Raw genomic sequence first — 250,330 nt, 5'->3', positions numbered from 1 at the left:
CTTTAAATTAGCTAGACTGAAACTTCAAGTTCTCCTGTTTATGATATATAGCTCTTGATGCTGACTGCTAGAGTGGGTCTGAAAAAACAAAGAAAAGTACAGGCGGGTCAGGTGCCCCAAAAATGTTATTAACTGGGTGGCCTCTGTTGTAGTATATTTCAATCAAAGATAGTAGTTGCATTAAACACAGACTATAATAGACCAGTATTGTCTCTCAATTCTTTATCAGCACACCCTGTTGCTGAAACAGGATACGGAAGACAAGAAATGCTTAAGTGCAACTTTGCGAGAGGCTGTACGCGTGTGTGGGCCAAAACTCCTAAAATATCTTGTTTGTTTCAACGTTACAATATACTAAATTAATGGTTCCGATGAAGCTGAGACTTGTGCTTTTACTTGTGTATTGCAATTTTTAATGTGTATTGTAATTCGAATATGTTATTTTGTAGACAACAGTTCCCGATTTACAGTTTTATTATATATGCGTTTATAAATTTAGCAGACACTTATGAAAAAAAAGTAATAAAACATTGAAACACTTTTTTTGTATTTGACCATTGACAATTAACATTTTATGAATTACAATATAGCTTGTCACTGGCAAAAACTGGGGAACAATTTGACCTGATTCATGCCTAAAATGTGCATATTAGTATCTTAGAGTAATATATACCTAAGGTACTACTATAAACCGTTTAGAAGTAAATAAGGTAAAAAGTCAGCTGTGGAACCCTTAAAGGTACAATTTTTGCCATTTTCTTTTTTACTGATGCTTTAGTATGAAGAGAGAAACTAGTCATTATATAGTAAAGTAAATCGCAACAGCTGCATCTTTTACCACTTACATGTCAGGATGTGGATGTGGTCTCTGGCACTCCTGTACAGCCCAGACAAACATTCACTATGGTAACCATAGTATCTGTCATAGACAATATACATTTTTGTTACTACAACAAATCTTTGCCACCAAGGTCATCCAAAAAGAACATAACTACATCAAAGATACTCTGAATTCTTTTCTATAGCTTATTGTTGTATAATTTTTATAGCTTTTTTTTATAGCTATGATGTGCAAATCCCATGTTTTTTTTTTCTCTTGTGAGTAGATAATTGTGATGAAATATGATCTAACATAAAATGGTCTGACAACTTAATTTAGTCTAAATTTGCAGCTCTGCTATCTTATTTATGAACAGTGCAATTAATTTATAATGTATTATTATGTTAAAGTATTAATAATAGCTGGAGTACACTTAAATATGGTAACCTCAACCCTATGGACTTTGTTTTATATATATATAAGAGAGAACAATAGTTTATTATGCGTGTAATGTTTCACAGCCAAGCCACTAAGTGGCGATATACAGAATATGAGACGGAAGATACATAGTCTATTACCGCCATCCAGCGGACGGGAGGTGCAATTACACTCAAGAGCCTCATTCATCTACATAAACAAACAGCAACCTGGGGATGGACAAAGTTTCTTACATCACCCTCCGATAATATTTTATTACTGTTTTACACATTTATTAAGCGCTTAATGAAGGTCCTTTAGCTCTAGCCAACGGGCTTCTGTAAGCTTTCCCTGCTGTACACATTGTCAAACTGAGGATTTTACAGATTTAGCCAGTCGAGCTAGCAGTTAGCTGACTAAGGTAAATATTACTCTGAAATAATATGCAACATTAAACCGATTTACATGGTTTTCAGATGGTGTTCAGATTATTGGCAGATTAGAAAGTGCTGAAAGATTATATTTAGCTCTGCAAAGCTGTTCAATGTAACTTACCATGTGTTTAGAAATTATTACGTAATTGTCATCTGGATTGTATTATTTACCATGTTTTTCTACTGTGGTAACAACTATTATAACTAACTATAAGGTTTTCGCATAAATGTTGAAGTAGATTTTTACTTAATAATTTGTGAATGAATGAAACTAATACATGTGTATTACAACTCTTAGGTTTAAAACCTATTTAAGCTGCTATTTTTCATAACTCGTTGTATTATGTGTTATAGAAACCACATTTGTATTAATCTAATCACGGTAAGAGTTGAAGGGTTAGTTTTTGGGTGAACTATCCCTTTAAATAATGGTCACTACACAATAACCTTGGTAACTAACTGACTTTTTAAATTTTTTTTATCTACTTTATTTTCAGTTTTCCAGTGGATTGCCTGATATCAAATTCGACAGCATCCGCAGCATCCATATCCTGTAAATGGGGAACAGTGCGCTCAAAGCTCATTTGGAAACATCTCAGAAGACCGGAGTCTTTCAGCTGACCGGAAAGGGTTTGACAGAGGTACTAATCATATTCACCGCTCTGATGCACTTAGCAGCGATGTCCTCATGGATTACTAACAGCTCACTTGTCTTTGTTTATGTAGTTCCCAGAGGAGCTGCAGAAACTCACCGGAAACCTACGGACAGTCAATCTGTCCAACAACAAAATCGAAGTGCTTCCAGCATTCATAGGAGGCTTCCAGCAACTCAAGAGTCTTACCATAAGCAGTAATAAACTGAGTAAGTGTTGATAATTAGCTAAATATGGCCATCATAAAGATCAACTTATCGTTTTATTACTTTAAATGTACTGTTTTTTGCAAAACAATAACATAGTGGTATATAATAATTTTTCTCACTCTTTTGTCCCGTAGAATCAAATGAGCTCATTTTGCTTCTGTACTTTTAAGACTTTTGTATGTAAATTATCTCTGTTGTGATTGGCTAACATCTTTGCATGTGAAAGTAGTAATCCCGTGTCAAACTGATGAATAGTGAATAGGATTGATTGTGATATGTTTCTGATGTCGATAGAGCAACAGTTTCTAAAATGGCCCATTTTTGGGTAGTTCACAACAAACATTCTCATAATAGCTAATAAGAATATATAATAATATTTATTGAGTATTTGGGGAAGAATTATATTGGCCAATGTTTCTTTAAAATTTTCCCTATTTTTAATTCAGTTTTTGACCTTCACTTATTAATTTGTGGTCATCTTTTTTTTATTAAATTGTAATTTAAATATGAATATTTAAATATGAATAATAAAAATGTAATTCTAAATTATAATTTTATTTAATTGAAAAACAGATAATTATAATTGATCATAGGTTTTTTAATATATATATATATATATATATATATATATATATATAATATTATTATTATTATTATTATTATTACAATTTAAAATAACAGTTTTCTCATTTAATATTGAGAAAATCGCCTTTACAGTTGTCCAAATGAAGTTCTCTTTCAAGCATACATTTTGGTGTCTCACTATGGGATACGCCCCTTCCACGTATTCCTCAGAAGCCCTATTACATTACGCCAGCCCCAATTGGCTGGCAGACGTGACGCTGTGTCTGGGAGTAGCCTCCCCACCCCTCAGTATAAAAGGAGCGACACAACGTCACTACAACATTTAAAAACCTCTTCTCGCTTCACACCAGAAGCCTTAACGAACTCTCGGATGAACGACTGGCCACCACGCCGTTTTTTCGCCTGACTTCTTCAATTTTGCATTCCAGCCGATTGCAACGAGTGTTCGATACTACGATGGCTGCAGCAATGCAGACTGTCCCGGCTAGTGAGGGAGATGCTGTGCGACTTTGTTCATGCGGGAACAAAATTTCATGCAAAGACACACACCAGGTCTGCTCTGCATGTCTTGGGCTGAAACATGCCCAAATGGCGAATGCTCTTTCCATGTCCCCATTCGAGCCGCTGGATAAGGTTGATTTAAAAATATTGTCATTTAAGACAGCACTGCTGTTAGCTTTATCTTCATTCATGCCCAAAATATTTAAGGCTATCATTCCTAACACTTATGAGTTAAGAGCCTTCTATCCACCACCTTTTGCTTCATCAGAACAGCAAAAGTTAAATGCATTGTGTCCAGTGCGTGCTTTACGCATTTATACAGAAAGAACTAGAGGGTTCAGGGAGAGTGATCAGCTGTTCGTATCTTGGCTAAAACCTCGTACGGGGAAGCCGATTACTAAGCAGCGTTTGTCGCACTGGATAGTGGAGGCGATCTCGTTGGCATATTCCAGTAAGGGTCTTGTGTCCCCATCTGGTTTACGTGCACACTCAACAAGGGGAAAGTCAACTTCCTGGGCTCTATTTAAAGGAGTCACGTTACAGGATATTTGCGAAGCGGCGAGTTGGTCCTCACCGCGTACATTTGCAAGGTTCTATAAACTGGACGTTACAGCTCAGACTTTAGCGCATGCCGTATTGAGCGTAGGAATGTGAGTCACGAGTCATGACTCGTTCAGCCCCCGATGTAGTATTGTGGTTGGCAGGAGACTTCGAGGCAGGCTATCTGGCAATACGGGAGTTAGGATATCCCATAGTGAGACACCGAAACGTATGCTTGAAAGAGAACAATAGGTTAATTGCGTAACCTCGGTTCTCTGATAGCATTAAGTGAGTTATCTCACCAGATCACCCTCCTTGCTGTGCGAAGCGAGGAAGAGGTGTGCTTGTTTTGAATGTCATAGTGATGTTGTGTCGCTCCTTTTATACTGAGGGGTGGGGAGGCTACTCCCAGACACAGCGTCACGTCTGCCAGCCAATTGGGGCTGGCGTAATGTAATAGGGCTTCTGAGGAATACGCGGAAGGGGCGTATCCCATAGTGAGACACCGAAACGTATGCTATCAGAGAACCGAGGTTACGCAAGTAACCTATTGTTCTTAGCAATGCATATTACTAATCAAAAATTAAGTTTTGATATATTTACAGTAGGAAATTTACAGTATATCTTCATGGAACATGATCTTTACTTAATGTCCTAATGATTTTTGGCATAAAAGAAAAATCAATCATTTTGACCCATACAATGTAGTTTTGGCTATTGCTACAAATATACTCCAGCGACTTAAGACTGGTTCTGTGGTCCAGGGTCACATATGCTGATTTGCTGCTCATTAAACATGTCTTACTGTAGTGTCTACATCTACATAGTAATTCAAAGTCATGTTATTGCATAAGAGCCTGTATGCTATGATATGAACCCTTAAGCACTCCATTAGTGCATTATTTTTTTTTTGTTTTATGTATAGCCAGTCTACCAAATGACATTGCGAAACTCAAGAAGCTGGAGACTCTTATTTTAAATGGGAACCAGTTGAATCAGCTTCCTTCATCGGTGGGTCAGCTGAAGTCCTTGCGCACTCTAAGCCTGTCTGGGAATCACTTCAAGGAGTTCCCTAGTGGACTTGGCACCCTTCGCCAGCTCGATGTTCTGGACCTGTCCAAGAATAATATCCAGGTGGTTCCTGCAGTGGTGGCCGAACTGCAAGCCATTGAAATCAACCTCAATCAGAACCAGGTGAGTTTTTTTAGTTTACTGCGTTTAGGTAATGTCCTGGTATAGATGTGTCAGGGCAAACTTTTTGTGCTGTGTTTGTTCTGTTTCAGATTTCAACCCTGTCTCCAGAGGTGTCTCGTGCTCCCAGACTGAAGGTCTTACGGCTGGAGGAGAACTGTCTGGAGATCTCCTCTATCCCCCTCTCCATCCTCTCAGACTCCCAGGTGTCCCTGCTGTCTGTGGAGGGCAACCTCTTTGAAGTAAAAAATTTGCGTGACCTAGAAGGATATGATAAAGTAAGTTTGTGTCAGTTTAGACTGCTCTTATAGCTCTAAAGCCTTTTATAAGAATTAAGTTGTTTTTCTTTATGTTTTTCTTTTTAGTTTATATTCCAGGTCTAGTATAAAAACCATTACGCCTATGGGATGTCCTCATTTTTCACAAAAACAAACGTGCGTGCGTGTGCGTGCGTGCGTGCATGTTTATGTGGTTTAGTGACATGGGTATGACAGGTATTACAAGGAGAAGGTGACTTATGAGGACATTGCCCCATGTCCCCTCTTTTCAAAATGCTTATAAAATATACAGAGTGAGTTTTTTTTTTGAGAAAATAAAAATGCACAAAGTTTAGGTTTAGGGTTGGTGTAAGGCGATAGAAAATATGGTTTGTACAGTATAAAAACCATTACATGGAGAGTCCATAAAAACCAACGCGTGTGTGTTTTGTCGATTTTGAATGAAGTTTGATTAAATCTCAAAACATTTTGAACCCAGTTTAAACATCTTTTAGTCCACTTGCCCAAAACAGATCTTACTTCTAATTTAATAATTAAATTCAATCTAACCTTTATCTGGCTTTGTTTTTTTTATTACAATTATGTTATAAGTAGAGTTTTCATTTTCCAAAATTAGCAGATCATTTATGATTACACTAACTTTTAAATGGTAGTGTAACCCGGTCTCCAGAAAAATATTAAGCAGAAAAAAAAAACTTTTTTCAACATTGATAATAAATATTTCTTCAGCTTCAAATAATCATATTAGTCTTAAGCATGTGATTTAGGAGCCTAATGCCAATCTACAATAAAAATGCATTTTTAAATCATTTTTCTTACATATTCATATAATGACTTGCTTTAATCTTTGTTTTTTCAGTACATGGAGCGTTTCACTGCAACCAAGAAGAAATTTGCGTGAACAGTCAGAGGCTTGCTGCACCTGTCCTCAGCACTGGGATTACCATAGAAAGGTTTCAGTTGGGACTGCTTGTGAAAATGGCAAGACGCGAATGGAAAAATGGTTGAGACTGCTTCACAACCCCAGCGCTGCTGCTCATCGCATTACAATACAGACAGCACTGTATGGACCTTGCATCACTCTTTCTTTTGCAAATATTTTATAAACCGAAACATAATGCAGACTCCGCTTCATGAGGACATTTACACTGGAGAATGGTTTATTCTGTATATTCAAGTGCACTAATGCCACGTCTGTCTATAGAACATCATTCTTTCAGAGAAGCTAATATAACAACTAACTAACATCTTGTACGTCCTCATTTATTGTTTCGTTTATTTTAAAGCATTAGACTTCATGTCTGTTATTATTTGATTAGAACATTGTTTTGGGCATCGATGAGGTTTTATCTGTTTAACAGTATTTTGATTGAACTGTGATCTCAAACCTTCCGTTAAAGAATATTTGCTGTGATATTCATGAAGTAGCCATTTTTTTCTGACAACAAAGGTTGCATATGAGTTTCAGTGTTGATTACTGTCCATGAAATGCCAGCGGATATTCATATTTATAACACAACATTCAGTTTTAATGCAATGCATTTGCTTTTATACATGCTGCATGTTTTCTTACTATAAGTGTAACTCGTTTAGTGAAGGATTGAGTATATTCATGCAGTTTTTGAGATCTAAATCTATTGTTCTTTATGGTCAAGACTATGTATCCATCTATTACTTACACACTTGAATGGCATCTTAACTGTTTAAATGGATAATTTATTCAAAAATGAAAATTCTGAGATCAATTACTCAGCCTAAAGTTGTTCCAAACCTGTATGACGTTCTTTCTTCTACTGAACACAAACGCAGATATTTCGAAGAATGTGGGTAACTAAACAGGTTCTGGTCCCCATTGACTTCCATAGTATGTGGTATGTTGACAGAATTTTCAATTTTGTGTGAACGATCTCTTGAACCTATTGATTCTCTCAGTGAATGAATATATGCACATTAATGGAAATATGTTAAACATCTGAATTTTATAATCAGAAATATAACATATTACCCAAAAGCAGTCCTGAGTGACTTTTACTCTAAGGCAGCATTTGTAAAATACATGTTTCTTGTCAATATACTATGCCACTACATTATTTTTATGCTGCAACATTTAGCCACAGAATAAAGCTTGCACTGTATTAAAACTACAGCATCATCAAGCAAATTGTACCTGGATGTTCCCCTCAGGATGAATAAAGTACATCGATCTGTCTACCTACAGTTATTATTATACTCATGATTATTGATACAAGCAAATAGTGTGGTGCATTAGAACACAACTCAGAACATATCAATGATTTTTCATTTAAGATTTTAAAGCAAATTTTTTTTTCAAATGTTAGTTCCAGTTATGGATTATTAGTTTTTATCAGCTTTTTGGAATCTCATTCTGACGGCACCCATTCACAGGACATATCAATGATTCAAATGATTTGCTTTAAGACTATAATGTTAGTTTCAGTTATTATGGATTATGTTTTTATCAGCTGTTTGGACTCTCATTCTGACGGCACCCATTCACTGCAAATATGGTGATGAGCAAGTGATGTGATGCTAAATTTCTCCTCTAATTGTTCAAATAAGGAAACAAACTCATCTTGGATGACCTGAGGGTGAGTACATTTTAATTTTTTTAGATTAACTATTCCTTTAATTCTCTGGCAAACATTAGTAAATTGTAATACTATCACTCCACTAACTAAATCAGTTTTGCAAAGATTATAACATTACACACACCTTTCCTTAACAGAACTACTTCCCTGTGTCTTTTTTTAAACCCATGATATTTCTATTCTAATTGGATATATACTGAACTGTCATATATAAAAGGACAACAAAGCTCTGATATTGAATGCTGTATTTTAAATTTTGTTCAATGTAAATTCATAACGGAAAAATACATTCGGTATAGAATTTTCAAAAATATGTATAAATCAAGAAAATAAAAAAACAACAGGCACAGTACTACAAAAACCAAAGGGTGGTGCTATAACCCAACACAGAAAAGAACACTGAACTAATGACCAGAACTGAAATACACATTACAATGACTTATATAAAGTATTCACCATATTTATGTAAATAGAGCAGCAAGATCACATCTTCCTAGAACGCAATAAACCGTAAACTGCTGTTCAAAGAGATGAGACTCTGAAAAGTTGTGATAGCATCTTGTTTATTCACTTCTAAAATACTTCAAATATCTGCATTTCATAAGATGAAGAAGACCGTTTCAATACACTGTCAGGAAAAAAAGCCAGCAAAAATGGAAAACACAAACGGTTTCATATCATTTGTATCTGAACGCAGTGATGAGGCAGAAATGTAAAAAAAAAGTAGGAAACCATTTGCTAGCTAGACATGGCATTACAAATTACAACACGCATCAGAAAAAACAACTGAAATGGAAAATGAGCCCAGTCATCAAAATACAAAAGCACCACATTTCATGGTAATACCTACACCTGTAATTATACTACATTTTTGACCTGTTTGGTGTAATAATCTTTCAAATGGTGTTGCACTGAATATACAATAAAATTACATCAACTTTCCTCACATTTTAAATGACAGACAATGCACCAACGTATTTAAATCATGATATACTGTATATAAAATGGCACTGTTAAACATATCAGACTGGTCCGATCTCAGGTAGATCAGGCATGTTTTATGGTGTATTTGCCTTTCTGAAGCTGTGAGATGTAGAGTTTTGACTTGCTCCCATCGACTCGTTTGAACCAGACTTCATCGTGATTGATTGTAGTTATTATAGCGCTGTTTGAAACAGAAGACAGGAGAAAAATAACTCACAAATGTGCTTCAAAATAATCAATATGAGCTTGGTATTTCAGGATCCCTCACCTCGTAGGACACTCGTCTTTCTTGTCGATACATATGGCTTGTCCACGGCTGTACCATTCCCCGTCGTAAAACAAGCGTCCATCCTCTGAGCGGGCATTGTGCTGGTGTTTGTCACTCTTTGAAGGGACTAGAACAAATGATGCAAGTTCTGCTGTTAGTAATGTAACAAAAAACAACTTAAACATTACATAATAAAAGCACCTATAGGATAAACCATTATAGCTGCAGCAACTACACAAACATGATGTGTCTATATTTAACTGGCATTTATTAATAGGTTACCACTTAAGAGTAAGATGGGGTCATTATGCACCAAAACTCCAGGAAGTTGCCCCGAGCAAAAGGGACTTAACGTATTTGTTCAAGGTCACTATAGGGAAATTCTACAACAGTTTACTTTTTGGTTTAATAATGAATACTTTTTTTAACCAAAAGTGACAGTAAAGACATTTATAATGTTACAAATGCTTTCCATTTCAAATAAATGCTGATTGTTAACTTTTCTCTTCATCGAAGAACCCTAAAAATTTCACAATTTCCACCAAAAAATGCACAGATTTTTTCAACATTATTATTCAGAGATCAAATCAGCATATTAGAATGATGAAGACTGGAGTACTGATGCTGTAAATTCCACTTTGCTTCACAGGAATACGTAATATTTTAAAATTTGATTAAAATAAAAAACAATAATTTTTAATGTGCAATAATATTTCACAATATTACTGTACGTACTGCATTTTTTATCAAATAAATGAGCATACGAGACCACAAGTCAAATCGACCATATTTTTGAACTGTAGTATTTAGTATTCAACTAATAAATCGTGTAATATTACATTAGAAGAATAATTTACTTCGATATAGTTATGAAAATTGATAAATATGATCTTACCATCAGTCTTTACTCTGTGAGGTGCTAATGTTGCCATGGCCTACAAGATATTAACATAACACACAATTTACTTTACAATAATAATTTCATAGAAAAAAGGGGTTATGTTTATGACAGTCTAACCTTTCTAATAGCAGTCCAGTCTTCCAATACATCCAGGTCTTGCAGCATGTAAACTATATATGGTCGTGCACGTGTTAAGAAACTTACAAATGAGAGACTTTTCAAGCAAATTCTTGATAGACTGATTATAGGTATGTACAAGTAAAGGATATCTGACACAACGACAGGCTTTTTCTTTTTGTCTGGACTGAAGGGATCTTTCTTCTTATTTTTTCTTGATTGTAACTCATCGTTCCAGAGCTCTGTTGGGGAAATATGACAAAGATTGTATACATAACACAAAAAACTAAATTATTTGTGACTGTATTCACAATTTCATTACCTGAGGTAATATCTATACTGTGACGGTCTTCCTCCAAACGTCTGATCTTCTCCTCTAGTTCACTTTGCACCGTATCAAATAGTAACAGTTTTTCACTCTAGACGAGATAAAATGAACCTAATTAGAATTGTATTTCATTTTGAAAGTTTTTTTAAATAGATGCATGTGTTAATGTGGTAACTGGCAGGATTTTAGTGCAGTTAGAGCATAAAACAGCTTCAGGTAATATAAATACTCCTGTATGGCTCTGTTATGATGACTCAAGTCATTTCAGACATGCACCGTTGCAGATTACATCTGTAAAGCTCACCTCCCAGTGCTGTAACGCTGCTTGGGTTTCACAGTCGTATTTATTCTTCACTGATTCCAAGCACAATTCTCTGTAGATACCTATGCATGAATGTATTATTTGACAATGCACTTTATTAGCAAATAAAACTTGTGTAAATGCACATTTTAAACAACAATAATCCCATGTTCAGTTTGGACCTCAGACCGACCTGCAACTTTAGTTCTAATCTGCATGTTCTCCTGAAGATTTGCAAGGGGTTCCAGGTACTCCGGTGCCTTTCCTGACATCACTTCCTGAAGTTTGTCATCAACTTGACTCAGTCTCTCTTTATATAAACTAAAGAAATTATGAAAGCTTTGTGACCGGCGTGGAAAAGTTTGAATTCACTTGTAAACAACATATTCATGCACAGATTAAATACAAACAAGAGGATGGTACATACTGGTCTTTGAGGTCAGTGAACTGTTTTTCTAGATTTGTCATTTCATCAATGCATTCCATCCTTCTCCTTTCACAGTCCTCATCATCCATTTCTGTAAGTAAAAAATTGTTTCTTTTTTATTCATTTAAAGTAATAGTTTACCCAAAAATGAAGATTTGCTTACCCTCTTGCCATTCAGGATTTAGATGAGTTTGTTTCTTCATCAAACCGTATATGGAGACTTGCTCACCAATGGATTATCTGCAGTGAATGGGTGCCGTCAGAATGAGAGTGTAGGCACAACACATTAATTAATGGGCGTGGGTCACATGGAAGATTTGGGGATGATTTATCAGCTGTTTGGACTCTCGTTCTGATGGCACCCATTCACTGCAGAGCAAATGATGTAATGCGAAATTTCTCAAATCTGCTCAGCACTGCTGGTTATACTCTGTATAATTGTGTATGTGACAAATAAAACCCTTGAATCATATAAAGAAACAAACTCTTCTACGTGTTGAATGGCCTGAATAAATTATCAACAAATTTTCTAATTTGCACGGTTCTTGTATTGCAATTTTAATTGCAATGCATTTTCACATTTGTCTATAAGTTATATCTACCCACTGAAAATCAAAAGGCTCATTCGCACCTGAACTTTCCCCATCTTCAGAGACAGAAGAGCTCTCTGTATCTTCATCTTCTGAGCTGCTCCCCTCTTGCTCTGCGAAATCCACCTCCATCTCTTCATGGTTGCTCTCCTTCTTTTCCCTCGAATGCACTGGCATCCCGTCTTTTTAAAACTAAGACTACTGAACTTTAAATCTATAATTTAAGTGAGCAGATGTGTTTGTTAGCTTGATGCTATTGCTAAAAACAAATACACATCTATATGTATCATGCTAACACACGTTCAAATCCTGCAAATTACCAGTAGATGTCGATTAGTCTAGATATGATGAAAAGAAAACATGCACTTCTTGCTTATTAAATCGCTTGACCTATTTTAATATTTTTGCAAACCACAAAAACCCCTCTGTTTTGCTTTTTTTTTAAGCCATGCTACCCTCTGAAAAGCTGGAACACTGGCGCGGAATGTGCGCTGTTGTATCTCTCTGGGGTTTGTAGTTTTTATGGTAACACCGCTCCTCCCGGTACTATTGTTCTTAGTGGACTAAAGAACTACAGTTCCCCGTCGTCACTCGTCCTATGGAGAGTGTGTTTACGGCTACAAATACAGACTTTATAAATCAATGGACGACTGGATGAAATGATTGTGTTGTTTTAAGTAAACTTATTTATAAGTTTATTTATTATTAACCAATTTTATTTTCAGACAATTTCACAATGAAAAAATAATTCAGAAATAGTATCATACTATTTCTTTTGATTTTTTTGTCGTTTTTTTCTTTTTATTAATTTATTCTCAGAGGAATATGTCACTCAAAATAAAATGTATAATATATGGAGAAAACATACTTTTTTCCCCTATTTTGGAAAAAACAAACAATGAGGATAAAGTTTGAAGTTTTATTGTGTTTTCATTCATTCATTCATTCACTCATTCGTTCATTCATTTTATTTGCTAGAATATACTAACTAATACAGAACAGTATCAGGGCAGGGAAACAGCTTACAACTTATATCACTATTTTACGATTAATAAAAATCTGGAAATTTTAGGGATGAAGGCAGCATGCAAACTTTTCCTCATGAATAAAAAAAAATTATAAAGAGGTTAATTTTGAGGTTAAATCGATTATTTCATTAAATAATGTATTTCATTGTAAAGTATATGTTATATTTAAGTTATACATGTGTTTGTATTTTTAAATACGCAATAAAACTTTATGCATTTTTTAAGTCAACCTCTGTCTATTTAGCTAGTTTTTTTCCTGCTGAGAAACTTTTTTTTTTTCAGTCTTGAAGAAATGAGCACAATAAATTTATATAATTAAGTTTTAACAAATATATATTTACCCTTTATTGAGCCACAAATGCAAAACATACAATGCAAAACAGAAAATGGCATATTAATTAAAACAGAGTACACAAAAAATACATAAAACAAAACCTGAATGCAAAAACATATATGCAAATAAACGGATCTCATTATAACAGTTTAGAAATGTCTTGCACTTTTTTGTCAAATCAGGTATTGATGCTTAACAATGAATGAATAAATATTGTTTCTTTTTTTTATTGCAGAAAAAGGTAACATACAGATAAGAACACAAAAATATAAACGAACAAGACAAAATAAAAAGTAAATAATAAATAAAAGAATAGCTCATATTCAATTTTAACAAATAAGGATAATACGAATAAATATAGTTACTGGTGTGTGATAGTGCTTCAGGTGACGTCGGAGCGTTGAATGACTCTGGCCTCGATTAAGGTGTTTTTCATGTCTCGTCCTCCGCCATGTTTTCAGATCTTCAGAGAGGTGTGTAGCTCACAAGACACACACACAGAGGAGGGTTGGCTGCTCTTTTCTTTTGTCTGACCTCCTCTGCAAAAATGCACGCCTCACCTCTATTTCCTCAAGTTTCCTTACAACCCATAACACCTTTCGAGCCGTAAATTTGACAACCCCCTCCATGTTTGAGGGAATTAACGGAAGATTATCATTAGCTCTTCAAAACATCTCGGAATGTTCTCTAAAAAACCTCATGGAGATGTCAGGAAATCGACACAGAAAGTGCTGGACCCCAAGAAGGACGTGCTGACAAGACTGAAACATCTGAGAATCGTTATCGGTGAGAAATAACATTATTTGTACTCATTATGTTGCCTTGCAGGGAGCTAGCATGCTAGACAGGAGAATGAAGGCAGCATCAGGAATGGGGTGTTTACCCGTATATTTAGTTTGAAAACATTTAACAATTATTGACAAGTTTGCATTTAGAATCGTGGCCAGATATGCAGGGGTTTTGTGTCGTTCTTTAGTTTGTGTAGTGTTTTATGTCTTTGTAGTGGTGTTGTTTTGATATGATGCATGCATTGGTTTCACTGGAAGCTCTTTAGATGTCCTGCATGCACATTTTGACTTATATTAAGTTTAATGGTTATTCAAATAAATTGACATTCCCTTGTTAGGTATATTAACCTGTGTATTCATGTATTATACGCTTTATATATATATATATATATATATATATATGTGTGTAAATTGTATGACAGTTTCGCTGAGAATCAAATAATCAGTTATTTTCATCACATCATGTGCATTCTGCAAATGTAAACAATTATATTTACTCTTTTACACACATTTGCCAAAACATGCAATATGCTTCAATTAATAAGAAATTCAAATCTTGTATGAACAAAAACAATAAAATAAAAAATCCCATTCAAGAACTGAGCCAAAGCAATTTGGAAAAACTGTAAATGCAGTTGTTGTCTCTCAATATCAACAAGAACAGGTGTATGGTCTGTCATTCTTAAAACAATAAAGGCAAAATTAGCTGGAGATTAGTTCATGTTTTGGGTGGGGGACAGCAAAGATATGGTTCTCCAGGACTGGGTGGGACGTCACAGAATAACAGAAATAAACCAGCACTTCCTTTGGGATTTGTCAAGGAAGGAGTCTATCTAAGGCCGGTTCCCTCAGATTCCTGAGTTATTTAGTTTTAAAGCTGCACTGACTTCCTGAATGTTGGACATGAGGATGGTTTATGTAACATGGCAGATTCTTTAGTGAAGGTGCGGTGTCTGTGGTTAAAGAGTCCTGTTTGAGATGTTGGCCTGCCCAGGAGTGGTTACTGTCCAATCACAACCCCGTTTCCTGAATTGCTTTCTGTGGTGTTATCTGGCTTCCTGTTGCCATTGTGTTACGCTGATGATTGTTTAGAAACTGAAAACTGTAATGTTGCTATGAATGGCAAGGAAACTGCCACCATCACATTGAAAAAGGAATTGTTAAAATGTCATTGTGTCTGTGATTGTTTGATAGTAACACTTTTTAGTAAAAAATTTATTTTTTAAAAAATGAGCTGAATATACACTACTGTTTAAAAGTCTGTGCTTGGTAAGATTTTTAAATGTTTTAAAAATAAGTCTCTTATGCTCACCAAGGCTGCAATTATTTAATTATTTAAAAATACATAAAAAACAAAACAAATTGAAAAATGATTGCAAATTAATATAACAGGATCTTATATTAATGCATATTAAAATGTAATTTATTTCTGTGATGCAAATCTGATTTTCAGCAGCCATTACTACAGTCTTCAGTGTTACATGAGCCTTCAGAAATCATTCTAATATGTTGATTTGGTTCACGAAAACGGTTGTTCTGCTTAAGTTTATGGAGTTTATTGAAACCATGATATATTTTATTTTTACTGTTCTTTCATGAACTTGTATTTGAAATCTAAATTGTATAACATTATAAATGTCTTCACTGTCACTTTTGATCAGTTTATTGTGTCCTTGCTGGATAAAAGTATTAATTTATGAATAAAATCTTATTTTTTAACTGTAATGTACCTTCACAAATTACCAAAGTGAGTGTGAAAAAGATTGCATGCACTAAACATGAAGAATTGCTAAATATTATGGTATCCAGATATTGATTTAATGTTGTATCACCATGTGACTGAATTTACAGCAACGGGGAATTTGTATTATGTTTGGTCCATTTAGTTTTTTCTCTATAAAATGATAGGCTCAACATTCACATATGAAACACTATTCATTTCACACATCCACTTATTGTGGCCTAGATCAGAGCCTGTGCACAACAGCTTTTGTGCATTGGGGGACCTGAGGAAGTGAAGTGTAGCCTAAATAAACGGATGGGTGTGTTTGCAGAGAAATGGCTCTGATAGGAAACACACTGTTTGAGATTTTAAGAACTACCTGTTATTTGAAGGCAATTGGGACTGTTTGAACTCAGTGAACTTGTGAATATAATGTGCATTTAGTTCAGACTATAGTCTGTTGAAGTTCTGCATCATTATATAGCCTTTCTGTGCACTAGATCAATCAGCATCCTTAGCATGCTGGGCTTGAGAATTGCTGATGTGAACAACAGTCATGTTTTATGTGAAGTCAATCATTAAATGGCCTCTCAACAGATTTCCGCACACTTAATAACTTGTGAACTACCACAGATCTTAAGGTTGATTGATGCCGATATTGAAATGACTGCATCACTATTACTACTGCACATACTTAGGGTTAGAGATTTGAAAAAACTAAAAAAGTGTATGTACTTTGACCTGCACCATTTGTATTATGGATATTAAAGGTATCTCATTAAAAAAAAGCCCGTAGACTTAAAAATTTTTCTTTGGTTAGAAAGTGTCTACTTAGCAACCACATGGCAACATCCTGGCATCAAAAGGATTGTATTTAGTTCTGCACCCTCATACATTGTGCATTCTTTGAGAGTGACAGCTTGGGAGCGTCTGTGGCGTTGTTCTTTTCGTGGCGTTCAGTTCATCTTTAAAGATGAGGGCCATTATCTTTGAGTGATTCTAATACACCGTCAGGCACTTGGGCTTACTGCTGTGTTCTATTTTAGATCACAAATATTTCCAACAGCCAGTGTAGCACCATCCGTTGGTCTGTTCTTTCTCATGTTGTGCAGTTTCAGCCAAAATTCCCCTCCGTCTGTCTGTTCTCAAAGATTTTTGAAATGCATCACAATCTGTAAAATTCGTAGGGCTCTGGTTCACTACTGCACTGTTAGTCATTGTCAGGTTGAATAAGTGATGGACATTGTGAGGATTTGTGTAATACCCAAAGAGATCAAATTATTCATAAATCAAAGTTCAAATGGTTTCTAAATAAAAATAACTATTAATATAGTATTAATAATGTTCATTTAGAAACATTATAATTTATTATAGCATAATTATTTTTGGCATCCCTGTATAATACTGTTGTCAATTACTATAAAAAATAAACCAAAAACAAAAGTAATGAGTTTAGTAATGTGTATGTAAAAAATAATATTTAGTTTTATTTGCACATCACTAATAATGCCCTTATAAATAGGGTGTTTTTAAAAGTGACATGAAAAAAACGCATTAATAAAAACATCAGATTTTGAAAATGGCAAAAAAAAAAGTGCAATTGTGCATGCTTTCTTGAATGTTTGCTATTCATCTCTGTTTTCCTTATATTCTCTTTATAAAAGGCAATCCTCATTCTGTGGTTTGAAGGCAAGAGTGAATCATTTTGAGAAGTTTAAACAGCATTTTTACTCTCTCAGTATTTCTAGTATGCCCAAAGTGATTTGCTGAACAACACTGAGAAAAAAAAAAAAAAAAAAAAAAAAGAGTTCTCTCAACTTATTTTTGTAGGAGATTCTCAACTTTTTGTTGTATAAACTTAAAACAAGAAGTTGAGAAAACTCAAAACTCTGCTGAAGCTGGTTGCCTTAAAATTTTAAGTTGGCTCGACTTGTTTTTTTTTTTTTTTACACTGAAGTATGACTCCGTCCTCGACTGCTTATGCTGTCTCCATAATGGCATAAGTAACCCTTGGTCTTGAATATTTATCAGCGTTTATCTGGACCAGGTCTCTATGTTGGCTCTGGTGTTCATGCTAGCTCCCAGATATATAAACAGACTGGAGCGGGCACTTGACTGAAGTCTGTGGATGCTGTGTGAGCGTGCAACCAGGACCAGCTGCATTAGGGGTGATGAGTCGAGCTGGACTGCGTGGAGGAGCTTTAAAGCACAAATATTGACTTGTGTTGCTGGGCTGCGGCTTGCAATAGACTTCAGCATCAGTAAAGAGACCTGCTCACATCCTGATTTCTGAAAGAGACAAATCTGAAGCTGGACAGATTGTGTTCATGCAAGAGAGACAAAGTATAAAGGGGCATTTTACACCGTACATAATGACATAGGCCTAATCTTTGTTTCTTGTGATGTTGGAGATATTTTGATCTAAACGTTTATGCATAAATGCATGAAATTTGGTTTGTAGATTAATATAAAATATGCATTTATTTTGCATGCTTTCTTCATAAAACTAACATTGTAATCAAGCCACGCTTAAGATATTAAGCATGAGTTGGATCAGATGGAAAAGCAGCAACAAGTGGGCATTTGTGTGTGTTTGTAGTAGAGGTTCTTCTCTTGCTGTTGTCTTTATCTTGTTCATTGGAGTTTGTAGGACATGGTTTTCTGAAAAACCACTGAGAGTCATATTTATCGTGAAAAGTGCTGCACAAATAAAATTTATATGAATCAAAAAATTCAAACTTTATATGAATCAAAAATTCCAGATAATGTTGGCTTAACACTCTTAATATTTTTATCACACACAGTATAAATGAGAGAGAATGAGCTTTATTGCCAGGAATGTTTACACATACAAGGAATTTGTTATAGTGACAGAAGCTCCACAGTGCAACAGAATGACAGCGACAGGACACAGATAATAAAAAGAGTACAAATATACAAAATAGCAAAAACACAATATATAATATAGACAATTATGTATGTACAGGTGATATGTGCAAATTTGAAATGTAAATAAGTATGTGTGTTAAATAATGTATAATAGTGGCTTTGCTGTTATGCATGAAGTATGTACCCTGCCTATACATTTATTCAGTGGGGTCCATTGCAGTGGGATCATCATATTTGGGGGTTCTTGGCATCTACACATTCGTTAAGAGACAAAACTTCTCAGAGAGCGTTTGTCAGCGCTGACTGATTGCACACTAAATATTAGCACAATAAAGTATTTTCCAAGAAGTTCACAGCTTACATTTATTATTTGAGACATGTCTTTTCCTTTTCAAGGTGCCATCGAATGCACTGATACAGTATTTTAAATTGTTCTCTGATATCTACATAGAAGGTATGTGGCTTAGGTAAGGGCAAAAAATCTCCAGAAGCGATTTTACATGTCCATTTCCAACCCTAGGATTTTTCCCTAGAATGAAACGGTCTGTTATTGGCTTATTTGGAAGGGTCATGAATAATAATGAGCTCTGCTCTGATTGGCTGTTTCACAGTGCGGCTCATTTCAGTAACTCACAGCAAGAAGGAAACACAGGGAGGAAAATATATATTTAAATACTTTCTCTCGCAGTTATATCGTCAGGTAATTATACTGTATATAAAATGTGGGCATCAGGGAGCCGTTATTAATACGCGAGGCATTGAAACTGCTTTTGAACGATCGGTCGATCACGTTATAGTTTCACTTTCAAGATACGCGATCGAACGAACTATGTTTATATTATGGAGCAGCAGTACTTACCACACATTTTACAAGATCAGATGCTTGTCAGTGGTGCTCAGGATCTGTAAATCATTCGCCATCATCCTCATCTCTCCTTACTCTGTTTATGTGGTAAGTAGAGGTGTGCAATATGACGATTTTTGATCGTGGACGATAAAAATGTCTCCACGATCTGCTTTTGAAGAAATATCGTAGTATCGCGCTACAGCACACATTATGTCAAATACAGTTCTGGCGCCTCCGTCTCTATGTACTGTATAACACGACATACAGCAGTAGAGTTACTCTGACAGGACACTGCACTTATTCATGATCGCAAAATTACATTATTTGCATACAAGCCTTGCTTGTTAAATGTTTGATTCGCGCGCTGGTCTGATGTGCGCTTTTTCTAAGCGCATACACCTGAAGCACGCGCACTAAAAAGCCTGTCTAACAGCGCCTGATTACTCAACTAACTTATCTTTTGCGCTAATACTGTCAAAACACACAAGGTTTACATAAAGACTCAGTTGGTTATCTCTAAAATGAAAGTAAATAGTTAAGAGAGAAACAGATGCGTGCAGGTCTTAAAGGGACAGGATACTAAACATGATGTTGATAGTTCACCCTAAAATTAAATTTCTGTCATTATTTACTCACTCACATGTTGTCCCAAACCTCTATTAATTTCTTGTGCTGAACCCAAAATAAGATATTTTGAAGAATGAGGGTAACCAAACAGTTGCTGGTCCACATTGACTTTGATAGTAGCAAAGAAAAATCCTATGGAAGTCGACCAGCAACTGTTTGGTTTTCCACCTTCAAAATAGCATTTATGTTCAGCAGAAGAAAGAAACTCATTCAGGTTTAAAACAACTTTTAAGTAAATGATGGTATAAAAATAAAACATTATGACAGAATTGACAGACAGATGACAGAATATTTATTTTGGGGGGAACTATTCCTTTAACGTTAACAAAACAACAAAACGCAAAGAGAAAATTCACTCCCTATTCTTGACGGAAAAACTTTAATACAGTTGCTTTAGGAATCAGTCTATGTAGTGTTTTATTTTTATATTTGTTCATTCAATTTCATTGAATGCTCCTGCTAAATACACCTATTGTACCTGAAAATAATCAGAATCAGAATGAGCTTTATTGGCCAGGAATGTTTACACATAAGGAATTTGTTGTAGTGACAGAAGCTCCACAGTGCAACAGAAAGACAGTAACAGGACAGGACACAGGTAATAAAACAAAATAACAACAAATAGCCAATAACCAATGTACAAAGCAGCAAAAAAATACATTTACATTTATTCATTTAGCTGACGCTTTTATCCAAAGCGACTTACAATTGCTATATATGTCAGAGGTCGCACGCCTCTGGAGCAACTAGGGGTTAAGTGTCTTGCTCAGGGACACATTGGTGTCTCACAGTGGATTCGAACCCGGGTCTCTCACACCAAAGGCATGCGTCTTATCCAAAACAATAGTTTTGTTGTTTTGTTAAATACACAATATATAATATATAATTATATATAAAGCACAGTTTATTTTATTTGTATATTATGAGTATTTGTAATGTGTATCTTTTGTTCTTATTTTTTAATAAGAAAGATAAAATGACAAATTTACAAAGTCTTTTTTTTTTTTTTTTGTTACCTTGAAAGGCTTTGTCTTTCTAGTTTGGCTGTAATGCTCAGACAACTTGTAAAACCAAAATAGTAAAACCAACATGACAAAGAATCACGATTAAAATCGTGAATCGTGATATTTCTAAAAAAAAAAATCGTGATATGATATATTTTCCATATCGCCCACCCCTAGTGGTAAGTGAAATCTTATGTACTGCAGTGTAACAGGCTACAGCTAGCAAAGAGCTAACCAGGTCCCTTTAGTGGCTCACGTTATTTTAGTATAACCTGTTATTTGATTAAAGACACCAACCCATCCCCTGCACAGCTTGGAACATAACATTTATTTCCAAGGTCTGCCACTTTCGCTGTTGTCCGCGCTTGTTTATTTACAATACCTGCAGAACTTCTGATGGTTTGGCTGGCGGCTGGCCTAGAACAAGGGCGGGTTTATGCAAATGTTGGGGTCGTAGTAGTGATCCCGACTGTTGCGTCACAGTCGGTGTTATGTTCTGATTCGCCTGTTTTTCAGTGGTCTTTTTTTTATTCACGAGATTTACATAAGAAGGAGGAAACTATATCAAGGTAAAGACAGTTTTTCATTCTATGGCACCTTTAAAACACCACCAAGAAAATCATTCAGTTTTAAATTGTACAACTCCACAAAAGTGATTTCAGAAAAGAAAAAAACATCTCCTAAAATCACTAGTTGATTCATTGTTTTTTATTTTTGTAGAAAATGCGGAGCCTGCTGAACTCAGACACCTCTTCGAGCAGAATTACTCCCACATCTACTATGTGTTCTTTGAAAACTTTGTCACCATCGAGGTTAACCTGAAACAGAAAGGTAAGACCTGCAGCGCTTCATTTTGTCTCTCACCCACTGTCTCATGAGAATGTTCTCTGCACTGTTGTTTGATAGTTTAATGTTTTTCAGGTTTCGATTGCGTTGTTTTTCAGCTGGCCTACTCATTGTGTGCTCTCAGCAAACACACAGTCAGAAATCACCGTGTTAGTGAGCAAGTTTCCATGAAATGGCTTATGAAGGAAAATTAGCCAGCCCCCAGTTAGCCATGTCCGGTCACACGGGCTCATTAAAGTGCACAGAAAGCACAGCCATTGTCTCGGAACACTGCACAGTTGCTCATTGAGTATTCAGAGAGCTGCTCACTGCTTTTGACCTCTCATTTGATGTCTTAACATTTCGTCTTGTTCTGTTGCAGCTATGGTACAAGTTCTTCAGATTGCTCGGTACAAGTCTGTCATTTCAGAATATCAAGTTATGTCATTTTGATTAAAAGTGACAAGGTCTACAAAAAAAAAAAAAAACATATATATATATATCTTTCAATAAAATTAAAATGTATTGATTTAAAAAGATTGTTTTGAGCTCTTGGTCTTGATGCCACATGTTGAGTGTCCCATGTTTCCAGCAGAGATACGTGATCCTTGTTTGTTAGACTATTAATAGCAGCCCTGTGGGTTTCTGTGATCCCTTGTTGACGTTCAGTATGTTTTGTTCTTTTTTTTTTTTTTTTCCTACAGGTCACAAATCGCAACGAGAAGAGCTTGATTCTATTCTTTTTATATTTGAGGTAAGAAATATAGATAATCATTGACGGCTATTTAAACGCATTAGTTCAACCTCATCAGCTTTGATTTCATTGTGAGACTCTCTCCTGTCTCGACTCTCATTCACATACTCCCATCTGGCGCAATATAACTGTTACGTGATCCACTAAGTTCATATTTACTGAGGCATCAGTTTCATCAGTAATGAGATCATTGATAGGAGAGATTGACATGCACCTGACAGATAACTGTGAGTCTTGCACACAGAAAACAGGTGTTCTTTACCACACCCTAAATGCTTCTTATGAGTCACGCTGTAGCTTTTGATCACCTGGTATGCCCCTATGGGTTGTTTGTAATAGTGAAGGCTGGAGACACTTTAGATGCCCCGTCTTGACAAGACAGGCGTGATGTTTTCGTGTAGGAGAGCTATTGCAACATCCCGGCCTGTTGTCACAAGGAAGTCTAGTAATGCGTGTTTGCACAAATCTGTTCATCTGTTTTGAAATGTAAAAATGTGCTCCATCTCTTTGATTGAGTTGTTTAAATGCATGTGCTAACATGAGTATATATAAAGTCATGTCTGTAGTCTAATCCATGTGCTTACCTTGCAGAAAATCCTACAGCTGTTACCAGAGCGAATACAAGGAAGATGGCAGTTCCACAGCATAGGTAAATGCTGCTGTTATGTGTGTTTTTGCCTTTATTTTGACTGGACAGTGTAGACATGACAGGAAGTGAACTGGGATAGAGAGAGGGGGGCAGGATTGGGAAAGGTCCTCGAGCCAGCATTCGAACTCAGGACGCCACTAGCACAATGCCCCTGTTTGTTGGCGCGCTGCCGACAGATACGATTTTTGAAAGTGTCTTATGATCACCAAGGCTGCATTTATTTGATTGAAAATACAGTAGAAACAGTAATATTGTGAAATAGTTTTACAATTTAAAATACCTGTTTTCTATTTGAATATCTTTCCAAATGTAATTTATTCCTGTGATGCAAAGCTGAATTTTCACATGATCATTCAAAAATCATTCTAAGATGCTGATTTGCTACTCAAGAAACATTTCTTATTGCTATCAATGTTGAAAATAGTTGTGCTGCTTAATATATTGTGGAACTGTTTTTTTTATTCTTTGATAAATAGAAAGTTAAAAAGAAAAGCATTTATTTGAATAACATTATAAATGTCTTTACTGTCGCTTTTGTCAATTCATTGCTTCCTTGCTGAAGTAAAAGTACTAATTAAAAAAAAATTCTTCCTGACCCCAGACTTTTGAACAGTAGTGTAAATGGAGTGTGGCTTTGGACCTTTCACTATAGGCGGTGCTAAAACAGTCACCAAGTCACATATAGTTAGGGCAGAAAACTCAAATTAACGTGGAAGAGATCTGATGGTGATATTTTGCACCTGGTTGGGGTGGTCTTAATATCTTGTATTGTCCGGTGGTCTCTCCTTTTCCTCTGCTCTGAAGTCTTTTAGCAGAAGGATACACAGACCACCAAAATAAACACAGAGAATGCCAAGGACCTGGGGCCCAGAAACACCCAGATCTGACCGAGAACTCTGACATTACAGTCCTTCATCAGTGAGATAAACAATTTGTGACAACGACAATAACATGAAGGATTTTCAGATTTATTTTACTTTGCTCTTTTCTTAATAAACCCACATTCCATACAAACAAATAAACATCACTGACAGATTATAAGCAAAGAGACCAGAGCAAACATGCTTTCCTGAATTATCTAGTAAGCCAGCTCATTTATAAGCTATGAATTTGTTCCTTAGATTAAACTACTGTGTTGCTTCATAGGTCTCATTCTGAAGAAACTGCTACACACTGGAAACTCCCTAAAGGTATTTGTTACTTGTTAAAGGAGTTATTGTTCTTTTGTTTTTAATTTTAAATAAATATTTTGCTATCCTTATTTTCTTAAAGGGTTTTGTCTTCGAGTGCATAATTTTTCAGTACATATTATTAAGGTGTCTTTTTGTTTGTTTTTTTTGCTGACATGGTTGTGAGGGCTGCTAAAAATCATTTTAACCAATAATGTGGTTGTATGTTTGGTGTATAGATTCGAAGGGAAGGGGTTCGTCTCTTCCTTCTGTGGATGCAGGCTCTGCAGCACAACGCTCTGAGAGAGCAGCTCTGGATCTTCGCCTGTCTAATCCCAGGATTCCCTGCACCACAGTCCGAACTAGGCCCTCGAACCCTGGATAATCTGATCAGCCCTGCCCTTAACCTTCAGGAGCGTGAGTGTTTGTTTGCAGTCTCTCACATCTTATGACCCAATCAGATAATAAAATAACAAAAACCGATTAGCAAAATCTTCCGCAGAGATTTCTTTACACTTTTGTTGTATTTTTATTTAGTCTCTAAAGGACATGTTTAATGTTATTCAAGATTTCTCTCACCAAAATAGTCATCTTCATTTTTCATGACTATTTTCCATCCTCTCTCTGACATTTAAAATTAAAGGGGTCGTTTTTTGCCTCTGTAGCTTTAAGACTTAGTTAAATGGCCTTTGTTGGCTATATTAAAGTGTTTATTAATGTTTTGAATTATTTGTTTTAATTTCAGTTTTATTTAAAATTTTAAAGTTTACTGTGTGCTTAACTTTTTTCTAGTTTTTATTTCTATTGAGCTAAAATTAATTTTTTATTTTAGTTAATTTATTTTAGTTATTTAATTATAATTTTAGTACTTCAAGCTTAGTTGTATGTTAGTTGCCAGAGCAAGGTTTCTAATATTCATTTATATTTTTAATAAATATTTAAATTTAATTTTACATTAGATTGATAGCAATTACCAATTTATTTGTAATAATTTTAGTTGTTTAGTTGTTAATAAATAACAACACTGGCTCATTGTTGTGATATCATAACCACACCTTCTTCTGAAGTACTAAGTTCTGCAGTTTAGCTTCAATAAATGATTTGTGTGGACTGTGCAGGAAGATTTGTGTTCAGTATCTTCACAGTAAACATATTTTTGTCCATTTCTGCAGCTCAAGTGACCCCAGAGGAGATCAGTCCCCTGGTGCCGCCCCAGTCAGGAGACAAATCCCAAGATGATCTAACTGGCTATTTCCTGGAGGCTCTACTAAAATACATGGTAAACCAGGTACTCCCCTCCTCCTACTAACACTGCTGATGCTAACACGGCTGGTGCAGGCCCAACACTAAAGCTGCCGAAACCAAACTTACATGCCACTGACCCCAGATCTGCATGCATTTGATGCCAGATACCCTTGATGCAGCGGTGTATTTCTCTGGGGCTGTAACGGCTGCTCTGCTTCACTCCCTCCCTAACATAAACAACAGCACCACGGACTGCCTGCCTCCACCAACCCCACTGTACTCCACCAAACACAAACAGGCTGTTCTGTCCCAGCTGCTGTGTATGTGCTCAGCTTTCCATGTGTGTTCTGTCTGCCTACAGGCCAAAAGTCTAGAGTGGAAGTGCAAGGAGAACCACGAGAAGGGGTTTGCCTTCTTGTTCGCAAATTTCAAAAAGTATTATCTGCCCCATATCTTCCCCAACTTCTCCAAGGAGACCAGTTTGTACAATCCTATTCTGGGTAAGAGTTAATGATCATCCTTCTTTATGACAAAGCAAACCTATTTTTTATCTCTCCTTGTTTTTGAGGAACTATTTAGCCAGTTATAATTGCTCAGGATGATAAGATGTCTAATTTGGATTTGTGTCCTGTTTTATAATAGAGGTTCCACCCATGAGACCAAAGCCTTACTACGTAGTTGTAAAAAGAGACCCAGAGACCAATGAAGCCCTGTACTGCACTAAAGAGAACTTCCTCAATGCCAGAGTCATATTTATCCGCTGGCTGGTCTCCTTCTGGCTGGAGCCGCGGTCAAACACAGGAACACACATCCCTGGCATGGAAGGAGAAAACGTGCCAAAGAACATACAGGTAGCAACACACAGATCTTCACATGTATGATGCAGTAATGGTTTTAATGTAGTTTTAGGGTTGGCGTTACTTTTAAAAGGAATAGTTCATCCAAAAATGAAAATCTACAGGTTATTAAAACTTCCATAAGGTCCATAAAGGCATTGTAAAACGAATCCTTATGAATCAAGCACTTTAGTCCAAGACTTGTGAAGAGATACATTTGCTTCATGTGATGAACAGATTTAAAGGGATGTGGTACACATATATGGTAAACACGGAAACTCAAATGTATCCAGGTGGATGCTGCACACTGGTGGTGGATAAGGAGACACCACCCCTCACAATGTAGAGCGCTTTGAGTGCTTAGAAAAGCAGAAAAGCGCTATATAAATGTAATTAATTATTATTATTATTATTATTATTATTATTGAATGTGCATGCATGATGCAATGAGAACCAGTGTTCTAGCATGCGATGCACGCATGTTTACCATATGTAATTCACTCCATGTATTTATGTTTATATTTAGGTAAAGGCCTGAATTAAGTCTATTCATCAAGTGATTGTATCTCTTCATAAGACATTGATTAAATCAATTAATATGGATTTGTTTTGCAGTGTCTTTATCTTCATAGTTTTGGTTTCCTGGACTTTTAATGGAGGGGCAGAAACCTCTCAGGTTACATTAAGAATATCTTAGTTTGTGTTTCAAAGATGAACCAAAGACTTATGGTTTGAAATGACATGAGGGTGAGTAAATGACAGAATTTTCTTTTTTGGATGAACCAAACCCTCTAAGGTCTGGACTTGTAACCGTGAGGTTGTAGTTTAAAGTCTTGCTACACAGTTACACATTTAATCCCAAGTAGCTCCTGGTGTTGTCTCAACGCCATTGAACAAGCTGAATGTTTATGCAATGCTGCTGCTGTTTCAGAGAGCGGCGGCGGGTCTGGCTGCCCGAGGGGAGGATGGCGGCCTGAGACCAGATGGTCTGGATGGGGGTGGAACTGGCGAGCCGGAGCAGTCGCACTCCAACACCAGCACCCTGACAGAGAGAGAGCCCAGCTCCTCCAGCCTCTGCAGCATGGATGAAGAACACCTCACCGACATTGAGGTGGTGCGTCGGGTCCTGTGCTCCTCTAGAACCAATGTCAACTTTATCACCGAGATCTTTCGACAGGTAATTCTATCATGAGGAACAGAAGGACTTCAGCAATATATTTACTAGGACTAGATGTTAGAATCCCTTGACATTCAGCAAGCACTATTGTTGGAGATGTCCTTTTGGATGGAGTTAAATTGCGGGGATGACCGCCTGGTGCCTCCAACACGACACATCATCAGTTGTGCACCCCGGCCTCATTGGGTGTTTCGGCCTTTATCACAATACACCCTCACCCGAGGCTGGCCCACCACAGGCTGATCAAACCTGGGTGTGTGTCGCACCGGAAGCTCCAGGAGGACACTTGGGAGCCCATACAGTCTCCTTCCGCTTCAGCTACAGCCAGTGACTGCTTCTTTCGGTAGCAGTTGCAAGGTCTTTGATGGTCTTCCGCTGAGCCTGTCCTCTGAGTCCAACCTCTTTTAACAGCTTTATGGTGGAACTAGCTACAAAACCCCTGCAGCCCACTTCCACTGGACGCACATTTACCTTCCATCCCCGGTCCTCTGCTTCGGCAGCCAAATCTCCATATCGCAGCCTTTTCCTTTCAAATGCCTCATTGATAGCTTCCTCCCATGGCACTGTCAATTCCACTATAAAGACATGTCGACAGGATTTTAATCAAAGGACCAGGTCTGGGCGCAGGTTGGTCGCCGCAATTTTGGGTGGGAAGGTAAGCCTCTGACTTACGTCTACTCGCATTTCCCGGTCCCGGGCTGCATTCAGTGCGCATGAGTCTGGAGGCGATCGATTGGTCGAACATTTTACCCCTTCCCGGACGAAGGATGTTGTTTGGCGGAAGGTAGTCTGGGATTCCAGGGGCATGGCGTTAACGGTTACCCTCTTACTCTCCAGTGTACCAGCCAGGCACTTCAGCACTTGGTTGTGGCGCCAAGTGTATCTGCCTTGCGTAAGGCTGGTCTTACATCCCACCAGGATGTGTTTCAGGGTTGCTGGGGCAGAACACTGGAGACAGGCTGGATCCTCTCCAAACCACAGATGTAGGTTGGTTGGAGAGGGCAGGACATCATATGTGGCTCTGATGGTAAAGCTCAACATATTGGACTCTGTGTTCCACAGTTCACTCCAAGTGATCTTCCTCCTCCCTCTACACACCTTCCCACCTCATCCAGCGGCCTTGCTTGGCTTGGGACACTGCTCTGGCACACCTGTCCGCTTCTTCCTGGTGTCGCACCTCCTCAACCACCAGGAGCCGGCATTCAGCTGGAATAGCCTTCTGCCATGTGGGTGTTGTCATCCCCAGTCCTAGGCCCCCTCTGCCTTGTTGGACTTGGCCCACTATGTCCCTATGTCTCAGAGCGGACTTTGCCTGTGCCACTGCTACACCTGGCCTCCACTTCCTCCCTGTGGCTAAGGCGGGAGCAGCCCCTCTGACGAAGGGATCCCGGGACTCTGTGAGGGTCATTTCAAGCCTTGCTTTAGAGCATTTGTACTCCTCCACCGTGCTTGGGATTGGTAGAGAGAGGGCTCCATTGCCATACAGTCCTATGCTGTTGAGGCATCTAGGTAGTCCAAGCCACCTTCTCACCTGCACATTCACCAATCGCTCCAGTCGGTTGGCGTGGGATAGGGTGACCTCATAGATGGAAATTGGCCACATGAGGCGGGGCAGCAGTCCGAACTGAAGGCACCAGAGCTTCAGCTTTCCTGGGAGAGCAGTGCTGTTGATCTGCTTCAGGCCACTGATGGTATCCTGCTTTAGTTGTTCCACCTGTTTGGTGTCTTTGAGATCTGTGTTGTACCACTGGCCAAGGCTTTTTATGGGCTTCTCCAGGATAGTTGGTATCGGCTCGCCATTAATGAGGAACCTCTCATTTACAATCTGGCCCTTGACAATGGAGATACTGCAGGATTTGCTGAGTTTAATCTCCATTCGTGCCCATCTGATGTTTCCCTGGAGTTTGTACAGCAGGCGTTTGGTGCATGCGTTAGTTGTTGTTATGGTCATAATGTCATCCATATACGCCCTGATTGTAGGAAGTTGCAGCCCACTCTTCAGACGTTCCCCTCCAACTACCCAACGAGATGCCCGAATTATTAACTCCATTGCCATGGTGAAGGCCAGTGGGGAGATGGTGCAGCCCGCCATTATGCCTATTTCCAAGTGCTGCCAGGCAGTTGTACTATCCTGAGTTGTAATGCAGAACTGGAGGTCCTGGAAATAGGCTTTGACCAGCCTTGTGATGCCCTCTGGGACTTGGAAGAAGTTGAAGGCTGCCCACAGCACCTCATGAGGCACTGACCCGAATGCATTGGCAAGGTCTAAGAAAACCACATGCAAGTCTTTCTTTTCCTGGTTTGTACCTGGTGCCAGATGACATTTGCGTCTTCCAAGCATCCTGAGAAACCACTTATCCCTGCCTTCTGCACTGAGGTGTCAACATAATTGTTCTTTTGCAGAAATGCTGAAAGTCTTTGGGCCACCACACTGAAGAAAATTTTCCCTTCCACATTCAGTAAGCTGATCTGGCGGAATTGGTGGATGGTTGAGGAGTTCTTCTCTTTGGGAATCAGGATCCTTCCTGCCCTTCTCCATGCCTTAGGTATGATGCCTTTTTCCCATGTCACTTTCATTGGCTTCCAGAGGACCTTCAAGACGCCCGGTGTGTTCTTATAGAGCCTATATGGAACACTGTTGGGCCCAGGGGCAGATGCTGTTCTTGCCCGCTTTACTGTGTTCTCAACTTCGCTCCATGTTGGGGGTCCTGTGTCCAACTGGTGCTCAGGTAGTTGGATTGGTGGCATGTCATCGGGGATGGTGGCTGGCACATGCCTCTGATTGTTGGAGTAGGTCTTTCTCAGGTACTCCTCCAGTTCTCTCACAGGTACTTTGAGAGTCCCAGTTTTCTCCTTGAAAAAGAGGTCTTTGGCGAACTTGTAGGGATCTCTATAGAAGGCAGTCCTTGTTCGCTCTTTCTTCTTATGTTGCTTTCTCAGACCTTCTGCTCTTCGTAGCGTTGCAAGGCGCCACTTGCTGTCAGCCTGCAACACCTCAATTCCTTCCCTTTCCATTTCTGTGGCCTTCTTCCACAGTCTTCTCAGGCATCTTCTCTCTTTCACAAGTCGATTAATCTCTTGCTGTCTCCTGGATTTAAGATGGACTGAGGGTTCCTTCTGAGTACTGTGGACCTTGCGTTTCACTCCGAATCTCTCTAAGCCATAGCTATAGATGATCTCTCCTATCTTCTCCAATTTTCTTTCGGCACCTCCTTTCAGACCTTCTAGGAGATGGACGAGGTCTGTGTCGATGGCTTCCCACTCCTTTTTCTGGCAGGATTTAGGCCACAGAATTTGAGGTCTTTCCCGGGTTGTCAACTGCCCTTTCACAGTAGTCACTGGTTCCGAAACCAGAGTTCAATATATTTACTAGGACTAGATGTTAGAATCCCTTTACATTCAGCAAGCACTATTGTTGGAGATGTCCTCTAGCAAATGTAAATGTCATTGAAAGAGGAAGAAGTCTGGCACATTTTGAAGAAGTTGTGATGAGAGAGGTTGATTGTTCTGATCAGGGACTTCTTTGTCCTAGAGTGATTGTAGTTCACAAAGAGGAACTGCTATGTGTGAGAATTGTTAAACATGAATAAGGACTGTAATGACCCATATTCTGTAGATCTCAAAAACCCTGTTCAAAATGGTGCACTTGATGTGTACAAAAGCCTTTTTTGGTGTGACCTTTTAGTCACTGATACCTCTAAGTATATACTATCTGTACACTGATGCTGTCTGTGAATATAAGAGTGTATTATATTTTTGCAGGCATTTCTGCTACCCATGTGTGAGGCTGCAGCCATGCGTAAGGTGGTGCGGGTGTATCAAGAGTGGATCTCTCAGCAGGATAAGCCTGTGTTTATGAGAGAGCCAGAGGAAGACCGATTCCCAGGCCAGCTGGATTCCACCCATGAGCAGAGAACTGATAAAGAGGAGGAGGTAGGTGTCTCTGAAGTTGACAACAGAGGAATGCAAAGGCAGTTATTACACGCTGAGTCAGCCTGCACAACAGCTTGGCCCCTGTTTTTTTTTTTGCATCAGGCATGTCAGTGGTGGTATTGGCTAATATCCGCTTTTTTTTTTTATTATTGTCTTCCATCTGGCTAAATTGATGTAAGAAGTTTATATCAGGGATTATTTTTTCCCAATTAAAAACGTGTACTTTTTCTAAGCCAAGTTTCTGAAGTATTAAATGAAATGTATAAAATAGTGAGTATTTATATACTGTATGTATGTATTAATTATAAAACACAGGATTAAATGGTTGACCGTAGTAATAAAGTCACCAACATTTTTTACTGTCTATAATATTATATTATAATATAATATAGTATATTATAATGCATTGAAAACAACATTGGAATTTTAGTGTTTTTTTTTTTTTATATAATTTTTTTTCCATAAAAAAGCACGTTTTTATATTGACCATCTAAGCAATTATCTGTTATTAATACTGTACTGCTGTTGTTTACCAGTCAATGTCTGTTCTGTTTTGTGTGTAGGATATTGGGCTCACAGTGTCCGTTCACAATCGAAACCCTAATTGGTGTAGTAGGAATTCTGGGAGTAAATCCTCTGATTCTGAGGTATTGGAGTATAATGTCCATGCTGGTGTCCAGGCCACACTACAGGTAAGTTTTAGGTGTCTGTGTACAGCTAATTTACGAACTATACTGGAAACTGAAAGATTGTAGGTTCAAACCCTACAAAAATAGCTGGCTGTTTATTTTTTTATTTTTTGGGGGGGTGAAGCAGAGTTCAGTTCATGGAAAGTTTTGTGGAACATTTCTCCTTCCAGTCTCAGTTCACCACTACAATCTTTTTTTATTGCAGGTTTTCATCACCAACTCCTCCAACGTCTTCCTTCTGGAGGCAGCCAATGAGCTGAAGTCACTTCTGGAAGAGCATGTTGACATGTGCAAGCGTGTGCTCAATATTTACCGCAGTCTGGTCATGCATGAAACCATGAACCAGAAGACCTGGTATGACCATGACATTGCACTTCATTCCTCTGGTCTCAGGTGTCTGCTTGTAATATGTGCTCATCTTGATTGTATTTGTGTCCGTCACAGGGAGCAGATCTTGCTGGTGTTGCTAAGGGTAACTGAGTGTGTGATGAAGAGGCCTCCATCTATTATGCCTCATGGGAAGAAGAGCAACATTTTATCGGGCCGTTTGGCTGGGGCCATTTTTCAGGTACCACCCACTAAAATACCACAGCAGTTAGCTTTTTAAATAAAAAATAAATGAATTACTAAAACTTAATCTATAATTAAAACTGAAAATGTAAAAATATAAGCTATTTTAGAATATTATTAAGTACTATATAATATATAAATAATTAACTAAAATATTTAGTTAATAATTAATTAAATAAATTATTTTTAATAATGAATTAAAATAAGTTCTAGTTAATATGTTGAAGTGTCTGATGTAGTCCATACTCTGTTTGGTCTGTCTTCCTGTTCAGACTCTGATTGTGGCTTGGATCAAAGGGAATCTGAATGTGTACGTCTATCGGGAGTTGTGGGATGACCTGCTGTCTGTACTCTCATCTCTCACCTGCTGGGAGGAGCTGGTCACTGAGTGGTCCCTCACCATGGAGACACTTACCAAGGTACTAGCACGCAACCTTTACAGCCTGGACCTGAACGAGCTGCCCCTGGACAAGCTCAGTGAGCAGAAACAGAAAAAACACAAAGGCAAAGGTGAGTTTTTACAAAAATACAAAATCACAATGAATACTTTTAATGCTTTTACACAGATGAAGGTAGTTGCACAACATGCAAACTTAAGCTCTCATACCAGCTTCACTATCATACATATACGTGATATATTTGTCACTGCTACCTCTAGGTGGCGCCCATGAGTGCCAGAAAATCACTGTGGATAGGTCGTTCTCCAAAGGCTGGAGTCGAGACCCACCAGGCCAGGCTGCTGCCATGAGACAGCGCAGCGCTACCACTGCTGGTTCACCAGGCATTGAGAAGGCCAGAAGCATCGTCAGACAGAAGACAGTGGGTGAGTGTGTTTCAAACCTTTCTTGTCCTCTCTTCCTGTCAGTTTAAACCTATTTTAGGTTGTTTTAAATTGTGCAAACTTTGCTTATGTTTTTATCTTCATTACTCTGTTATCCTGGTTCAGAAAAACAAAGATGAGCAAAGATGAAGATATTTACAAGGAGAGAACATGATTGTGTTAAACAATGTCCTTTCTTAAGGTGCAGTTACATTACTGTAATTTCGGCAAAATTTTGTTGGCAAAAATGTCTGTTATCAATAGTGTAGAGATGTTTGAAGCTCCACTTATCGGATATCGGATATAAATATGCTTGGGAAAATATTTCATCCTAACATGAAATTCCAGGTCGAGAGGATTTCTATTGAAATGACTGGATTTATGATAAATATGGAATGTCTTTAACACGTCATGTTTCTCCTATAAACTTCACAATCTGGATTTTCCAGTGACATGATGTTCATGTGTATGTCAGTGCTAATCTGATATGCACTGAGAAGGTCACTTCTTTACCTCTTGTTTGTAATGCTCACTGCTTTCTGCCATCACTTTCTCTTTTTCTCTCTCTCCATCATGTCTTTCTCTTCCCTAACTTCTCCTGTGTCCCTCCATCACTCCTTATCTCGCTCTGCCCCATTTCCCTTTCTCTCTCACACTCTCCGTCGTCTTGTCGTTCTTCTCTTTTTCTCTTTCTGGGTGTGTGCGGTCTGTAGCTCTGCGTAGTTGCTCTACGGGGGACAGTCTGCTGTCCTCAGCCTTTATCCGCAGTGCTAAAAGCGCACCTGTCCTGATCCACCCCGTACACCCTCTCCTGCCTGATTCTGTCCTCACTCCCCTAGCTGACGAGCTGTCAGGTAGAGCCCTCTATGCCCGTATCGGCACTCTCGCCTCTGACTGCGTCCTGCCCTGTGGATGTGCATGTATATGTATGTGAGCACACTTCCTCTAGTTAGCTTCCCCTGCCTGTGTGTTTTATGTGTATAGTAATTTTCATTTAATAGACCTGAATGAGTTTTTTTTGTGTTTTTAATGTGCAAGATTTCCTTCTCATTCATCATTGCTTTAAAGCCTCATGCATTGACGCAGATGCTTTCTGACAGGATGAATCTCAAGACAAATGTTAAGAAATGTTTTGGTCACATTGATCCTCAAATTCAAAAGAATAGAAAATAAATCATCTTTTGCTGAAATAAAAAGAAATGTTATCCTATTTTTAACATTATATTTTCCCTTCTGGATTTATATGATTTTATTTTATTTAAAATTAGAAATAATATCGGTACAATTTTACAGTAGGGTACAATTTGTTAACAATAGTTTTAATTAACAATAAATACAATTTGTAACATTTATTAGTCTGGTTTAATGTTAATTTCTTAATATACCCCTTTAATTGTTGCGAGTACATTAATGTAAATTCATTAGTTTAATTTGAGTTTTAACTTAAAAAATTAAACCTCTATTAATATGTGTGAAAATTAGCATTTACTGCTTATAATAATGCAAGTTAAAAGTTATTCTTTGTCTTTAGTCTATGTCTTTGTTGTTCAGGATATGGAATTCATCAATGTTAATCAACCTTTTCATTTTATTTTGGGGTGGAATATGACCCAGACATTTCTTTGTGTGCACTTCACCCAACAGAACTATTGAGTTCTGCATGTGTGCGTTTGCGTCTGTACTGGTTTCTTTTCCTCGTCTTTGAGAATCTACAATATTATCCTTCTTGCATCACCATTCATCCAATATAATCCCTCTTCACACCCAGAATTTTTGAAAAAAATACCCTCTACAGGTTTTACCTTTTGTCTGCATTTCATGATCATAATATTAATCTAGAACAACTGGGAGAATGTCAAAATAGAAGCATTCATTTATGTGTCTTTTAAAGTGATTAGCTTTCTTTTTGCTTGTGATCTTATACGTTTCATATTTACCTTCGAGATTAATTTTTAAATTTGATTTAATTGTTTTATGTATGCATGTGTTTTTTTTGCATGTAAAATGTGGCCACTGTGGATCAGTTGACATGATAAAACTTTCTAGGTCTTTTCATCACCTCTTAGGTATCTGAAATTTTAAGACTTAAAATGTAAACTTGTGTCTTTAAGATAATATTACTGACCATATTCTTGTATAAACACACTTGCATGTTTAAGCGTGTTGATCGATAAATATCTGTTCGTGTACAGACCTGGAGGAACCTCCCATTGTCCAGCGTGGGTTGCGGATCCGTCACTGCTCTCAAAGTGAGGAGACCCCATCGTCCGAGTTGTTTTCCGCCTCCGGTGAGATGGAGCAGCCTCCGCTCCCCCGCAGCAGCAGCGCCTCTGACATCATGGAGCCCTTCATCGCAGAGCGGGTCAAAGGTGCACTTCCTGTCTCTGACAGTCCCTCTCACTCCTCCCACTTTACAACCACCGCCTCTGAGTCCCCCCACAGTTCCCCGACCCCACACCAGCTTACTGACCCACATCACCCCCCCGACAGCCAGGCATCCCTGGAGGTGGGCGAAAGCATCTATGACCATCTCTGCCAGATGCCAGGGCAGCAACCCCCCTTTATCCCTGATTGGTCCTGTCCAGCAGCGGCCTCGACCAATCAGATCCAGGGAGAAGGGGAGGAGGACGTCTTCAGCAATTTTAGAGAGATTCGTAGCAAGGAGGAAGTGAAAGTGGAAGCAGGTGTAGATAACAGGCAGGTACAGTTTGGGGGAAGTGGGGATTGGGCGCTAGAATGGGATAAAGAGATGGAGCAGAGTGAGAAAAGTTTTTACGAGTGCTTAGAAGAATGTGATTGGGATTTAAGTGTTAGTACGCAGCCAGCAGAGGGCAACAAAGTCATGCAGTTACACCGGCAGAACGCCACGGACAGGGCTAGCGAGAGCGAGCTTAGTCCACAGGCTTCCCAGGTTGCACCGAGGCCCAAGCTATCCCATCTTGACCCCAAAAAACGCCACAGCGGTGGTGTCCATGTCAGCTTCCGCCCATCCACAGAGTCTGTGCAGTTTCACAACCCTCTGGACCCCAAAGAAGCGCACTGGAAGACCCGTCTCCGCCGTCTCGGCCACTTCAGCAGCCACTCGGTTGGGGCGAGCGGGGCAGTGGCAAAGGGCGTGGGGGAGGGGGTCACCTGTTGCGAGGCGGTCGAGCGGGATAGAGGCTCCATCAGCGGAGCTAGACGCGGCCGACTTGGCCGCCCGACTCTCCGCCCGCGGGGGTCCCGCTCTAGGTCTCAGGAGTCAGGGTGCAGCCCGTCACGGCAGCAGCAGGTGGCACTGTTGGGCGGGGTGTATAAGTCTATGGTCCACGCTCTCTCCAAACCCAGGGCCCAGGCAGCATCGCCCCAGCGTCACAGCAAAGTGCCTGCCACTGAGGCCCCCCTGAAGGACCTGTACTCTCACGTTATGGGCTATTTTGGAAGAAAAACATCAGGTGAGGACTCGGTCGACTCGATGTCAACATGGAAGACATGAAAAATGTGACCAAAGCGCCTGTGCGTTTTCCCTTTTTTTTTCTCTCTTTTCTTGTGACTGTTTGATTTTTGCTGAATGTGGATTGAATTGAAGCCTCTTTTTGTATTTTCTTTCAAAGTAGCTCAATTCCAAAAAAAAAAAAAAAAGACTCCCAAAAGACCATCGGTCCCCTACCTGTGGGACGGCTTCCCCTCCTCCTCAAGCTTCTGGGACCTAATCTTTGCTGCCCCTCTTCCCCTGGATGCTGCATGCAACCTCATGCCTACCTCCCCGCCCTCTGTCAATCTCTCACACATGTACATGCACACACATGCTCACTGACACATTCATAAAACACAGTGATCTTTAATACTACCTAATGTTATGTGTTTCAGTTCTTAATAACGTCATTTTACTGAATAGTGCACCAATAAATCTTTTAGGGGGAATTTCCTAAGCGCTTTTTTTTCATAATGGGATCTAGGGCTTCAAAAATGACAAAAAAAAACCCACCCCTTAAAATAGGCTTTCTTAGTCATATGATAGGGGTGTGCGATAGTGTGATTGCACAGACTAAATATATGCATGTGTGTAGAGACAAATGAGTTTAAATAAAAGAATACTGAAAACGTTTTTTTAATTAAAAATTAAATTTACGCTTTATACATGAAGACTGTAAGTATGAAGAGATAGCGTGAATATATTTACACTGCAATTACAATTGTATGTGTTTATAGAATAATATTTTTTTTAAATAACACATTAAATTATTTAAAAGATTTAATGATTCTTTAATTATGAACAAAAAAAAATCAAGTTAAAAAAAGAGTCATTGAGTCAGTCATATAAATGATTCATTCATAAACATAATTCATATTCAAATTCAAACATAATCAATAAAAAAACCCATTGTGCAACGGTTCTGCTCCAGACAGTTTGGAACTATTTTTGTCGGCATTCTAACTGTATTCTAATGCGGCTGCATAATGCAGTGAATGCATGGACAAGGCATGTTTTGATTGTTTTTTGCAAAGTGAGTGACATAATAGTTTTAGCTTGCACATTTTTAAAACAACAATTCTGTTATTATTGTAGACTATATATATTGCGCACCACTATGATGCTTTTTTGTCCTTTTTGAAGCATTTTTGAACAGTTTCTGATGACAGAATTTAACAGTATACAGCTGGTGTAGTTGCAGTGTTTTGTATGGCCAGTAGAGAGCAGCACTATCACTCTCAAAGAGCACTGTTTTCTAAATTGAAGTCTTCTGGTACTGCGTGTTAAAAGCTTGCTGGCTTGCCTGTAGTGTAGTAGCAGGAGTCACCTTAGAACGGCTCCTGTGGACAGTTCAGTTGCACAAGCTATTAGTTAATCAGGGCCCTCATAACTTAAACACAGCTTGTAATCTAAACTAACCAGACTTCAAGAAGTATCCAAATGCCCAAAGTCACCACCTCACCATGTTGTGTTGGTATGATTTGTTGTTAACCAGTGGCTCCCTAACCCTTTGCTTTGGGTTGAAGGCTGCCTCGTCTTGCTGTGGGTGGCTCCTCTAACATACTCACTGCTGTCTCACTTTAACCTCAGTCAGCATAAGGCTCACTAACTCTTAGGTTTGGACTTCCAGGGTTTGCTCTGTCTCTCTCTCGGTCTGTCTCTGTTTGGGGACTGCATGAACTGTGAGTAACTGCATCGCTTCACTGGATGAAATCAGTTTTGTGGTTGGCTTCCATTTAAAGATTTTGTTTTTCTGTTTTTGTTCTGGTTTAGTGTTATATGAGTTTAATGTCAAAGGATTTTGGTTGTGTTTAAAGGGCAATAGTGCTGAGTTTCATTCGCTCAAGTTTTTCACCACAAACTATTTCACTGTCTTGTGAATGTTAACGTAGATTCAAGAATCAAATCCATTATTATTTGTTTTCATGCTAATTTTAGCTGATTTTACAAGATTACATTGTTGCCATAATGTGAAAAACATTCACTCCTCTTCAAAAGTTGGGGGTCAGTACGATGTACTTATTTGGTTAGTTTTGAAAGAAATTAATACTTAATGGGGACGTTCAATAAGGACGTATTAAATCGATAAATAGTTACAGTGTAGTTGTTTATATGTAACAAAGGGTTCTATATCAAATAAATGGTGTTCTTTTGAACATTCTATTAATCAAAGATTCCTAAAAAAAAAATGTATCTCAGTTTTCACAAAAATATGAAAAAAAAAGTTTAAACAAACTGATATTATCATTGAAAATGAGAAATATTTATTGAGCAAATCAGCACATTCTAATTATTTCTGAAGGATCATGTGACACTGAAGACTGGAGTAATGATGCTGAAAATTCAGCTTTGATCACAATCACAGGAATAAAATGCATTTCAAAAGAAATTGTAAAAGTATGTTTTTTTTTTAATGGTATTTTATGGTTAAATTTAACTGGGGCAGTCGTGGCCTAATGGATAGAGAGTTGGACTTGTAACCTGAAGGTCGTAGGTTCAAGTCTCCGGTCTGGCAGGGATTGTGAATAACCAACACTCTCTCCACCCTCAATACCACGAATGAACACTGCTCTGGGTGTATGTTCACTACTGTGTGTACACTTGGATGGGTTAAATGCAGAGCACAAATTCTGAGTATGGGTCACCACACTTGGCCACACACCACTTCCCATTCCCCTTTATTTTAAATTGCAGTAATTTACAATATTATTTTTTTTATATATTTATATTTGTAACTTCGTTTAAAAACATTAAAACATCTTACCCACCCCAAACCTATGAAGCTAAGATATATTTTATTATTAATTGAATGTGAACAGATTGCCATTATGTAAAAATAATAATAATAATAATAAAAAAAAAGATATGAAAGAGGCAAATGTAAAACATGAGCAAAAAAACTTAATGGCACTGTTGTCCTTTAAGAAAAATGTGTTTATTTACTCACTGTCCCCAAACTCAAATAAACTAATTCATAATTATACTCAAGTGCTGTAGAGAGAGTCGGACACCACTTCAAAGAGAGTCAGTTAGTACTTATCATTCTGCTAGGTCATCTGTGTTTGCACCCTTTTTGGGAGGTCCCTGTAAAATACTGATGTGCCTTTTTGTGCCTGTTGTCTCAGCCAATAAAGATGAGCTAACACCGAAGATGAGGCCCATGTCCAACGATCCTGGCAGCAGCAACCCTAATGTCAGTGACCTCATGGACGAATTCATCCAGGAGAGACTGAGGGCCAGAGGCACTTCTGTATGTCTATGCAAGCATTCAGTATGCATAGTCTCTAAAACTACATCTAATTAAAGAGATGTATATATGATTATAGTTCCATCTAAACTTGAACTGCTTAGATGGTAGAACATTTTACGCAGTATTTTCTTTATAATTAATCACACTAAATGATTGCATTAAATTGAAATGCCTGATAATAATTGTAAACAAATTAAGCAAATATAATAGTATTTAAAACTACAAAAGTTTCACGTCCGCTAAATGCTGCATAATGCTTAACTAATCCAGTTTTTGATTCTACTGTTGTATATTATTTTTAATGTACATTATCGTTTTCCCATGTTCTTTTTAGGCAATGACGAGGCGTGGCAGTAGCCCAGGAAGTCTGGAGATCCCCAAAGATCTACCAGAGCTCCTGAACCGTCAGAACGCCACGCGTCCTGCAGACGACCCCGGTGTGCCCTCTGAGTGGACCTCCCCAGCCAGCGCCAGTGGAAGCGACCTCATAAGCTCTGACAGCCAATCAGATTCCTTCAATGCTTTTCAATATGACAACAAATTTGAAAGTAAGTAGTTCAGGTGGAATTTAAAGGGACAAACCAGTACTGGGTTTTAAAAGAGGTTGATAATACTGAATGTGTGTTTGTCTGTAGATTTCAGCTTCCCCCCTGAAACATGTGCTATGGCTTCTGTGGATCAAGATAGTTTGGGAGGAGCAGGTCAGACTGCAGAGGAACAGGAGCTTTCCAGTCTCACAACACTCCACAATGACTCGGAGACCAGCAGCCTCAGTCAGCACGGACTGTCAGCTGACACTGTCACCATTACTGGTACACATTCACACTCATATACAGCAGGGTGTAGAGGACAGATATCTGACAGTTTGTAGGTTATATGAACTGCTATCATCGCTGTAAGAAACGATCTTAAATGGATAACAAAAGAAGTCTTTCATTTTGGGGGGACGGAAAGACAGTAAATCGCAATACGGCCTGTGTTTATTAGCATATAAGTAAATAAAAAAGGTAATCAAATTAAATTAATTGCTAAAATAAGTAAATAAATGTGCAGCCTGGATATTAAACTGTATCTGGCATTTAATTCAACGTAAGCTCTTGTGGTTTGAAATTTGAATTTAAATTGTTTTGATTTCCTGGTCTTAATGCATATTTGATTAATTTTCAGTATTGTACTATTTGATTCCAAACCAGTCACAAGTTTTCTTTAGTTTTAAGTTTCAATTTTAACATGCATAGCACATATGTTGTAGTTGCATTGCATGTAATGCAAAGAATGTGAACTGATCACCGAATGTAATTTCTGCAGAAACCAGCAGCAATGAGAAACACATTATACTGTAATAGGCAAATAATTCATCATCAGTAGTGGTTCCTTCAGGCAATTAAAGCAGATTGCTTTCATTCCGATTGCATACTATACTTAAGTCCACACAAGCAGCATAATCTCTAACCCTTATTTTCAAGAGCACTAGGGTGTTGTTTGGTAAACCCAAAACTATCCAAACTAACCTAATCAACGAACATTCCCCATGTTAAAGGGATAGTTCACCCTAGTTTCCCTACTATGGAAGTCAATGGGGACCAACAACTATTCGGTTCTTCAGAATTCTTCAAAATATCTTCTTTTGTATTCTACATAAGAGAGAAGCTCATGCAGGTTTGGAACAACACGAGTAATGATGACAACACTTTTATTTTTGAAAATAAATATTTCATTTAAGTGTACAGAAAGTTTCTTTGGGTAAAAGCATCTGCTGCTTTTATTAGTTGCTTCAGAACACTCTGGTATCAGTCACAGTGTTCCCATATGCTGTATTACTGTCAATGGCTCATTGCAACACATTTCTGTGACATGTTTAGAGATCTAAGTGTTGATGCTCTTGATATTTCCTCAGGTTCTGAGAGCGCGTCTCCAATGCACTCTCTGGGAGGCTCACGATCGCAGACGCCGTCCCCCGCCACGCTGACTGCCGAACACGTCCAGCATAAAGATCTACAGCTGGATGAGAAAATGCACCACTCTGTGCTGCAGACCCCTGATGACCTTGGTAACATATAGATGGATAGATAGACATACTTAGCTATGAATATGCAAACTAGTACTCTATCTGTTGCATCTTTGCCATCTTTATAATGAGCCTGCTTGATTGTACTTTTCAGAAACCAGTGAGTTTCCGACAGAGGACTGTAGTGTGATGGCCGGCGGCACTCTGACCGGCTGGCACGCTGATGTTGCCACAGTGATGTGGAGGAGAATGCTAGGCATTCTGGGAGATGTCAACTCCATCAAGGACCCTGAGATACACGCGCAGGTCTTTGACTACCTCTGCGAACTCTGGCAGAACCTGGCCAAGGTGAACACACACACACACACACTCTTGCTCTGAAAGGATGATTTACATTGCCGTTACTAATCAAATTCCAGTTGAAAAACGTCCTTGTGTCTCTGTGTTTTTCTGTCTCTCTAGATCAGAGACAATCTCGGGATCTCCCTTGACAACCAGTCGTCTCCACCCCCGCCGAATCTGATTCCACCTCTGCGGATTCTGACTCCCTGGCTTTTTAAAGTGAGTTCAACAATATATGCGTCTATCTGTCTGTCTAAACAATAGGTCTGTTCAGTTATTCTACTGTTTGTTCTATTTGTCATTCAATTGTATGTTTGTTGTATTTTTTTTTTTCATTCTATCATTTTTTTTTTTTCTATTTACTGTCATTCTCTTGTTTGTTCTGCCTGTCATTCTAGCTATCTTTTGTTAGTTCTGTTGTTCTATCTATCTGTCTGTCTGTCTATCTATCTCTCTATCTGGCTATCTATCTCTCTGTCTATCTTGCTATCTATCGATCGATTGAGATATCGATTGTTTATAAAGGTTTTGTGCTGTCTGTGTGCAGGCCACTATGTTGGGCGAACGCTATAAGCAGGGCAAACTCCACGCCTATAAGCTCATCTGTAAGATAATGAAGAGAAGACAGGATGTTTCACCCAACTCTGACTTCCTTACACACTTCTACAACATCATGCACTGCGGCCTGCTTCACCAAGACCAGGTGTGTTTGTGTGTACCTGGTCACCATGTGGATTGACAACTTTGCACAAAACTTTTGTGTTGACATCTTCCCCTTTGACTCACAGGACATTGTGAACACCATAATTAAGCACTGCTCTCCACGCTTCTTCTCTATTGGACTTCCGGGTGCCACTATGCTCATCCTGGACTTCATCGTGGCAGCGAGTCGTGTAACTGCCTGCTCGTCCCTCAATGTGAGAAACCACCAAACTGTTTCCAGATATCACTGCCTCTACTTGCATTAATATCTATGCACATATGCTTGTAAATGTTACATCCAATGTGCCTTTAACTTGCTGTTGTTAATTGCTTTTGTCTTTCTCTTTTCTCTGTCTTTCTCCCAGGCTCCACGGGTGGAGGCTCAGATCTTGTTGGGCTCCCTGGTGTGCCTCCCAAACTTGTACAACGAACTTCCTGCCCTGCACCCTACAACGGCTGACATCCTCATGACGAAATTCACAGATGTCAAGGTATCACATCCTGAAATTTTTGTGTAAAAATATAACCGCAAAAAATTATGGATGTGTCAAGACGCATACAGTAGTGAGGTCAGCTATCGGTCTACCTTTTTTCTCCCTTTCTATAATAATGTTTTTATTTATTTATTTTATTTTATCATATATTTAATTTTTTTTCTTATATAATTTTCATTTATTTTATGGTTTTAATTATTTTTCATTTAAAAAATGAATGTCCATTTCCTGCTAACATTTGAGCGCTGTTGAGCTGAGCTGGGCGGTATATCTATAATCACGTTCTGACGGTTTCACAGTTTACTAGCATTTTTTCCCTGACTGTGCAGAACCACTGCATTTTAATCACGATCCAAACAAACATGCTACATGTGATATGAGCAGTTTTTGATGTAAATTAGATTGGATCATTTCAAAATATAAAGCAAAAACAGAGTGGTCTGACCTTAGCTTTGTGAAATTATACTACATCAAAACATCTGCACGAAACAAAAGCAGCAGATGGGCTGAATGAGACGCAAATTCACTCTCTGACAGCAGGTGGCGCTTATGGAACAGCAGTGATACAGCGTTTCTTTGGTTACTGCTGTAAACAAAGCACCTGCTTTTAAATACTACATTAATATGCATTATATGGAGGTAAGATGAAAAGAAAATGCCATCTAAATTTTTCTGAAGAGTCAGTTCCCCTCAGAGATACATTCATATAAACCCCCACCCACAATTCAGTATTTGGGATTTTCTTTCAATATTTTGCGCATGGTGAAGTGAGTTTGCACTGCCTTCTAAAATAGTTTGGAAAATAAGCAGTTTTGTGCATCTTATGAATAATGTCTGATTTCATGCAGCAACATTTTGACCACTGACCTTCAATGAGGACTTCCTCATGTGCTTGTATCTGTCGTCTGCGTTTAACCTCTGATCCACGGCCTGCCCTTATGCAAATCCAAGTGGCTGAATGTATGCTACTCCAACGGTTGTTTAGAGTGCAGGGAAATCTGCTGTAATTGTTCCTGCTGACACTAATGTGCTAATGGGCGATCAGCAATGCAGGCTGCATTGAGCCAAGCTCCATAGGGCTGTTGTTATTGTGTTGCTGTGTTGTTCCGAGCGACAGTAAGGAGCTAATGCCATGCGGGGAGGCGTCCGTCACTCGCATACAGAAATTCACATGATGGCATCTGATAACCAGGAGCAGGCCATGAATGACAAGACCGTGGTTAACGTGATCCTTTTTCTGTGCGTGTGTGCGCACGGACAGATGCTTCTTTTCCAGATGGTTGGATATGTAATGTTCCGAGTTGCCAGATTGCTGGTTTTATGTCAGCTTTTGTGTCTGTTGTGAGCGGTTCTGATCATTATCTGTTTGTCTGTCTGCATTATCTCGCTCTGTGCATCTGTGTCTCTGGTGGGAGTGTGTGGGGTATTGTGTATGTTTCTGTGAGCGAATGTCCTGTGTGGTTAAGAAATGGGTGCATATTATCTGACACACTCTAGATGGAATGAAATTGATCGGTATCAGTATGTCGCCAGATCCTTGAACAGGATTTTATGCACCCTGTATTTTCATTGACTGCCATTCAGAATCGTCTATTTGTTCTGATGCAAGGGTATATTAAATTGATCACAAGCACCAGTAAAGACATTTATAATGTTGCAAATTTCTATTTCAAATAAATGCTGCTCTTTTGTTTTGCTTTCAACATTGATAATAAGAAATGTTCATGCTCATGTAAACACTGGAGTAATGTCTGCTTAAAATTCAGCTTGGTTATTACTGGAATAAATGACTTTTTAAAATAAATTAAAACAGAAAACTATGGAATAAAAGGTAATTGCAACCAAGGTTATTATAGTTTTGAATTTTTAAATTAGTTTTATTTTAATATCGCTTTCAAATTTGCTATAAAATTCAGTTTAGTTTTTATTAGTTTCATTAATATTTTTTAGTTTTAGTTTAGTTTTTATTTAAAGTTTAGCAGAATTAACAGATCACTTCCAGAGCGCAGGCCAAATAAGACTAAGACTAAGGCATAATTTAACCTTAGTGAGGCAAACGTCTAGCGACACAAAATGAACGCATGCTGAGATTGGTCAGATGGTAAAATTATACAAATATATGCCAAAATAAAGCAGTCAAGCCTTTTTACTAAATAAATCTAGACAAGTTCTACTTAATCTCATATCTAATGATGTGTGTTGAAATATTTAATATGAAAATAAATGTAGCCTAATTTGGTTATAATGGTTAGATGTCTTTTTTCTTATTTAACCATAATCATGATATTGTAACTGTCGTGTCTTCCTCACTTTTCCGTGAACAACCGCAAATAAATCATGACTGGGACTAATGAAATTCCATAATAAGGGTAGTCGCATTTAACAGTAGGCTAAAGTTTCATATTTCAATATGTTCTTTTCATTTATGAAGAATTATAAGCTTGTGTATGATGTGATTTAGCCTATTTGTTCGAAAGCCTGGCAGAGTGATCACAAGATGTAGGCAAAAGTTGTGTTTTTGTTACAGAAAGGATGCTCGTTCTCATCTTTTTTCTGTTAATTATCACATTGCGCTGCATGTCTGTTTATCTTCAAAGCACCAACTTAGAATGCCTAATGTTGGTTTGATTTCTTGTTACATGAGAAAATAAATAATTTTGCCTATCTAATGTCAGATTTAATGCGGGTTCGGTTCATGACTCGCGGTCTTTGTCAAACGGTACAGGTACAGAACGTCTGGTACAGAATTAAATTAGTGCTGCTGTCGGATAACGGGTTGGGTGTTAAGCACTGCTGGTGCACGTTTACCAAACAGGACCCGTGCAGGACTCTGCTTTCAACTGCTTTGCGTCTCTCCATCAGATAACCCCATGTGCGTTGCGATGCGCCATTTGCAGGTATTTCCCTAAAGCTCCTATATTTGTCTGCCAAGGGGTGAGAATGTAATGATTACGAAAACTATTATATATTTTTGATGATTATTATTTTATTTCAGTTAGTTTTTTAATAACTGTTGTTTGTTTCGTTCTAGTTTTTCAATTATTTTGACTTTTATTTTATTACAGTTTACGAAAATAACCTTGATTGCAACTTAGCTCACAATTCTGACTTTTTTGTCCAATTCCGGAAAAAAAAAAAAAATCTAAATTACAAGATATAAACAAGCTTTCATAGAAAATCATTACTTTAAATTGTAGTAATATTTCACAATATTAGTGTTTATTAGTTACTGTATTTTGGAAGAAAAAAAACTAGATAGATAGATAGATAGATAGATAGATAGATAGATAGATAGATAGATAGATAGATAGATAGATAGATAGATAGATAGAAATTGTTTATATTTTTAGGTGTGAAATTCACAGAAAACTTAAAAAAAAAAAAAAAAAAGTATGATATGACCCCGTTAATATCGATTGTTTTGTGTTTCTGTTTCAGGAGCATATAATCAAGCACATCCTGACCTCTGCCAGAGATGAGCCTTCTGCACCAGCAAGGTACAAGCCCTGAACACAAATTCAATTTGTTTATTTGTGTAGCGCGTTTCACGATACAAACACCTTGTCCTAGTCAAAGTCGTGATTTAGAAGTTACAACATTTTGACATGTTGTGCTGTGGTGCTTAGGTAAATGACACGCGTTTGAATTTAGCTTGCAGCTTTCCTGATCCCATTCCCCTACACACTCCACATAATTTCCTCTTCTAAAAAAAAAAAAAGTCATCTTAGCTAGGTGTGTCACATTCAATAATTTACCTGTTCTTGCTGAATGCAAAATGCTGTATGAAGCAACTAAATCACAGCTGAACAGACAGTATGACATTTCAACCAGAGGACAAAAAGTTGGGTATGACAAAAAAGATACTGTAGATACTGTAAATGTGAACATCACTAACATGAATACTCAAATAATACAGAGCATACTGCAGCAGACAGAAAACATGTCATGTCATTGTGCATTAAAATGCATTGTACTAATTCCATAAACATAAATCTAATTTTAACAGGTGATTGTATAATTAATTAATTGATCCCTTGATGTAGCTTGTATAGTATCTTTAATCAGAAATGTATTATTAGTCCTAAAAATGAAAAGAAAAGTCTTGTTTTTTCCAGGTCAGTGCATCCTCCTTTTTAGATTTGTTTTTTAAAATGAAGCAAGCAAAACCCATGGCAGACAGCTTAATAACTCTGTACATTACGGTCAGTGTTAGACCAGTGTGGGCTATGTGTCTGGTCATATCTAAACAGATTAGGAGCAGTGTCATTTAAAGTAATCCAGGACTCAGTAGGATTAGAGTGGATTCTGATGGGGCTCAAGTCATTAGAAACCCCCATAACTCCCGGTGGAAAAAAGTTTGGGTGTTTTTTCAGGGAAAAGCTTGAGGAAGCCTTAGATCATAGAAGGGGCAGACAGGAGGCAGGATTAAAGATCTATATGGTCTAGTGGTTAGTGCACGTGCCCCAACACATTGAGCTGTGGGCCTCATTCAAGCCATGCAAATTTGAGTCAGTCTTTTTTTTTTTTTTTTTTTTTTTTTTAATGTGCAAAATGTATGTATAGATGCAAAAGCTGATAGATAGATATATATAAAACTACTTTTATTCAACAAGGACACATTCAACAATTGATCAGAAGTGACAGTAAAGGCAAAGAATTAAAATAAATTAAAATGTAATAAGTAAAAATATTTACACACACTAATTTTAACTTTAATTTATTTTATTTATTTATATTTATTTATTTTTTTTAATGCTAATAAATGTTTTTGCTTGAAGTAAATTGTTTACATGGCAGATGTAAACGTTTGCATTTCCATATCTAAAGCACAAATATTATTATAGAGATTGTACATCTGTAAATTGTTTGGATGTTAATTTTAAATGTGTTGGAATTTATCAGTTGATTTTAAATTTAAAGTTATGTCTTTGATTCTTTTTGAAGGTGTGTGGCTCTCTGTAGTCTGGGTATTTGGCTCTGTGAAGAACTGGTTCATGGCACTCAGCATCCGCAGATCAAAGAAGCGCTTAATGTCATCTGTGTCACTCTCAAGGTAATGGATGCTTGATTATACAACAAAATGTACATATATTCTGCTGTTAAAGATTGATTATGAACGGAATAGAAGCATCTGTGTTGTAAAAGAACCTTCACTGGCAACATAAGTGAGCACAGCAGAGAAATGATGGCATTGCCCTTGGCCTGAGTCTTCTGAAGCCGTTCCTGATGCCTGGGCTCACTGCACTGGCACAAGTGTGTTCTGTTCATCCAGAAGAAGATTATTCCATACTCCCTGCACCCACCCCTACCATCCTTCCTAAATCTGGACCGTCAACATGTTTGGCTTCTCTGCTTCTCACAGACAGAAGGCTAATCCACTGAAGAATGCACGCTTCAGAGACTTCGAGGAATTATTACATTTCTGTCTGAAATGAAGGCTAGGGCCAACAGACACAAACACACACACATACTCAAACTCTGGTCCAATCAGAAAAGTCTGTTTGTGATCGGGTTGATTCTATTGGCTTTTCAGAGAATCTGGTGTCAGTGGAGGGTTAGACATGAGGGTCTCTCTTCTTTGGGTGGGTTCCATGAAGCAGAATTACATTTACATTTACGCATTTAGCAGACGCTTTTATCCAAAGCGACTTACATTGCATTCAAGTTACAGTTTTTGCATTTTATCAGCTCTTGCTTTCCCTGGGAATCGAACCCATGACCTTGGCGTTGCTAGCACCATGCTCTACTATTTGAGCTACAGGAAGGCTCATCTGTGTCACTCTCAAACACTCTCAAATTAGGCAAAGACTCGTCCCGTCTTAATCAGCTCAGATGAGGCCCACGACACAGTTTTTCCGTTTTGCTCCACACATGTCTGAGCACATTAATGTTGCTGATTGCTTCCATTTTAACCATTAATACCTTTCTTCCAGTTCTCAAATAAAACCGTTGCTCTGGTGGCCTCAGACATTTTGCACCTGCTCATCAATTATGTGGATGAACTGCAGAAATTCCCACCTGACACTCCAAAGAAAATAGTGGAGGTAAAGTCAGTCACTCTACAAGTGAGCTGAATTTTGAGTTAAGCATGGTTTGGATTTGTGATGTTTATTTTATGCTCTTTAGGTCCTTATTGCAACCATCACTTACCTTCTTCCAGCCACAGAGTCCTCCCCTCATGAGCTAGACAAGAGGGTATGTCTTATTAACAAATGCACCCCAACACAATGAAAAAACACACTCATGTACATGTGAAATAAATGCTTTTTGTCAACCAACAGCTCATGATGGGTTTTTTATCAAATAGAATGTACACCTAAAAAACAGAACAGTTTGTCCTGTCTAGATGCAGAACATCAAGTAATTTTCCTGTTCTTACTAAAAAAAGAAATGCTTTATAAAGCAACTAAACAACGTGTTTGCTACATTGTAAGTCTTCTGAAGAAATTTTATGGGATTGTGCGAGGAAGAGGGTGAAATTGTCATAATGGTTTTGGGTGACATGGGGGTGATGCCAAGTTTTCATTTTTGGGTGTACTGTTTCTTTAAAGGGGACATCAGATGCCCATTTTCCAGAAGTTGATCTGATTCTTTAGGGTCTTAATGAAAAGTCTATAACATACTTTTGTTAAAATTTCTCAATGGTAGTGTAAAACAACACCCTTTTTACCTTGTCGAAAACAGCACTGTTCAATGCGACCCGTTTCGATGCATGCCACTTTAAAAGCTAATGAGATCTGCGCACCCCGCCCCTCTCTTTTTCAATTCAAGTTTATTTGTATAGCGCTTTTTACGATACAAATCGTTGCAAAGCAGCTCTACAGGAATTTAAGTTTCCACAATATATTTATATATTGCAGAACCTTAATCTTCTCTCTTCCATGGGGTAACGAGCAGTTCTCTGAGACTGTTTACTTTAACCGCATTTAGCTGCGGAACTTGCTAACTAGCACATTATTAGGAAAGGAGATGAATGATTTGTGCGAACATAGACACATTTAGATAGATCGGGGGTGCATTCCCTTCAAAAAACTAAATTAATCCACTGTGTCTTCAGCGGCTCACATGTCGGGAGTAAATGATGACTGCTGTTTTCATTATTACATCCAACAACAAAACACCTCAATCGTTTAGGAGACAATCTTGTCTACCCCTGCTCCGGCGTTGAAACTCAGGGCAGGTCTGTGCTAAAACGGCCGGGTCAATCAACAATCGTGGAAGTGGCATTGGCATTGGCCTGTGTGATGTACATCTGGCCAGAATCTGAGAATCGGAGAAAGAGCTAATGATTTTGGGGGGATTTAAAAAAAGCACTGGGTGGATTTTTGTCATTATAGGGTGGTTGTGTACACACACTTCCAACACACATTTATGTTCAAACCATGTAAAAGTGAATTTAGCATCTGATCTCCCTTTTAAATTGGTCACCAGATTGACTGACTTGTATATAAAAAAGTGGCAGTAAAGACTTTTACACCGTTACCAAAAAAATATGTGTGTGTACTGTGTACATTTATTATGTATATACAGTATAAATATACACACAGCATATATTTTTTTTATATTTACCTGTATTTACATGTATATTTATATTCATATAATTTATATATATTTAATATATAAATGTAACATATTTTTCTTAAATATATACATGCATGTGTGTGTTTATATATACTGTACATAATAAATATACAAAGTACACACATATATTATGTAAACACAAATATTTATTTTGGATGTGATTAATCGCAATTAATAATTTGATAGCACTAAAAAAATGTGAAATTTAAAAATGTACCACTCTTTCAACAAAAATATTAAGCAGCACTGTTTTCAACACTGTTAACAAGAAATGTTTCTTGAGCAGTAAATCTGCAAATTAGAATGTTTTCTAGAATGATTTAGAAGGATCATGTGACACTTAACACTGTAGTGATGGCTGTTGAAAGTTTTTTGGCAGGAACAAATTACATTTTTAAATTAATGAAAATAGAAAGCATTTATTTTGAATAATTTGATTTATTTTACTTTGTCTCTTTCCAGCTGGTCGTGTCTCTGCTGCTATGCTTGCTGGACTGGGTGATGGCTCTACCTCCAAAAACTCTCCTGCAGCCGGTCCAAGGAGCCTCAGACAAGGAGAAATCTGACAAGTCCGTCCTCAGCTGCATCTATAAAGTATGAGGCCAACACACACATCTGCTATTAAAAAATAATTTTTATATCTCAATATGCATCAGGGTTCCCACGCTTCTTGAAAGTACTTGAATATCAGACACATGGATTCAAGGCCTGGAAAGTACTTGAAAACAAATATAGGTCCTTGAAAGTGCTTGAAATACATTTGTTTAATAGAATGGTGCTATTTCAGAAATGTTTTGAAAATGGTGGAGATGGGGTAGTGCGAGAAAAATCTTATCATGCGAGCTGATGTGCACATTGCGCAGCCCTGCATGAACACTTTGGAGAAGCAGTGCATTTGCGACTGAAACTACTGCTGCGACTATGAAAAATATTTAGGAGCACCAGTGTGACTGACCCGATCAGCATATTTGTGTTTGCGCTGAGGGGAGCTTCAAAGGTTTCTAACGTACTTGCAACATGTTTTTGCAGTGGTGAGTAATATATCACAGATATATCTGTTGATTCCTTGAACACAATGTTAATCAGAATCCACTCACTGCTCAAAACACCGTTTTGTTCACGAATCCTCTCATTATAACACACTGTACAGGGTGTAAATAAGAGATTAATTGTGCAGTGTAGAGAGCTGCATTGATTATAATGGAACTTTGTGAGATCGCGATGAACAAAGGAGAGTGACAGCTTTTAATGATTAAGGGAGTTTGCAAATGTGATATTGATTTAATGCAACAAGTTAGTATTAAGTCACTTGCATTGTCTGAACACCATTGCCTGATTTTGCTCTATTTCGTCAACGAAAACATTTTCAAACAAAGTCACAGCCGAGCTGCTGCACATCTCCATTCAAACACAGCGCTGTTTCGTTTATGTATGAATTGGCATTTTTATACGAATCTGATTCAATTATCCATTCATAAAGAGAGTCATTTGCTTCGTCCCTGAATGAATCCGCCGTTCGAACTAATCAATTGAATGAGCGATTCAGTGATCAAATCAGTGACTTTCTGCCACCTACTGGCAGTTTTCCTTTCATTTTAAAGTATCTTTTCTGTTATTTAAATCATTTAATATTTATATTTAAAACATTAACATCAACATGAAGTTATGAATTTAATTGCACTCATGCGACTTCTGAGCCTCATTAAATGTCTGAAAATACACCTACAATCCACTTTTGTGTTCTTCTGTGCCACCTCTGTAGTACAAATAATTACTGATTTAATTTGATTGGTAGCTTATTCTTATTCTACTTGTTTTTTTGTTTTTTGTTTTTTATTAGAAATTTAAAAAAAAGCTTACAAATATAATTTTTTTTTAATTTAACAAAAGATGATTTCCCAATACAAAGGTAAAAACTAAATTCCCTGTAAATCACTTTAACAAGTCAAATATCATCTCGTAATGGGAAGGCTAATATTTGATCTGAATTTTTTATTCTTGATTAGAAGGTGCTCCTAAATTGTTTTTAAATTAGGAGCACAAGTACTCATAAAAAGAAAAGTAAGCGTAAAGCCCTGTTTAACCACTTTTTTTTTTTTATTCGTTTACAAGAATTACAGCAAAAGCCAGTTTGATGCAAGAATATATATTTTTATCAATATTTGAGAAATTCTAAATTCCTTTGAACACGACAGCTCAAAATGGTATAAACTTATGAAACCTACACATTCAAAACCTCATTACTCTGACATTTTTAATGTAAAGTGTAAGTGAAATGTTAAGTACTGTAAGAGGTCTTTCATGACGCTACATATGCTGGGGTGTGAATTTGACAGGTGCTTTATATAAAATAAATGGTGCTTTAAAAATTCCTTGGAAGTCCTTGAATCTGGGGTTCATGAAAGAGTGGGAACCCTGATGCATAATTTTATTTTGTATCGCTCTTTAATTTTTATCTTTCCCCTTTCAGAACAGCTAAACACAAACAAGTGCACCCCACTGTTTATTTCTTTGTATTTCTAACCCATTTGTCCACCCCTCAGGTCCTCCATGGCTGTGTATATGGGGCTCAGAGCTTCAGTAATCCCAATTACTTCCCCATTCACCTGTCAGACTTGAGCAGCCCAGACTACGACCCCTTCCTACTACTGGAGAGCCTGAAGGAGCCAGAGCCGCTTCATTCACCCGACTCTGAACGCTCCTCTAAACTGCAGCCCGTCACTGAAGGTGAGCGCATGTCTTCTGCCTCTCTCTTGTACTTGTTTTGACCTCTCCAGTTTCTATTTCCTATGCCTTGTCCTAACCAGTTGTGACATGGCAAGTTTTGAGCATCAAGTAATTTTTCTGTCCTCACAGTAAGCCATTGAGAATGATTGACTGTGTAATATGCAGTTATGCAAAGCACAATTTTGGACCAGTGAGACGTTACTGTGGGTCAAAGTGACCGAAAAATTATTTTGTCATGTAATTGTATTAAATAACAGCTTTTTACTTGGATTAACATAGAACTAAATTGATAATTTCTCACTGTTGCTGCAGGATAAGACAAAACATGGGAAAAAACAGCTTGTCGCACAGTGTTAACCATCACCCACCACATTTCTCTCATCTTTATCACCTTCTGTAGTTAAAACAAGCAGGACAAATCAGAAGAAGCAGGAATGAACTAGTTAAATGTCTTCATTACCAAATCCTCATGCTACTTTCAGTGTGTATCAGGGAGAGGACGGGTTTGAGATTGACAGCAGGGGACTGGTTTCCTGTGCTGCCGTTGCTGTGTCTCTCTCCATCAGGCGAAAATAACTAATCATTACAACCCTGAGTGAGACATGTGTCCACCACTTTTCTACCTCCATTACTCTTGAAATTACTCCTAGCTCTGGATTCTTGCTAGATCGGAGGGCACTCGGCGGCTGAGGTGGTCCGTACAGAGGACTGCTTCATCAGGATAAAATCCCTCCCCCTGAGAGCTCCGGTCTAAGAATGTTTTGGCTCATTAAGGCGGTTGAGTGTCGCTGAATGTGATTGGTGTGCTGTGTTGATTGGGGGGAGTGGGCCTCTGGCACGTTGAGTGTACTGGTATTGGGCTGCTCTCTGCATGGTTTCTTTGTGAGTTCTGGCAGTGTGTAAAGGAGGAGTGTCTCCATCGGGAGCTTCTTACCAGCATTGAGGCATCTGCACCTCTCCCCAGGCATCCTGCATTCTTCATCACACCCTAATGTCCCTGTATTGACACGAGCCATCTGCACCTTCACTCATCTCAGCTCCACAGGAGTTTAACACTGATAGATCTGAAAATCACTGCATCCCTGATGAAACAAGTGCCTAAACTCTATTCCTTTACTTGTTTCTAACACCTTTTCATCATCACTGCAGTCTCTCCATCTCTCTCACTTTCTGAGTTTTGATTAAATTCTGCACGATAGATTTAGGGAATGGATCACCCGATTAGTCGATAGTGAGGTCAAACTACCTAAATGTAAATTTTGTTTTGATTTATTTTATGTATTGTTTAATTCCTTCTTAATTTGTTAGGTGTTTTATTTTTATTTTATTTCAATGTTTAATGGTGCTTTAGTTAGTGTGCTAATAGCATCCTGTTAGTTTACACAGTAAAACCTCTCTAAAAAGTTCATCCATGTTTAGAAAAATTAATTTTCAGAAAGATAACTGGCCATTGCCATGTCTTGTCTTTTTTTTTTTTTTTTTTTTTTTTTTCTTTTTTAGGCCAAAATGTCAACTTAAAAACGTAATCTTTTTGCTCCATCTAGTTAAATCTTCATGTAAAAATGCCATTTTTTCTAAGAAACATGGCTGATTATGCCAGATGACCTGAAACAGCTTAGATAATAAATATACAAGGCTCCCATAATACAGATTGGTCCACGAGAACATTCCAAATAGTTTTAAACTGAGCTTGAGAGTACTTCACTGTTACTATTTACGAAAATGTTATGAAATTAGCCAAAAACATCATAAATGAACACCTAAGGGATATGTAGAACCTTATGAATGATGGGCACTCTAATCGTCTTTGAAAATCTCTAAAAATGTCTGCACATACAACTTCTTTAAATACATCTTTGTCTTTCTTTCTGTTTGTAGTGAGGAGTCGTATTCAGCAAGGCCTGATTTCAATTGCGGCACGCACGGTCATATCCCACCTGGTCAACCACCTGGGTCACTATCCGATGAGTGGTGGTCCAGCCACTCTGACCAGCCAGGTATGCGAGAACCAGGATAACCCGTACAGCGAGAGCGCAGACCTGACTCCTGAACTCTTCGACGCACCAAACTTACAGTTCTTTGTGCTCAATGGCACCACCCTGCTGTCCTATCTACAAATCCGGGCAGAGGACGGCCTGCCCGGTGGCGGGATGTCAGCTGGCCTCACCACCACCAGTGCCTGCGTTCGGGTGATTGTGAGGGACATTTCCGGAAAACACTCCTGGGACTCTGCTGTACTCTATGGTCCACCTCATTGCATCACTCCAAGTCAAACTTTGCACCTCTACTCGTCCTCCAATCTAGCAGGGGGCGATAGAGAACGTGCCCGAGATGAGGACAGTCTAGAAAGAGGCAGTAAAGAAGAACCAGAGGATGGTGCTTTCCAGGAGAATGAGGAGGACCTGGATGAGCACGAGGAGGATGTGAAGGAAGACAGGGAGGAGGAAGAACTTGAGGAAGAGGACGAGGAGGAAGAGGCAAGGCTGGAACTGATGGCCCCACAGGCCAAACGGCGGTGCAGAGAGGTGATCCCAAGCTGGGACTCCCTGCAGGATGGGGAGGACTCCTTGGACGAGATGTTGCAGTACCTGGGATACTCCAGCCCAGAGTGCCTACAACGCACTGGCGCACCGCTCAACATTCCAGCCCCGCCTCCCACCTGTGTGTCTGAGAAGCAGGAGAACGACGTCATCAACGCCATCCTGAAGCAGTGCACCGAAGAGCGGGACTTTACGTTGCATCGTGGGAATGACCTGAACATGAGGGCTGTAGTACAGCAAGAGCCAAGCCCACAGAGACCCCAGTCAGCCTTTTACTACTGCAAACTGCTCCTCAACATACTAGGCATGAACTCCTGGGAGAAGAGGTAAGACTCAGGACCACTTGAACACACATTGCAGTTGCAAATGCTTCGGAATCCAATAGGGATGGGGTTCTGGTGGCCCTCCAGCACTACATTTTGTAGGTCTACATTAACAGACACACCCAATTCAGGTCTTGGAGTGTCTCTACTAGCTGAGCTGATGAGTTGAATCAGATGTGTTAGATGAGGCAGGCATGTAAAATATGCAGTGCTAGGGGGCCTCCTGATAAAACCCCTTGATATATAGTATCCATAAGTACAAATCGTAAATGTAACAAACGTGTTTTGGGATGGTGTACTCCAGCATTTCCCAACCCTGTCCTGGGAGGCACCCCAGCAGTACACATTTGTCTCCCTTATCTGAGCCATTCATTTCAGGTCTTGAAGTCTCTGCTAATAAGCATAGTTGATTCATGTGTGTTTGATTGGGAAGAGTTTGAAAATGTGTAGTATAGACCTTTTTCACAGTCCACGTGTCGTCACATCCGGCTCCGATTAGTAGCATAAAGGAATGGACAGACATCAGTTTTGTGAAGAAAATTAAACTAATTTAGTTGGACTTAGAAATAAACGACAATATTTGAAACAGTTTATTTATACTGATGCCCTACCATGTACGTCATCCTTCATTTTAATGTGTAATATTTTCTGATGGACGTAATTGTCAGCTCTGCTGCCGGTCATGAAATTAATGAATAGCAGCATGCTGCTCAAATTACTCCCAGAGGAATAATCGGGCTGATTTAAATGTATTTTTAATATTATTTTGTTTATTCTTGCAATATGTTTATTGAGATTAACCTCCCGTTTTTGTATACAATATAATGCTGTTCAATTGCATTCAATCACAGACTCGTTATTAAGATGATAAATTTAGTTATTTTTAAATAATCCTCTATGGGCTGGAAATATTCATTTATTTTACAACTTTAATTTGATGTAGTTACTGAGGATTGAATTGTAAAGTAAGTGCATGAAATATGTAAGCATAATTGTTTACAGGGGTCATATGACGTTGCTAAAAAGAACATTTTGTGTATTTAGTGTAATGCAATGTTTATTTGGTTTAAGGTTAAAAAACACATTATTTTCCACATACTGTACATTAATGTTGCTCTTCTATGCCCCGCCTTTGTGAAACGCGTCGATTTTTACAAAGCTCATCATTCTGAGAAGCGAGGTGAGCTCTGATTGGCCAGCTATCCAGTGCGTTGTGATTGGCCGAATACCTCAAGCATGAGACGGAAATGTTACGCCCCTTACCGTATTGTGATGCCGTGTCCCGGCGCGACGACACAAAAACAATAAAACCCATTAGAAACGAGGCATTTGTTGCATCCAGTGGGGACATAATTGCTGATTATAATGACTTTCGCGCTCCCCTTTAAGTCACAAAATATACATCGGAATATCATGAAACCATCTTCATTGTTTTCACAATTTTTAAATGATTTTAAACTGAGTTTGATATTTTTAGAAGATGTATCTGTGCTGAATTTTACATACATAAATCACAACGCTATTTGCACTCCCATTGATACAGGCTGCAGCGAAAGATTTTTTACGCTACTATTTGAAACTTGCACGCTTCGAACGCGGAAGTGTGATAAAGGCCTATTGGGGTGCTTTCAGGAACAGATTTGACAACACTGCTTACAGGCATGGAATAGTACCTAAAAATTGCAATGTCAAACATGTATAGACCCTTTTTCTGTTAGTAAACATTGTGACGTTTTTCTGTGGGCGGGGCTTAGGTGGAGGCAGAAAGATTCCCCTGACCGCTTCACTAACGCTAGCTATCAAGTTTGTTAGCTTGTTTTTTAACAATAACTGGATAAATTCTGATTTTACCTGCATATGTAAGGTCACTCACTGTCCAGGACCACGATTGTTATTTGAAAAGGTTAACTTTAACGGACGAAACCAGATTGGCTGACCCACACAAGCTTTTACTCAAAGGATGGACGATCTGACAGGATTACTTCCGGTTGAGTGACTCATATCTTATGTGTATAGTAAAGACAAACTCACCGTGTCTATCTAGTCATGAAGATGTATATATATTTAAATAAAAATAAAAAAAATTCCAGGGCCTAGATTCATAAGAATGTTCTTTGGAAATTCTTTGAAAAGTAAAAAAAATTTTTTTAAGAACATCTTGAAAATGACAGGCTTTGTTGTCTGATTTTATTACATTTTTTGAAGATTGTCTGATCAGGACTTTTTTGGGGGGATTGCCTGCAAATTACTGCAGATATACCTACGATAATCATAAATGTGCTCACTACTTGCGTTGCAACTGGCTTGACAGGAGTTCAGCACCCGAAGTCATGTTTTTTTAATGCACTGTGTATTTATTTATTTATTTTTTTCATTATTTTTGAAAAGCCTGTCTCAAGAATTGGTTATCGCAGTTATCCATATAATAAATTCCAAGTTGTTAATTTCATCATGTCCATGTCAAAATCAACAGAGAACATAATTGTGTTATTTGTTGTAAGAGTGTGTTACCAAAGCTAGTCACTTTTTTTTGTCAATATTGAGTTTTTAGGCAGTTTATTACTAATAACTGAAACAAATTCCACCAACCATAATTCTGCCAAGTCTTTTTTGGCAATGTTTAACCACCATATCAGAGAGTTTAATCATTTGGTCTAGGAATTAAGTGATCAGCAACACTTCATCAAACCATCATGCCATTTTTTCCCAAAAGTATCACTACATTGTTTTGCTGGAGTTTGTTAGCACTATCTGGGTGACGCTGTTGTTGAAGGCCGATAATTCATGTAAACATCCTGTTTGCTCGCACCTCTCCCTGATTGCGCAGAGCCATGTTAATCTGCTTTAAACAGTCAACATTTTTCTGATTAGCTTATCCACCAATAGAGACTATAGTGGTGCTTACTGCCCAAACCTCAGTTTCTGTCCCACTCCAAATTGCCTAATGGTTCCCCTCATTGCATTTGACTGTGAGGGTTCAATCCCATTCCATCTTGAGGTATTACAGAGAATGGTTAAATAGCTCCAGATGACAAATAATTGGAAAATTGGGGTTATTTTTCACCTTGAATGTAATGGCATTAATTTTCATGATATACATACTCTGTGTTATGAGATTAATGAAGGAAAATAGTTTTTTCACCATTCTCTCATAGAGTCATCAGGAGGGAAAAAGCTTTTCTTCAGCAGCTCTGGGAGAATGGTGTGTGTGTGTGTGTGTTCACGCACGCAGCTTTTATGGGGGGATTAGTTCTTGAGGGGTCTGTTATCTGCCGAGCAGCGGCGGTACTTTTCATTCTTGCCTGATACGCCGGGTGAAAATAAAAGGTTGCTACCTTTCGAATGTGGCTGGAGGGTTATTATGAGTTGGAGAGCTGGGAGAAAATGCATAGGGGCTGTTTAATGAGGAATTGTCCTGCTGCCGTTCTCCAGGCATTCATGTATCATTTATCCGTGGTCAGAGACTAAAGCATTGCAATCCGCCAGGCCATTGTGTGTGTGAGCACGCGTCTAATGTCAGCCTTTTATGCCGTTCGCGCGTTCGCCTCCTGAAATGGCTCATTTTCAATGGAGAAAATGAAGACCATTACATTGCAACAAGCTAATAAAGAGACCCCTGCTCAAAGAAAAGGAGAACAAAACAAAAAGTCCTTTTAGAGAGCATCGTGTGGCTTTTCCACATGACTCGCGCAGCCACTTGGAGGGAGCGAAAGATAAAGAGGGGGGAGAGGGAGAAAGTAACTGAACTCTGAACTATAAAAGCTGCAGACGGAAAGAAGTCGCATTATCTTAGATTTATGATTTTTTTTCTTTTCATGACATCCTGTGTAGGTTTTTGTTTTATGGCTCATCGTGTCATAAGATGTTTTTTAGTGCAGGATCTTCCATTGTTTGTTTTTATTTGCGTTTCTGTCGTGGGGTCAGATTTTCCGGGAGACTGTGAGAAAAACAAGGAAGACTGTAATTAAGCAGGAGGCCGTTTAATGAAAGAGATCTAATGCACAGTCTGGAACAGCGCTTCTCCAAACAGGGTCTGTGAACAATAGCTAGAGTGTCCTCACAAAAAGAAAAATATCCATCTATCTATCTATCCATCTATCGTTCTGTCTATAGTTCTATGACTGTCTTGTCTATTCTTCTCTTTCTGTCATATCTGTCCATCTAGATATATTTATTACATTGATGTTGTCATTGATCGCCTGTCTAAGTGTAAGCTAATTAACCTGAAGTGATCGAAGACGAGTCATCTGGTAGGATATTTCTCTTCATTAGCTCTTATGCTTAAATGTCCTGTCTCCAGGAACAGTTTCCACCTGCTGAAGAAGAACGAAAAACTACTGAGAGAGCTGAAGAATCTGGATTCAAGGCAGTGGTATGTTATGCCACTTTTTATCCAGTGTTGTGTCTTTTAAAGCTATTAGGAACAATCTTGTTAGGGCAAAGGGACATTATTCCCTTTATATAAGGGACAAAGTCTGAGACCACTTGACAAAATTGTACATCTGTTTTGCTCCTGCTTTCTTCTCGATTTACTTTTTTAGTCGTGAAACGCACAAGATTGCTGTGTTTTACGTGGCAGAGGGGCAGGAAGACAAGCACTCAATTCTGTCCAACACAGCCGGGAGTCAAGCCTATGAAGACTTTGTGTCAGGCCTGGGCTGGGAGGTAAAATCTTGATAATTAATTGCTGGGTGCCAGTTCATTAATGAATGTCCTTTATATATATTTAAATATTACTTGTAATATTTTATATGATGGGCCCTAACAAACTCTTTCCTCAATGCTCAGGTGAACCTAACGAGTCATTGTGGTTTCATGGGCGGCCTGCAGAGGAACAAGAGCACGGGTTTGACCATGCCTTACTTCGCCACCTCTACAGCTGAAGTGATGTTCCACGTCTCCACACGCATGCCTCCGGACTCAGACGACTCGCTCACTAAAAAGGTAAACTTTTAGAAGTGGCCATTTTCAAATTAGTCAAATTACGATTTTAGTCCGGTTACATGACAAATTTAGTTAGCTTAGTATTATTTAGATACTATTTTAGCATTTATTCGTATTTTGAATTAGCTTTTGTTTTTATATTTTCAGGTTTCATTTTCATGTTAAAGTTTTAGTAATTTTATGTGCTTATGCCATTTTTATTAGTTGTTTTTTATATATATTTCTATATAGTTTTAAATTATTTTTATTTCATTTATTAGTAAATCATCACTTTTTTTCAGTTAGTTATCAAGGCAGTATTTTGAAATTAATTTTTTTTAAATAGGGAAAATGATCTTGTATACTTTTAGTTTTAATTAACAATAACAAAATAGATTTTCATCACATACTGATACTTAGACTTTTAGGACTTTGTAAATAACCTCTGCATTCTGATTGACATATTATCTTCTGCTAAACACGAAGAAGGTATTTCTGAAGAGTGTTTTTTTTAAATTAAAGTCTGTGGGGTTCAAAACATCTAAATAACCCAATTTGCAGATTAGCCAACTAGACTGGAGCTTTGCCTCATGAAGATATATCTGCACAGTACACCAGTCTCAAAAGAACAAGTAGAAATCTTGTTTTCCTTCACTCAAAAGCTGCTGATTGTCTAAAGAGTTCAACTTTCCCCCTGCCAGCTCACCTGTGGCAGGCCTTTTAGATTGTAGTCTGTGCCGTTTCTTTCATAGCTCTTCTGTCTCGAGTTGTCTCCAGCAGTGCAGCTCTGCTCCTCCTGTGCGGTGGGTGAAGTGGGACACAGAACCTCACTGGCCTGTGCGTTCACACCTCATCATTAAACCTAACCCAGACTAATCTGAGGGGTGGGACACTTATACCTGCCGAGAGCTGCGCTTTTGTGTTTCAGAGTTCCCCGTAGAGAGAAAAGGTCCTATCTGCTATCAGAACAGAGAAAAGGAGAAAGTAATGACTCCTAACAGCTGTACTTTATTCTCTCGTTCTGCCTCTCCCACTGGCTTTTATCTTGTCTCTCTTTTATTTAAAGAGGGATGTCACACCCTTTCTTTTTCTCACTCTTCGTCACAGTCGATGTGACCTTATGGAGAAACATTGCTCTCTAGTTTTTCTCTTTGTAAGGGTGTTTCTCTTTGTTAGACAGTCGTGGCCTAATGGATAGAGAGTTGGACTTGTAACCCGAAGGTCGTGGGTTTGAGTATCAGGTCCAGCATGGATTGTAGGTGGGGGAGTGAATAACCAACACTCTCTCCACCTTCAATACCACGACTGAGGTGAGACCCTTGAGCAAGGCACTGAACCCCCAACTGCATTGGCTGCCCACTGCCCCAGGTATATGTTCACTACTGTGTGTACACTTGAATGGGTTAAATGCAGAGCACAAATTCTGAGTATGGGTCACCATACTTGGCCACACACCACTTCCCTTCCCTTTCTTCAACTATAGGCACTTTTTTTGCGCTGTAGGCTTTTATTAATTAAACTCTCTTTAAACACAATTTTTACATTCTATCTAGTTTATTTTATGTCTACTAATAAAATCCAACAGTGTACACACATTTCAAATGATGCACTGTTTAATAGTATTCAAAGGTGGAAATGACAATGGCAAAAAGACTACTTTGTCTTGCTTAGGCTAAAAACATGTATCCTAAATATACACAATTGATATTTTTATATTTTCTTGCATAAATTGGCACAATCAGATTTTGACTGGAAATGATGCAAGTGATGTATTTACTTTTGTCTTTACATATCACACTTTTGTCTGATGGTAAACAAGTATGGTTAATGATGGTTAATTATTTGGGGAACAATTGTATCAAAATCATTATTATTATGATTAATTGCAAAATTGGGAAACTGAGAAACAGGTGTTTTTTTTATATATATATTTTGGCTTGATAAATATTGAAATGTGTTATGATTATTTCTTTAAGATAATCATAATTTTAAAAAATACTAATATGTTTATCGTGGATTTTCATGTTTTAAGATTGAAGTTCTGGATCTGGGACAAAGGTAGAATCCCTTTATCCATTAAGCATGTTTTATTAGATTGTGCTGGTGTTAACCCTTTGAGAAAACTTTTTTATTCAGTTAACTCTTTTGAAGAGAGTTAAGCCAAAACAGTTTTGGAGTTTTTAACAGAAACAAATGATAAAAACATGATATAATTTAGCCATAATATTTCTCACCATGAAAATAGCCACAGAAGCTGGAATGGCGTTAAACACAAACAAACACAATGGGACAAAGATAAATAGTTACAAAATATAGTTGCAAAAATAAAAATAAAGGCATGGTAAAAAAGTTGCTATGCCAAGTCAGTTTTAATGTGACCTTCATATAACAAAAAGAAATATGTTACAAGCTGTTAGTTTTCATAAAAATCAATCCCTGGGACATTAAATTGTCTGTACTTGAAGAAACAACCGCAAATGTCTGTCTGCATGGGTATTTTTTTCCATTCACATGGGCAGCACAAATCTAATAATGTGCAGCATTATCCTTAATGAGCTTGGCTGGAAGGCTGTGATATGGGGCTGTTTGTGGAGCGGCCAGCCCCATGCCGAATGACCAATCGCTTGTCATTAGAGCTGTCCCCTCACTTCCTCACTCATACGTCTTCTGGGGCAGAGACGAGGCGATAAGGTGCTAATGCGCCCCAAAGACTTATTAATGAACGCAGATAGAAATGTGATATTGCGGCGAGGGACAGTGGGGAGGGAGGGTGGGCTACAGTGGACCGTAAGAGGGACGTTTCATGGGGCGCTTATTCGGTGGTAAAGGGGGGCTCTAATTAGATTACCACGTTTAGTCTGAAATGGTCTTGCCTACAGCTTATTGTGTCTTCTCTGTTTTTATGAGCTGGGCAGGTATGCTGAAAGGGAGGTTGTGGGATATTGTCTGGAAGATGTTGGACTGTAATTGGCTTTAAGCAGAAGGATGACAAGACGTTAGGTCCTTTTTCGTGGCCCACTTTTTTTAAACCAATGTTTGTCCCTGTTGAGAGAAATGGAGGATGATGAATGACATGCACATTAAAGTCAACCTGATTTTACTTCTGTGCCATATTTCTGAGTAAAACTCAGATCAGAGATACTCAATCAGAAAGAAATGTAGAACTGTAGATTTGCAGATCAGTATTTGATAGATTTTTTAGATTCTATAGAAAGTATAAACAGACCAGCGAGAGGGTGGAAAGTGATCTTAAATGAGTGAAATAAATAATAGCTTCTGTAACAGTTTCTCATTACTGACACTTTTTCTGTTCGTTTTTTTTGTTCAGTTCATCGCTTTTTTTGCGCATTTTTACAAATTTGAGCTCAAATGATTGTAAAAAGTACAAATGCACCAAACAGTTGTATAAAAAAAACTAATGCAGATTTTTAGATATCAGAAGAAAAGGCCATTGTGTTGAATTAATTTCTGATGTCATGCTACAAACTGATGTAACATTTTTCATGATGAGATATGATTTAAACTAAGATAGCCGAGATGAAAGAGCATCTTTCAGTCCTGACTACTTTGTTTTTACTCATTTTATTTGAGAAGAGGTTGGCCACTCACTCATCAGGAAATTTTCACATTTCACATCACACTATTCATTCACAAGCTTGGGGTTAGTAATATAATGTTTTTTAAGAAAGTCTGTTATACTCACCAATCCTGCGTTTATCTGATCAAAATACAATAAAGTAATTTAGTGAATTATTACAATTTGAAATAACTGTCACATGATCCTTCAGAAACAATTCTAGTGCGCTAAATCTAATTTTGTTCATGTCTTTTTATCAGTGTTGAAAACAGTCGTGTTGCTTAATATTTTTGTGGAAACGTTTTTTTTTTTCAAGATTCATTGCTTATATAGAAAGTTCCAAACAACAGCTATTATTTAAAGTATAAATCTTTTTAACAGTATAAATGCATTTACTGTATCTTTTGATCAATTTAATGCATCCTTGCTGAATAAAAGTATGCATTTGTTTTTTTTTGTTTTTTTATCTTGCTGACCCTAAACCTCTGAACAGTAGTTAAAGTACAATAGCAAAAACTGTTAAAGGGTTAAAGTGATCTAAAATATGACATATTTACATGGGGCTTTTTGTAGGAAAATAAAATGCAGAACTGTAGAAACGTATCTTTTTAACACAGTAAAATCATGGATTTATGCATTCATTACCTTAACTGCGGTAAGCCAAATCACTTTTCTTCTATAATGCAAACATTTCTTTTCTCTCTGTTTTTGTGTCATTGAAGTGACTGAGCACATCTTGCAATAATAAATTTAATGCCGATCTAAATCTTCTTATCACAATGAGGACGAGCCGTTTGAATTTCTACCAGAATGTTGCGACGATCTGCACTACGGGCCGCCAATCGGATGTGGCATTTCTCAGAATTATATTACATGATTAAACAAAGATGGCTGGGAGATGAAAGAAATCTCTCAGTCCAGACCACCTTATCGTCCAATAAAACTCCAATCATTTTGTCACACGGACACACACCCTGGAACGAAATGGCAATCCCTTGTCTGCGGCAGTGCAGCTGAAGGCTGGATGTAATTCATGGCTGTAATTTGAGCATGAGGTGAAGTGACGTGTGGGGCGGTTGGGCCGGTGAAGGGGTTTTGGACTGCCGCTCTTGCCCTGCAGGGGAGCTGAGGGGACCTCCACGCCACACACGGCTATATTCCACCCAAATTAGATTGGGTCTGTTCTTGTGCTGCATTGCCTATCATGACTTCTCAGAGGCAAATTGGATTTGCAAGGGCTGCTGGAGAGGCTATCCAGAGCACGATCTTCCAATAGCAACTCTAAACCATGTTAACTAGACACTAAAGCGTGTCAGCGCGGCCGCTGGTGCCACAGTGCACACACATTTTTTTTCTTCTCGCAGCTGCTGTTTTATGCACTGTTTATCATTTAACATGCTCTCTGAAGGATTCAAAAAAATTTCCATACTTGCCAATTGTAAGTGAATTGAGAAAATTTGTCAGATGTTATTGTCCATGAAAATGATAATCAATGTATTATTCTAAAATATATTTATTAAATATTATTTAATTATAATTATTTTAATATAATATTTTATTATAAAATTAAATAATCTAAGTTAATAAATATATTTTAAATATAGTATATATTTAATGTTGCTTAGTCTATAATTAATATATATATATATATATATATATATATATATATATATATATATATATATATATATATATATATATATATATATATATATATATATAAGATTCCCCATTCGCTCGGTTTAAAAAGTGTGCATCGGATACAAGTTGGCATTTGTATCGCGATGCATCATTTCTAACATATTTGCATTGGTAAAAACCGATTTATTTATATATAATTACTAGTGGATGCGCTACACCTGGGGTACCCAACCCTGTTCTTGGAGATCTACCTTCCTGCAGAGTTCAGCTCCAACCCTGATAAAACACACCTGTCTGTAATTATCAAGTGTTCCTTCAGATCCTAATTAGTTGGTTCGGTTGTGTTTGATCGGGGTTGGAGCTGAACTCTGGAGGAAGGTAGTTCTTCAGGGTTTTTGTAGGGCAGGGTTGGGCACCCCTGCGCTACACTTTTATTGTTTAGAAAGTGACCAATAATCTGTGACCAATATTTTAGATGTAGATTGATTTCTCATCTCAAAACTGTTTCTCAATGATTTTTCAAATGATACTAAGGGGCCCAAAAGGGGCCCATATATATATTTATTAAAAAAATGTTTTTTTTTTTTACATTTATCTACTTATTATTTGTTATTTATATACTATAATTAATTTATGTTATATTACTTTATGGCAGATATGGCAGTTATTTTGCTGCTTTGATTTTTTTTGTATCATATGAAAACTAGTCACTGCTATATACATTATTTGATTAATTTTGAACCTGTTCAGCCTCACATTCCTATGATTCACGCTGTTTTAAATAACTTGAACCGTAACTGCAAAGCCGAACTCTGCAGTTAAAGGAATGAATGATGTCCATCGCTGAGTCCAAAGGACAGAGTTTGTCATTGGTTGCATAAGGTTATGGCCGTCGCCCAAGACAGTTGACGGGTCGCTGCACCCATGGCTGTGGCAGTGATTGAGCGGGTCCCAGGAAGATGGAGTGATCGGTGGAAGATAGATGAGAGAAGGAGAGACAGACCCGAGTGTCCGTTCACTCAACTGTCACAGTGCAAGGTTAATAACGCCGGAGTGGATAGCACTGTACCATGGCTATATGCAATCAAGATTCAATTCAAACCAGTTCAATTTTTGCTTTTATTTTGGAGAACGTGACAGTCATAAAATATGACCAGCATACAAGCTCAAGGCTTCTTGTATTGTTGCAGAGTAAACAATGCATACAACTGTACTATGCATGTGAACCCCACAACAAAAGTGAGGTATCACCATTCAGCATTAAGTTACTATAGAGGAACCATATATTTAATAAGTATACTTTAAATCTGTTTGGACAAAAGCATAATCTAAATGACATCTTTTATGTATTCTCTCTCTCCATACAGTTAAGACACTTGGGTAATGATGAAGTGCACATCGTTTGGTCCGAGCACTCTCGGGACTACCGGAGAGGCATCATTCCTACTGAGTTTGGAGACGTGCTCATCATCATCTACCCCATGAAGAACCACATGTACAGCATCCAGATCATCAAAAAACCTGAGGTGAGCTCAACAGTGAACCAATAAGGACAAAACTGTCATTTAATTATTTCTGATTCCTGTCTGTAACTGGAGATGTCACAAACAAATAATTTATTAATTAAATCATTTTTAAAATATTTTTAATTTATTCAAATAGATTTGTAAAACATATTTAAAGCACATGGCTCTAGTAGAAAACATTATCTGTGAGTAAAAGTGCAGGATTCAAAAATGTGAGGCCAATAAGATGTTGTTGTTGTTGTTGTTTTTTTTTTTTTAAGTAATTATTATTTTTATTTAAATGGTTACTCCACCCCAATATGAAAATGTTGTCATTAATCACTTACCCTTATGTGAAGACTGGAGTAATGATGCTGAAAATTCTGCTTTGCGTTGCAGGAATAAATTACATTTTAAAATGTATAAAAATAAGAAAGTTTTGTTTCACAATATTATGTTTTTGATCAATACTTACAGCCTTGGTGATCATATAACTTTTAAAAATATTGCAAAAAATTTCCAACCTCAAAATTTTGAATGGTAGTGTAAAACACTAATAATGAACAGTGTTATATAAATAAATATTTACCAAAAGAACATGTCACACCTTAGACTTTTTGATACCTGTAAATTAGTTTTTTGAAGCAGTTAATTGAAGCAATGGGCCTATAGCCTAAATGCATTCGAAATCCCTCAAACCCTCGTCCATACTTTGAGCAGGAAGAAATTCTAACGCCTGCTGAAGAGAGAGATCGGTATACAGTAAAGCAGAGATATTTGTTTGTACATCACATCCATTTGTTTTTCTGTAAATGAGCTCAATGTTTCGTACAGGAGACAGTGGAAGCATATCTGTCTTTGGGCACTACCAGCCATTGCTTCCTGCTCAGTTATGTCAGGGCTAATTGAATGAATGGGATTCTCAGAATCGAATTCCGCTGTGGAGATGCACCCGAGACGAGAGGCTCAGTCTTTCATGCAGTCTGAGGAAATGTAGAAAGATGGAGAGATAAAGAAAGACGAGGCCTGGCTTTTATGAAAGTCCATTTAGACCCCATTTCAGTGCATGAGGGCTATTCACTGTGTCTTTTCTGCTTAATGTCAGGGATTTTTTCATGTAGCAGGCTGAAATACGTCGGAGGTTTTGACATTTCCATGCCTCCTTTTATTTGAAAGATAACGCTGCTAGCTTATAGGATGTGTAAAGCCCTGTTCACAAAAAGTATGATGAAACTTAAGTATTTACAAACAATGTATAAGACCAAAACTTCATTCTGAAAACAAACGTTTACCTGAATATAATGTTCTTTATCTGAAAAAATTAGTTTGGGGTCGATAAGATTTTTATTTTGAAAGAAATTAATACTTTTATTCAGCAAAGACACATTCTGTTTATATAAATATAAATAAGTACCTTTATAATGTTACAAAAAATGTAAAATAAATGCTGTTCTTTTTGTTCTGTTCATCAAAGAATCCTGAAAATGTATCACGGTTTCCACAAAAATATTAAGCAGCAATGATTTCAACATTGAATAAAAATAAATGTTTCTTGAGCATCAAATCAGCATATTAGAATGATTTCTGAAGTTATGACTGGAGTAATGATGCTGAAAATTCAGCTTTGATCATCACAGGAATAAATTGCATTTCAGAATATATTCTGATAGAAAACAGTTAAATTGTACTAATATTTCACAATATTTTTCAGTATTTTTGATTAAATAAATGCAGGTTTGGTCAGCATAAGAGACTTCAATAAAAACATTTAAAATATCTTAAAGACCCCAAACTTAAAAAAAAAAAAAGTACTGTATAAAATAAAATAGATCAGAATAAAAAAATAAACCATCACAATACAATATTTCAGACTCAATGTGAAGGAGTTTATAGAGATTCATTGTTTCATTTTAGAATCTTGTCATGCACATTTTTCATGCTGAAAATATGGACTTATGGGAGTGTGAATAGGCCTTAATACTGATTGAAATGTGTGTTTTGTTCCTGCTTGGAGCTGCTCACATTTTGCTCTTCACAGGCCATTAAGTGTTCATATATCATGTCATCTCACTTTCCACAGGTGCCGTTCTTTGGTCCATTGTTTGATGGAGCCATAGTGGACGGAAATATCTTACCCACAGTAGTGCGAGCCACGGCCATCAACGCCAGCAGAGCTCTGAAATCCCTCATCCCTCTTTACCAAAATTTGTATCCTTTTCCAGACTTTAACGAGTGCACATGTGGGCTTTTGTCATGTTTAAGGTGGCAGAAGCCTATTATCATTGTTACAGCCTGCTTGGTTGGTACTCTGCTCTCTCCTCCTGCCGTACAGACCTGGCTCACGTTTGTACAGATTGACTTGTGAGCGGAGAGGTTGGTTCTGATGGGAGCAGGTAGAGCCGCTCGATAATTATTGATGTCTTATTTCTCAGCCCTGCACATGTAGAGCACCGCTCTCTGCTCACCCAGTCAGACGGGTGATGGAATCATACTGATCACTCCTCAATGCCTGCTAACCGTGATGCACAGCCATTTGCTTTTGAAATGCTTCTCTGGCAATTTAGTGTTCTTTTCTGTCTCTCTTTTTCTGTCACACGATTTAAACCTCTGCTGTTGGACTGAATCTTTTTTTGGGGGGGGCTTTTTCAACCTCTTTATTGTTATACATACAAGTTGTTATTATACATACACAACATGCATTGTCTCTTAAAATAAGCTTAAATAGTAGTAGTTTTGGCTTGTTTACCGTTATGTAATATTAGGGCTGTCAACTTTAATGTGGAAAAAGTTTGGAATCCGTTTTTATAAATGAGACTTGTAACTAATAACTTTAACAACTTTTTCTGCACATTAAGACAGCAGTTTGATCAAAAACACAATAAAAAAACTAATATTGTGAAATATTATTGCAAATTAAAATAACTGTTTTCTATTGTAATATATTGGTCTTCAAGAAACATTTATAATATTTTTGTGGAAATTGTGAATATTTTTCAGGATATATATATAATTTACACACACACACATACACATTGTACAAATATTGTCAAATTTTTTTTTTAAATATATATATTTTTAAAATAGAACAATATAAATTTCTTTACTGTCAATGGCAATCGAGCAAGGCACCGAACCCCCAACTGCTCCCTGGGCGCCGCCGCATTGGCTGCCCACTGCTCCAGGTGAATGTTCACTACTGTGTGTACACTTGGATGGGTTAAATGCAGAGCACAAATTAAGAGTATGGGTCACCATCCTTGCCCACACACCACTTCCCTTTCCCTTTAAACTTTAGCTATTGCTTTAAGTGATTAGACTTGCGAGGGGGAAAAATCCCATAGTTTTACATTGAAGGATGAACCTGAGCCATATCTAGAGACCAGAATATCATTGATGGTTGGCTCTTTTGACCCTTAAAAGGATCATCATTTTGATAAGAAAAAAGCCATTTTTAAGAGAGAAGGAAAGAGACAAGCAGCCTGGATTTTAACTTGTAAGCAACCAACCATCCATCATAATTTTTGCATGGTCAAGTGCCACTATAAAAATCTATTTCTTTTGCTTTGACAGCCTGCTTTGTTTTGTCCAAAACAATTATTGCTAACTAATTACAGCCACTGTATGCTTGAGATGATAATGTTCAGTATCCGAACCTTTCCAAGTCCAAATCCAGCCTCTCGTGTCTCATTGGCACCAAAGACCTTTAACCTTTCTTTAATACTTCCAGAAAACAAAGCGAAGTCGGTGAGGAGGGGAGAAAAGGGGGGGAAAGCGATTCTCATCTGCCATGTCCTCCAAGCCAGAGAGATTGTTTGGCTCAGCTTGAGTCTTTCGCTCGCAGCAATCTCGCCCATCTGTGTGCCTGCGCGGAGCTCGATAGTGGACTGAGCTATTGATTGGCGTGAGCCGCACAGGTCGATGCTCCTGACAGCCTGAATTACAGTAATCTGTCATTATCGACGGATGTCTCTCCAAACCTTTTCTCTCTCTCCATCTTTCTCTTTTCTGTCTCTTGGTCTGTTTTTCTTTCAGTCTGATTCCCTTTATTTTGAAACTATCCCTCCCTCTTTTTTTTCTCTTTCTTTGAGTGCCCTCGCACCTTCTTTTCATTCTGTCCTGTGCAAGTAATTGATGACTGTGAGGGATGGATGGCAGGCTAGTAGTGATTAGAAGATCTATGTGCCAGACGAGCTGCTCTCCTACAATGAAAACGGGCCATGAGACTGAGAGGACCCCAGGGATGTGAGGAAGGAAGTCACAGTATCTCCTGCTTACCTGTTGATGGTGCCGCCACATGCAGTCATTGCCGAGAGAGAGAAAGTGATGTAGCCTAATTGTCCCTCTAACATACTCGTAGAGCTGGTATAGCAGAGCTGGTAAAGTTGCTGGTTTAGTACCCATAAGGAAGTAGTCATGTCGTTCCACCCACCCTCACCGTTAGGTCATAAATCTAGAATTTTAGGGTTGGGTATCGATAGAGTTTTCCCAAATTTATTAGATTCCAATTCACAAGCTCTCAAATTTGATGCACTTTGGTTCAATTCTGATTAATTTGAGTATATTGTAGTAATTATTTTTTTCTTAGAATTGCATACTTATGAAAGGTTTTCTACCGCTAATTCAGTAAATGACACAACACATTAATTACATTATTGTTGTTTGTGTTTGGAATCGAGTTACATTGGTCACACTTTTTTTTTTTTTTTTTTTTTTTTTTTTTTTTTTTTTAGTTAAAAACTTATTTATTGATTAACTAATTGTTTAGTGTTGTTGTTTTGTTTTTGGATTTAGATTCAACAAAAGAACCGGTTCATAAGAGTTATTTGCTCATGAATTGTGCTGCTTTGCCAGTTCTGTATGTTTTTGATTCACTAAAAGAACCGTCTCATAAGAGTGGTTCATTTCAGGATTCAGGCTATGCTGTTACACTGTATTTGAATCACTAATAGAACCAGCTCCTAAGAGTCATTTGTTCATTAAATATGCTATATTGTTCATGCTGTACATTTCATTTGAAGAACCGACTCATAAGAGCCTATTGTTTTGGATTTAGGCTACACTAGTCATGTATGTTTTTGGTTGCGAGTTCGAGTCTCAGGTCCTGCAGGGATTGTAGGTGGGGGGAGTGAATGTCCAGCGCTCTCTCCACCCTCATTACCACGACTGAGGTGCCCTTGAGCAAGGCACCGATTTCCCCAACTGCTCCCCGGGCGCCGCAGCATTGGCTGCCCACTGCTCCGGTGTGTGTTCACTGTGTGTTCACTGCTGTATGTGTGCACTTTGGATGGGTTGAATGCAGAGCACAAATTCCGCACAAATTCACCATTCTTGGCCGTATGTCACGTCATGTCATACGAGTCATAAGAGTCATTCATTTTGGGATTCACTTTACACTGTTCGTATAAAACAATGTATGTTATTTAAATCACTAATAGAAACTGGATCAATAGAATATTTTGTTTTGGTATTTAGGCTACAATGGTCATTCTGTATGCTTTTGATTCACTTAAAGAATTGAATCATAAGAGTCAATGATTGGGTGAATTGGACTGCACTGGTTGCAGTCACACAGTTTCGGTTGATTTGTGTAATTTGAAAGAAGTGGAAGTAGTTAAAATAAATACATTTGGAAAGAATACATTGGCTTTCAAGTCTTTTTCCATCCGTATAATCATACTCATTTTCTTCCACCTGAATTGCGTTGCACGCTGAGCCCGTTTACCACCTTTAGTTTCACAGAAAAACTAAATTAGATTTGGTCTGGATGCAATTGTCAGGTGCTTTTCTTGCTGAAGAGGTCCTCCTTTAGAAATGTTCAAATGATGCCCCAGCTGACGCATGATCACAGTAGCCCCTCTTTAGATCAACAGATGTGCGTTGTGAGGTAAATGATCTAGATTTAAGAAAGACAGACCAGCTTTTTCCTTTTATAAAAAGTCTGCATTATGCCTTTTTCAAGCAATGTTATGTTAAACATCTTTTCCCTAATTTTTGCCCTGAAACTCTCTAAACTTTTTAATTCGCTGTTCTCACTTTTTTTTCTTCCCCTTCATCTATTCTCTTTTCTCATTCTGTAAGCCAACACGCCTCAACCTCTCTTGTGCCTGATTCTAAGTTCCAATTCCTTCTCTTGGCCCCGGGCTGCGTCCATCTGCCTCCCCGCACACTGATCCCTCATTCGGCATGACTGTGAAATTAGGGCCTGGAATGGAGAGAAAGGGGCCTCTTTGGTCTTAATGTCTGTTGGAAGGAAAGGGGGGAAAAAAACAGCAGATAGCAGGTAGCTGGCGTGGGTCAGTGTTATGAATGCTGGGCAGAAAAAATAACAGGGTTAAACCGCAGATAGCACAGGAGTAATCCAAAGGGCCATGTGTGGAAAAAGAGCCCGAGCTCGGGGCCTTCCAAGCAGCCTTAGTCTCTGAGGGCACCATGTTGGGTCTGAGTGATAAAATGTTCTGGGCTGCCATATGTGGAAGTGTGTGTGCGTTTTAAACACCCCACTTCGATTAGAGCTAGTTGACCCGTCTCGCACCCAAGCTACCGGATCGCTACAGCTGCTAGTCTTCTTGTAACGTATCCTGGAATGAAGTGGATCAAGATCTGGTCCTTCAAGCCCCGATTGCATGACGAGAGAAACCCACATTATCTGATCCGTCTGGCTCACGGCTGCGAGTTGGCCGGGGGGAGATTGGGTGTTGTTGGCTTGGACTCTGCAAAAAAAAATAAAAAATACACGCAAGTCTAAGAGTCACGGCCATCTTCCATCTGTCAGTGGTCGATTGGGACGCAGGGGGAGAGGAGGGAATGTGCTAAGCAGCTTCCCCATTGGCCGTGCCAGTCCAGTGGTGTGTGTGGCACCGTTCCAGCTCCGGCGTGACAGTGGGGGCAGGCCCGCTGGCTGCTGATTGGCAGCGATAAGTGCCGGGCTGCTGGGGTCAGCATATGGCAGGGCGTGATAGCGGAGAGAGTGGAAGAGCTTTGGGTCATAGCCTCCTTCCTTCTGACTCTGGCTTTTCCAAAGGCAACCGAGCTGATGGAAGCAGCAGGCCAGCACTTCCCCTTTTGTCCCCATGCTTAAGCGGCCTGCACACACACACACACACAACGTAGCCACAGCCAAACACCTAACGGGCAGCGCTGCCACACACTGCCAGATCTCACAATGGGCCCTATTGTGTCCTAGTAACAACGTGGTTTGCTGGTGTGTGTGTGTGTGTGTGTGTGTGTGTGTGTGTGTGAAGGGGGATGGAAGGTTGCACTATTCACTAATTGTCCCATCAGTGCCGAAAAAGGGGATGGAACAGATTAAGGGGGGGTTTAGGGTATTGGTGGGGTCAGTGCTTAATTGCTTTTGCCATTTTCTTTCTCTTTCTGTCTATCTCTTTATTTTGTGCATTAGTCATTATTGTAACTGCACAAGCGACACCCATCGCTGTTGTTTGTTTCCAGCACAGTTCACCTCAGTGGCATTAATATGTCTATCAATCACTGAGCCACTCCTCCTAACTTCTCTCCTGTTTTGACCTGTTAGCACTGACAGCTTCATCCCCTGACTTTCCAGTCAGTCAAACACAGGCCGTGTGTGAATGAGTGAGGTGCAGGGTGTGTTAACAAAAAAAAATGTTGTTGTGTTGCCCCCTCCGGCTTGGGATAGATTGGTAAACAACAAGCTCCCTGGGGGTGCATGGCGATGGGGAATGTGGGTCTGACTCTTACGAAGTGTTTAGGATGCGCTGCAGGCTTCTCTCATGGAGTTTGTGGTTAGTGTAGCAGAGACACATATCTGTCTCTATCTGCCTGTCTGTCTGTCATTTTTATATATCTGTCGCTGTCATTCATTCTACCATTATATCTGTTGTTCTATCTTCCTATCTGTCTGTCTGTCTGTCTGTCTGTCTGTCTGTCTGTCTATCTATCTTTGAAAGCAGTCTAAAAAAAACAGCTTTTTGCATGTATTTCACATAGTTCTGTGAATTATTTTATATTTTATTTTCTGTTGTTCTATCTATCTGTCTGTCTGTCTGTGTTTGAAAGTTTGACTTAAACAGCCTTTTGCATGTATTTCCTAATTAGTTCTATGAATTTTTATTAGTTTTATGAAAGTTTTACTTTACTTTTTTAATGACTTATAAGGGATGAATTCAGAATGAAGTACCCCCAGAACATTCCTGCAGCCTTTGTTCATAGTAAGCATAAAGAGAAATCACACAATCACTTATTGTTAGGGAGGGTGGAATATTCTAGCAGTGTCTAGAATTGTCTAATTCTACATGAATAAAAATAAAAAAGTAATAAAAAATATCTTCACATCTGATATTGTTTTGACTGGTAGAGCTGTGAAGATAATCCACAGAATTGGATAATAATGTATTATTTTATTTAAATGTTGCAAGTTTGTCCAGCGGCCCATCAGAACCTGCTGAAACATGTTAGAAGATAAATACTCCTTGTGCGAATTCAGACCTCGACTGTTTCTGCGAAACTAAATGTGATTTAAAGAATTAATAGCCATGGCATTTGAAAGCCGTGGTGAAAAATCTCCACTCTCGGTAAAACCACAAAATCAGGTTACTGTTTAAAAAAGACATGCACGGGAGGCAGATGGCAAGCCCACCTTCACTCATTCATGCTAATCAAGCCTGCCACGTACGTGTAGCTCGGCGTACACGCAGCCCTCTCTGATAGCATTAGCGCTGACTTGCACGTCGTGAATGTTAAATAAATGTTGTATTTGCAACGGCAGCACGCACATCACTTTCCCCTGGGGTGCGGGGACAGGACACAGGGCGATAAATCGGGCCGGCCGCTCTCGGGGCTGTATTTCACGAGCCCTTCAATTTGGTTTCAGTAGAGATTAATAGGAGAGGCTGTGATGCTGGAGCCCGGGCCCAGATCAGTGTCTCGGAGCCCCAGGCAACGGTGCATTAGCCTGGGCTATCTCTGCTCTCATCTGCTTGTGCCACGCGGAGACATTGGCCGTAATGACGGGGCTATGGCAGCCAGCCGCAGCACCGTGCCTCGCTAATAAAATCACTGTTAGGGCCACGATATCAGCAGGCATCAGATGGAAAAATAAACCGATTAGCCTGCACTTCAGGGCACACATAGATTTCTGTAATTATACTCTGTAAAACTCTTCAAATTTGATTATTTGTGTGATGTTTTTCTCTGTCACTTTTCTGATCTGGTTCTCTTTCTCTCTCTGTGTTGGTGCGGATGTATTCGTATTGGCGGATTTTGGCAGTTCATATCTTCATTTTTAAGGTTTATTTTCTAAGTTGGTTTGATCAGCATTTTAATATTTGATTCAGAATTTTTCAGTATGTACAAGTGGGTAGATCTGTTTAGATTTCTTGATCGATGGCAGATCTTTGCAGCAAAAGTTAGCTTGAAGTGTAGACTTGGAACTCTCCATTTAAAGGAATAGTTGTGAAAAATGACTCTTTCTCAGGCCATCCAAGATGTAGATGAGTTTGTTTCTTCATTGGAACAGGTTTTAGAGAAATTTAGCATTACATCAGTTGAGATGAAAATGAGATGATAAAAACATCACAATAATCTGCAATAAAATAAGTCATCTATTATTAATATTGCATTCTTCATTGGAAGTTGTCTTATCTGAATCAGAAAAGAAATATCCACACCAAGCACAGTTTGCAAGTGAAAACAACAGTCTAAAACTGTTCTAAACAAATATTTTGGTGGATTTTGATGAGAAAAGACAACGGGGGAGGAACTGGAGGAAGCGTTATTATTTTGTTTCAAAAGATTATCATCTTTGCTTCACAAGAGGCTAATTGATAGACTGAGGTGGATTGCTTGTGGATTATTGTGATGTTTTTATCAGATATTTGGACTTTCATTCTGACGGCACCCATTCACATTGGTGAGCAAGTGATTTAATACTTAATTTCTTAAAAGAAAGAAACTCATCTACATTTTTGATGTTCTGAGGGTGAGAAATGTTCAGCAAATTTCATATTTGGGTGAACTATTCCTTTAAGCAGCGTGACTGAAACTGTATATTGGCGAAGTGATTTCTCACAGGGTTTGACAGACGTGTCCTGACAAAAGCACCTGTGGAGACCCTGCGGTTTGTGGTTTGAGTGAGCGGACTCCTCTGTGCGTATCCCATCGGGTTGTGTGTGAGGATATGAGAGCCGTTCGGCAGCCGGACAGTGGCTCTCTCTGTGGGGCTGCGGATCCTTTTCTGGGTTTCTTTTGAAATGTGCCAATGCTGTCCTACCGAGGAATTCTCAGTACAGATAATAACAAGCACACCATGTGGAGAAAATGACTGATCATGTGTGTAATTAAAATGAGGCGCGTGTGTGTGCTATTTGGGGCAGTGTTCTCACTGGGCGCATCAGTTATTGTGCTGTGTTAATTTGCAAGGCGAGAGCCAGGGAATAGCTGTGCTCTCGGAGAGTGGAGATATTGGCCGAGTGTCACCCTTGTACTGTCACACATTCGATTGTCCCAGAACTCTCAGATGAACTGATGTTTCCAGGCACAAATGTCCTTTGAGATGCCCCGTTTTTATTTGTGTTCATACTATATTTTAAGATTCATTTAGACATCAGTTCAGTATAATGAATATATTGTAGCTGAAATTGAAAACTGGATTTTAATTGAGGTGACAAACAGGATGCAGAATTAACTTAAATTTAAAAATTTGAATGTAAAGAAAGTGGAATTACAATGAATTGAAACTCAAACTCATGTAACTAACTTTATAATAGAAAAACAGTTGAAAAATGTTGAAATGTTGTTTGGGGTCAGTAAGATTTTTTTTTTTATGTTTTTGGAGTCTCTTATGCTTAAGGCTGCTTTTTTTTTTTTAGAAAATATTGTAATATTGTGAAATATTTTTACTATTTAAAATAACTGCTTTCTATTTGAATATATTTGAAAATGTAAATCATTCCTATGATCAAAGCTACATTTTCAGCATCGTTACTCCAGTGTTTAGTGTCACGTGATCCTTCATGAATCATTCTAATATGCTGATTTGCTGTTCAACGTTTATTATCAACATTTACAACAGTTCAGTACAATTTCTTCAGGATTCTTTGATGAATAGAAAGATCCAAAGATCAGCAATTGGGAAAGAAATTATAGAAATTATTTATTTTATTTAGCAGGGCTGCATTAAATTGATCAAAAATTATGATAAAGACATTTATAATGTTACAAAAGATTTGTATTTCAGATAAATCCTGTTCTTCTGAACTTTCTATTCATCAAAGAAACTTGAAAAAATTCTACTCTGTTTTCAACATCATAATAAAAATAATAATATTGTTTTTGAGCACCAAATCAGAATATTAGAATGATTTCTGAAGGATCATGTGACTGGAGTAATTATGCTAAACATTCAGCTTTGAAATCACAGGAATAAATTACATTTTAAAATATATTCAAATAGAAATCAGTTATTTTAAATAGTAAAAATATTTCACTATTACTGCTTTTGCTGTATTTTGGATTAAATAAATGCAGGCTTGGTGAGCAGAAGAGAATTCTTTAAAAACATTAAAAATCTTGCTGTTCAAAACTATTTCTGTGAAAACAGTAATGTTTTTTTTGTTGTTTTTAATTCTGATGAATGATAAATAGAATGTTTTCATTTATTTTGAAATAGAAATCTGTAAATCTGTCAAACTGCAAGAAAAAGAAAAAAAATCCCACTGACCCCAAATTTTTTAAACTGTTATTGACATTTCATCACATTTTTGTGGTCCAGGGTGGAATAAAAACTTAATTTCCCAGAATTATCGGTGTTAATTCTTTGAATTACAGTCATTAAATTCCTCTTCTGTCATTCCAATTCATATTCCAAGTCCAACTGCCTGTGGAGTGTTGCCAATTCAAATTCACAATCATGAATTAAAAGGGAGCTAATTCTTCAAATTTTCACCATGGTAATTTTCTTATGCCAGCGGTTCTGATGTCTCTCAGATTTCATTGCCATCTACCTAAAAGTGTTCGCCAGACACCATGTTGTCATTGAGGAGTTGTCAGGGTCAAGGTGGCCGACATGATTTTGACATCGTGAAAAGCTTCTCCTCCTTTCCAGAGGCGTGCTTCTGTTCTCCAGCGCTGCCGCCAGCTTCAAGAGGGGGAGGGAACGGAATCAAGGGTAGCAGGAGTGATCAATTTGGAGGCTATCAGCACCAGCATGTTCGGAGTGCTGAATTAACACACCACCAGGGACTGTTCCTGGAACCCACCACGAGCCCTTCACTCCTAATGTGCTAACAAGCTCACTTTTGCTGTCTCTTCAGTGGCAATTTCTCTCTTTCCTTCCAGAGCCCAGGAGTTCAGCACGGTGACAATGAAAAGCTCTATAGGAGGGGGGGAAGAGGCCAGGAGTATCCCTCCCCCCCTTCTGCCTTTCATCCACAGGGAAAATGAGTTTCTGGTAATGCACAAAAGGCTCTTTTTTATCCTCCTCTCCTCTTCTAGCATGTGATGCTAGAGAGGGCGCGAGAACCCGGCACGCACTCTCTTAAAAGGACTTTCTCCTTTTTAACAAGCCGTCATAAAAAAAACACCACCCATCAAAAATTCAATTACAGTGGATGCAAGGCCGGGTTATTTGGGTGAATACATGGTGCAAAAAAGAGAGAAGGGAAAAAAGAAGAACTGTTTTTCCCTTTACCTCTCTCTTTGTGACACAAAGAGCATCTGAAGTCAACAGCGGAGAGGATTTGTTGTCTTGGTGACAGGGTGGCATTAGAGGCTCATCTCAGGTTCAGGATGGTGACCACATGTTGGGCGGCTCTGAGAGGGCTATTAAGACGCACAGCGGTGCTGCTCACGCTCTGCTCTCGCTGGTTTCAATGGTTGTTCGGTTGTAGCCGGAATATCGGTATCAAATCTGCTCCACTTTGCAGCTTATTCTAGCCATGAGGCATCAAACAATTCAAAACCAAGACCTCTCAAGACTCTTTAGACTAAAAACCAGATTATTAATTTTAGTGTCCTGAAATTGAGAAAAAGCGGATTTAATTCCAGCTTCAAAGTTTTTGTATATTTGTACTTTTTTAAATATAGATTTGAGATATTTTAGATGTAAATATTTCATGTCATATTCATTGGTAGTCAGTTTTATGTTGACTGAAATGGCATCTAAGTTGTAACTTCTAATTTTTTTAATGTCTCACACATTATTGTCTCTAATTATTGTCAAAAGTACAGTAAGTAATATTAATATTAACAGTAATATTATGAAATATTATTACACTTTAAAATAATAATTTCCTGTTTGAATATATTTTAAAATGCAAGTTATTTGTGTGATGCAAACCTGAATTTTCTGGAGCCATTACTCTAGTCTTCAGTGTCACATGATCCTTCAGAAATCATTTTAAATTGATTTGGTGCTCAAGATTTTTTTTTTTTTTTTAATCAATTTTAAAAGCAGTTGTGCTGCTTAATAACAGAAACTGACACATTTTTTTAGGAGATAGATAGTTCAAATAAAACGGCTGTTATTTGGAACCGAAATCTTTTGTAACATTAGAAATGTCTTTAACATTTGATTAATGCATCCTTGCTGAATAAAAGTAGCAATTTCTTTGAAAAAATCTACTTTTGAATCTTTTGAATGGTAGTTATATTACATTTATCCTGTACATATATCTGATTAATCGCTTATGTATATAGGATTTTGTGTATGTATTTTGGCTGGCAAGTTTTGTGCAATATAAATTAGTCTGTGTCTGCTGAATTATCTGTTAGTGGTTCATGAGACAGTGGCACTTTTAGTTTTAATAATTTGGGAGTGCAGAACAGGGAGCCCACAGCTGTAGTCTACAAACAGAAGCTTTGAATTCATTTGTAGTAGTCGTGACTGAATGTTTCAGTCAGTGAGACTATATGAATGCTATTCTACGCGGTTAACACGGCTGTCAAGACCGTCACTGGCTCTGTCATGTTCTGCTTATGGTTGTAGTACAGCATGTGTCTAATTACGTCTCACCCACAGACACTTTCTCTAGCTGCTTTCTCTTCTCCTCTGTGGGAACCTCTCACCCACTCACACTAGGGTTCGCTCTAAAACAGCGGGACCCGTCGGCAGGAAACGGCAAACGACAGAACTGCGTGAGTGTTACGTTTCCTAACAGAGATGTTTCCTACGTGTTCCTCTTCACTGGCAGAAACACCCAAAGAATTAGAGCCGAGAATATCTTCCCCCTGCCTCGTCCCAGCAGGACCTCAGTTTCTCGCCGCTCCTCCATCAAGTTTCTCCTGTGACGCAGCATCCGTCGTTATCCGAACTGTGTGCTCTTGGCTTACTAAGTTATGAATGCAGCACAGACCATATGCCACCGGTCTACTTAATCAAATCGTCCCCATTAACAGAATCCCTTTGTTTTTAAACCCATACACAGCGATATAATCCAATCCCTTCCATTTACTCAATACCATCATTTTTCTTAACCAAATAACACCGACAGTAAGATGTCCATTGATACCCAGTGTCACCATACGTAAAGCAATGACAGCTTCGTAATACAGTTTACAGTATGATGGGAGAATTATTAACCCATGGCACCCTGGCTAACTGTTTGACCCCCATTGATGTGTTTTTGTCACTTATGAAATCGATGCACCAATGTTGTTTGACTTTAACTCGTATGTTTATCAGCTACGAAGAGAGAGCGAGATATCTGGAGACGATAGTCCAGCACCACTTGGAACCGACAACGTTTGAGGACTATGCAGCTCGTGTTTTCTGCCCTGCACCTTTCCACCATCTTCCCTCTGAAGCAGGTGGGCATTGACTTAATGAATTGATTCTTAATTCATCTGTCATTTTACACCACTCACTATTCACCTTCACTCACAATTTCATTCAGTTCCAGTCTTATAGAATCACATGCACACTTAATTTCTGTCCAGTCACTACATTTAAATTTTTATGCATTTTTCAAATGCTTTTATAAGAAGCAACACTGCATTCGATACACACAAAACACTACCATTCAAAAGTTTAGTGTCATTAAGATTTTTTTTTTTTTTTGGAAGAAGTCCGTTATGCTCACCAAGTTTGCATTTATTTGGTCAAAAATGCAGCAAAAAGCTGTAATATTGTGAAATGTCATTACATTTCAAACACCAACTGGAGTTATCAATGTTGATGACTTAATATTGTTGCAGAAAGCGTTATGCATAGAAAATGAAATTTATTTTATTTGATAAATATCCTCAGTCACTTTTGACCAATTCAATGCATCCTTGTTGAATACAATTTCTTTCAAAATAAAATCTTACTGACCTCAAACATTTGAACATGAACTTTGGTTTTCTGGGAATCAAACCCATGCCCTTGGCATTGCTAGTGTCATGCTCTACTATTTGAGCTACAGGAATTCACCTTAAAATGAACATGACAGCTGAACTTGAAGCAAAGGCAGTCCAGAAGTAGCCTTAAGCCCTTTTTGTGGAAGACAATTCCGACAAAACAATAGCAGATAAATTAATTTTCAAGATAATTAATTGATCATTTCCCCCAATCACTCACTGAGACTGTAATACACAAATAAGAGGCGTTATCCAAGCCTTTCATTCACATGCATGACTATACACAAATTCATTCGTGTTTTAGTTATTGCAACACAATTTGCTTTTGGGCTGAAAAACTTTCTTTTAGTTTCGTATTTTCTGCAAATTGAGTTGTTTATCAAACCCAAAGCTTTTATTCTGGCTTTTGTGTTGGGCTCCTGGTACCTTATAAACCCAAATGATCATTTTTCTTTTCTTTTTTTTCATTCCCATTTAATTTTTATTTTTTATTTTTTTTATTTTATGTTTCCCCTTCAGATCATAATCTTTCACTTGTGTGTATCTAAAGGTAAGATTCCTGAAGATGCCGTACACTGAGGCTGCCTGATTGTCTTTTGCGTTTGTTTGGCTTGTAACGACGTTATGAGCTCCTCCTCTTTTCGCTTCATCTTGTTTGTTCAATTCCTTTCCTTTCAGTTCCCTTCTTTTTCCATGTTTTCTGTTTTGTTCAATGGGAAGTCTGAAGCATTCATTGCATGGCATGTTCACACAAGATCCCTAATACTGACCAACATTTACACTGTTCACCTCTCTCTAGGTTTCTAGAATTCATGTGTGTGCCCAGCATGATCTCACAGCTTCACTCACCTCATCTTCTATTCTTTGTATCACACATATGTCTGTCTATCTGTGTAAATGTTGAATGGAATCATCAGAATGGCCGAATCAACAGTATAACAGCTCTCGTGTGGATAATAGAGCTCAGCAGGGGCAGCTGCCAACTTTTTTAGCAGCCTTCGTTCCGGAAGTAAGTGTTTTTGAAGATTCTTAATAGAGTTCTTCAACCAACTCTTGATTGAATCACAACATAACATAAAAAAAACTACCTATGGAAGCCCGTTTCCGCCACTTAATAAAAAATTAAAAAGGTAATTGCGACTTTTTATCTCACAATTCTGACTTTTTTTCTCAGAATTGCATGATATAAACTCGCTATTGCGAGTTAAAAAGTCATAATTCTGAGATATAAACTCGCAATTCTGAGAACATATCAGCCCCCCCCCCCCAAAAAAAAATAAATAAATAAAAACTGGACTTTAACTTGCAATTGCGAGTTTATATTACGCAATTCTGAGAAAAAATTCAGATTTGCAAGGTTTTATCTCGCAGTTGTGACTTTATAAATCGTAATTCTGACTTTATAACTCGTAATTGCAGTTTATAAATCACAATTCTGTGAAAAAAAAATCAGAATTGTGAGATGAAAAAGTCGCAATAACCTTTTTTTTTATTATTCAGTAGCTTCCATAACTACCACTGTGCTGTAATGCGAACATCCAGTTTAAATAATTGCCTTTACAACATTGATCATTTGACTGTACACTACCAACATTTACAGTCTCTAATTTTTTATTAATTTTATTCATAAAGGACACATTGATTAATTGCTCAAATGTATTTAAAGTTCACAGTTAAAGCATTTATAATATTACAAGAGTTTTGTAAAAAAAAAAAAAAAATGCTGTTCTTTTGAACTTTCTATTCAACAAAAAATCCTGAAGAAATTATACCACGGTTTCCATAAACACCTTAAGCAGCACAACTGTTTTCAATAAATCATAATCATAAGAAATATTTCTTGACACTGAAGACTGTAGTAATGATGCTGAAAATCTTTGCATCACAGAATAAATTTAATTACTGCTAATTTTAAATTATATTCAGGCAGATAACAGTTATTTCAATTGTAGTAATATTTAACAATATTACTGTTTTATTGTATTTTGTTTTGATCAAACAAAGCATTAAAAATCTTACCGACCCTATATTTTTGAATGGTAATGCATGTTATCCCTTTTTCAACAGAACTCGTATGGGTCTTTTTTTAAATACTTCTATAAATAATGTTGCATTATGTGAATGGCGTTTTACTTCCGGAACGCTACTGCTGAGCACGATTGCTTTACAGAAGTCATTCAGGTACAAATTTTGCAGATGATTTCCTTGTTTTATTCAAAACCACCGGAGAGTATTACATGTGGTGTTGGTGTCACAGCATTCATTTTTGGACTTTAGCTACTAGTGGGTGGTAATCCTGACATCTTTTTGCTGTGTGTGTGTGTGTGTGTGTGTGTGTGTGTGTGTGTGTGTGTGTGTGTGTGTGTAAGTCGAGTGGATGAGCGAGTGTGTGTATGAATAATAAACCTTCATGAGCGTATGGAGAGATCAGCTCTTGCATTTGTTGTCTTGTATTTTATGTGCACCTGCTACTGTTTTCCCTCTAAGCCTGCTCACACCTTTATCTTGTATCTCTTCTTCTCTTTTTCTTCCTCCTGTCTTTTTTGTATTCTTTCTCTGCTTTCTCTTACATTGCACATCGCTTTGCATCTTTCCCGCCTCTCTCTCTTGTTGTCCTTTCTATCTGCCACTTCTGTCCATTCTTGCACCCCAAGAGAGAAATGCTGTGATTTTTCTGCTACTTCCCAAACCTCAACTAGAAAACATTGGGCTCATCAAGGTAAAGGGAAAAGGCTTGAAACGGAAGGTCTTTCACGCTAGCTGTGAATGGTATGCAGGAACTGAAAACGGCAAAGTACCTTCTCTGTTTTTTTCCTCCCCATTCCTCTTTTATTATGTAGTTTGTGTTGCGATATTGTAACTGCACCCCTGTTGGTCTCATCGAGGGACGAGGTGTCAGATCTCAGCGTTGATTAGTCCCAGCATCCCCTGTGATTCGCTCTGTGAACTTCACCCACAATGCACTGGTGCATTAACCTCTCACTCTCCTCAGGAAGGGGTTTTCACACTTATTTTGCTCACTATTGGTTACTTCTGTTCTTTATGTACCATTTTCCAAAATTAGTCTAACCGAGAGGTTTTTCCCGTTCCAATCTGAGTGAAATTCACAATGATCTCAAAAAAGTCTTTAATATAGACATTTATTTCCCACATTTCAACCCAATATGTATTTCATATTCTAATTCACAAACCCAAGCTAAATGTAACCCTGTAATGAGATGTCACATTCGAGATGTAGATGTGTTTAGCGTGTGAACGATCTAGCGTCATGACATTCTGATCTCTGTCTTTTCTTCTTCCTCCACCCCATCCCTCCCGGACAGGCTCATGCCTCGAGAGTCAGCTGGCCGAAAGTCCAGCAATGCAGGTAGACGGCAGCGACTTAGCCTCGCCAATGTCACCTCGTGCTAGCAAGAGCCGGATGTCCATGAAGCTTCGACGTTCCTCGGGCTCCGCCAACAAGACTTGACCTGAGTGAGCAAGCACACACTTCACTCCATTCGCGCTCACGGAACTCCGCCCACTGCACTGTCAGAGACAACCCACGCCCTATTGCCTGTGGTAGCCACGCCCCCAACGCTGTCTGACTCCTCCCATTCAGAGCCAGAGTGATCAAAGATGACTGAAATCTTTATTTTTGTCGATCACTGATGGATATCGCGTTGTTTTACTTAAATAACTTCCTCTGCTGTTGTCGTAGATGGTGGCCACTGAGGCTGTCCACTACTCAGAGTGCCAGTGATCATTAAAAAAAATCATATGAAAATGTTTCTTTTTGATTGCCATCGTATCAACCACAACTTTTTATATTTGTAAAGACGCAACAAACTGTTGGCAGAAAAAAAGTGTTCGAAAACATGTTTGTGAAGCAGATTTGCGTTTAATATGAAGCACTTCTTGCTGTTACATATTTCAGTTTGTTTTCTCTCCTAATGTGGAGCATGTTTTTATATAACATTGACACTCACATTTGTTTGTTTATTTGCTGGTTTGCTTTATGGTTCAAGGTTTATTGCAATTTGTATATTCAGTTTTCTCTACGTTAGAATGTTACTGATTTTTTTTTCATGTTAATGTTATACTGAACCCCGCCCCTTTGTCATTTGTAATGGTTATTTGTGCGTGTATATATCTATAAATATAAAATATATACATATTTAATGTATGTGTATAGTGTATGAACAGTATCTGATCTGTGTACATATTTAACAGTATTTAAATCAACCAAAAAAAAAAAAAAGGCCACTTAGAACAAGTCAAAGAACAAGTCTTCAGCTTGAATGTTTGTCTGTATGGCTAGATTTTTGCTGGACTAAAGTCGTTTTGTTTCGTTGCACAGCAGCCTTAGAGACGAGCCCATGCAGGTTTATCAGCATAAATCATTTGACTGCAACGTTATTTTGATTCATTTCATCTTAGATGGGATTTTTAAGGAAAGTGTGAATGAGTTGTCACATTAACAGGTCTTGCAGGGAGACGGCGATGTTGCCAAATTGAACCGAACTACACGCTTCAGGACTTTTCGAGCTAGTTCAGCAGTGGACGGCGTTTTTTGAGACATTTGAACAGCCTTTTTTTCTATACGTGTAGATATGGAAGTGTACAAAAAACATAATTGACACTAGCTTTGGTCTGCACTCTTCCGTTTAATTTTGAACGTTTAAGGGATATAAGGGTATCTGGCCCTGTAGACTACGGATGCAAGTTATAACTGTTGCCATGTTTAAGATAAAATCCACTTTTTATTTTCTTGAAAGCTATGTGAGACTTCATGAGGGTCAGATTTTATTATTTTTCTTTTTAATTCGAAATCATTTAGAAATGTATCAGAAAAAAAAACTAAATATTTGTGGAGTTGAAATCATGCAGCACCCTTCTGGAGTGAAATTATAACGTGTATATTAAAGGCCTGCACACAAGCAACTGAGACCTGTGCGTAACTTCAAGAGGGGAAAAAAACAACCTCATGGGTAGATTTTGTGTATGTTACTACTGACCAAATGCTGCATGATTCCAGTACTAACTGCATGTGTTGATATAACAGCTGCACAACACACAAGCACACGCACAGATCCACAATAATGTCATATGCTAGTATCTTTATACGTATGTATCGGATGTCGAAGGAGAGTGGATGTGCAACTACACTTAAGAATAAAAGTATTCTTACAACATATCAAGTCCTGTGCAGTTACTGGGTGCATCAAATGTTTCGCCATTTGTGATTTCTTTTAAGTGCACTGATTTCTGTTTTTCAGTTTTAAGCAGCAGCTCCGGTGGATTTGTGCAAATAACACATGCAACATTTAAAAGGATATTTGTAGACGGTTCGATTTATTGACATCTTCATTTCCCCCATAACAGCTGAAAATGACTACATATGAAAATATAAATATGACACTTGTGGTTTATTACATTTTGGCCTCTAATAGTCTTGACGTATGCTATGGCATTTCCTGGCAGTTATGATAGAGATACATTTTTTTTTGCAGCTACTCTTGTCAATCAAAATATAATGAAATATACAGTACCTTCATTTATAATCTAGAAATCAAGCGATTTAGATTACGTAAGCTTTCCATGGGAGCTACTTTTACAATGAGACACAAAATATATTAATTCACTTTTCCCATATTACAAGGACATATTAATGAAAAACCTGCTGTGAGCCTTGAGTCTCAAGCCCGATGGATTTAGAGTTTTCCCGTTATAAGCATGAAATAAATTAAACCGGCAACATTAATACATTACTTTAATGAGTAACAGTTTAGAACCTTCAGTAATAATTTAAATAGATATGAATCAAACCTGAAAGTGCTTATAATAATCAAATTTAAATGTATATGAGCAAAGTATTATATACAGGGTTCACATGGTCATGGAAATATCTGAAAATTTCAAAGATTTGAGATTTCCAGGCCCGGAAAAATTACAAACATTGAGAAACTATTCTAATTAATTTTCGAATTTTCAATATTTAACATCTATATTTCTTGTTATTCTCAGTTCTGATAAATTTAAAGAAAAATCCTTGATTTTTTTGTTTTTTGTAATTAAATTTTAACAAAAGCTGTGAGAAATTTCTATAATGTTAACTATTTCTATTGTTAATATAGTTCGCATCTCTTGATTTAATTGATTATATATGTATTTTTGTATGTGTGTGTTTGTATGTATATATATATATATATATATATATATATATATAGACACACACATATACATGTATATAGAGAGAGTATCAACTGGAAAATTCATGCTCAAAAGGGAAGGAACTCTGTATATAATGTCTGTTAATAACTTGCTGTACTAATGGAAGTTATAAAGTGATACCCAAGATTATCAAAGGCTACATAAACTATTTCTGCTGTCGACAAAGAAAATCTTCAAGTTCGATATTCCCACATAAAGACACCGTACCTATTATTATTGATAATATCAACAAGAAGTCGTTAGACACAATCTGAAGTGTTTGTGAGATCAGCATCCCTGACGGCCATCTGTAAGAGCATCATCTGTCTGTTCTCTGTGGAATGAGTCTTGTTGATGTGTCTGGTCAAACCCGGAGAACTGAAGAACGTGGAGGGACATTGTTTACATGAGTATATCTGCTGTTCTCCAGGACTCAGATCAGGTCTGAGGAGTAAGTCATCTCTGACCGCGTGCCAGAGTCGGTGTTTGTCCCTGATCTCCGCGGAGGGGAAGTGCGCTCCGCACAGGTGACACGAGAAAATGATCTGTCCGCTTTCGATGTGAGCGTATGAGGATGCTTTGATCGTCTCGTGCGCGGCCAGGTGTTTCCTCAAGTAGGCTTGCCTGCGGAACTTCTTGCTGCAGTAGTGGCACTCAAACACTTCTTCCGGGACGGATGAGGGCAGGTAGGGGTTGCTGGACCTGTCGGGCTCCTCGGGGCAGTGATCGAACAACCTCGAGCTGTCCGCGGAGCCGATACGTATTTCAAAGCATTTCTCCGAGGACTGGAACCTTTGGTCCAGAGGAGGGTCTTGGGATCCCCTTTGCATCATGTTGCTGTCCGGTGCTGATCTGTGCTGTTGGGAGCTGTCCGGACTCAGCTGGTGCTGATTGTTCAGTCTCAGCTTGCTGGCGTTCTCCTTCCCCTCCACTGAGTTCTTCTCGTGGTTGCGCGCCTCCAGCGGAGACTTCTTCGCGTCTCCAGTGCTCAGGTTGCGAGGTTTGTGCCATCTGCGGTGAGACGCGAGGTTGGCAGGACAGCTGAAAACTTTGTCGCACTCCGGACAGCGGTACTCAACCCGGACGATCCTGGAACACTTGTGCTGGGCTAGAGAAAACGGATCAAGGTATTCTTCCTTACAAAGCTGGCAGATGAACTCACCGAGCGGTTTTTTTCTGCCACTTTGCGGTGCTAGTTTTGACTCGGGACATTCTTTTTTTATTTTAAGCCCGAGGACCGGTGAGGTGGTGACTTCGTCTTCAAAATTGAGCTTTCTGATGACTTTAGGCTTTTTGGGTGGTTTGCTTTTGCGTTCTGAGTCCATGAACGCGCGTTTTACGCACTGGTGAAAGGCAGGGTAGGTGGGCACCGATGAGGGCACCGGTGTGCCAAACTTCATATCAGAATGGTTCATTAGCAGACGCTCGATTGAAGACACCGGGGTGGCCAAGGGGAATGACTCGGCCATGGCTGGTGAGCTGAGACACCTGTCCAAAAGCTCCGTGCTGATGGATTTGATCGGGCTGTAGGAGTCGGTGCTGTTGCGCGGAGATGACGCGCTCTGCTCCGGATGGCTGAAGTAGCTCTGTGCGTAATCGATGCTCTCTCCAATAACCCCTCCAGAGTCCTCCAGAAGATGTTTAGAACTTACATCACTTGTCCATGATTCCGTTATAGGTTCCAGCACATCCGGCACACTTGCATTTGGAGTTTGGGTAGGCAGGTCCTCTGTGCGCGGCTCTTTTTCTTCTTGCGCTCGCACCTTGTAGAATGCAGATGAGGCACGTTTACTCCGTTTCACTAAAAATCCTCGTGGCATCTTCACCCAATGTCCAGATGAAACTACTGAGGAGAAGATGTGGGCTGGATACTGTCGCCGTGATGCGCCCCGCGCGCGTTTTATCCTTTGGGTCGCCTTCAGGTTCTGTGTGAGGTCACTGTCAGTGCCGCAGTTGTGCCCAATCAGTGCTGACATTCAAACGAGGAGGGGGCGGGATGAGCATTAATGAGCTGTTCCAGTTACAGATTCATTTCTAATGGGCAGCAGATTGTTATCTCAAAGGTCTCAAGGGATCGATGGGCTCTTTAACCTTCCCATGTTTTACAATTTTCTGTTCAGTAATGCGAGATCAGTCCACCGAACTTAAACTGAAAGAATATGCGACTGTATAAAGGGATAGAGATAAACATATACGGACTTATATTTAGAAGGAATTATTTATTAGGCTATATTTAAATTAGCTTCCATTTTAAATATGCAACCCTGTCCCAAGACAAAATAATATTATTTTCAGAATCATAGTAATCGTAATATTAATAACTATATATATATATTATCAACTTTTGTCGATTTTAAATAAATTTTTTAGAAATTATATTCCTAATTTGTATTTATTTATTAGTTCTTATTTGTATATTTTTTTATATAAAATAATTCATTATTTTAAAACAAATAATAGTTTTAAATAATAAATGTTTTATTTATTTTATTTTTTAATTCAATTAGTGTGCCAAACTTTGTAGCCTAGTTCAGGAAATATGCCTAAAGTTATTAGCTTTAACATTGTTGTTTTATTTTTATTTTTATTTTCATTATTTTCTTCATTTCATTATTATTATATTTTTAAATAAAATTATGAGAATATTATTATTACTGATAATATTGTATTATGCCTTTGGTGGCAGGGAAGCAAATTTCTATTTTGATTGTCATTTTTCTAATGATATCAGACGCTTATCCAAGTAGCCTATATGCTAATGATTAATTCCCCCTAAATAAAAATTTTATTTAAATGTTTCTTAATCTCTTTTTTTTAAATGAAATGTCCATATAGGCCTACAGAAATCACAATCTATTTACTTAAATGTGTTGTCTTTAAGGTTAACTCGTTTATAGCTACATAGCAAGAACGCAATTAATCTATCGCAGTGTTTTCTTGAACAACAGAACAGGCTACAATACAAGAATAGATCATATTGTAATTGGTGGTCAAACAGCAGTGTGCAGTGAACACTGGGAATATGCGCCGCTGGTTTTCCCATGTTGAGGGTGTTTGGGGTCAGTCAGGCTGCTGATAACCTGCAGAAGCTGCGGACGCTGATAACAGACGCGGCTCTTTATTCTGTGGAGCAGGGGGCGGATGGATGCTGCTGAAGCCACAAACCTGTTAGCATCCCATTATACTGAGCTGGGATTCTCCTCCCAGGACACTCATCTGGACGACAAATGAGCGTGAGAAAGCGCCGGTGGAGACGCCCGGCCGGTTTGTTGAGGGGACGATCAAGAGAGTTTACTGATTAAGAACATAGTAGCATAAAATTTCAGACAGACAGACATTTGACATTTATGCATTTAGCAGACAGACAGATGATAGATAGACAGACAGACAGACAGACAGACAGACAAACAGATAGATAGATAGATAGATAGATAGATAGACAGACAGACAGACAGACAGACAGACAGACAGACAGACAGACAGACAGACAGATAGATAGATAGATAGATAGATAGATAGATAGATAGATAGATAGATAGATAGATAGATAGATAGATAGATAGATAGACAGATAGATAGACAGACAGACAGATATATAGACAGACAGAGAGACAGACAGACAGATATATAGACAGACAGAGAGACAGGTAGACAGACAGACAGAGAGACAGACAGATAGGCAGACAGACAGACAGACAGACAGGCAGACAGACAGACAGATATATAGACAGACAGACAGAGAGACAGGTAGACAGACAGGCAGACAGACAGAGAGACAGACAGATAGGCAGACAGACAGACAGAGACACAGGCAGACAGACAGACAGATATAAAGACAGACAGACAGACAGACAGACAGACAGACAGACAGACAGATAGATAGATAGACAGACAGACAGACAGACAGACAGACAGACAGACAGACAGACAGACAGACAGATAGATAGATAGACAGACAGACAGACAGACAGACAGACAGACATATAGACAGACAGACAGATATATAGACAGACCGAGAGACAGACAGACAGATATATAGACAGACCGAGAGACAGGCAGACAGACAGAGAGACAGACAGATAGGCAGACAGACAGGCAGACAGACAGACAGATATATAGACAGACAGACAGAGAGACAGGTAGACAGACAGGCAGACAGACAGAGAGACAGACAGATAGGCAGACAGACAGACAGAGACACAGACAGAGAGACAGGCAGACAGAGAGAGAGACAGACAGACAGACAGACAGACGATAGATAGATAGACAGACAGACAGACAGACAGACAGACAGACAGACAGACAGACAGACAGACAGACAGACAGACAGACAGACAGATAGATAGATAGATAGATAGATAGATAGATAGATAGATAGACGGATGGATGGCTCTTGATTTCGTTCTGCAGGAGATGATCAGCTCCAGCATCAGACTCTGGCAGCTTTATACAGACAGATTGTTGAATAATAATTAATATTTAGTCATATCTAATTAGGGCTCGTGTTGCATTTATCACTAACACAGTTTTGGTCCATTAGCTTAAAATTATGACATGGACGTCACATCAATTTACCTGAAAAACTGAAACACCGGTGTAAAAAAAAAAAAAAAAGGAATTGAATGGTCCTCTCCATTAATGCATTACTTTAAAATAATTACTAATTGTACAGACCTGATTTCACTGGCAGTATCAGTCAATTTTACAACAGCTTACCGGTTTAGTTTATTTAGTACAGGATGCTTTTAAAAAACTTTTGCATTAATAGGCTATTTAGATTCTTAAATGTTCAATTATTATTCAAATATATAATTGTCATTATTGTAAATGTATATATCATTCAAAGGTGATGATGACTAATAATGGCTGCGTGTGATTGATGCGTGAACTTTCACTGAATCTACTGTTTATTACAATCTGTCGCCATCTTCTGGAATATTTGAGGAATTACTCTGGTTTTTTTTGCAAGGCATTTCCTTCTTTTATTCATTCACTCTCTCCCTCCCTCTCCTTCATTCTTTTGTTCTCTCTCTTTCAGTATTTTACTATGTCTCTTTCTTTCTTTCTTTCTTTCTTTCTTTGCAATATTTATATATAGGGCCATTTTTTAAATGTTTAACACTGTGTAACAGAGGTATTTCATAGATAGATAGATAATTAAAATAAATAAACAAACTGAACCTAAGCATTTAAAGAACGTGGAACATTCAATAAATAAATAAATAAATAAAAGTGTCAAGACACTAAAAATGCGTGGTCTCTGTGGTGCCTGTGTAACTGTTTGAAGGGAACAGGTTTGTCCGATAGAGGGCGGTAGGGAGCAGAGCCGTCTGCGCTGCTGGAAAATCCTTCACAGATTCCGTCAGACGTGTGTTCCAGAAATACTTAGTTATGCTACTAAATATTTTCAGTGGATAGGCTACTTATTTTATTTTATTTTTGCGTCAATATTTTACAAAAAAATAAAATGCATGGATGAAAGCATCTGCTAAATGAACAAATGTAATTTGCAAAAAACGTGTCACTTTATTGTTTATATAACTGAATTGTCTCACTAGACAAAAAAAAAAGGGAAATACCAGCTACATTACATGCATATGCTTTGTCTCTGGGCAACTTTTGCATGTGAGGGAGAGAGCAACCTTTAAGTGAAGTATGCAGGGAATGCACTGGCCCTTTAAAATAAATTCAGTCTCCTGCATAAAGATTACAAAACTACTCATAACCATTACATAACCTGTTGGACTGCTGCACCCTTTCAGGTGAGATTGGTGTGGAATCACATTCCATTCATACTGTTTAAACAGTGTGATACATGGACCGAGCTTTAGGATTTCCCTCTGTCTAAAATGTCCTCTGCTTGAAACTGGGAAAAATGTGATGACTTGTTTAAAAGTCCTGTGCAGTGACACACACACTGCAGAATCCCCATTCAACACCTCTGGGGCTTTAAACAGCAGGTCTGGTGATGGAAAGATGGGGGAAACCTGAAGGTAAAAGGTTAGTGATTTACCCTATTTTCATGTTTAAAAAGTGTCTTTTATGTCTAATGTAAACCAGAAATGTAAGTGACACTAGAGGAGTCTGGAAGAAAATGGAAATTCCAGTGGTGTTTGGAGAGGGTGGGTCACACGTCCTTCACTTCACCTCTAAACCTTCAGTGTCATTCAGTGTGAGTCAGCAGGTGGTGTGTCAGAACATGCTGTTTCATGTGAGCAAGTTTCAGATAAAACTTACATTATGTTTCACACATGAGAGAAAATATAGTGTTTATTTAGCCTGACGAACCACTGGGAAAGTCACCATCATATATCATAAGACACCGGGTGCCTTGTTTAATCAGGTTCAAGAAATAGCATCTCAAATTATTTACAGGAATTTACATACATTACCATTCAAAAGTCTCTTATAGTCACAAAGGCTGCATTTATTTGATCAAAAATACAGTAAAAACAGTAATATAGTGAAATACTATTATTAAAATAACTATTTGAATATATTGTACAATGTAATGATGCATAACTGGATTTTCAGCATCATTACTCCAGTCTTAAGTGTCACATGATCCTTCAGAAATCATTCTAATATATTGATTTGCTGTTTAAAATAAATAAATAAATAAATGTTGAAAACAGCTGAGCTGCTTAAAAATTTTTTATGGAAAATGTGATACATTTTTGACAACGTTTTTTGATGAATAGGAAGTTCAAAAGAAGACCATTATAATTAATATATATATATAATTTGTAACATTATAAATGTCTTTACTGTCACTTTTGATCAGTTTAATGCTTGCTGAATAAACTAATTTATTTCTTCCAAAAAAATAAAAATAAAAAACTCCAAACTTTTGTGTAGCCTATGCAAAATAAGTACTAAAAATATATTAATAAATTAAATTATAATATATATTATATATTAATATCTAAAAATGTTTGTATGTTGTATCTAGCCTATATTAAATATTGCAGCACTGCATTAAAAACAAAAGTGCAACAATTAATGACAAATGCATATATGTATTAAACTTATAGGATTAATTTATAAAAAAAAAATAAAAAATCACTCTTTCACCATCATCCTGTTCCAAGGAAGTCCATATGGCTTCCATGGAAAAAAAAAATGTAGAATGGACATAATGTTCACCCGGCTCTTTTCAACTGAATTGAATTTGAATGCTGAGTGACGCCATCAAGTTTCAAAAATGATAACAAGCATCATAAATGCACCATAAAATCAGAATATTTCAAGCTTTCTGAAGCCATGTGATTGCTATTACAAGGAAATAATTGAAATGTAAGTCACTCTTCATTCATAATCAAAAGATTATATTAAAATATGGTCACATGTTACACAAAAACCCAATAATTCATCATGGCTGTATTATTCCTTAAGCATCACATCCAGATATGTGCTACAATGCTACATATTAAGTATATGAGACGGTATGTGATGAGTCAGTGATCATGTTTAAATGTGATGGATGGTCTTGTTCCTGATGTTTAGCCTGTGAACACAGAGGAAGTGTGTGTGTGTGTTTATGCCTGTGTCAGAACTGCCTCAGCAAAGAGTCTCCCACCAAACATTCCCACTCTTAAACAAGCTGATCACAGCCTTCGTCACCTATCTGTGTAAGAACCCAGAGCTGGACAGGACGTCCTATCCACACTGATCACATGAGACCGGAAAGGAACATTTTCAGAGTTTCCAGTATTTGATTAGATTAAATGAGTTGGGATTTCCTGATAGCACTGCAAAGCAATTGCATTGTTGTGATTTGTAGGTCACTTTCCTACATTCCCACTCATAATCATCTTATCTTACTTGAATTAATTAGATCAGAGACGAGTTACTGAACCTGTTTCTAAGTCACACTGATACAAGTTTACAATAGTAAAAGCATTCTCTCCTGGGAGTTGGCTTTCTGTTGTGCTCCTGCACAATGTGCACATGTAGTTGCGTTTTAATGGAGCACCCTCTGCCCTTGGGGTTTACCGCGCTTGGTTACTGTTACTATGGTAGTTGTGTTTGAGAACAGGCTGTTTTGGATTGTACACATGCGTCTTGAGCAAAAACGACGCATTCTCTTCTTCCTTTGTGTAAATGCCTTTGTGGGAGTTTCCCAATCTTCACATTATGAGGAAGCAGTACTTTGTTGCCACCATAGAGTCTACTTCCTGGACTTTACATTAATGTATTATGTACTATATTAATTATTTTTAAAAAGTAATGCTAGGAAATTCATTTAGATTTTTACATTTAATTTTTCAAATTGTTAATACAAAAAACAACAACAACAAAAAAAATACATAAGGTGAATCTCACTTTTGGACCCCTCTGTATTTTCATATTTTATATGAAACATATTATACATATTTTTTATATTATAAATTATACATACCACCACATTTTAGGAATTATTTACTTTTGTTTTGTTCACATATTGCAAAGTCAGAATTATAAACCATCTGAAATCTATGTATGATTCAATATCTTTCAGCAAACATTTAAAAAAAAAAAATCACAAAATTAGTAAATTTGTAATTTTAGAATTAATAATAAGAATTATTATATACTTTAATAATATAGTTTATAATTAGAATTATAACTTTAATTGATAAAATATAGAATTAAAAATGCAATTATAAAATGTCACAAATATATTAATATTTAAACAAATAGCAATTAAATTATATTTAATGCAATGTTTTTTGTTCAAATAAATACATCTTGTGACCTTTATTCAAAAATTGTAATGATACAATTATTAAAAGTATAATATAATTTTACAATTATGTTAGTAATAATCACTATTATTATATATTTTAATAATATAATTTTATAATCAGATTTTTTAAATTATTAAAAATACTATAAATATAAATATTTTAGGATTTTTAATATTATACATTATATGCACCATCATATTTTATGTATTGTTTTGTCCAAATTATGCAATATCAGAATAATGGAAACCATCTGAAATCTATATGCATGATTCAATATCTTTCAGTAAAAATTCTGAGATGTTTGAACGTGGGATTTTTTGCAAACCACCAAAGTAGACTTTGTGATGTTGTGCACTAAATATTTTCTTTTCTGACACACAATGTTTAGTTGTTGATTTTGTATTTTAGCCCCAGCTGGATTTTGGAATATTTTGATTCTGGAAAAGACAGGCTTTCAGTATTACTGATCTGATGGTGTGTTTAATGAAGCAGAAAACTTCCCCCAAAGTTCATCAGACGTCAATCACACTGGAAATCCCCCTCAATTAAGCTCCTCCTCCGTCTCTTTTAACTCAGCTCGACTCTCTCTCAGTCCACAACAGCTACACAGACTTCCGACGCAAGCATGGAGCTTTACCGAACCAGCAACACCAACCAAATGGATTATAATGAGGATGGCCGCGGACCCAAATCTGGGAAAATGCTTGCGAGCAACGACGAGCGTTTAGACAGCGGGTTGGATTCGCTTAAAGAGGACGAATGCATGTACGTGGAGTCTGCTTTCGAGCGGATGAAAGTGGCCGAGGACGAGCCCTGGAAGAAAGAGCTCACCGAAGACGGAGACACGTAAGTTTTAAAAACAATATTATGCAGCTCGTGCAAAGCATTCACGTGCATCTGATATTTTAAAGAGATGCACAGAAAATATAATGCATTAAAGCGAAACAACTTTTAGGTTGCAGAGAACTATTTATTTAGACCCCATTGTTGTTTTTTAGCAAGTTATTAATGTAATGCAAAAAAAATCGTGATTGTCCTTCGGCACAGTTAAGTAATTTAAAGACTAAAATTACAAATTTTAGTTTCTAAAGAACTTTAATGTAATTAATACGTTTATTTACGTACTTATTGCACTACATTAAAAAAATCAAGGGTTACGATTGTTCTTGAGCACATTTAAAGTGCTGCTCATTCCATTCTAAACCCGTACCGCGCGTGCGCAGACACCCTACAGTCATAATGGCCTTTATGTAAACAGAAACGCCGCATCAGTACGGACTGTTCTCTGGCGCTGCGTCAATTTGGGCGGGGCTTCTGCAGGTCTCTGGCATTGGCGTCAATGTGGGCGGGGCCTCGCGAGCTCGGAAAGTCCCTGGCTGCGAGCCAAACAGTCAGACGCACGAGAGCTGCGCATGTCCCTACTTGGAAAAATACAGTTCTCTGCACACCAAGAAAGTTGTTTTAGATATAAAAATGTTTGACAGTTGCATAACGGTGTTATTACTTTTTTTCAAAGGTATCTACATCTTGCCGTTATTCACGAGGCCAAAGATGCTGCAATAAAAATGATTAATTTGTCCTATGGTGACCCCTTCCTCAACATGCAAAACAACCAGAGACAGGTACAGCAAAATTAGTTTTACAAACATGTGCATATAATAATACCTCTATATTCCCTCTATTATGAGTATTTAACTCATACTAAACCACTCTCCTCTGCTTTCAGACTGCCTTGCATTTGGCCGTAGTCACAGAGCAGCCTCTTTTAGTGGAGCAGTTACTGAAAGCCGGCTGTGATGCATCTCTGGTGGATGACAGTGGAAACACGGCCCTCCATATCGCCTGCAGGAAAGGTTCTCTGGCCTGCTTCAGCCTCCTAACGCAGGGCTGTCAGCAGCACCTCCCAGGCATCCTCCAGACACCAAACTATAATGGTAAGATGGTGTTTTCCATGTGCCTTGCGATGATCATCTCTGACCTTCATTTGGACATTTTTGATCTGATTTCAATCTCATTTTACTGTCCAGGTCAGAAATGCATACACGTGGTCGCCAACCAAGGCTACCTGTCGCTGTTAGAAAGCCTCATCCAGCTTGGTGCAGACATTAACGCACAGGTAAAAAAAAAATCTTTTTTTTTCTTTAAATGGATCTGTCTGTATCTTAACCACATTGTAAAACCAAATGGCTAAAAATACTTGTATTTGTCTTTAGGAGCAGTGTAATGGACGAACCGCTCTCCACTTAGCAGTCGACCTCCAGAACTTTGAGCTGGTTAAACTTCTAATCGCCAAAGGCGCTGATGTTCACAGCTTCACGTACGGCGGTCACACACCTTATCACCTGACCTATGGCCGGGCCAACACAGACATCCAAAAAGTCCTGTATGAGCACACGGCGCCACACCTTAGGGAACTTCCAGATAGTGAGTCAGAAGATAGCGACGAGGATTATGAAGACCAATCTGATGAAGAAGATGTAAGCATTCCTTTTCTGGTGTTCATTTGATTCCTTTCAAATAAGAAGCACGTTTTATGAAGTCCTAATGTCATTTTTTCTCGTTTCACAGATCTATGATGATATTAAAGTGATGGGGCAAGTGTAGAAGGACTTGAAGGTGAAAGGAGAAAGAGATTGATGTTCTCACTCAAGGTGTCCAGGAACGAGTCCGCAGTGGAGCTCGCGGGGTCTCAGGTGGCTCACGGCTCATTGGCGGCGCAAGTACAAGACAGATGTAAAAGGAGGCCTAGAAGCGAAGGGTGTATTAGAGCAACACTGGAGAGAGGCCGACTAAAGCGCACCATCGGCTCTCGATGATGGACTGTACTGTCAGCTGAAATGAACAGCTGTATTTCTGTTGTACTGTGATGTAAAATATTGTTCATATAGACAGATTTATTTTTATATTAACATGTACATGTGTATATATAAAAGAGTGAAACTTTTGTTTTGTTTTGTGGAAAGATATAACATTTTAAATTAAAACCTTCAACTTGACACTGTGTCCTTCCTTGGAAATGCATGAGAACGGTTCTATAAGAGAGATGAGGAAGTTAAATATCCTTTTTATGTCACTGAGGAGAAGTGTTTGTAACTGCAGAACTTGTACACTGTTTTCCGTCAGCTGAGTTCACTGGAATTTCCTCAACAGGAAGGGCCATTCAGATTAAATTGGCAATGCTGAAAGTTCCCAGACTTCCTGAATTCCCAAAATAAGGAACGTTGTGGAATTTCACAATGCTGCTTTATGAAGAAATGTATCAGGATGGTAGATTAGTCAACAGTTTACCCACAGGGAAATTTTTGAGATTACATTCCTAGAAAGTTCCCTGAACATTGATGTTCTTGGAAAAGGGTTTAGTGTCCATTTAGCATGTTATTTGAACATTGTTTACAACTCTGATCTTGAGCTTATATTAACACAGAACTTAATTTTTCACATCCTTCATTAGCATGGTTTAAATATTCCTAGTGTTTGCCATTTAAAATCACATTTAAACCAACAAAGTGAAGTGAAACTCCTTGAAAATTTCCTCAAACTTTCATATTCACAAGTCATGCATCAACTCGCTGTCACACTTTGCTTTCGTCTTGCTCTTTACAGTAAAGGAGAGTCAATAAGTGTATGTGGTTTTCATGATTTGAATACAAACCTGAGATCTCTAAAGGGAATCCACCTTCATCTTAACCTTGCTTATTTCCGAACGTGAATCCGGACTGCACGCCTTTTTGATTTTGAGATACCATTGTGCGTCTTCAGTCCCTGAGACACCTCTTGAAAAGTTCCATGCAAATGATGTAGTCATAGCACTCGCTTTCTGAGCCCTGAGGAGTCGGGTTAGGACATGTAGGGCCCTTGACAGCTCCTGTAAATACAGGATAATACTCATATGATTCAGCCAGATCCGAGAAATGACAGCAGGCCGCCACTTGGAAAATCCGACTTTTTTTTGCTGTCTCTCCGCAGCACTACAGCTATGCAAATGCTATGTCTGGAGGGGATTCTTAAGTGAGAGTTTAGGAAATGCTATTTATTTCTTTAAGAGAGTGTGAGAAAAGCAGACAGGCGCTAACTTACACCGCTTCCCATAAACGAAGGCGACTGTGAGACCCTTCCTGGTGATTGAAAAGATAAATTACTGATATTTTATTGCTGCCAAAAGAAATGTATTGTAAAAAGCAGGAAACGGATTCAGGCAGCAACACATTACCTCATAAAAGTTGACAATCTGAAAAATAATACGGTAACTCATAAGTTCAAGTTAAAGTTTAATTAATTTAAATATTAAAGAGCGTTATGTATATATATACACATTTTTATATAATATAAATTTATATACATAAGTTATACATTATATACATACTTGGAGTTGTGATTGATGATAAGCTGACTTTCTCAGACCACATTGCTAAAACTGTCCGGTCCTGCAGATTTGCATCATACAATATTAAGAAGATCAGGCCCTTTCTCTCGGAACATGCAACACAACTCCTTGTTCAGGCTCTTGTTCTGTCCAGACTTGACTATTGCAATGCTCTCTTGGCAGGTCTTCCAGCCAATTCCATCAAACCTCTACAATTAATCCAAAATTTATTTTTTCTATTCTATCTACTTGTTTCTTATAAAAACAACAAAAACACTAGGTTTCTTTTTTCTATATTCTATCTACTCGTTTTCTTTATATAAAAAATAAATAAAACACTTTTTATGTGTACTGCGTTAGGCTAACCAAGACTTGCATGTTGTTGCTCTTTTGTTGGTTTTGATTGCTTCTAATGTCCTCATTTGTTAGTCGTTTTGGCATTTTCACTACACTTAAATCTGACTTGCTTAAAAAAGAAAGAATTAAACACTGTTTTCCAAAACATTATAATTTTTTTATTGTACTGTTACAAGAAAAAGCTACATAAACAGCAAAAAACATCAGTTGACCTGAATACTGATGACATGATTGTAATTCTCAGACTTTTTTTGTCACGTGGTAAGACTCGTGCAGATGTTCTCAATCCCGTTCAGTAAGGGCCATGAGGTGGGTGTCAATCTCCGACTCTGACAAAATTCTGAAAACATAGAAATATACATAACTACCAAAATGAACATCATAATTGTACTCAATCATTTTACACAACCTAGTGGTTTGAAACAGACTACAGTTGAGTTTGGGGTCGGTAAGATTTTTTAATGTTTTTAAGGGACGTTTCTTATGTTCATCAATGCTGCATTTAAAAAAAAATGCATTTTAATATATTTTAAAATGTAATTTATATCAAAGCTGAATTTTCAGCATCATTACTCCAGTCTTCAGTGTCACATGATCCTTCAGAAATCATTTCAATATGCTGATTTGGTGCTTATGAAACATTTCTTATTATCATCAATGTTGAAACATTTGTGCTGCTTAATATTATTTCTGAAACCATTGTTTTTTCAGGATTCTTTGATGAACATTTATTTAAAATGCAAATATTTTATAACATTTTAAATACCTTTAATGTCACTTAAAATCAATTTAATTTGCCCTGGTTTATACATTTCCATATAAATTCTTACTGACCCCAAAAGTTTAACCTGTACTGTATGTAGATAGAATGAAAGTGTACTAGTATTAGTAACTCCGAGTGCCAAGTGGGTATTTTTCTCAGTTTATAGAGAATGGTTTGGTGGTTGACATAAATGCTATATTTATGTATGTGATATGTAAATATTACATCCTGTTCTATTAGAAATGTACAAGCACACCTGAACTTGGGCTCCTCTGTGGTAACAACCCCAATCTCTAGCTCTGAAGGCTTGAAGTCGATGGCCAGAACGGTAGCCATGCAACTTATTGCAGTCTGTGGGGATGAAAAGTGCACAAAAGAACTCAGTGTAGGAGGATACAACCACAACAAAGGGTATTAATTCCATTTGGGGTATCATACCTCTACTGTTTGGTCAAAGGTCCAATCCAATTTCTTCTTCACTTTTTTCTCCAGGAAGCTGGTGGCTTCTGTTTGTTTCACCCCTGCAGCAGTGGCCTTGAAGCCGCAGTAGTAACCTGCAGGATCGCATTTATAGACCTGTGGCCCCAGCTCCTCATCCACACCAAGCACAATCATACCTGACAGATTAGAACAATACACAATAGCATGCCTTTACATTGATGCCACATACACATACACTATATTGCCAAAAGTATTGGGTCACCCCTTTCTAATGAACAGGTTTGACTACTTTAGTAATTTCTATGAGTACAAATCTTAATGTTTAAGCATATAATGATATTCTAGGTAATTGTGGGCTTCTAATTTTATTGTAACAGTTGGACAGAACCCTTTTCTAGTCTAACATGACAGTGCCTCTGTGTATAAGGCAAGGTTCAAAAAGAAATTATTGTTTCAGTCAGTGTGGAAGAACTTGACTGGTCTGCATCAACCAAAGTCCTAATTCCAGCTGAACACCTCTGGTGTGACTTTAAATGCAGACCTTGAGCCGAAAACTCATCACCAAACACCAATGACTTGTACATACACTATATGGACAAAAGTATTGGGACACCCCCTTCTTTAGAACAGAAGGCGGCACTTCCAAAACTGTGGCAACAAAGATGGAAGCATAATTCACGTATTTAAAAACTGTATTTCCATCTCTGTTGCAACAGTTTTGAAAGTGTCTAAAATGACTGTACCCATATACAAGCCATTGGAGTTTGGTGATGAGTTTTCGGCTCAAGGTCTGCATTTAAAGTCATACCAGGGGTGTTCAGTTGAGATTAGGACTTTGCTTTACGGGCAAAAATGGCCTGCATGGTTCCAAGACGGTTCCAAGTTCCAAGACGAAAACCGCTGCTGAGCAAAAAGAACATAAAGGCTCGTCTCCGTTTTGCCAGAAAATATCTTGATGACCCCCAAGACTTTTGGGAAAATACTCTGTGGACTGACGAGACAAAAGTTGAACTTTTTGGAAGGTGTGTGTCCCATTACATCTGGTGTAAAAGTAACAGCATTTCAGAAAAAAAACATCATACCAACAGTAAAATATGGTGGTGGTAGTGTGATGGTCTGGGGCTGTTTTGCTGCTTCAGGACCTGGAAGACTTGCTGTGATAAATGGAGCCATGAATTCAGCTGTCTACCAAAAAATCCTGAAGGACAATATCCGGCCATCTTTTCGTGACCTCAAGCTGAAGCGAACTTGGGTTCTGGAGCAGGACAATGATCCAAAACACACCAGCAAATCCACCTCTGAATGGCTGAAGAAAAACAAAATGAAGACTTTGGAGTGGCCTAGTCAAAGTCCTGACCTGAATCCTATTGAGATGCTGTGGCATGACCTTAAAAAGGCGGTTCATGCTCGAAAACCCTCCAATGTGGCTAAATTACAACAATTCTGCCAAGATGAGTAGGCCAATATTCCTCCACAGCGCTGTAACAGACTCATTGCAAGTTATGGCAAACGTTTGATTGCAGTTGTTGCTGCTAAGGGTGGCCCAACCAGTTATTAGGTTTAGGGGGCAAGCACTTTTTCACACAGGGCCATGTGGATTTGGATTTAGTTTTCCCTTCATAATAAAAAACTTCATTCAAAAACTGCATGTTGTGTTTACTTGTGTTATCTTTGATTAATATTTTAATTTGTCTGATGATCTGAAACAAAATGTGACAAACATGCAAAAAAATAAAAAAATCAGGAAAGGGGCCAACACTTTTTCACACAACTGTATATGGATTTCATACTAAATCTTCCAAAATGTTACACATACTACCCGGAGAACACTATGTAATGTTCTAGACTTAACATTTATTTGAAATAAATCTTTTGTAATATTCTTTATGTCTTTACTGTCACTTTTGATCAATTTAATGCATCCTTACTAAATGAAATGACTAAAAAAAAAATATTACTGACCACATTTGAACGGTAGTGTATGTAGACAATCTAAAAGTACTAGCCTAGTACTACTAACTGGTGGTACCAAGAGGGGATTTTTTACCGTTTATCGAGTATGGTTTGGTGGTTGACACACAGGACATATGTAAATAAATCTATGCAAATGTTATGTAAGGATATGCAAATATATCACACAGTGCAATGCATTAGACTTAATATTAGATGCCGTCTATTTCAAGGCTCATTATTTCATTGGTCTATTAAAAGTTTAGGTGTTTTACACACATTAGATTACTGTGCATCTCTTGCTGCAAGGTCACATGATAACATTTTAACAATACTACACTTTAAATATTTACTGTTGCATTAAACAGATTGTTTCACAAGCTACAGTATATACTGGATTTGTAGTTAATTAATTGAATCAACTGACTTGAGCTGAATATTTACATTTTATGAATTTTGCAAACTTGACACTGTTATTGAACTAATCTGAGCCAACACTGAACTAAATTGAGCTGAAAAAAATGACACTCTGCTGAAGAGCTGAATCAAATTCATTCATAGTTGATGAACTTTGCAACATTAAGATTCACTTAACTAAACTGAATTAACAGTGAACTGACTTCAAACTGAATATTGATACTATTTGTCTTTAACAGAACTGTATATGAAATAAATTCAGTTCAGCTATAATTGATGAACTTTGCAAGCTTGAAACTGCTATTAAACTAAAATGAATCAGCACTGAACTATATTGTCTTCTGTAGAGCTGGTTTTTAGCTGAATCAAATTCATTTATAATTGATGAACTTTGGAATAGTCATTGAACTGAACTGAATTAACATTGACTCGCTGAATATTGATTCTGCTTATACTGTAGCTAAATTGAATTTGTTTTCATAATTTATGAATTCTGCCACCTTGACAGTGTTATTTACCAAAACTGAGATGAATGATAACACTATTGTCTTCTGTATAGCTGCTTTGAGCTGAAATTGAATTGATGAATTTTGCAAGTTATTTTGCTGCTTATTTCTGTGTAGCTGTATACGGTATAAACCTGTATTCAAATAAATGTGACTTGATTCCATTCATACCGCCCTGAATCAGACCGTATACTTACAGCAGCCCAGTGGCCTCATCTCTGCGTTCTGTGTGTACACCTGCGAGATGTCTGCAATGCGCTTGCACAGCATGTCTACAGGGATCTCATAGCCGTATTTATACTTCCAGTTAGCAGCTTCGTATCGCGCCCTCTGCACCTGCGACCTGCTGTCAGCTTCACAGAGAAACATAATACATTACAAGTGGTGTAAAATAATACATAGTTTTACATTTCACCATTCAAAAGAGTCAAAAGAGATATTCTAAAAATCACTTAAGCTGGACAATTGCTGAGATGAGTTTACCTGTCATGCCAGACATCACACAGCCAATGTTTTCTGTTATTCTGAATAAATGAGTGACGGTGGATTCATCGAGAAGCTTATCCTGGGTGATTAAAAGAGGAAAACTTAATAACAGCATGCACAAGTATTGCTCATACAACTGCCGTTGATATTTCTTGCATAGTTAAATAGAAATCAAAGTGTGGTTGACAAACAGTGAAAACAAACTTACTGGAACTTTCTTTTGAGTAATAACAACCGCACAGTCTTTCCCTCGAACAGCTACTGATGTAAGACCTCCCTGATTAATGGCCTTGAATGCATATTCTGTAGAAAATAAAATTAACATGTTAACTATGATCATAAATTGTTCATAAAATGCAAAAATTGTAAGCCACTCAATTTTGACAACCAAGTGTTTCATTATTCTTTTATTGGTATTTCATCAATATACAAGAGAATATGCAACCATGCATAAAATATTTTATAATTATGTTAAAAAAATATATAAATGTGAAATACAGAATATAAGGGTGAAAATAATTCATAAAATGTAGTGACTTGTAAAAGACAGAACTCAAGTGAAACGTGAACAAAACTGCATAAATATCTGCATGCATAATATTCATAAACATGAAAACGAAAGTGCTTTTATTATTATTATTTTTTTTGCATTTGTTTTTAATCAAATTAATGTTTAATGCTCATTAATCTGAGCAAGAAAAAGGTGCAGAATGATCCTGGTGCAAAATGACTGGGCATTTATTCTTTCGATTGAATAAAGGCAGACTTTCATCGATACGCACCGACTTGATAGAGTCTCCCCTCAGGAGAAAAGATGGTGATGTGTCGATCAAACCCTGCGCTCGAGCCTCGGGACATAATGCGAGAGATTTACTGTTTAATATTGAAGTTTGTAAACAGATCTAACCACACAGCTCTGCTGTACACCGGAAATGATAACACCGGCTCCAGCGTTCATATCCGGGTCAGTCTGTGAGAAGCACCAAAATAACAGTTTTATTTTGGGATATAATTTATGTTTGTATAATACGAACCTTCTGCAAAGAGTAGCCTATAATATTTACAAAAAGCTGTTCATTACATTGTGTTTTAGTATATTAGTTTAATAATCTAATAGTAAATTTCATTTGATAGGTAATGAATTCTTACTCTAATTATTAACATTGAGAATTAATCTTAATTAACTGCTTAAATTGAAGTATTAGACAAGTATGATTTTTATGGTAAGGTAAAAATCCTTAATGGAGTAGTTAATTTCATCATGAGTGTATTTTCATAAGAGTGCAAACTTCTAAATGCAGAATTGGTTTAGTCAGTCTTTGAAATAATTATTTGCAATAATGTGTGCTGCTAACTAGCAATAATTCATGCAAACACTTTACATAATGGCAATGGCTTTTATGAGTGTTTTCAGGAGTGCTGATGTGGGCAAGGTATACATGCATGTGTGTGTATTTATATATACACAGTACACACACATATATTATGTAAACAAACTTTTATGTTGAATGCGATTAATCGTGGTTTGACAGCACTAGTAAAGAGCACGAAATACGTTTGATTACTATTAATAATTTGCCACCACCAGTTATGAAAAACACTTGAAAACAGTGCAAATTGTCAGTTAAAATCTACCTTTATAATATTGCTGAACCTTGCCTTAATGTGTACCATTAACTAGAAACCTACATGGTTAACCTATGCTAGTGGAAACTATGCATTTATGCAAGTGGACCTTATACTCACAGCCTTATAGTTAAAGATATAGCCCTCGTGACTTAAAAATACAGGCCTCAGGATGATTTTATACAAGAAGCATTTAGCATTACATTACCTACAGCTGTACCTGTTATAAAATAATATAAACGTAGATGTGCACTAAAAGAAACAGAAATGGACAATTTATATAGCAGATTTTACAGAAAAGTCTTAATATAAGAAATTTAATTATATATATTGTGTCATAAGCTTTATATATAAGCGGTAGAAGAAACACAATTGGACATTTTGCAAAGCATTATTTATTTGATGATATTCCTCAGTAAGCCTCAATGTTCTCGAGTGAGGCAGAGCCATTTCTGAGGAACTTCATATGTGGCTCTATCTCCTCTATTCTCATCATAAGGAATGTGCCAGGAGCTGCCAGACGTCTGAACGATGGTGTCATAAGCCAAGATCCTCTGAAAAACACAGAGCAAAGCCAACAGTCATCCTAATAATCTTGATTATATAAGATCTCTCCATTCATAAACCTACCTGAAATCCAACTCTTTTTCCTGGGACGTAATGACTGATCACCAACTGATGGCCACGTTGCCACTTGAAGAAGAGGCGTCTGGTTGTGCTGTCTGACAAGCAGGCTTTGTGATCTCTCATCAGATCACGACTAAGAAAGTTGCAGTGAACCCCAGAGTGCAAAGCAGCATACAGCAGAAACGGGTCATCCTCAGATCTGTGGCAGCCATCCAAGAAAATCAGTGCACTCTATCAAAAATACCTTTCATACTTGGTGAATTAAATCATTATGGGTTTATATTGACTTGTGCAGAGAAGGGAAGTAATCGGTACATGCGTCAAGAACACATTACAAAACTGTAACAAAACAGTGTGGTCTATGTACACACACACACACACACACACACACACACAACTGCTCAAATGTTAGGATTTTTAATGTTTTTGAAATAAGTCTCTTATGCTCACCAAGATACAATAAGAATACAGTAAAAGCATTCATGTGAAATATTCCAATTTATAAGAATTGTTTTCTGTTTGAAGATGTTTTAGTCGTAATTGATTTTATTTATTTTTATTTATTCCTGTCTAACATGATTCTTCAGAAATCATTTCAATACGCTGATTTGGTGTTCAATTATTAATAATGGCTCTTATTAACAATGTTAAACTTTTTGCTGCTTGATATTTTTGTGGAAACCTTATTTTTTCAGGATTCTCTGATGAATACAAAGTTCCAAAGAACAGCATTTATTTAAAATATAAATATTTTGTAACATTATAAATGTCTTTACTGTCACTTTTGATCAATGCATCCATACTGAATAAAAGGATAGATTTTTTTCTTTTAAATCTTACTTCAAATCTTTGACTGGTAGCATTTCATGATTTCCACAAAATATTAAGCAGCAAAATCATTTTCAACATCGATAATACATGTGTCCTAAGCAGCAAATCAGCATATCTGAATGATTTCTGAAGCACGTGACACTGAGGACTGGAGTAATGATGCTGAAAATTCGGCTTTGTCATCACAGGAATAAATTATATTTTAAAATATATTAAAACAGAAAACAGTTCTTTTATTTTGTAATAATATTACTGTTTTTACTGTATTTTTGATACAATAAATGCAGCCTTGGTGACCATAAGAGACTTCTTTTAAAAACATCAAAATCTTAATTATTCCAAACCTCTGTCCAGTACCATAACAGATGCAAAACTGTGATGTTAGTGTGTTGCTAAACTTATATTATGATACTCTAATTCGCATAAAAGTTAGAAATATATTTCAGATTAAACTAGTTTCATCAATACCAATCTTGCATGAATTGTTTCAGTGAACTGCCCGCAATGCATTATGGGATTGTTGTCTCCACAAAGCACCTAATTTGACCATAAAAGGCAGCATAATCAAGTCACCAATGTTTCAGAACAGCCTTTGTGTTTTAATGGTGATCCCTGTGATCCCTTAAAATGCAGCCTACGTAGGCAGCTCACTAGGTTTTGGAAGAGCATGTGTGGTATGTGATTGAGGAAAGTGGGGTCATACTAACATGTTGTCGGTGAAGAAGCAGTGGGCTTTCTGCTTGATCTTGTTCATGTTTTGTCTGTCCCAGTTCCGGGAAGGTTGTAGCATGTGCTTCCTGCCAAGAACCAGGATGTTCAGACCCTGCTGTTCCAGCTCCGCTACGACTGCAAGCAACTGCAGAGATAATTCACACTCTCAGTGACCTTTTACCATTTCTATTTAGATATTAGATATGAATGAGGTCATTCATGATTATTTTTAATGAATGAGAGACCTCAGTTCATTCAGATTATTTTCTATGAAATGAGCTGCAACTCATGACTTTTTTGGAGGAATTTCCCTTGGCATTACAGATAAATTTGGGACCTTTAGCAGGTCAGCTGTAGGGAAATTATTCTTGCTCACATTGTTTTAACCTACTTCTGTACCACCCACCCACGCACGCACCAAGAGGGGGAGTTTCCTGATTACACAGGAAGTTGTTTTCCAATACACCCTATACAAAGTGCAGGCAGTAAAGGTTACAACTGCTTGCTAAAAATATCCAAGGGTCTTTGTATGTAGATCGAGATTTAACACCCCATAATTGCATTAACTATTCATAAGACAGGCCTAATTATTTTTAATATAGCGTGTAGGTATTTGTTTTTCTTACTCTTACTTCCAGGATTCTATTGTAACTAGCACCAGGAAGTTATGACTAATTATCGTTTCATTTTTAGATGGATTCTTTTTTTTGTTTTTTATATTGACAATATGTAAATGAGTAGACAAGCTAGAACTGTAGTGCATAATAATAATAATTACATTTTAAGTAATTATATTTTTTAATATTAGGTATTCAATTAAATCATATAAAATTATTAAATGAAAAAAAAAAAAATATAATAAAATACTATTCTTTAAAGATGAATTTTTACAGCAAAACATTTTTTTCCGCTATTCGCTAAATTCAAACTAGTTGGTTAGAAAACAATGCAATTATTATGGAAAGTTAGATCTGAAAAATATAGTTAAACTGTATCTATATTTTAGTTGTAATAACAGTATATACATGCACATATAAAAAAAACTATTTTAAAAATAAATCCTATACGTATATATATATATATATATATATATATATATATATGGGTGTGTGTGTGCGTGCATGCACTATTGCATAAACCAACGGCAATAACTTTCTAAATATATTCCTCATTCAAATGTAATTACTCTAATGTCATCTATAGTTTGAATATGCAAAGTGAGTCCCAATGAATTCCAGTTTATCTTGTATCCTTCATTTTGCTATTTCAGACATGAGGAAGTGCTAAATGTGGAATTGCAGGTGTGATCATTTTCTTCTAATTCATGACAAGGAAGTGGATGGTGAGTGGATGGAGGCTGGTTCACTCTGGAAAGCACCGTACACACCTTATACAGTAGCGCCCTGTTTTACAACCCAACCTTAACCTCTGCCAATAGTCACCTTTGCTTTAGGATTTCTAGATAAGAAGATGCACTTCCTTCCAACATGTTAGTCTTGTAAATTTACAATCACTTTCTTGAATACATTCAGGTTATTTAGCATGTAAACAAATCATATAGGCTTACTCTGACCATAAGTTCACATAGGCCTTCACTTTCACACCCTGCTCAGACTGTGTGCAGACAAATCTGGTTAATACTAGTATGTCAATGAATGCGCCAGTTAGCGAGGAAGTGGGGTAAATGTTACCTCCAAAAATAAACTTGACCACAAAAGGCACATGTCTGACTTAAAATACAGGTTAGTCATAGCAAAATGAGTGTAAATTCCCCAGCCCCGTGTAAAATTGCTATGGGGAGCGTCTGTGTTAATAATGTGTGACTGAGTGACGTTCAGATGAAGCCATTGATGAGTGGGCAGAAAGCAAAAGGATCTGGTCGAAGGTCAAGGGAGTTTGTATTACATCAGAATTTGTAGCTTAATGTCAAGTGAACAATTAAGTGTTATCGTCTCTGTTGAAGCAAGACACTACAGGAATAAAATAGTTTTTTTAATGCACTGGTCAATTTTTTGATTTTGGGCTACATTGCTTCCATAATTTGTCCTCTTTCAGTCTAGTGGAAAGAAAATGTGTTAAATACAAATTTAAGTGTTAATTTTATTACACTTTATCTATTTGTGCATGTAGATTTCAGTAAATTGTGTTTAAAGGCCGTTATGAGTTTCTTCTCATGCACCAAGCCAGAAATCTTCTGTAGCACTTATTTACAGCAAACTTACTAGTTTTATTCTGAAGGATTTTACCGAGGAAATTGTTCATGTGTCATGATTTATAATATACATTTTATTTCTAAAAACATGATTTGTTTTTTTGTTTTTAGCTGTTAACAGTGTTTCCTGTTGAAGCCCGTTTCCGCCACTTAATAAAAAATAAAAAGTTTTTATCTCACAATTCAGAATTTTTTTATTTTCTCATTTGTGAGTTTACATCTCACACTTCAGACTTTTCCTCAGAATTGCATAATACAACCTCGCAATTCTCACTTTGGTAACACTTTATTTTACGGTTACATCTATTAGTTGCTTATTAGCATGCATATTACTAGAATATTAGCCATGCATTAGTGCTAATTAAGCACATATTAATGCCTTATTCTACATGACCTTATTCTATATCCCTAATCCTACCCAATAGCTAAACTTAACAACTACCTTACTAACTATTAATAAGCAGCAAATTAAGAATTTATTGAGGGAAAAGTTGTAGTTCATAGTTAACTAGAGTTACCTATTCTTAACTTTTTTTCTCAGAATTGAGAGATATAAACTTGCAATTGCGTGTTATAAAGTCAGAATTGCGAGTTTGGATTATGCAATTCTGAGAAAATTTACCAAATGTAAAACCACTTCTGTCTGGGACTGACACCACCTTGTAGGAGGGAGGATGTGTAACACGTTCTGTGTAACATTACATGGACAGTGAACTTTCCCTAATTTTTCAATCGAGTAACCGTGGGTTTCATGGGTTTGGGGGTCTTTTGGGTTGGAAACTATGAGAAATTGGGGCTGTTCCCTAAACCTGTTCTGCTGCATTATAAGTAATCATGCTTAGCATTGCCCCCTGGTGGAACCTCTGCCACTCACGTCAGTTTTAAGTGCTTTTTTTTTAGAATGCAGACTAGTTGAACACTACAGCATGAAGGTAAACAAACATACTTTTGGCAATTTTTTCAGATTTAAATCAGAGTAGGTTGACTGTCTAGCCCAGGGGTAGGCAGCATCGGCCCTGGAGTGCAGCTGTCCTGTAGAGTTTAGCTCCAACCCTAATCAAACACACCTGAACAAGTTATTCAAGGTCTTCAGAATTACTAGGGCTACAGGCAGGTGAGGCTTTTTCAAGGTTGGAGCTAAACTCTGCAGGACATACGTTGGACTGATGTTGCCTACCCCTGGTCTAGCCAAATAAGTGATTTAAAAGGTCACAGACAAACCAGCCCTGTCTTGGAACATCCAAGCAGTGAAGTTACCATCACTTACCGTCTCAGAGTGGGTGGCCTTGGGTGTTGTGTTAGCCACATTAAGACCGTCAATGACAATATCAAAGGGAGGTCTCTGCTTCACGAAACTCTTAAAGCTTTTAAGCTCCTGTACAGAACACAAACAATCGTGTTATTCTCAAATGGTGATAGTCAAATGGGTGCTATATATTGGGTGTAGACAATATGCATTGCAAATTTTTTTTACAATTTAGATATATAGTCAAACATTGGATTTCCATGGTGTTCTGATGCTAAAACTAGTCAGTTTAAAACTCCATGCAAAAAAACAAAAGGCAGCAAAGACACAACATCATGCACTCTAGTAACCGTGCTTCAGTTTTTTTAAACTAAAGGAAAAGACGGTTGCCTGGATGTATGGGGGTCTTCTATGTATATTTTCTCACTTTGGTGTTGTGCAGCACATTGCACAAGAGAAAAGCAACCAGTGTTGCACAAGACAGGGAGGACAGCTGAAAACATTACAGTTAGTTCTTAGAATGAACAGAATTAATATCAAACCAGTGTTATTGTTAACTTCAACTATTAAAAAAAAACATTAAAATATCTGAAATAAAACGTAAATATTAGATGACAAACTTACACTTAAATGGAAATGATAATTGCTGCGTGGACAACTAACTAAAATAAAATGTTTTAAGCACATTCAATAACATTTAAACAAGTAAATTTAAGTTGAAGTACTAAAATAACATCTAAATTTAAAAATGAATAAAATATGAAAATAAATTCAATCGAAATATTTTTTAAAAACTAATAAAAATTGAAAAGCACAAAAATTACAAAAATATATACAAACAGAAGTTAATAAAAAAATATTAATAAATGTCATAATAGTATACAAATACTATCAAAACAAGCAAAGGAGGATTGCATACATTAAATTAGGATGTTAGCTTTCTGTAACAGCTGAGAAAACAATCATTATTTTTGCATTTCCGTTCGGTGATACTAGCGTCACAGAAATTACACATTTCACCTTTAAACTCAAGATTATTGTTTCTGGAAAATGACGAGGCCCGGCAGGTGACATTTATAGCAAACAGATATATCATTGCAAATGATCCTGCCTTAAACTCATGAAGCTCTACATATCAGATTAAGTGAAGAGCTGAGATATGTGCAGTCATGAATGTACAGGAAGTATAAGAGCAAAACATGCAACTGTGAGATAAAGCAGTGTGTTCACAGATAGTCTGATAAGTACTGGCCAAGAACTGAACATACTACAATCTTTCTGTCAGAACATTGTACAAAAACAGCTTTTGTTGAACTGAACTGAATTCATCCCAGGACAGTTAAAAAATGTTTGACTTTTCCTATCTGTCTTAAGGGATATTTAAGCATTGTTACCGGTGTACAATAGAGCTTGAAACAGAACTTGACCACACCTGGCTCACCTTCAAAAGCATGATCAAGTTGTGTTTAGCTGAGTAACACAAGAGCATATGGGCCCCTTGAATAGCAGGGCCAAAAAAACCTAGAACTTCCTCCTCCTTTGTTGTTGTTTAAGAAGAGGTTGAAATACCTTCTGAATTGTCCTTGGCACAACATGTAAACAAAACAAGGGAATTTCCAGCTGGATTGGGGCCAGGTCACTCCCTCACCTGCCTTTCCTCGAGCCTCAGGGCAGCAAACAGCTTTTGATTTGTTAACTTTAGCTTCATAGCAAAGTGTGATAGCTAAGTCATGCACACTCATGTCTAGAGTTCATCAAAGTACACAAATACTGAGTTAATATATATTTACCCTGATGAAAAAGTACTAACCAGACATTAATTGAGTCTAAAAAAAAATATATAAAAAATAAATAAATTTGTGGATGCAGACATAATCCACAATTAAGCAAGCAATAATGTTAATAATGTTGCATATTAATTACAATATTTAGCTCTGTATCAGTGAATTTAAGCAAATTCTTAACTCAAGATTTGCTCTGACAGTATCATTGAATCAGTTGGCAACTTACTGAAATAAAATAAGTTGAAGTACTAAAAAAAAAGACTAATAAAAATGACAAAAGCACATAACAATATTGCTAAAACTAAACTCAAATTAAAACTGAAAACAAAAATAATTCAAACAATTTATAAATACTAGGATTTTTACATTTTGAAATGATTTTCAAAATGGTTGCTAGTCAAAAATAATTACAAACACTGAATTAAACATCAAATTAGGTAAAGAGACTGAAATAGCATTTAAAACTTTGTTTTAAAGAATAATTTACGGTGTATAAATAATTCTAAAATAACACTGAATCAGACCTAATTCACAAATGAATCATTCTGTGGACTCCGTAAACCAGTTCAACAGACACATTGATTCAAAAGAATGATTCATCTCAAATCACCTTGTTTTCATTTTCTTCACTTCTAAATAATGAACAATAGTACAAACCCGATTCCAAAAAAGTTGGGACACTGTACAAATTACGAATAAAAAAGGAATGCAATAATTCACAAATCTCATAAACTTACATTTTATTCACAATAGAATATAGATAACATATCAAATGTTGAAAGTGAGACATATTGAAATGTCATGCCAAATATTGGCTCATTTTGGATTTCATGAGAGCTACACATTCCAAAAAAGTTGGGACAGGTATAGCAATAAGAGGCCGGAAAAGTTAAATGTACATATAAGGAACAGCTGGAGGACCAATTTGCAACTTATTAGGTCAATTGGCAACATGATTGGGTATAAAAAGAGCCTCTCAGACTGGCAGTGTCTCTCAGAAGTCAAGATGGCAAGAGGTTTACCAATTCCCTCAATTCTGCGGGGAAAAATAGTGGAGCAATATCAGAAAGGAGTTTCTCAGAGAGAAATTGCAAAGAGTTTGAAGTTATCATCATCTACAGTGCATAATATCATCCAAAGATTCAGAGGATCTGGAACAATCTCTGTGCATAAGGGTCAAGGCCGGAAAACCATACTGGATGCCCGTGATCTTCGGGCCCTTAGACGGCACTGCATCACATACAGGAATGCTACTGTAATGGAAATCACAAAATGGGCTCAGGAATACTTCCAGAAAACATTGTCGGTGAACACAATCCACCGTGCCATTCGCCGTTGCCGGCTAAAACTCTATAGGTAAAAAAAGAAGCCATATCTAAACATGATCCAGAAGCGCAGGCGTTTTCTCTGGGCCAAGGCTTATTTAAAATGGACTGTGGCAAAATGGAAAACTGTTCTGTGGTCAGACGAATCAAAATTTGAAGTTATTTTTGGAAAACTGGGACGCCATGTCATCCGGACTAAAGAGGACAAGGACAACCCAAGTTGTTATCAGCGTTCAGTTCAGAAGCCTGCATCTCTGATGGTATGGGGTTGCCTGAGTGCGTGTGGCATGGGCAGCTTACACATCTGGAAAGGCACCATCAATGCTGAAAGGTACATCCAAGTTCTAGAACAACATATGCTCCCATCCATATGTTGGGGGTGGTGATGGCGCAGTGGATAAGACACATGCCTTTGGTGTGAGAGACCCGGGTTCGAATCCACTGTGAGACACCAATGTGTCCCTGAGCAAGACACTTAACCCCTAGTTGCTCCAGAGGCGTGCGACCTCTGACATATATAGCAATTGTAAGTCGCTTTGGATAAAAGCGTCAGCTAAATGAATAAATGTAAATGTAACATGTAAATGTAACCAGACGTTGCCTCTTTTAGGGAAGACCTTGCATTTTCCAACATGACAATGCCAGACCACATACTGCATCAATTACAACATCATGGCTGCGTAGAAGGAGGATCCGGGTGCTGAAATGGCCAGCCTGCAGTCCAGATCTTTCACCCATAGAAAACATTTGGCGCATCATAAAGAGGAAGATGCGACAAAGAAGACCTAAGACAGTTGAGCAACTAGAAGCCTGTATTAGACAAGAATGGGACAACATTCATATTCCTAAACTTGAGCAACTTGTCTCCTCAGTCCCCAGACGTTTGCAGACTGTTATAAAAAGAAGAGGGGATGCCACACAGTGGTAAACATGGCCTTGTCCCAACTTTTTTGAGATGTGTTGATGCCATGAAATTTAAAATAAACTTATTTTTCCCTTAAACTGATACATTTTCTCAGTTTAAACATTTGATATGTCATCTATGTTGTATTCTGAATAAAATATTGAAATTTGAAACTTCCACATCATTGCATTCTGTTTTTATTCACAATTTCTACAGTGTCCCAACTTTTTTGGAATCGGGTTTGTACATTTCTTCTGAAATGTAGTGAAGTAAAAATACATTTAATATGCACTGAATTGCAGTCAAGTAAAGTTTCCCAAAATTAAAATTCTCTGATAAATTAAAGATATTTAAACAATGAAGTTTCGTAATGGACTAAAAAACAACAACTATTTTTTTTATCATTGTTTTGAGCAAATTGCAAACTTTGCAAGTTCTTCCTCAAAGCTGAGGAAACAACAACAACGTGGTGAAGTAAAGTCCAACAGCTAATACACAATTAATACACACAAAACTGTGTTTGACAAAACCACAGGTATTCCTGGACTGTCAGGTGGCTAGAAACCAGCGCTTTCAGTTCTGCCTGAAGCCTGAGAATTTTTCCTTCTAAAATTCCCATTTCCGCTCCTCCAAAGTGCTACTATGCAAAAACAGACAATTGCGACCCACATTTGAAAACAAGACACCAAAAACGACTAAGTGCAGCTACTTTGCATGCTAAAAAAATCCTGTTAAGTGTGTGTTAAGTAGCGTGTCTGTGCTAGTGGGTGAGAGGATGCATGACTGGGGGAGGGGTGAGCGCCTCGGACAGAGAGAAGGGGGAAGGGGAGCTGGATATTTGGGGAATTCCTTTTTAGTTTTGGTGGGGGTTAGCGGTTGGTGAGGAGTTGTTCAACTCTTAAAAAATCTTGCAGCATTGAGTAGGGTTAGTACTTTCAGCATGGAACAAAATTAATCCAAATATGCAATTTCACCTGGTTTTAACTATGTGCATGCAATAAGATGTTGACGACAAAGATCTAGCATTGTAAGTGCATTTTTTTTGTGTGTTTTTGTTTCACTCCGCATCCTCTCATGGCCATGGAGAGGTTATGTTGAGTGGGAACAGGAACACCGGGGATTCCCCAATGGTGTCGAGAGGTCACGTGCATGCGGTACCAGCTCGCCGTTCAGAACTCTGTGTACCTACAAAACGGGTGTGTCAGGAATACACGCATTCAAAACAAGTTTAATCCAGATTTGACAGTGATCACAGTCAATTTTTGATTTTTTTGGAATATACACAATAGCCCATGACAATTAAAACATGCTCCTTCAGCCTTGAGTGATTATTAACACAATGTACACTTGCAAGCTTTTGCTTGAATCTAAACAAATGAACAGCATTTCGTAAATCCTCAAAAGTGCCTGTTCCGTTTTGTTTAAAGCATGCATGAAATTCCAATAAATTGAAAGGCAGCCACACACAAAATTGACAGAGAACAAAGAAATTAGTTGAATTAGAGTACATGAAGACCACACTGTTCCCTACGGTGTACTTTTCATCATTACAAGCTTGCTGTTTTTAAAACAGGCTCCCCCAAGCTCACACTTGACCTGAAAAACTGCAGGCCACTGAATGTAAGGAAACAAAAAAAGGGTCTTTTTTGCTAATGGTTGATATGCTAATCTGGATAATATACGTACTTTCTGATTTCTGAATGTGTGAATAACTACATTAACTGAACACCTTGGCCACATTTAAAATCCATGACAATTAAACATTTTAAAAAGGTGTTTTTTAACACCAACGTTTTAGGGCTGCATATATGTGACCCTGGACCACAAAAGCAGTCTTAAGTCGCTGGGGTATATTTGTAGCAATAGCCAAAAATACATTGTATGGGTCAAAATTATAAGTTTTTCTTTTATGCCAAAAATCATTAGGATATTAAGTAAAGATCATGTTCCATGAAGATATTTAGTAAATTTCTTACCATAAATATATCAAAACTTAATTTCTGATTAGTAATATGCATTGCTAAGAACTTCATTTTAACAACTTTAAAGGTGATTTTCTCAATATTTAGAATTTTTTTTGCACCCTTAGATTCCAGATTTTCAAATAGTTGTATCTCGGCCAAATATTGTCAGATCATAACAAACCAAACATCAGTGGAAAGCTTATTTATACAGCTTTCAGATTATGTATAAATTGACACTTAAGACTGGTTTTGTGGTCCAAGGTCACACACACACATACACACACACACACACACACACACACACACACATATATATATATACAGACATGTAATATTAGTACTTTTAAAAATTAAAAATTTTCACTTTATATAATACCATTCAAAAGTTTGTGGTCAGGAATTTTTTTTTCTTTTTGGAAAAATTTACTTTTTCATTTCGCAACTATGCACTAAATTGATCAAAAATGGCAGTCCATTTCAAATAAATTCTGTTCTTTTGAACTTTGTATTCATCAAAGAATCATGAAAAAAAACATCAGCAAATTTGCATATTAGTATTTCTGAAGTGAAAATTCATCTTTGCCATCACAAGAATAAATTACATTTTAAAATATCTTAAAATAGAAAACTTATTTTAAATTGTAATAATACTTGAGACTTGTGTGGAAAAAAGACAGTGTTGTTTAAAAGTACAAATATTCCATGTAATCTTGCATTTACGATAAGGTCAAGTATAATAATGCAATATTTTAAAGCTATTGTTTAAAACATTTAAAAGTTGTTTTTGATGAAGCATAGCATGTCACACAGCAGGACACAGTTGTCATTGCTTGGCAAGTCATGTCAACCACCCAAAAGCATCCAAAAAAATTTCCTTTAAAGGCAAAATGATTGTCTAGGGGTTGTTAAATGCTTCTGCAGAGTTTTGACTGGGGGTGTTTTGCACTGGTTTCACTTCATAAGGCGCTGCTCTAGTGATGGCGGGGGGCTGGAGTCCATGCAGCGCTGCAGACAGACAGGCAGGGACTTTCCAGGGTCACTCATGTGAGAGGCTTTTGAGGGCTGAAATGTGAAAGCCTATTGTGTTGCGTTTAACGGCAGCAAAAAGCACATACACATGTCTCAGCATCAATCATGTGCATGACCAAATTAGAGATTGTTTATGGCTATACTGAGTACTTTGTTTTTCCAAGATGTACTATATAAAAACGTCCCTTTCTGAGACTGTGCTTGGAAACTGTATGCATTTCCTAACCGTGAGAACGGTGTTTGCAAACAAACATGACTGTTCTCTCTGGGAAATGGAATTTCAGAGGAGTTGCTTGCCTTGTGACCTTGTGTCTTCAGTTGGACTGCATTCATGAGCTTTCTAAACGGGGACCCGACAGACACATGAAGGAACATGTGTTGGAAAGCCCCTGCATCATATCTAAATGTGGAACTAGACAGGATCACATGCTTTTGACATCTATAGACCCCACGGCCTGAAAAAAGCAGCCCTCCGGACAACAACATCATCTAATTCAGGGGCAGACTCCATTTAAGACGGAGCTCAAAACTGCATGGAACATCTTCTAATTCTGGACAGCTACCCAACTTGCCTATCATGAAGTTGCAGCCTATTTGGTGCAACACAGAATGTAGCTTGTTTTTAGTCTGTGTCCTTATTGTTTTATCATTTTCAATGAGAAAATGATCTAAAAGCATTTAAAAATAAGGTAATGTTTAACATGGATAACATATGTAACATGTATAACATGTTTAATCTGTCATGTAGAAATCTAACTATAGGGTGTATAGGACGCTATCGCCATCTAGTGAAACAGAACTACACAAAGCCTCACTAAACTTCAAAAGACACATCCTACATGAAGGCGAATTTCATAAAAATATGTAATTTTAATCTATGATTCAGTAATTATTTGATGTGCTTTTATAACTGCTATTCTTTTCAAAAATATTTCTATTTAGCTATAATTTATTTTTATTTCAGCTTCAGTTTTTGACATTTTAGTACTTTATGTTTTTCATATAGTATTTATATATAAAACAAATCTGCTTCAATTACAGAGAAAATTACTATTATTAGTTTTAGTTAATTACTGGTATAACAACACTGGTTTAAATGTTTATTTTATCTATCTATCTATCTATCTATCTATCTATCTATCTATCTATCTATCTATCTATGTATCGATCATTAACTTTGGTAAATCTACTCTGGTAAAAGGCGGCTATAATGTTGGAGACAGACCTCTGGGGTGGTTTTCTTGAAGACGTCACTTCCTTCTATCACTTTCTTCATCACTTTGTCCTTCAGCTCAGCATACTCTTCCTCAGTCAATTGAATGGATTCAAGCGATGCCTTGCAATTTTTGCACTCTCCACTAAAACACAAGATAGTTCCACACCAATAATCAGTTAAAAATAGGCTATATTGACAATATTTTTGTCTAAAACTGAAAATTTAAATTAGTACCTGGGGGCCACGTATGAGAACTTCCCACTCCATTTCTGATCCGGTAAACTGTGCAGATGGAGAAAATAAAACAGTTAAATTAAATATTTGCAATAATTAAAAAATATAGTTAATTATTTACATTTATATAATATACAAATATAAGAATTATAATATTTTCATGTATTTTACCTCTCAAACAAAGCTTTGATCGTTTGAATCAGCGGCTCCTCCGGGTAGATCTGATTATCTCTCATATATGACAGGACAGAAAAGAGTTTGTCCTCTTGTCCTCGTTGAGTGATGCCGCTCTGAAACAGGCACTGCCAGGTGTCCTGATTAGGTACGAGACCCAGATCCAGGAGCTCATCGTACAGCATCCAGCTCGTCTCAGTGTCACCATGAAGTGCCGCCCCAGCGATGGCATCACTATAGTTACGAGGAGACGGCAGGAGGGCCTTTTTCATCCCCTCCAACACCACAAGCGCCTCCCTCCAGCGTTCAGTTTGACTGAAACCTTTAATAAACAGCGCCGAAGCTCCAGTGTCAAGAGTCTTAAAGCAAGTTTTCATGATGTCGTAAATGTCAAACACCTCCGAGTGGTGGCCACCCGTGACACACAGCGTGAGATATCTCAAAAGGAGTTCATAGGAAAGGGTGCCTTTGTCCTGAACCACGTAGGCCAAGAGAGATTTGGCGATGTTGATGTCTGCATTAGTTGCCAGCAGTCCTTCCATCATTTGCATCTCGAAGCGTTCAGGTTTGGAGGAACTCTCTTTGAACTTTGCCCATTCGGATGCGGGCAGCGGATGATCAGGAAGGGCAACTTTTACAGATCCTCTTCCTCTCGCGGGTGTATTATTTGACAGCTCTTCTGTATCCGCCCCAGCTCTCTTTTTCATATATTCAGCAGTTCTTTTGGCCGTTCCAGCAGTAAATACAGAATTGGGGAATGCAGGCCTCGTTCTGGGAGTGAAACATTTTTCTTTGGCAACTCGGCTAGGTGCTTGTTTGTCTCCTTTTGTGCTGTAATATTGTGTGTGTGGATTTATTATAAACCTGGCAGCTTGCATAATGTTTTGTGGTAAGCAAGCCAAAGCAGGCCTGAAATACAAGGGGTTTACAACCCATGCTGTGCAGAGATGCTTTATGCAAGTCCTTGATTTGGACACAACAACAGATCCCATTTTCCTACTTTAAAGGTGCTTTATGTAAAATGTATAATAAATGGTTATTCTGTCTCAAAAGCTCATTGTGTTTGTGAATTAAGGCCCGTTTTACTGTTCAGCATACATACAATAATACACAGTAACTTTATAGAGTTATATTAAATAGTATTTATATCTAAAACAAACAGATATAAATAATATTCAGCAAATTATCTTCTAAAGAAATGTCCTTTTGTTTTTAAAGCACACATTCGTTCCTCAACCCCACTAATATATCGCATTATATTATTGTAAACCAAATTTTATCAATACAATCATCGGTAATTTAAACAAGAGCATCTAACTTACAGGATCTGGTCAAAAGTTCATCAATTCGAACCAGAAGCTAGCGCGAGCTGCCATTCACGCTCATGTGTGGTCGCACTTCGATTACGTCAATCGTGCGCCTTTAGGTCAGAGATGTAAACAGTTCATCAACCGCACAGGCTACTCAAACATGCTACAGTTGTTCAATTATTAGTCTCAATTTTGTTAGTTTCAAATATATTATGATCAAATAATGTTAATAATGGCAAACGATAAAACCGCACATTGGAAAGATTTACTGCGGAAAAGACTCGCTTCTGCGAAACAAGGTAAGATGTTAGCTAATCAGAAATTATAGAGATTTTTAACAAGATCAAGGAGCGATGTTTTAAATAACATATAAATCTCCCAATTAAATGGTATAATCACAAGCATTAAAAGTCGCTTAAGAAAATGTACCGTGGTTTTACTATAGTAACACTAACTGTGCTAAATATGTTTTAGTTTTTTAGACTAACGTTATACTAAATATTTTATATTAGGGACTAAGAGATTAGGGCTTAGTTACATCAAATATTGTAGTTTGTTGTATAGAAACCATAGTAACCTATTGTGTGTGTAGTTCCTGTTATACAAAATCTAATTCTAATGGGTATACCAGACTTAAACAAGTATCCTTGACTTTATAAATGATGTATTTGTTTAATTGTAATATTGTGATAAATGAAAACTTGGCTAATATGATTTCCATATGTAAATGGTAGTAAAACATTGTAAGCATTACTGTAACGCTTAGTATTTTATCCAATATATTAAGACCGTAAATAATGGAGACATGAAAACGTATTGCATACAGTAGGAATGAGAAGCCATCCATGGTTTTACTAATGATTACTTTGATTTTACTATGAATAATAACATACGGAGGAGGTCTGTACAGTGAGAATAATCATAATGTGTGTTAAAATCTTTCTTTGTATTGAACAGATGGCAGAACAGAGGAGGAGAAGAAAGCAGAGGAAACTGAATTGTTCACCAAGTATTATAGTGAATGGAAAGAAGGCGAAAATGACTCATTTAAACACATCCCACGCTTCTACTACAGGGTGAGCTGATAAAAATATAGTAAAAAGTAATATTGTGAAATATTATTACAATTTAAAAAAACTTTTATATTTGGATATGTCTAAAAATGTCATTTATTCCTGTGATGAAAGTTAAATTTCAGTTATCAGTGTCACATGATCCTTCAGATATCATTTTGATATGTTGATTAGCTGCTCATGTAACATTTCTTATTATCACCTTTGAAAACAGTTGTGCTGCTTAATATTTTTTTGGAAACAGTGATCCCTTATTTTAGGATTCTGCGATGAACGGAAAGTTCAATTTTTCTTTTCTTAACATTTAACATTATAAATGTCACTTTAATGCGTCCTTGCTTAATAGAAGTCATAATTTCTTTCAAAATAATTGTACTGACCCCAAACGTTTGAACGCTGGTGTACGTATTGCCTTCTTAATCTTAACACTCCAATATTTCATATCAGCTTCCTGCTGAAGATGAAGTCTTGCTGCAGAAGCTCAGAGAAGAATCGAGGGCAGTGTTTCTCCAGAGGAAAAGCCGGGAACTACTGGACAATGAAGAGTTACAAGTAAGAAAGCATTTTATTGGACCTGTGTCCCAAACTAAACATTCATTATCTGCTTTAGTTAAGTTATTAAATGTGTTTTAAATGTTTTTTTTCTTTCCTACAGAACCTTTGGTTTCTTCTCGATAAGCATCAAGTGCCGCCCATGACCGGTGACGAGGCCATGATCAGTTATGAGAGTTTCCTAAAGGTTGGAGAAAAAGCGGGCGCCAAATGCAAGTAAGTGCATCACAGAAAAGTGTATAGTGATCAATGAATTTCATTCAAAACCATGAGTATGACAGGCTGATAACTGTATTCGAAGTCAATGTGATTCGTAGATGCGCTCATGACTCACTGAGATGTTTGTTTCACAATCATTAAATCCCATCAGACTTTTCTTCACCGCCCGAGTCTACGCCAAACTACTTCATAATGATCCATATGGGAGGATATCAATTATGCAGTTCTTCAACTATGTCATGAGAAAAGGTATTGCATTCTCATCTTATGATGTAAGTTAATTATGAGTCTTTAAGTTCTTTTAAATGAACATGCTAATAGAGATGTGTAGACGAATCACATGTTGCTCTGCTTTTCTTCTCTTGCAGTGTGGCTGCACCAGACCAGGATTGGCTTGAGTCTTTATGATGTAGCAGGTCAGGGTTATCTCCGTGAGTCTGTAAGTAATCTCATTTTACCCCCAGAAACACAGGAAAAATCACAGTATCTTCTTACGTGTAAAGCTGTGTTGTTTAACTTAAAGACATTCTTTCTGCAGGATTTGGAGAACTACATTCTCGAGTTAATTCCCACACTCCCCCAACTAGATGGCCTGGAGAAATCTTTCTACTCGTTTTATGTTTGCACTGCCGTCCGCAAGTTCTTCTTCTTCCTTGATCCTCTACATACTGGTAATTCTCCCTTGGTTGTGCTGTTACATTTTGCCTTTTAATTTACGTCAGAGACCCTGCAGACATTATTTAGATTTTACCCTGTGCATAAACTGGAATGAAAAGAATCAATCTCATGATTTGTACTCGCTCTGCAGGGAAGATAAAAATTCAGGACATTCTGGCTTGCAGTTTCTTGGATGACCTACTTGAGGTAACTTATAGATTCTCACTCAAGTGAAGCTTTATTTCTAATATGAAAATATCTACATACACTTCCTTTAAAAAGTTTTTAAAGATCCTTCAGAAATCGTTCTGCTCATTTGCTGCTCAAGAAATATTATTATCAAGGTTAGTTTTGTGAAAATGTTGATATATTTTGGATTAGTAGAAAGTTCAAAAGAATTGGGACATTGTGTTAATCAGATTTATTCATTTATAGCTTCGAGACGAGGAGCTGTCCAAAGAGAGTCAGGAGTCTAACTGGTTCTCTGCACCTTCTGCTCTTCGAGTTTATGGTATGCCTGCAAAACACGCTTAATCAGTGTTATATAAGTAAAATCTCATGTTAATCATCATATGTCCTGTTTACAGGTCAGTACCTCAACCTGGATAAGGACCATAATGGGATGCTCAGTAAGGAAGAGCTGTCTCGATATGGCACAGGAACTCTAACTAGTGTTTTTCTAGACCGTGTCTACCAGGAATGCTTAACCTATGATGGTGAAATGGTATAACCCTCTGTCTTAATTAATCATTTGCATTAGACTAAGAGTTAGATGAGAGAAAATCCTTAAATGTTGTCTGCTGTCAAAATGATAGTTTTGTGGTCCTGTTTTCAGATATACATGGACACTACTGTTTAAATTTTGTATGATTTGAAACAAAGTCGCTTATGCTCACCAAGGCTGCATTTATTTGATCAAAAATACAGTAAAATTTTGAAATATTTTTACAATTGAAAAAAACTGTTTTCTACTTTAATATATTTTAAAATGTTATCAATTCCAGTGATGGGTAAGCTGAATTTTCGGCAGCCTTGATTTGGTCATCAAGAAACATTTCTTATTATCAATGTTGAAAACAGTTGTGCTGCTTATTCTTTAAAAAAAAATCTTACTTAAATTTGAAACCTTTGTGTACTTTTGACTTTCAACATAAAAAAAATAATTGAATGTGATGTTACTTTGGAAAAATACTTGAATACATCCAAGCAGACATTTGCCACTGAAAATAGGCATATAATATTCTTATATGCATGGAATTTCAATATCTAAAAACCTAACAATGAAATTTTTAACACCCCCATTTAGGACTATAAGACCTATCTAGACTTTGTGCTGGCTCTAGAGAACAGGAAAGAGCCTGCGGCCCTCCAGTATATATTCAAACTGCTGGACATGGAAAACAAAGGCTATCTCAATGTATTTGCCCTTAACTACTTCTTCAGGGTAAGGAAACATTTTTGAAATCAAGCAACAATACATGTTAGCTTTTATATAAATATGTATTTTATATATTTACACTAAGCACAAATTAACCTATTCATCTGTGATATCAGGCCATTCAGGAACAAATGAAAATCCATGGGCAGGAGCCAGTTTCCTTCCAGGATGTTAAGGTAAATGGCCTTTATATAGTAATAAAGCAATCTATTGACATGTGGGGAAGTGGGTGTTTTGTGTCATGAAATGGTGATCAAATATTTGTGTATACAGGATGAAATCTTTGATATGGTGAAGCCCAAAGATCCGTATAAGATCACACTACAGGACCTGGTGAACAGTAGCCAGGGTGATACCGTCACTAGTATCCTCATCGACCTCAATGGCTTCTGGACTTACGAGAACAGAGAGATGCTGGTGGCTAATGACACTGACAGCAGCACAGCTGATTTAGACGACACATGACATCACATTCTGTTACCAAATCAAGTTGTGCTATTGGACCAATTGAGCTACTCTGAACAAGGAAAAAACTTCAGCCAAGAGGAATACACAGAATAGCTCATTTGTATATTGAACTGTTTACTAAGTAATATGTACAAAAGAAACTGTATTTTTTTCACCTACATCATAGAAAGGTAGGCGTGTTTTCACCCACATAATACAAAATTATTGTACACAAATAAATTACACACTCTTCAGAATGAACTGCTTTTTTCTGTGTGTGTGTGTGTGTCAGAAACTAAAACTAAAATTGAACTAAAATCTCATGGGTAAAGCACACATTTACATGCACACAAAAAATTATGTGTTCACATAAAAAGAATATTTGGTTACAAAAATAACTTCTTGAATGTTGTCAGATCTGAAAGCGCTGACTTAAGAAAGAGGAAACATTCCCATCTGACAGTTTACTCTATTTTCGACAACTCCTAGCATCACCAGTAACATAGAAATGTCTAATATAAGTACTCACATTTAACAGCATTGTAAAAGATTGGTAGTCCATGCAGTTGTTATAGTGTTATTAGTGGCTTTTAGGTGTTTATAATTATTAAAATGTATAATGAATTGTTGTAGTGACTATGGAACATTATTTCCACCACAGAATTAAAAATGTGTACATTTTCTGAAAAGAATATGTGAGTGGTGCTTACCGTGGCAAAACTCGGCACTGGGCAGTTACTACAGTCTTTTTATATATTTTTTTGTACAATTAGCTAGAATTTTTATAATGTTTTAATACATGGCTAATCACTATTATCATGTAGCTATTCACTGCTGGCATGTGTAGCATGTTGGAAATCCTGCTTACTAACATGAGTCAAAAGAGCCAAGTCCCATGTCTACACAATATTCTGATGCAGCGATATAGGTCTTGCTAAACTGCCCTCTGATTGGTTGCTAATTGTGACTTTTTAAATGTAAAATTCTGACTTTTTTCTCTGAATTGCGAGATTATATATTGCAGTTGTGAGGTTTTCTTGTTCTTTAAATTCAGTTTAGGTGTCAAAAAAAAAAAAAAAAAACAGAACTGCAAGATATAAACTCAAAATACAGAGAAAAATTCTGAATTTGAGGTAAATTCACAAGTACTTTATTATATATTTTAATTCCATGCCAGAAATAAGCTTCCATAGTTTTATGTATGGCTTGTAAAATTATTATTAAAATAATTCTGCATTAAATGCAGACCCATTATCAGCTATGCATAAACAACGTTACCTTCATGTTTAACGTCATGTAAACTTCCCCTCCAAAAAGAAACCTAGCATACCTTATGTCTAAGGCTAATATGGTAAAAACCATCTAATATGCTCGATCAACTAAACAGTATTTTAGGAGGGAATGGGGGCAGGCATTTTATTAGCATCAGATGTAGCATTTGATTCCTGCTCCAGTTCAAAGGTCACGTTCACAAAGGAGGCAGTTCCTTCTGGTTGCTCAATCTTTGGCTGCTGGCCCTCCTGATTGTGCTGCTCCTCAAAACGACGTTCTGCCTCCTCAGAGAGATGGTTCTCCTCCTCTTCTTCCTCCTCCTGTGGATTACACATTATTAGGGTCTCTGTTCAAATCTCTCAAAGCATATGCAATAGTAATTATACATGCCACTTTTGAGAATATCAGCTAATAAATGAAGGCTGTAGAATTATAATAGCGGTGTACATGCCTCTTTCTTCATCCTGTAGTACTCATCAATTGCATACTGATATTTTGGCGTCGTGATTCCCAGCAGCGAGGCCATTTTTTCTCCAAGATAGTCACAAACTGAAATATTTGGGTTGAAATGTTAATTTTGGACTGTTTTTGTATGATTAAATGTCACAGGCTGAAAGTGTTTCATTACCTGAGATGGTTGAGGTAGCCACTCTCCACATATGGAGCCAGACATATGGACCCCAGGTCAACTTTGACTATAATCAGAGATGCAAAGATGTGCAGATTATTAAAAAGAAGCAACTGAAACTACACTTATATTTAATGATTTGATGCAACTCACCGTATCCACTGTGCTTAAAGTTTTGGCTTTCTCTGGTTCTTCTTCCTCCTCTTCATCAGTACTGTACTCTTCCATGGTTTCACCAGACGCAAAGTAGATTGTTCTGCGAGGAATCTTTGGCTTATTTTTGCCCAGATCTCCAAGTTCCACATTTTCAAACTCCTTCACCACTGTAGGACTCTAACCCAGCAGATACATTTCTACATTTAAACTGAATTTACCAAGAACACTACACACTGTTCCAGAGACAGGCCTATATAAAGATCTTAGCATTATATATTACACTATCATTAAATAAATTAAATTTGATTTCCGACTTTATATCTTACATTATGTCTATTATCAAACTAGTTTAATCACTAGACTAAGCTGTAGAATGATATACATCGACTGTTGTCTACAACAAAACAAAGTATGCAATTCCATAACCTCACTTATTATATTTAAAAATGACTTTACCTTTTCTGTGTCCATAGTTTGTCCCAGAGACACGTTAACGTTTGTGAGGTACAGTGACAGTTCAGCCATGTCTTCTTCAGTCCTTTCTTCGAGCTCTTCCTCCTAGCAGCGTCAAAGAGGAAGTGACGTCACATGTAAACAATTAAAAACGTAATGTGCCGTCAGACGATTAATCGCATCCAAAATAAAAGTTTTTGTTTACATAATGTATGCGTGTGTACTGTGTATATATTTGTTTATAAATTAAATATATTTATATATAATTTAAATTATATAAATGTATACATGTTTATACATATTTACTGTATGTGTGTGTATTTATATATAGGCCTACATAATAAATATACACAGCACACACACACATATGTAAACAAAAACTTTTATTTTGGATGCGATTAATCGTTTGCCAGCACTACATATAAAAGATCTATACAAATTCATATTGAAAGTATTTTTTTTTTTTATTCAAGCTGACTCGAGTCTGTTGAATGTGAGTTGATGCAGAGCAGAGGTCTGACTTAAATATTGCAAATGCATTTCAGCTTTGTTTCAATGTAGTTTCAAGCATGTGAGGTCCTAGTTTTAGCAGTACAATAATTATGAAAAAAATCTTAAATATAATTCCATATCTAGCTCTATATAAACCTATAATATGTAGCCTCTTCTGGAGTATTCACAACAAAATTAACTATAGCTGTGCTGTAATTTCATATTTTAGGCATCATTACATGCAACTTTCAGTGTGTTATCAATTACACAAATTATGATAGCCTAAAACTCCTTAAAAGTCAGATTATTTGTGCAAAAATGAAACTCATTTTGTTCAGCATGATAAACCTTTGACAAGATTATAATTTCACATAAAAAAGATCAAGTTCAATCAAAAAAGAATGGTTTAGTGTTGCCTGCACTCCCCGTAAAACTTGTCAGTAGTGTTTTTGAAATGACTAATAAATGAGAGCTAGCACCACCTTACTCAGGCCTTCTCTTGTTTTATGTGTATTTCTATTATGCTGTATTTCTATTAAGATTTTTTAAAGTGTAACTGAAACTGAATTCAGTAAGCAGGAGTGTGTAAAATATACACTGTTTACAAAGTAAATATTTTGTGGATTATTTTAGAATCATACAATATTCATTATTTATTTTGTCTTTAAACACATTCACAGCATACAACCAATGGTTTACATATTTATTTATTTGTATCACATAGCATATAGTTTTAATGCAGTAAAAATACTTAGCAGTCTTTCTATTTTAGGAAGGGGTCATGATTTCAGGGGTCCCTAGCATCAGATTGATTGAAAACCCCTGTGTTTCACAGCTAAAATAATCTTTGGAGTCCAAACTAGAAGTCTCCATTTATGCCATTTTTTATATTCTTTTCAGGTCTCTAAAAGTTATTTTCCAGTATTTACTAAATTGTAATTCCAACAGTGAAATAAATGAAAAAAAAAAAACAATAATAATAATAAAATAAATCATACAAGTCATCACAATTACAGTATAACTTTTCATCTTGCATCTAAAAATTAAAGAATCTTTAAATCAGTGGAAAATAGCCTGCCATTTGGTACAGCTGACCTATATATTGATTTATGTATATAATATTTTATGTTAGAATTTTAATTGTATTCTTTTCCCATATTACCATGTGCACATAATAAAAGAGTTAAAATAAAAATACATGCGCCCTCCTTCGGCCACTCGATGTATGGCAAAAATAAGGTATTTTCGGAAGGAACCACTGCAACCACCTAATTCACTAAACATGCATTACACGAAATAAACAGTTAAATTAACACTACCAGACACTAGTTGTGTCTACTAATATCTATATTTCAGCATAATATACTTACATCTCATTTTCGCTCAGCACGTGCTCATGATCTCCTGATAAATTTCTTGTCGCCCCTATTATGAAAGCGGAAGTGGACTGATCCAGTAGTATTGAAGGCAAAGCTCATCGCGCAGTTGTTTGTTTTCACTGAGCGCAGAGAGGAGAGGAGCGGGGTTGTGTAACGGTTACGTTTTTAATCTTCATTGCATCTTTCCAGCCTCCTGCCATGGCTCTGTGCAGCAGCGTCGGAGCCTTGGCGTTACCCAGCGAGCTTATCGTTCACATATTCTCCTTCCTGTCGGACCGAGACAAGCTCCGGGCCTCGGCCGTATGCTCTCGCTGGAGGGAGTGCCTCTTCTACCCTGCGCTGTGGACGGAGCTCAAGCTGCGCGTCGGTGGCGGAACCAACGGCGGCGGATCTGGATCAGAACAAACCCCGCGATTAGAGTTCCTCATGCGCAAGTTCGGCTCGTTCGTGCGGGAGCTGCAGCTGGAGTTCGCCCCGCTGGACGGCTGTTTAAGCCCGCTGCAGCACGGAGTGGAAGCCGTCGAGAGCGACCCGCAGTTCGCGAAAGATGCGATGGTGACATATTTAGACCAGATGTTGTGTGTGCTCTGCAGTCTGCGTAATAACAGGTATATGGATGTGGGCACCTCCTTTCTGGCTGCTTTGCTTACATTTGATGCACCAGCAGCCAAAAACAAACCCTGCGCATTACGTAACGCTCGCATCGCATGGCTGCTTGCTTTGTGCAGAACTGCTATCACCTCCTTTAACAAGCCGAACTAACTAGTGCCTATTTCTTGTTACTAGTACTGGATATTGCTAAAAATACTTTGTTTACTAGTAAGTAATCCAATAATGACTAGCATTTTTTCGGTCTCACTAGCACTAATTCATTGGATGCTAGTGCTAGTTATTGTTCCTTTAGCGCGAGGTAACTGGTCACAAATTGCATTTTTTTTAATACCACTGAGTTTTATGGGGATCTGTTTTTTTTTCTTTTATCTTGTCTGTATTGAAATTGTTCAGCATTATCTTATTGACCTTCTAATAACTATCTCCGTTGTTATTAGTGACTTTTTTTGTGTGCTTATAATTTCGTACTTGTCACTTGCAGTGATTAGTTAGAATAGGCTAATTAAATATTGCTAGTGACAGTACACTAAATGTTACAATAAAAAAGCGACTTGAAATTAACATAAACTGAAAGCAAATAAAATATAAACAACTTATTATTTTAGCTATTTCAGCAACATATGTACCATTTAAATATATACTAAAATAACTAATATCTGTATATATCTATCTAGTATTTAGTATAGTATATATGCAGTTGTTACAGGTGAACTGTAATATATATTAGAACGTATTTGAGTAGTAGCTTTAAAAAAAACAAAAGTAAAAGTGTAATAGATTCTGATATAACGCATAAATCTTGAATTTTTATGGCACAATTTGCAGTTGTATTAGGAGGATTGTGACTAGTAACAAACAGTACTTGTATGTAATTAATATTTACATTTGTTACTTTTGTAACTAGACTTACTTACAAAGAATAAGCACTTTAACATAAAATAAATGCTAGTTAGTTCTAAGTAGCAAATGTTAAAACCTGTCTAAACTCCCACAAGCCTTACTGCATTAACATTCTAACAGAATCTTTAGAATCTTACAAAGACTGGCTTTGTTTCATGATGTTTCCTGATGCTGATTTGAACCTACAATTATGTTTATGCACAATAGAAAGGCACTAGAAGGACTCATAGCCCAGCACTTGCCTTTAAAACAACAGGCTTTAGTTTAAAATGCACAAACAAAAGAAAAAAAGAGCTGAGTATAGGTTCTTTGGTGTGGTGAGAGTTTGAGAATTTACTTCAAATTAATTGGCTGATAATTTTTGTATCATTAGAATAGTTTGTATTGGTTATAAAAAAGACTATCTGTTGATCTTGAGGTTTCAGGAGCAATGTTTTTGTGATTTGTTTGGTGGTCAATTAATATGGTTCATTTGACATTATAAACTGTTCTCATATGATTTCATTTAAAGTCACGTGGACTATTTGATATTTATCTGTTTGTTTACATTTGCAAGACATGAGATTCACGCTTCCTCTTTTCTTCCTCTACAGAAACCTCCAGAAGCTGAGTCTCTATGGAGACACATGCATTCTTCAGGATGAAGGCATTTTGGACAGCTCTTACCTCAGCCAGGTCGACCAAGGGGGCAAGAAAATGAAAGAGTATGTTTTAAAGCTACCTTCCACTCATGTAAACTGATTGCAATCATACTGAAATGGCACACTCAATGGGGAAAATTTAATCAAGGAAGCTGGCTTTGCAAATATTCTGATCTTGTTAGTTCTTGGTATTAGGCACTCAGGTCTGTTTTGGGCTGATCCATGAAGCATGTTTTAATAGATTGTGCTTGTTTTAACCCTGTGAGAAACACTTTTTTTTTTTTAATCGGTTAACACTATAGCACTTAACGAAATACAGTTTAAGAATTTTTTTTTTTTTTTCAAAAATAGACTGTAAAAACCCGATGCATAGTTTTACCATGAAACTTTCTTACCATGGAAATGGCCATAGAAGCTAGCATAGCATTAAAAAACAAACCTTGATTTTGGGCTGTGTTCAGATTTGAATACTAGCATATTGCACAGTGTATATACCGTACACTTCCTACTGTTTAAAAATAGTATTGATGTTGGAAACAATAAATATTTTTTAAAAACTGTTACATGTCAATTCTGCATTTTATATTAAATTCAGTGTTTAGTTTTCTGATACTAGTAGTAGCATTGAAATTAAGTACTTCATCTTTAATTACGCTGTCATTAAAAGGTTTTGGATAAGTTTTGTTTTTGCATTATTATTATTATTATTATTATTATTATTTATTTATTTTTTGTTGAAGTCTCTTATGCTCACCAGGGCTGGATTTATTTGATTAAAAATACAGTAAAAAAGTCATACTGTAAAATTTTATAAAATTTTTAAATTACTGTTTTCTGTTTAAATAAATTATTTAATGTATTCCAGCAAAGCTGAATTTTTAGCAGCCATTACTAGTCTTCAGTGTCACATGATTCATCAGGAATTATTCAGATATGCTGATTTGATTGTCAGGAAACATTTCTTATTTTCATCAATGTCAAAAACAGTCTTTTAATATTTTAGGTTTTTCAGGAAGTTCAATAGAACAGTTTTTATTAGATTTTTTATTTTTTTTGGTGACGTGTAAAAGTCTTTACTGTGATTTGATCAATTTAATGCATCCTTGCTGAAGGGAGAAATTAGTTTCTAAAAAAAAAAAATACCCTCATACTTCTGAATTGTAGGGAATGTAATGTCTCATTGTGCTGCCTTCATTTAACTTTAAAAATGAATTTCTTATTGCAAAGATTTATAACCATTTATAATGTGTTGTTCTAGGATCCAGCAGCTCTTCGAAGAGGTCCTGTCCAACAGCAGGCAGTTGAAGTGGTTGTCGTCTGCGTTCATGCTTGGTGTGTTGACCCCCTGCTCTCTGGCCTCTCTCTCCAACCCCAGCACCAGCTCCCTTGAGCACCTTAGTCTGATCGACAACCAGTTGCCCAGCCTGATTTCCACCATCGAAATAGAAAGGCTCACTAACCTGCGGTCTCTGTCGCTAGACTTCTGCGATTTCACCTCGGACATGTGCCGTCTCCTCGCCGGCGGCGACCGAGCGCCCCTCCACCGCCTCTCCCTCTTGCTGAACGGCGCTGCTTTGGACGTCAAGCCTTTGGATGGTACCGCCACCGAGGACGATTGGAAAGCCCTGGTCCGTCGCTGCACCAACCTGCGTGTCTACATCATGGCGATGGATGTGTGTAGCCAGGATCTTCTGCGTGTGCTGAAGCCCAGCGTGCCCTTGGAGCGGATCCATCTGGACAGCTACAGCATGCTGGTGACGGATGGTGTCGTGGAGCTCATCTCGCAGCAGTACCACAAAACGCTGAGCCATTTCATCTTGATGAGAGATGACTCTGGATTCCCAGACCTCAGCGTCAACCGCAACGAGGACCCGCTGGTTCTCCTCGCCTGGCGCTGTGTGCACCTCGCTGTCCTGGTTATCAATGGTAAGTGGAGATTTTAAACTTTTCACTGATTTGAGACACGGGACAAAACGGACTGTAATTTTTAGCTATCTATCGTTACATAGGTTTTTATTCATATTTTATATAATAATGTATGTCTAGGAAAAATAAGTGTTTATTTCATAATCTAAAAATAAAAAATATATTAAACTTTTATTTAACTTTAAAAAAATTTTTTTGTATATATGATGTTTTAGCTCCATAACCTTTTTTCATAACTGCTTTTAGATAATTTCTCTCCTTTTAAATCGGTGACATTAGTAGCCAATAACAGCAGCAAAATAAAATAATCCTGAATTTAAAACGTGCTAAGCAACATACTATCTTGTCATGACTGTAAGCCATCAACAATGTCAGATTTTCTGTCTGAATTCAATAGGCAAAGCTGAAATTTGAAATCATGCTGTAGTCTCAATTTATCCATTCATCAATCTGAATACTAGATTTGTAAGATGTTTTTGTGTTTGACACAGTACTAATGATTAATTTTAATAAAAATATTACGTTGTGGGTTTTTTTTTCTTTTTTTTGTAGCATGTCTCAAGAGTCAGTGAGTCAATAAAGTGTAGCTGTTTTACCATACTTATTCTCTGGGTTAAATCGTTTCTCTCGCACCATAGGCTACACCGTGTGGTCGCACAACCTGGTGGCCATCTCTCGCCTGCGTGGGTCCAACCTCAAAGTCCTGGAGGTGTCCGAAGAGAGCATCGACTTTGACCCAGACCAGTCGGTGTACATCGAGGGCGACCCAGTCCACAACTTAGTCAAGGAGGTGTCCCTGGGCTTGGGCCGCGTCTGGCATCCCTCCATAGACAGCAGCGTGGTCCTGAACGAACCCACTCAGCACTTCCACCGTGAGATGCAGAGTTTCAGCGCGGGCATGTAGACGCACCAAGGGCCCGTTGCTAAACGCCCTCTCTAACCCTGTGCTTGGTGATCTTTCACTAAATGGGCCCTTCTCATTTTACATTTTCTTTTTCTTTCATTGCTTTTTGATTTTTGTTTTTGTTTATTCTTGTAGTGTGAATTTAATCCTTCATATGTGCTGTGTTTAATCAGTATTAGCTCTATATTTATATCTATATCTATATATCCTGCTTATTACTAGGAAAGTATAGTTGGGTATTGGTTTAGTAGCTAATTGAGTGAATGGTAGAGAGAGGCTTTTATACAGCTAGCTTACAAGTTGTACAGTGAGTTGTTCATTCTCTCGCTTTGTCTGTTTGTTGGTTTCCCCCTAGAAAGTGTGGAGTTACCTCAAACTATCAGTTGATCCTTCTTGGCTTCTGCAACGACGAAATCCCACGTTCACGTTGACCTTTTTATAGGGAGATTAGTCTTCCAGCCAAGGGACAGGACTGATCCACAGCAGTTACGACCCTTCCTCTTTGTTCCTCAGTATGTAATTGTTATTCAGAAATGAGGATTGGTGGAAACGACATGTTCGGGACGCGGATCCCGCTGGTTTTTCTCATCCTGGAATAGATGCACCTCTGCTGGTGAAACCAATCGTAGAGGTTTTCAGTCTGGTGTTTGACACCTGCATGCTGACTGCCCTGCAGCACAATATCTGGGCCCAGCCATAGGTGTTTTGTTCTCTTTCTTGTTTTCTTGTGTGTTGTTGTTTTAAGAAGTCCTTCCCGTCTGTCTCAGGTAGGCAAAAATTATATGACAAGGAAGATTAAGATGAAGGTTAAGATATTTTGGTAAGAGTGAAAACAATCAGCTGTTCCGTCAGTTTTAATTGTTCTTCTTGAGTCACTGTTGCCTTGAACTCCCCCTTACTTCTTCATAATCAATGTGATTTTGGCCTCGGCCTCAGTCGGCTCGGAGTTAACGTCTTTGTAATTCCCTTAACGAAGAGCGTCAACTCGATCGTAATTGAGGGCGAACGCGCTCTGAACGGATTGAATCCAAGCCGTGGTATTTCATCTGTAAAGCATTAGATGGCGGGAGACAGACGTTTGCTTGTTCCATATCTCAGGATTCCTGCACTTGCGGTACTTTTCCAGCCGAAAGCTTTTGTTGAAGCTTCGTTCAAAGGGTTGGCGTGCTCGATGGGCAAGACTTTGTAGTGTTTTTGGAGGAAAGAGAGCTCTTCCAAAAGAATGCGCTTTAGAAGTTGCTGGTTTTATTTTTTTTTTCCTGTGTCTAATTTCCCTAGTTTAGCAATTGAAGTTTCTCCGTGTGTTGTTTGCTTTTACATATATTGTCTATTTGTTCTTCTTTTTGTCTTTTAAGAAAATCATAGTCGAAGGAGGTCGTGGTTGCTTGCATAGCTGAAAAAGTGAATGTCAAACTAAGCCTTCTTGAAAGCGGCATCGTTTTTGCTCTGCAGAATCCCCTCTTTAGTGAGTATATCTTTATTTTGCCATGCTCGAATATTGAAGTGAATTGTCGAAGAGCGGAGTACTTTTTAAAACCGTTAAGTTGCCTCGCTAACCGTTACTCTGTCAGGCCTCAGAACTTCCTGTTACTTGGCGGTATCTACTACCTGAAGCCAAACCAGGTTTGAAGCCATCGCCCCAATCTTCCTGGAAGATCTGCGCTTATGACAAAAGCAACGTACAGCCAAAGCAAACCTTCGCAGCATGAAAACCATCTTTATATGCAAGCTTATCAAGTGAGGGGTGACCTAGTAATTTAGCTTACGATCTTGTCGTGATTTGTCATTTGTGGTCCAAAAAAGGTTTGAAGCAGTTAACCAATGAGGTCTAACAACTCTTGGCATGTGCACAGGATTAATGTAATTTGATGTTTTATAAGTGCGAAGCAGAGATCCGGCTTGACTAAATGTTGACAAGTTTACAATCTATCGCGGTACCCATGTCAACATTGGTGAAAACGGCAGATTTTTGTGGTTGGTGACACAGAACGCAAAAAGGGTTGTTGTGGTTTCAAATCTGTTAAATTCACTCCCTTTTTGAATAAACCACAGACTAAAAATGCTGTTTTCAGGTGCGTTGACATAGGTGCCAAACACGCTGTAATGAATATGTCGGAATGCTCTTAAATGTGTGCCAGGATTCTGTTTTTTTTAGTTCATTTCAAAAAGTTCTACTTGGTACAGAACCAACAAATGATTTCAATAAGTGTGTTCTTAATTCTGAGCTTGTTCGTCATGCATCGATTTTGCCGAACGACTAGAGTTGGCAGAGAATGACCGCGTACGACACGTTACAAACTGATAAAGCATTCATACCGTGCCTAAAACCCAGAATAGCTTTCATTTCAAACCCAAGTCACCGTACGTTCCTGGTCGACCAAGTCTGCGAAGCGTTACAAAGACATAGCATCAGTGTTTTCGTCTCGTTTTCCTTTGCAATCTCTCTGTGTGTGTGTGTGTGCGCGAGTGTGTTGTGTAAACGTTCAGAAAGTGCATCCATCAGAGAAGGAGGTGTGTGTTCCGTACAAAGCGTACCACTTCCTCAGCAGTGAACAGGAAACAGCCATTCTCAGGGTTACTGTTAGACGTGTGGAGGAAACAAAACGGAGTCCAATAGCTCAGGCCTCTCACCATGAAAGTTTCTATTAACGAAGAATCTTCTCAACAAAGTCACTGGATTTAACTTCTGTCAGCGCATCATCTGCCAAAGATAACGGTGATACGATTCTTTTTTTGTTTTCGAAGTGCCCGCATGCTGGCAGAGGGCAGGGCCAATGGCTGATGGGCCGAGATGTACTACTACTATCGTATTACGACAACTACTATTAGATAAATCTACTAATGGTTGGACATGGGCAGTGGTCCACAGCTGTGCTGTGGCTTTGGTCAACATACGTTAGATCTCTCTTACAATGCACCTGTTTCACTGTGAAGAGTGAATGTAATTTAACTATTGAAAATCAAGGTTGGTTCTATCAGACCTATAAGCTGCTATGAGACGGGTTAGGAACATTCCACTGGGGAGTTAAAACAAACTAAAATGGCCAAATGTCTGCATGAAATTATATATTTTTTACTCTTTTATTCTGTTCTGGTTCGGTTCGGGCAGGGGCGGGATCCTGTAATCAGCTTTCGACTGGTCCTACGATGATATTCTTGAGCCATTTGAGTGTGAGCATAGGTTTTTATTCCCGATCGATGCGACCAGTCGGTTGTTACAACTCAGTTGGATCCCAGTTTTTTTTTCCTTTCGGAAACGTTATATGCATTTCACAATCTCGTAGTAAGGAGAAAGAGGGCTGCTATGACCCCATCTGAGACAGTCAGTGTTTTACAGCTTTTTTTCTGACCGCTACCTTACCGATTATCGACCTCATGCCAGCCTTTGGTATAAAACAAACAGTCCGAGTTTCCACTGCAGGTCCAATGCAGGCCTCTCTCTCTCTCTGGTCGGCTTGCGTTAACGGCAAAGTCAAAAACTATGCAAACGGAATGCATACGATCCAATGGCTCTTGAATCGTTTTTCTTTCTTTTGGATTTTTCTTTTCTTCTTCTGTCACTCAAATGGAAATAACCTAACTTGCAATGATACTTGGCCTTATTATTGTTATTATTATTGTTTTAAGATCTTGATTCTTCGGAAGCCAACTCAGTTTCAAGGGCGACCGTGGGTTACAGACATGGTCTCTATGAGACTGGCCAGAAGGCCCCAGTTATAAGTGGTACGAATGTTGTGCATTTGTTTAAAATCAGGACAGTTTGCAATAAAGAAGTGGCCATCATGGGGCACCAGCAGTGCTAAGACCACTCTGCTACCTTATAAACTTAACGGGGAGTTAAATAACATAAATGTGCATATGCGTATATATATCAACATATATACTTTTATGCAACACATGTCCGGGTTCTATTTATGAACATTGAAAAAAAGTTTATAAGAGTTGTTTTGCAAAAATGGTTTTACCATCTTAAATGTTTAATATTTGGGCAGGTGTGTTCTGTCTACTTTTTTGTCTCCGGTGAACACATGGCATTGGATTTTATATGTACATCTGCAAACAGGAAGTACTCTGGCACAGGTGTGAACATGCCAGGTGGGAAGATTTTAATGAGAAAAAGTGATCTTGAGATTCCACAATTATGAAGGAAAACCTTTGAAAAACTTAACTGACAGATATTGGGTAAACCAGCCGAATGTTGATTTGAATTGTTGAACAAATGCATTTTCTTTTAATCGGTAAAATAAAAGCAAAAAAAAAAAAAAATCAATGTTGTCTGTTTTATGTACTGTGCATTTTTTCTTTATGCTTCAAAATGCAAGACTGAATGGAAAAGTAGTAGATTCTCACTCTTTTTAACCAGAGTTTTTTTTTTTTTACAGTGATTTGTAAAGCTCAATTTCTACTGAGTTAAAGATTTTAGTGCTTGGCCTTGCTTTTTCAGGTCTGGAAATTAGTGATACATATTTTAAGTAACCAAGAACATGCCTACATGTGTAAAATATGTTCCAAAAACTATAACTATGTACCTTCTGTGCTCTGTTATGAAAATAATTTCTCTCAAGTAATTCCTGAAGCACCATATTACTCACAAAGATTATTTAATACTCTGCAAGTCCTAAAACAAGCACTTTTGATTACAGCATAAAACAAATGAATGAATACATAATTCTACTTATTTGTTAGGGATGCACAATATATTGGTGTCATATTGGTTTTCTGATATTAGATTTAATCGTGGAAACTTAAGTCCCCTTTTTACATTTTGGATAAAATGAACAATATTATTTTTCATACTGTCGATTGTGTGATGCCTAAATTCATTTGAAGCATTTAAATGTTTATTTGTTTAACATTTTAGTATTTCTTTCTATTATATGGAATAACTATTGTCAACCAGAATTGTAATATTTGTGCATCTCTACTGGAATTTTATTTAATTTTTTTCACATTAGCACTGTCTCGGCAAAAAATCCAATATTTTTCAAATGACATCTTTATTATTAATGTACATAATTTCATCACACCACCTAGTTTAAGGCATGAGTTATTAGAGGAAACTATAAATATATAAGCTACATGGACGGTTCTCTGGATTGAGTTGTTGGATTTGTCAAGTGAGTTACCAAAGTCTTGTTTCAAAAGCATCCTATTCACAATATATACTTAAGACTTTCTATATATACAGTTTGACAAATATGAGGACCTTTTACCAACCACCTTCAACTAAAAAAAAAAAAGCATCAGAACATCACAAACCTGAGCACCTATAAATCTGTTAAAAGGCAGTCTCATTGACTTTTTACAATTTACCTACAGGTTCACAAAGGCTGCACCCTTACACTGTACCTGAAATACAGACATCAACTTCATTCTCATAATATTATAACCAGTGGCATGTGCTGCACCCTTTGCCATGGTTACGCTTTCAACTAAGACAGAAGAGATAACCACAAGGCTACTGCGGTTACATATCGAAGGAAACACCCCCTGAGCACAATAACAGGAAGTCGGAAACAGCTTGCAGGAGAGGAAGAGAGTGTGAGAGATCAGATGACATCATGAGGAGAGGGCGACTGGTTGGGGGGCTGCTCGCTGCCCGGTGGGGAGGGTCTGGGTGGTGGTCTGGGGAGGAAGCTGTCAGAAGGAGGTCTTGGTGGCAGATAGCCCATATGTTGAGGGAACGGCATTGGAGCTCTGGGAAACATTCCCGGGGGAAGTGGCCCTCGCACTAATGGAAACGGTAATAAAGGTTATCAGTTTGTACTAGGACACAGTATCAAATAATCAGACTGAAAACGCTGAAGTGATGCAGCCTATTCTTATAAATATATGTATTTATTAAGTAATTAAATAACCTTAATGTTAAAAAAAAAAAATCCAAGTTAGTCCTATCAAATAAGTAAAATAAAATGGGAAAAATAAAAACTTGTAATGATATTATTAATACTACTGCTAATAATAATAATGAAATTAAAAATCAATATGAATTAAGACAGTTTCAAATAATCGGACAGAGAATTCTGAAATGATGCAACCTCAAATTCCCATAAATGAATCTAGAAATAAATTAATAAATGATTTCGTAAATATGTGAGTATAAAAAAAAATAGCTGAGTCCTATCTTGTGATAAATCAAATGGCAAAAAATAAAATGTGTAATTATAATAAATGATTAGAAATGACAATATAATTATAAAAAAATAATAATATTAACCACTATCAACTTCTTCAAATCAAATCACAAAAATAAGGTATTTCCCTAAATTATGTCCCATTAAACATCCTTTTTATTTGCAAAAACATTACAACTATAATCAATATTGACCAAGATTTTAACATTTATACATCACTACTGGAAATAACACTTATAATTCCAAGTTCATGTTTTTTCCCAAAATGTTCATTGGAACCATGAAGTTAACGGTTTTTTAATTGTTAGCTTTAATTAAATTTGTAAATATAAAAATCTAAGTAGCTGAGTCCTATCTTTTAATAAATCAAATGACAAAATTAAAATGTGTAATAGTAATAATATTACTAATAGTAAATGATATAGTAAATGATAATTAAAATATAACATTATCAAATAATATAAATTTTATCAATCAAATCACTTTAGTCTTTTCCTAAATCATGTCCCACTAAATATGCATTTAATTTGTGAAAGTTACATTGCAGAAGTTAAATGTGCTGCATTTTCACTGTTTCTTCAAACTGTGATAATACAAACATTTCAAGTGGAAACAGTTAACTTACTGCCTATAGGGGGACCACGAGGGGGAAAGAACTCCGGAGGTCCATAAGGGCCCCTGGGTGGGAAGTGTAGGTCCCTAGGGTCCATCAGTGGGGGCATTCCCATTAATGGGGGGCCATGAGGAGGTCCCATTCTTGAATCTGGATCAGGGGGCAATCTTTTGTCACCAGGCATCGAGTGAGGACCCTGTGAGAAGACACATCTTAGTTATGGGCCTGTCAAAAAACAAGTTTTTCTCATCAATCGGAAGGTTCACTCACTTCTCTGCTCTCATTCTCACTGATGGATGAGCTGTTTCTTAGAAACGATGAATCTGGGGGAAAAAAAGAGAGGAAAAACACTCTTAAGATCTCCCAAAATTCCAAAAGCCAAATTCCCACTCCTACATTTTCATTTAATTCTTAAGGATTGCTAAAAAGAGCACTCATTAATGCCTTGGTAATGCTATTACATGAGCTACATAAAAACAAATTAGCAGGGAGTTTATGCCACATTATGTTTCTCCATTTACTATGAGAATATGTAGCTCAGTTATTCAGTATTAGTTACTAAGTTACTATTAGGCTTGTATATGAGAGTCATATGGGCTACTTATAATTCCACAGGCACAAATAACCTTTAAGAGAAGCAGAGGAGAAGGCAAACATATTGTAGAGGAGGTCATATGGAAAGACTCACCTGATTTTTCACCAAAGTATGGCTCAGGAGGAAGTGGAGGTCTAGGAGGCAAAGGACCCATAGGATACAGACCTGGAGGAGGCCTCCTAAAGGGCAAACCCGGGTCTGGGAGAGGGTGACCTTTCATTAAAAAAAAAAAAAAAAAGAATATTTATATAAAATACATTTACTTATATAAATCTATTACCAAGATCATAATTTATGTAAATGTAATATTATATTTATATATACATTTATTATAAATAAACTAGAACCTTTACATTTTTTAAATTATAAATAAAATTCTATAAATATATATTTATACATATATAATTTATAAAATGAAAACAAATTATATTTTAAATATAGTGATAATTTATATATATATATATATATAACTATCCAAATTCAAGACCCTTTCGAACTACATTATACATTACAAATAAAAACAAGCTAAGCATTTGAAAATGATGAACCCATGAACACAGAATGCAATAGGAATGATGCACTACACACAAAAAAAGAATGGTCGTGATGATAATGACATTAAAAAATACAATGATGTTCTATGCTATTCACAGCCACAGTATGAAATAACTAATCACTGCGCTGAACATTTAGTCCACAGCATTCGGCCCAACAGAGAGGAGCAGCAGGAGGCAGTGGGACAAAGCCTGACAAACAGGCCAAAAACACAGAAACGTCTAGAACAAAGAAGGCCCAGTTCTGTGACTCTTCAATGAAATGTGCGGCTGAGTCAGCGCTTCTCAGCCACCTCTGAATAACTGAGTTTGAGCTTCAGTAACAGAAACGCCTCTCACCTCACACTGTTGGCTAAATTACAAGCACAAAACAGTTGAGTGATTAGTATTCATAAATCAATAGTAAATTAATACTGAATTAAGCAAATAAGCCTCCTAGGCTGCATATTCTACATTTTTTTTTAGCATTTATAATATTAGTATATTTCTTGCATCATAATGTAGTTATACGCAACCATTTCCTCCCTCTCTGATCATTAGAAATAAACAGTGTTTTTTTCTTTACCGTGCTTTTAAGACTAAAAGACCTGTTATATTTGACTAAACTATTGATATGTTGAAATGGGCATGGTTTTTTCATCAATAATTCTTGATCAGCGAGAGCTAGAGAAGTATTTCCTCCTGCTACAGGGTAGCCACAGCAGTGGGAACATCACTGTACCTGAAGGGGGGGGAGGGCCCCTGCGTTCCCTGTCCCAGGAGGGAGAAAGTGAGCCACTATCAGAGTGAGGGCCACTCCGCTCAAAATCTGGCCCACCACTAGGGGGCTCTACCACGCCACGGGATGCTGATTATGTGACAGTGAGAGTAAAGGAAGATGAATGGAGTGGAGAGAGACGGCACATAAAAATGTTTGAGGAAATTAAGAATAGAAAAGGGAGGAAAGGGAGACAACCAACAAAACATTAACGAGGGTAATGAAACACAAAGAGACTCATCTAAATGCAAACTTGCGGAATGATTTGCTACCCACGGTTCAGTATGCATTTAAACTGCAAAAACGGAACATCTCACAAGTCTAATTATTAGTGATATGCATCAACTAACCTAAAGTAAATAAAAAAAAAACTTTTTTTGTATTTCAGTATGAAATGAATCGATTTAAAATAAAAATATTTTGCAGCATTATTAATGTCTTTACTGACACTTTTGATCAATTTATTTGCATCCTTGCTCAATAAAAGCATTAATTTCTAAAAAAAAAAATCTTACTGACCCCAAACTTTTGAACAGTAGTGTATTGGCTGCTTTTATTTACCAAACCATATTGAAACTGTGACACAAACCAAACCGTGAGAAATCAAACCTTTACACCCCTTATGCAAACATATTAACTATATCTTATGGGAAGTGTACAAGATTCATGCATGTGCTACACAGACACACACACAGAATACTACTAGATAACCATGCAAAACTAAAGACTGACATTGCAAAAAAAAGAAAAAAAAAGAATAAAATTTCTCATACTAGCCAGAAGACTTTTCCCAGAATTAAAAAAGGGAGGTATGTGTGTATATCACCTCTGCCTGGACCCATAAACTGTGGTGACAGTCGAGGGGGGCCGTCCATTAGTGTAGGAGGGGACAGGAAGGCCCGTGTTTCTGAGGATGGTCGGCTAAGAGGAGAGGGTCCATATGGAGATCTTTCACCTGTGAGATGGGGAAATGCATATCTCAAGGTTAATACCATTTTAAACAGACATGTACTAGCCAGAGGGAAGGGGAAAGTATCTGACCTCTAAATAAAGGTCTGCCATCTCGTACATCCTTTTCAAGAATCTCAAACTTGAACTGGGCATCAGTCAGCCTGCAATAGTAAACACATTGATATGTATGAATAAATACAGCTTCTGCTGTATCTAAAACACTATAGTAAAATACTCTTTAGTCAATCTCACCTTTGGCGGAGATGAGCGTTTTCTCTCTTGATATCAGCCAGGTCTCGATCCGCTGCCCTTGCGGCTAGCTATAACAGACAATAGGAACAGTATAAAAATAACATCTGACACAATGAAGCTCCTGATGACTGATAACGATCAAATATAAGTGGTCAGAAAACAATTTACCCAGTTATCATGAGCCTTTTTCTCATGAGAAGCAATCTGATAGAAAAAAAGAACAAACATATATAATAAATATTTATATATAAAAATTATAAACTGATATTATATCAATATTTATGAGACATCACTCTATTTTGTGGTGGTAAAAGAATAGTTAACATAATAAATATTTATATAAAATTATTATTTTGTATTTTTTAATATTTTAATATAATTTTATTTATAATGCATCCTCGTATTGGTCATACATACAAGTCTTATTTGTGGTAGGAAAAATAATAATTAATTATGAATTATACAGCCTCATATCAGTCACATAGGTCTACATCATAATGATAGACTGATATAAGGATGTATGTCTCCCCGTAATGTCAGTTCCAAAATCTACCAACAGTTTCATCAATTGACAATGCACATTTTGTGCTTTCAGATATTTTTTTTTACATGAACTTATTTTAAGCAAATTTTGTATAAACTAATTATAGGCTATAATAAACATTATATTCAGTATGGGTATCATCAGCATGTGTCACTGAAGAACTTTTATCAATATAAATCATGTAGAGATGTTGTAACTCTATATAGCATTACTAGTGTGTCACCTGATTCTTGTAGGCCTGTGAAGTCCTTTCCAGTTCTTCCTCTAGGTCTTTGCCTCGTTGTCTATATAAACATAGTGAAAGAGACTATAATGTAAACTTCTTGTTTTGGTGAATGTTCATCTTGCATTATGCTTCCTGGCCTTCTCAGAGACCATTTCCTTAGATTTTATCACATACTTAACTTAACTTCCTCATGTGTGCGATACACGTTGCTCTGACCTGTAAGTGTTGAGCTCCTCTGCAGCAAGACTGATCTTCTTGCCAGCCTTGTTGAGCTTCTCTTCCTTCTGTAAGCGCTCCTTCTCCTCCACTGTCAACATCCTAAGAGTACGAGAAATAATTGAATTATTAATCTTAGTATTTGAATTTCCAATAAAAAAAAAAGACACTGCAAAGTATAATGAGCGGAAGATGAAGATTTTCCATGGTCCAAACCTGTGTAGTTTGAGTTCATTCTCCTGGTACATTTCAGTCATGATCTGGAGTTTCTGCTGGAGTTTCTGGCTTTCACTACCATAGTCAGCACTCTCTGATTCCAACACCTCCTTCTGCTCCTCAAGCTGTTTGATCCCCTCTGAGAATACAGAGAAACAAGAAAACAAGTCTTCCTTTACAGTTTGATATAATCAGGCCAAAGCAAATCGGATCCACTTTTATTGCTCATAATATTTGCATAGCAGGTGTTTTCCTATAAAATCATGTAGGAAAGCAAACATGTTGTGATTTTATGATTAATTCAGCAAGATAAGAGTACAAATCAATTGAAAATAAAATCGTAATGTGCCTAAAGATTCCCACTATGGATGAATAAGTCACACCGTTTTCTACAATCCATCAAAATCTAATAATTTATCAAATTAAAAAGTTAATGCATCAGCAGCTGTTTCAACGTTAGTGGAACCAAAGTTTTACCTCGGAGATCTTCTTTGGCTTTAATTTCATCTGCAAGTTTGGCAAACACTCTGTTCTTGTCCTCCTCCATTGACTTCAAGTCTGCACTCATCTGTGACAAAGAAGAGGACTAAACTTATCTACAGCATTTTATCTGTTAGCAGCATATCTGTATATTCTGAATGTAGACAGACTTTATTAATTTAATCTGATACACAAGGGTTGTGTTTAAAACCCCAGTGAGCTGCCACACTTGACAGCATGTTTGGCAGTCATATGTGGTATCTAGGTGTTTCACTAGGTTTCAGATTTGAGTAGGAATACCTTGGCAGCTTCAATAAGTTTCTGTACTTTTTGCTTCTGATGGAAATCTGCAAGCACAAAAAAACATTTGAGATGATATTTCAAGACCTGACTTCAAATCAAACTATCAATATTCCCAAATGAACCTCAAGAGTTTGTACCTGAACTGTCTCCATTCTCAGCTCCAGCTGTATTAGTGCTGCCATCAACGCAGCTCTCGTCCTCAGAATCCCAATCTCGCATCTTCAAAAGGCACTCCGTCAGTGACTGATATAAGAAAAGGAAAATAGTTTTTTTAGAAATGCCATTTTACCATGTTGTGCACTAGACTGTCTGTGATAGACCAATATATTGCCTCGTCAATTAAGAATTTTCTGTTTACACATACTTTTGAGTAAAGTTTGATTAAATATTGTCCATTTAAGTAAATATTTTAATATTTATTTAATTATATCACATTCACTACCCATTTGGGGTCAGTAAATTATTATTTTTAGAGAAATTATTGCTTTTATTCAGGAAGGATGCATTAATTACCAAAAGTGACAGTAAAGACATTTACATTGTTACTAATATATATATATATATATATATATATATATATATATATATATATATATATATATATATATATATATATATATATATATATATATATATATATATATATATATATATATATATATATATATATTACACAGACACACACACATTCTATATATACAAACACATACAGAAATATTTACTGAATATATATATATTTGAAAAAAGTAAGTTTTCTATGAGTCTAGTGTGATTGTGTTTTTACCTTGATGCGATCATCTTTATTAGCACAGTCCTCCAGCATGCCAGTATGAGATCTTTCACACATTTTCATCTCTTCCTCCAGCTCACCAAGACGTTCACCCCAGTCCTCTGCCTCCTGCACCAGCTGTATGAGAGATGAACACATAGGTACTCATGCTAAATGTATGTTTAGGCAGTAAGCCATGAAATGGCTTGCATTACAGTGATTTTATTGATCTGTTCGTCTTCTCCAAACTAAGCACCCTAACACAGATCTCACCTGTGCTTTACTCTCGAGCAGCATTGCATGCTCTTCTTTGGCCGCCTGCAGGTTCTTCTGCAGTCGCTCTGTGTTGATCTCATGGATCTTCAGTGTTGTGTTGTCCTACAGGAGAAACAGAAAACAAATATAGAATTACATGTGATTGTGTTTTAAAAGGAAATATGACTGAAACATGCATCAAATACATAGTCAATACCTGTTCTAATTGGGACTTTCGTTCTTTAGCTTCCACTTCTAAATTTCTTAAGATCTGCTCGAGTTCAGCAAGCTGTAAAACAAATATAACAGCCTTTAGGACAGATACAGACAACATAAAAGGGCATCAAGCACGAAGAGGGTAGTTTGGATATATAAAGTGAGTGTATCTGTGTGTATGACAACACCTGATCCTCTTGCTGTTTTCTTGCTTTGTTTTGTTGGGACAGCTCTTCTTGTAGCCTCTCAATTTCCTTTTTCATCTGTGCATTTGATTGTTCAAGCTTCTGTGATGCCACCTAAGGGCAGTATAATTGGTTTAGGTAACCAGTGGTCAGGGAGGCACATTTATAAACATTAGTATGCCAAGTAAGTAACTGCACATTTTTTAACAGGAAGATTTGAGACTATGACCATTTTACCTCTAAATTGTCTTTTTCTGCAGCTTGTGCAGACACGCCATTGTTCTGTAGAGTGGACTCTAGTTTGTCAAACTTTTGAGACAGACAGACATTGTTTAGATGTACTGATTCTGGAGAGTGCATTTATACAAGTATGAATGAATGTTGTGTTTAGAGCATATACCAGCATTTCTCACCTTCTGTTTAACTTCACTGAATGTCTCTAGCACTTTGCATTTTTCATCAAGCAGTTCAGCCACTTTCTGCGCCATTTGCTTCTCTTTACCTGCAAGCAAATCAACAGAGAGGATCAGTTGAGAGCTGACAGTGGAGATCAGTTAAAACCGATAATGAGGATAGATTTAAAGCAGATAGAGATGGAAAAACACTCACTTGCATATAGTCGACTTCTGATCTGCAGAACAAAACAGAAAAAGCTCATTTAGTGAAATGATAACACTCATAACATGTGAATTTTTTATGAAGCAGTAATGGACTACTTACAGAATGAATGAACCTGCAGCTGAACAGAAGCAGTGTGAATAAACCTAAAAATCCAGTGAAAACCACAGCTTCCCATGGCAGTCCATATAAGTCAGGACCAGGCCGGATATCATCAGGAAGTGATGACACAACCTAAGACACAGAAGTTAAACTATTACATGAATTCTCAAGAAAGTATAAATTAAGCAATTGCACAAGCTTTCACATTACAAGGCTTTCCTTAACCCTCTGTCACACACACATACAAAAGTGTACAGACACTTTTAAACAGGATTAACTATAAACCTAAAACCACATTCACATGATCATACACAGACACAATTTTTAGTAGTTTCACATAAATGTTGATAATTATTTCTTAAACGTAGCAGTAATAATAATGAAGATTGATAGCACACATTTTTGCAAAGAACATTTTAGCACTTTTTACTTTACTGTTACATCCTTTTAGTCAAGAAATTACATTTTAAACGTTTTAAAATAGATAAAAAAACAATCTCAGGCATCCTCCTCTGTCAATAACTGACCAAAGCAAAGATGAAAAAGACACTACACCTCTCAATACACTAAAGCTAAACCGTCACAAACTGGTAAACAAGGCCAGTAAAGGGCCATATTCATCTTATAAATCAATAAGTTTAACACAATCCTACAAATCAATGATAATTTAAGATGAAATGAGCAACATGTACAGTACCAGATGCTTCAATGCTAACCAGCTATTTGACTTAAGTTAATACAAAACTATTTACACAGTATACATCTAATTAAATACTGCACTAGAATTAATTCTGTCTCCTATTATAGCTGACTTAATAGAAATATATTTGACACCTGCCATACACACTAACGCTGTTTCATCAAACACACTGTGCCACATACATCTTTGATTTTCTCCACGGCGAGTGTGTAGTAAATCTTCGCTGCTCCTTTCATGTCAGTCGCTTCTGTGACGACCGACTCGGCCTTAAATTCGTCTGCCATGATTATATTCAAACTGAGTTATTCTATATTCTATAATCTGTTAATTTATCTGCTGTTATGCCATGGTGCCGGATGCTGCTCTACTCTGACTGCTAGTGCGCACTGCGCTGAGAGGAAGAGCCCACTCTTGTGTTTTAGGGAGGATTTGTAAAGCATATGATCTTGTGGCTCGGAAATTTAATCCGAACTTCAGTGATATTTGTTTAAATGTTCTTTTTATATGATAAAATTATGTATTTTGCTATATAAAACAATAATATTTTGATTTTATTCGAAAAACGTAAAATCCGCAAATTTGAACACCCCTACAAGGGTCATGGTTTTTTCCACACGTCACCAATTGCTGAGTGCCACAACGTTCCATTCGAGTTTTAAAGAGACAGACACTGAGAAATTAGTCAGTAAGCATACACGCAAAAATATTTCTCATGAGGTAGTTATGAAACGTCATAGTTTAAAATATGGGTAAGTATGTTTCATTAGTGGGTGTGTCAGTTAAATATATATCTATAAACAAACAAAGGTCATTGATCCAGAGACCGGTTGAGCAGCTCAAGTCTATCTGGATTCAACTCTACTCAAAATTACTAACTTACCTTTGTGTCTGCATTAATTATTTATTACCTATGTATGTTTTATAGGCTATTTATATGAAGAGACAGTAAGTATTTTTTAGTATCAATCAACTTGCATAATAAGACACTTTTTGGCAACATGTCAAGAGAGAAAATAGACTGTAGTCGTCGGCGGTTCCCACAAGTAGGGTACAAACAAATATTGCGTTAAACACTTTAAAATATATTTTGAACATAAAGTGGCTTCAGAAAATCCTCAGGAGCTAAACTAAATATTATATGAACTAAAATTTGGGGAATGTGTCACTTTTACTGCACATGTAGGCAAAAACACCGATTTAAGTGTAATTGTCTAGACATAAACATAAAATAAAGATCATAATTAAAAAGTCAATAATAATAGGCTCATAAAAATAATTTTAATATAGCCATCTAGAATGAGTTGTGAATATCAAATCAATGTTTTAAGTAAAAAATATGACATTATTGAGTCCAAATGACTGATATTTCGTCATTTTATAATAGTCAAGCGATTAATCGCATCCAAAATAAATGTTTTTGTTTGCATAATATATGTGTGTTTACAGTGTGTATTTATTATCTATATATAAATACCCACACATGCATATTAAATATATTTATTGATAATATAAATTGTATGAATATAAATATAGACATGTAAATATTTTCAAAATATATAAAAATATAAATGTATGTGTATGTATACATAATAAATATACACAGAACACACACATATATTATGCAAACAAAAACTTTTTTTGTATGCGATTAATCATGATTTGACAGCACTATATATATATAATGTGTGTGTGTGTGTGTGTGTGTGTATATATATATATATATATATATATATATATATATATATATATATATATATAGTGCCTTGCGAAACTATTCATACCCCTTTATTTTTTTCACGTTTTGTCATGTTGCAGCCTTATGTTAAACTGCTTTAAATTACTTTTTTCCCCACATCCATTTACAATCCATACACCATAATGACAAAGCAAAAAACAGATTTGTGACAACTTTGCAAATATATTAAAAATAAAAAACTTAGGGTAAGGGTCATTGTCCTGTTGGAAAGTGAATCCTCTGCACAGTCTGAGGTTCTGAATGCTCTGGACTGGGTTTACATAAAGGCTATTTCAATATTTTTTGTGCATTGAGCTTTTCTTCTACTCTGATGAGTCCCTCAGGCCCTACCGCTGAAAAACAGCCCCACAGCATGAGGCTGCTACCAGCACACTTTACTTTTGGGGTGGTACTCTGCAGGTGATGAGCAGAGCTGGTTTGCCTCAAACATGATGCTTAGAATTGAGGTTCATCAGACCAGAGAATCTTGTTTCTCAGAGTCTGAGGGTCCTTTAGGTGCTTTTTTTTTTGCAAATTCCAAGTGCGTTTTCATGTGTATTCACCGAGGAGAGGATTGAGTTTGGTCACACTGCCATAAAGCCCAGATCGGCGGAGTGTTGCAGTGATGTTTGTCCTTCTGTAGGTTTCTCCCATCTGCATATATGATCATTGAGCTCAATTAGAGTGACCATCAGATTCTTGGTCACCTGTATAACCAAGCCCCTTCTCCATCAATTGCTCAGTTTGGCCAGCTCTAGGAAGAGTCCCGCTTGTTGAAACTTCTTCCATTATGGATAATGGAGGCTACATGCATTTGTGACCCTTCAATGCAGCAGAATTTTTTCTGAACTTTTCCTCAGATGTGTGGCTTGACTCAAACCTGTTTCTGAGCTCTACAGGCAGTTCGTTTGACCTCAGGGCTTGGGTTTTGCTCTGATATGCATTATCAGCTGTTAAACCTTTTCTGAGAGGTGTGTGCCTGTCCAAATCATACTCATTCAAATGAATTTGCCACAGTTTAACTCAACTCGAAGTGTAGTAACATCTACAAGTGATATGAGTGCTCCTTAGCTAAATTTCAAGTGTCCCAGAAAAGGGTATGGATACTTAAACATTGGAATCATTTCAGTTTTTTATTTCTAAGAAATTTGCAAAGATGTTACAAACCTGTTTTGTGCTTTGTCATTATGGTGTATAGAGTGTAGATTGATGTGGAAAAAAGTTATTTAAAGCAGTTTAACATAAGGAGTTTAACATAAGCAGTTTAACATAAGATTGCAACATAACAAAGTGTGAAAAAATTAAGTGGTAAAAAGGCACTGTATATATATATATATATATACACACATACATACATTATCTCACAAAAGTGAGTACACCCCTCACATTTCAGCAACCATTTTAGTATATCTTCTCAAGGGACAATACTATAGAAATGAAACTTGGATATATTTTAGAGTAGTCAATGTGCAGCTTGTATAGCAGTACAAATTTACTGTCCTCTAAAAATAACTCAATATATAAACATTATTGTCAAAATAACTGGCAACAAAAGTGAGTACACCCTAAGTGAACATGTCAAAACTGTGTCCAAAGTGTCAATATTTTGTAGGGGCACCATTGTTATCTAGCACTGACTTAATCCTCCTGGGCATGGAATTCACTAGGGCTGCACAGGTTGTTGCTGGGATCCTCTTCCACTCCTCCATAATGACATCACAGAGCTGCTGGATGTTAGACACATGGCGCTTCTCCACCTTCCACTTGAGGATGGCCCACATATGCTCAATAGGGTTCAGGTCTGGAGACATACTTGGCCACTCCATCACCTTCACCTTCAGTTTCATCAGCAAGGCAGTTGTCATTTTGGCTGTGTTTGGGGTAGTTGTTATGTTGGAAAACTGCTGTTCGGCCCAGTTTCTAAAGGGAGGGCATAATTTTCTGCTTCAGAATGTCACAGTACATATTGGAATCCATGTTTCCCTCAATGACGCACAGCTCCCCGGTACCAGCAGCACTCATGCAGCCCCAGAACATGATGCTATCACCACCATGCTTGACTGTAGGCAAAACACAATCTGAGCCAAACAAGTTTATCTTAGTCTCATCAGACCACAGGGTATGGTTCCAGTAATTCATGCTCTTGGACAGGTTGTCTTCAGCAAACTATTTGAGGGCTTTCTTGTGAGCCAGCATCAGAAGAGGCTTCCTTCTGGGACGACGACCATGCAAACTGACTAGGTGCAGTGTTTGGCATATGGTCTGAGCTTTTTTTGAAGCCAACTTCTGCACCTGACGCACAGCACGAGGACTCAACTTCTTTGATCGACCCTTGCGAGGCCTGTTCCGAGTGGAACCCATCTTGGAAAACCTCTGTATGACACTGGCCATTGTCCTGTAACTCAGTTTCAGGGTGTTACTGAACTTCGTATAGCCTAGCCCATCTTTGTGGAGAGCAACAATTCTAATTCTCAAATCCTCAGAGAGTTCTTTGCCATGACGTGCCATGTTGAACATCCAGTGGTTAGTATAAGAGAATTGTACTCAAAGCACCAAATTTTAACTGCTCTAATACAAGATACACAAATTTGTATGGTCCTGTCAAGCAGACAAAAACATGAACATGATGAATAGGACATGTGGCTTTGCATGGTTAAACGGCGTATAGCTGTTATCACTTAGGGTGTACTCACTTTTGTTGCCAGCTATTTTGACAATAATGGCTGGATGTTGAGTTATTTTCAAAGGTCATTAAATCTATACTGCTATACAAGCTGCACATTGACTACTCTACAGTATATCCAAGTTTCATTTCTATAGTATTGTCCCTTGAGAAGATATACTAAAATGGTTGCTGAAATGTGAGGGGTGTACTCACTTTTGTGAGATACTGTATGTATATATATATATATATAAACATGGGGCAGGCTACTTTTCCTGAGACACTCACCTTGTCCACTATAGATGCAATTTCATTAATTGTGACTTTAACAAAAACTGCCATCTGATGAAATTGCCCTTCACCTGTCATAAAAACAACAACAACAAACACATGTTATGTTTTTACAATCTACAATGTATATGTAATGTGTGAAATCATGTCACCCCTCAAAATGTATTTTTTTTCCATGATGGGTTTGGACCGACAGGAGGATGAGTAAATGATGACAGAATTTTCATTTTAGTATGAACTACTCCTTTAAAAAGAAAATAAGTCCAAAAAAGTGATTACCTTTCTGTGATTCAACATGCTCCTCAGAGATGAGACCGTGGGTTTGGAAAGTAGTTTTCTTGGTTTCAGAAGATGTCCAATCCTCATGCTTTTGTATATTCTGCTCATCAGTCTGAACATCCTCCACATTAGCTCTGTTTGCTAAAAGGTCCTTTTCCTCAGAGACTGGCTCATTTTGAGGAATGCCCAAGTCATTTAAATCAGCTTTGTCTTCGGTAACTTGATTATTTTCAACCTCTGTTGTGGAGGTTTGTGTATTCTTATTCACATCTAGACATGCTTCATGAACACAGTCATCTTCACTGATCCCTGTGAGAACAGAGAGGGAACATTACCGAAAATCGGACAACTTTTACATTACCATCACAAAGCAGTTTCATGTAGTATTCACCAAAATTATGAAATCCATTATCTGTCATGCTCTTATTATTTTCGAAAATGATCAGTACGAATCATCAGTACCTGGGCTTTCTAAACTGTTATCTGTTATCACTGGTGAATATTTGTTTCTTAGAGAAGATAAGAGGGTTAACAGTTTTTGTAGTGCTGGATATTCTTTAGCATTTTCCTTGCCAGGAAAGTCGATATCTTGTTGAATATGTCCCAATTTGGTGTTCATCTTCATATGGTACTCCAACAGCTGTTCAAAGTCACCAAGTTCATCATTATCTTGACCTGCATTAACATTTCCCATTTTGGAATCCAGCCATGATAGCTTCTGCTCTCCAAATAAATCTAAAAGATCTTTAATATTCTGTTTGCTCAGATGAGGATATAAGTTTGTATATTCTTTAGAGGTTTCTGTAGGCTGAATTTCAAGGCTTCCAGGCTGTTCTTCATCACTATGTTCTTCTTTATCTTCTGACTTCACTGCCATGTCACCATCACCACTTTGATCCCAGATGGCACCTGTGTCACTTTCCTCCCTTCGCGTGACACTTTCTAAATCGGTTTGACGATCCTCATTATTTGCTGTGTCAGTCTCTTCTTTGTGCTCAACACTTTGATTTTGATCATGCATGATATTAATATTGCCATCCTGAACTGAGACATTCTTTGAGAAGAATTCATTTGTCAGTTCTGTTTCTGAGGAGGTTGTATAGACATCTGGGTCCTCAGCCACAGCGTTAGGAATATTATTAACTTCTGCTTTTTCTAGTAAACTGGGATCATGACCAGCATCTTCTAAATCACCAGATCCATCAGATGTGTTTAGCGATGGGCTTTTTGTATGTGTCTGAATTTCATTTGTGATTTGTGTGTCATCCTCTTTCTCTTTTTTTTCAAAATAATTCTCTGTAGGTTCGGAAACTGTATCTGATTCCTCTTGCTCTTCATGAACTACAACCTCATTGTAATATTTACCTACTGAATCAGTATCCTTAACAATACTTATACCAGAGTTTTCTATCACCAATGATTCATGATGCGATTCACTGACGTTTAGGGATGAATTTGACTCAAGCTCTGAATGCAGAATTTCTTCACTAGTTACAGTAAATTCATCGGCTACAAGAGTATGAGAAGATCTTTCATCAAGAGGATTTATGTTTGTGTCCAGTATATGTTCATTGCTATTTTGCGTTGCATGTGCTTCTGAATCTGATAACTTTTCTTCATGAAATGTGATGTCTTTTGGTAGTACTTCATCTGATTGTGCCTCATTTCTTTCCATAACTAATTCATCTTTTCTGTCTAGAACTAACTCATCATTTTCTTTTGATATACCTTGGTCGCCTTCAGCTAATTTTTTTTCATTTTTATATTCTGATAATGCATCCATAGTCGGTTCTGTATTTACATCCACATTTACACTTTGACCAGTTGTGAGAATTTCAATATGAGAGTCAGTGTACAAACCTGCAACATTTGATTCTTGTGTTTTTACATAATGTAACTGAGTATCTGTTTGAATATCTGATTCTGACAGTTCAGATGTATTAGCACCAGTTACAGGATCTGTGCTAATTTCATTAGAATCATTTTCTTGCTGTTTGATAGTGTCTAAATTCCCTTGATCAGACAGACTTTGTGTCAGCTTGTCCTCTGAAATGTCATCAGCTGAATCAATTAAGCTGTTTGTGCTCTGAATATCTTCACCGTTTTTATTATTTGCAGACTTAACTTCATTATCATGTTGGGTGTTAGATTCTTTAGAAAAGCCATCTATATCTCTAATGTCATCAGACACAACACTGCCTTTTAAAGTCACTGTTTCATCAGAGAGAACATGGGTTTCACCAAGTAAATCAACATCCTTTGTGGTTGATTCTTGCTTGACAACTTCAGATATTTCTTCATCTTTTACATTCTGTTGCTCAACAAAGTCCTCCTTACCTGAATTTACCTCCTTTACTGTCTTTTCCTCATCACTTTGCACATCTTTCCTATTTTTCTCTACAGCTCCTTCTAAAACATCAGCACTGTTTTCACTTTTAATTTCTTCAGTTAAATCATTTGCTGACTTGGTTTCAAGGATTTGTGAATCTATGCTGTCTTCTGTCATTTTATATTCTACATCTAGTTGTTCGATGCTATCAGATGCAATGCTATCTTTTAAAGTCATTGTATTATTTGGCAGCGCCTGAGTTTCACTTAGTACGTCAGTGCCTGTTGGGTTTGAGTTCTGCTCATAAATATCAATCAACACTTTTTCTTCTTGATCCTTGTTATTATTTTGTTCCTCATCAAAGTCTTCCTTACCTGCATCTTCTTCCTTTCCTGTCTTTTCCTCATCACTTTGCACATCTCTCGTATCTTGCTCCACCTTTCCTTCAGAAAAATCAGCAATGTTTTCACTTTGAACTTCGTCAGTTAAATTATCAGCTGACTTTTTCTCAAGGATTTGTGAATCTTTGCTGTCTTTTGTCATATTAGATTCTTCGTCTAGTTGTTTCACATTATCAGATGCAACGGTAAGTACATCAGTGTCTGTTGGGTTTGAGTCCTGTTCATCAATGTCAGTCAACATTTCTTCTTCTCGATCCTCATTATTATTTTGTTCTTCATCAAAGTCTTCCTTACCTGCATCTTCTTCCTTTTCTCTCTTTGCTACTGTGTCTGCCTGAAAAGGAAGCATTGATGTCAGGCTGTTGACTGAAAAAATGGACTGTGAACTTGATTCTGAATCTTTGGTTTCAATGTTCTCAGTATTTGTTGCAGACCCAGGGCTTTCTGACAAACTGTCTTTGCCTCCATCATCCTCATCATCTTTAGTTTGCTCTTCTCTGTAAAGGTTGGTGATTCTGTTGTACATATTTCCGTACCACCCCGCCTGCTCCTCTTCTTTTTCATTTTCTGTTCTCCTGTCCTCCAAAGGACCGACCTTATCTTCCACACTGTCATCTGGGTTGTTTTCATCTCTCTGTATGTTGTCAACAACATCCATGTTCTGACTCGGGTTAAGAATGCTCTCGTCCTCCATGTTTGTGATTTCATCTACTTTCTCAGCTTCATGTTCAGTCGCAGCTTCAGAATTGTCTTCACTAAAGTCCAAGACATCTCTACCCATACTTATCCAGGAGCTAGACTGCTGAGATGATGTATCTTCATCATTTGTTGGGTTCTCAATATTTTCCTGAATATCAGTTTTTAGATCCTTGTTTCCAAACCCAAAAGCATTGGTGAGTTCACCCCTGATCCACACAAACGTTCCAGAGTTTGTCTTCTCTTCCACATGGGTCTCTTCAATATCCATCACAATTTTTCTGCTTTTGAAGGATACTTCACTGATCTCATGCTGTGGTTCATCATTGCTTTGTTCATTTCTGCCAAACCATCCACTAACAGCAGAGCCTATCCAGGAAGACCCACCTTTTTCTGTTGTCTTGGGGCTGTTTTGATCAGAAACATCTTTAACAGAAATCTGGCTGGGTTCACTCTCTTCTGTTTCAGTAGGTTTATCTTGGACTTCATTGAGATCGGTTTCTTGTGACAAATCTTCTAGATCATCAAATTCAGTGCTGCGCTCAATAACTAAACCATTATCATCAAAGCAGATGAAGTCATATTCCTGAGGAGAAAATTTACACTGATTAATATTTATGATCTTTATAGACAATTTCCTTACCAAATCAGCATACATGGAATAAATAATTCCGTCATATAATTAAGATTTCCTTGGAGTTAACATAAACTACGCCAGCTTATTTACGTCAGATTCTGTACACTGTAAAAAGTTAAAAATGATAATTTTTTACCTGATCCAAGCCTTAAAGACACGAATGTAATCTAAAGTATGGATTTAATGTATGGATCTAATGTAAGGGAAGTTGTAACAGATCTTTTCTTCTGTATTATGACATACATCTGTGAAACGGATTATCAGAAACAAGTTTTTGTTGCTGTAACTGAATGTATTGGGGGGGACTTCCAATATATATAACATGAAACACATTTTTTAGGTTACCTGACAAAACAGTTTAAAAAAAAAGTATATTAAAAACAAAAAAAACAGTACATTACCTGGGTTGGCACCTGGATTTCCTTTTTTCCATCAATAAACAGTTGATCAACTTTGATGGCATCTTTTGGGAACAATCCAGACAGCTTTTCTATCTACAAAATGTAAAATATTGTAAATATTATTAAACAAATGAACAAATAATAGAGTTTATATATCAGATTAAAGCACAAATGTTGTATATTGATTTTACTTTATACATGCATATTTTTAATCAAGACAAAACCAGAAAGGAATACTCACACTTCCTGCCCAGAGATCATTTCTTTTTCCAGTAAGTTTGTAGTATACAGTGATGATATCCCCTTTTTTGAAGTTTAGAAAGCGGCAGTCTTTAGCACTATGGTCTCTCTTTGCCTGCACCCGACTTATCATGCCTGAAGAAATGGACAGAAACTTAAAGATAAGAAAGCAACAACCTGAACTTGAATTACATAATTTTGCATGAATCCATATAATCATTAGATAAACAGTAAATCACACATCACAGTTTCAGTCAATTTTTTTCTTTTACAGTATATGAGCATAAATGATGATCTTACTTTCACATTCGGGGTCTCCACATAGTTTGTAGTCTGAAATCAGACCCAAACCCTGGTGTAAAATACCGAAGATAATATGAAACAAAATTAATGCATGCACAGCTGCCATGTTTGGATTTATCCAGCAATTCCCTTCATCTCATTAGATCACTTCCTTTATGTACATTTCCAAATCCAGTAGTCAGAGGGAAAGACAAGTAAAGTCCCGGCGTAATGTCATTCCCTTGGTCTTGTCACAGAATGAGCCAATCCAAAGAGATCACAGTCTGACAGGCAGAGATTGGATTAGAGGTTACTGTCAGTAAATCATTAACATCAACACACGCCACATCACAAACTCACACTGGACCAAAGCCACATTCAAACAGATAAGGTTTCACAATATTAGTCTGCTTGAAGCAGTGGTATTTTTTACATTGTTTGAGATATTATAGTGAGTAAACCTCATGAAACAGGCATAAGAAATACTAGCCCCATTAAATTATCATTGTGTTAGATTATAAATACAAGACTAAAAGAGCAGTCATTTAGAATAAATAAAAAATATGAATACAGAAAATATTCTGTACATTCTTAAGAAGGTTTTCCCAAGTGATATTGTTTGTTTCCCAAAGGATCTTTCAGTGAACAGTTCTTAAAATAACCATTTTTACTTTGTGTGAAGTACATCTTAAAAACCTGAAGAACCTTTTACCACTAGAATAATCTAAAGAACCGTTTTACATTATAAAGTTACTCTTGTGCATGGATGTCAAATCAACTCACCTTTATTTATATAGCGCTTGTAACAATACAGATTGTGTCAAAGCACTTAACCGTATCAAATTGGAGGATAGAGTGTCAGTAATGTATAAAAATAAGAGTAAACACTCAGTTTTCAGTTAAAGGCATTTCATTATTGAATTCAGAGATGCCATTGTCTAGCTCAGTTTAGTTTAAATAGTATCTGTGAAATCAAATTGATGATAATCGCTAGAAATTAAGGATGTTAAAGGATCTTCATGGATCCATAGATGCTAATTAAGGATCTCTCTCTTTTTTTGTTGTTAAAGAGTGCAGGATTTTTTTGTTTTTCATTAGTGTGATAACAACCACTGGTAATCAATTAATAAGATACTGGTCAGAACTTTTCATTATAGTGAGTATAACAGATCAGAGTGCTCTCTCCAGTACAAGAGTAACTAAATAGGACAAATAAGATGTATTATGGGTAACACATCAGCTCACTCAGTGCTGTTAAAGGAGAGATTACTGATAGGAGTGATTGACTGAGCAAAGGTCTGCAGAGTCTGCCAGCGGCACAAACAGTATTTGAGATATCAGGCTATAAATAAGGTGGATATTTCCATGCTTAATTTCATTTCACTATTTGACATAACATTGTTGACACACTGCGGCCCACTCATAAACAAATAATTACCTCATGAAGTTATCAAGATGCCCCTAAAATCACTTCCAGGAGACAACTTAATTCTGACACTAATACACAGCATGCATAGAACTGAATATGATTCGTCTGTATCGTATTATCCTGTTCATATTTCTCCTAAACAACAGATGTCACTAAACATCTTTTCCGTCTTTCCATCTGAACGAAGAAGAGTCACCACGGTAACCGTCGCATCTATTGGTCGTCATCATGGCCAATGTTTTCAAAATGGAGAGGTTGAGAAGCGCATAGAGAACGTGCAGCAGCGACTCGTGAATATTGATATATTTTTTATGGTTGAGCATTGAAAATAACGCAAAGACATGAAGTCAGACGTGGAGGAGTTAATGCCCAGACTTCTGCCTGTGGAGACCTACGACACAGAGGACTATAACTCAAACGAACCGCCCAGAAACCCTCAAGAATATCTCAGACAGGTCCAGTAAGTCATTCTTCATCTATTCTTTTAGGTTTTAAAACAGATGTAAGTAACTTTATTTAAGCGCCATTGCTCTTTACATAAGTATAGTACATAAATATGAAGTTCTACTCGTATTGAAAGAGAAAAATAATACATTTGAAATTAAAAGAATATTCATAAAATGCAAAACCAAGTAAAGACAGAAGAAAGTCAAATATTGATTTGGGAAAAGTCTATATAGTGTGCTTTTTTGTGTTAAATTTAATGATATACGTGATTTAGCGTGTGTATATTTAGTCATTCCAATGCAAAAGTAAAAAGACATTTCATTATTAATATCTAGAAATTAATTCTGTACAAAACAGAGGCATGGGACATTTTTTAATGAAAATCTAGTTACAAAACTTTGTACTTTATCAATTGTGACCCTGGACCACAAAACCAGTCTTAAGTGTCAATTTTTCAAAATTGAGATTTATACATAATCTGAAAGATGAATAAATAAGCTTTCCATTGATGTATGGTTTGTTAGGATTGAAAATCTGGAATCTGAGGGTGCCAAAAAAATCACAATATTGAGAAAATCACTTTTAAAGTTGTCCAAATGAAGCTCTTAGCAATGCTAATTACTAATCAAAAATTAAGTTTTGATATATTTATGGTAAGAAATTTACAAAATATCTTCATGGAACATCTTAATACTTAATATTCTAATGATTTTTGGCATAAAAGAAAAATAGATCATGTTGACCCATACAATGTATTTTTGGCTAGTGCTACAAATATACCCCAGCAACTTAAGACTGGTTTTGTGGTCCAGGGTCACAATTGGTTTTATATTTTTGTTGCTTTCTACCGTTTAAAAAAATACTTTTATTTGTTTGTCTAATGATTTTTTTTTAGATGCTCATAAAGTTGTATTGTGTTTTTACAGGAGGGAAGCGTCTCTGTGCCCAGATGTTGTTGTGGCACAAATTGATCCAAAGAAGCTGAAGAAGAAACAATCTGTGAATGTGTCTGTGAGTGAGACAAGTGAACAGTGCCTATTAAATTGTAAAACTTATGTGTGTAATAATTTTGCATATTATTATTTTTTCACAGATCACAGGTTGTCTGGCTGCACCTCAGGGTTTCTCTCCCAGCTTGAAATGGCAACAGCAACAAGTCAGCAAATTTTCAGAAGTCAGACAGGTGTGCAACTTTAACTTTTACCTGTACAAGTACTTTTACAATAGTATCTAGCATTTGTCTATATGCTTTTTAATTAAGACCCATTAATATAACTCGTTTTTTTTTTCCTCCTCCTTTTTTTCAGAGTGTTAACAAACATCGTCAGCATTGGAAATCTCAATTTTTGGATGATAATGTTGTCATGGTAAGGCAATTGATATCTGGACAGAAGAAATGATATGATATCATATGATATTTTATTGTCAGTCAACATATCATTAATCAGTTGCATACACTCAATCCACACGCAATATTTTACAATCACAAATACAAAATTCCACACATTATACAATAGGCTCACATAAACATTACATTACACAGACATGAAACATTACGCTCACATAAAACATACTTGTACATTACAATCCTGTAGTACCTTCAGTTACTGTACTTTTGATTTTGATTAAATGATGAAAAAGTTGCTTTAAAATCAAAGTCCTCTCCCCACTTTAGCCCAAAATGGAGGATGAGGATGGATGGAAGAGGTTCTGCTTGGGTGAGAATGTTTGCCTTGACATCCAGCTGAAAGAAGAAGACAAAGTTAATCCAGGTCTTGATTACATCAAGGTAATAATAATACCCCCCCTCCCCTTATAAGATTATCAACACACTGTAATAATGGTTATCAGTATAAGTAGATTACACTGAGTTACACTGAGTAGATTTATTATTACAAAATGTGAGCATTCTGTCATGATTTGATGCTCCTCAATCTCTTTTTATCAGACTGGCTTCCCACCTTTCCTAAGCATTGTCAGCAAACTAAACCAGGTAACTGCTATTTGACAGCAGATGTGATTATTATTCACATAAATCACAGATTCTAATAATTAATTGTCCTTTCAATGCATTCCCTATTCAGTCAACCATTTCAGCTGTGCTTGAGTATTTAATCAGTTGGTTTGAGGAGAGAGACTTTGTACCACAGTTGGTAAGTTCAATTTCTCTAGTGTGTCACATCCAATATAAATGCATATATTTAAAGAAAAGGTCAAATATTTATTTCTTTGTCTTTAATAAATTGCATGTTTTGCATTTTTCGTCTATGAAATTTAATGGTATTTTTGAACTGTATTTCAGTTTAGCTGTACATTGCACATTTATCTTCACAGGGCAGATGGCTTTATGCATTACTAGCATGCCTTGAGAAACCGCTGCTTCCTGAAGCACATTCCCTTATCAGACAGTTTGCAAGACGGTGCTCTGCAGTGCGTGCCAATCTGGTAAACACCTTTTGGTTTGCTCTAAATTAAAAGCTGGGGTATCATTATTTTCTCCCTGGCTTCCATTGCAGTTGCACAAGTGAAGGCTTGTTTGTTGACAGTCTAAAATAGGTTGCTTAAAATAGACTGTATATTATTTTTCTCTTCCAGGAGAGCATAGATGATGATCGTTTGTCATCTCTTAACCTGATGATTTGTATTGTTGCCAGGTAACTGACATGGTGCTGTTATAGCTAGATTTACTGTTCCCTGAATTATGTGCAGGTGTCCTTATGAAGTATAATCACACTCCTGTCTATTAAAGGTATTTTGAGCAAAATGATTTGGCTGACAAAGAATGAGAAGAACTTGGAAACAGACGGAAGAGCCTTTGTGAAGAAAATTCATGTGCGTGAAAGGAATCATGAGATTCTCAGGAGATTTTATAAAAGACTATACAATATCTTGCCAGTTGCATTGAGTTCCATGTAATGTTGAAGAATACCTGTTACGACTATAAATTACTTTCCTTTAAAGCATCGTTATTGTCAAATAAAACTTAATTTCTGACATAAAATGCAAACATATTTGGCTTCTTGGTATTTCATTGTCATTGTGTTGTTGTGCTATGTATGTCTACTAAATAAAACTGTCAGATTTATTAAAGAACTCAATAAAAATCATCCTTATTTTTAAATTTTTTAAATAAAATAAAAAACAAAACAAAACATGGTAATAGTTTCGTCCAAAATGGTTAAATTACTCAGTAACAACAACAATAATAAAAAGATGTGATCTCTCTTTCTTAAAATTCTGTAATTTTAATTACTTTTTTAAATGTAATTTTTAACTTATACCACATTGTTGAAACAGTACTTGTAAATATGGTATTTTCTGTTGAAAATTTGAATACCATGACATAGATAATTTACAAAAGAATGAGTATATTTGTCTGTCTGTCTGTCTGTGTCTGTCTGTCTGTCTCTCTGTCTGTCTGTGTCTCTGTCTGTCTGTCTGTCTGTGTCTCTGTCTGTCTGTCTGTCTGTCTGTGTCTCTGTCTGTCTGTCTGTCTGTGTCTCTGTCTGTCTGTCTGTCTCTGTCTGTGTCTCTGTCTCTCTGTCTGTGTCTGTCTGTCTCTCTCTGTCTATCTGTCTCTCTGTCTGTCTGTCTCTCTCTGTCTCTGTCTGTCTCTCTCTGTCTGTCTGTCTGTCTGTGTCTCTGTCTGTCTGTCTGTCTGTCTGTCTGTGTCTCTGTCTATCTGTCTCTCTGTCTGTCTATCTGTCTGTCTCTCTGTCTGTGTCTCTGTCTCTCTGTCTGTGTCTTTCTGTCTGTCTGTCTCTCTCTGTCTATCTGTCTCTCTGTCTGTCTGTCTCTCTCTGTCTCTGTCTGTCTCTCTGCCTGTCTGTCTCTCTCTGTCTATCTGTCTCTCTGTCTGTCTGTCTGTCTCTCTGTCTGTCTGTCTGTCTCTCTCTCTGTCTGTCTGTCTCTCTGTCTGTCTGTCTCTCTCTCTGTCTGTCTGTCTGTGTGTCTGTCTGTCTCTCTCTGTCTATCTGTCTCTCTGTCTGTCTGTCTCTCTCTGTCTCTGTCTGTCTCTCTGTCTGTCTGTCTGTCTGTCTCTCTCTCTGTCTGTCTGTCTGTCTCTCTGTCTGTCTGTCTGTCTGTCTCTCTCTCTGTCTGTCTGTCTCTCTGTCTGTCTGTGTCTCTGTCTATCTGTCTGTCTGTCTCTGTCTGTCTGTCTCTCTGTCTGTCTGTCTCTCTGTGTCTCTGTCTGTCTCTCTGTGTCTCTGTCTGTCTCTCTGTCTGTCTGTCTCTCTGTGTGTCTGTCTGTCTGTCTGTCTGTTTCTCTGTCTGTCTGTCTGTCGGTCTGTCTGTCAGATAGGTATGTAAATGTCATAGATGTGGTATGCAAGATAAAGAGACAAGATTTTTCAAGAACCTGTCTGTCCAAAATAATAATGATTATTATTTGTAATATTTGTAACCCTGTTATATGTGGAAATGGCTAGTGTTATAGCAACCATAGGAAAATCTGATCTAACAAATGTTGATGAGGGGTAAAAAATTAACTTTGGGACACAAAAACATATTTGCATCCAACAGTCTGACACTGAAATGAATTAATTTGTCATGTAACGGTGATCCTGTCAATCACAGGGACGGTTCTTGCGCGCCACCTGTACAGGACCGCCCACGTGATCAGTGCTACTCGCCTTCATTGAGCCGAGCGCGGGCACGACGCTCCACGCGCTGCTGGAAGACGAAGAGCAAGATGGCGGTGGTCGTGCGAAGTTTGCAAGACCAGCTGGAAAAAGCCAAGGAAAGCTTAAAGAGCGTGGACGAAAATATTCGAAAACTAACCGGCAGAGATCCGAGCGAATTAAGGTATTACTCAATGAAGCGTTTTAATCAGTAACTAATCTATTTGGGCGGAAAAAAGCCAGGGCCTGTTAGCAAGCTTAGCCTGCGGCTAGCTCGCAAGCTAAGAATCACGTGTTTAATTTCAGTGGTTAAAACAATGATATATTACACCAATTAGTCTTTATATTTGTGCAGTGATATCTCATAGCTATGTATATCACCCAGGCCGCCATAAATAAATATGCTAGAAAGCTAGCAGCAAGTCAGCAGTTTGTGTTTGAAAGCACAATGACACGCTTCATAAAACCGAGTCCGCCTTAATTCTTCATAAATCTAGCTTCGGTATCAAGTTATTTAAATTAAAAACAAGGTTCTTTTCAAATATTGATCTTTAGAGTTTAACTATTTGCAAACGTGATTGAGTCCTGCAGGGACTTCCTGCTTTGTTTGAATGTGTGTTAGTGGATTTGCTTCAAGAGCTTTGCTTTGGATAGCAGCGACACAAAACAGTACCGCAATTGTTTGCCTTATGAAAGTAACATGTTCTTAAAGATCCCCCATATAGATTTAGAAGTGCAGGTTTATTTGCAACATGTTGCTTGGACGGGTCTGGAAAGACTTCCTTGTTTAATAGGCTTTAAGTCACAGCAGTGGATGTGATTTGCTACGTGTCAGCTGGTATTAAGGGGGCGGGTCAGTCTCATTCTACGCAGGATTTGATTGGACAAAAATCTGTTTTCGCTGTTAAACATGATTATTTAAAAATAAGTTGAAATGATACAGGCTTACAGCTTCAACAAAAGCATAAATCATCAATTAATTGGATCTGGAATGAATAAATGATCTATATTTAGTGTTGTCCATGTCTGTGACTATTAAATATTAATATCCACTGACCTAGACTGATTGAGAAGCTTGTGTGCGTTGTGTGAAGTCGTACAGTCATAGTTGGGTCTGTTCTTTTATATAAATGTATAATTAACTCTGCATCTTCCACCTTTTGCCTTTTCTAGACCGGGTCAAAATAGGAGGCTTTCCATCACAGGCCCAGGAGGAGGTAGGGGCCGTGGAATCAATTTGCTGAGGTAAGAATCCATTCTTGTATTAGCAAATGCTTGAAATAATTCCATGTTGGATTTATTCTTAATGTCTGTCAACCCTTATCAGGCGTGGACTCTCAGATAGTAGTGGAGGACCCCCAGCCAAACAGAGAGACATCGAAGGGGCACTCTTGAGGTGAGGCATCGCTTACCAATTACCTGATTTCTATATATGTTATGAAATAATTTAATTTCTGTTTAGCATGTTTCCAAATGTATTTACAATCAGTTTATGCCACGATAGGCTGGCAGGGGATCAGCGAGCCAGGAGAGATTCACGCCATGACAGCGACGCTGAGGATGATGACGATGTCAAAAAAGTATGCAGACTAAAAAAAAAAATTCCCCACTTGCATAGATTTGTCAGCTTATGTTTTTAACACATCCTTGCTTTTTTTATTTATAAATCTACAGCCAGCGTTGCAGTCATCTGTGGTTGCTACCTCCAAAGAACGTACGCGCCGAGATCTTATTCAAGATCAGACAATAGATGAGAGAGGAAAGCAGAGGTACTGCTATTGACTTGGGCTTTGTCTGAAAAGCTTATTTATTTCCTTGTTTTTTCACTGGATATTTGCTTGAATGTCAAATTAAACCTGTAACTTAACTGTTTTATTTGCTCATTCAGAAACCGGCGCATGTTTGGTCTATTGATGGGAACATTGCAAAAGTTTAAGCAGGAGTCTACTGTGTCCACAGAGCGGGTGGGTATATGCTATGAATTAAAAAAAAAAATGCTTTGTGTCCTATTTTTTTTGTTTCCTTTGTGAGGCAATTTTTTTTTGAGGCAATTATTTCAGTTAGTCTGAATTCTTGTCTGTTGATTTGGTTCAAAATAAGTCAGACTAACTTAAATAAGCCTGGCTTATTTGGTAAACTCGTTTGATTGAACAGACCTCTGGGGTCTGTTCTTCGTACCTCGCTTAATACATCTGAGATGATTTGAAAGATGCCAGATCTTCTAATCGTGATAACTGATCTCTGGCTAATTTGGTTCTTCAAACGATTTTGCGTATTCGATTAAAATATCTGGATTAAGTTGTCTAAGATTACTGCGCGTTCTCGTGTTCCCCGAAAAGGGCAGATGTATCGATACTCGAAACCACGATCAGCAATACAGCGATTGGCTGGCGGCAAGACGGCAACATAATGACATCATATCATTAAAAAAGACACCTGACGAAAGATTTGACAAATATCTGGACCTGTATAAGGAAACAGCCAAGTGAACAAAACTACACGAATGTATATAGGTATAAATGTATAAATGAGATGTAAATAGATAAATGAAATGTGCACGGTTTAATTTATTTGTAGTTTTTCTTTTTTTTTTTTTTTTTTTTTTTTACGATTCCCAATTTATTTATGATTTCTAGTATTTGTACAGGCTTTACATTTTTATTTCAATGTTGTAATTAGCAATTCATTTATCTTTGAAGCAGATTTCTTGTGACAGCATTAATGTTTCTTAGAGATTCGAAGAACCAAATGAAATCGTCAACAATCAAATCCAGCTAACTGAGTTAGCGACGTACGAAGAACCAATATTTTTGGGTTCAATAAACCCAACCCATATTTTTTGTTCAATTCAGGTTGAGATCGAGTCAGCGAATTGCACACCACGAAGTCAAACCACATCTGAAACAAAGTGCTGCTTTAATTTTAAAACTTGTTTTTTTTTTTTCCCCCCTCCAGTTAAAAAGACGCCAAGAAATTGAGCAGAAATTGGAAGTGCAGGCAGAACAGGAGCGTAAAAAAGTTGAGGGTGAAAGGAGAGAGCTCTTTGAAGAAAGACGTGCCAAACAAACAGAGCTGCGGCTTTTGGAGCACAAAGTGGAGCTCGCTCAACTGGTATGTCTCACAGCTGCAGGGAGACAGCAGCTCTTTTATTTATACCTGCAGTAGTTTTATTTGGGTACTGTTCTTGGTCTGACTTTTCCATGCATTATGGTATTCTCATGTGTTCTAGCAAGAAGAGTGGAATGCACATAATTCAAAGCTCATCAAGTTCATTCGCACGAAGACCAAGCCCCCGATCTTCTACCTGCCTGGGCGAATGTGCTCCGCTACTCAAAAGCTCCTGGAGGAGTCTCAGAAAAAATTAAATGGTGAGTTAAATTTTGATAAGTTAAAGTTCCGTTTTTTGTTTTGATTGACTTCAAATCACTTTTATTGTCACATCACCACAGCACGTGTGCCTTCGTGAGTGAAATTCTTGAGAGCGTGCTCCAGACACTGCAGAAACAATTTACATATAGACAATTTACATATAAACAATTTACATATAGACATTACCATACATACGTACAGACTTATACAGATGACAATGTGTAATATACACATACATATACTCAGTACACATAGTGTACTATTAGACAGACATACAGTTACGATACACATTATACACAGTATGTAGTACACATTCTACGTTATATACACACAGTAATATGCGAAGATGCAGCAGATTATATATAAACCGGGTGTGCAAATGTCATGGATGTGCATTGGATGGTATCCAGTGCTGGCAAAAAGATTGTTGTATTTGTGCAGTAGTGTACTGGTAGTCCAGTTTGAACTGTATTGGAATTAAAGTGCAGTGCGTGGTATATTGTAAAGTGGGAGTGTGCTGTAGGGTGTATTAGTTTTTACTGTTCATTAGCCTGATAGCCTGAGGAAAAAAGCTATCCCTCAGTCGGCTAGTGCGGGATCGGATGCTGCGGAGACGTCTTCCTGAGGGCAGCAGAGAGAGCAGTCTGTGGGACTTTTGCTGTCTTCCTCTTTTTGTGTAGATACGGTATAGATAGGTATACATTTTAAACCTTGTTTACACCTGGTTTTTACATTTTGTGTGGTCCGAAATTTATAATGCAAATGCATCCTTATATTCCTGCATTTACAGTGTGTTTTTATGGAAATTTTTAATTTGATTTTGTGAATTTATTTTATAATAAGTACAATGTTGGTTGCATTGATTTACCTTTTTTTTTTTTAATTAATTTTATTCAGAAGTTGCCATCTAAAAAAAAAAAAAAAACAATTTAGTAAATATTACAGGGTCCTTTAAAGTCTTAATTTCTTAACATATTTAAGACCCACTGAATCTGAATTTATGTAAATATGGTCCCATTACTGCAAAAATATCGCTTTCAGTCTGATGGACCCAGTGACTGTTTACAGTCATTGGACAGACCTAAGATTTTTTTTATTGATAGAACACTAAAAATATTGCTTCAGAATAAATTGTTTACACCACTAAAACTCTCGGTGATGCAGTACTTTTGTAGGGGTAATTTGTAGGCTATGGAATATTGTCTGGTGTTATGAAAAGTAACAGTATATCATAGTAATATCATTTATGACGGTGATTGTTTTGTATATTTTATATTAAATATTACAAATGTTATATGTGTATTTCCATTACGGGTTTAGGTCTTAAATTTAATTTAAGGTGGTATTAAAAAGGTCTTAACGTCCGTCTTGTTCATATCTGCAGAAACCCTGTATTATATTAAATGTTAATTTTATTCCAGCATGTTGATTGCTGTTCCTTCAATAAGTGATAACCTATATATCGGATTAATTTTGGCCACCATGCTCTAAGATATGAGTGACATACATACTGCCAAGTATATTGTCGTCAGGCAACAGAAAAATCCATCGCTAGTATTTAACAACTCAAAATCTGGATTAAATAAATCAAGCTGTGCATTTTACTGATTGAACACAGAAATTGAAGTACCATGGAGTGACATTCTATATTCCATCTTAAAGGGGTCCTACTATGCTCTTTTACAAAGTCTTGACTTTGTTTTGTTGTGAAGTGACATACTGCCAAGTATGGTGACCCATACTCGGAATTCGTGCTCTGCATTTAACCCATCCAACGTGCACACACACAGCAGTGAACACACACACACACACTGTGAACACATACACACCGTGAACACACACCCGGAGCAGTGGGCAGCCATGCTGCGGCGCCCGGGGAGCAGTTGGGGGTTCGGTGCCTTGCTCAAGGGCACCTCAGTCGTGGTATTGAGGGTGGACAGAGCGCTGGACATGCACTCCCCCCACCTACAATCCCTGCCAGCCCGAGACTCGAACCCACAACCTTTGGATTACGAGTCCGACTCTCTAACCATTAGGCCACGACTTTTGGGGACATGCTCTCATGATTGGTGGTTCGGAAATCTCATTTTTCACATTTACATTATTACAATACCTTTCTCCCCAGCCTGGCACAAACAGCTCGATTAGTTCTGGGTTTGATGAAGGCCCGGTTTCCGAAAAACGAAATGTGTTGCTTGGTTAGCTGTCCCAGTGCGTTGTGATTGGCGGACCGCTTAGATGGCGTTTCAGTATTGCCCCGCCCCTTGCCAAAACAGCAAGTTAGTCAATATTGCCACATCAAATTCAGACTATTGAGAATATTGAACAAGAGGATTGTGCAGAACCTGCACGCACTGATATTGCAAGACAAAGTGTAGCCTATGGGTAATTGTTTTTGTGGCTAAATCACGTTTTATTTGGGATGTCAACAACAGCTTAAAAATAACTGGATTTACTATGTATTATGTTTATTCTTTAATTCTAAGATTATAACATGAATCGCAGTGAAACTGTTATACAGTTGAATTTATTTATACTATAGTCCCACAGACTTGCACTATTTGTGGTGGCATTGTAAAATCACAAATACAGGAAAAGAACTTTGTAGTCCAAACGAGCGTTGTAGTTCTTAAAGGGATTTAAAAAAAAAAAAGAAAAATCTCCCTTTGGAGTAGGGCTGCCACTAACGACTATTTTTATTTTGATTAATCTATCGACTAATTTTTCAATTAATCTAAATGATTAATTTCTGGCAAACAAAATAACAATTTTACTTAATATTTTATTAAACGAAATGAAATCCAAATTTCTATGAAATCCTTTTTTAAAGCAAAAGTGAAGTGCAACATGGAGTGCAAGAAGCAAGTGTCCATCTCATAGTCCAGATCACTGAAATCACAGTTCAGTATTATAGTGTGAGAATGACAACATATCCACGTGTTCTAGTCTAATAATAATAAAATTACAATCAAAAAACACTTTTTAAAGGAGTATTTACCAGAAATATTATTTACCAGAACTTCTTTAGGTGAAAAATTTAAATGTGCAGTATTTCTGAAAAAATACTTTTTAAAAAATATTAAATCAGTTAATTGGAGATGCTTTTTATTATTGATTTAATGGAACAATTTCTGGATTCCATTTTAAATAATGGAAAACAGAATTTGGTACAGATAAAACTGTAAAACTCAATTAATTAGGCTTTTTGATTAATACAATTTAAACTGAATTTGGAAATAAAACGGATTTCATAGGGCCCTATAATTATTATAATTTATTATCATTTTTTTTTTGTGTGGTAATAAAAATGGCTCTAAGTGAACAATAGCTTTTAAAATGACTTAAAGTACATATATAATAGCAATGATGCAATAATTAGTTCAAATAAAGTCAAATCAAAAGCAAGAAACATGGTTTTATTGAACAAAACTGTTAAAAAAACAAATGTATTCTAAACAATAGGGCTAATGTAGATTATGCATTACAACAAAGGCCTGCAGGGGCGCCGACGGCCTGACGATTATTTTTACACATTACGGTTTAATATTGACCAAGCACCATTTAATTCAAACGTACACTTAATCTTTAACATTTGGCCATTTCTTTAAGACAGAAATGCTATAGCCACTGTAATTACATGAATATGTGGACCTCAAACAGTGTAAACTCAGAGTGAGGGTTTGAGCTTTTATTTTGAAATTGCAATGTATTCTCCTGTGTTTGTGTAGATTTATAAATGATTTACCTTACAAATCTGATGAAATGGCGCACGTTGTGTTCCCAGATGAACGTTATAATAAACACAAACTCACAACAACATGCAGAGATGAGTTTGAGACACTCCACATGTAAATGATAACAGTTTCTGCTGAAACTGTGAACGGAGCCGTTGTGAGACGCACAAACTTAACCTACATGCATGGAAATAATTAAAGAGCATATACTGTGTGTGAACTGCATTGCTTATAATTATTTAAATCATAGCTTTTGTGAATTCACAATTATGCTTAATTATTTTTAAATGGGTTTAATATATCATGCAGCCATGGAAAATAGTCTAAAAATGTGTTTTATGGATTCTCATCTGTGAAATGCGCCACTTCCGGTATTTTGCGGTTAGTCGATGCGAGCAAAATGAAGTCGACGATTTTTAAAAATCAACGAATCGTGACAGCCCTACTTTGGAGTGGATTTTGAGATTTGTAACTTTTAATCTTTTTATGCCCAAACACACACAGACTAAAATTCAAAAAGTGAAAAAGCATATTAGGACCCCTTTAAATGATTTCGAACCACAATTTTCTAATTCTTGTAAAATTATGTATGCAGTTATGACTTTTTACTGGAAAAAAGAGCTTTTAAAATCAATGGTGGAAAAAAAGGATAGATAATGTCCAAGGGAAAGTCTTTATTTTTTTATTTATCCCCCCCAGGTGCATTTGATGAGAGACGTGAAGCCTTTGCAGAGCAACTCAACAAAATGGAGGCTCGGCCAAGGCGTCAGTCCCAGAGGACAGGTGACAGAGAAATGGAGGATAGCCGTCGGGCTGAAGAGATGAAGAAAGAAGATCAAGAGGAGGGTAAGGCTGGAGTAGGGCGGACAGGTAACAGGCATGATGTGGAGATGGAGGACGAGGAGGAAGATGTAGTTGAGGAGGAAGGAGAGGAGAGCTCAGAGATTAGGGAGAGGGAGACTGAGGGGGATCAGGAGCAGAGTGAGGAGAAGGATAAATACGAGGAGAATGAGCAAAAGGCAGAGGAGGAAGATGAGGAGGAGGACGAGGAGAATGTAGGAACAAGTGAGGCTAAGGAAGAGGGGGAAGAGCAGATGGAGGTTACAGAAGTTGTGAGGGAAGATGAGGCACAGGGTAAGTTGCAGGTTGAGAGTCCAGAAGCCACAGTTGAAGAGGTAGGTAATGTGCAAAAGGAGGAAGAGCAGGAGACAGAGAATGAGACTCAGCAGGATGTTATAACAGACACTCAGCAAACCCCCGAAAGCCACATGGAAATGCAGCCTGAGGAGTGTAAAGAGCCTCAACTGGATGTCCCGACCCCTAGTGTGACGGAACATGACACCAAACAAGATGACACTGCGCCTGAGACCCAACAGACACAGCTTGAACCTGACCCAGAAATCCCTCAAGAGCAAAGCCAAGAGCCATCAGTCCAACCACAAGAAGCCAAAGCAGACACAAAGGAAGCTAATGAGGAAACCGATGAGGCTCGCGGACGAGCCAAAGTCCGCGCCAAGAAGAGCAAAAGCCGTAGTAGCAGCAGTTCTTCTAGTTCATCTTCAAGCTCCTCGTCCAGTGGATCCAGCTCCTCTTCCAGTGGCTCCAGTAGCAGTTCCTCTGGCTCCTCCTCGTCATCTTCCAGTTCACGCTCCCGTAGTCGCGGCAGGGATAGAGACGGCCGAGACCATAAACGCCGCCGGAGGCCGTCGGACAGGGAGCGTAGAAAGAGCGGCAGTGAGAGGGGGCACAAATCCTCAAAAGGCAGCGGACGAGAAAGCAAGGGCTCCAAAGACAAGAACTCCAAACCTGACAGGAAGAGGACGAGTTCGGAAGGAAGCAGGTCAGGGAGGAAGTCATCCAGAAGCGAGAGGGATCGGAAGTCTGATCGGAAGGAGCGACGTTGAAAAGATGCCAGTCTTGCATGGTTTCTTCAAGGCCATTGTGTGGTTACCCTAGTTTTTTGAGGTGCAGTTGCCTTGCTATTCTTCTTGAGTGGGTTTTACTTTTTGAATTCTCCATCTTCCAATCTTTTTTTCTTCTAGTTTCATCTGGCAACCGTTTAATTCTGTGTCTCTTGGAATCTAAGATTTATAAACTGCGTTTTAGAGCCATCACTCTAATCGACCTTCAGACCTTCCAAGTTATGACGAAATGTGCTTCTCGTGCTGATCCTTCATCTGTTCCACCATGGTGTTGCCAGTTCCTGTCATACAGTAGCTTAGCCACTGATGTTTTCAGTTATGCTATGCCATACTTGTGATTTTTAACATTCAGTAAATACAAAAGCATCCATTTTGACAGTATCTTACAGTGATGCAGTTCTTCTCTTCGGGAAGCAAAATTGTCTTTTTTTTTTTTTTTTTTTGTATAAATCACCCATTAACATTAAAGACAATTGCTCTTATGTATCCGTTCTTGGTTTTTCATATTTGCATGTTTGAAATGTTTTTTGTAATGTTATTGCTTGAAATGGTGTATGCAGGCAACACTTTGAATGTTTTCAGTATAATGACAAAACTGAGACATTTATGCTGAATTATAAATTGTTTAATTGAACATGAGCATTTCTACAAATTTAGCCTTTTAAACCTATCACATTAAATCCTATTTTAAAACTGCAGATTTCAAAGTGTTGCATTTAAATCAAACCAAGAACATATTCTTTTTAGATTTGGTTTCAAGTTGTTTTTTTTTTTTTTTTGTAATTTCTTTGCTTGCTACTCTTCTACTGAGCAGCTGGGCAAATTTAGATTATGACCCTATTTAAGATTAATTACTGGTCTTTAGATAATCACGACTAATAACTTGATACGAATCAATACAAGATCAATGCAGAAAGAATACAAAAGTCAGTGCAAACAGATGGTTTCTTTTATTATAAACCCATCATAAATTATTTTCTGATTGGGGAAAATGGATAGAAGCACACAGTATAAAAATCTTCCTAGGATGCAAACGGTTGTTTCCTGAGCTGCTTATGATTGAGCAAGCACGTTTAAGTGTTCAGCTGAATAAGTGAACGATCAATTTCAGAGTGCATGGGTCATTGAAATCTGCCGTGATGGTTTAGAGGTTACAGTGTTGGGACTTCAGATCCAGTGGCTAAATGTTCTTGTTTGTTCAAATCCAATGAGGAAAGATTGTACCTATTGCATTCAGAAGTTAAAAGTAATTGCTTGTCATTAACTTGTAAAATTCAGCCTTAAGGAAGAGTCAATGTACAATCATGGCCGAAAATATCAGCACCCTTGGTAAATATGATCAAAGAAGGCTGTGAAAATTAATCTGCATTGTTAATCCTTTTGATTTTGATCTTTTATTTTAAGAATTCACAATTATCTAACCTTTCATTGGATATTAAGAATTTGCAATGGGGGGGGGGGTATTATGAAATGTTTTTCTCAAATACACGTTGGACACAATTATTGGCACCCCTAGAAATTCTTACGAGTAAAATATCTCTGAATTATATTCCCATTCATATTCACAATTTTGAGCACTCCAGGGTGATTTTGAACATGAAATTATCCAGCCATGGCTTCCTGTTTCACAGAAATATAAATAGGAGGGAAAACAAAGCCCAAATTCCCTTAATCATCCATCACGAGAAAAACCAATCGGCAATAATTAAGAATTTCCAAATTAACAGAAAATGTTACGAAACTGCCTGGAAGAGGATGTGTGTCTATATCGTCCTAATGCATGGTGAGGAGGAGAGTTTGAGTGGCTAAAGACTCTCCAAGGACCACAGCTGGAGAATTGCAGAAAATAGTTGAGTCTTGGGGTCAGAAAACCTTAAAAAAATTTTGTCAAACATCACCTACATCACATGTTGTTTGGGAGGGTTTCAAGAAAAATTCTCCTAGCTCATCCAAAAACAAACTCCAGCTTATTCAGTTATCAGACACGACTGTAACTTCAAATGGGACTGGCTTCTATGGTCAGATGAAACTAAAAAATTAGCTTTTTAGCAGCAAACACTCAAGATGGGTTTTGTGAACACAGGGATAAAGAGTACCCCATGTGTACAATGAAATATACTGCTGTATTTTTGATTTTCTGCTGGAGGTCCTGGACATCTTGTTTAGACACATGGCATCATGGATTCTATCAAATACCAACAGATAAAAAAATCAATAAGTGACTGACTGTTAGAAATCTTATAATGGGCCATGTTTGGATCTTCCAACTGGACAATAATCCAAACAAACCTCAAAAACAACACAAAAATGGGTCACTGAGCACAAAACCAAGCTTCTGCTATGGCCATTCCAGTCCTCTGACCTGAACCCTGTAGAAAATGAGTGAGGTGAACTGAACAGAAGAAGCACCGTCATGGAGCTAGGAATCTAGGGTCTGCAGTGATTCTGGATGAAGGAATTGGCTCTGATCTCTAACCTCATCAGGCATTATAGGAGAAAATTTAGAGTTGTTAAACTGGCAAATGGAGGTTTCAAAAAGTATTGAATAAAAGGGTGCCGCTAATTGTGGCCAATGTGTATTAGAGAAAAACATTTAATATTTCCACCCATTTTAGATTCTTATTCTCCAATTAAAGGTTTGATTTTTGTGAATTTTTAAATAAAATATCAATAGGATTAACAATGCAGATTAATTTTCACAGCCTTCTTTGATCATATTTACCAAGGGTGCCGATATATTTGGCCATGACTGTATATATATTTATTAATTTTTGTAACATGTTCTGTTCCTCACCTCATGGTGGCAGTAGTGCTTTGCAAAACACGATGAGAACATATTGCCTTTCCCCTGGTCTTCTGCAGTGTTTTTGTCAGCTAAATGGGTATCCGGTTGTTTCCACACAGTTACACTCAACATCAATGCAACTGTGCATAAAATTTCTTCTCATCTCAAACTTGGCCATACTGAAATGGATATATAACTATGTTTGTAAATGGATATGCACTCTAGCCTTCCATTTGCAAGAATGGGCCTTTTTTGGCTGAACAGATTTCTAGATAATTAACTCTAGAACAAATTACAACTTCTGATTCCTCATAAACAGATTGTTACATTTGAGAACTATTCTCAACATACAACATTAGTCACAGTAGAAGAAAAATAAAGCTATATATATAAAGTTTGTAGAAATGTATGAAATGTCTTCATCCTAAAGACAACATAAAATCACAGCTTACCCTATACTTTCTTAATGCACATTCATGATGTTATTGTTAGGGATAATTGGATAATGTTAAACATATAGGCCTATAAATATGTTTACGAAAGTAGCAGTTCATGGTCATTACAATTTCTTGGATCTCTGTTCCTCTTTCTAACCCTGCGTGCCCCCTATGGTCCTTCCCGCTCAGTGGAAAGTGAGCAGTCAGCTGTTCTGAGCCTCATTAGTGGTGTATGTCTCTGATGAGCGGGATGATGAAGCCTTTCTATTGATCCGTCTCCAGAGGAAAAAGTGCTGGGTAAACAGGACATAGTTACAGCTCAGAGGGGACCGGCTCGGGCACTGAGCTCACAGAGGAGATGCAGGGGAGAGAGAAAAAACTTTATCATGCTGTCTACATCTCATTTGAACTTATACGTGTCTTTGTGTGGTACAGTCATTACTTTGTGTGAAAGGTCATGACACCTGTAACAATTCAGATAATCCTTTATAGGACGTCGGAATCTGAAGATATTCGGAGTTTGAATGTAAATTTGCTTATAAATGACACGTTTTATAGTCTGATGCTGAACTTCTCACAGGGCTCCCACGCTCACTGAAAACTGGAAAATATCTGGGAATTTGATTTTTAGGACTGGAAGGGTCATGGAAGCCAATAAATCTTTAGAGGTCATGGAGCTTTCTATAACCAATTAAGTTTTTTTCTACTTATGGTCAGCCCTAAAATACTTAATCAGCTGGAATTTTTTTCTTCTCTGTGCTATCTCTTTAAAATGATCTCTTTCAAAATCCTTATCCAATTATTATGAGCAATGGTAAATGTTATTGAAGTTCATTGCGGTGAACCTTGTTTTAAATGTTCCACAAAGAAACTTTATGTTCTGTAGCTCTTTTTATTTCTATACATTGTTTTAATTTTTTTAGAAAACCTATGCTGGATTTTTGGCACTAAGTAGCCACAAATATGATGATTCCCACTTCCTAAACTAAGAAAATGTGTAAAATGGCATTTGAACTGTTAAATTGTTTTATATTATAAATACAAAATATTTATAAATTGATGTAACTGATTTTATATTGGAATTTATCATTACACTAAAGCCAAAATTATTTATTCAGATATTATCTGGAGAATGTAAACTCGTTTAATGTTTATTCTTCTACCCATTGATAATGTTAGATGTAACGTTTAAATTTGAACTAAATTATATACATTATATTACTAATTTGCTTTTCTAAATAAATACACTCACTGGCCACTTTATTAGGTACACCTTGCTAGTACCGGGTTGGACCCCCTTTTGCCTTCAGAACTGGCTTAATTCTTCGTGGCATAGATTCAACAAGGTGTTGGAAACATTCCTCAGAGATTTTGGTCCATATTGACACGATAGCATCACGCAGTTGCTGCAGATTTGTCGCCTGCACATCCATGATGCAAATCTCCCGTTCCACCACATCCCAAAGGTGCTCTATTGGATTGAGATCTGGTGACTGTGGAGGCCATTTGAGTAAAGTGAACTCATTGTCATGTTCAAGAAACCAGTCTGAAATGATTTGAGCTTTGCGACATGGTGCATTATCCTGCTGGAAGTAGCCATCAGAAGATGGGTACACTGTAGTCATAAAGGGATGGACATGGTCAGCAACAATACTCAGGTAGGCTGTGGCATTTAAATTATGCTCAATTGGTACTAAGGGGCCCAAAGTGTGCCAAGAAAATATCCCCCACACCAATACACCATCACCAGCCTGAACCATTGAGACAAGGCAGGATGGATCCATGCTTTCATGTCTTTTCAATCTTCTATTGTCCAATTTTGGTGAGCCTGTGCGAATTGTAGCCTCCGTTTCCTGTTATTAGCTGACAGGAGCGGCACCCGGTGTGGTCTCCTGCTGCTGTATCCCATCTGCTTCAGGGTTAGACGTGTTGTGTGTTCAGAGATGGTATTCTGTATACCTTGGTTGTAACGAGTGGTTATTTGAGTTACTGTTGCCTTCCTATCATCTCTAACCAGTCTGCCATTCTCCTCTGATCTCTGACCTCAACAAGGCATTTTCGTTCACACAACTGCCGCTCACTGGATATTTTCTCTATTTCGGACCATTCTCTGTAAACCCTAGAGATGGTTGTGCGTGAAAATCCCAGTAGATCAGCAGTTTTTGAAATACTCAGACCAGCCCGTCTGGCACCAACAACCATTCCACGTTCAAAGTCACTTAAATCCCCTTTCGTCCCCATTCTGATGCTCGGTTTGAACTTCAGCAAGTCGTCTTCGCCACATCTAGATGCCTAAATGCATTGAGTTGCTGCCATGTGATTGGCTGATTAGCAATTTGTGTTACCAAGCAATTGAACAGGTGTACCTAATAAAGTGGCTGGTGAGTGTATAATATAAATAAAATAAATAAGTGTGATAGGCTACTATACAAAATGTTTGTAAAATTAAATAACTGACTTTTGTATTGACTTCATTATTGCACTAAAGTAAAAAATATTCATTATAATATCTGGAAAATGTAAGCTCTTAAAAACAAACAATTTACAATAACTACTGTTTAAAAGCAGATCTACTGAGAATATTGCTGTATAACCCAAGTAAACAGCTGTTATCTGTTGGGTTATACAGCCACTGTGCTGCTTTGTTAAAGTACTGTTGAAATTTAGAAAGCAGAACATTAATTCAATTCAGTACATTTAAAACATTTCTTTCTCTCTGACATTTTGTCTTGCACTCTGTAAGAGTCCCCAGATCCCAGTTAGAAGATTTAAAGTAGTTTGAGTTTAAAATGTTCAAGATGTTTTAATGAATCAAATAGCTAACTGAAGAACACTATACAGAAGAAATATTTCTTAATAAGGAAGGGATTCTTTGCAGAACTATTGAAGAACCTTTATTTTAAAAGAAATGCTTCATAATAACATCTGCTCCTAATAAGAGTAGCAATAAAAACATGATAATAGATGAATAAATGTCCTCATCCAATTACTTTAAATAATATAAAGGTAAGTTACCTCTTTAATAAGGGATAGTGAACTGCTATGCGGGTAATTTGTATTCACTAAATGAGTCTGAATAATGGCGTTATAGTTGAATAGTACTCTTAGGACATGAATAAATGATTTTGTTCCACACTTTATCTGTGAGTGATCGTGCAGCGCTAGTCAGTGGTCAGTGTTTTTTCTCAGCGGTCATGTGAGAACCGTTTGATTTTTAGATCAATAGCAAGATTCCTTCCCCCAAGCATCAAAGGCAGAATGATTGAGCACAGCTCAATGAAACCAGGGTCTTTTAATAAGCGGGTGTGGGAGTCCCTTATAAATGGCTTAACTGACTTGTTCACTGACACTAGTGTGTCACTAAGGCTAGTTTAACAGTTTGTTCTTTCAAATGCTGAGTTGTGAGGCTCACAGGGGATTGAAACAGACTCCAGCCTCAAGAGTGCATCTGTCCGTGACTCTTGTTTTAATGGAGAAATTAAACTGACTGGATTGGTGTTAAGTTTGTTTTGGTGAGCTCGGTCAACTGGTGAGTTTCAACTATACATCTGCTACTGCATTGATCAAGGCAAATTTTCACTCTTCGTGTCAACATTAAGTCTGTATTATTGTACATTTGTTCATTATTCAGTGCTGGTGCTAATTTTGTATCTTATAAATGATACAGCAATCCAACTGACACACTTTGAACAATGCAGTAGCGATATTAGACATTATTTTGATTAGCCTACAAAAGTGTTTGTAGTTGACCAGGAACATTGGACATTGGACTTAAGATCTAATGGACAAAAGTCCATTATGAATAATGCATAATAACATTCAGAAATGATTAGTACTGTCCTCGAAGCATCTCAATTCAAGACAACTGTATGAAGCCTTATAAAAATGGCCAGCATGACTGTTAAGGTTTTAGACTTAAGGGCCAACAGATGCATGTCCTTGTGGGCTCAAACCCCACTCTTGGTAGTAAATGGCAGTTCTTGCATGAATTAGTGACATACAAAATGTGCAGGGCTAGGGGTCCTCCAGGACAGGTTTGAAAACAACTGTTTTACACTGTAGCAATATTGTGTCCCAACCAGGATGGCCAAGTAATTGAGGTTTTGAAATGAAGATCCAATAAACAAATGTCCTTGTTGTTTCAAACCCAGCTCTTGGTACGAGAGCGGGGTTTGAATGACATATTAGTATGACAAATGTCTATTCTAATATGAGTTAGCACAGGAAATCTGCTTTATATTATAAAAATGAGATAAAACAGACACTTGAAACCATATCAGAAGAGCGATAACTACAACTACAAACTACCAAGAAATACCAGGATGGCAGAGTGGTGAAGGCGTTGGACTTAAAACGGTCATCAGATGCCCATTTTCCACAAGTTGATATGATTCTTTAGGGTCTTAATGAAAAGTCTATAACATATAGGTGCATCTCAATAAATTAGAATGTCGTGAAAAAGTAGATTTTTTCTTGTAAGTTATTTCAAAAAGTGAAACTATATATATTTTAGATTCATTGCATGTAAAGTAAACCATTTCAAAAGTTTTTTATTAGGAAAGGCGATTTGCAAAGATTCATAAAAAATCCTTATACTCACTTCTGTAGATAAAGCTGGATCACGAATGATCAGGATCGGCGCATTGTCTTCAAAAACGAAAGTAACGTTAATCCTTCAGCGGCTCAGATGTCAGGAGTAAATGACGACTGCTATATTCATTATTACAGCCAACAAAAAAACACCTCAATCGCTTAATCGGAGACATCTTGTCTTCCCCTGCACAGGAGTCGACACAACGGCAGACAGCTCTCAGCTCACTCAGGGCGGGTCTAAGGTAAGACGGTCTTGTCAATCAACTATCGTGGGAGCAGCCTGTACAGAACTACGTCATTCTGACAGGAATCTCAAAACAGCCTGATTTGAGAAAGGGGATATTAAAATTATTAAAATTATTAAAATTAAAATTAAAGGGGATTTTAAAAAATGTCAAATGTCTATTCTAACCTGAGCTAGCACAGGAAATCTGCTTTATGATGAGATAAAACACACACTTGAAGCCATATTAGAAGTTGTACAACTACAATCTGGCATTAATTTTAAATTGAAACTGGCTTTGTCACTGACCAGTTGGGTCTAGTAGGTGCTACGCACAATGTATCAAGTGGCTTTCTACATTCCCATTGGTAGTTGCTGTACATTTGCATAAAGTTGGACTCTTCCATATAAAGATATTGCAGAAATAGTAAGAGTAATAAGCTAGTGTGCTATAGACCAGAACACATGGCATTTAGTGCAAGTGACATTTTTATGTTTAGATTTATGTGAGATACACTGTTGATCTTAGTATTTGCAATCATTTGAGTGTTGAGTGTGGCACTGCGGCAGTTGTGGTCCAGTGGGAGATGGCATTCAATCTTTCATTTTGATGTAGAGTGGAAAGCCCTAAGGCACATAGCAGAAATCTACACCATGTTTGCACCACCGCTGAGCTTTGCGGTTTCTGATCTCAAATGCTCTGAAAGATCTGGTGAGTTTTCCTCAAAGACTACCCTAAATTGTTAAATAAAATGCAATGCTGAGTCTTGCTATTCTGTAGGGCTCCCTTTATATTTCTTTTAGATTTTGTTTTTGGCTTGGTTGGGTTGCTGCACCACCATCCGGTTGAGATCCTTGAACCGGTTTGGAATGCAGCACACAGATTTAGACATCATGTGAAGCGCCATGGCAACAGCAAGTCTAGCAAATCTGCAGTGCAAGTTACACTTATCCAAGCAAATACACAGAATTTTGAAAATACCAAAACACTCATGTCATCGCTTCCTGATTTGCTTAAGTGACCTTACTTTGAATGCTGTCAGGGAAGTGATCTGAGACTTTATCTATGAACATGAAATCCTCTGGTTTTACCTTTTGTGTCCGTGTCCCTAAAAATGTGTTTGAAATGGCATCAAGTGAGGAATGAATTTAAATGCAGCTTAAACTTTTAATGCTAGCTATTTAACTACAAGATTTGCAGTACCTCCACATTTCGAAAATCTATGTACTAATGTGATTCCATGTATTTATATACATCCTCAAGAGTCACACACACCCACATGATGTCCATAGATTCCCACACAGAAAATAAGAGAATAATATCAGCAAATGCATATCCAGCACACTGAGACCTAAATATCTGTCTTTTTCGCCTAAAGTGGGTCTGAAACTCTAGTTCTCTCCCACACGGGCCTGCAGAGCAAAGGACAAACTCATGCTTATATTGTTCTTCTGACAAATCCTACTACAAAGCTCTGGCCTCCTCTCCATGCTGGCCGAGGGCTTAGACTCTGGGGTTAACTCCAAAGCCACTGGCTCAAGTAGTCAGTTGCCGGGTCTCCAGAACCATGTGCACTGACACGCATCCCGTAGGAGGCTACTGAAAGGCCAATTCTTTCACCCCGATCTTGCACCTACCACCCTCAGCAGTCCCTCGAGCTGAAAAAAACAGACAGGCCCGTCATTTGTTCTGAAGTACAGTAATCTCTGTGAAGGGCCGGAGCAATTGTGTTGCAGTTGTTCAATATTGGAGGAGACTCCAAGTGGACTACTTGTCTTTTGGGGTGGAGGAATAGCACTCAGACGGGTGCTCTGCTCTTCCACTGAAACTCTCTGACAGAGATGAACTGAAAATAGACAGGCTATTATTTACCTGGGCAGTCAGATTTTATTACTTTCCCCTTGCGAAATAACTTTTTTTTTAATAATAGAAAGGGCAGCTGATTCCTTTTTTTGGATGCATGTCATTTCATTCATGTAAAGTATATTGGTATTATCATAATGTAATTAAAATAATGCATAATTAGACTGCTGTCAATTTTTAAGTTGGTCAATAATTTATTAATTCAACCGATTTGTTCAAATAGACTGATTCATTCAGGAACAAAGCAAATGAATGTCTTTATTATTTGTTTGTTCGTTCGTTCGTTCAATTGATTCCTTTAAAACATTGATTCAATTCACTGTGTGTGGGTCATTGATTCATCCACTCATCTGGTTCATCAAAAACACCTTCATTTAGTAAAGTAAGGGCGCAGTGTCTGAAACTGCCCACTATTTCCTTATATAGTGCATTATTTTGGGTATCAGACATTTTGTAGTTGTAGTTATGAAGGTTTGTATCTAGAGAAATAGGGTGTTGGCGGAAAGCTATTATGAAAATGAATCATTTTCTTAACAATTCATTGAATACATTGATTGATTCTGTTCGGATATCACCCATGAAAATTGGCTGAACAACGGTAAACATGACCGCACCTTAACAGTCAAGATTGTGTATAAAATGTCAGGTTCTCAATATTAACTTTTTGTTTATTGAATTGCTGTGTAAGCAATACGTTATTATATGATTCAAATGGTCAAGGATTTCAGAGCAGCCTTTGAGACTATTTGAAAATTGTCATCAGGAAGTATTTAGGCTATAAGGAAGAAAAACAGAACACTCAAAGATAATTTATTCAAAGATAAATTCACCACAGTAACATACAGGTCCTTCTCAAAAAATTAGCATATTGTGATAAAGTTCATTATTTTCTGTAATGTACTGATAAACATTACACTTTCATATATTTTAGATTCATTACAACACAACTGAAGTAGTTCAAGCCTTTTATTGTTTTAATATTGATGATTTTGGCATACAGCTCATGAAAACCCCAAATTCCTATCTCAAAAAATTAGCATATCATGAAAAGGTTCTCTAAACGAGCTATTAACCTAATCATCTGAATCAACTAATTAACTCTAAACACCTGCAAAAGATTCCTGAGGCTTTTAAAAACTCCCAGGTTCATTACTCAAAACCGCAATCATGGGTAAGACTGCCGACCTGACTGCTGTCCAGAAGGCCATCATTGACACCCTCAAGCAAGAGGGTAAGACACAGAAAGACATTTCTGAACGAATAGGCTGTTCCCAGAGTGCTGTATCAAGGCACCTCAGTGGGAAGTCTGTGGGAAGGAAAAAGTGTGGCAGAAAACGCAGCACAACGAGAAGAGGTGACCGGACCCTGAGGAAGATTGTGGAGAAGGACCGATTCCAGACCTTGGGGGACCTGCAGAAGCAGTGGACTGAGTCTGGAGTAGAAACATCCAGAGCCACCGTGTACAGGCGTGTGCAGGAAATGGGCTACAGGTGCCGCATTCCCCAGGTCAAGCCACTTTTGAACCAGAAACAGCGGCAGAAGCGCCTGACCTGGGCTACAGAGAAGCAGCACTGGACTGTTGCTCAGTGGTCCAAAGTACTTTTTTCGGATGAAAGCAAATTTTGCATGTCATTCGGAAATCAAGGTGCCAGAGTCTGGAGGAAGACTGGGGAGAGGGAAATGCCAAAATGCCTGAAGTCCAGTGTCAAGTACCCACAGTCAGTGATGCTGGTGTTGGTCCACTGTGTTTTATCAAGGGCAGGGTCAATGCAGCTAGCTATCAGGAGATTTTGGAGCACTTCATGCTTCCATCTGCTGAAAAGCTTTATGGAGATGAAGATTTCATTTTTCAGCACGACCTGGCACCTGCTCACAGTGCCAAAACCACTGGTAAATGGTTTACTGACCATGGTATTACTGTGCTCAATTGGCCTGCCAACTCTCCTGACCTGAACCCCATAGAGAATCTGTGGGATATTGTGAAGAGAAAGTTGAGAGACGCAAGACCCAACACTCTGGATGAGCTTAAGGCCGCTATCGAAGCATCCATAACACCTCAGCAGTGCCACAGGCTGATTGCCTCCATGCCACGCCGCATTGAAGCAGTCATTTCTGCAAAAGGATTCCTGACCAAGTATTGAGTGCATAACTGAACATAATTATTTGAAGGTTGACTTTTTTTGTATTAAAAACACTTTTCTTTTATTGGTCGGATGAAATATGCTAATTTTTTGAGATAGGAATTTGGGGTTTTCATGAGCTGTATGCCAAAATCATCAATATTAAAACAATAAAAGGCTTGAACTACTTCAGTTGTGTTGTAATGAATCTAAAATATATGAAAGTGTAATGTTTATCAGTACATTACAGAAAATAATGAACTTTATCACAATATGCTAATTTTTTGAGAAGGACCTGTAGTAGGATACTAGTGTAAGTCGTACACTAATGAGATTTCCTTCAAATACAAACTTAGAATCTTTCTGTCAACATGTATTTGTGAAGGCAATAACTTAAGTAACTATGGCACTGTGGAAGAAACTATGGTTTCCACGGTACATTTTTGTAAAGTGAAGTTATATTTATTTTAAGCCACAGTTCCTTTTTTTTCTTTTGTCATGAGTCATACAGATAAATACAGGTTAGAACAAACTAACTGAAATTAAAGTGAGGAGAAATCACATTTCTAGTCTGATTAAGTCATGTGTGCCTGAAACTGTGAATATGAACACATATTTAATTTTTATATGCTACAAAGATATTGTCGACGTACGACAAACATCGAAATCACAGTTTCTCTCTCATTCACAAACCTTACTCACATTAAGATCAGATTTTGCAGCTCTTGTTTTCTGCTCTGCGACAGGTTTCATGTACAGACGCTAATTCGATGGTTTCTATTTTTAAATGCCTCAGAGCCTCAGGTGAGGTTTATTCCTGCACAACGATGTTCCAGTCAGCCAACTCCTATCAAAGAGATAACGCCAGTTGCTATGGAAACCCGCTCTCCGTTCAGGTTATAAATCAAACGTGTATACACACTCACACTTGTTTCTTTGTGGAGTGCAAGTTCACAAAAGTGTTAGCTTCCTGACGCTTCTCCCAGCAGACCTGCGTTTTGGGTATAGTGACTACGAAACAAACTTTCCAGACCACTCCACGCAATCTTCTGTGGTCCTGCATAGAGAAAAATGGTTGCTTGTTTGCAGTTTTCTGTGGTTATAACTCAACAAAACTAGCTTTGCGTTTCTGTTTGCACTTTGTTCCTAGGCTTCCTGGCCCAATAAATCAGGTTCTCCGTCGCCGCAGAGAGAGACGGAGACACAGGGACTTCTCCATGTGACAAGATTGCAATTCTGGCCTCTAATCACATTACTCTTCCCATTCTTTGCCACTGCTGTTCCAGTGCTGTCATTACCGATACTGCCAGGGGGCCGACACTGGCTAAGGCTGTTGGCTTTAATTGCTTGCCTGTCACTAGGTGAAAAATCTACACATTGGATGTAGGCAGTAGGACTGGAGATGTAATGCTGAATCAGTGGTTATAGTATGCTTCCCCTTCCTTCCATAAAAGTGAGATTGTCTCACAGTGTGGCCGCTGTGCTTTGTGGTTGAGGCCGTTTTCTTTTAACTGCCGCATTGCTTTGCGTGTTTAACCGGTCAGAGTGCGGTCACTCTCTGTGCTTTTGTGTTGCTGCCAAGAACCGAGTGTCCCTGATGTTTTGGGAAGCACACATTGCACACATTCAATACTGCGAGTTAAGTACATTTAGCTTAATTCTGCTGTTGTTTATCTTAAAAAAAATACTAAACACTGTTTAAGCTGTGTAATTGAGTATATAAAAATGTTTTGAAAAATTATTTTGAGATCAAACATACAATGTGCAGCAGGATAAGACTCGTGTGGGACACAAAAATTGCACTGTTCTGCACAGTTTGGAGGAATAAATATGTAATGTAGCCATAACGCTCAAAGGAGTTGCCAACTGATTGTCGGTGTTAAGTGTAGTTTTGTTAAATGAGCTGAATCTGATAGTGTGATAGTCACAAAACGTTCTAGTGTGCATGTGAACAACAGATTAGATTAGTAATGTGAGGTAATTCTGAAACAAAACTGAATATGCAATGAGAAAAAAAAAACTTTAGGAATTGCTTTAACCACAGACATATTTGATTATTGTAGTTTTTTGATTTACTTACTATTCCAATGTTCTAACAACTTAAGGGTCATTCACAACAGAGCACGTTTTTGACGCAGGGCTGGAGAAAAAAAAAAGGGCAAGGCAGAGATGAATTATTGAACTTTAAGTTGAACTAATAGATGCCTGTTCACTGTGTATTTAAATACAGAAACAATGGAAAAGCAACGCAGTGGAATGTAAACATCTGTTTGGTGTGAACAGCACATTAGGGGGTTTTAAAGGAGACCTATTATGCCCCTGTTTACAAGATGTAATATAAGTCTCAGGTGTCCCCAGAATGTGTCTGTGAAGTTTCAGCTCAAAATACCACACATATCATTTATTATAGAATTTTGAAAATGCCTATTTTGATGGGAAGCAGAAACAGGCTGTTTTTGTGCATGTCTCTTTAAATGCAAATAAGTTGTCTATCACGCTGAAATCATACATTTAAACCATATTAGTTTAAAATTCTGATATATGTTTTCTGAGTGCACATATCTGAAGCATGCACATGTGAGTAATAAAAAATTCTCTTTCATGTATTATTGCGCTTAAACTGTCAAATACACGCTTAACATACACAAGTTTAAGTTAAAAACACACATGAGTTACAAAAACAGTTGGTTATGTCTGAAGGCAAACAGCTGGGAAAGAAATTGCATGTTTACATCAGATCTGTGTGGCAGCAGCATAATAGACAGCAAATAAATCAATAAATGCACTGCTCTCTTTTCTCCTCTGAGGCTGGGCTGAGTGTTTTGTGCTGCTCGTCAGTGCAGCCAAAGACAGAACAGTTAGCATGCTTTGCAAAACGCTTGCGAAAACACAATGGTGGCACCATGGGTGGAAACTTGCAGATTAAGGGGTGGTAATATTATAATAAGATCCCCTTTCTACGTCACAGGGGAGTGAAATCAGAGCGGCTCGTTTTTTCACAAGCTTGCAGAGAAAGGCTTAAAAAATTTACTTATGTAATTTATGTAATAAATTATGTTTTCTGGGTTGGTTAGATGCACCGGGGACCTGATTATTAAACACGGGAAACATTTAAACATGGGAAAAGTCAGATTTTTAAGTGATTCATTTTTATGCAGCTTTTTAATTATTATCCTTTTTTTGTTTTATAGCAGGTGGGATAAATTAATGCATTAAATAGGCCTACAAAAACAGTATTGTTCAGTCCCATTTGGCCTCTTCCCAGCATGCTCATGGCATGAATATTTAGTATGTTTGAATTGACCGTTTGATAGTTTTGTTTCATTTGTTGTTTATTTTTGTTGTCACATTTAGTAACTTGTTGTCTTGTGATGTCAGGATGAGTTTGTTTCACTTCTCAAAAGGATGAGTTAGTTTGTTGTTTCCCGTTTGATGTAAGTCTTGAGATCTCTGTGGCATTTCAAGGTATTTCATCAGTTGTCTTATGAGTTTCTTGTGATGTAGTTAATAGTTTGAGACAGCAAGTGTGTTGCTTTTCAAGATGTTTGTCATAGTGAGCATGAGCTGAAGCACATATTGGACAATGAAAATCCTTGTAGTGTGAACAGTTTTATACTCTTTTAATTTAAATATTTGTAATCTAAATGTGCACAATTAGATTTTAAATCATGGCAACTTGATTTTTATATATGCAAATGAATTCAAATCAGAAAAGCCTTGCAGAGAACAGTTCCTAAAAGAAACCTTTTTTCTTGGTGTTGCGAGCATTTTACAAGAGTGTGTATGACATTCCCCCTCATGCTTATATCAAGCAGATGTTTTGGAGGATCGTGTATTTGTGTTCTGCACTAGGGATCTATTTCTCCCCTATAGTCTTCTTCTTTCTCTTCCATCTCAAAATGCTTAGCAAATATTGATTTTCAGCATTGGAGGAAACTCTGAATCAGGCATTAGCCTCAATCTGTCGTGAGAATAGATGTGTGTGTGTGTGTGTGTGTGCTTGTGCTCATGCAAGTGTGTATGATCTGTTTAAACCAAACATACATTTCGGAAGTGAATTGTCTCGTTTCCAAGTAACATTTGAACCAGTTAACTGTAAAAATGACAACTTATTAAGGGAAAAGGGAACTACATGCTCTGATGGCTCTCTGGATGTGGTAAAGGTGCCTATTCATGTAAAAAATGTAATTTTTCATCATCAAATTTTGACTCTCTCTGGAGTGAAAGATCAGCATGTGTTCAGGAACATGAGATAGGAATATGTAAAGTAAGGCCTGATATGCTTTATATATTGAGGTGTAAATCTACTTCTGTTGTAAGTGTTGAAAGGTAATTAGTGCAGGGAACTTTGCTTTGTGCGATAATTTACTCAACTTCATTTCACTCCAAACCTGTATGACTTTCTTTGATTTGTGGAACACAAAAAGTGTTTTCTTATTTTTATTTTTTGCTGCTGTTTACTGCCAAGATTGTTTTTGTCAATAATGGGTTAGCTATATTTTGTCCAGTTCCTTACACAAAACTATTGTTGAATTATAAATGGATAATATATATGAGGACCATTGTTAATTATTTTTTTTTTATACATGTACTGTATATATATATATATATATATATATATATATATATATATATATATATATATATATATCAGTCAATATTGTATATTAATTTGTTCATTTTCATTTCCCCTATTTTTGCATTCAGATACCTCTGTCATCATCAAACTCTCACATACAAGTTAATTTTTGAAAAACAAAAATAATTTAATAATACTGTTAAATGTAATCTAGAAAATCTCAATATGAATTTCCATTTTTTATACTGTACATTAAAATGTTGTGATTCCTAAATTAACTATCATTAAAAATTATATACACTCACCTAAAGGATTATTAGGAACACCTGTTCAATTTCTCATTAATGCAATTATCTAATCAACCAATCACGTGGCAGTTGCTTCAATGCATTTAGGGGTGTGGTCCTGGTCAAGACAATCTCCTGAACTCCAAACTGAATGTCAGAATGGGAAAGAAAGGTGATTTAAGCAATTTTGAGCGTGGCATGGTTGTTGGTGCCAGACGGGCCGGTCTGAGTATTTCACAATCTGCTCAGTTACTGGGATTTTCACGCACAACCATTTCTAGGGTTTACAAAGAATGGTGTGAAAAGGGAAAAACATTCAGTATGCGGCAGTCCTGTGGGCGAAAATGCCTTGTTGATGCTAGAGGTCAGAGGAGAATGGGCCGACTGATTCAAGCTGATAGAAGAGCAACTTTGACTGAAATAACCACTCGTTACAACCGAGGTATGCAGCAAAGCATTTGTGAAGCCACAACACGCACAACCTTGAGGCGGATGGGCTACAACAGCAGAAGACCCCACCGGGTACCACTCATCTCCACTACAAATAGGAAAAAGAGGCTACAATTTGCACGAGCTCACCAAAATTGGACGGTTGAAGACTGGAAAAATGTTGCCTGATCTGATGAGTCTCGATTTCTGTTGAGACATTCAGATGGTAGAGTCAGAATTTGGCGTAAACAGAATGAGAACATGGATCCATCATGCCTTGTTACCACTGTGCAGGCTGCTGGTGGTGGTGTAATGGTGTGGGGGATGTTTTCTTGGCACACTTTAGGCCCCTTAGTGCCAATTGCGCATCGTTTAAATGCCACGGCCTACCTGAGCATTGTTTCTGACCATGTCCATCCCTTTATGACCACCATGTACCCATCCTCTGATGGCTACTTCCAGCAGGATACTGCACCATGTCACAAAGCTCGAATCATTTCAAATTGGTTTCTTGAACATGACAATGAGTTCACTGTACTAAAATGGCCCCCACAGTCACAGATATAACCCAATAGAGCATCTTTGGGATGTGATGGAACGGGAGCTTCGTGCCCTGGATGTGCATCCCACAAATCTCCATCAACTGCAAGATGCTATCCTATCAATATGGGCCAACATTTCTAAAGAATGCTTTCAGCACCTTGTTGAATCAATGCCACGTAGAATTAAGGCAGTTCTGAAGGCGAAAGGGGGTCAAACACAGTATTAGTATGGTGTTCCTAATAATCCTTTAGGTGAGTGTATATACTCTTAGGGCACTTGAACCAGCGCTCTCCTCCTCAGTCCTCCAACCTCCGCTTTTATAAAGACGTAAACATCCCTTTGATCAATTAATCTTATTTTACAACCCTGAAAACTCTTAGAGGTTACAGGCAAAATCACAAATCTAAATTGAGATTGGACTAGCACAAGTTATAATCTGAAACAGTTTTTATCTGTGCTTGGAACCATTTGAACATCTGCAACACAAACAGTTTTTGACTGAGTTAAAACCGCAGATGAACCCGCTGATAAATTCCACTCATTTTCTCCTCGCAAACAAACAAAGTGCTGCCAGGAGTTTATCGGAGCACTCGTAACAAAGCCAATCTCATTCGTAATGGCAGATGTGGGATATGGCAGGGGAATCCACGTGCTCAAACAAAAGTTTTCAGCCACCCGAGGGGGAAAACGCTCACATCGGGTCTCTGTTTAAGAGTCTGCTCCATAATTCTCATCGGTTTCAGGCTGTTCAGGCACCTGGTGGCAGACATCTGCAGATCTGCCAAGGCTGGCTTTGTGGCTACGGTTAGCTCGTTTGAAAATGTGCCATTTGTGGCAGATCAAAACGCTTAATATTTAAGTCCAACTGGCCTGAGGTTTTCAGGTGCTGCCTGAAAGTTGTAGATGCCAGTTGAATAGATCAGCATTTTCGTTGTAGTTCTCTGTGTGCAAAACAATGTTAAAATACTTGCTTTCTCAACTTCACCTCAAAATGAAAATTCTATTTTTATTTACTCAGCATTGTGCCATTTTAAACCTACGTGACTTTCATTCTTCTGCAGAACACAAAAGAAGATATTCTGAAAAATCTAAATAACATTGGATGCCATTGACTTTTATTGTATAACTGATTTATTAAAAGATTTAAAAATATATATATTTTATGTTCCACAGAAGTCATACAGATTTAAAACAACATAACAGAATTTTAATTTTTTGGGTGAACTACGACTTTAACATGTAGAGATGACTAGTCTAGTTTACAAGAGTCCATTAGAAAATCTTGTGCTAATATTTTACTGGGTCCATTTCTTCTGTTTTTAATATTCATGACTATAATACAGCAGGAAACCAACAGCTCTTTTTGTTTTGTGAAAGCTAGAGCAGTCACATTTACATTTACATTTATTCATTTAGCTGACGCTTTTATCCAAAGCGACTTACAATTGCTATATATGTCAGAGGTCGCACGCCTCTGGAGCAACTAGGGGTTAAGTGTCTTGCTCAGGGACACATTGGTGTCTCACAGTGGATTCGAACCTGGGTCTCTCACACCAAAGGCATGTGTCTTATCCACTGCGCCATCACAGCAGTCTTGTTATAATCAGTGAAGCCATCTACGCCTAGCACTTGCAGTACAAACAGATTTTTGGATTATAACAAGACTGTTCTAGTTTTGTCATTTTGCTCACTTTCAGATTATATGGAAGTCTCTCCATTACATTCAAGTTTATTAACAAAATCGTTGGTGTTTTAGTCTTCCTGCTACTCTGTGTGAATTCTCAAATCAAATGCTGTAGCATTCTTTAAGGCATGCCTTAGTAATTACATTTTTTTCATCTTACAGTTCATCTTACGGACCATTTTCATCAGACATTACTCCACTCTTCAGACTCACACAATTCTTCAAAATGTCTTTCTTTACCCTTACACTTTTGATCAATTTAATGCATCCTTGCTGAATAAAAATATTACATTATTTTTCAAAAAAAAAAAAAAAAATCTTACAGATCCTAAACTTTTGAACAGTATGTGTAAATTGAAGCCTGTGTTGTGCATGGCACTGGAGGGAGAAACTCAAGCAGTGTCTGTGCAACTCGATCTCTAATAAACTGACAGAAAAAACAACTTTGTGTCTTAGATTTCAGACCTTGTTGCATGTCCATGAGGCTGTTCAACCTTTTGATTTAGAGTCCAAATGCCGTCTCACAGTCTCTATCCCGTATACGCATCTTCCTCATTTCATCTTTTTAAATGACAAGCTTTGCATAAAGTCCAGAGTGATGGGCAAATTAATTACCACAGCAGCTTTCAGAGCTCCAAAATATCTCATTGCGATATTTTTCAAATTTTTCAAATGTCTCCCCCTGCCAGCTTGGTGTCTCTCAGCGGATGGGTCATGTCAAGTATAAAAGACTTGAAGAGATGTGGATAACTTCTCGAACTGTTTCAGGATTGCAAATGTGTTTCCTTTATTTTAAGGAGTGGGGTAGTGGTTAAAACCTAAGGCTTGTAACCATAAATTTGCTGATTTAGTCTCCTGTTCATTGAACTCAATGATTCAGTGATCAGGTTGTATCTATTTCTCACACATCAAATAGCTTCAGAATACTTCGAAAATAAAGCAGGAGTCAAATAGACAGCATTTCTGATCATTTTTATGATGCATCTTTTATTGTAATTATAAGAAAAAGACAGACCAGCACATTATTTCAAATTTATTGTGTTCACCTGACAAAGTCTGAAATCAACATAAGTGTGAGTAAATTATTCTAGAATCTATATATTTAGTGAAAATCATATAGATCATGACCTGTGTCACCTAAGACTATTCTCTATTCATCTAAGATTATCTTTCCTCTTTGAATTTTCCATCTGCTCACATTCTGTATGTGAAAACTCACTTGACTATCTGAGGTTACAGAGGTCGGATCCATAATAGTTTTATGTGTCTGTTTATATTTGGTGTTTTTTCCTGTGTGGGTGTCTGTTTGTTGTTTCCGTGTAGGAATCTTTAAGGTTAGAGGTGCTGAAGTAGCTCTTGAATTTCAGAGTAAGAACCACAGCAGCCAATGGCAATTCATTGATTTGTCTAATGCTGGAAACCCATGTAGGACACAGAGGTGCAGGTGTGTTTCCAAGAGCAAAAGGTCACAAAATTGACAGTATATGTTGCTTTGTCTGACAAATAATTGTACAACTGACCAAAACCTGAGCATTTCAGACCAGAATGACAATGTTTGTTTGCTTTTAAAGCAACAAGATGCTTGTAGGAAAGGAAATCACAAATAAGATCTCTTTAACATCCCTAAATGACTAAAATGAGGTTTGATTAAATTCTTTAGAGAAAAATATCACAGTAAACTCTCAAATGTGTCTCCACTAGAGTTTCAGAAGAGATCTCAATATGTTGATTTCAATAAGAGTTCTTCAATAGGAAATAATTCTTCTCAGATTGTTGCAATACAAAATAATTTTAGCATTTCTATCCATATTCATTTTTATGACTCTATATTCTGCATGCTTTATGTCAACAATTGTCTCATTTGTCTTCTATTTCTCCAAAGGGATTTAAGAAGAAACATCTGAGTAAACCTTGACACCTGAATCTGAGCCTCCTGAGCAATGAAATCTCAACTCCTGAGCAATTTCATTTTCTTCTGGGTGGATCCACAATGCGCAGAACTTTTCTTATGTTTCTTGTTTGTTTTTGAAGATTCCCCAACTTGCAACATTTTAGAGATTTTACTCAGTGTGTCATTCCACCAATGTAGGAACATCTAACTACAAAGTAGTGACCCTTATCTGGTTAGTTCAGACTTGACACAGAAAGTTGATTTCATTGTCTTTCTGCTAGAATAGCGGTGACTGGAGAATGTCACTCCCACAGATGTCTTTTGAAACGAGGATACATTCATTAGGAAGGGTAATTAAGCTAACAGCGGGAGATACATTCAGGTTTCCATCCTCTGATGTGGCTGTAATGAGAGAGAGGAGGAACATGCCATATCCTGTGGCAAGCGTTCACACATTCACCACCAGATTGGGCTCCTGTGATGTTCTCCTTTGTCTCGTCCCGTCCTCCTAAAGCTTCATGGTGCAGAACAGTAGATATGGATGGCAGCCTCTGTTGTGCTTTAAAAAAAACTTTACGTTGAGTCTCAGAGAAGGCAAATTTAGATTCCTCCAAGTTTTATGTAGGTCCTTGTTTTTAGCCTTTGGAAGCAAACTAGAACGAAAGGCATGTGTTGGCAGCCATATAAGAATAGCACACCTTTTTTTCCATTTTGGGTTATTGTTTTTTTCTGTCATTGCTATTTTTCACCCTCATCCAGGGGCAGGGCAATAAGAATCTCTCAGTCAAGGCCGAGTGAAAATATTGCGGAGGAGAGCGCAGTAACGATTTCAATAAGGCCTATCATCTCTCATTCCCAGTGTGGCTGAACTCCAAATGGGGACAGCTCTCAGGGGGATGGATATTATAAAAGATGTGTCAAGGTCTCCTCCGCTGGTTCTCGCTATCTCTGGGGCAAAGGGTGCCGGAGAGAGGGGAATAGAGGGACCGGCTCGGGGAATTGTGTGTAACCTTTCCTGGTTTAAAACAATCAAAGGCAATATCCATCTGGGCAGGCTATAATAATCAGTTTCAGATCTGAAATTGGGGTGGTGATGGCGCAGTGGATAAGACACATGCCTTTGGTGTGAGAGACCCGGGTTCGAATCCACTGTGAGACACCAATGTGTCCCTGAGCAAGACACTTAACCCCTAGTTGCTCCAGAGGCGTGCGACCTCTGACATATATAGCAATTGTAAGTCGCTTTGGATAAAAGCGTCAGCTAAATGAATAAATGTAAATGTAAATGAAATGACTCCATCATCGACGAATATGGCTTGAAATGTGGTAACGCAAGTTTGCCTAATCTTCAGTATTTGTTATGGGAAATATACAGGTTTGCAGACTGAATTTTAGCTAGTTTACTTGGCGTTTGCACAATTTAGTACCAAATATGGATGTATTTTCTGTCTTGGTAGAATTTTAAGAGTTTAAATTTAGTTTCTTCAGGTAAGTAAAATAAAATAAGAAATTAATCCTTTTATTCATTATTAATGTGATCGAAAGTGACAATACAGACATTAATGTTACAAAAGGCCTTTTAAACTTTCTATTCACTGAAGAATCCTGAAAAGAAATTTCCATGAAAAATACTAAGCAGCACAATACTGATATTAACAAGAAATGTTTCTTATGCAGCAATTCAGCATATTAAAATTTTGAAGGATCATGTGACACTGAACACTGGAGTAATGAAGCTGAAAATTCAGCTTTGCATCACAGGAATAAATTACATTTGAAAATATATTCAAATAGAAAACTGTAAATTGTAATTATTTTTCACATCATTACTGTTTTTATTGTTTTTTGATCAAATATATGCAGCCTTGCTGAGCATGAGATTACATAAATACAAATATTAAATAACAAAATAACAGCAAAATATAACCCCCCCCCCCCCCCTAACTTTTCATTGGTAGTGTATAGACTTTAATGTAAAATACATAGTATGATTCCTACATTTGCTGTTTGAGGTTTACTTTAATATGAACACTAATAGGCTTTTATGCTCTGTGTATTAGTTTGCAACTTTGCATTGCACCTTATTCAGTTCATATTATCAGGCAATATATTCAGGATGTAAAGGTCATGCGTATTGCCCTCACTCTTTCTGTAACTGCCAGTGTGCTCTGTTTTGTGGTTTATGCTGACATAGCCAATATAAATCTATGTCACCCGACCTTTTTTCCCACAGACTGAAATCAAATGGCTCTTGGAATGAGAATTATGACATAAGCACATTTTGGATGCTAATTGTTTGTCAGGGGGATGTCTATAAAAGAGCATCTGCATGCTTCATCCATGATAAATCGGCATTCGTGGGGCAATTAATTCACAAGAACGATGGAGTTGCATCGTCATTTTTCATTCATATTCATATACTGTAGGCCAAGTACATCTTGCCTTCATTACGGTCCAGAGAGAGCATGATATTGAAAATCAGGCAGCTTAAGCAGCATAATTACAAGACACCACCTTTGTAATACACATTTGGTCGCTAATATTACTTTATTTAATAATATGTTAATAAACTGTTGCCATTCATGTCTTCCAATTTTCACCTTGCTAAAAAGAAACCAGCCTAAGATGGTTTGCTGGTCTTAGCTGGCTTAAGTTACACCAGCAAACTCATTTATGGTGGTTTAAGATGTTTTTTTTCCTGCAAGTTTATGTCATTTGTTGTTATTGCTCATTAAAGTAAAATTGAAACTTAAAAAAATAGGTTTCGATAACTGAAATAAAGCTGAAATAAAATAATATAAAATAAAAAGGTTACACTTTACAACCAGAATTCCAGAAATGTTGGGCAGTTTTTTAAATTTGAAAAAAATTAAAACTAAAAGACTTTCAAATCACGAGCCAATATTTTATTCACAATAGAACATAGATAACATGACAAATGTTTAAACTGAGAATTTTTTACAATTGTATGCACAAAATTAGCTAATTTCAAATTTCATGCCAGCTACAGGTCTCAAAATAGTTGGAATGGGGGCATGTTTACCATGGTGTAGCATCTCCTCTTCTTTTCAAAGCAGTTTGAAGACGTCTGGGGATCGAGGTTATGAGTTTCTGGAGTTTTGGTGTTGGAATTTGGTCTCATTCTTGCCTGACATAGGTTTCCAGCTGCTGAAGAGTTCGTGGTCGTCTTTGACGTATTTTTCTTTTAATGATGCACCAAATGTTCTCTATAGGTGAAAGATCTGGACTGCAGGTAGGCCAATTCAGTACCCGGACTCTTCTACTACGAAGCCATGCTGTTGTAATAGCTGCAGTATGTGGTTTTGCATTGTCCTGCTGAAATACACGTCGTCTGGAGGGGAGCATATGTCGCTCTAAAACCTTTATATACCTTTTAGCATTCATAGAGCTTTCCAAAACATGCGAGTTGCCCATACCGTATGCACTTCTGCACCCCCATACCATCAGAGATGCTGGCTTTTGCACTGAACGCTGATGACATGCTGGAAGGTCTCCCTCCTCTTTAGCCCGGAGGACACGGAGTCTGTGATTTCCAACAAGAATGTCAAATTTGGACTCGTCTGACCATAGAATACTTTTCTACTTTGAAACAGTCCATTTTAAATGAGCCTTGGCCGACAGGACACGATGGCGCTTAGACCATGTTCACATATGCCTTCCTTTTTGCATGATAGAGCTTTAGTTGGCATCTGCAGATGGCACGGTGGATTGTGTTTATCGACAGTAGTTTCTGGAAGTATTCCTGGGCCCATTTAGTAATGTCAGTGACAAAATCATGCAGATGAGATATGCAGTGTCGTCTGAGAGCCCGAACACCACGGGCATCCAACAAAGGTCTTCGGCCTTGTCCCTTACGCACAGAGATTTCTCCAGTTTCTCTGAATCTTTTGATGATGTTATGCACTGTAGATGATGAGATTTGCAAAACCTTTGTAATTTGACGTATTCCACGATCCTTTTATGCACTCTTTCACAGATTGGAGAGCCTTTGTCCATCTTTATTTCTGAGAGACTCTGCCTCTTTAAGATATCCCTTTTATAGTTAATCATGTTACAGACCTGATGTCAATAAACTTAATTAGTTGCTATAGTTGTCCTCCCAGCTGAATCTTTTCACAATTTCTTGCTTTTTCAGCCCGTTGTTGCCCCTGTGCCAACTTTTTTTGAGACCTGTAGCAGGCATCAAATTTGATATGAGCTCATTTAATGGATAAAAGTGTAAAATTTCTCTGTTTAAACATTTGTTATGTTCTCTATGTTCTATTGTAAATAAAATATTGGCTCTTGTGATTTGAAAGTCTTATAGTTTCCATTTTATTCAAATATAAAAAACGTCTCAACATTTCTGGAATTCGGGTTGTATTTTACTGTGTCCTTGATAAACATGTTACTTGTATTTACTATTATAATAACAATAAATTATGCATAATTACATGCAACTAAGCCTAAAACAAACCCTCATCCTAAATCTAACCATATAGTAAGTACATGTAGTTAATTAATATTACTAAGTACTTATATGTATAATTACACTGTAACAAGGACACCTTAAAATAAAGTATAACAAATAAAATATAGATGGAAAACTTTTTAGAATGTTAATTTAAAAACTTTGGAATGTTGATGTAGAATGTTTCTAATTAAAAAAAGAAATGTAAGAAAAGTCACTTGAATTAAAAGAAAAAATATAGAAGAAAAAGATTTGAAGAAAATAAGAAGAAAATATTAAAACGAAATTAAAGCTAAATGGAACAAAACAATAAAAATAACAAATAATAGGAAAAAGATTACAATGAAAACTGAATATATAAAAATAGAAGCTAATTAAAAAAATACTAGTATGTAAAAAACTAAAATAACACCAATTTATCCTCTGACTAAAGATGATGATAAACTGAATTAAGCATACGACCCTGGTGTCTGTCAAAAAACAATACAGCTGAGAACATTCACCTGGGTAATGCAAGAAAAAACTGATTTAGATTCGGACAGCAATAAAATGACCTGCTAGCTCATATAAATGCCGAAATTACATCTCCATGTAAAACAATTATCGTCTAAATATGGCTATAGACACCTACGCATCAATTTGCAGCTCCCTGACGGTGAGGTAGAGAGTCAGAGGGGCAGTCTGTGAATTGCAGCCTTACAAATGCTAAATGCTACCAGTAAGTTTTTAGTTCATACATTTAGCAATTGTTTAGATTGTTTTGTAGCATTTGGCATTACACTAATTCCACACAGGTCTTTAGCAAGCTTTTTGAGGTCAGCACAATTTTCAGTAATGACCTAGATTGCATTCTAGCAGTCTCTCATGTACAATGCTTCTGTGGCTCTGTAGACAAAACATTCTTTGAGACATTATGATACAGGTTTTGAGCAGAGAATAAGCTATAGTCTGTGAATATCCCTGCTCACTCTTAAAAATTAAGGTTCTTTTTATAATTTTTATAAAAAGAAAAATAACCTTTTTGTTAATGAACCTTTAACATCCCTGGAAACTTTCCATTTCACAAAAGGTTTTTTTATAATGAAAAAAGGTGTCCCTGTCTGTGAGTATTTTGGTCTAATGATTTAGTCTTTAGTAACTGTCCTATTTTTGCATTTAGGTACAGAAATGATTGGATCAAGAAGAAACAAAGAGGTCTAATTTACATGAAGAAAGCTATCCATTAGGATTTCCATTGATAGCAATGGTGCACTCAAGGTACATTTCAAGGTTCTTTGGAGAACCCAACATGGTTCTTCTGTGGCATTGCTATGAAAGCTCATTTTTGGAACCTGTGTAGAGTGTATTGCTGTGTATCTGAGCATTTTAGTCTAAAATAATGTTTTAGCCTTCATAACTGCATTGAGGAGAAATAAATTGTGTTACATAAATGTCCAGAAGTGACTGGAGGTCTTACACCACAAGTATGCAAAGTTATTATAGTACACAGTCCCGTAAGTACATTTGATGCTATTGAGAACCCTTCAAAAACTGGTAAAACATCAGCTATACGGTAATAAAATATTTGCAATTAATTTGGAAAACATGACTACTTTTGAATGGCTAGTTTTTTGTCCACATAATGTATTTTATGGAATCTACCAGCAGGGGTTAACTACTGCTGCTAACCAGCCAAGGCTTGAGCCCTGAAATAACACTATTTGTGATAATGAAAAACCACACCTGCTTTGTGTCAGTGATTGCACAGAGATGAATTCCCACCTGTATCCTTTTAAACTCCAGGGGTCACTGTTGCTCTTTATTCTGTTTTTCCTCATGCTGGTCTAATGTTCCTGAAGCATGAAGCATTTATGACACTCAGCCAAGACAGACAATTTGATAATTTGATGCATTTTATAAGTACTGTAGAAAAAAAAGTAATTTGTAATTTTAATGAAAGCTGTTTTACACAATCCTGCTATACAGGAAAGGTACAAAGGCCAGACTAACAGTAAATTATGAACTGGCTGCCCACCGAGCCGTCCCGCCTCTCTTTCTCAATAATAAGGAGAACTGGGAAAAAGCAACATAATCTGGAGGGAATGCTTGTTTCCTTGATGGAGTTTAAAACTGGCACCTTTGTCTGTGCTGGGTTGAGATAACAATGCTTTTTCTTTCACTCTTCCCCACAATGAATCATTGCCGCAAGTTTCATTCGGTGACAGAGGCTGATGAATCTTTAATAAGAGGATGCGTCTTTATCTGATTCTGTAACCCCTGCGGCAACTCAAGCATCTAAAACTAAAAAGATGACATTTTGCCACACTGATTTAATCTGTCACGATCTTTATCACAGTCAGTGTCTCTCAAACACAAGAACTTTTGAGAGTTTTGGGTTACCTCTGAAAAAGCATTAGCTTGTCTTGTCCATTTGCATATATTCCAGAGGTCGATAATCAGTGATGCCTTTTGTACACATGGAAAAATTAGCATCTAAACAGCATATGTGCATAATTTATAAAGACTATTTAATGCACAAATGCTGCATAAATGTATTTACATATATATCACAATCGTGTGAGTCAGTGAATTAATTCAATATATATATATATAGCATTTGTTGATTCATTAGCCCAACTTGAATCAACTATTGAATGGCTGTAAAAATAATTTTAATAAAATTTGTTGTAAATGTTCACAATGACAGCCATAATACATTCTTAAATAAATAGATAGATATTCAAAATAGTCTCTGTGGGACTGATAATTCATTATTAAATTAAAGTAAGAAATAATAATAGACTATGCACTGTGTGCTGAATTGAATTATGAATTATGAGTCAATACTGGATGAATCATAAGTCTATTTTGAATATTTAGGGCTATTTTTTGATAGCTTTATTAATTCTTACTTTATCAAGGTATGGCTGCCAACATGAAATACTGAAAATGAGGTCTGAGAGTTTTTACCTCATAAGTTTCTTTTGTTTTTCTTTGTATCTGAGTTCTCCTGTTGTCAATTACATTTTGTTCAGTCTTTTTCAATAATCAAATTAGCAAGTCAGTTTTAAAGGTTTCTAAGCGATTAAGTGTACGATGTGTCACAAGACTGAATTCACAAGCCTTTACTGAAAATGTTTGAAGATGCTGCCCTGCCAATTTTCTTAAAATGTTTGTGTATTATAATTTTTCATTGTACGTACCACAGTCTACCAATAATGGCACGATCCTAAACTCCAGCTGTTCCTTCAGTTCTCCTGCATTCAAAGATGCCCTGCTGTAATTTGTGCTGCATCCATTTGAAATTATAAGCTTGAGTTACGCTGAGGGAAAATGCACTCGGTTGGAGTCTCGTGTGATTATCCGAGGAATCATTTAGCAATGTGTGTGGTCCGAATTTTTTGCAAACACACGTGGGCTGATCATTGTGTAAACGGCTGTGAGTCAGATACACAAGCCAGCCATCAGCCTGCCCACAAGCTCTCCCATTAAACTCTTTCGACAGGAAAATACCTCAGACATCATATTGACAATTTATCCCTCCCCTTTCAGACTGGAACTGCAATAAATGCTCTCTTCACTCCACGAAAGAGGTTTAGTTTGAGACATCTGAGGTGTACAGGCGGGCAAATCTGACAGTAAAAAAGAAGAAAGCTTTTCAAAGCATTTTCACTTCAACTGACATGTTGCAATGTAGATATTACTATAAACCAGACTTGTGGATATCTACTAGTTCTTGCTTTGTGGCGTGAAAATTGTAACTCAAGCTCTTCATGTACACATAAACGTCTTACGATGTGTGAAATCTTTTCAGAATAGCGCAAAATGGCTGCAACGGATCCTTAAAGTCTGACAAAGCTACTATATCCACCCATCTCTACTACAAAAGATTCACTCTTTTCTTTCACAGACATGGTCTTGTGGCTCTGTATCTGCGTTTTTGGCATAGATTAGTATGTTTTCCGTCGTAACTGTTGGCGATCTGACTATGAGTCACTGAACTGCCAGCAACCCGCTGTAGAAGCAGGTGTGATGGTGTCACTGCAGCCCTGGCCGGGCTCCACGCTGCCTCTATATGAGGAGTTAAACATGAGTAGTTCTTATGATTTTGTAGTTAAGGTCAGTTGCAACGGGCTGCCGGACAGAAAGAGTGTAAAATGAGGGTAGACTAGTCAGACCACAGACAGTGAATAGCAAGCATTAGCCTTGGAGTGGGGGGGTTTGTTAGAGGTCACTTGTTTTCTGTCTTTTTCTAAATGCTGTTTGTATGTTAAGGTGAAGTTTGATTTTTTTTTTTAAGTACTTTCATCTTGGTTTAATATGTAGAGACACCTAAGCCATTTGTAGGTTGAAAGGTGTGTTGGTTGAGTGCTCTTGATGTTTCTGGCTTAAATAGGGATGGGATATTTTAAAATCTGGTAATTATTTTTATAGCTGATTAATGGCTAATATAAATTAAATATTATTTATTAAATATTGGGATGAAATATATGATTACATATGAATGAAAATATTGAAAAGCAATAGTTTTTAATACAGCAAGTGAGTTTATGGAAACTACAGAGAGGTATAAAGTATGAAAAATAGATATTTATTATAATATTTGTTAATTATTACATTTTACAGTGTTAAAAAAAAAAAGGATTTATTTATGCGTTTTGGTGTCCTGTACATAAATAACTCATTTGCCATAATAACTTAACATAAAAATGACTATGAAAGGGTGTTTAGTTTTTATATTCATAACAAAAGCATTACTTGGCTCTTCATTTTCTAGATTTTTTTTAGTTTTGTGTAAGAGGATGTGTGTTATTTTGCTTTGTCCCATGCACTGCACATTAAATTTGAAAGAGAGTAGAATACAGTCAAATCATAAAATGTAATTTGTTATGTTCTCTATTAATATTTTATTAATTTTTTGTTAAACTCAATTTGAGTGTATTGATCATTTGGTAATAAAAACAATATTTTTATTTAATTAAAAAGAAGTTTTTCCATGTCAAGTCAATATTATTTGCATAGCACTTTTAACAATGCAAATTGTGTCAAAGCAGCTTTACATCAGCTTGATAACAAGTACATCAGGTGTTTTGGAAAGTGTTTCCGGTTCCGGTTGACTTAATTAATGCAGCCTAACAATCCTTTAACGGATTTGAATTATAGAAATGTGATAGTGTATTGTGTGTAAACCAGGTTAAAGAGATGGGTCTTTAATCTAGATTTAAACTGACAGAGTGTGTCTGCTTCCTGAACAGTGTTAGGTAGATTGTTCCAGAGTTTGGGCGCTAAATAGAAAAACGATCTTCCGCCCGCAGTTGATTTTGATATTCTAGGTATTATCAAATGGCCAGAGTTTTGAGAACGTAATGGAGGACTATAATACGATAAGAGCTCCCTCAAATACTGAGGTGCCAAACCATTCAGGGCTTTATAGGTAATTAGCAAGATCTTAAAATGTATACGATGTTTAATAGGGAGCCAGTGCAGTGTTGACAGAACCAGGCTAATATGGTAATACTTCCTGGTTCTAGTAAGAACTCTAGCTGCTGCATTTTTGAACCAGCAGGAGTTTGTTTATTAAACGTGTAGAGCAACCACCCAATAAAGCATTACAATAAACTAGCTTCGAGGTCATGAATGCATCAATTAATGTTTCTGCATCTGACATTGAGAGCATGGGTCATAATTTAGATATATTTTTAAGATGGAAAAATACAGTTTTACAAATCCTAGAAACATGTTTTTTGAAGGAAAGATTGCTATCAAAAAGTACGCCTAGGTTCCTAACTGATGACGAAGAATTTACAGAGCAGCCATGTCCCTTGAATGGTTGTCCACCCTGTCGGGAAATCCGCCCATTTAAGAAAAGGCCATCCCCTTTAGTGACATCAGGACAACAGATTTTTTGTCTCTTCAGTGGTGGAAATTTCAACCGCTTTAGCTGAATAAATTGGTGACTATTCAGTTGACAAATTTTCTTCGTATGAGTTTGCTTGCTTGCTTTTCCTAAGCTTAACATGCCCACTCTGCCGGCATAAAATATGCCAGAAGTGATTAGAATACAGTATTTTCAAAATATATACCAAATTCTCTTCAACATCCAGACTAAATATTTAGCTAGTCACAGTTTGTTGTAAGCTAATATGCTAATTGAAGCTCAAAATGTCCACCCTGTTGGCCATTTAGACTCGACAGATTGACGCATGACTGGGTTGACTGAATGATAATGAATGAGTAGGGGTTGATATATCAGTGTGATTGAGGATGTAATTATTTTATTTATTATTATTACATACATTTTTTAGAAGTTGAATAAATGTTTCATTTTCATATTTTGTCATTATTTGTGTGTTCTGCATTATGTGTCCACACCGTCATGTGCTGGTCCACCCTGTCATCTTGATATTTTACAATAATATTTTAAATAATAATTCAGTCATATCTATATAATCCAGTGTGTTCAATAGCTGGATGTGGGGGCAATAACATGCAAACAAAAAAACTGCATCCAAATATCACAGTTTTCTCCAAATAAGAAAAAATACATTTGAATTGAATGAGTTTCTTTAAAAACACATGGTTTACATAAAATCTTTTCTGTATTCATGATTTGAAAGCAAACAAATAACCATGTTTAGGAAAGGGACATAATACCTTTCAGAAAATATAATTTGCATCCTAATTTTACAATGAAAACTATTTAACTGTAATATATATGACAGAGTGGATATATCTTATTGTTTATGCTTCAAATAATGGCCCATAATTAATAATCTATCTATACACCTTTAAAACTAAACGTACACACACACACACACACACACACATATACATATACATATACATATACATATACATATACATATAAGACATAACAATAATAATAATCATTATTATTTGAACATAATTGAGATGAGATACAGAAATGACATACCTGAAATCACCTTTAAGTAGTGTGCTATGGGGTCGTATTGTTGTTTGCTACCATTTGTCTAATTTATTAAGTTAAGTCACATTACGAAAGAGTGCATAATTACTACATGACATTGCTTTGGAGAATGCAGAACTCAAAGGTGGTAAAATAAACACAATTCACACTCAGACATTTAGCAACTGATTCTGAACTGTTGACGTTTTTCTTCCATTTCCTTTTTCTTGCTTGTACTCTTTGACCTTGCAAAGTGATGTAAACAAAGTATGTGGGTGCAACACCTGTTCTTATCACAGTATAAATGTGGCAGTAAGTGCTTACTAATGCAGCCAGTCTGCAGGGAAATAAGTGCATTATTGTACTTCACTTTTTGGAGTTCATGTTAAGTTGATTTAATTCAGGGCTGGTTTGTTTACTGCCAAAAAAAGGACTTCTTAAAAGTGTTTTTATCCCCCACTGGTCTCAGTATGAACTGTACAAAATGTTTGTGCAGCATAACAAATTGCACCCACTTGCAGAGAGTTGACCGCAGAGAACTCACTAGTCCTCCTTTGCAGTTTAGTCACTCAGCTTGCACTTTTTCCAAAGTTTTGTCCAAAGTCAGTCCACCTGGAGCGACCTGAGAGGAGCTGTCTTGCTCAAGGACACAATAGCAGCATTTTATGGCTTTTTGGGGGCTTACAGTTAATGCATGAAAATATACAACAATTCTTTAACAGATAATATTTATCCAAATTTTAAATCATAAATTTAAATCTTGATTCATAAGACTACAAAAACATCTGTTGCTCACCATGTCAGCTACTGAAAATCAGCATCAGTTTTATGCAACAAGGCTGCTTTTCTAAGCCCCTTTCAAGATTTGAATGCTTTCTATGAAATGAGCACTGTTGAAAGTAAGCTGAAGGCATCCAGAGAGGCATTTGATGCAGGTGGATGCCATTTCTTCAGCAATTTCCTGCTGTCAGTAATGACATAATTGCATGAGAGTCACCATAAGCAATCTATATACAGTAAGATGCATGATGTCACCGCTTTAAAATGATTCATAGTGTTCATAATAGTCATACACTCTTAGAAGAAAAGGTTCTATATAGAACCTTAAACGGTTCTATCAGGCGCTACATATTTGGAACCCCTAAAATGTTCTATATAGAACCCTTTTTAAGGGTTCAATCAAAAGAACCCTTTAGGGTTCTTTGTAACCAGGAAAAAGGTTCTATATAGAACCCTTTAGGGGTTCCCATCATGGGATCATTCTTTGGATATAATTTTTGTTTTAATTAAATTTTAAGGCTTAAACAGCTCATATAACTAATTTATCACTAGAAAAACTGAAATATCCATAAGCATAACACATCAAGGTTTTGTGTGATCATTTAAGACATTTTTATTAGCATTTACTGTGACAATCAATATATAACACAGTATTCATAGTGCAACAGTTACAGAGATTAACATAAATCCATGTTTATTTATTCATACATAAAAATATTTTTTACCTGTCTAAAATAGCACTCTCCATTTTAGAAATATAATTTACTCCACAATCTCCTATAAACCAAGTAGTCTGACTTTCTTTCTTTTTTTTTTGGTATGCTGCAACTTTCCTCAGTTCTGTAACGCATGAAAGATGGTGAACCACGTTTCTGAAAATGGAGCTAAAAGACTAACTATAGTATTGTTTTTAAATTTATAAGCATTGCATATCAATTTTACATTCAGATAAGCATTTAAACAATAAAAACAAAGGACCCATGACAATTTCAGCACTGGGAAGGGCTAAATAGTGCTGATTGAAATGAACTGAGTGATGGCTTTTGGATGCTCCATACTGAACAAAAAGTAGACGGCAAACAGATACTTCTGGCATCTCTGTGTTATTGGTCAGTGACTCATCCATTTTAATGCTAACTCTCCTTGCGATGATTAGGCTTGACATCCTAAGATGGGGATACAAGTCAGAGAAACATTTATTAGAACTATGGAGAGTACAGAACAACAGGAAAAAGAAAGGAATCTCTCACAATTAAATCAAAATCCTAAAACTTACTTGAATTAGTTAGGAGTGTGGTGTTTTCATCTGTATGTAGATGAACAAAGAAGTAATGCTGCTCTCCTGCAGTGACAGTGCAAAATATGTATTTATTTATCAATCAATCATAAGAACCTCATGATAAAAGGTGGAAAATAGAAGATTTTTTTAGAAGCAGGTTGGTCATGTTTCCTCTGACTTCCACTTTTCAACACTTTGATAAGCTGGTGGTAAAACTTTAACAGTGCTCTCTGAGTTAGATGAACATCTACAACAACCAAATACAGCGTGTTTAGAATAATATGCAATTACTTCAGCACAACAAATAATTCTATTTTACTACTATAACTGCAAACACCAAATATTCACAGTTATGGAAACATCTCCATCAGCTTCTCTCTGTTCTTCTTGGTGTTAATTCATGTTTAAAGGCAGTCTGACGGTGATTTGACCGAAACTTTGTTTAATATTTTCCTATAACGTTACGTATAGGTCCAATACAATCTACAGGGGAAAAAAAAAAGAAGAAGAAAAAAAGAAAATGACGTTAGACTATATCATGAACTCTCGCCAGCATTATTAATCAATTCACAACAGTTTTTATCAAGATACTTTAGGGATTCATGTTAAAAATGACAAACCTCCCGGAGAACTGCACAGGCCTGGACAACGCGATAAACCACCTTTCTTCTTTTAGCTTCTTGAAATAACCGTGTAACGTTAGGCTAACTAAAAATGACAAGGGTTTAGGTAAAAGTAATTAAAATAAGCTCAAATCAATTACTTTTCTCACTTACCAATGTAACCGTGTTCTATATAGAACCCCAAAGAACCTTTTTTTTCTAAGAGTGTATATGGAAGTGATCCAATTATCCTTTGAGAGTATAGTCTTACAGATGCATTCTGCGAAAATGAAGGTACATAAACACTCCTGCACCACTTTTAAGGTTTAGCTAAATAATAGTTTTTTTTAAATCTGTAAGTGCGAATTACCTCGCGGCAGCCTTGCACTGCAATTTGCACTAAAAGTGTTTGTTGGCAAAGATGAGATGTTGTTGGCCGTGAGGCAAGAGGGAGAAAAAACATCTTTAATATCTTCAATGCAACACTTCTCCAGGGATCAGGCCTGTAGCTTATCATTGAACCCTGACAACTTTTCATTTCCCTGGAAGGAGCTCACAGCAGCATGACATTGTTGTCTTTATTTACACATTTGTCTGGCGCCGCTTCTCTTGTAGAATAGATATATTTTGACTGTGTTGTTACAGAATGTCAATGTTGTTATGCTGAAACACGTATGTGAACATGACAGGGAATTACTTTTATAATAATGATTTTATTTATTTCTTTTGTTGTAGCTGTCTGGATGTATTAGAATGTATACAAAATTGCGTTTTACTAAAAAATGCTAAAAAATGTCAAAGGTTGCATAAGATCTTAAGGGTGAACTGTTCATTTTCCTTTTTCGTCATTGCCATTCTTGACAAATTGTTTTTTTAAAGCAGTCAATATTTTGCCATCTCTTTTACTCGGACTCATGTCTTTTTAGTTTACGAATATATTATTTGTTGTCAAAAATGTGACCGACCTTAAGCCAAATTTTCAAGCATGTAAAAAAACTTAAATAATTGATTAACTGATGATTGATCTAACTATCTAACTACTTTTGCTGACAAGCTGTTCCAAAGTACTAATTTCCATGAACAATGCGATGCGATCTTTAAAATGTGCTCATAAAGTTGTAATATTTTATTTATGGATTGATATTGCAAAGCATTTTATATTTTTTTGTAAAAATATTGTTAAATTGCGCAGTAACGTGGAGCAGCTTCTCACAAAATAAATATGTGGATGTGAAATATTAATTTTAGTTAAAATATTTGATCACACTATTTTAAGGTCCAATTCTATTAAACTATTAATTGTGACCTTTGCCTTAGTAAACTACTAATTTTCTGCGTATTAATAGTTAGGTAGTTGTTAAGTTTAGGATTAGGGATGTAGAATATGGTCATGCAGAATATCTGTTTTATAAGTACTAATGATCAGCCAAAATCCTATTAACAGGCATGCTAATAAGCAACTGGTTAATAATGAGAATTGGTCATATACTACACTATACTAAAGTGTTACCAAATATTTTATTATTATATTATATAATTTTACCTCAAAGCTTTTGTTCATTACTTTGTGTATTGTCATTGTGCATCTTTTTAAATCTAATCTTTGCTGTTAAAATGAACAACAACAACAACATTTTAACAAATATTTCAGTAAATGAAGTGACATATGGCCAAGTATGGTGACCCATACTCGGAATTTGTGCTCTGCATTTAACCCATCCATAGTGCACACACACAGCAGTGAACACACACACACACCCGGAGCAGTGGGCAGCCACTTATGCTGCGGCGCCCGGGGAGCAGTTGGGGGTTCGGTGCCTTGCTCAAGGGCACCTCAGTCGTGGTATTGAGGGTGGAGAGAGTGCTGGACATTCACTCCCCCCACCTATAATCCCTGCCGGCCCGAGACTCGAACCCGCAACCTTTGGATTACAAGTCCGCCTCTCTAACCATTAGGCCACGACTTTCCCTACAGTAAGTAATTTTGTTGACTGGATTGAAATGCCATGACTTTTTATCTTTGTTTTTTATTGCAGTTTTTGTTAAGAGAAGTCAGCTCATGAAACGGAAGCTTAACAAAAATAATTCTAACCAGCCGTTAAAACAAAGTACACTTTGTAACAAAAAGAAATGACCATGGCAGTCAACCGAAAAAGCACTTTTATTCATCCCTAAACCCAATTTGTGCATTTTTACCAGCATTATTTTCTGTTGTGTCTGGCCAGGTAAGATAACACACTTTCCGTTGTCTAGCTAATAAGAATATATTAACTCTGTTGGCCAGAACTGGTTTAGAGTATTGTCAAGGGGCTAGAATGGTACTTGGGTAAATAAAATGGAGCAGACAAAAAAGCTTGCAAATGCCAAGGCACAATATTCTCTTGGGTGAAGTCGTCCTCTCATTGTATCCCTGAGTACACTGGTTAACATGCAGTACAAATACTCTACGGGATAGAGGGGAGAAACCGAAAGAAGAAAATCCTCACTTCAAAGACTGTGCAGGCTTTTGACTGCAGCATTCAAGGTGATTTAGTTAGTGGTTAAATGGGAAAGAAAGATGTAATGTTATGCACTATAAAAGAACAACATGGTGGATAGGCTCTATATTGTATGCATTATTGCCTCGTTCAAAGTTAATATGTGGGCATATAAACTTTAAACCCATCTTTATTCTGTTAGTTTTGGAAGCGTAAGAGCTGTCTTTGCCAACGAGGTGCCATTTTACAGCTTCATCCAAATAGAGTTCAAGATATAAGTGTTTTCATAGGAACAGATTTGGTGAAATTTAGCATTATATCACTTGCTCACCAGTTTATCCACTGCAGTGAATGGGTGCCGTCAGAATGAGAGTCCAAAAAACATCACAAGTAAATGAATTATATCTTATATCTTGAACTCTATTTGGATGAAGCTGTAAAATGGCACCTCGTTGGCAAAGACAGCTCTTACGCTTCCAAAACTAACAGAATCCACAAGTAATGTTAGTAATCCATAAACTGTGTGTTTGTAAGAAACAAATTCATTACTAAAATGTTTTCAACTTCAAACCGTTGATTCCTTTATCCATAATATTGCATTCTCCAGTGAAAAAGTAATCTCATCTGAATCAGGAGAGAAATATGCTCAAATCAGGCACGGTTTACAAGTGAAAAGAGTCCAAAATAGTCCTAAACAAATATATTGGTGGATTTTGATGTGAGAGGACAACAGAGGATGGACTTTTTACTGGAGGAAACATTATTATGGACTCATTTTTTAATTTTTTGGCTAGAAATGTCTTGATGGATTTGTTTCTTACAAAGATGCAGCATATGGATTACTAACATTATTTGTGGATTATTGTAATGATTTTAATCAGCTGTTTTGACTCTTATTTTGATGGCACCCATTCACTGCAGAGGATCCATTGATGAGAAAGTGATGTGATGCTAAATTTCTCCAAATCAGTTCAGATAAAGAAGAAAACTATATCTTGGATGACCTGAGGTTGCGTTCAAGCTAATTTTCATTTTTGGGTCAATTGTTAATTTAAGTATGAAACTTGTGTAGCTTGTTCAGAAATGTTTTTGCTATGGAAATGAATAATAAGAATAAACAATAAAAATAAATGGGAAAGAAAGATGTATTAAGGCTTATGCACTATAAAAGGGAAAAGGGTGGCATAAAGTAAAAGCCGGAAAAGGGTGGAGTGCTCACTCCGGGTCAGGGATGAGATCCTTCCCCAAGTGGAGGAGTTTAAGTATCTCGGGGTCCCCCACGAGTGAGGGAAGGATGGAGCGGGAGATCGACAGACGGATTGGTGCGGTGTCAGCAGTGATGCGGGCGCTACATCGATCTGTCGTGGTGAAGAAAGAGCTGAGCCGAAAGGCTAGGCTCTCGATTTACTGGTCGATCTACGTTCCCACGCTCACCTATGGTCACGAGCTGTGGGTAGTGACCGAAAGAATGAGATCGCGGATACAAGCGGCCGAAATGAGTTTCCTCCGTAGGGTGGCTGGACTCTCCCTTCGAGATAGGGTGAGAAGTTCAGTCATCCGGGAGGAGCTCAGAGTAGAGCCGCTGCTCCTCCGCATCGAGAGGAACCAGATGAGGTGGCTCGGGCATCTGGCTAGGATGCCTCTTGGACGCCTCCCTGGGGAGGTGTTCCGGGCATGTCCCACCGGGAAGAGACCTCGGGGAAGACCCAGGACACGTTGGAGAGACTATGTCTCTCGGCTGGCCTGGGAACGCCTTGGGATCCCCCTGGAAGAGCTGGACGAAGTGGCCGGAGAGAGGGAAGTCTGGGTTTCCCTGTTTAGGCTGTTGCCCCCGCGACCCGATTCCGGATAAGCAGGAGATAATGGATGGATGGATGGAATAAAAATAATAATAAATGTTTCTTAAACACCAGTCAGCATAAACAATTTCATAGCAACATTCATACATAATTATTATACAAACAATAAATCATATTCACATTAATGTCACAGGCATGGTCTTCCATTTAATGGCCATTTTGCAAATATAACCATACAGGCACAAAAATAAAACCCTCATGGTAATGTTGACATAAATCATTTACACAATTCTTTCTGATTGTGGCTCAAGTATAAAAGATCAGAAAGAATATCATTACAAAACTAGAAAAAACATTCACACTCTAAATGGGAAAACAAGTTTGATTGAGTTTAATTTTGCATGACAGTAAATGTTGTAAAGAGCGCCTGTCTGCATTTGTAGAGCCAGCATGTTCAGTAACCCCCACCAGGGCCTCACAAACAGCTTGTATTACTCTTAATCGGTAAACAAAAGCCTACATCCATAAGCTTTACAAACAGAGCGATATCACTGAACCACAAAGGTTTTGTCCGGCAGGATGTTTGATGAGGAATCTGCCTTGACCCACACAGCCCTATGCTGGACGCACATTTAAAATCCACTTGTGCTCTTGAGATTGATGAAAAGGCCTCCAGGTGAATGTGTTGACTGATTCGTCTCCTTTGTTTAATATGGAAAGGGCCATATGCAGAGAAGTGAGAGGTTTATCATTGTGATTAATGCATTTTGGCCTGTGACAGTTTCTCTCGCTTCTGTTTTTGCTCACTCTCTGTATTCCCTCTGCGCCCATCCCTTATCCTAATGCTAATGAGTTGGGCTGTTAACATGTTAATTTAGTGTAATTCATTATATATTTAAAACAAAAACAAAATTAACCAGAAGTTGGAGCGCTTAAACAGTCATTGCAATATTTTAGGAGAGTCACGTATTGAATGAAATAGTTCATTCAGAAATGAACATTTGCTCAAAGTGTACTCACTCACTCAAGTCATCCAAAATTTTGATGAGTTTGCTTCTTCATTGGAACAGATTCGGAGAAATTTAACGTTACATCATTTTTTCACCAGTAGATCCTCTGCAGTGAATGGGTGCCGTCAGAATGAAAGTTCAACTGATAAAAACATCCACATGACGCAATTAAAGTCTTGTGAAATGCTTAGTTTTGGTAAGAAACAAATTCATAATTAGGATGTTTTTAAATTCAGACGTTTTTTTCTGACTAAAATACGAGTCTTCTAATCTATGATATTGCTTTCTCCTGTGAAAAGGTTGTCTCGACTGAATCAGGAAGAGACATATACACAGATCAAGCATTGTTTATAAGCCAAAACCAAAACAGTTCTTTTTGATGTGAGAGGACTTTTTCACTGGAGGAAGAGTTATTATGGATTATGAACTGTTTTTTTGGCCAGAAGGGACTGTTTAAAGTTAAAATGCCTTAATGATGGATTTGTTTCTTGCAAACATGTACCTTTTCACTTCACAAGATGTTAATTGATGGATTTGAGTAATGTGGAGTACTTGTGGATTATTGTGATGTTTTTATCAGCTGTTTGGACTCTCATTCTGACGGCACCCATTCACTGCAGAGGATTCACTGGTGAGCAAGTTATGTAATGCTACATTTCTCCAAATCTGTTCTGATGAAAAACAAACTTATCTACATTTTAGATGGCCTGAAGGTGAATACATTTTTGCCCTAATTTTGGTTGGACTACTCCTTTTAGAATCCTTAATAACGAAATAGTTAGAAGAAAGTCTTGCATTGTTCCAAGTTTACATTGCATCGCAGATGCTATGAAGGTGTTTTACTCCACTGCCTATGAGATAAGGGCACAGTGAAGAATCATTTGAGTCTTGGGACTGTTGGGAGTTTCTGTTTCATTGTCTGTACTCACTGTACTGTACTGCTGACAGCACTGCTTTCTAATGAAAACACCCTCATTTACTTCAACTATAATTTATCCCACTGGGGCCCCTCTTTTCAAAAGGGCTTCGGAGACAGAACACCAAAGCATGTCAAATATCCATAAGCAAGAATGGTGTTAAAACTTCGAGGGGCACACTTTGTTCTTTTAACAGTGTTTGGCTGAATAAATGACCTCACTGTTGTTTGGAAGCTTACTTTGTTAGGTACAGCCAATGAAGACTTGCCATATTGCAATTTTTGTGCTTTTAATAAGTTTTGTTATGCAAACAGACTTGCTGTAGTCAGCCAACAACTGATTCATGGACCTAAACTGAGTAGAGTTGTTATATGTGAAAATTATTTGGACAGAAATGATTTGAACTCTAAGTAGATAGTGTGCTGCTTCGTTTCCCTTACACATTGCGTTGTGTTTTAGGATTAAAGGAAATGTCTGTGAACTGAATGGATAATGTCCTGACAGAAAATTACCTGTAATTTTCTGTTTTTCTATGCATTTTTGTTCTTACAATGCATGCAAACACATGTGGCTAGACAGACGTTTTTAAAAGTCGTACTCACTTTTAAAAAAAATGCTCCGAGACCTTGTGTTTTTTCTATTCCACTATCCTGCAAAAACACATGCTGTATGAACGACCCCAAACAAAATAATTTCTAATGCATAGAAAATAAAATATCAAAGGATAAACAAATGATGCTAGAGCTTTTCTTACAATATGTGCCAATAATTTTTAACTACCACAAATCTAAAAATATTTAATTATATATACATATATACACAAAAAAACAGTATATACATATATGATAAATGATATGAATGATAAAATATAATGATAAAATATATAATATATATATATAATCATTACATTTTATCATTGCATTGAAATAAATTGCACTGGGTTTGATCATTTGTTATTTGTCCAAGTAGATCTAGATTTTGGGAAGCATTGGATATGCAAACATATTTTATTTTATTTTATTTATCAAATTATTATTTGAAAAGTATAGCACTATATTATGTTATATTGTTATTTTCAGACATCAGGATCGTTTTTCACATTTAAAATCAAACTATATCTAGATTTTGTAAGTGTAAACCAAAAACTGACAAATTATTTGATGAATAATAAGTGTGGAAACATCACCTTGATTATATCATTATAAAATTATAACGGCTGGTTTAGCAGCACTGTGGTTTAATGCACTGTAGTGGTTGATGAACATTAATTTAAACTATTTTTAAATCACAATACATTAATTTTCAAGGCCTCAGAAAGCCAGACAGCGAAAGCACTCTGGCAAAGGGGAAAGATCTGGCACCGTCTGAGCGTTTGAAGCGAACTCACAGCACTGAAAATAGAGTGCCGGTGAGAGTGCGGCGCCTCCTGTGTGAGAGAAGAATTAGACTCCCTGCCTAATTGAGTGAGGTGTTTACTGCAAATTAATTACAAAACAACCTCGTAATTAGATTCAGAATCATCCTCCTCGGAGACAAAGAGACAAACACAAGGAGACTTGTGGTACAGGAGTTGAGGGAAAATAGTGTAGATCATGGTAAGAGGTGGGCCGTGCAATGATCCTTTGCAGAGGTGCCAGTAAAAGGGGTGAAAACGCAGGGAGTAGATCCGTAGGCGGTGTATTTTCTGTAAGGACCGGGACCATCCATCACGGCTTGGGTGGCCCCCACCCTAAACACGCTCTCACACACACACATTGACACACTCAACACTTATTTACCTTCTGCATCTGACAGCATGGGGCCATTGTTTTCTCTCGCTCTCTCTCTCTCTCTCATTATCACCCCCATGGGTCCCGATGACAGAGTGCAAATTTAGAATGGAGGAATGTTAGTAACTGTCAGCCTACCGCACACAGGCACCCATAACTAATGTCCTACAACAACAAGTTCTCATCAGGACACATTGCTTTTTTTTATAGAAAAATATGTTTTAACACACAAAGAGAACATCGTAGGTCAACTAGTAGAGTACTAGCAGAATAAATAAGCTTTCCATTGATGTATGGTTAGTTAGGATCGGACAATATTTGGCCGAGATACAACTATTTGAAAATCTGGAATCTGAGGGTGCAAAAAAGTCTAAATATTGAGAAAATCGCCTTCAAAGGTGTGCAAATTAAGTTCTTAGCAATGCATATTACTAATGAAAAATTACGTTTTTATATATTTATGGTAAGAAATTTACAAAATATCTTCATGGTACATCTTTACTTAATATCCTAATGATTTTTGGCATAAAAGAACAAAATTATCATTTTGACCCATGAAATGTATTTTTGGCTATTGCTACAAATATACCCCAGCGACTTAAGACTGGTTTTGTGGTCCAGGGTCACACACATATATACATATATATATTTATATTAGTGCTGGGCAACGATTAATCACATCCAAAATAAAAGTTTTTGTTTATATATTATATGTGTGTTTAATGTGTATATTTATTATGTATATATTTACACACATGCATGTATATATTTCTTAAATATATACATGCATGTGTGTATTTATTTATATATATATATCGCTTAGTCATTTTTTTCAAATAATAATATTTTTTCCCTTTATCATGTTTAAATAAATAGCTTAAAGAGAAGCAACTGAGAAGAATAATTTTGTCAATAATGTGGCTCCAAATTCATCTAAATTTTTTCACCCTGTGGAACTCATAAGGAGAAATTTCTTTACACAGAATCTTAATATATTAAAAGATCAGTCTTTTACTCCCTAAAAAGCCCACAAACACCATAAGTCTCACTTTAAGTCCTCTGAAGTCATGCATTATTGTTCGGAGTAAGATTTAGAACTATTTTCTGATAATCTTACTTTCTCTTCTCTAGATTATGTTATTTTAAAGTGCTTTATGTAGCAACAAACATGTTCACTGTGGACTGGCATTTTATGCATGAAGATCTCCAAAATTTTTCTTCCATGCTTCACAGGAAAACAACAGCTTTGAAAAAAAAAAAAAAAACAAGAGAGAGAGTAAATAATTAAAATATTGCATTTTTGGGTGACCTGTACCTTTAAATGTTAGGTCTATAAGGTTAGGAATGGAGTTTACTGCCTCATTGAAAGTAATGTAGCCCTGATATGTTTTTGATTGCTTGTATGCCTTGCTACACAGACTAAACCTTTCTTATAACTTTCCATGCAAAAAAAAAAAAAAAAAAAAAAATTGAATGAGCAATGAGACAGGCCTTATTACAAAGGTAGGAAACCAAGCCATTAATTCCCAAACCAATTTACAAGAACATCTGAAAGAAGAGCAAAATGAGGGTCTGAAAATATGCAATATGAACATCAAAGAAAACTAATAAGAGGGAGTATATTAGCATTTTTTTCTCAAACCTTTGTGAATGAGAGCAGGAGGAGGGCTGCTAGCTTCATTAGCATGGCTAGTACGCTGCTCTTTCACTGCTTTGCTTTTGTTAAAGAGCATTTTTGAGTAGTTAATCCTCTTGATTGAAAACGCAATGTGCCAGAGATGGTCTGTGTGAGCAATTTGTGTTAATTAGCCCTTCCAGCCCTCGTATTCTTTCAGACTTTACTATGACTATTTATTGGCAAAGGTGCTTGCCCAACAGAAAATCATTTCTGACCCAAGGCTAAAAACACTGTAATTGAGCCTCTATGGACTCTGGACTATAAGACGAAGGTTTTATAGTGTTTGTTAGCAAGTGTCTGACTTGAACCCATTTTGTTGTTTGTAGTCTGAACCGAGTTGGTCTATAATACCAGGAAATACTGTAGTTATCTGTTAGCATTCCAATTAATCTCAATAGCAGGAGATGTGATTTGAATATGCTGGCTTTGCTCTTTTTGAGTGTTTTTTTTAACTCTGATCCACCGCAGTGTCCAACTTGTCCTGAGCCCGTTCACAACAGCCGGCGCATGACGCGTCTTCTACTTCTTCTTCTTCTTCTTGCTTTTACAGCAGATCGCAGACATACAAGTGCATTACCGCCACCTATCTCTCAAATGGACCATTGATACTCTATCCACAATCTCAATTAGGAGTGACCATGGACAGTACTGTGGATCAGAGGTAAAAAAACAGTATAAATACTGTTCAGTTTCTTCCACAGACCAATCGTTTCGTGTCTTTAGACCTCAATATCGTCACGAGCCGCAGGGTTTAATTTGGTTTTGTCTGTGTATGTTTTTTTCTCTCTCAAAGCCCTGAGTCCCATTGACTGCCATTATATGACTGACAGACTGCAACGATTTGAGTTAAAAATCTTCGTTTGTGTTATACTGAAGAAATAAAGTCACCTACATCTTGGATGCCCTTGGTGTAAGCAGATAAACATCACATTTTAATTTTTGGGTGAACTATCCCTTTGATATTATATTAATAATAAGAAAAAATGTTTCTTGAGCAGCAAATCGGCATATTAGATTGATTTCTGAAGGATCATGAGACACAAGAATGGAGAAATGATGCTGAAAATTCAGCTTTGCATCACTGGAGTAAATTACTTTTAAATTAATTTTTATTTTTAAATTGACACAGTTTTAATAACAGTTCTAATAATATTTCACAATATTCCTATTTTTACTGTATTTTTTATTAAATAAATGCAGCCCTGGTTAGCATAAGAGATTTCTTACCAATCTTAATTTTATTTTTTTCCCCATTTAAGCTTTTCTCTAAAGTCACTACTATTGCAACCCATTATATTTCCTGTAGTTCAAACAGTAGCACATGGCACTATAGCACCACCAAGATCATTGCTTCAAACTGATAAAATATATACCATGTTATATAGTTGCTTTGAATAAATGCATCTTCCAAATGAATGTAAATATACTGAAAATTGCCTATACACTGTCTGAACAAACAGATCCAAGTTCATTACTTGCAAAATCGTCAGGGTGACCAGTCAATCAGTCCTAAAAATCAGATTTGAAAAACAAATTGGTGCAAAGTTGTCAATGTAAATTAGCTCTGAAATGATCTGAAATGTAAAAAACATTAATAAAAACAACAGAACCTGAATATGATCGATTTGAGCAGGTGTAAAATGCTGATGTGCCGCGTTCAGGAACAGCCCAATTTCCTCCCCCGAGTAGCTCACCTGCTAAATTGTGACACAGATGTCTGGGCAGCTAAGTGCTTAGAAAAAGAGCCGTAGCTCTGGCAGCCCCAGACGTACGTGCCTGGAATCTCATGAGTTCTGATTTTAGACGGCCACCTGTGACTGTGCTAAATGGGACTAGCGGATGCTTCTGGATATGTGGGATTACACAAGATTTGTATTTCCAAGTGAACTATTTTTAAGGATCATTAATTTGCCTTTTGGGTTAAAAGATGGTATGAAAATTAGACATCAACTTAGAAATCTACTGTCTTAAAAATCGAAATCTACAGGCAATGCTAATATGCACACATAGTCATGCAATGCTAATATTGACATTAACAAATTGAGAACAAAGTATAACAATAATTTGCATGTGATATGAGCTAAGCGATCAATCAATTCGGTTTAATCACCATTGGTATTGAGATTTTTGGATTGCTTTTTTTCCCCTCAGTTGGTCAGAACAAAAATGACAGACATGTTACTTACTTGTACAGATGACAATATCTGGTGAAAATTCTTATTTGGGTCATACTTCCAAAACGTAGAATCTGTGATTCCTAAGTGTACTCACATCAGTGCAGTGACTGACAGCCACACACACACCTCAAACATTAACAATTCTGCAAATAACTGCAATTGAAGGTTTCAAACAGAGATGGCTACAAAGAGGCAAAACTTACAGACTACAGCTTTAATATAATAGTATTTATATTAGTAGTTTAATTGTACAGGTGCATTTTTGTCCAATTTAGTAATATTTGTCTGTACCCAAAATGTTTTGTGTGGTACCATTCCAACCTCTCCCCCGGTTGGGACACGATTGCATGCGGACCTAAATGCGACATTCCGGCCAGTTCAAGGTCACCGTTCCCATTTGGATTAGTATTCCAGACCTGCAGTCTTTGACTCTGGTGACTGGGCTCAGAAGCTCCAGCCAACCTTCTGGCAAACTCTGATGACAGGAGAGATCTTCTGGAGAGTAACACTAACTCCGCTCTAGCATTTCTGGTGGGGATATCTTTCAAGGTTGACGGAAGCATACTAATATTTTTCAGATGCATCAAGTAGATTTCAATCTACTTCAATTTTTTAAAATGTAGAAACCTATTTAATTCAGTCATGCTTGGAGAGCGGCAGGCGGCTTCTGCAGCTCCCACAAGTGTCTGATTGTTAACCAAGTGAAAAGATTAATTTGATATAATTACCCACTGCAGTCTCACCAACTTTCTGCAATTCATTTTGACCTCACGGTTCTCAGAAGAAGAAGATTAAACCCCCCCGTGCTCTTCCTACTTTCCAGGTTAGTGCAGCCGATGCAGGAAATTTTGCCATTTCAGCATGGAAAGTCAATCAGAATAATAGGAGAGACTTCCATAGGAGACTGATGATTAGCATTTGGTACTGTGCTGAGACTAGTAAATCTTAGTAATTGTGTGCACTTCTTCACGTAGGGCAGAGAGGAGAGAAGATGCAGTCAAATAATTTTGATTCTCCTTTGAAGACAATAGGCCCATGTGAACAGCTTGTGTTAATGCTCTTCTGTTCAACTTTCTATTTATCAAGGGTCCTGAAAGAATCTAGTAAGCAGCACAACTGTTTTTATCACTGACAGTAATAATAAATGTTTCTTGAGCAGCAAATCAGCATATTAGAATGACGCAGTGATGCTGAAAATTCAGCTTTGCTATCACATTGTAATAATATTTGCAATATGATAATAAAAAAAATATAATACTGTTTTACTGAGATTTTAATTAAATCTATTCAGCCTCGGTAAAAGACTTTTAAAAAAGCTTTGTAAAATTGCACGAAACCCAAACTGGGTTAAATGGTTATAAACGTGCTTATAGTTCTGTCTATTCTATAATTCTGTCTTTTACTTACACTCTGCTGCAAAATTGTATGACATTTTGTGAAACTGATAAAAACAAATTGAGTAGTACGGTGCCCGGGAAAAGCCGTCTTCGGTTCACTTAGTTTTGTCGTGGCCACGAGATATTAATCCATGGGAACATCATATTAACTCGTGGGAACGTGACATTATGTGAAAATATGTCATTCCCTTGATATAAGAAGTCGTGGCCACGAGAATGTTGTTCCTTCAACATAGCATCTCAAGGCCACGACTTCTTGTGTTGAGGGAACAACATATTTGTCTCCACGAGTTTAACGCGTAAACGAACCTACATGACCATAGCAACCCGGGATTATCAGGGATTCATTAATATTTTATTTTTAATTAAGAAATTATTAATTAATTAAATTATTATATTGACCATATGCTACCGGACTGTAGGCAATTGCACGCGATGTAACCAGCATTCAAATTAAGTTGATCTAGGCTAAATGTTACATAAAGTACATAAAACAAAATAGACCTACAAGAATTTTTTTTTATCCATCCCACAGTCTTGCTAGCTGTGTGTCAGGGGTCCGGGCCCTGTGATTCTCCCTCTCACCACCAGAGGTCACCATCGTCCATCCTCCCGGACTCTTTACCATAACTCCACACACCTGTGCACCTACTCACATACACACAGCTGTTGTCCATCCTGATGGCTATTTATACTCCTTCCCCACGCCTCTCTGGGCTGTATTATTGGTTGTTTATATGTGGACTGATGCAAGCAAGTTGCCGTATTTGTGTCATACCCCTGTTTCTGTTTTGAGCCTGTTTTCATATTCTGATATCTGTGTTTGTTTCTGTTTTGGTTTCTACTTTGTCTGCCTTTAAGTTAATAAAGACCTGCGTTTGAATCCAGATCCCTGTTTACACAGTGTGTTCCCTTACTGTGCCGTGACAGAATAATCCAGCCAAAAATGGGTCCAGCAGGGAAATTCCTCAACGTCCAACAGGGAGACCGGAATATCAAGGATTACGCCAGGGACTTCGTGGGAGTGGCTCGCCAGTTGGTGACGGAAAAGACCTGCCTCATGGTCTTTTTCTGGGGAGGCCTAGCCGAGCCCTTCAAGTCTATTATGCCTTATTGGCACCCTGAAGAGTCACTGGAGGAATATATCATTCGCTCGCTCACGATCCTCCCGAGGTAGTTGTTCCCGCTCACAGTTCCACCGAGGCGGCGGTGTCCGCTCACAGATCTCCCGAAGCGGCGGTGTCCGCTCACAGTTCCCTTGAGGCAGCGGTGCTCGTTGCCGTCCTTACCAAAGCAGTGGATCCCGCTGAGGTTTCCTTCGAGGCGGCGGAGCTCACTTCAGGCCTTCCCGAAGCGGCGGAACACGCTGATGTTCCCTCCGAGGTGGCGGAGCTCGCTTTTGGCTTTCCCGAATTGGTGGAGCATGCTCACAAAGCTCCCGAGGCGGCAGTGTCCGCTCACAAAGCTCCCGGGGCGGCGGTGCCCGCTCTTTACCTTAACTCCACACACCTGTGCACCTACTCACATACACACAGCTGTTGCCCATCCTGATGGCTATTTATACTCCTTCCCCACGCCTCTCTGGGCTGGATTATTAGTTGTTTATATGTGGACTGATGCAAGCCGCATTTGTGTCATATCCCTGTTTCTGTTTTGAGCCTGTTTTCAGATACTTATATTGGTTTCTACTTTGTCCGCCTATAAGTTAATAAAGACCTTAGTTACTACTTAGTTGCTACTTAGTTACTTTTTATGGCAAGTAATGCGTTACGTTACTTTTTAAATATGAGCAGGGCTTGATTGTTTGTTTTTAATACAAGAAGTTATATTTATAGCAAATGTAAAAGCCCTTTCACACCAAAAAGTGTAATGAATAAACCTCAGGCTGAAGGAAAAGTAAATTCACGTCTGTACAGTAGAACGCTGGAGAAGAAGGTTCAACACTCTTCAGCAATGAAAAACAATGAAGCACAATTGTTAGTTTATCTAAAGTAATTTTTGCTTATTAATATGGTTGAACTGGATAATCTAAGGTCAGCAGCAAAGACATTGGTTAATAAAAATGAGAATAGATAGATTTGTGTTATTTAACATTTAATTATTGCAGGTTTGAGTTTGCATTTCACTGACTGTTCATTTAATTTTGATGAATACTAAATCAGTTTTTTTTTGCGAGTGAGATGAATGAATGCACATTCACATTTAGTCTAGAACGACAGTAACATCATGCCCTGAACACTTCTGTTCTTCAGATTTCTCCCAACATGGGGACAGGAGATTGTCAGTCAATAAATCGGAAAACAAAGTAACTGGCATTACTTTTTTGAAAAAGTAACTCAGATATTTTCTTGTAAATTAAAAAGTAATGCGTTACTTTACTAGTTACTTGAAAAAAGTAATCTGATTACATAACTTGCGTTACTTGTAATGCATGACCCCCAACACTGATTATTATTTAATCAAAACAACCCAACTGCAGTTTGATTGATATTAATTGGAATGCAGGATAAAAAACATGATTTTTGAACAATTTTAAATTATCGTTTTTTGCAGATGAACTTTTCATATGTTTTTTTTTTTAATATATGACAACACAATCCCAAACAAATAAAGTGAAAGTGTCTCATGGAGAAAAGAAAAATAAAATAAATACAATTTTAACACACACACACACGCACACACGCACACACACACACAAATAACACAGTTTTCTTTTTCTTCTCAATAATAATAATAATAATGTCAGGATCCTGCCCTCACTGTTTTCTCAGTCTTGTCTCTGTTCAGTGTTTCCATGTCTGTTTTGTGTCTGAGCACATGGCTTTGTTATTGTCTGCCATGTGCTCCTCTCGTCCTGCCTCCTTGTTTCCCATTAACACGCCCCCTTATTTAGTCGTCGTTGGTCTGAGTGTTGTCTGTCCCTCTTGTTCTCTCCTTGTTTGTCTGAGTGTTGTCACCTGTTCCTCATGTTCTCCTGTCCTTTATATTGTTCTCCCTTTCCCTCTTGTTTTGCCAGTTCGTTGTGCTACGTCAGTGTTTGCTTGCTCTGTCTTACCAGTCCTGTGATACCGCTTATTCCCTACCTAGCTGTTTGTTGTTATTTGTTTTAGCCTCACGTCAGTCCTCCAGCCTCCAGCTTCGCTGCCGTCAATGCTCTCTGGCGGACTGCCATCCTGGACTGGACTCTGTGGCCGCTCACCTAGGCCGCCTGTCGCCATTCATTCCCTGCCCATTGTCTGGACTGTGTTCACTCCCCTCCTCACCATCTCTTGTCCTGTCAAACTGTCAACACTATTCTGCAATTGAGTCCTCTCTCATAGAAACCCTGACAAATAATAATTAAATATTAAATAATTAAATATTATGAAAATGTTTTATGTAACAAATGTATCTATATGGTACAAATTTGTTTCAAAATATATAATTAATAATAGTTTGTAATTTATAAATACATATATTGTTAGAATTATAGTTTATTATTATTTGTAATATTTATTATAAACCTGTGGGATTTCTAAGAGGTAGCATGGCTCTACTAGAAAAACATTAATAAATAATTTATTTGAGATAATCTGGACCAGACTGTTATATCGTCTGATAACGTGTAATGTCCAACAAGTTCAAGTTGATATTAAAATATGAAAATTTTCTCATCCCGGCTTCAAAAACAATAGTGTGTTGTAATCCATATAACAGATATCAGATGTCAGCCAATGACAGCTTGTCGACTGCTTAATCAAAGCGTTTTATGAAGCTTTCCTCTTCGGCAGATGAGGATACGATGGTGTAAAGAAACCCAAATTAAAGTCTGCCTTTAATTTTCATGAACTGAACAACCAGAGGAAAATTGCTGTCACAAAAGAGCCTGAATCAATTATGTTTCCTTGTGTGGAGACGTCAAGGAGAGCAGCTCCGGCAAACAGCACTTGATATTTGGCTTGGCTACGAGATGGAGCGATGCCCCTGAGATCAGTCAACCTGATGGTGGAAAGACAGCACGTCAGACTGAGATGTCCATATGCAGACAATCCCTTATCCCGCTTAAAAAAAAAATGAGAAAAGACTGGCTCCTCAGTGTCCCAATATGCTCTTCACTGCAAATTGCTGTCCATCTGTCTTGGCAACCTCTCACATCTGGTATGATAGGAGCCATCTGTGGCCAGTGTGGGTCTATGCATGCACGTATTGGTCTGCGTGTGTGCGTGCGTTCATGTCTGTGTCTTTGTGTTTGTCAAGACAGATGTCTCCACGTCACTTTGTGTTTCCTCACTCTGTCTTGTCATGGACTTGTTTGACTGGCTCTCAGTGTCCTCTGAGGAACAAGAGCTGTTTGTCTCTTCACTGAGTCATGGACACATGGATGGTTTGCTTGCTTCAAGGATTGACCACAGGTCTGGAAGGCATTTGAGGATTCACATGACACACACGGTTGTCACTCCACTTGAGAGCTTGATCTCATTCTGAACGCTCAGGAGACTTCATGGAGTTCACAGAATTTGTTTTGTCTCAGATCTTTAAAATGAATATTGTTTATCTTTATTGGCATCTATGGTTCCATGAAGAACCTCAAACATCCAACCATTCTGAAAATAAAGATTCTAAAAGGAGGTTTGGGCAAAAGATGCCATAGAATAACTATTTTGGGTTCCCCAAAGAACCTTTCAGTTAACAGTTCTTAAAAGAACCATTATTTTCTTTGTGTGAATGACATCTAAAAGAACCTTTTTCCCAGTATAAAGAACCTCTTGTGGAATTCAGAAGTTCCATAGACGTTAAAGGTTCTTTATGGAACCATCAATGCCAATAAAAAAAACTTTATTTTAAAGAGTGTAGAACTTTTGTAAAAAGTTTCTTCAGATTATTAAAAATGTGACCCTGGACCACAAAACCAGTCTTAAGTCGCTGGGGTATATTTGTAGCAATAGCCAAACATACACTGTATGGGTCCAAATTATTGATTTTTCTTTTATGCCAAAATTCATTAGGATATAAGGTAAAAATCATGTTCCATGAAGATATTTCGTAAATGCCCTACTGTAAATATATCAAAACTTAGTAATATGTAATTAGTAATTAGTAATATGCATAGCTAAGTACTTAATCTGGACAACTTTAAAGGCGATTTTCTCAATATTTAGATTTTTTTGCACCCTCAGATTCCAGATTTTCAAATAGTTGTATCTCGGCCAAATATTACCCTGTCCTAACAAACCATACATCAATGGAAAGATTTCAGATGATGTATACATCTCAATTTTAAAAAACTGACCCTTATGATGGGTTTTGTGGTACAGGGTCACAAATGTTCTTCACACAAATAATTTTTTTTTTAAACTGTTCACTCTCTCTGAATGTGAGCAAAACTAAAGAGCTGATCGTGGACTTTAGGAAGAGACAGCAGCAGCCCTACACTCCTCTTATGATCAGTGGGACCCCTGTGGAGAGGGTGAGTAGCTTCAAGTACCTCGGTGTAAACATCTCCGAGAACCTGACTTGGACTACACACATCCAAACACAGGTTAAGAAAGCCAGGCAAAGACTGCACCATCTGCGACAGCTGAGGAAATTCAGGGTCTCACCAGCAATCCTGAAAACTTTCTATTCAGGGACCATAGAAAGTGTATTGACTCAGTGCATCTCAGTGTGGTATGGAAACAGCTCCAATCAGGACTGCAAAGCACTACAGAGAGTTGTGCGCTTAGCTGAGCACATCTCAGGGTCTGCTCTCCCCTCTCTGCAGGACATCTACCTCAAACGCTGCAAAAATAGAGCTGTCAAAATCATCAAGGACTCTAATCACCCTGGTAACCGTCTATTCACTTTGCTTCCATCTGGTAAGCGCTTCCGTTGCCTGATGGCATAAACTGAGAGACTTAGGAGGAGCTTCTTCCCCTAAACTCCTAAACTCTAACTCTGTGACATAATATCACTTGACTCCATGTAAATATCACTATATCATAAGCTATTCATAATTTCTCTCTACCTCATATGCTGCTATTTAAATACCCTTTACAACTCTTTTGCACATTCCTCTTTATTACTATTTAAGTCAACAACATACTGACCTGCACATTTATATTTATATCTATATTTTTTTATTTTATTTTATTATTTTATTTTTTTCTACTTTCTTTTTCTTAATATCTGTATTCTATATAATTGCACTGTCCTTAGAGTGGACCTGACCTACATTTCACTGCTGGTTATACTCTGTATAATTGCGTATGTGACAAAAAAAAAAAATCTTGAATCTTGAAAGGTTCTTTGCAGAACCCAAAAGGTTTTTTTTTTTTTTTTTTTTGTATGGCACTACTGTGAAAAGCAAAAAAAAAAACAAACAAAACAAACAAAAACATTCTGAAACCTTTATTTTTGAGAGCATAGTTAGGAAGAATTTGATGAGAAATATTTTATAAGATATATTGAAATCTCTTCTGAAACTCCAGTGGAGAAATATGTGAGAGAAAAATAAAGATACATGAAAGTCTCCTTTTATGGTGGTCTAGGAGAAACAATGAAGATCATACAACCTGAAAAGATCTATTGTAGAATGCAGCCTGATGCACAAAAGAAACTTGAATCTAGGATATTCTACTCCTAGAGCATACATGCACGTCACTGTCGATTTGAAGGGCAAACACTGATTTAATGTCGCCCACACTGTCCTGCCCGCTCAAATTTAGTGAGTCCACAAAGGATGTCAATTTGTCAACATTGTTTTAGGATGAATTTGCTTACTTTTTCTTGTTAGTTTGTGCCTTGTATGTAAGAATAAGTTAGTGAACAGATGGTAAAACAATTATTTAAAAATGTACATTATTTTAATAAACAGTTATAATTAAATTAAGGTTTTAAAATGTATTATTTCATTAGTATAATCAAATAACAGGTTTAATAATAAATACTACTTTTTTTTTTTAAACACCAATAAAATAAAAATGAAATGTTCTACATCTCATGTTCTGGGAGGTAAAAATATTCTTGTAACGGCTAAAATTCGCCTGAAGGCTTGTATCAAGATTGTTTTTCAGCAGTAAAGCTGTATGAAGTCTGTCAATGATGCATTATGGATTGGCAAGTGACCCGAAGGTCGCACAGCCTGAGATTAAGTATGCTGAACACCAAGGCCCTTTGTGCACAAGGACCATGATCTGGACCTGGAACCTGTGCCGGTGAGATATGCATCTTTGACTTTAGGAGATACTGTGAGATGGAGGGGATACGATTGCTCTTTGTCCAGCCTGTTCCAATTACTGCCCTTCAGAAGCACTAATGCAGTAAGATAAGAAGGTCAGCAAACAGCCAGTATCATGTAATTGACTGATGGACAGTTTAATTCACTGGAACCAAATCTAATCCCTCCCAGTCAAAACCATACAGCTGCTATCTGAGTATGTACAAAATGACAGGACATTTCTCTCCTAATTTATTTTAGGCCATCCAAAATATTCTTGTGCGTTATAAATGAGAAAAGTGATCTGCATGTGAAATAAACTTCTTTAATATGAAAACTAGTGCAATTTCTTTTTAAACAATACTTAATTTTGTGCAAATATGTAAGTTTGTCCAATAATGATTCAAATTGGATTTACTTAAAATTGTTTTTATAATAATGTATGTTCATATTACCTTGAATATGCAGACAAAATAGGAATATTTTTAAAAGTTAGAGGTGTGATATTCGTGCCCACACACTCACACAACCACATAGACATGTGAATGTGACTTTTAATCACATAAATCATCTGATAAATATCAGAGTAGCAGAGTTCTTTAGCTTGTTAACAAACAAATAACTGTCATAATGGTTTGACATAAAGTCACTGTGCTTTTATTCACAGCTGGTCAAGGTTGCGGTTATGTGAGGCCTCCATCTAGCTTTGATCTAACTTTAATCATCAGCTTAATTAGCCAAATTTACATTTAAGCATTTAGCAGACGCTTTGACTTACATTGCATTCAAGTTACAGTTTTTACATTTTATCAGCTCTTGCTTTCCCTGGGAATCGAACCCATGACCTTGGCATTGCTAGCACCATGCTCTACTATTTGAGCTACAGGAAAGACTAAATGAGGGCTGTTTTTCACGAATGAAAGGACAGTTAATGGATCTTAGGAGAAACGCTAATATCTGCTGAAATTCTGAGTGCTACTTTTAAAAACCGTGGTGTTAATCTTTTAAGAGGAAGACAGAATAAAACTGTAATGACAGGTAGCCTTCATAGACTGTGGCTTACTTCTCAAAGTGTCGTGCTAACCAGTACTCAATCGAAGAGGTTGAATCCCACATCTGAATGGATCAATAAATAGTGAAGCAAAAAGCTATATTTCTAAAAGATACTGATGCTAAGTTGTCCTTGTGGATTCAAACCCCACTCCTGGAAGCAAAATAGCACTTTATATCTCATAAATAAATTTCTGACTGTACAGGTTCTTGAAAGCAACTAGAATAGCTGAGGCGTTGGACTTCAGAACCAATGGACAATGTCCACATGGATTCAATCCCTATTTCTGGTAATTAAATAGATTTTTTTTTCAATTAAAAATACAGCATATGAGTTGTAGGTGCAAAATTGAGGGTCTGTTACAGTAAAGACACCTTGTCCTGACCAGGATGGCCGAGTGGTTAAGGCATTGGACTTAAGATCCAATAGATGCATAAAAATTACGGTTGAACCCCTGATGTCACATGGAGTATTTTACCAATGTCCTTGCTACGTTTCTGGACCTGGGAACATTTCAGTTGTGCTGCTGTCTATTGAGGGTCTGAGAGCTCTCGGATTTCATCAGAAATATCTTAATGAAAGAAACATGAAAGATGAAAAGTCTTACAGGTTTGGAATGATATGAGGGTGAATAATGAATGACAGAATTTAAATCTTTGGGTCAAGTTCACCCTTTAAGATCCAATGGACAAATGTACCAGTGAGTTGTTATCAACAGAGTTCAGCAGAATATCAGTAAAGTTCTAGTATTCAACCTCATAATATTGCAGTAATTTGTAGCTGAAATGTAGCTGTAATTAATTTCCTTTAAGGCATATTAATGAAGGCAATGCAAACTGAGCAATTACATTGTAGCATGACCATATAAATTATTTTACATATTAAGAAAATTGTAAACATCTTCATGCATGGGATTACAATTTTCTTAATAAAACAAACAATTCATGTTAATTCTAATCTGATCTGTACTCATATCCATCACTTGACCTGATCATGTGACTTGCCCAGAGGTTAATCTTGTTTGAAATGATTCTGTTGGCAACTGCACCAATGGTTTGAATATGGGTGAAATATAAATGAAGATGTAAAAGAATCATTCTGGTTCACTCCCATGAACTGACTCTTTTCTGAAGCCCTCCGTTCTGCAGAATAGTTTCTGGCAAGTCTTTTAGATTCTTATGAGTGAGTCATTGAAACAAATTTGTTAATAAACTGTTCAGAACTGAAATGATCCTATATCTTTTATTTAAAAATAAAAAATAAAATAGAGTCTCCAGAAGAAGTGACACCATAAATGACACCAAACAGATATCATTTTCCTTCCATTTCATCTTTCAACTGCTTGGCATAACTTATCAACAAAGACAAAAAAAACACAAAGTTATTTTAACGCATTCGTAATTCTGCCTCCTTTGAAGATTCGCTCACATGACAAACTGAATGAACAAACAATGCCTGATTTGTTTTGCTCAGTCATGAAACTGATTCATTTATTTAGTTGACTAAAGGCCAATTCACTCCGCACAGACAAACGCCAACAAACTCCAACAAACAAGTTGGCTCAAGTTGGCCGTTGGATTTAGAATCTTATGAAAAAGAACTGTCATGTTCACCAACAGACACCGACCAACTCTCACTGACTGGGGAGAAAATGGATGATCCTATATCTACAAACATGTTCAGTCGGGTGAAAACTAACGCCAACAGAGGTAACACACTGATCCAATAAACTCCAACAGACTAGTTTGTTGGAGGTTGTTGGCGTTTGTCTGTGCGGTGTGTATTGGCCTTTATAGCCAATCCGATTCTCTTCAGCACCGACTTGTTCGGTGAAGGGGCGAGATCTTCAGTATGTCGATCCAATAAAATGCACCTTTTCAGCCCGCACTTGAATTTTATTGGTCATTACTCAGTCTTTAACGCGGGAAAGCAAGTTTTGCGTCTAAAAACGTCACTTGATGAATCTTGCAAAATATTCGAATTATTAGATGAATCAAAACACAGAAAAAAAGACACGTTGGAAAGTGACCTCAAAGACTGTCACTGCAATCTCTAAGTAAAACAACGGATAGCATCCATGGCCATTTATCTTGGAAAATTAACCATATCTCCTATAATTCATGAAATACATCAGTTTACAGCACCCAAAGAGTTTCAACGGGACAATTATGGTGAGGTTTCTTGGATTTCTGTCGAAAAATGTTGTCAGAGCTAATGACTGATGATGTCAGACTTCTGAAAGGCATATATCTATGTTTTGGGTGTGTAGAGTTATGAAAATAATATTGCTAGTATACTAATGGTACTAATTTATTGAAGTTTTGCTTGGTAAAAATAAGTCTGAACACTCCTTTGCTAATTCTTATGGGAGTAGTTAGGCCATTTGGTCCACGAATTTGAGAGGTTCCCAGCTGTATCCGTATGGTGGAGCCCAACTGTTTTGAATTCATGTCAGTGGCTGTAGGTTTGATCCTAAGTAGGAATGACCCAGAGACTAGAGAGTAACTGAGGATCCTCTTCTCCAATCACAGTTATGCCCTTTAGCGAGACACTGAACGCTAGCCAGCTCCATGTTTAGTGTTCTGTTGATTTGACACGGATAGGCAATAAATGTGTGCTAACTATCAAGTAACATTGTAGGAGAAGGGCTTAGTAGAAAATAGCGTCGTGAATTGTACTGGATCCTTTATGGTCGTTATGAAATGAACACATGTAGTTGGAGAATATGGCAGGTAGGGGAGGCCGAGGGGGCTACTGTAAAACACTTTCTTCTCTCACAGTAAAGCGGCATGTGTTATGCCGCTTTACTGGGTTATTATAAATTATAATAACCCAGTAACCTTCTCTCTCTAATTGGAAGTACTATGGCTTAACTTCTTGAGAAATTATCAACTATGGTTGGGTATTGACAAAGTCATCTATTTTAAAATTGAAAAGTTATTGTTGTTATTATGAGTATTATTAAATAAATAATTATACTAGCTTGATGAGAGATGGCATGTGCAAATTGGCAAACTATAATACTGACCATAAGTCAAAAAGATTGTATTTTTTTATTAAAAGAGCTGCCATTTGTTCAATATATATTTTAGTATTTTGGTACAAATAATTAAACTAATTTACAATATTTTTCTTTGTTTTTAGGTGTTGAATCCTGCTTATCACATGGTCAGGTTGACAAGATGCTTAATGATATTAGTAAATATTAAAGCAATAATATTGAGGTGTACTCTTCTTTATCATTTAGAAAATATATTTTTTTATATAGTAACATTTTGGCCTTGTATTAAATTCAAAATTAAGATATAATCTTTTCAGTTGTAAATAAATGAATGGAATTGTAGGTGCATATATATTCTTATAACTAAATGCATGTAGATTTAGAAAATATGAAAAATGTCTCCTGTGCTTAAGCATCATCTCAGGCTGTTTCTTTGAAACGCATCTATAGTTTAGACTCAAAGGGCCGCACGCTCCCTCGGTCTCTTTCCAACAGCGAAACATCAAGATGAAGTGAAGTGGAAGCAGGCATATGTGGCCAAAAAAATTGACAATAACTCCATGAAATTCTCCAAGGAATGCTTCCAGCACCTTGTTGAATTCATGCCTTGTTGAACTCACAAAAATCTGTTCAGGAGATAAAAGACATCCTGCTTGTTTCCGTCTAGCTGTAGTAAACTGCTGACTGTATGTGCACATATGAAGGATGTGGAATTGTTAGTGTATTGCACAGGAATAATGCTGAGGTTTAAAAAATGTTCTATATTACCTTCTGACAGCCTGTTTCATGAGTGTGTAATAGCTGCTCTGGATATGTCTTCTCGAGATGTGATATCCGCTGTATCATCACCTGTCCTTCTATACTCTGCCCTCTGAAGTGGCTAAACGTTGAAGCTCCTTGAAAAGTCTTTGGCAGCAAAAGCAGAACGAGGTGATTCTCAAATGGTTTTCTGCACGGCGTAACAATTGATCAGATCAGTTTGTAAAGGCTTTTAGTGAGAGAGTTGGTGGTTTACATTGGTTTATGTTGAGTGGAGATGGTGACATGTGCAGTGGACCTGTACTGAAGGAGGTCAAAAGCTGTTCAAAGCTGGTGAACCCTGTTTCCATTGGCCCACTCACATTTCCGTCTCACTGTATCCAGTAGGGCTAAACAAATCCTTTGATTATTTTGACATTGCAGTCGTCTGACATTGCAATATTGCTGCTGCTAAGATATCAAGCAGTATATTTCATTGTACACATGGGGTACTTTTTATCCCTGTGTTCACCAAACCCATCTTGAGTTTTTGCTGCTAAAAAGCTAATTTTTTAGTTTCATCTGACCATAGAAGCCAGTCCCATTTGAAGTTCCAGTCGTGTCTGATAACTGAATAAGCTGGAGTTTGTTTTTGGATGAGCTTGGATAATTTTTCTTGAAACCCTCCCAAACAACATGTGGTTATGTAGGTGCTGCTTGACAGTTTTTAAAAAAGGTTTTCTGAACCCGAGACTCAACTATTGGAGAGTCTTTAGCCACTCAAACTCTCCTTCTCACCGTGCATTAGGATGATATAGACACACGTCCTCTTCCAGGCAGTTTCGTAACATTTTCTGTTGATTGGAAATTCTTAATTATTGCCCTGATGGTGGAAATAGGAATTTTCACTGCCCTAGCTCTTTTCTTAAAGCCACTTCACTAATTTGTGAAGCTCAATTATCTTTTGCTGCACATCAGAAATATATTCTTTGGGTTTTTCTCATTGTGATGGGATGATTAAGGGAATTTGTGCTTTGTTTTCCCTCCTATTTATATTTCTGGGAAACAGGAAGCCATGGCTAGATAATTTCATGTTCATAATCACCCTAGAGTGCTCAAAAATGTAAGTATGAATGGGAATGTACTTCAGAGATATTTTACTCATAAGAATTTCTAGGGGTGCCAATAATTGTGTCCAACGTGTACTTGAGAAAAACATTTATTTCATAATGATATTTCCCCCCATATTAAATTCTTATTATCCAATGATTAGATAAAAAAAAAAAAAATCTAATCATTGGATAATAAGATAATATTTGTGATTTTTTAAATCACAAATTTTAAAAATTTGTGATTTAAAAAAAATAAAAGATCAAAAGGATTAACAATGCAGATACAATTTCACAGTCTTCTTTGATCATATTTACCAAAGGTGCTGATATTTTTGGCCATGACTGTATATATTTTCTGTTGTGACATTTTAATTTTCTTGTGGCATTTATTCTTCACTCAAACAAATATAATTTTTTTATTTTTGAATTTAATTAATTAAAAATAATCTAAAGCAACACTGTTGAACATCTTACTCTAGGGCCCCATAAAATCGGTTTCATTTTCTCAAACTCTGATTTGTTTTTTCTGCTTTAATTTTTATGGATTTTGTTTTAATTTTAGTAATAAAAAAGCATGTATAATAATTGAAATCATAAAAAATTAAACAATAATTTATTAAACATTTAGCCAAAATTATTATTTTTTATTTTAATTGTCTAATCAACTAAATTAACAAGACTGTAAAAATTTAATATTTAATTAAAATAAATATTAACAATTTAATATTACAATATAACATTTTTAGAATAATAATTCCCTATGAATTTCCCCTTCCCCCAGAAATTCTGCTTTATTTTTTTGAATTAATGATTTAATGCAAATCAAAAGATGCAATCAAATATGGCCATACAATATTAACAGTTTAATTAATCTTTTAAAATGTAATCAAATTAAAACGTAATTCCTTTTGGCCAGCACAGTAATGTAAAATAGAGGTTTGCTGTTAAAATTAAGAGATTTAATATTCTATATGGTACTCCTTAAAAATATATATATTTTAAATTTTATTTTAGTATTAATACTTTGCTCTGGAGATGAAGTTCATGTGGTGGCATATAGTGAGCTGGCAAATGCACTTTTTACATCCATATTGTGTTTTATTTAAGTGTACAGCCCTACTTTTAATTTATTATGAAATATGCTAAAATTTTTAACATTCTGTGTTACTGTAAATTAAATTTTTATGACTGGATTCTGTCATTCTGGTCATTTTTTCTGCATTGCATAAATCCTATAGGGCAAGATAAGATGGCCTCTAGAATAAATGTACATTTTGCACTATATTAATTAACAAATTTTAGCAAATTCCCCAGTAGTAGAATACCGACAGAATGGAGTGTCTCACCTTAACTGTAAAGTTTGCAGTGCTTGCTATACAGTATTTAATCTCAGCCTTTTGCAGTTTAATAATCACACACAGCCATATCACGTTTTCGATTCTTATTTGATTTATCTGTTCTCAACCCACTTCCTGCCCACATGCACTAGAACTGCTACCATCCACCAGGAAGCTGCAAATCTTAATTGAGAGTGACGGATATAGCTTGGGACACTGTCCTTTTAGGCCAGTCTTTCCTGTACAGACCAGTTTCTTATTTTACATGGGAAGAAGCTGAAATGACAGGCAGGGAGGAATACACAGACAAATACGTCAGGTGATTCCAGTTAAAGTTTGGTACAGTAAACTTTCTCAGACAGGAAAGAAAACCATTAGACGCAATGCCTTGGGGTGTGAGATCCTGTTTCTGACATCTGAATATAGCATAACAAGCTACAATTTTGAGTTTAAAGCTCAGAGACTTCCCAAAAAAGATGTAGGGAAGTGAAAAAACATGTTTGAAGTTCATGAAGTTCACCTTCTCTTCAACTTCAGCTTGTTGTTCCTGATTTAACAGGAATAAGCCAGCAAATGTATTTAAATGCTGCTTATGTAAGCTTGTACTGACCAGCAGTACAGGCTCTGGATATGATTGACGTTTTATAATTGAAGATAATGCGCGAGTCACCATTAAAAGCCAGTGCAGTTTTCTTCAATGTCAGCAGTGATAGAGATAATTCCCCCAGCCTGAGAAGCTCTTGAGAATCCTCAGGTTACATTCATTAGAAATGCTGAGCAGGAGAGCTAAAGGATTTCACCGGGTTCAATTCTCCCACGTCCGGATCATGTACCTCCCCAGAGAACTGGCTCGTACATGGCCCTAAACACGCTTCTCAACCCTGTCTCTTAATATAACGTTCTGCATAATCAATATGAGCGCTCTCAATGTCGATGCTGAGATTCTCAAGGACATGATAATTATTTAAATACCATCGTTTTATTGATTGATTCATGTGGGCACCTGCAGAAATGGACAGCTTCCTGCTTGTATGACTAGAATAGTTTACGACTGAGATTTAATGCGTTTGGACATGGATGTGGTATCTTTTCTTTAGTTATACATTTCCTTTTAAATAGAGGTTGCACATTATTGTTTTGAATTTTATTCATTTACTTTTAGATTGACCGCAATAGCTTTGTCCATTCCAGTTTAGTTTATTTAATGTACATATTTTTTATTTGATTTTTATTTAAATTAGTTAAGATTTACTGAAATATATTTTAGGTCATCAGTTCTTTTATTTTTAATATATTTAATAATATATCAATTCTTTTAATGTTATAATATTTGAAAAAATGACACTAATTTCCTTCAGATGATGCAATTTTTCTAAACATAAGGTCAATAGACTGCATAATATTATAATGTTGACTTTAAACAAGTGTGATGGAGAAAAATGCAAAGGTAAACTGAATTTACAATGTGAAATTGAATAAAAAATGTTTAGTGACTGAAATTTCAGTGCATCCCTATTATGAAAATGATTATTTGTGTTAATTATTTTATTGCAGTTAGTTTTTTAACTATTGTTTTTTTTTTTTTCATTTATCTCAATTAATTATTTCAGTTTGCAAAAATGCATTTAATATTGTCTTTAGTATGGAATAATAACCCTAGTTATAATTTTGATTTCTTGCTGCTGTAGTTTTGGCAAAAATGAGCATGTCAGGCAATGTAAAGCCTTCACACAATATGAAAGACAGTTAATCTCAGACTGAGCACGTATGAGCTTCCATAAGCTGGTGAATTCCCAAAACTCACAGTTGTTGGGGAGAAATTATACAAGCTGTAACTGTGTAAGGATTGGCTTGTCCATGTAAATCCATTTTTATCACCGAGGCTCTCATTCTCCCTGTTTAACACAGCAGCTCATGAAATTCAAAATGGAGTTAGTCACCAAGGAGGTTTTGTATTTTCACAGATTGTACATTACAATCACAACCAGGATCCAGATATTTTGTGCTCAAATTCAATTTTAAAATCACTTGTAAGTCTTAAGAGCAGCTATTTTATTTTATATTCCATTTTATTTTCTCTTGCAATCCACTTGTAATATTTGTCAAGCATTTGACTTTTTCACAAAAAAAGGTTTGAGTTTTTTTATTTTCCATTTTCCGCCCTCTGCATAACCTTTAGAATCACACAGGCTATTTTTGCTGCTGTACCTTTAAGACTTATGCAAATGACCTTATTTGTGGCAGGCTAGCAATAGATGACTAATAATAGTCATCTCAGAAGGGCCTGGGGGGCCCAGCTTGCAAAATACTCTCTGAAGGGCCCTCAGCTTTCATTGCATGCACTTGACAATGACCGCAACATGAAAACCAGCTTTGAGTTCTTAACAAACCTAAAGTTTGCACTCAGATGTTAGGCTCAAGTATTGTTCTGGTGAAATATTCATCCAGCCTGAACAATGCTCTTGCTGTAGGGATGTGAGACTCCTTCTGAGCTTGCTGGAGGATGAGGACTGTCTTCTGAGGGTTCTATTGTCTGTCCAGCCTCTATCCTGCCTGTACAACTGAATTTCTACAGAAATTCATGGTCTCAGTCCTTCTGCCGAGACTCTGCCCACCTGTGCTGAATAAAAGATGTGGTACATAAAGTGTGGACTATATATATTTCGTATTGCAAGACTTTACAAAAGTTATTTATAAGGCTTTGATTACAAAAGTTAGTCATTTGAAATAGTGATCAAGTCATTTTACTGCATGATGTTCTTCAAATATAAACTAACATAAAATATTATTTTTAAGTTTTAAATATAACATTACTTAAATACGTTTTACAAGTAAATACTGTTTAAGTTTTTGTACTTCAAAAGCTCACATTTAATTCAATGTTACTTGCCACTTCTGAAATTTACTTGTAATTTCTGTCTGAAAATGGTTTCTACAACAATTATTTTTCAGTGTATGTGTGTATTATAAAATGTTAATTAAATTTCTGTTGTTTAGTTAGACTAACTAGAATAAATGTAACAATTTTGTCCTTATGTAGAAAACAATAACTTAGGTCACTAGTGCTATTGTAGCACTGTCAAAAATACTACTTATTAGTTTTAATGTGAAACTGTTTTAATTAGTGCGCATTAAAAACAATATTGGTTTAGATAAACTAAGAGAACATATTTGGCCTATTTCTTAGGAATAAAAGTTTGAAACCTATATTTATTTTTATTTAAATGTTTTTAACGCAGGTTTTGAAAGTCAGTCTGGATCATTTATTAAATGCAGTGTGATTTATTAAACATCTTGACAAATTGTCTTGATGGTACAAAGTACGCAAGAAGATTTATTTATCAATTAATATGTTGCATTTAGGCCTGCCAGTTTAGTGTGGTGACATTTAATAATTAATAATAAAACCAACCATAATTAGAAATGTCCTTGCGTTTGGAGCAATAATTTATTGCTATCAAATTATCATAAAACATTAATAAACAGACAGTATGTGGATTAACTGTTGAATTCTATTTATTTATTAGCAGATCATCAATTACAGTAGATCATATTTATTCACCTGGCAGCCCCAGCTGTATTTATATCACAATAATTTTGTAAATCATCTTAAATCGCGACCCCAACAAATACTAAAAATGTGTCATCCTAAGATTTGGCTCTGTTGAAAGTTTTATGTGGAGTTCAGTGCTCCATTTGCATTTGTACTACACCTTTTTATTGTTTATCCATATGTCAGTGCTGAAAAATGCTCATACCTGATGATCTGTTGTGGGGGATGGAGTTCACACAAGTGCATCTAGACCTCTAGCTCACAATTTAGGTTTTGGGAAACGGCTCTACCTCATTATAAAAGGTGACTTTGACAGTATATTTTCTAACTTTTCTCCTGGTGGCAGCCATAAATCACATTCTAATCCCAGTGCTGGTAATGTGCAGTCATGATTAAAGAAAATGCTGCCCATAATGGCCATGTGCCGCCACACGCGGAGAGGAAGCCTGTCGATGGCCAGGGCCGTGCCAGTCTTGGGGATAATGATAATACAAGATGAAATTGCCGTCCCTGGCAGGTAATTTTCTGGAGATTAACTCCGACCCCGAGCACAATTACTGGGGCAGAGGATACAAAGTCCACACAGTAAAAAATTAATTAATGGCAAGGAGAGGCATCATTAAGAACATGTTGGATGTAGACCTGGGGTCGATGAGAGGGAGTAGCTTTTTGGTTAAAAGCTACTGGAGGTTCTCAGTTCATTTTGTCATTTGAGGAAAATGATGGGCCAACATGTTATTAACAGGTTGTTCTCTTTGCTTTGAACACCAAGGAGCTAAGGTTAACAGTTTAAAATAGTAGCTGTTTGCTTGGCTCTGTTTAATGTTAGATGTTCAAAGTCTGTCTCATGTACTTGTAGGATATCATAGACTGAATCAGACAAATTTAAGATTCGATCGGAACATCGAAACACGAGAAGCTGAAATTCCACAGAGAGGCTCCAAGAAAACAGGACAACGTCGTAAATCAGATTCCTAGCTCCAACTAGTCTGAAGCAAGCAAACTAACCAGCAAGCCTCTTTCACAGGACAGCTTACAACCTTGAGACAAAAGAATCCTTACTGATAATTCCAATTCAGGAAGGAGACTGTCAAATTTGGGGCAAATAATCAAGACTGATTGTCAAAGAGATGGCCATCACATGTTCCACGATTGAATTCACAAGCTTCCTTAGACTGACTTCTCCCCCACATAGAAGACAGACCAAACCGAAATTCCTTTGTCTAAAGAACATGCCTTCGCTCTCCATAGAACTACACAAAGACTTTCTTTTTCATATGAACATAAAATCATCCTAAAAGGACATTTCTATGCAGAACCCCAAATTATGTTTGTAACCCACATATTAGACTATCATGTTTTAATCAAATATTATGTATGTCTTTTTAATCATTATTGAATAGCTGAAGGATTCATATGCATGTTTGGTATGTATGAGTTTGAAAAATCATGCTTTAAATGTTTCTTCCAATAATTATTTTGTCAAATGTATCATAGTCTTGTTATAGAAATCATGTTCAAAAGTATACTTTGCAAGAGCCTGTAAAGTTCGGACCTCAGACTGAACAGATAACATGTTGATTTATTGATTGGGTGGCGGAAAAGAGCAACACCCCAAGCAAGGACAGTATCTAATTTGTCAAGACGTCCAGATGGGACGGTTTAAAAACTCAGGACACCATCAAACTCTCTCTTAGTCACGCTTCTCCCCTCCTTTTTGCTTCTCTTTTGCCACCGCGTTTTGAAGCTGCTCTTTGAGCGTGCTCTGGCCCACGTGCCATCTGCTACCACAATGAGAAGAAAACCAACCTAGTCTCTTTTCATTCTTTTATTCTTTTACTTTCAATTATTTTCTTTTCCGTTGTGAGTTTCGTGTTCTCAATTAAGTTTTGCTGCCATGCCTCGTCTCCGAGTTCAACTCGAGTCTGTGACCGCCTCAAAACTTCTACCAGCCACAACTCCATCGGCTTCCCAAGACGTCACTTCACGACTACTGAACTCTCAACCAATCAGTCACTTCAGGGAACCCCCTTTCCTGCAACGAGGATGACACAAGGGATTCCCTTAGCAAAGCAAGCAAGTACCTCCAGGTTCTAACTGAATCGGTGCAGTTAATATAAATTTTAGCCTCACTGAGAAACTCAGTGCCAGGGTTAATTAAGTGATTGATGGTTGTTCAGGTCGATGCAATCGCACATATTGCTGTAAACTTGGGATTTCACATTTTCATTCTCTTAAACTCATCCTTTCCTCACTTTCTCTCTTTCTGCAACGTGTGAATGTGTGAATGTCAAGTCACCTTTATTTATATAGTGCTTTTTACAATGCAAATTGTGTCAAAGCACTGCACAATATCAAAAAAGGAAAATAATGTGTCAATAAATTTAAATAGTGTCTTTGCAATCAGGTCGACGATATCGCTGGAAATGAAGCGTCCCCAACTAAGCAAGCCAGAGGCGACAGCGGCAAGGAACCAAAACTCCATCGGTGACAGAATGGAGAAAAAACCTTGGGAGAAACCAGGCTCAGTCGGGGGCCAGTTCTCCTCTGGCCAAACAAACCAGCAGTTCAGTTCCAAACTGCAGCAAGTCAGATTGAATGGGCTCAGCTGGTTCTAGTGGTCTTTTCCGATAATGCTTGTGAATGCTTGTGTTCATGTGTTAGATTAGTTTATGTCTTAGGTTTATATAAATAAAATCTTATTTATATTGAAAAGATAAGTATCTTGTGTTTTGTGCTTACAAGTTAATGTCTTAATCTGCCGATCCTGTTACTGTGCTATTAAATAGTGTTTTCACTATATTTTGTATTTTAATATCCAGTGCAGAGTTGATGTTATATTGCTTGGTCAATGAAACGCTGCCGCCTCAGTGATTAGCTGTAAAACAGTGATTCTGTTCTAATTCCCTATAAAATCATAAATGATTACCTTTGAGCTAAATTAAACTATTTCTTTAAATTACATATTAATATTACGTTTTATTACGTTACATTGGTGGAGAATGCTGGGGCAGATTAATCTAAATTGTGAGCATAAACCAAGTTATGTAATCTTTTCTATTGCCATGGATGAGATGAGACGCTGAGCCGAGTGTGTGTGTGTGTGTGTGTGTGTGTGCGTGCGTGTGAGTGACGTCAGCTGCACGCGCCCCGCTTGAATGGAGGCAGAGAAGCCTGGAGGGGGTGGCCAAGATGGCATCGTAGCAAGACAGGTTTGCTGGAGCTCTTAAAAAACTTTACTCAGATCCCGGGTTGTTTAAAACAGTTCATGTTCAGAACTAACTGGAAGATACAGTTTATATTATGAGTTCAGTAGCATCCTTTAATTATCTTTTTTTCTGTTGCATTTTTTACTATTTGAGCTTTACTGAAGATGCTTTTGCCAGCTAGTCGCTAATAATAACCCACGTGCTTTTGCTATAAATTGCTGTGTTGTCTTGTGAATATGGAGGAAAAAGAAGAAACTCTTCTTGCTATGCACAGCGATGCAAGGAGAACTGTAAACGCTGAATTGGATGCAGTTTCACGCTTTTACCCGATACGCCTGAACCGAACCCTGCAAAAAAAGTAAACCGAGTTCCAACGGTCCTTCAGTGAGTGATGCCATGCTAATGAGATTCATGCAGAGAATAGAGGCCATGCACGAAGAAACTTTACGCCGAATTCAAGGAGTTGAAAAAACGGTACTTGAAAACTCGACCTCTATTAAACAGATAATCAGCTCCCTCGAATTCCACGGTGAACAGGTGAAGCATTTGAATGATAAAACTGAGGAACTGGAAAAGAAAATCGTAAGATTGGAGAAAGACAGCGTCGAACTTCGTGATAAGTATAATTATCTGGATGCGTACAAGAGAAGATGGATTCTTCGCGTTGCTGGTATTCCGGAGAAAGCAGGAGAGAACGTAAAGCAGATGAT

The 250,330-nt window shown here is 37.2% G+C and overlaps 13 protein-coding genes across 20 annotated transcripts; 7 read left to right on the top strand and 6 right to left on the bottom strand.

The window, feature by feature from the left end:
- The first annotated feature begins 1,409 nt into the window (after positions 1 to 1,409).
- Positions 1,410 to 7,042, top strand: LOC306886424 (leucine-rich repeat-containing protein 57). Its single transcript, XM_079443515.1, has 6 exons — positions 1,410 to 1,658; positions 2,169 to 2,312; positions 2,398 to 2,533; positions 5,085 to 5,353; positions 5,443 to 5,628; positions 6,488 to 7,042. Exons 2-6 carry the CDS (start codon positions 2,229 to 2,231, stop codon positions 6,527 to 6,529), a joined length of 717 nt encoding a protein of 238 aa, XP_079299641.1. The 5' UTR covers positions 1,410 to 1,658; positions 2,169 to 2,228; the 3' UTR covers positions 6,530 to 7,042.
- Positions 7,043 to 8,468: 1,426 nt separating this feature from the next.
- On the bottom strand, positions 8,469 to 12,656 carry LOC306886023 (breast cancer metastasis-suppressor 1-like protein-A). The gene is made up of 11 exons (XM_079442875.1): positions 12,474 to 12,656; positions 12,195 to 12,367; positions 11,564 to 11,654; positions 11,330 to 11,457; positions 11,140 to 11,219; positions 10,830 to 10,926; positions 10,660 to 10,749; positions 10,508 to 10,572; positions 10,385 to 10,424; positions 9,490 to 9,616; positions 8,469 to 9,402 (listed from the first exon to the last, which is right to left on the bottom strand). Exons 2-11 carry the CDS (start codon positions 12,328 to 12,330, stop codon positions 9,285 to 9,287), a joined length of 972 nt encoding a protein of 323 aa, XP_079299001.1. The 5' UTR covers positions 12,331 to 12,367; positions 12,474 to 12,656; the 3' UTR covers positions 8,469 to 9,284.
- A 1,318-nt stretch (positions 12,657 to 13,974) lies between these two features.
- LOC306886487 (ral GTPase-activating protein subunit alpha-1-like) lies at positions 13,975 to 89,608 on the top strand. 4 transcript variants are annotated; one of them, XM_079443625.1, is made up of 41 exons: positions 13,975 to 14,301; positions 22,114 to 22,224; positions 22,923 to 22,972; positions 23,564 to 23,621; positions 24,768 to 24,811; positions 25,030 to 25,207; positions 25,963 to 26,078; positions 26,397 to 26,535; positions 26,678 to 26,886; positions 27,803 to 28,048; positions 31,811 to 31,981; positions 32,545 to 32,673; positions 32,876 to 33,024; positions 33,115 to 33,238; positions 33,513 to 33,750; positions 33,899 to 34,063; positions 36,253 to 37,494; positions 40,640 to 40,764; positions 41,099 to 41,312; positions 41,400 to 41,576; positions 42,662 to 42,814; positions 42,927 to 43,120; positions 43,235 to 43,333; positions 43,662 to 43,817; positions 43,903 to 44,031; positions 44,182 to 44,307; positions 47,749 to 47,807; positions 49,255 to 49,363; positions 50,244 to 50,354; positions 50,437 to 50,505; positions 52,354 to 52,485; positions 54,435 to 54,618; positions 56,497 to 57,484; positions 61,782 to 61,853; positions 62,023 to 62,146; positions 62,270 to 62,425; positions 68,990 to 69,148; positions 71,208 to 71,335; positions 83,784 to 83,908; positions 87,094 to 87,208; positions 87,763 to 89,608. In XM_079443625.1, exons 1-41 carry the CDS (start codon positions 14,196 to 14,198, stop codon positions 87,848 to 87,850), a joined length of 7,467 nt encoding a protein of 2,488 aa, XP_079299751.1. In that variant the 5' UTR covers positions 13,975 to 14,195; the 3' UTR covers positions 87,851 to 89,608. The 4 variants fall into 4 exon arrangements, with proteins under 4 accessions (XP_079299751.1, XP_079299749.1, XP_079299748.1 ...); XM_079443623.1 differs by lacking the exon at positions 87,094 to 87,208 and having other exon boundaries at positions 25,963 to 26,069; positions 36,253 to 36,429; XM_079443622.1 differs by lacking the exon at positions 87,094 to 87,208 and having other exon boundaries at positions 36,253 to 36,429.
- Positions 89,609 to 90,891: 1,283 nt separating this feature from the next.
- On the bottom strand, positions 90,892 to 92,451 carry LOC306886762 (insulinoma-associated protein 2-like; the record flags this gene model as incomplete). The annotated part of the gene is made up of 1 exon (XM_079444073.1): positions 90,892 to 92,451. One exon carries the CDS (start codon positions 92,449 to 92,451, stop codon positions 90,892 to 90,894), a length of 1,560 nt encoding a protein of 519 aa, XP_079300199.1.
- A 7,317-nt stretch (positions 92,452 to 99,768) lies between these two features.
- LOC306886105 (NF-kappa-B inhibitor alpha-like) lies at positions 99,769 to 102,355 on the top strand. The gene is made up of 6 exons (XM_079442987.1): positions 99,769 to 100,206; positions 100,877 to 100,982; positions 101,087 to 101,294; positions 101,388 to 101,476; positions 101,574 to 101,837; positions 101,929 to 102,355. Exons 1-6 carry the CDS (start codon positions 99,986 to 99,988, stop codon positions 101,962 to 101,964), a joined length of 924 nt encoding a protein of 307 aa, XP_079299113.1. The 5' UTR covers positions 99,769 to 99,985; the 3' UTR covers positions 101,965 to 102,355.
- Positions 102,356 to 104,219: 1,864 nt separating this feature from the next.
- Positions 104,220 to 109,586, bottom strand: LOC306886125 (proteasome subunit alpha type-6-like). Its single transcript, XM_079443012.1, has 7 exons — positions 109,426 to 109,586; positions 108,852 to 108,946; positions 108,641 to 108,722; positions 108,355 to 108,510; positions 105,282 to 105,460; positions 105,100 to 105,194; positions 104,220 to 104,420 (listed from the first exon to the last, which is right to left on the bottom strand). Exons 1-7 carry the CDS (start codon positions 109,499 to 109,501, stop codon positions 104,363 to 104,365), a joined length of 741 nt encoding a protein of 246 aa, XP_079299138.1. The 5' UTR covers positions 109,502 to 109,586; the 3' UTR covers positions 104,220 to 104,362.
- Positions 109,587 to 110,651: 1,065 nt separating this feature from the next.
- On the bottom strand, positions 110,652 to 125,933 carry LOC306886462 (mitochondrial ribonuclease P catalytic subunit-like). Of its 2 annotated transcripts, XM_079443573.1 has the most exons (8): positions 125,849 to 125,927; positions 124,524 to 125,357; positions 124,353 to 124,400; positions 124,128 to 124,260; positions 115,918 to 116,025; positions 112,435 to 112,583; positions 110,900 to 111,095; positions 110,652 to 110,823 (listed from the first exon to the last, which is right to left on the bottom strand). In XM_079443573.1, exons 2-8 carry the CDS (start codon positions 125,231 to 125,233, stop codon positions 110,692 to 110,694), a joined length of 1,476 nt encoding a protein of 491 aa, XP_079299699.1. In that variant the 5' UTR covers positions 125,234 to 125,357; positions 125,849 to 125,927; the 3' UTR covers positions 110,652 to 110,691. The 2 variants fall into 2 exon arrangements, with proteins under 2 accessions (XP_079299699.1, XP_079299698.1); XM_079443572.1 differs by having other exon boundaries at positions 124,524 to 125,933.
- On the top strand, positions 125,921 to 131,286 carry LOC306886464 (serine/threonine-protein phosphatase 2A regulatory subunit B'' subunit gamma-like). The gene is made up of 13 exons (XM_079443575.1): positions 125,921 to 126,135; positions 126,794 to 126,912; positions 127,357 to 127,461; positions 127,565 to 127,677; positions 127,832 to 127,929; positions 128,049 to 128,119; positions 128,219 to 128,351; positions 128,489 to 128,544; positions 128,773 to 128,848; positions 128,925 to 129,061; positions 129,644 to 129,781; positions 129,892 to 129,951; positions 130,049 to 131,286. Exons 1-13 carry the CDS (start codon positions 126,060 to 126,062, stop codon positions 130,238 to 130,240), a joined length of 1,374 nt encoding a protein of 457 aa, XP_079299701.1. The 5' UTR covers positions 125,921 to 126,059; the 3' UTR covers positions 130,241 to 131,286.
- LOC306886467 (protein FAM177A1-like) lies at positions 130,326 to 135,271 on the bottom strand. The gene is made up of 6 exons (XM_079443579.1): positions 134,594 to 135,271; positions 132,735 to 132,836; positions 132,276 to 132,455; positions 132,123 to 132,189; positions 131,946 to 132,043; positions 130,326 to 131,814 (listed from the first exon to the last, which is right to left on the bottom strand). Exons 2-6 carry the CDS (start codon positions 132,801 to 132,803, stop codon positions 131,614 to 131,616), a joined length of 615 nt encoding a protein of 204 aa, XP_079299705.1. The 5' UTR covers positions 132,804 to 132,836; positions 134,594 to 135,271; the 3' UTR covers positions 130,326 to 131,613.
- Positions 134,715 to 143,825, top strand: LOC306886463 (F-box only protein 33-like). The gene is made up of 4 exons (XM_079443574.1): positions 134,715 to 135,210; positions 136,708 to 136,818; positions 138,014 to 138,681; positions 139,320 to 143,825. Exons 1-4 carry the CDS (start codon positions 134,801 to 134,803, stop codon positions 139,583 to 139,585), a joined length of 1,455 nt encoding a protein of 484 aa, XP_079299700.1. The 5' UTR covers positions 134,715 to 134,800; the 3' UTR covers positions 139,586 to 143,825.
- A 346-nt stretch (positions 143,826 to 144,171) lies between these two features.
- Positions 144,172 to 165,850, bottom strand: LOC306886461 (cTAGE family member 2-like). 3 transcript variants are annotated; one of them, XM_079443569.1, is made up of 30 exons: positions 165,663 to 165,850; positions 164,243 to 164,508; positions 163,944 to 164,077; positions 163,703 to 163,795; positions 159,701 to 163,250; positions 159,239 to 159,547; positions 158,957 to 159,030; positions 153,572 to 153,703; positions 153,461 to 153,482; positions 153,265 to 153,353; positions 153,089 to 153,160; positions 152,855 to 152,965; positions 152,668 to 152,739; positions 152,469 to 152,573; positions 152,211 to 152,333; positions 151,564 to 151,669; positions 151,424 to 151,470; positions 151,121 to 151,211; positions 150,644 to 150,782; positions 150,428 to 150,529; positions 150,209 to 150,269; positions 149,610 to 149,645; positions 149,442 to 149,509; positions 149,280 to 149,350; positions 149,065 to 149,193; positions 148,203 to 148,328; positions 147,021 to 147,140; positions 146,603 to 146,655; positions 146,345 to 146,528; positions 144,172 to 145,316 (listed from the first exon to the last, which is right to left on the bottom strand). In XM_079443569.1, exons 2-30 carry the CDS (start codon positions 164,349 to 164,351, stop codon positions 145,135 to 145,137), a joined length of 6,510 nt encoding a protein of 2,169 aa, XP_079299695.1. In that variant the 5' UTR covers positions 164,352 to 164,508; positions 165,663 to 165,850; the 3' UTR covers positions 144,172 to 145,134. The 3 variants fall into 3 exon arrangements, with proteins under 3 accessions (XP_079299695.1, XP_079299696.1, XP_079299697.1); XM_079443570.1 differs by having other exon boundaries at positions 161,942 to 163,250; positions 165,663 to 165,843; XM_079443571.1 differs by lacking the exon at positions 165,663 to 165,850 and having other exon boundaries at positions 163,052 to 163,250; positions 164,243 to 164,460.
- On the top strand, positions 165,833 to 169,227 carry LOC306886465 (gem-associated protein 2-like). Its single transcript, XM_079443576.1, has 10 exons — positions 165,833 to 166,113; positions 167,027 to 167,111; positions 167,194 to 167,283; positions 167,408 to 167,467; positions 167,776 to 167,889; positions 168,049 to 168,093; positions 168,185 to 168,253; positions 168,435 to 168,545; positions 168,696 to 168,754; positions 168,850 to 169,227. Exons 1-10 carry the CDS (start codon positions 165,995 to 165,997, stop codon positions 168,884 to 168,886), a joined length of 789 nt encoding a protein of 262 aa, XP_079299702.1. The 5' UTR covers positions 165,833 to 165,994; the 3' UTR covers positions 168,887 to 169,227.
- Positions 169,228 to 170,738: 1,511 nt separating this feature from the next.
- Positions 170,739 to 180,444, top strand: LOC306885896 (uncharacterized protein). 2 transcript variants are annotated; one of them, XR_013785581.1, is made up of 10 exons: positions 170,739 to 170,906; positions 171,896 to 171,967; positions 172,050 to 172,118; positions 172,227 to 172,302; positions 172,397 to 172,491; positions 172,611 to 172,686; positions 173,678 to 173,833; positions 173,952 to 174,090; positions 178,525 to 179,790; positions 179,868 to 180,232. XR_013785581.1 is itself a non-coding variant. In XM_079442701.1 (9 exons), exons 1-9 carry the CDS (start codon positions 170,794 to 170,796, stop codon positions 179,727 to 179,729), a joined length of 2,001 nt encoding a protein of 666 aa, XP_079298827.1. In that variant the 5' UTR covers positions 170,739 to 170,793; the 3' UTR covers positions 179,730 to 180,444. The 2 variants fall into 2 exon arrangements, 1 of the variants encoding a protein (XP_079298827.1); XM_079442701.1 differs by having other exon boundaries at positions 178,525 to 180,444.
- Positions 180,445 to 250,330: the final 69,886 nt, after the last annotated feature.

Source organism: Barbus barbus (genome assembly GCF_936440315.1).
Source record: "Barbus barbus genome assembly, chromosome: 20".
Lineage (NCBI taxonomy): Eukaryota > Metazoa > Chordata > Actinopteri > Cypriniformes > Cyprinidae > Barbus > Barbus barbus.
The sequence above is the reverse complement of the archived record's forward strand: the minus strand, read 5'-3'. Positions and strand labels throughout refer to the sequence as shown.

Coding starts and splice junctions, on each gene's coding strand:
- LOC306886424 (XM_079443515.1), top strand. CDS start 2,229: ATGGGGAACAGTGCGCTCAAAGCTCATTTGGAAACATCTCAGAAGACC. Junction 2,313..2,397: donor CCGGAAAGGGTTTGACAGAG/GTACTAATCATA, acceptor TTGTTTATGTAG/TTCCCAGAGGAGCTGCAGAA. Junction 5,629..6,487: donor ACCTAGAAGGATATGATAAA/GTAAGTTTGTGT, acceptor TTGTTTTTTCAG/TACATGGAGCGTTTCACTGC.
- LOC306886023 (XM_079442875.1), bottom strand. CDS start 12,330: ATGCCAGTGCATTCGAGGGAAAAGAAGGAGAGCAACCATGAAGAGATG. Junction 10,573..10,659: donor AAAGCCTGTCGTTGTGTCAG/ATATCCTTTACT, acceptor TAACACGTGCAC/GACCATATATAGTTTACATG. Junction 9,403..9,489: donor AAAGACGAGTGTCCTACGAG/GTGAGGGATCCT, acceptor TGTTTCAAACAG/CGCTATAATAACTACAATCA.
- LOC306886487 (XM_079443625.1), top strand. CDS start 14,196: ATGTTCTCTAAAAAACCTCATGGAGATGTCAGGAAATCGACACAGAAA. Junction 25,208..25,962: donor TGCCCTTAACCTTCAGGAGC/GTGAGTGTTTGT, acceptor CCATTTCTGCAG/CTCAAGTGACCCCAGAGGAG. Junction 62,426..68,989: donor ACGACTCGCTCACTAAAAAG/GTAAACTTTTAG, acceptor CTCTCCATACAG/TTAAGACACTTGGGTAATGA.
- LOC306886105 (XM_079442987.1), top strand. CDS start 99,986: ATGGAGCTTTACCGAACCAGCAACACCAACCAAATGGATTATAATGAG. Junction 100,207..100,876: donor CTCACCGAAGACGGAGACAC/GTAAGTTTTAAA, acceptor TTTTTTTCAAAG/GTATCTACATCTTGCCGTTA. Junction 101,477..101,573: donor GTGCAGACATTAACGCACAG/GTAAAAAAAAAA, acceptor ATTTGTCTTTAG/GAGCAGTGTAATGGACGAAC.
- LOC306886125 (XM_079443012.1), bottom strand. CDS start 109,501: ATGTCCCGAGGCTCGAGCGCAGGGTTTGATCGACACATCACCATCTTT. Junction 108,723..108,851: donor TTACTCAAAAGAAAGTTCCA/GTAAGTTTGTTT, acceptor TTAATCACCCAG/GATAAGCTTCTCGATGAATC. Junction 104,421..105,099: donor ACAGAGGAGCCCAAGTTCAG/GTGTGCTTGTAC, acceptor CTATGTTTTCAG/AATTTTGTCAGAGTCGGAGA.
- LOC306886462 (XM_079443572.1), bottom strand. CDS start 125,518: ATGGGATCTGTTGTTGTGTCCAAATCAAGGACTTGCATAAAGCATCTC. Junction 124,401..124,523: donor ATCAAAGCTTTGTTTGAGAG/GTAAAATACATG, acceptor CCATCTGCACAG/TTTACCGGATCAGAAATGGA. Junction 124,261..124,352: donor TTCTCATACGTGGCCCCCAG/GTACTAATTTAA, acceptor CTTGTGTTTTAG/TGGAGAGTGCAAAAATTGCA.
- LOC306886464 (XM_079443575.1), top strand. CDS start 126,060: ATGTTAATAATGGCAAACGATAAAACCGCACATTGGAAAGATTTACTG. Junction 128,849..128,924: donor TTCTGCTCTTCGAGTTTATG/GTATGCCTGCAA, acceptor TCCTGTTTACAG/GTCAGTACCTCAACCTGGAT. Junction 129,952..130,048: donor TTTCCTTCCAGGATGTTAAG/GTAAATGGCCTT, acceptor TTGTGTATACAG/GATGAAATCTTTGATATGGT.
- LOC306886467 (XM_079443579.1), bottom strand. CDS start 132,803: ATGGCTGAACTGTCACTGTACCTCACAAACGTTAACGTGTCTCTGGGA. Junction 132,044..132,122: donor GGCTACCTCAACCATCTCAG/GTAATGAAACAC, acceptor CAAATATTTCAG/TTTGTGACTATCTTGGAGAA. Junction 131,815..131,945: donor ACTACAGGATGAAGAAAGAG/GCATGTACACCG, acceptor TGTAATCCACAG/GAGGAGGAAGAAGAGGAGGA.
- LOC306886463 (XM_079443574.1), top strand. CDS start 134,801: ATGGCTCTGTGCAGCAGCGTCGGAGCCTTGGCGTTACCCAGCGAGCTT. Junction 136,819..138,013: donor GGGGGCAAGAAAATGAAAGA/GTATGTTTTAAA, acceptor GTGTTGTTCTAG/GATCCAGCAGCTCTTCGAAG. Junction 138,682..139,319: donor CGCTGTCCTGGTTATCAATG/GTAAGTGGAGAT, acceptor CTCGCACCATAG/GCTACACCGTGTGGTCGCAC.
- LOC306886461 (XM_079443569.1), bottom strand. CDS start 164,351: ATGGCAGCTGTGCATGCATTAATTTTGTTTCATATTATCTTCGGTATT. Junction 150,530..150,643: donor AATGAACTCAAACTACACAG/GTTTGGACCATG, acceptor TCGTACTCTTAG/GATGTTGACAGTGGAGGAGA. Junction 149,351..149,441: donor AACGCTCATCTCCGCCAAAG/GTGAGATTGACT, acceptor TTACTATTGCAG/GCTGACTGATGCCCAGTTCA.
- LOC306886465 (XM_079443576.1), top strand. CDS start 165,995: ATGAAGTCAGACGTGGAGGAGTTAATGCCCAGACTTCTGCCTGTGGAG. Junction 167,468..167,775: donor TGGATGATAATGTTGTCATG/GTAAGGCAATTG, acceptor TCCCCACTTTAG/CCCAAAATGGAGGATGAGGA. Junction 168,546..168,695: donor CTGCAGTGCGTGCCAATCTG/GTAAACACCTTT, acceptor TTTCTCTTCCAG/GAGAGCATAGATGATGATCG.
- LOC306885896 (XM_079442701.1), top strand. CDS start 170,794: ATGGCGGTGGTCGTGCGAAGTTTGCAAGACCAGCTGGAAAAAGCCAAG. Junction 171,968..172,049: donor CGTGGAATCAATTTGCTGAG/GTAAGAATCCAT, acceptor AACCCTTATCAG/GCGTGGACTCTCAGATAGTA. Junction 172,687..173,677: donor CTACTGTGTCCACAGAGCGG/GTGGGTATATGC, acceptor TCCCCCCTCCAG/TTAAAAAGACGCCAAGAAAT.